The sequence below is a fragment of the Sciurus vulgaris genome (assembly GCF_902686455.1).
Source record: "Sciurus vulgaris genome assembly, chromosome: 4".
In the NCBI taxonomy this organism is placed as follows: domain Eukaryota; kingdom Metazoa; phylum Chordata; class Mammalia; order Rodentia; family Sciuridae; genus Sciurus; species Sciurus vulgaris.
The window spans coordinates 124,497,064-124,785,421 of NC_136464.1; the positions used below are offsets into that span (position 1 = coordinate 124,497,064).

At 34.0% G+C, this 288,358-nt stretch overlaps 1 protein-coding gene, 1 long non-coding RNA gene and 2 pseudogenes across 6 annotated transcripts; 2 read left to right on the top strand and 2 right to left on the bottom strand.

The window, feature by feature from the left end:
* Positions 1–39,677: 39,677 nt before the first annotated feature.
* On the top strand, positions 39,678–41,060 carry LOC306658974 (sperm motility kinase 2A-like; the record flags this gene model as incomplete). Its single annotated transcript, XM_079136239.1, has 1 exon — positions 39,678–41,060. The coding sequence occupies one exon, from the start codon at positions 39,678–39,680 to the stop codon at positions 41,058–41,060; it is 1,383 nt and encodes a 460-aa protein (XP_078992365.1).
* Positions 40,941–42,256, top strand: LOC306658975 (nucleolar and spindle-associated protein 1-like; annotated as a pseudogene). Its single transcript has one exon. The product of its transcript is annotated as a nucleolar and spindle-associated protein 1-like (transcript).
* Positions 42,257–100,027: 57,771 nt separating this feature from the next.
* Positions 100,028–217,365, bottom strand: LOC306659125. Of its 3 annotated transcripts, XR_013763219.1 has the most exons (5): positions 217,040–217,365; positions 160,438–160,549; positions 159,909–160,082; positions 142,730–142,839; positions 139,704–140,149 (listed from the first exon to the last, which is right to left on the bottom strand). It is a non-coding gene; the product is annotated as an uncharacterized lncRNA (long non-coding RNA). The 3 variants fall into 3 exon arrangements; XR_013763217.1 differs by lacking the exons at positions 139,704–140,149; positions 142,730–142,839; positions 159,909–160,082 and adding exons at positions 100,028–100,131; positions 110,408–110,539; XR_013763218.1 differs by lacking the exon at positions 142,730–142,839.
* Positions 133,046–134,226, bottom strand: LOC306659244 (WD repeat-containing protein 20-like; annotated as a pseudogene). Its single transcript has one exon. The product of its transcript is annotated as a WD repeat-containing protein 20-like (transcript).
* Positions 217,366–288,358: the final 70,993 nt, after the last annotated feature.

Consider the following 288,358-nt stretch of genomic DNA (forward strand, 5'->3'; position numbering starts at 1 on the left):
TAAAGTTAGAAAGGTCTTTATCTCTAGATAACTTCAAAAAAATTGACTATTTCAGAATCTGTCACATACAGAAAGCATCTTGTAAATGCCTACCTAATTACCTGATAATATTGAAAGCTCCTAAGGCTGTAGAGGTATTATTGAGCATCTGATCTATAATAGCAGAAGTTAGACCTTAATGTCAGATTAAAGTTTAACAGAAAACCGCTTTGATTTTCAAATGCATTGAAATCATAGGCTCTAAATGCTGAAATCAGAAAAGAGAAAAAGCTCATAAGAAAGGTTTATTATTGTATACTAAGCATGTTAGTTCTTCTTTCATTAATGGGAAATATTTAGAAATATCTATAAGATGCATATATTTTTATAATAAAGTTAAGCAACAATGGGTTAATCAGTAAATGAACAAAAGGCAGTAAAATCATTCTTTAGCAAGGTTAGTCACTGAAATGAAAATGTATAGGTCATGCACTTGAACAAATCCTAAGTATAATGTGGCTACAAGAGTGCTTCCCCTGCCTAATTATTCAAAATATCCCTGCCTTGCTCTTCCTTATTCCTGTAGTGAATTCTTCTCTGTCTTTTGTTCACATGACTACCTGATAAACCTCTTATAAGCATTTCAAGTTAAGCATTTGTTTGTTATTAAAACATTTCCAAATGTCCTCATGTTTTACAAGATGGCTTTAATACGATTGCTTTGAATCTATGATTTACTTTCAGCATTGAATTCTCTACTGTTTGGTACATACATACACACATACACAAAATATTTATATTACTGAACAATACAGAAAAAAATAATGTATTGGTTGTGGTCAATTCAAAGGTGAAAGCCAAAAGAAGCTATCTCAAAGAGACACTCATGAAATTCCACTTTTGAATATTCAATATCCAAGTAAACCCTTTACATTTGCTTGTCTCCTATTAAATAAGTTTTATTTATTTATTTATTTTATTTTATTTTATTTATTTATTTATTTATTTTTGTGGTGCTGGGGATCGAATCCAGGGCCTTGTGCTTGCAAGGCAAGCACTCTACTGACTGAGCTATATCCCCAGCCCTAAGTAAGTTTTAAATAGTATATATGAAGGCTCTGTCCTTTCATGGAGGCTATTTGGTAAAAACAATAAATGTCATTCCATTCAGGTTTAAAGTTCCTTATAACTGTATCAATCTCACTATGCATATGTTTCACAAGATGTGGTTATCCCAAATACAATTAAAGAAGTACACATCTTCCAAAAAAAAAGTTACAAGAAGTGTATCAGTTATATTCTTTTCTGAATAAGCTCAGCATCTTTGCTAGATTAATTGTAATGCTATTTACAAGATTAGATATCAAATTTTAGCATCATTACAAGACCTTCCCATTGTATGACTGTTATTAAAAGGTTGTGAACTGGCTCACCCTCTATTTTGATAATTCAAGGTTGTTCTGTGATTACCAGACTTACAGTTTTCTGATTATATATGTAAGTAATCCAATAATAGATGTCCCACTGAGGACTCCATGGGGAGTTGTTTACCCATGAATAGTTATCCCTGCAGGTAAGATCAGTGTAGTTGTCCCTCTGGCCTTAAGTCTAGGACAATCATTAAATCTGCCACTTGAAGATTCAAATCAAGCACACTGAAAAGAAAGTTAACATCAATGGTAGAATCTAACATCATCATCCCAGGCCTACAAAGAAGAAACACCAAGGAACTTTGTAAGGATATGGGACCTCTCCTTGATAACACATTTTCAAGATGTTTGAGGATATTTTCAAGGTAATGATCTTGAATCATTATCAGATCATTCATGAAAAATTTATACCAGGGTTGTTATCTCTCTAAAGATCTGAATTCTTTCTTCTTTAGTATATATTTTAGTCAGTTTTTGTTTTGTTTTGTTTTGTTTTTTTGTCACTGTGACCAAAAGACTTACCAAGAACAATTTTCGGGAGGAAAAGTATATTGGGGGGCTCATAGTTTCAGAGATCTAAGGAGAGACAGAAGGTCATGGTGGAAGTGTGTGGCAGAGAAAAATAGCTGAAGATGTGACTCCAGGAAGCAGAAAAGAGAGAGAAAGAGAAAAGAGGAGAAAAGTGCAGAGAGGGAGGGATTGAGGGAGGGAGAAAGAGAGTGCTCCCCTTACCATGAACAAAATATAAGCCCCAGTGGCATGACCCCTTTGACTCAGCTCCTCCAGCTACAATTAGCACCCAGATAATTCCTATCAGGGGATTGATACACTGATTGGGTTAAGGCTGTCAGAACCCAACCATTTCACCTCTAAGCCCTCTGGTAGGTTTCACAACTGAGCTTCTGGGGGACACCTAATATCTAAACCATAACATGATACAAGGAAAATTATAGCAATTAAACTCATTGAATGTAGGCTACTGTTGTGAAAAACTTTCAGTTACCAAGAAAAGGAAAGTACTAAAGACACTTTAAGTTGCTTACGTTAACATGTTGACTAAGAATCTCTTTTAAAGACCCCTAAAGAGGTAAATTTTGCTTGGTCTAATGTTAAATTCTGTCCTTGACCTAATAGACTTAGGATCCTTCCCCATTAATAATATTTAGGTTTGCACTTATATAAACTAGCAAAAATTTGTTAATCCTTAAGTGTATAAGTTATCTTCTCCCAAGCCATTTTTTTTGTATTTGGCCCCCAGGGGTATGTGTAGATTTGCTCTAGTTATAGATTTGAAGATTAAGGGTGGGTGGAATATGGGAGCCAGAGAATAAATAAACCCTTTAAGGCAACTACCTAGGATAAGATCATTACTAAAGTTTTAAAAAAGAGATAGGTAATTGGTTCTGAAGGGCAAAAAGCTATTATGCCAGTAACGAAGGCTTGAAGTTTGTAGAGTTCTTAGATTCATTGGAATGTGTCCAAATGTTCTTGATTTTTGTGCTCAAGTTCCTGGTTCTTAAATTCTAACTAAGTAGCATTTCTCAAAAGTCACTAGATGAGGCTCTGAATTTTACCTCTGTTGCAGTATTATATTTTTTAGGTTACTTAAATTGTTGTCTGATCAGGTTTTGGTCTGAATGTTAAAAACTTGATCTCATAATTTTAAGTAAACACTTCAGTAGTCGAAATCATGAACATATCCCAGGATTCTTGGCATTTCTCACCATAACAGTCAAGTGCAGCCTCACCCTCATAAATTGCTTTTTTCTAGACAAAGGAGATAGGTCAGCCATTTTATTTGCAAACTATGAATTACCTGTCTCATTATCCAAATGTGATGAGATCCATATTAACAAGTCAGGTAGCCACTCAGATTTACAAATTTAAAGGGCTCTTTCTTTTTGCCACTTCTATTAACATAGGAATCAATTATCCTGTCATTATGAGAGACACAACTCTTGGTATTTCAAGAAGGAAAAGATTGGCCATAATGGTGTTATCTTCAGACACATGACAAAGGGACGAAAAGAAAAAGGGGCAGTTATGTCAAACTAAATAACCTGCTCTATACCCTGAATGTATAAGCCCATTCACTCTGTGTTGCTGGAGGTGCTGCCATTGCTGTATTTGTTCTACACTATTGATAACTGGGCAGGAATCCAGCATCCTGTGTTTCTGATAGTGCTGCCATTAGTACTGCTAATGAAGCCAGAGTCTGCAGCTACTTGCCATGACCTTCACTTATCCTACCTGGCTGTTTTTGTCAAGGATACCTCCAGAATAAGAGAAAGGTGAACTTTCTTGTACTTCTACTTTCAAACTCTTGCTTTTGTCTCCCGATAGTAGCATATATCATGTTTATTTTATATGCAATATACATTTTACTGGTGCATTATAATTATACATAGTAGTGGGATTTATTATGCCATGTTCATACATGCACAAAATTTGATCAATATCATTCCCCGGTACCTTTCCTTTTCTTCCCCTCTTCCCTCCTCCAATCTACTTGCTTTACATTACTAATATCCCAGTATTATTTTAAGTAGTGTATTATAGTTTTATATATATAATTGGGATTCATCGTGGTATATTTGCGCATGTACATAGCATAATTCGATAGATTTGATTCCCCAGCACTTCCCCATGCCTCTCCTCCTGTCCTCTCCATCCACTTCCTCTACTCTATTGATCTTCTATTTTCCTATTTTAGTCTTTTTAAATAGACAAGAATGTTTCAAACAGATTCACTTTGTAAATGAATGAAGTAAAGTTCAAATTAAGAAAACAAGAAATTACAAAGAACAACCCGAAGGCTTATAGGAAAGGGAAAATTAATAGCCAAAAACTTTGTCTTACATTGGAGGGAAGAATCAAGTTTTTATACATATGAGCCTCAGGAAATCTTCGATCTGATAGCATCAATTACCTCTTTCTTCCTGGAGTATGGTGTTTCCCAGTGTCACTAAAATAATCACTCCAATATCATCATCTAACATGATCCTATCTGAAAAGTTTTTCCATTTGAAAAATATTTTCTCTATAGAAATTATATATATATAAATATGGGTGTGTGTTTTACATACTCTAAAGCAGAATAGGAATGCTATGTTGCATGATTATTTATAGAACAATACTAGAAGTGCCTGAAATTCTTGGAATATTATAATTAATTCCATTTTGAAATATAATGTAGATACAATCATCAGGGCATTTTACTTTCTTCATACAGAATGACATACCTTATGGAAAAAGCTATTTTAAAAATACACAGAAAACTCTGCATTAAAAAGGGAAGAGTACTTAAAAACACTTTGTAAAAATAATGTTTAAAAATATGAATAAAAGAAGAATTTAATTGAAATATATTTTTCTCTATCACAGCAGTGAGTTTATTTTATAAATGTCATTTGCTGACAATATTTAGGGGTCAAAACATTTTTAAGGTCAGTATATAACTTTACTTTCATAAAAAACATCTGTAAATTTTGAGAAAAAGAATCTTCAGTGTTCTTTACAAAACTAAGAGTATTGACACCCAAAAATCTATGAAATGTTTAACGTCAGGAACAAGTACAAACAGATAAATATAGATACCTCAATAATTTTCAAAGACATGATCCAAATTTTTAATTTATTCTAACATGTACCAGTGTGTCTGGTCACTACGCTCTGGGGAGTAATAGCTATAAAATAATTACCTTCAATCTGGTGTGCATATTTGTTATTATTCTTCACTGAACCTTATATTTTAATTTTTCCTGTTTTCTTCTTTTTTATTCCCATTAGATTATTCAGAAAATACTCTTTATATTTTTTACCTCACTTTTGTTATATAGGTAAGCATTGGACAAAGATATATTGAATGACTGGTATCAGTAAACTACCCTGTTAGGTGCCATGAATGGTTTAAAGATACATAAACCCGTCCACACCCTCACCCCTGCCTAAAATCTTACAGTCCTGAGGGGAAGTGAGACAAGTATTAAGAGTATTATAACACAGATTAGAAAAATGTCATTTCTTAAAGGATGAAGAAAAAGAGAGTTTCAAGACTCTGACTCAACTTTTTGCAACTTGATAGGAAACCCAAAGAAAAATGTTCTTATGAGATATCAACAGTTTTAATATCACATAGAACATCCCAACTTCATTGTGCGAAAACTTCATTTAAAGAAATTTCTCAACTCTATGAAGCTGTAATCTACCACCCTGTTTTAGCTTATAATGGACAAATAATTTGGGCAAAGATTCTCAAGGAGGGAATAGCTAAATACCAAGACGCAAATGCTGAAAAGAACAAGAATTCTTTAACAATACTGAAAAATCAATTTAGATAATGGAAATAAAAGCGCAATGAGACATAGAAACATAATACTAACAATTTTTATTAAATGCTTCAAATTAAAAAAAATTAAAGTTAAAATACCTGTAATTAATATGGAAACAAGAACTGTGAAAATCAAGAGAAAATTACTAGTCATCTAAGTTCATTGTTTGCAAATTGCTTGGAGACCTGTCATTTATTGACTATGCTTAATTGAAAAAAGTCACTTAATCTCTGTGCCTCAAATTCCTGTATGTAAGACTTTTAGTACCTATCTAAAAAGTCGTTGGAGAACTAAGGGGCATGTTATATTTTAAAGTGTTTCATAAAATATTTCATTGTACAATTTTAAATTACATATTTATAATTCATAATATATTATGCATTTTAGTACTATAAAACTTGTCATTGTATATTTTACTGAAGATGCAATAATAAATACTTGCTACTTCAGTAAATGATTTCACTGAAGTTAGAAAAGAGTTTCTGTAATATGTTATTATAAGTACAAAAGGAAAACACTATAATCTACCATTGGGTCAATAATTGATCATAATTCATGCATATATTTTTTAAGTCTTAGGTCCATAGTACAAAATAAATTTTCTCTCAAATTATGGATTTTTAATATGTTGAGAAAGTAATTAAAGTTGTAAATTTTTATTTTTTCCCACAAAGCAGAGTAGTTGAATCACATTGAGTCCATATATAAAAATCATGGTTTACACATATCTAGTACCAAAAAAAAAGAAATAGAAGAAATTTATTAAAATGTACAATGAATGTACTTAAGTTAGATAAAGAAAGAAAAAAATATATAAAAACCTGAAAGAAATGACTGCTAAATAAGGACTGGAGCACATAAAGGAACATCTGAAAGGAGATTGTTCACTACCAGTTTTCTGTGATCCACAGTATTTCAAACAAAGAAAGACAGAGAAATAGTCTCAGATTAAAACACAAATGTGAATGGGGAACAAGTATTCCAAGAAGTGATGATTGTGCTTAGTGAAAAATAGCTAAAAAAACTAGCAAAATATTTTGTAATCCAAATGACCGTGTATGAGAAATATAAATGAAGAAATATTATGATACTTCATGAAATAAAAGAAAGGAATTAATATGTATTAAAGTCATCTTGCATAGCACAAATTTTACTTTCTATCCAAATAATATATACATACGTACATATATGTATATCCCCCACATACATGGATCAATATACTTTGCTATTATACGAATGTTCCTGATTTATGAATTTCATGACAGAAATATGTAGAAATATGAATATTCTCCAAAGAATAATTCATCCAATATTCAGGATAAGGGCTAGGCACTTGTATACACAAGCACACACACACACACACACACACGTACACACACACACAAGTGCTAATATGAAAATTCACAGACATAGGTATTCTTAAAGTTAATAAAGAGATAAAAGTAGCCAGGTGCAGTACTGCATGCCTATAATCTCAGTGACTGGGGAGCCTAAACAGGAGGATCCCAAGTTCAAAGCCAGCCTCAGCAATTTAGTGAGGCCGTAAGTAACTTAGTAAGTTCCTGTCTCAAAATTAAATATAAAAAGACCTGGAGGTGTAGCTCAGTAGTTATGCACCCCTGGGTTCACTCCCCGTACCACATACACACACATGAAGATAAACATAAAAAGATGGATATGAACTACAGATGATCATCAAGTCCTAACTACTTACCTAGGCAGAATGTGTGATTTTCAACCAAAGTTAAAATGTACATGTAATATATGCTCTTTGAAAAATAAAGTGAGCTTTAAAATAACTACTGTCACCATGCTTTATTGTAGTTTCAAGAAGATAAAATAATCCAGGTGCAGTGGCACACACCTGTAATCCTCATGTCTCAGAAGGCTGAGACAGGAGGATATGGAGTTCAAAGCCAGCCTCAGCAATTAAGTGAGGCCCTAAGCAAGTTAGGGAGACCTGGTCCAAAAATACAGTATTAAAAACTGACTGAGGATGTGATTCAGTGGTTAAGCACCCTTGGGTTCAATCAATCTCTGGTACTAAAAAAAAAGAAAAAGAAAAAAAGAAAAAAAAAGGATAAAAATAAGACTAAAATTACAAATAAATAAATGATAGTTTACAATTCCAGGACTAGAAGAAGTAGTCTTTCATACATTGGACTCACTATGACCTAAAGATAGAACAGCTTAGTAGTAGTAAGTAAAATAAATGCAGCACTAATAGTCATATGACCTCAGAAATTATAATAGTAAAGGAAAAAGAATAATGTTTAACAGAAAAAATATTCTTTATAAGGGAACTCCAAAGTTTCAGATAAAAGAAATTATCTTTCAACTTTCATTGTTTTAAATTTCAAAAGGAATACAATGCATTATGGTAATCTGACAGTAAATAACAAATGTTCACAAATAGATATAAAATGTCATATGGAACACCCTTTTCAGTATTAAAGCCACCAACTTTTAAGTCAAAATCGTCAAAGACTCTATATAGGACATATGATAGTTCTCCCCACCAAAAAATAAACAAACAGAAAACAACTCACACAAAAGGAATATAGAACCTAGAATAGAACTAAAAAACCTCTTCTGAGGCCTTCATACATTGAACTTAAGATTAATGATAGTTTACAGAGAGAAATTAGAAATGATAATTTCAGAGAGAAATCCTAAGGATTTGTGATCTTGGGGCGAATGGTAAAAACTTCAGGAAGTCTTCCCTTATACATTGGAAACAGATTTTCATATTACATGTGTAGAAGGACAAATTTTCACCATTTGGAGAATAAGATTAATTAGCATTAATAATATTTGATTTTGAATAATTTCAGGAAGTCATTTAAGTATTATACAGGAAATAATGATTTTTACAGTTTTGTTCATTGACAGACTTAATTTTGTGCAGACTCTTACAGAAAAAATGACTATTGAGGTTTTTAAAAATAACAGCACTGAAAGCAAAATCCTTCATCATCAAGAGAAAATTTAGCCCTTAAAATAAGAATACAGTTGCTAGAAGACCTACAACTTTTGAGTCAGATAGTTCATTACCAGGGTAGGCAAGCCTCTGTTAATAACAAATCTGACACATGAAAAAACTGAACCTAAGACCAGTCTGCCTTTTGTTCAGGTAGCAATCATTAGCAGATGTGCAATTCCACAGGGTTGGTCTTCTGCACATAGCAGTTCAGAGATCCCAACTGTTTTGTCCTCCTAGCCTTCTTCATTCTGTTATCAATTTTATGGGTTGGAGAAGAAACTCACAATAGTGAATGGGTGCTGAAGGCAGAGATCTATAAAATAAATGCAGCACTAGTAGTCATATGACCTCAGAAATTATAATAGTAAAGGAAAAAGAATAATGCTTAACAGAAAAAAAAATTCTTTGTAAGGGAGCTCTAAAGGTTCAGATAAAAGAAATTACAGAAGACAATTGGGGCTGAAATTTTAATACAGGCAAGGAAACAGGATGAAACTGACCCCACATATGATGAGGGACATATTTTGGGTGAAGTCTTAGTACTACTCCATGTCTGCCCACAAGTGAAAACAGGCAAAAAGTGTTTCCTCACTTGCAGGCTGTAATTCTGTATTTGCCTTCAGAAAAGGAAAAAAAACAGAATTAATTTCAAGTCCAGAGGCCTAAGATATTTTCTATACTGTTGAAGATTATTATTCAATCCCTTTGTAGGTAACTATTAAGCAATTTTGCCTCTGAGTATGGTTTCTTGGAAGCAACTAAAATATTAAACAACTGAAAAAGTACCTGTGAGGTAGAATGAGTGTAGAAGGACGGAAGGAAGGAAAAGAAGAATGAAAGGGAGGGAGGAAAGACAAAATCTCACAAGAGTGTGAACCCTCAGAACAAAATTACACAGAAAATAATCTAAGACATGGAAAAAAGTTAATAAAGTCAAAAAACAAATGAATTTATAATGTCAAATTGGTGGTAGCCAAGTTCTATGAGAAAGTTGAAATAAGTATATTCTTATGTTCAGCATGCCTGTGGGAAAAAATAGCATCTATAAAACAAATCCAGGGGAAAGAGAAAAAAAATTAAAAATCATAGACACAGAAATATGTAATTCTGGACTAAAAATATATGATAGAATAAATAGTCTGAGAACAGAGGAGAAAGGAACCAAAGAATCAAAATTTAGAATTAAGAAAGTCACATAATGTAGGAAATGAAACACAAGATATATAAATTAATTGCAGATTATATATAAAGGAAATTTCAAAAGAAAAGCATAGAATAATTAGAAGAGCATTAAAATTCAAATAGTAGTTCAAAATTTTCTGTAATTGATAAATATACATTAGAAAAAACTTATTTCAGTGCTGAATGTAACAAACATACAAATGTAAATGAAAAAAATACAAACCTAGGCAGTCTACTGATAGGAGAAAATATTTGCAAACCTTATATTAGAAGAGGGATTAACATTCAAAATACATAAAGAACTCAAGTCTCTATTATATCACACTATACAATAGATCCCAAATAAAAATAGTCAAAGGACAAACATTTTTCCAAACGCATAAAAATGGACAACAGCTATATGAACAGATCCTCAATACTTTCAATCATCAGGTAAATGAAAATCAAACTTACCATGAGACATCATCTCACACCTTCTCCTTGGTTCTTATCAAAAAGAGAAGCGACAGGGTGGGGGGTATCACAGTGGTAGAGGCTTTGCCTAGAATTTACAAGGTCCTGGGTTTAATCCCCAACACCAGACACACACACACACATACACACACAGAAGAAATAAGAAGCATGGGTGAGGTTGTGGAGAAAGGGGAACCCTTCTTCACTCTTGGTGGAAATGTAAATTAATAGAGACATTATGGGAAAAATATGAAGTTTCCTTATAATATTGAAAATAGAAGTAACATATGAACTATTACTTCCTCTCCTGAGTATATATCACTTCAAAATGAAATCAGCAACTACCCTCCCACATTCGTCGCATCTTTAATCATGATGTCAAGATATAGAAATGACCTGTCAACAGATAAATGAATAAAGAAATTTATGCATGCATACACACAAACACGCACATATAGCACACAGTACATTACTATTTAGTCTTAAAAAAATAAGGAAATCCTATAGTTGAATCTGGAAGACATGATGATAAGTGATGTATACCAGATCTGTAAAGAAAGAAATGCAGCCTATCTTAGGCTAGACAAATGGGCAGAGAGAATAGCACATCAAAGAGGACCAAGGTGCAGTTACGTAGGATGAATAGTTTAGAGCTCTTGTGCACAGCAAGAGGACAGAGCTGATTCAATTGTATTGTATACTGAAATTTGTCAAGACCACAGACTTTAGGAGCTCTTACCACATAACATACATGCACAAAAAGGTAAAAGTGTGAGATGATAAATATATTAATTAGCTGAGATGATAGATATATTAATTAGTTTAACTGTAGTAAACATTTTGCTCTATGTACACATATAAAAAAATCATTCTGCAAACTTAAAAGTGTATAAGATAAAAGAATAATAGGCTAAAATCTTAAGGAAAATTAATTTAAAAAATCTATAGTGCATAGATTTCCAAGCATAAGAAAAATGAAAAGAGAATAACTATAAATTTTTAATTCAACAGGAAACAGAAAAATAGAATACAAAGCCCAGGATAGTACTTTTCTCTTTTGAAAAGTAGATAAAAATGGTGTAACATTTTTATGAAATGTTTGGGGATGTCATTATATTAATTACTGAAAACATTTAATTTCTAATCATATGACAATCTGAAATAAAACACATACTAAGCTGAAATGAGCACATAAAACCAATAATTTGTCAAACCAAAAAGATGTTTTAAATTTCTAACTTAACTTTGAATAGTATTTTTAGAATTTTCTCTCTAAAGCTTATGGAGGAGCATATACATAACAAAAATTCTACAAGTTATTGTTGATCACAAGTTTACTCTTCATTCAATAATTTAGAAAAAAGTCATCATGTAATGAAAAAGTATAATGTAGTTATGTTCCAAGATGATTTGTAACATGTATTTAGTTCTTAAAATAATTCAGGATCCAGAACAAGTAGTTCATATATTATACATTAGCTCATTTAATCCTTATAGCAACCTTAAGGCAAGTACATTATTATAATTATTTGTGTTGTGCAAAAGAAAAACCAAGGTATAGAAAGCTTATGTAACATAAAAAGGTTCACTAATATTAAATGAAGAAACTATCAAACCTAGGAAGACTATTTCCAAAGTCTGCAGTCTAAAATCACAAGCTCCACTGTTTATATATATATATTGCTGTCTGTCATTAGTTACCTTGCTCCAGTATCTTCATGCCTTCACTCTTAAACACTATTGCTATCCTTCACTGTATAATGTCATTCTGCTCTTCCAGAAATACAAAGTGCTAACTGGAAGTGTTTTAGTGACTTAAAACACCAAAATTTTTTTCCCATCTGATAAGAAAAATGAAAGAAGCATTAAGAGACTAGAAAAAAGATAACAACAAAAAAAAAAAAAAAAAAAAACTAAAAAAAAAAAAGACCTGAGCATTGTCACTCTGATATTAAAAAAAAAAAGAAAAGAAAAGAAAAGAAAAGAAACAGTGCTGTATTGTGAGACTTGTACTGTGCTTGGGACCATGAAATCCAAATGATCATATGAGATTAGACATTTCACCAATTTGTCATCATGATCATTGAACTTTGTGGCACAAGTCACAGCCTGCTTCCTGGACCTTCCCTTATAGGCTTCTAGGTACCTGAAATCTGCCAGATATTGCTGCTCTTTTCAATAAATCTAATTGACTTAATGGTGTGTGTGAGACAGCTACCATCACTGACAGCCTACAAGATAACAGCAGAGGATTTACTTTCTATTTAATTATCTTGCATAGTATTTGAGGATGGGAATAAGGTTAGGATGATTCAGAGAAAGGGCATCAGAAGACAAAAGGAACACTCTGATCCTATGATGAAAATAATGGAGAGTCTAGTGAGATGGTAACAGCATAGAATTTACTTATCAAGTTGAAATTGTGTGTTTGTCTCCTACTGTACATATGTTTATACATTATGTATGGGTGCACATATATATGTATACATATAGATAGAAATACTGAAGATGGTGTCTCTGGGAGAAAGTCTGACTGAAATTTACTGGAGATCACCCAATTCTAGGACTTTCATTTTCCCATACCCTGTTGTTGAATAACCTAATGATAGGACCCTCTTCTTGATAAGATAATGAAAGAAGAATACTGTACCTTCAGAAATCCTCAGAAAAATAGAAATGTCAGAAACTTATCTGGTCTCCATCAGATAAAGTAACTGTTGGGAAAATAAAATCTACAATGTGGGCTGGGTTCCTCACAATTGTACATTTAACTTTGTGTTAAATTCTTTTTTCTTTTTTGCCTTACCAGAAATTGAACCCAGGGGTGCTTTACCACTGAGCAACATCCCCAACACTTCTTTATTTTTGTTTCTTAAATTTTGGCACAGCATCTCACTAAGTTGTAGAGGCCAGCTTCTAACTTGTGATCCTCCTACTTCAGTCCCCTGAGTATATGGTACTATATATGTGAACTACCATGTCCAGCTTACATTCAGCTTTTTTTTTTTTTTTAGAAGAATTAGAGACTTACTCTAAGTTGATATATGTGGACTTACACAGATTTGCAGGCAGTAGTGGTAGCTTACCTCTATGATTGAGTAATAGACAATTGGCAAGTTAAAAATACCTGCATGTAGAAATTTCTAATTTTGGAATTATATTGAGGACTCCAAAGAAGGAAGACAAGATAGTATATAGTGGATGCTGCACAGAAGTCAAGCAGTTATTTATGAAGGTTTTGAAATGTTATACTTAAAATGATATTTATAGTAGTATATTGAATTTAATAAATGACTTGTCACAGGTGCTATGAGTCTATGCAGTTGAGTTACATGAAGGTACATTTTTTTGGTTCTTTACTGTTCTAATAGTTGTCTACGACTTTTCAGAATGAAGACAAGAAAACACTTTCTTAAAAATCTTGAATTTCATAGAGTCCAGCTCATAAGCATCAGGTTAATCATATTGGACCATTATTTATAACTTATAGAATATTTCTAACAGTCATTATGGGCATTTTAGAATTAAAAATTTTTTTAATTACAAAAGAAAGTGTTAAGAATGTTATAGAAGGTAAAGAATAATGTGAATTATTATTTCACCCAAATATATTTTTTTCAGATTAAGGCAACTGCTTCTCAATGGTTGTGATATATTTATGGGATATAAACACAAAATTGACTGCATGACCAAGGTGATCCTGCAATAAATGAGAACTTATACCTCATTTATGTATGATCTATCAAAATGTATAAATGCATTCTACTGTCATGTACAACAGATGAGAACAAATAAAAAAAAATTTTAAAATCACAAAATTGTTTACATGTTTTCCTCCCACCTTCAGAGTAGTGACTTGATAAAAAAAAAAAAAAATTTGAAGGAGAAAATAAAAAATGATTACTAAAATATAGATAAATAAAGAGCTTACCTGAATAATGTAATGACTGAATTTAACACTAAATAGGATATAAAATGAGATATTTGGCATTACTGAAGTAAGAATGAATTGTAGGAGATCATACTATAATACAACTCTTTCACTTGACAAGTTGTTTCTGTTGTATTGTAGGATCCAATATTATCAGCACCTTGCTTCAACTTTTTGGCTCCTATCAAGAGAGAAGTTTTTAGGGAGTGGGGGCATATGACATTATCTCTAAGTTTTAAAACATTGGAGCACTTATTCTAAGACAATTACTACATTTGGAAAGACCTCTCACTGAACTGACTTTGCTGGATCAGAGCAATATCTCCAAATAGCTCCAAATTCAACTATGGAAATGAACGAGAGAGAAAACACTGGTGCAGAAACTCCTTTGACTTGTATATCTAGAAGGAATAAATTTAAAAAAAAAAAAAAAAAAAAAAAAAAAAAACTCCTTTGACCAGTTTTTACAATTGATAACTACACTGGAACTCCTCAATGCAATTCAGGAAGTCAGGAGAAAACTAAAAAAAGAGTAAGTTGCATCTTAAAGCAAGGGAGTTCAGAAGTGAGTGTTAACACCAGGACAATTGCTAATATTTTATTCCTTTATTCACTCCAGAGTATCAATGCAAGTGAATAACCTGTTCGATTTTTTTTTCCCTCATGAGAATATCAATAGCATTGTTTCCTTCTAAAAAATGTCAATTGGACTAATGCTAAGGTAGGAATTTTGCCAGAGATTCTTCTGAATAATCCAAAAAGAAAAAAAAAATTGAGATGCAACTCTACTGATCTTGGTCATTTGTCAACTGTTTTTGGTTAAATGTTTATAGATGATCTTTACCGAGTTTGTGTGCTCGTATTTGAAGGAGATTAACTTTGAATTACACAGCCTGTGATTGTATAATTATTGAACACAAGTGCAGTAGGTATCTATGCATGGGATGACACACTGTTGAAATAGCAGCTTGCATATGTGAACTATTGTGTAGCTACAGCCTCCTGAGAAGCAAGAGCCTACTCTGCTGCTCCAAATACTAAGTGTGAATGTGTATGAATGAACTCAGTAACAGGAAAAGAGGTTAATGATAATGAAGCAGACTATTGTTGGGATAATACAAGCCCCCACACACTGATGTCCTCTTATACAACTCAAAGAAATCCTGTGGGGACAGTTTTTAATAGCACACAAAGATTGAGTTTTAGGAATATGATATATACAATTTAAGATTTTCTAATAAATGCAATATAGGGGTAGAGCACACATACATAATAAGTTGCATTAACAATGCAGTTGTAAGGTCTATACAGATACCAATAATGGATTGAAGAAATTTCAGATCTACTGATTAGTAGCCCAGTGTTTTGAGCCGAGAAGAAATAGCATTATTGGAAAGATGCTTCAGTACTGAAAAATACTATCACTATATGTAAATATTTTAGATGGATTCCTTTGATAAGAAACTAGCCCCAAGAATGAATTTGGAAGGGTTTCCTCCTTTTCTATTTCCTGGAATACTTTGAGGAGTATTGGTATCAGTTCTTCTTTAAAGGTCATATAGAATTCGGCTGAGAATCCATCTGGTCCTGGGCTTTTCTTGGTTGATAGGTTTTTGATGACTTCTTCTATTTCAGTGCTTGAAATTGATCTATTTAGATTGTGTACATCTTCCTGATTCAGTTTAGGAGGATTATATGTCTCTAAAAATTTGTCAATGTCTTCGATATTTTCTATTTTGTTGGAGTATAGATTTTCAAAGTAGCTTCTAATTATGCTATGTATTTCAATGGTGTCTGTTGTGATCTTTCCTTTTTCATCACAAATTCTAGTAATTTGAGTTTTCTCTCTCCTTCCCTTCATTAGGGTAGCTAGGGGTTTATCAATTTTGTTTACTTTTTCAAACAACCAACTTTTTGTTTTGTTGATTTTTTTACATTGTTTCTCGTTTCAATTTCATTGATTTCGGCTCTGATTTTAATTATTTGGTGTTGATCTGTTCTTCTTTTTCTAGGGCTTTGAGATGTAATGTTAGGTCATTTAGTTGCTGACTTCTATTTTTTTAATGTATGAGCTCAATGCAATGAACTTTCCTTTTAGTACTGCTTTCAGAGTGTCCCAGAGATTTTGATATGTTGTGTCATTGTTTTCATTTACCTCTAACATTTTTTTTCCCTGATGTCTTCTGTTATCATTGCATCATTCAATAGCATATTATTTAGTCTCCAGGTGTATGAGTAGTTTTGTTTGTTACTTCAAAACCAGACAAAGACACATCAAGGAAAGAAAACTTTAGACCAATATCCCTGATGAACATAGATGCAAAAATCCTTAACAAAATACTGGCAAATTGCATATGAAAATATATTAAAAAGATAGAGCACCTTGATTAAGTGGGGTTTATCCCTTGGATGCAAGGTTGGTTCAATATCTGGAAATCAATAAATGCAATTCATTGCATCAATAGACTTAAAGTTAAGAATCACATGATAATTTCAATAGATGCTGAGAAAGCCTTTGATAAAATACAGCACCCCTTAATGCTTAAAACACTAGAAAAAATAGGAATATTAGGAACATACCTCAACATTATAAAGGCTATCTATGCTAAGCCCATAGCCATCATCACTGAAAGCATTCCCTCTAAAAACTGGAACAAGACAGGGATGCACTCTTTCACCACTTCTATTCAACATCGTCCTTAAACTTGCCAGAGCAATTAGACAGACCAAAGAAATTAAAGGGATACAAATAGGAAAAGAAGAACTAAAGCTGTCACTATTTGCTGATGACATGATCCTACATTTAGAAGATCCAAAAAACTCGACTAGAACACTTCTAGAACTAATAAATGAATTCAACAAAGTAGCAAGATATAAAATCAATATGTGTAAATCTAATGCATTTCTATTCCAAAGTGATGAATCCTCTGAAAGAGAAATTAGGAAAACTACTCCATTCACAGTAGCCTCAAAAAAAAAAAAAAAAAAAAAAAAAAAAAAAACTTGGGAATTAATCTAACAAAAGAGGTGAAAGACCTCTACAATGAGAACTACAGAACATTAAAGAAAGAAATTGAAGAAAACCTTCAAAGATGGAAAGATCTCCCATGTTCTTGATAGGCAGAATTAACATTGTCAAAATGGCCATTCTACTAAAGGCGCTAAACAGATTCAATGCAATTCCAGTTAAAATCCTAATAGCATTCCTCATAGAAATAGAGAAATCAATCATGAACTTCATCTGGCAGAATATGAGACCTTGAATAGCCAAAACAATCCTGAGTAGAAAAAGTGAAACAGCAGGTATCACAATACCAGACATTAAACTATACTACAGAGCAATAGTAACAAAAACACAAGATATTGGCACCAAAATAGACAGGCAGACCAATGGTACAGAATAGAAGACACAGAGACAAAACCACATAAATACAGTCACCTCATACTAGACAAAGGAGCCAAAAACATACAATGGAGAAAAGATAGCCTGTTCAACAAAAGGTGCTGGCAAAACTGGAAATCCATATGCAGTAAAATGAAATTAAATCTGTATCTCTCACCCAGCACAAAACTCAACTCAAAATGGATCAAAAACATTGGAATTAGACCAGACACCCTGTATATAATAGAAGACAAAGTAGGCCCGAATCTTCATCATGTTGGCTTAGGATCAGACTTCCTCAACAAGACTCCCAAAGCACAAGAAATCAAAGCAAAAATAAATAAATGGGATGGACTCAAACTAAAAAGCTTTTTCTCAGCAAAGGATACAATCAAGAATGTGAAGAGAGAACTTACAGAGTGGGAGAAAATGTTTTCCACACGCATTTCAGACAGAGCATTTATCTCCAAAATTTATAAAGAACTTACTAAACTTTACACCAAAAATACAAAGAACCCAATCAATAAATGGGCCAAGGAACTGGACAGATACTTTACAGAAGAAGACACACAGGAAATTAATAAATACATGAAAAAGTGTTCAGCATCTCTAGTAATTAGAGAAATGCAAATTAAAACAACTCTAAAATTTCATCTTACTCCATTTAGAATGGTTATTATCAAGAACACAAACAATAATAGATATTGGCGTGGATGTGGGGAAAAAGGCACACTTTTACATTGCTGGTGGAGTTGCAAATTGGTGCAGTCACTCTGGAAAGCTGTTGGGGGCTGTGCCATGCTGACGGCACCAGAATGGCACCTGATCACATCGGCAGCAAGGAGGTTAATTGACATAAGCACACTCAGGTGATTTATCGTCCATGCACACAATGCATGCACATGTGTTCTCAAGCACTCCTATTTGTGCCTGCTCGGACATCTGGGGGCTTGCTTAATCTTTGCATAAGAGGCGTGGCCCTGCTCCTGGAGGTGATATAAGTAAGCCATAGGCGGAGCGAGACAGTGGAGCAGCAGCTAGCAGAAAGAAGAGCAGAGAAGCCATTAACAGAAAGGAAGAAGAAGAAGCGGCAAACAGAAGCAGCGAGTAGGGGCAGTGGCAGAAGGCAGATTGCAGAGCAGAGAACTGAGAACACACCTTTAGGTTGCAGATCACAGACAGGCAGATCACAGTATGCAGGACACATCACTAAAGTGCCTTAGGTAGACGCACCTTTAGTTCACAGGATGCAGGATGCACCAGTAAGAAGCAGCAGACCTTAAGTAAGGCATAGCAAGTCTCTCTTCCTCTAAGCTCTAAGCAAAGTCTGTCCTTCTCTTAAAGTCTCTCTCTCTCTTAAGCAAAGTCTCTCTTTTTCTCTTAAGCAAAGCCTCTCTCTCTCTCCTCTCAAAGCAAGTAAGCCTCATTTCCTCTATCCTCTATAAGCAAGCAAGGAAGGAAGCAGCTTAGAAATAGAAGTAGCTCAGTTTCCAGTCCACCATCCATAAGACCTGTGCAAATTGTTGCTGCAGGCGGTGACAAATATCCACGGATTTGGTACCGCAAAGAGACGGCAACAGAAAGCAGTATGGAGAATCCTCAGAAAACTTGGAATGGACCCACCTTTTGACCCAGTTATCCCACTCCTTGGTTTATACCCAAAGGACTTAAAATCAACAAACTACAGTAACACAGTCACATCAATGTTTATAGCAGCTCAGTTCATAATAGCTAGATTGTGGAACCAACCTAGATGCCCTTCACCAGATGAATGGATAAAGAAACTCTGGTATATATTCACAATGGAATACTATTCAGACTTAAATAAGAATAACATGATGGCATTTTCAGATAAATGGATGGAATTGGAGAATATCATGCTAAGTGAAATAAATAAATCCCAAAATACCAAAGGCCGAATGTTTTCCTTGATAAGTGGAAAATGATATATAATGGGGGTGGGGGTGGGGAGTGAGAGAAGAATGGGGGCACTGTAGATTATGTAAAAGGAAATGAGAGGGAGGGAGGTATGAAAATGGTGGAATGAGACAGACATCATTACCCTATGTATATGTATGATTACACAAATGGTATGAATCTACATTGTGTACAACCATAGAAACAAAATTATGTACCCCATTTGTGTACAATGAATCAAAATGCAGTCTGTAAAAAATTAAAAGATAAATTAAAAAATAAAAAAAATAAACTAGACAAATTTGGCAAGATTTGGAAAAATGAACAATGGTGTATATAATACATCTATCTATAAAATAATGAAGAAATTTTCTGAGTGACATATTGGGAGAAGGTATGACCCATTATCCAGGATGGACTGTTTATATATTATAAACATGGAGTCAAATATGTAGTGAAGACAGTAATGATAATTATGCAAATGTAAGCTAGAGGAGCTCATGCATGGAAATAATCTGCCTAGTCCATAAGAGAAGCATTGATTAAGGTTTTATGGTAATGCAGTAGGTAGGACAGGGCAAATTATAATCCATGACATGTATTTCCAGCAGGAAGTAGATAGACTATGGCACTCAATGGCATTTAAAGTACAAAGTATGTCAAATCTGATTTTTTTGTAGTTAGATACCTTCAGACTTGATAGGTCCCAAGTATAATGATCAGTGGTTTTGATAACTATTTGTCTTATTGAAAATAAGACAAAAAAATTGGATATTATTGACATATTGTTAATATTTATTAGGTGGCAAAACGGATTTTTTGGTTACTTGAAACAAAGTAGAAAAGAACAGTCCCCTGGAGAAAGCCCAAAATGGAAAGTTATTTGGAAAAATTAATTTGTAATTTCTAATTGATTCAGTTTCCATGGAAATTAACTTTAATGAAATGGAATTAAATTTAATTTTACAATAATTACATACACAGAAATACATCTCTCATATTTATATTTTGAAAAGAATAATCACTAATGAATGAAGTAATAAAAAGAACAACAAAATTAGGTAAACAGTATCAGAAATACGGAAAAAAATACCCAAGACCACCTTATTTAGTTAATCATGATAACATTACCTGAATTTTAGATGACTATAAAAACGAAAATCTGTATCTTTGTTTGTAGTATAAAAAAATGCAAATGAGTATCAAAAGTATGTCTGATGACTGATTTATCCAGAAATTAGAAATAGCTTCCTGTTGACAGGTTAACAGTGAACTGGGTAGTAGTGGCTCACACCTATATTCCCAGTGACTCTGAGACTGAAGCAGGAGGGTTGCAAGTTCAAGGCCAGTCTAGCAATTTTGCAATATCCTTGTATTAAAGTAATAATAATAATAGTCTAAATTCATAATCCATATCCAGAAATATCTGAGAATACAACCTTAGATTTACCTTCTTACAAGTCTACATTCAGAAAGGCACTAGCAATCTGGTCAATGACATGTCACACAAATTGTACCTGATTGGTCATGGTTGCCCATGCCTGCAATACCAGTATGAGGCTGGAGCAGGAGCATCATGGGTTCAAGACCAGCCTCTGAAACTTAGTGTGACCATGCCAGACTACATTTAAAAGTAAAAATAAAAAAGAGGTTGGGATAAAACTCACTGGTAGAGGGGCACAGAATTCAATCCCCCCACCACAAAATAATAATAATAATAATTGTATCTGGTTATTAGAGTATTTCATTATTAAACTTTATAGATGCATTGTGTCTGCCTTTGAAGAGATGTGACTGGAATGGCTGCTAGAAGAGCTTTGTGATGAACAGTATAGAAGTTAGGTGAGAAACAGAAGGGATTGTTTCCCTAAGGTAGAATGATCTGTGCCCTCATGACTTCTTTTTTATTCAAATATGATGCCCTGTACAGTGGAGAGCTCGAGAAGTAAGAATACTCTGAGATGCATTGATGCATCTTCTATTTTGTTATCTATTGTATTTCCTGGTTTGTGTACATTAAGCAAAAATGAACTAGTGTTAGAAATATATTGTTTTGTAAGCTGTTCAAATAAATCTGAATTCAGGAAAAAAAAATGAATTGAGTCACTTGTTAGGTTGTACAAAACATTCCAAAAATATTGGGTCAATTGAAGATATTATCTTAGAAAACAGAAGAATTAGATATCGTCTGAAAACATTAAGAATTAAGAGCTTCTATGTATAAAATAGAGAAGACTAGTAGATGTAATGCAATGTACTTTTAAATTTGACATTTATTTAAAAACAAGTTCCATTACATACTAATTAATTGTTCCTGGATAAATTATTTAACTGCTTTGAACCCACTTACTCAATACTAAAATGAGTTTAAAATGCATTATATAGAAAATTGATGAGTTGATTTTATGAAATGAAACAGAAAATTAAACTAAGCAAGTGGTTACTCACAAAAGATGACTATATTCTGTATTTTCTTTTTTTTTAAATTCAGCTTTGATAAAATTGTAAGAAGTGTATTTCAGTTGTTAATAATAGATATTTAAAAATAGTAATTACAGGGGATTCAAGATGGTGGACTAGAGGGTGACTGCGTTTCATGTTGCTCCAGGACTCAGGATTCAAGAAGAGGAGATATAGAGAGACTTGGGACCAACTCAAAGCAGCCGGGTGAGTCTCTCCCATTGGGGAGGCATCCAGGAGGGGCGGTAGCCCCGAATGCAGGGATCTTTGTGAAGTAGAGCTGCCCGGCGAGACACCGCTCCCCCCGCTGGAGCAGTGAACGCGGACAACTGGGAGCATCGGAGAGGAGGCCACTCAGCACAGCGCTGGGACTCGGAGCAACCCATTGGGGCTTTGGGAGGCTGCTCAAAGGAGGGAGTGCGCGGTGAGCTGTTTGGACTGAAAGTGACCACTCCTGAACACTGGGGGCTGCCCAGAGGAGAAGGAGAAGCATGGGCTCGGCACGTCGCTTGGACTTGGAGCAGCTGCACCAGGGCTCCGGGCGCCTATCCAGAGGAGCAGCGTGGTGAGTGGTTTGGACTCAGAGCATCCACTTCTGAACACAGAGGGGTTGCCTGGAGGAGGAGGAGGAGCGCGGCGCGGTGCTTGGGCTTGGAGTGACTGCACCAGGGCTACGGGTGGCAGTCGGGATGAGGAGGTGCACAGTGAGTTCCTGGGACTCGTGACGAATGCACCAGATCTCTGGGTGACTGCCTGGAGGAGAAGGAGGTGCGCGGTGGGTCACTTGGACTTAGAGGGACCGCACAAAACACCAGGCAGCTGCCGGAGGAAGAGGCGTGTGGCGGGTCACTGGGACTCGGAGCGACTGTAAGGGGCTCCAGGTGGCTGCTCAGAGGAGGGGCCACATAGCTAGTCGATTAGGTGCAGAGCAGGGTCCCAGGAACTAGGCAGCTTCTTGGTGGAAGAGCCGCACAGACAAACTGAGGGGCGGAGCGAAGGCTCCAGGACTGCAGGCAGCTTCTCTGAGGAGAGGCAGCCTAAGGAGATTCGTCTGCGAAGGGCGAGGCTTCCAGGCCCAGGAGGTAGGTCCGGGTCCCTGGGAACATTGCAGAAGAAGGCTGCCCAGCCCAGACGGTAGTTGTGAATTGAACAGAACCTCTAGGAGGGGAACTGATCAGTGAGACCTCCCCACTGGGTGAGTCTTCCCTGCCGTGTGAGGTTCTCCCACAAGGACTGTAAAACCAGAGACACAGGCCCAAACTGGCCTTGCATCAGCCCACATCCTACTTCCCCTCTGGATGTCCATTAGTCAGCAAGTGAAGGTACCTCTGCCCACTAGCAGGGAATATACCCCACCGGAAGGCCAAAACCCCTAGAGAGGCAGCTTCCTTGTGGAGCACCGCATTATCAAGTTCCTCCAAGACTTCAGGCTACTGAAGGCTAAGGGGATATACTAGAAATCTTCAGGAACATTAAAAGTCAATAGAGAAAAACTGCAATATCTCAGCGGTCCACTGATACCTGAACAATATGAGAAAACAAGGAAAGAAAATACTGGAAACAAATCTAGATGTTATATCAATAAAACCCAACGACAGCATGGAAGAAGAAATGACAGAAAGGGAGTTCAGAATGTACATAATTAAAATGATCAGGGAAGCAAATGACGAGATGAAAGAGCAAATGCAGACACTGAATGATCACACCAATTGACAGTTAAAAGAGCAAATACAAGAAGCAAAAGATCATTTCAATAAAGAGTTAGAGATATTAAAAAAAAAAAAAAAAACCAAACAGAAATCCTTGAAATGAAGAAAACAATAAACCAAATTAAGAACTCCATAGAAAGCATAACCAATAGGACAGAACACCTGGAAGACAGAACCTCAGATATAGAAGACAAAATATTTAACCTTGAAAACAAAGTGGACCAAACAGAGAAGTTGGTAAGAAATCATGAACAGAATATCCAAGAACTATGGGATATCATGAAAAGACCAAATTTAAGAATTATTGGGATTGAGGAAGACTTAGAGAAACAGACCAAAGAAATGAACAATCTATTCAATGAAATACTATCAGAAAATTTCCCAAATCTGAAGAATGAAATGGAAGATCAAGTTCAAGAGGCTTATAGGACTCCAAATATACAAAATTACAACAGACCGACACCAGGGCACATTATAATGAAAATACCTAACATACAAAATAAAGACAGAATTTCAAAGGCTGCCAGAGAAAAGAATCAAATTACAATCAGGGGGAAACCAATACGGATATCAGCAGATTTTTCAATCCAGACCCTACAAGCTAGAAGGGCCTGGAACAACATTTTTCAAGCCCTGAAAGAAAATGGATGCCAACCAAGAATCTTATACCCAGCAAAAATTACCTTCAAATTTGATGATGAAATAAAATCCTTCCATGATAAACAAAAGCTAAAAGAATTTACAAAAAGAAAGCCTGCATTACAGAACATTCTCAGCAAAATATTCCATGAGGAAGAGATGAAAAACAAAGAACCAAATCAGCAATGGGAGGAACTATCCTAAAGGAAATGTCAAATAAAGGAAGAACCAAGTCATGTCAAAATAAATAAATAAATAAATAAAATGAGCCAGATGACCGGGAATACAAATCATATCTCAATAATAACCCTGAATATTAATGGCCTGAACTCATCAATCAAAAGACATAGACTGGCAGATTGGATTAAAAAGAAAGATCCAACAATATGTTGCCTGCAAGAGACTCACCTCATAGAAAGAAATACCCATAAACTAAAGGTGAAAGGATGGGGAAAAACATACCATGCATATGGACTCGGCAAAAAAGCAGGAGTATCCATCCTCATTTCAGATAATGTGGACTTCAAGTCAAAGTTAGTCAGAAGGGACAAAGAAGGACATTACATATTGCTCAAGGGAACCATAAATCAGCAAGACATAACAATCATAAACATCTATGACCCAACAGTGGCTCATCCATGTATGTCAAACAAATCCTTCTCAATTTCAGAAACCAAATAGACCACAACACAATAATACTAGGTGATTGTAACATGCCTCTCTCACCACTGGACATCTTCCAAACAAAAATTGAACAAAGAAACCATAGATCTCAATAACACAATCAATACTTTAGACTTAACGGACATTTATAGAATATACCATCCAACCAAGAGCGAATACACTTTCTTCTCAGCAGCACATGGATCCTTCTCTAAAATAGACCATATATTATGCCACAAAGGTAATGTAAGCAAATACAAGAAGACAGAGACACTACCTTGTATTCTATCAGATCGTAATGGATTGAAAATAGAAATAAATGAAAGAGTAAAAAACAGAAGCTACTCCAACACCTGGAGATTAAACAATATGCTCTTATATGATGAATGGATAACAGAAGATATTAGGAAGGAAATTTAAAAATTCTTAGAGGTAAATGAGAACAAAGAAACATCATATCAAAATCTTTGGGAAACTATGAAAGTAGTACTTAGTGGAAAATTTATTTCATGGAGTGCATTCAATAAAAGAAGTAAAAATCAACAAATAAACGACCTAACACTACAGCTCAAAGCCCTAGAAAAAGAAGAACAGACCAACACCAAAAGTAGTTAGAAGACAGGAAATAGTTAAAATCAGAGCTGAAATCAACGAAATTGAAACAAAAGAAACAATACAAAAAATTGACAAAATAAATAGTTGGTTCTTTGAAAAAATAAACAAAATTGATAAACCCTTAGCCACTCTAACAAAGAGAAGACGAGAGAAAACCCAAATCACTAAAATTCGGAATGAACAAGGAAATATCACAACAGACATGATTGAAGTACAAAACATAATTAGAAGCTATTTTGAAAATCTATACTCCAACAAAATAGAAAATTTCGAAGACATCAACAGGTTTCTAGAGACATATGAATTATCTAAACTGAACGAGAAGGACATACACAATTTAAATAGACCAATTTCAAGTAATGAAGTAGAAGAGGTCATCAAAAGCCTACCAACAAAGAAAAGTCCACGACCAGATGGGTTCTCAGCCGAGTTCTACAAAACCTTTAAAGAAGAGTTCATTCCAATACTTCTCAAAGTATTCCATGAAATAGAAGAGGAGGGAACCCTCCCAAACTCATTCTATGAAGCCAATATTACCCTGATACCCAAACCAGACAGAGAAACATCGAGGAAAGAAAATTTCAGACAAATATCATTAATGAACATTGACGCAAAAATTCTCAACAAAATTTTAGCAAATCGCAAACAAAAATATATTAAAAAGGTAGTGCACCACGATCAAGTGGGTTTCATCCCAGGGATGCAAGGTTGGTTCAACATCCACAAATCGATAAATGTAATTCACTATATCAATAGACTTAAAGTCAAGAATCACATGATTATTTCAATAGATGCAGAAAAAGAATTTGATAAAATACAGCACCCCTTCAAGCTCAAAACACTAGAAAAAATAGGGATAGTGGGAACATTCCTTAACATTATAAAGGCCATCTATGCTAAGCTCATGGCTATATCATTCTAAATGGTGAAAAACTGAAAGCATTCCCCCTAAAAACTGGAACAAGGCAGGGATGCCCTCTTTCACCACTTCTATTTAACATCGTACTTGAAACGCTAGCCAGAGCAATTAGACAGACCAAAGAAATTAAAGGAATACGAATAGGAAAAGAAGAACTCAAACTATCCCTATTTGCTGATAATATGATTATATACTTAGAGGAACCAGGAAATTCCACCAGAAAACTTTTAGAACTCAGAAGTGAGTTCATTAAAGTAGCAGTTTACAAGATCAATGCTCATAAATCCAATGCATTTTTATACATAAGTGATGAATCCTCAGAAAGAGAAATTATGAAAACTACCCCATTCACAATGTCATCGAAAAAAATAAAATACTTGGGAATCAATCTCACAAAAGAAGTGAAAGACCTCTACAATGAGAACTACAGAACACTAAAGAAAGAAATTAAAGAAAACCTTAGAAGATGGAAAGATCTCCCATGTTCTTGGATAGGCAGAATTAATATTGTCAAAATGGCCATACTACCTAAAGTGCTATACAGATTCAATGCAATTCCAATTAAAATCCCAATGATATGCCTTACACAAATAGAGCAAGCAATCATGAAATTCATCTGCAAGAATAAGAAACCCAGAATAGCTAAAGCAATTCTTCGCAGGAAATATGAAGCAGGGGGTATCGTAATACCCGAACTTCAACTTTATTACAAAGCAATAGTAACAAAGACGGCATGGTATTGGTACCAAAATAGACAGGTAGATCAATGGTACAGAATAGAGGACATGGAACCAAACCCAAATAAATACAACTTCTAATACTAGACAAAGGTGCCAAAAATATGCAATGGAGAAAAGATAGCCTCTTCAACAAATGGTGCTTGGAGAATTGGAAATCTATATGCAACAGAATGAAACTAAACCCATATCTCTCACCCTGCACTAAACTCAACTCAAAATGGATTAAGGACCTTGGGATCAGACTAGAGACCCTGCAGATTATAGAAGAAAAAGTAGGTCCAGATCTTCAACATGTCGGCCTAGGACCAGACTTCCTCAACAGGACTCCCACAGCACAAGAAATAAAAGCGAGAATCAACAACTGGGATAGATTCAAACTAAATAGCTTTCTCTCAGCAAAGGAAACTATCAGTAATGCGAAGAAAGAGCCTACAGAGTGGGAGAATATCTTTGCCAATCATACTTCAGATAGAGCACTAATCTCCAGAATCTATAAAGAACTCAAAAAACTCTACACCAAGAATACAAATAATCCAATCGACAAATGGGCTAAGGAAATGAACAGACACTTCACAGAAGAAGATCTACAAGCAATCAACAAACATATGAAAAAATGTTCAACATCTCTAGTAATAAGAGAAATGCAAATCAAAACCACCCTAAGATTCCATCTCACCCCAATTAGAATGGCGATTATCAAAAATACAAGCAACAGGTGTTGGCGAGGATGTGGGGAGAAAGGTACACTCATACATTGCTGGTGGGGCTGCAAATTAGTGCAGCCACTCTGGAAAGCAATGTGGAGATTCCTTAGAAAACTTGGAATGAAACCACCATTTGACCCTGCTATCCCACTCCTTGGTCTATACCCAAAGGACTTAAAATCAGCATACTACAGAGATACAGCCACATCAATGTTCATAGCTGCTCAATTCACAATAGCCAGATTGTGGAACCAACCTAGATGTCCTTCAATTGATGAATGGATAAAGAAACTCTGGTATATATATACAATGGAATATTACTCTGCCATAAAGAATGATAAAATTATGGCATTTGCAGGCAAATGGATGAAATTGGAGACCATCATGCTAAGTGAGATAAGTCAATCTCAAAAAACTAAAGGACGAATGATCTCGCTGATAAGTGGATGATGACACATAAGTCGGAGGGTGGGAGGAGTTAGTGTTAGGGTTAGGGTTAGGGTTAGGGAGGGGGACACGAATGGAGGAAGAAAGGACTGTTTAGAGGGAAAAGAAGGGTGGGAGGGGTGGGGGGAAGGGAAAAGATAATAGAATGAATCAAACAACATTACCATATGTAAATTTATGATTATACAAATGGTATGCCTTTAACCCATGTACAAACAACATGTATCCCATTTGTTTACAATAAAAAAAATAGGATTTAAAAAAAAATTATAAATGAGTTCAAATTAAAGACAAATGAAGATAGAAAAAAAAAAAATAGTAATTACAGCTGGGGAGGTTGCTGCAGCCCTATAATCCCAGCAGCCTAAGAGGCTGAGGTAGGATTGTGAGTTCAAAGCCAGCCACAGCAAAAGCAAGGCACCAAGTGACTCAAAGAGAACTTTTCTCTAAATAAAATACAAAAATAAGGCTGGGGATATGGATCAGAGGCTGAGTAACCCTGAGTTCAATTCCCTGTACCAAAAAAACAAAGAAATTATATAATAATTACTGTGTAAAATACACATCTTTGTTTTATCATTGAAAAATGAAGTACCTTCAAATTTAGCACTTGAATATGCATCTGGACACAGCTTAGTTTAGTGGTTGTTTTTTTTAAAATAGTTTTGTAGCTGTCAATGGAACTTCATTTCATTTATTTATATGCCTGCTGAGGTCAGTGGCTCATATTCAGTATCTTTTACCAAACTGCAATCAAGATGTTGACCGGGAGACTCAAAATGGCGAATTAGAGAAGATCGCTTTCCTGGTTGCTTCATGGCATGAAGGAAAGAATTCAGACACACAGCTTCTCAGCAAGGGGAGAGAAGGAACTTTTCTGGGAATTAACTCCGAACATTCAAAACAGACTGGGAAGTCAGGTGGTTGGAGATAACAAAAAAATGAAATCTTCGGGGCTGCGGCTGCTGCCAGTGGTACCAGCAGATGCAGTCTCCCCTGCGATAAAACAGTGGTGATACAACAATTAAGGGAACCCCCAATTTTAGGAGATCTGAGGTTTGTATGGATTCATAGACCAGAGATCAAAGACATTGCAGACCAACCTGAAAGATGTCTGGCACAACAATATTGTGTGGAGGCAAAGAAAAAGAAATCATATCTCTCCTGGCTACCAGGCGAATCCAACAGAGGAAGGAACCATCTCCCAGCACCAGCATGGGGAACAGTAGCTGGGACATCCAAATAATGACAAATGTGCCTAACCCATAAAACAGGTTTGGCAAACCCAAATACACAGCATAGTGTGTGTCTAAGAGACCAGAAGAAAATCAAAAGTGGAGCAGGGTTTATTTAGGAGAAAACCAGTCAGGAAAACACACCGGGTTTCCCCCTCCCCCTCCAAAATGTCCACTTGCAAGATCAGCTGTGGGAAAGTCACCTGGCTGAGAATTCTAACATGTAGGGAAAAAATTGAGTGAGTTAGGAGACTGACTCCAAGAGTCCTACTTGTCTAAAAACAAGTTCACACATGTCTCAGGAAGAGAAAAATTAGTCCCTCCTCCACTGCAGGAGTGGAACCCAAGGTTTGTTTCCCAGGGGACAGTCTCCCAGCATGGCTCAGTAACTGCCTGACCCAGGAGGTGATTTAAGATCTTCACACCAATCCAAGAAAAAGCTTGGAGACTAAACCAAACCTTGCCCCCAGGAGTCCAGTATACAGGATCTCCCATCACTCCAGCGACTCCAACTAACACACCTAAGAAGAATATTTACAACTTCAACAGAAATAATTTCCTAAATTTTCACCAAAATCCTTTGCTTTATTTTAGTTTTTTTTCTACTCACTATTCAATTGTGACCTGAATTTTTCATAGACACTTATACTTATTCATTCCTGTTTTTTTGTTTTGTTCTTGTTTCTCATTCCTAGCATTTTAAAAAGGTAGTTGTCTTGTTGATTAGTATTTTGAGGACTAAGATGTTTGATTGGAATACATTAATTTTGTACTTGAACTCTTTTTACTCTTTTTATTTTTACTTTAATTTTTAAAATTTTTATTCTAATACACTTTTTTCTCTCATGTATCTGTTTCGTTAGATTCTTTTTCTCTCTTTTCTACTGCTAACAGCCAACCTTTACTGATCTCTTTATCAGTCATTCTCTATTTTCTACTTCTATCATCTCTTCTTTTACCACACAACCATCACATCTTACATCTTTTCTATCCCTGTTCACAACTTAAAATTATAAATCCATATGTGAGCTTATTGTTTTGACTCTGGGCAATAACTGATCATAACATCTCTGTTTATTGTGATAATTAACATAGTAGATACCAATGCAGAAACTATTTGGTTTGATGCTATAAATTGTTTGCATTGGTTGTTCTTACTATCTGTCTCCCCCTAAACTGTGCAGTACAGGAAACCTTCATGGTACCTGTAAGTCCACAGGGTAGAATCTCTATTTCCTCAAAACCATACTGTAAGTGGGCAGACACACAAACAACAGGAAAAAGCAATCACCTCAAATGAACCAATATAATTCATTGACACCACAGTGGAAGAAATGACAGAGGAGTTTAGAATGTTCATAGTTAAATTGATCTTCAAGGTAAAATATAAAGTAAGGGAGAAAATACAGGCAGCAAAAGATCACTTCAGTAAAGAGAATAGAGAATTTGAGAAACAAAGAAGCACAGATCCTCTAAAGGAAGGAATCAATAAACCAAATTTAAAATTCATTGGAAGTAATCAACAGCAGATTGGACCACTTGGAAGACAGAGTCTCAGGCAATGAAAATAAAATATATTATCTATAAAATAAAGTTCACCATGGACAAAAGATGTTAAGAGATAATAAATAAAACTTCCAAGAAACAAGGGATAACTTGGAAAGAACAAACTTAAGATTTATTGGGATAGACAAAGGCTTGAAGATATGAACCAAAGGAATTCATAATCTTTTCTATGAAATGATACTGGAAAAATTTCCAAACCTTAAGAATGAAATGGAAAATCAAACACAAGAGGCAAACAGGACCCCAAATACACAAAATTACAACAGACACTCACTGAGAAACATTATTATGAAAATCCCCAACATACTGATTAAGGACAGATTTTAAAATGAGAGGTTACTTATAGAGGGAAACTAAACTGGATCTCGGCTGATTTTTCAAACCAGGCCCATAAAGCTAGAAGGAAGGTCTTTGAATAACATATATCAAGCTCTGCAAGAAAAGGTATGCCAACCAAAAATATAATACCCAGCAAAATTAAGCTCCAGATTCACAATAAAGAAAAATCTTCCATGATAAGCAAACTTTAAAAGAACTCACAATTAGAAAGTCTGTGCTACAGAATAGTATCAGCAAAGTATTTCATGAAGAAGAAAGAAAAATAAAAGAGAAAACCAGTAAAAGGAGGAACTACTCTAATGAAATAGTCAGTTGCCAGGTGCTGTGGTGTGGTGCATGCTTGTAATCCCAGTGGCTCAGGAGGCTGTGGCAGGAGGATTGCTGGGGATGTGGATCGGAAGCGGAGCACCCCTGAGTTTAATCCCCAACAGCAAAAAAAGAAAAGAAAGTGAAAGGAAAAGAAAAGAAATAATCAAGGGAGAAACTAATTCAAATTTTAAAAGAAAATGAATAAACCAAAAGGAATAAAAATTATTTCTCAATATAATATTGAATGTAAGTGGCCTAAACTCATCAATCAAGACATAGACTGACTGATTCGATTAAAAAATAAGACTCAACAATATGCTGTCTCTAAGAGACTCATCTCATAGGCAAAGGCATCCACAGGCTGAAGGTAAAATGATGGGAAAAAAATGTATCATTCACATAATCATGTGAACAAGCAGGGGTTTCTAGTCTCATATCAGATAAAGTAAAGCTCATGTAAAAATTAATCAGAAAGGACAAAGAAGGCCATTTTATACTGTTGTCAGGAAATATATATACACAAGACATAATAATCTTAAAGATTTATGCCGCAAACAATGGAGCATCTACATACATCAAACAAACTCTTCACAAATTCAAGAATCAAATAAACCATGGCACATTAATGTTTGGTGATTTTAACAGGCCTCTCTCATCACTTGATACATCTTCCAGACAAAACTAAATGAAGAAGCTACAAAACTAAAAAATGCAATTAATAATTTAGACAACAAATACATATAGATTATTTCATCCATCACTGACTGAACACACTTTCTTTTCCACCACACAAGGATTCTTCTCTAAAATAGACCATATATTAGACCGTAAAGCAAATACCAAAAAACATAGATGATAACTTACATTTATCAGATCATAAAGGAATGCAATTAGAAATCAATGATAAAATTAAAAAAAATAGAAGCTGCTCTAACACCAGGAGACTAAGTAATACACTATTGAATGTCCAATGGACGGTGGAAGAAATCAGAGATGAAATAAAAAAAAAAATAGAGGTAATTAAGAATAGTGAGAGAACTTATCAAGAACTCTGGGACACTATGAAGTCAGTTCCAATTTAGCAACTTTGTGAAGCCCTAAGCAATTCTGTGAGTTCTTAAAGGAAAGTTGATTGCATTGAGCTCATTCATAAAAAGAATAGAAAGCCACCAATTAAATAACCTAATGATATACCTCAAAGTCCTAGAAGAGAAAATCAACGCAAAAAGCAGATGATAGGAAATAATAAAATCAGAGATGAAATTAATGAATTAAAATTAAAAAATTAAAAAAACAACAAAACCAAAAGTTAGACCTTTGAAAAAATAATTAAAATTGACAAACCCTTAGCCAAGCTAATGAACAGAAAGAGAAATCTCAAATTACTAAAATTCATGATGAAAAAGGAAACATCACCACAGATACCCTTGAAATACAGATGATAATTAGAAACTACTTTGCAAATTTATACTTCAATAAAATATAAAAATCTGAAGACATTGACAAGTGTCTAGAGATATATGACATACCCACATTGAATCAGGAGGATATAGAATATTCAAACAAATTAATTTCAAGCAATGAATTTGAAGATTCCATCAAAAGCTGACCAACAAAGTATAGCCTTCGACCAGACAGATTCTCAGCTGTGTTGTACAGGACCTACAAAGAAGAATTAATACCAATACTCCTCAAATTATTCTATGAATAATAGAAAAGGAGAGAACTCTTTCAAACTCATTCTGAGGCGAGTATTGCCCTGATAACAACACCAGACAAAGACACATCAAGGAAAAAAACACTTCAGACCCTGGTGAACATAGATGCAAAAATTCTCAGTAAAATTCTGGCAAATTGCATTCAAAAAACATATTTAAAAGATAGTGCACCATGATCAAGTGGGGTTTATCTCAGGGATGCAAGGTTGGTTCAACAAATGGAAATCAATAAACATAATTCATCACATCAGTAGACTTAAAGACAAAAATCATATGATCATCTCAATTGATGCAAAAAGTATCCTTTCATGTTCAAAACACTAGAAAAAACAGGGATAGTAGAAACATACTTCAACATTGTAAAAGCTATATATGCTAAACCCAAGCTTTCTAATTGGAGAAAAGTTAAAAGCATTCCCTCCAAAACCTCAAACAAGACAAGGGTGCCCTCTTTCACCACTTCTATTGAACAAATCCTTGGAACTCTAGGCAGAGCAATTAGATGAAAGAGAGGAATTAAAAGGATACAAATAGGAAATCAAAAGCTCAAATTATCTCTATATGCTGATGACATGATTCTATATTTAGAAGACCAAAAGCGCTACAAAAAGCTTCTAGAACTCATAAATAAGTCAAGCAAAGTGGTAGAATATAAAATTAACAACCATAAATCTATTGTGTTCCTAAACACCAATGATGAATCTGTTGAAAGACAAATTAGGAAAACTGTCCCATTCACAATAGCCTCAAATAAAACCTTGGGAATTAATCTAACAAAACAGGGAAAACACACCTATACAATAAAAACTACAGAATACTAAAGAAAGAAATTGAAGAAGACCTTTGAAGTTGGAAAGATCTCCCATGTTCATGGTTAGGTAGAATTAATATTGTCAAAATGGCCATGCTACCAAAAGCATTATGCAAACTTAATGCAATTCCTATTAAAATTTCAATGACATACTTCATAGAAACAGAAAAGCAATCATGAAATTCATTTGGAAAAATGAGAGTTTCAAAAGAAACAAAGCAATCCTTAGCAAGAAAAGTGACACAGGAAGTGTCACAATATCAGACCTTAAATTATACTACAGAGTTTTAATAAAAAAGTGGCATGATATTGGCACCAAAACAGACATGAAGACTAATGGAACAGAACAGAAGGTAAAGATACAAATCAGCATAAATAAAGTTATCTCATATTAGACAAAGATGCCATAAACATACATTGGAGAAAAGATAGCCTCTTCAACAAATGGTGGTGGGAAAACTGGAAATCCATATGTAGCAGAATAAAATGTGACCCCTATCTCTCACCCTGCACAAAACTCAACTGAAAGTAGATCATGGACCTAAGCATTAGATGAAGATCCTGGACCTATTAGAAGAAAATGTAGACCCAAATTCCCATCATGTTGGCTTAGGAAAAAACTTCCTCAATGAGACCCTTAAAGTGCAAAAAATAAAATGAAGAATCAATAAATGGGATGCTAACTAATTAAAAAGCTTCTTCACAGCAAAGGAAACAATCAAGAATATGAAGATAGAGCTTATAGAATGAGAGAAAATCATTGCCACCTGCACTTGAGATGAAGTATTAATCTCCACGATATACAAAGCATTCAAAAAAACCTTAACAACAAAATTAAAAATAACCCAAACAATAAACGGGCACAGTATATGAACAGACATTTCACAGAAGATTATGTGAAAAAAAATTCAACATTTCTAGCAATTAGGGAAATAGAAATCAAAACTACACTGAGATTACATCTCACTCCAGCCAGAATAGCAATTATCAATAATACAATTAATAATAAGTGTGAGTGAGGATGTGGGGGAAAAGGCACATTCATACATTACTGGTGAAACTGCAAATTGGTGCGACTACTCTGGAAAGCATAATGAGATTCCTTCCAAAACTTGGAATGAAACGAGCATTTGTCCAAGTTATTCTACTTCGTGGTATATACCCAAAGGACTTAAAATCAGCATACTACAGTGACACAGTCACATCAATGTTTATAGCACCTCAATTCACAATAGCAAAGTTATGCAACCAAATTTAGTGTTCTTCAGCAGATGAATGAATAAAGAAAATGTGGCATTCCAGGACTTCTAATGAGAAATCTGATGAGGACCCTATGGTGAAATCATGATGAACCTTTCCTCCCTCTCAACAGCATAGGTGTTAAGACTTTATTCTAGTGTCCTATGGAAGAGAGCATTTTGTTACAGTATCATGATATGAGTGAGATGCTACCGTATTTTCACACCAATATTTTGAAAGAAAATGTAATTGAATACCTTGAATGTGGATATGATGAGGTCTTCAAATGGACAAAGTAATAAAAACATTTAAACTTGAAATGGTATCTATTGAATTACTGTAAAAGGCTATAATTTTTTTTATTTTCAAACTGCTTACATATTATCCCAGAAATTTTGATATGTTGTATTTCTGTTATCATTTGTTTCAAAGAATTTTTTCATTTCCTCTTTTATTTCTTTTATGATCCATTTTTTTAAAAAAAAGTTTTCAGTCTCCATGTTTTGTGTGGTTTCTATTTTTCCTATTGATTCCTAGTTTCATTTCATTATGATCTGATACAATGTATGGATTATGTCAATTATATTTTATATTTACTGAAACTTACACTGTTATGTCATATATGGTCTACTTTTCAAAAAGATTCTATGAGCTGCTGAAAAGAAGGTAAATCCAGCTGTGTTTGCATGCAATATTCTGTAGATGTCAATTTCTAGTGCCTCGCCTCACTCTTCTCACTGATGTAAGGGACAAAGTTGTGTGTCAAGAGTGGGTGGAGAATAAGATGGTTATGGAAAGAGCCCTTGGATTTTCAAAAGGCACAGAAGGAAATGGCATATGAGTAGAAACATGGAAAACTATTTGAGATTGGAAAATAGACCCATCTGAGTTGGAAAATAGAAGCAAATGCTGTTACAAATCAATGGTGCTTAAATTCGGTTTAGTGTGAAAACACTTTTTGTCAAAATAAACTTTCCCACCTAGCTTTCCCTTGTGTCTCATATCTGAAAGAAAACTATTTAAAAATGGTAATGGGCCTTAGAAACCATGGCTAATTCTCTTAAGGTGAATTCTGAGCTGTGTTCACAGAAGCCAAGAGCACTGATGGATAAGTTATAGACTGGTGGGACAGAAGTAGAGTATTCAGAAATGAGAGATGATAAAAAAAATTGAAATCATTGGTGTCAGTGGCTGCTGAATTACAAATATGTCTGAACAATTCTGATTTGGAAAATAACACAAAACTGACCCCGAGGTTAAAGTCAGATGCAGGAATTGAGGAGTACCATAAGTTCCAGAATGATCAAGAATCCATCCTAATAAATCATCCAAAAGAAAAAGAACATCATATAACTCTGAGGGGATCCATGTAAATACTTCCAAGTTTCTAGTAATCAAAAGATCTCCACAACCAGTGTAGGACAGGATGCTAATATCACATTATTGATACAATCAACGTTTATTCTCCCATTGAGTATGGATCACTTTGTTGTTACTGTATTTATTTATTTATTTATGTATGCATGTTGGGTGAGGTGAGAGGAAAGAAGAGATGGATTAAAGCATTAGATTTAAGAATGAACAAATCTGTCAACAGTTGATAGTACAGCTTAGCAGAAAACAGCCAACATAGACAATAAAATAACACATTCAAAAAAAGGATACAGAAGATATTTATAGTAAACTTAACTGAATAACAGAATACTGATTCTTTTAATATGTCCAAAGTAGATAAATTAATATATGCCATGCATATTCAAAGAAAAGGACATGAGATATTTATAGTACTCTTAACCCAATAACAGAATACTGACTCTTGTATTTTACCCAAAGTACATAAATCAGTATAAACCATATCACATGCCATGAAGCAAATTTACCATATTTAAAATAATTGAAATTACACTCAGTGTGTTCTCACACCAAAAAGGACTCAAACTAGAAAACAGCCAAATTTTTTAAATCTCCAAAACCATGGAAAATAAGCACAATTCTTAGTAATTTAAGGGTCAAGGAAGTTTAAAGAGAAATATAATAGACACTGAACCCAGTGAAAAACAGCATTTAAAAATTGGTAGAATATATTTAAAGCAGTTCTTGGAAATTGATAGCATTAAAAACACTAAAAATGAGAAAAAAGCACAAATTAATAATCACTTTTACCACTTGAGAAATCTTGGATAGTGGTAGGGCATGGCAGGGAGCAAATAAACCACAATCAAGCAGGATAAAGAACAAAGAGCAGAGATCAATTATATTGAAAATAGAAACAATGGAAGAAATCAGTGAAACAAAGAGTTGGTTGTCTAAAAAGATTAGTAAAGTTCACCAATTTGTAATAACATTGATTAAGGAAAGAATAGACAAAGTGTCAATATCAAGTATTAAATGCAATATTAATTATGACATAAGCCAAAGACATCAACAAATCAACAATGTAATAAGGAAATGGTGTTGCCGTGGTTGGGGTATGATGTGCCTCCCCACAAAAGGGTTCATGTATTGGCAGCTTGGTCCTCAGTGTGGTGACATTGGCCAGAAAAATCTTTAAGAGGTGGACCAAGTGAAAGGTTACTTGGTCAGTGGACATCAGGAATTTGCAAAACCACACCCACTAAGGATATGCACTTCATTGATAAGCCCAGGAATCATATGAATATATGGATTCATTTAGAAACATCATGTGAAAAAATTCAACAGTTATGGATAAAAACTGGTAGAAAAATAGAAATAGAGCATGTTATGGGTGAATTATATCTCTCAGAGCACTTTAGATTCTAATCCCAACCTATAAATAAGGCATTTTTATTTGGAAATGGCAATATTATGAGGTAATTAACTAAATGGGGTCAAAAGAGAGTAGGATGAGTTTTTGTTTCAGTGTGAATTGTGTCCTTATAAGGAAAGCAGGAGAGGCTTCTGGTTCAGTGTGACTTGTGGTCTTATAAAGTGAACAGAGTGAGTTGCTATTTAGTAGCATTTTTACCTTTATAATGAAAGCAGGGAGGGCTGCTCATTCATGAGTCTTGTGCTCTTAAATAAGAACAGCAGGGCAAGCTCCCAATTCACTGTGCCATGTTTCATTGAATGATTATCTTCTTTCCTATGTAATTGATTTTTATGTGAAATATTAGAATTTCCATCCCTTTAATTTTAGGTTTGTCGTACAGGAAATTCTATGAAGTTTGTCTGGGCATTCCCTTTAATTTAAGATGGAAAAACTACTCTGGTGTGAACCTGTATTCAGTAACAGAAAATGCTGTTCTTGTACATCTCTACCCGTCACCCTCAGTTACTGGTATCAAAACAGAATGCATATGCATTGAGTGTAGGACTGTATGGGGAGATTATGATGAACCTTTTCTCCCTCTCACCCTCACAGGTGTTTATAGGGTAGTCTACAGTGTCTTAGGGAATAGACTATTTTGTTATAGTATCACCATGTGAGTGAGGTGCCACCATCATCTTGACACCAGTTATTTGAGGTTGGAAGAAAAAGGAATTGAATACCTTGAGTGCAGACACATTGTGGTCCTCAAAGCAAAATGTTATTACAGAATTTTAGAAAGAAAATAAAGAGTATGTTGAAGTTCCAACATATTTTAATTTCTAAATAAGTAAATGTCAGTCTCATAACCCAATAAAGCAAAATTTAAAAAGAAAGGCTGCAGTCCTTCTTTATCCCTACTTTGAAAATAGAAAAAAGGCCTGGAGGCCCAAAAGGAGATGACCGCTGGGGCTATGGCCAGGTATGACTGGGCATTTGGATGTTCTGATGTCACAAGGAGCCATTGTGAGAAAGTTTCAACCAGTAGGTATATAAGAAGGTGGCTGGGGTGGTTTTTGTCCACAAGTACAGGAAGCTTTTAGTAGTGACCTGTCAGGTTCCCAGACAGTGCGTTTGTGGTTGGAGGTTGGTGACTATGGTTTTGGACGGTATTTGAGCTACCATACTTAGTCGTTTTTCCTGCTGAGGATGGATGCCTGCAGCATTCAGAATACTATGGTATTGAAGAGGCCCAGCTCCTTCAAAAAGACACTCATGAAGGACCATTATGAATTTCTTAGTGTCATCGGGCATGGTGGGTTTAGCCAGATAAAACTGGCCCGCCATCGACTCACTGGAGTAGAGGTGGCAATCAAAATCATTCAGAAAGTTGCCCAAAACCGTCCGGCATTCTCCGAACCAATCATCCTGAGAAGCCTGGATCATCCCAACGTGATCCAGTTATTTCAGATAGTTGAAACCCAGAAAACCCTTTACATCATAATGGAATACGCCAGTGGGGGACAGCTATTTGAACATGTCCCACCAGGGGGCATGCAGGAGGAAGAAGCCCACAGATTTTTCTATCAGGTGACGTGTGCCGTGGCCTACTGCCACGACATGGGCATAGTACATCGAGACCTGAAATCAGAGAACTTCATGGTGGATGCCAGAGGTAATGTAAAAATGATCGACTTCGGCCTCAGCACCACCATCACCTCTGGGAAAAATTTCCATGAATTCTGGGGCACTCTGTCACATCTTGCCCCCGAAATGGTGCTGAGCCAAGCATATGAGGGCCCGCCTGTGGACATCTGGAGCCTGGGCATTATTCTCTACTTTCTATTGACCAGGAGCCGCCCATTTATTGCACCAACCACTCATGAGTTGCTCAAACTCATTGTGCTGGGATCCTACAGCATCCCTCACCATGTTCCCCTGCAAGCAAGAAACCTTATCCAAGAAATTCTCACCCTGAACCCCAGGGAGCGGCCCACAGCCAAGAAAATCCTTGAGCACCCATGGCTGACACAGGGTGAGCAGTATTTACCACCTCATGGCATGAAGCCACTCATCAAACGTCCTGATCCAGAAATAATGACCATTATCTTTGATAAAGGTTATGATATATATAAGACCTGGGTGTCTCTGGCCAATAGGAAGTTCAATACAGCCATGGCAACATACTTGATACTGGAGCACCAGAAAAGCCATGGGGAAAGCTGCACATTGCAGGGGAAGCCTGTGCCTCCAAGGGTCAAGCCTCACCCACTGGGCATGGACATTTCCCATCTGCCTGTCCTCCCAAGGAGGAGTCCCAGTGAGCCTAACCTTTGCACCTTCCCCTTACCCTGTCAGAATCAGCTGCCTGAGGAGGCCAAAGAGGCAGAGCAGAAAGTTACCAGGAGCGCCAGCCTTCCAGCCATTCCTCTCCAGTTCTTGACTGCACCAGATATAGCCTCCAGGCCTGACTCTGTGCAACCACGTGTGAAAAAACAACGCTGGAAGCAGGTAATTAGAAGGATGGCTACCTGTTTCCAAAATCTCTTCTGTTGCATATCATGTGTGAACAATAAGTTGGCTCCAATGTAAGAGGGAAGATACATTGAGAATGTGGCTGCAGAACACCTAGAGTGGCACCAAAGTCTTGAATGGCATTGTTTACCTTAGCTGATCCTCTATGCCTTTTGCTGGATTCCAGTACATGATGACCAACCCTTCTGCGGAGGAGCTAGACTCCTTCAAGTACAGTGACCTGCAGAACTTAGCCAAGAGTCTGGGTCTCTGGGCTAACCTGAGGGCAGACAAGTTGCTAAAAGCCTTGAAAGCCCATCTTAAACATGAAGAAAGAAAATAAGAATCAGCAGGATCATTCTGATGATGCTGAATTGCAGAATCAAGAAAAGCAAGAGAACCAGGATTTTGGAACTACAGCAAAAGTTTCTACTCTGCTGTTTCAGAGCCAAGCAGATGATAATTTTGTTTCCTCAGGAAAAAGTAAAATGAGTGACTGTAAGAACCTTCAAGAAGCTCATTTTAAGGAAACGGAGACCATTGATTAATATGTTAAGAGAAAATAGAAACATTTAGAAAAACAGAACTCCTTTAATGAATTGAGGAAGCAGCCTGGCAATAAGGAAGGAACTCCAGTTCCTCTAAAAGGAAGTTCTCTGTGACTTGTACACCTTTCAACCAGCAGCACTGAAAAATCCAATCACATGGCCCTGTAAGTCAGAGCACTATGGGTCTAAAATGGTCAGTGAAGCACTCTGCCCTCACAGCAGCTAAAATGTGTGTCAGTTGCTACTAAAGATACTGAGCATAAGTATTCAGTGACCAAGATTCCAGCTAGAAAGTCTCCACATGTGACCACATCTGGGAAAACCCCAGAAGGCCATGCTATGCTTGGGACACCCAACTTAAAGTCCAACAGAGGGAATTCTGCTGCAGTTATTACCCCATTCAAGTTGACAACTGTGGCAATGCAGACTCCAGTCTCCAATAAGAAACCAGTATTTTATCTCAAAGCAAGTTTGTCTCGTCCCCTCAACCATGAGCCACACAATGGAACTGAAACCATAGGGGAACTCTAAAGAAAATGATTCTCTGAATGATCATGCAAACAAAGTTACCTTCCACAAGAAATCTATGAACAATCTCATCTCCACACCAGAGAAGAGCAATAGAAAAAACACCAACAAGAATGAAAGGAGAAGAAAGCAAAAGTTTTGAAAGCTGTTATGAGTAATATACTTTACTATATGGAATGTTATGAGTGTTATGAATAGTGCTTATGTGTGATATGCAACTCAAATAATGTAACTGTATGAAAAACTAATGATGTAACCCAAAAAGAGGTGTAACCAATTAGAGACAGTGTAAAAGAGGTGTAATCAATTAGAGACAATTACCACACCCAATATACACAGTGTCATCTACCTTATCAAGTCAAGACAGACACAAAGAAGAACGAAAAGACCAACCAGAGAGCAGGAGATCAGAGGATGGAGAGCTGAGAGGAGAGCCAGACAAGACACCAGAGAAGACAGACAACAGCCTCCGCTTCCCACTGTGATGAATTCTCTGGGCGCCCTCTAGGTTGGATTGACTCCCAGTGAAGCCAGCCTTAAGACACATCACCTGGTGAGCACTGGAATGTTGGTGTGAGACTCAGTTTAGGTTAGGATAAGTGATTGTGATTGTGTGTGGTGAATAGACTAACATTGAGAGCTTATCCATTCTCTCGTCTAATACCTTAACTGCTGGTGACAGTTGGTGTAGTCGACAGGATCTAAATTTTTAATTGGATTTCTAAATTAAACTAAAAATTGGGCTGGAGAATTAGGCAGGGAAACTAACCTCGAAGGGGTCCAAAACAGTCCCTGCTATGAAGGCACAGGCTTTTCGACCCTCACTGGCAGGATGGTCTTAACTCCCAGTAGCTGGAGAAGAACCAAATGGAATAGCTTCGAGGGAGCCATCTCCTTGGGGACCCCGGGTGTGTAGATTAAGACCTAAGCCCCATCTGGGTGACAACTCCCTGTTGGGGAACTCACCAGGACTAAGAGCCAAGGGATCTGGTTCGCACACCCAGGAACACCCATGGAGAATGCAAGGGTGAATTGGAAAAAAAGCATTCAATTGGACAGAAAGACAAATAGAAAAACAATTACAAAACATACATCAATGGAACAGAATTAAGTAGTATATGAATTAAAAATTTACTAAAATACTGCAGACAGACACTATAAATCAGGGTGATAATGGAACATTTGAGAGTAGCTCTGGACAGACTACTAAATATCAAGAGACATAGGAAGGAACTGAAGCCACAGTCAGACTGGTGGATTTTTGAACACATAGTATGACAGAAACTTTCCAAGTTCACAAAAGGAACAGAAGTACCTTTAACCAGTTGTGAAACAGTAGAGCCAATATGGGTCAGAGCTCCAAAGAGATACCTGCACTTAGTGAAAGGTTATAAGCTATGTAGATGACGATAGGCTTAAAGGGAAAAGGTTAGTGAGAGAAACTATATCTCAAAATAGAAATAATCTATTCCCACGGAACATACAAAGTAGCTTCCAGTAAGCATGATACGTACCACAGCTACCCCATCCATAACTAGATAAAGAAAATGGTATTACTTTTCTAACAGATACAGGTAGTGAAGTTATGATAATTAATGTAGATGTGTTCCCACCTGGGCCAAGTACAAGAGTGGAACTCATGGGAGTTTCTGGACAAATAATAGAGGGTACTGAGTTACCCACATCAATTAAAATATTTAATCAAGAACAAATTCAAGGAATGGCTATACTTATGCCAGAACCCTCAGCAATTCTGGGAATAAATGTTATACCCCCAATATTTAGAAACTGGAAATTAAAGATGCTTTAATATTTAATATTTAATGGAAATTAAAGATGCTTTAAATGAGACTCCCATGTATAGCTACCTTGTTTACGGTTAAGGGTGAACCAGTGCATTTACCAAAGATATCCCCATTGTTTACCAAACAATATCCTTTAAAGGGGGGATATAAAAATATTATGGAAACTCTACAAAAATTGTTGGGTAATATTATTGAGCATACCCAATTACTTAACTATAACAGTCCAGTATGGCTGGTAAAGAAACCCAATGGCACCTGGCAATTTACTGTAGATTGTAGGAATATTAATAAGCTTTCACCCCAGATGCTGGGAAGTCTGCCTGAGATGGAAGAATTATTTCAAGATATTAGAGAGTTAGGACCATCATCCTTTGATGAAGCTATTGACCTTTCTGATATGTTCTTTGCAATACCATTACATGAGGACTTTTGGGAAATAACAACTTTTACTTGGAATGTGCAACAATACCAGTTCCACAAGGATGTAAGAATAGCCCTGTCATTGAGCATGCAGTTATACAGAGAATATTACCATTTGATAAAATACCATCAGATACTAAGGTTTTAACGTATGTGTATATTTTGATTATTGGTAAAAATGACCAACAGGTACAGAAATGTAAAGATATAGTAATAGGGATGTTAACAGATAAAGTAATAGGGATGTTAACAGATAAAGGATGGACAATTAATCCTGATAAGGTACAAGGACCCTGTTCCTCAATAAAGTTTTTAGGAGTACAGTGGTCAGGAATAGGTCTGCAAGTTCCCAACCCAATTATTGATAAAAATCGGTAATATAGCTGAACCTAAGAATAACAGCACAGCATTTAATTCGTCTCTTTGGGTATTGGAGAAGTCACATGCCATTTCTCCAAATGATATTACAACCAACATATAAGGCTACCAGAAAGGTGTCAGACTTGAGTGGGAACCCCAACAAGAAGTAGCGTTAACCATAGACTTAGAGTACCTTCCTGCATATTCTAAATTGTATATACCTGGACATTCTGATACTATTGTCATTGATTTAATCTTTATAAATTATTATGGTAATTGGGACATATATGTGAAATCATCTGGGATGTAGCGACCATTTGGTTTCTATTGAAAACACTTCCCCTACTCATCCAACAGACACTATTCGAGAAATTGGCTTGGACATTATGTGAGGCAATCGGCAACCTGGATTTCCTAGTGAGAGACCACTGTCTTATAATCTGTACCCTAGTTCCATTGACTGAATGGATCAAAACACCAGGAGAACAGTTGCAGGGATTACCAATGGAAGCCAAGGTTTTACAATGGAAGCAGTATTTATAGAATGCCCTAGAGGGAACCCTGATAAAATCCTCAGGATCCCCAGGGAGATTCACAGAAGAAATTGCAGCCATACTACTAATTTGGTAAGCCTTAAAGGACTCACCAGAATCTCCACTGCCAAATGGGGAGCTGACCACAAAGCAAGCAAAGCCTGGTTCATTGACAGGTCCTCTGCTACTATTAATGGGCAGCTGCATTGGAAAGCTGCAGCCTACAAAACCTCAGTCAGGTGGTGGATGCTTCGGTACAGACAGCAGAACTCATGGTGGTTAAACTACTAGTAGACTATTGTATGTCCAGAAATGAAAAAGGTTATACACATATTCTCAGACTCTTGGTGTGTTTGCAATGGTCTAGCTAATGTGGTCTGCAAAATGGAAAACCACTAATTTCTGCATAAATAGGAAACCTATTTGGGGACAAAAGACATGGTTGGAAATTATGAAAGCCCCTGTATCAATTTTTGTTTTTCATGTGGATGCTTACACTGGAAAATTAGATGAAATTTCCAGACCTAATGATGCAGTAGATAAAATTTCTAAAAATCGCAACTTTAAAATTGATCAATCCAACCCTTTGGACTGTGTCCTCCTGATCTGATACAAAACTTACACTACATAGAAAACCTTATTGGAAGATAGCCACTCAAAATACTGCCTTTATTCATATAGAAGAATTTAGAAATACACACAAAGCCCTAGGACATATAGGCTATATGACTGGTGCGTAAGACTCAATCTTCCTGTATCATGGCAAATGTGCATTGAATTGTTAAATCTTGTACTGATTGTCCAAGTTTACTCCATTTTTGCTGTAACCCTCCCATCTTTCATCACCACATTGCTTTTAACTATCAAGTACAGATTGACTTTATTGGACCATTGTCGAATTTTCATAACCAATGTGTTCGTACTATGGTTGATGTCCATTCTGTTTTGAGACTGACCCAAATAGTTGCTAACCAAATCAAAGTAGCTACAAGTATCACATTATGGACTTGGTGTTCCAAGTATGGCATATCAATAATTATTTCATCAGACCAAGGATCACATTTTACAGGATCCTCAGTACAGAAGGTAGCTGCATCATTAGATATACAATGGGATTTTCATCTGGCATATAACCCTCCAGCACCTGGATATATTGAGCATTTCAACAAACTGCTAAAAATTAAACTGTCAAATTTGACAGACCTTCCCATCCAAAGAGCTTTAAATATAGCTGTTTTTGAACTAAACTCTCGACATAGGCTTCATAGACCTTCCCCATTCCATACTGTGTTCCCATTGTCTTTCTTCCTGAAACCCAAGTTCCAGGATGAATCCATACCATTATTAACTGATAAATGTATCATAGGTTCTAGGAACAACAAGTCACTCAGGATGGGCAACATTGTAGGACCAGGACCAGGAGCTTCAGCCTGGACAACCTCTCAGAAGGTGACCTCAGCATCACCAAACTGAAGGACCTGACACCTCAATGATAGATCTATCCACACTAAGAATACTGCTATCTGCCATTGCACTAGCATACCTGATTTCATTTCTCATTGCAATTCAATCACTTATATGGGCCAGGAACCCAAAACATATCCAGGACATTGAAGCTTAAAGTATGTGTTGCTTTCATATTTTTGTTATCCTCTTGTCTGTTGTCTTTATCATTTATATCAATGGTATCCTAATTGAGCATTTTGCCCTATGTAACCAGTTCACTGACAACCAGAACGCCATTTGGAGACAAGGACTTATCACAAAATATACCATTTGTTTGGTAGTAGCTCTGTATACCAGATCATCTTAAGAAGGACACCAGAGTCCCAAGACATTTATGGAGTACATACCTCGATCTCCCTAGTGGTCTTGAACTGCTTACAACCAGAGGACTTAAAATTTCTTCTGCACATGATCCTAAGAATCTACTTGACTTTTGATGGGTTGCCTTGTGCCACTGACACCCAGAGGTATGATTAGCTTCATAATATAGGGCATAATATGTTATGGGTTTGGATCATTATTGGGCTGGTGTGCCCACGTGTTGTATCCATAAATGAGGACAGTGATGGAGTTAAAGCTCTTACCACCACTTTTGAATATGGACCTGAAAGAAAAGATGCCCCATTCCAACAAATTGGACATATTAAATAACCTGTCAAACACCCACATCATATAAACTTATCTCATGTACCCAAATACTGGGACCATGTGACTAGGGGACATAACACTTAACTTTTTCTGGTCAAAAATATGCATTCTGCATGCATGCAGCAAAGACTGTTTATTACTTATATGTGAAGTGTATTATAAAGCAATGAAACAATAGTCACCATTTTTCCATAAGGAAGCCACAGCAGTTAATAATCTCACATTCATGATGAAAACCTTCTTCATTGCCGTTCTATGGAATTCATCAGAAATATATGAGCAGCATCTGTAATTTACCTGATATACTTTCAAAAACTAGCACCAGTTTACTAGGGAGTGGCAATGTCATATCAAAGACCTAATGTTACTATCACATGAGTATGGGAACCCAAAGATTTAGACCAGATGTTCACCTGCAAACATACAGCCTCCTTTAAGTTTCTTTCAGCATACTTTGGGCTGTACTCATGACAAATGTTGAGATATGATTATGGTGCTACTAATTATATCTTTTATAATACTGAGTATGATGAGTATGATGAGCATGGTACTGATGATCTTGACCCTTCTGCCACTGATGATTCTGACATTACTTCCACCATTCTCACTACTATGACTACTACAGCTGAAACTGTTTCAAGATCTAAACCTACCTATACATGGGACTGGACCAAGAACATAGATAACCAATACCAATTTTCTGCCAAAATGCCACCTTTAGAAGACCTTTTCAGATGGGACTGCTTGGAAACACATCTCTTCAAATTATACCCAGGACTATACAGCCCCAACATATCAGTTTTATGTATAGCTGGCTTTCCCAACCTGTCAGTATATGGCAAATTCGACTTGTACAAAGGCCCATAGACATGAATTTAAAATCAAGAACATCTTCCTCCCACCCTTGGACATATGGTCTAAAATTTCCCATCATCATCACAGATCCAGTACTTCAACTGTTTCCACCATTACAGCAATAAACCTCAAGAACCTTTCAGATGTAATTCTGTCAATTCAGATTACTTCTTCAGAAATGCATATGCCTCAGATCACTGATCATATCTGACTTAAGCATTTGGAATGAATTCTTCATCAACACCACTCAAGTTTTTATCATTCGCTTTGACTTCCAGCCAAAGCCATCCTTCTCTAAATCTGAACGTGGAATACCATTCTACAATACATTTGATTATTCAGGTGCAAGGCACACCATTTTCAATGTCCAAGGTATTTATTTATTAGCCTGGCAATATTACCAGAAACAGCACCTTTTATTAACATTACCATGCCTCAGACATATCCAATCCATCAGAATTCAAAATGAAACTATGTAAAATAAAAATAAAACAATTGCCAACAGAGGAAGATATGCGTTATACAACATTAATACTTTAGAATTACACCAAAAAAATGTATCTTGGAATGCTTAGCACATCTTCAAATGCAATGGAACTTGTCGGAACACAAACTTGACTGACTACCCCTTATACTTCCTTGGATTTAAGGATACAGGAATCGACATATCTCTTCTTCATCTTCCCAAAGTTGTACAGGGAACTAGATTTCAGTGTGATTCACCAAATTTTAACCACTAGATAACTGTCACAGATTTAACTAACAACACACTTCTTGCTTTCCAGAACATCTCTTTCCAGGAAGAATGCTCATGGAGCTATACTATATCCAGAGTTTGCCATATGTTGGACTCATACACTGGTGCTACCATACATAATTATCCTATACCTTATGATGTATATGCAAGGAATAACATCACTAACTATGAGTTTAGTAAAGGTAACTCTGAAACAAAACTACATCCATTTGTTCTAATGATAGACTGTATACCACCTACCCTACGTGAGGACAGATTACAGATGGAGAGATGTATGTATATGGAATTTACCAGAGTAAGATAAAATATCTCAGAAGCTGACAAGACAACTTTAACCTGGTGGTATACTGCAGGAATGGAGCCAAGCCAACACTTACATGCTGTGGCTTACCACCATGGACAGTTACCATATTACTTTTACAAGTTTCTACCCCTACCACGTCAAGTCATGGGGAATTATTGACCTTATTGCACATCAACCAATCTTCAACAACTCTAAATTGGCAGACTTTATAATCAGCACAAAATATTTCAGATACCATTGACATTTAAAGATTGCTACATCAAGCATAATGGAATCACTTCCTATGTGACCGATTGGGGAGGATATAATGAGACTCACAAATTCTATACTGCACACTTTAAATATGCAGTTGTATTTCCTCCATGTTACCCACCAGTTACAAGGGATGCACTGCCATTTGTTCCTTGAACAGGTATACCAATGGGACTTCTCATCAAACCACGTATTCAACCAATGAAAATTAGACTCAGTCTTCTTGGTGTCTCAGAGAAATTTCAGACTTGCAGCCCAAAGTTTTCCCATTGTTTACCATTGCTACAATTTACCTCTAAAGGCCGTACTTAATAGCCGAAAATCACAACTTAATGGCTGTTGGAGTGTTCATTACAGGAAGCACAATTGGTGCATTGATTGCAGAAGTTATGAAGAAAGAACTTTGTATACAAATACATTTATTGAAAACTGTTTCTCACAACAGTCATACATGCTGTATCATCCTCTCTTTACACTGCTACAACCTTAATGCACAAGTTACACACAGAGCAACGATTAATACAACAACAACTAAAAGGCATGTATGCAGATCAACAACTTAGCAATGATCACATTTTTCTGACTTTTATCATCTTTGTGAAAGGATGATGAGTGCTTACACCTTGAGAGACTATTAGATGATACTACCCAGGATCTATAAACCCTGTTGATGAACAGATTGGGACGTGAAACTGCTGAATTTATTTCCATTCCCAACTCAGCTGAAGACTCATATTGTGACCACGGTGTGTGTGAAATCAACATTCTCAAAATACTCTTATGATCAGCTATAATCATCTACCATACTCAACCTGTACCACAACATTTAGGACGAACATGGGTAATGCCACTTAACTAATTCTATTGGACCAATCAAGGTAAACTCGCCCGGTACATAGATTTACAACAATTGGATCTGATCAGTCATAATACCTTTATCACAGCTGCAGATCCAGTTACCAACTTACACTCCACAGACCTAACAGAAATCTCTTTTCCAGTCAGACTAGTTAACCTGGGCAATTATGAATTCCTAACATGTTCCATGAATAATTACACACTCAGAACACCACAACATCACCTTTAATGACTCTCTTGATCTAGCAGCCAGATGTCACCTAACTACTAATGCTATGAAAGTAGTTGTCTACTTCCAGTCAAAGTTTTGTTCTGAAATTTCTATAATCTCCTTTCAAGTTAATCATATGTTTGGAGATGCTATATCTTTTGAACCATAGGATTTCACCAAATAGTGCATACTGAACAACATAAAATGATCAATTCAGCAGTTGGCCTCTACCTTACAACACAATGAAAAAGCAGTTGAAGTAGTTGACAAGGATATCAAGGCACATTTTAAGTGCATGGACAGAAGCGGGACACCATGACAGCACCTATATCTCTACGGTCAGTGGGCATCTTGGTAGATCACTGCATCAAACACTTTGGATGCTGTCCTCCTGCAAACACAGAGAAAAATGCAAATGGCAATAATAATAAAGATTAGAACAATGACGAAGTTATGCAGTTCAATTTACCAGTGCCACAGGTTCCATCAAAGCTTTGTTCTGAAATCTCTACAACCTCCTTCCAAGTTAGTCACACGCTTGGAGATGCTATCTTTTGAACCACAGACTTTCACCAAACAGTGCCTACTGAATGACATAAAATGATCAGTTCAGCACTTGACCTCTACTTTATAACACAAGGAAAAAGCAGTTGGCACAGCTGACAAGAATATCAAGGCACATTTTAAACACATGGACACGCCTATACATGGCCTTGACAAAGTAGTAACTTTGGTGGACAAAACTGCCTTTGTCATGAAATATAATCTGGCAGAAATGGGCCAAGATTGTTTCCTATATAGAACTGTCCTTAACCTTTTAAAATTTAACTACCTCTGCTTACTTGGATGGAACTTGTGGCACTGGCAAATAGAACTACATAACTTCATCATTGGTCTAATTCTACTATTATTGCCATTCATATTTTTCTCTGTTTGCAGGAGAACAACACCAAAGTGTTTGATTCAGAGATCTACCAGGATGCCCGCTGACCATCGACAGACATCCGTGCTGTCATGGAATCCCGCTTCTCACCCTACCACCTTTTTCTAATATCATTGGAACAAACTCTTTCCACCTCAATGTACAATACTCATTTCTAGAATGTTATCCCACTTTAAACCTGAAATATGCCCACTTTGTCCCTCTACACCTATGTTGAATTCTAGAGTGGATCCTGATGAAATACCATCATATGATTTACTTTGTCATGATTTACATAACAATTTATTTGTACATTGTTTCAGCACATGCAATAAGGATGCTGATCATATTTTGTTGCTATTAAGTTATATTTCTGCTTATGTTATTCACCAATGCACAATATGGTGCTTATGTATTTTTTCCCCTCTGTACATCTGTTATGTGAGGACCTGGTATCTGAATTATTCCAGCTCTGATTCTGCAAATGGAATGTATCACCTGTTATATGGAAGTGTTCTCAAGGCTTTCCATTATTGTATACCTTCAGGTTACATTCTTTGGTCTCCCCATACTTGACTTGCTGTTGGACAGCTCTAATTAGACATTGCCAGTGCAGACACTATGCCTTGCTACATGATATGTCACTTTTATCCTTATGTTGTTATTGACCCACTTACTTTCTCAGGAACCTGAGTGATTCAGGAAGAGGAGTGTTATAAGTGATATACTTTACTATATGGAATGTTATGTTATGAATAGTGCTTATGTGTGATATGCAACTAAAATGATGTAACTGTATGAAAAACTAATGATGTAACCCAAAAAGAGGTGTAACCAATTAGAGACAGTGTAAAAGAGGTGTAATCGATTAGAGACAGTTTAGAACAACCACACCCAGCACACACAGTGTCATCTACCTTATCAAGACAGACACAAAGAAGAACTATAAGACCAACCAGAAAGCAGGAGACCAGACAATGGAGAGCTTAGAGGAAAGCCAGACAAGACACCAAAGAAGATAGACACCAGCCTCCGCTTCCCACTGTGACGAGTTCTCTGAGTGCCCTCTAGGTGAGATTGACTCCCAGTGAAGCCAGCCTTAAGACACATCACCTGGTGAGCACTGGGATGTTGGTGTGAGACTCAGTTTAGGTTAGGATAAGTGATTGTGATTGTGTGTGGTGAATAGACTAACATTGAGAGCTTATCCATTCTCTCGTCTCATACCTTAACTGCTCATGACAGAAGCTCAAAGAGGTTTTGTTATGGTTAAAAATGAATAATTTTTTAACATTCTATATTCCTTTATTCTGAACTTGTTTTCTGAAATTTTATAAATATTTTTATTGTATTTCCCACTTATTCTGATCTTTCTGTTAACTTTCGTTCATGATCTATGTAGGATCTGTGTGTTCTTTATATGCTGTGAATGATATTATCTTAAAACTCACACATTCTTTGGAATGGTTTTATCTAAGTCCCTGCATAGCCCAGTTTTCTCATGAGACCCATCTTAGAGCTTAACCTAGCTCTTTAATGTCAAGGTCCTTCTACTATTTCTAATATTAACAGCCTACAGTTCTCTATGCAATAGCATTTACCTGAGGACAGCTAATTATACCATAAGCTTTGGCAGAATTTGAACAATAAAAAGTTAAGAATAGGGAAAGCTGGCACCAAAAGGCCCTGTAATCCTCTAATTTACAAAATCTAGCAATCTTGAAAGTGGACCAATGGTTTGGTTATGGTGTCAATATTTTGTCTATATGAAAATGTTTTCTAAGTTTATAATAAGCATTTATGCAGATGACTTCATGTAATTGCTACCTGTCACTCACTGTATTCTTAAAACTAAAATTCTACATCTTATTCTAGCCTTGCTTATTTAAAAATAAAGGCCCTGTCAATTGGAGACAGATGGGGGTATAACTCAGTGCTAGAGCACTTGCCTCTCATGTGCCAGGCCCTAGGTTCAAGCCCCAGCACCAAGAAAAAAAGTATTAATGCTTTAAGAATTAAGGTGCTGTCACTGTCAGATTTGTATCTTAATAATTTTATGGAAAAGACCAGAATTGCTTGGCATTATAAGCTTGCTCCTTGTACTAACTACATAGAGCTTCCAAGTTGTATACTGCTTAAGAATTTCATAAATAACATTTTTTTCTCATTGTGGAAAAATAAAAAGGAATGTGACTTAAATGAAGTGGAGAGCTAAAACCAAAAAACAACAGTGGGCGGCCAGAGGACACTATGCTCTATTGCCCCTGACATCTCAGCTTTGGCATGGGTCGTATAGACTCTGAATAGAACGAGGCTTCTTTACACAGGTTCTGGATGAGAACACATCTTGGATCCACCAGGACAGCAGAATCTCCTCAGCCTCGACCTGCAAAAGACATCAGAGATTGTTTTTATTGGGCCATTTCCCCGTGCCCTGCTTCTCTGTCCTTTCTCCAATTCTTCTGAAATATTTTAAATAAATTTGTTTCAGATAAATTTGCATGATACAATTATTATTACAAAGATTTTAAAATAGTCTGATTTTGAAAAGGGGGGGCCTCAGTGTGAAGACAGGAGCCCACCAGCCATCCTTTCATCCTTTCAAGGCCTGCACCACAGTTTCTCCCTCTTTAGTACAGACACTCACTTGCCTTTAACCAGAATGAATGGGGACACTAGCCTTGAGCCAGTTACTCGACTTGAGCTAGCATAGAGCATTAACTTGCTTTAGCTTAGTGGTGGCAGACTTGCTTCCCTTGATGCGGTGCAGATGGAGACTATCTCCTTGAGCCAGTGTAAACATGACTGACTTTTATTTGGCGACCTTGGCCAGAAGGAATCCCTCCCTCTGGTGTGTGGACATGGGGGTGGTGTTACCACCTTTTGAAGAAATCACATCTGAGAATGCATGGGAAATCATGGTGTTCTATTGAATTATCTTCATGATACTGTGTTGAGAGTGGCAAATAAATTATGGGATTTTGAACTGCTCTGAGGCAGAGGCTATCACCCACCTTGGGAATCTCTTGGTGTCAACCTTGCATCCCTAGGATGAAACCCACTTAAACTTGATGCACTATCTTCTTAATTTGTTTTTGTATTATAATAATTTGAAGGGGATTGCCAAGAGTAGTTCTTTAAAGGTCTGGTAGAATTTCACTGCAAATTCATGTGAAACTTTCTATTTTGGAAGGCTTTTAATAGCTGCTTCAATTTCATCACTTAATATTAGTGTGTTTATATCTTCATGGTTCTATCTGGGTACCTCATAAACCTCTAGAAATCTTTCAACACATTGAAGAAATTCTTGCTTGAGTACAAATTTTCAAAACAGATTTTACTAATCTTCTGGATTAATGTGTCTGTGTTGGTATCTTCTTTTTTATTTCAAATTTTATTAATTTGGGTCTTTCTTTTAGTTTCTCTGGCTAAGGACTTGTTATTCTTGTTTATGCTTTTTAAAAAAACCACTGTTTCATTAATCCTGTGTATGTTTTTTTCTCAATTTCACTACTTTTGTTCTGGTCTGAAGTATTTCTTGTACTGATTTTTGTAATTAGTTTTTCCTATTCTAAGGTCTTGAGAAAAAGCATAATATTTTAAATCGGGGATCTATTGTGTGTGTGTGTGTGTGTGTGTGTATTTATTGTGGATTTAATGCAGAGTTGCTTTACCATTAGATCACATACTCAGTTCTTTTTATTTTTATTTCAATTATTTATTTTATTTTATTTTTTTATTTTTGAGACAGGTCCTTACTATGTTGATTAGGATCTCACTCAGGTGTTGATGCTAGTATTGAAGTTGTGATTCTTCTGCCTTAGTCCCCTCAGTTGCTGGAATTACAGGAATGTTCCACCACATTTTCCTGGGATCTATTTTTAAATGTAAGCCTTCAGTGTTATAAACTTTCCTCTTAGAATGGCTTTCATAATTTCCTAGTGATTTTCATATGTTGTAACTCTGTTATCTGTTTCAAAGAATTTATTTCTTATTTCTTTCATGATCTATTTTTTTTTTTAAAGAGTACTTTCAGACTCCATGTTTTATGTGGTTTCTACTATTTTTCTTGCTTTTGAAACTCCTTACAAACTTATTGGATGTGTGGGATGATACTGGTTTTATTTGGTGTTTGTTAAAACTTCCATTGTTATGTAAACTATGTTATGATGTGGAAAAGATTTCATGAGCTGCTGAAAAGAAGGTAAATTCAGCTGTTTTTTGCATGAAATATTCTGTAAATATCTATTTTGTCAGACTGATTTACAGTATTATATATGTCCCCAATATCTTTATTGATATTATGTTTGAATGATCTCTGATCTATTAGTAATAAGGACATTTTGAAATCTCCCATGTTGTTGTATGGTGGTGTCACTAGGATTTAATATCAAAACACTTTTTATTGTAATCAGGTGCACTGATATGTAGGGCATATACTTACTGTCATTATATCTTCTCATGTGGGTGTTTCTTTATGGGTATATAGTGGTCTTCTTTGTCTCTTTTTATTATTTATTGCTTGAAATCTGCTTTGTCACCTACAACAACAGCTACCTGCTTGGTTTTAGAGTCTCTGAGTGGAAATTTTTTTTTCATTCTTTTACCTTCAGTCTGTGAGTATATTTACCTTTGAGATGAGTCTCTGGCAAACAGCATATAGTTGCATCATGTTTTTCGATCCATCCTGTTAATCTTACGTCTTTTAATTGGGGAGTTGACACCATTTAGATTCGGTGTTATTATGAATAAGTTTGAATAATTTCCTGCTATTTTGATTTGTTTGCTATACTTAATTCTGTTATTAATTTTTATTTAGATGATTGGTCTTCTAGTGGTCTTCATCTATTTGGGAACTTTATGATCTGTTTAAGGGTTCTTCTGTGTGTAGTTCATCTTTGAGTATTCATTGTAGTGCTGACTTCATGATTGTAAATTCTTTCAGTTTATATTTGTAAAAGAAAAATTTTATTTCCCTATTCATTTTGAAAGAGACTTTAGCTTTTTACCTCTTTCTCTTGGCTAGTGTGGCTAGGGTACTATCAATTTTATTTATTTTCTCAAAGATTCAACTTTTTTGTTTCATTGATTTTTTGAATTTTTTGTTTCAGTTTCATTTGTGTCAACTCTGGCTTTAATTATTTCCTGTCTTCTACTGATTTTGGTGTTGATTTTTTCCTTTTTTTCTGAGATGTTATTTTATGTTATTTAGTTAGTGACTTTCTATTTCTTTAATGAGTGAGCTCAATGCTATGAAATTTCCTCTCAGAACTGCCTTCATAGTGTGCCAGAGATTTTGATATGTTTTGTTGCTATCTTCATTTATCTCAAAGTATTATTATTTCACCCCAATTTCTTCTGTCATCCACTGGTCATTAAATAGTCTATTATTTATTCTCCAGGTGTTAGAGGAGCTTCTATATTTTATTACATCATTGATTTCTAATTTCATTGCTTTGTGATCTGACAGATGCAAGGAATTGTCTCTATTGTTAAGAGTTGCTGTGTATTTGCTAAGAGTTGCTTTGTGGTCTAAGATGTATACTATTTTCAATAATGCTGCTGTGAAGAAAGTCATTGATGGGTGAATTATTCTATATGTGTTATTAAGTTTAAAATTAGTAGAATGTTTTAGTTCTATAACTTCTTTGTTTAGCTTTCCTTTGGATGTTGAGCTAGTCATTAAAATCACCCAGTACTATTATATTATGTTCTATTTGATTCATGTACCTATGTACAGTTTTTATGAGTAATGTAGATGCTCCCTTGTTGGGGGGGCATAAATAAAACCCAAATTTCTAAAATTCATGATGAAAAAGGAAACATACAACAGACACTATTGAAATTCAGAGGATAATCAGAAACCATTTTCAAAACTTATATGTCAATAAAATAGAAAATATTGAAGTCATTAAATTTTTAGAGACATATAAACTACCCATATTGAACCAGGATGACATAGAATATTTAAACAAATAAATTTCAAGAAACAAAGTTGTACATATCATTAAAGCTGACCAACAAAGGAAAGCACTGGACAACATGGATTCTCAGATGAGTTCTACCAGACCATCAATGAGGAACTAACCCCATTCCTCCTCAAATTAGTCCATGTAATATAAAACAAAGGAACCCTTCCAAACTCATTCTATTAAACTAGTATCACCCTAATACCAAAAACAGACAAAGGCGTATAAGGGAAAGTAAACTAAAGACCAATATCCCTGATAAACAGAGATGCAAAATTCTCAATAAAATACTGGAAAATCGCATGCAAAAACATACTAAGAAGATAGTGCACCACAATCCAATGGGGTTCATTCAGGGAAGCAAGGTTTGTCCAACATACAGAAATCAACAAATGTAATTCATCACATCAACAGTTTTAAACACAAGAACCACATGATTATTGCAATAGATGCAAAAAAAGTATTTGACAAAATACAGCATCCCTTCATGTTCAAAACACTTGAAAATATAGGGATAGTAGGAATGTACCTCAAAATTGTAAAGGCTATGTACATTAAACCCAAGGTCAACCTCATTCTAAATGGAGAAAACTTGAAAGCTTTCCCTCTAAGAACTAGAAAAAGACAGGGATGCCATCTTTCACCACTTCTATTCAACAGAGCCTTGAAACTATAGGCAGAGCAACTAGACAAAAGAAAGAATTTAAGAGACACAAATAAGAAAAGTAGAGCTCAAACTCTCTGTTTTTGCTGATGACATGATTCTATATTTAGTAGGCCCTAAAAGTTCCATTAGAAAACTTCTGGAATTCATAAACAAATTCAGCAAAGTAGCAGGATATTAAATTAACAACCATAAATTAATTGCATTCCTGTACACTAATAATTAATCAGTTGACAGAGAAATTAGGAAAACTGTCCCATTCACAATAACCTCAAAAACATAAAATACCTGGGAATCAATCTAACAAAAGAGATGAAAGACCTCTACAATTAAAACTACAGAAACTAAAGAAAAAAACTGAAAAAGACCTTAGAAGATGGAAAGATCAACCATATTCTTGGAGAACCAGAATAAATATTGTCAAAATGGTCATACTACCAAATGCAATATACAAATTTAATGCACTTCCTTCTTAAAATTACAATAATGTTCTTCATAGAAACAGAAAAGCAATCATGAAATTCAATTTAAAAAATAGAGGTTCAAAATAGTCAAAGAAAAGTTTAGTGAGAAAAGGTTTGATTCTGAAGGTATCAAAATACCAGGTATTATATTATACTACAGAGCTATAGTAATAAAAACAGCATGTTATTGGCAACAAAATGGACAAATGAAACCAGAGTAGCAGCCACAGAGAATAATCCACATAAATAGTTACCTCATATTAGATAAACTCTATAGTCTCTTCAATTAATGTTGCACCTCCAATTGAGCATTACTCTCCAGGATATGTAAAGAATTCATAAAAATTAACACCAAAAAAAAAAAAAAAAAAAAAAAAAAACACAATCTTTAAATGGACAATGGAACTGAATAGACATTTCACCAAAGAATAAATATGAATGGTCAACAAATATAGGAAAAAAGGTGCACCATCTCTAGCAATTCAAGAAATGCAAATTAAAACTATCTTTAGATTCCATCTTGCTCCAGTAAAAGTGGAAAGTATGAAAAATACAATAACATTAAATGTTGGCTAGGATGTGGGGATGAAGGTACACACATTCATACGTTTCTGGTGGGACTGAAAATTGGGGCAACTGGAAAGCAGTATGGAGGTTTTTCAGAAAATTTGGAATGGAACCTGTGGGAAGTCATCCTTATTTACCAGAATCAGAGTAGGTGGAGCCATGGGATGCAGAGGCCTGGCTTTCAGGAACTAATAGTCACAGAGGTCTGCCCCAGATTGCCTGGAAGCATGTGGTGCTGCACGGGAGTAGTTCCCTGTCTCCTCCTGGAATATTTCCTCTAAGAGAATGGCTCCCCTAACTCCACCCTATCCTGTCCATCACAGAAGAAATTCCTCCTGGTCTTGCCCCCTTTACCTGTGTGTTATAAATAAAAGAGAGTTGGGCTACTCCATGTTGTGTTAGAGGCCAGAACTGCTATGGCCAGACCCATCATGACCCCTTTCATTTAAAAAGAGTATTGTCTCTTGTGTGTTTATTGAATAGATAAGTTTATGGGTAACTGACTGATTTATAACCAACACAATCCTCTAGCAGTTAACCCTTTTCTCATCCACATGGGATGTGACTGAGAGACGCCCAGAGGGAACATTTGATCCAGTCAACCCACACCTCAGTATATACCCAAAGGACTTAAAATCAGCATACTATAGTGATGCGGTCACATAAATGTTTATAGTAGCTCAATTCAGAATAGCTAACTATGGAAGCTAGGTGTTCTTCAATAGATAAATGGATTTTTAAACGTGTGATATACAGAAAGGAATATTACTCAGCCACAAAAAAGAATGCACTTACGACATTTGCTGATAAATAGAAGAAACTGTAGACTGTCATACTAAGAGAAATATGCCAAACTTGAAAAACCAAAAGCAAAAAGGTCAAATTTTCTCTCTGGTATGCAGATGCTCATACACATTAAGGGTAGGAGGGATGAATAGAAGTTCACTGGATTAGACAAAGGAGAATGAAGTTAATAGAGGGTGAAGAGAGTAGGAAAGACAGTAGAATAAACTGAACATAACTTTCCTATGTTCCTGTATGAATACACACCAGTATAACTACATGCCATGTACAACCTGAAAAATGGGAAGCTATATTTCATGTATGTATAATGTAATAATACATTACATATTATTATATCATATGTGTCATAATAAACTCTGTCATGTATAGCTAAATTTTTTAAATAAGTAAATACAGTAAAATACATTTAGTTTTTTTTTTTTTTCAAATATGCATTTTAAGATTGTTGGGCACCATAAAACAAATTGGTCATTTGATAGTAGTTTAGCATCTTAAGTACAATTCTAGACAAAAAGGAAAACAGAAACTTTAAAAATAGATTTACATAGTATCAAACTAAGTTTTAGAAGATTAATTCCTAAAGTATTTGAAAACAAAATATGTTATTGGAAATCGATATCAATCTTAAATTATAACTATTGTTTAAAAATAAATTTCTTATTTATCTACCGATAAAAATGAGGGAAAAGAAGGTAATCCTTAAATTCTGTTTTAACCAAAACATACTATTTTGTTCTTTAATTTATTATTACAATATTTTGAACTGATATTAATATTAATTCTAATTTATTGCCTATATTATATTTCTTGCAGTCAATATTTTTACAATATGGTTGCATACCATGTCATTGTGTTTTTCAAATTCATTTCAATACAGTTGCAAAAGTGTCATCACTGACACTTTACATTGGAATATAGCTTCCATTAATATTGTAGAAGTACAATTTTAGCCACTGGGAATTGCAATAATAATGATTTTTGATTGTTATGAATGTAATTTTAATTAGAGGGCCATAATTATAAGTTACTAATGGTTTTACTACATTCTCCATGACAAAGTCTATGCAGTTAAATTTGCATTTCTAGTTAAGTAATTATTTGGAAAATTAAAATATGAGCTCTCCTTTCTAAACTAAATTAGGAGAAAAGCAAAGATGTTTTGTTTATATAGCCCATATTTTAAGAGATATTTTTCTTTTTGACTAGTATATGCATATATATTACACATACATGTGTATATGTGTATGTATACATATGTATTCAAAATTCTTTATATTAAGATAATGAATAAATGTAACCTGTGGTGTTAAAAAAGTGAAATAAAAAATTGTACCCAGTGCCCACACAGGGTACAAATTGCACAGTTTACTTGAGTAACCATACCTCTGATTTTTATATTGGTACCAGATAAGAAAAATATTTTACCCTGAATGAACGTATTATCATTTACTGATTTTATATCTGCTTTAATTCTGTTTTGCAAACAATCTTGATGACCTTTATACTACTTGAATATATGCAAACATTTTCCAAAACTGTTAATTTAGTAACATATTTCTAATTTAGATATATTCTTAAAGGCAGAAAAAGCATTTGACAAAATTCAGGATTCATTCATGCTGAAAACACTAGAAAAACTAGGGATAGTCAAATGTACCTTCAAACATTGTAAAGATATATATGCTAAACCCAAGATCAAAACCATTCTAAGGGAAGAAAAATTGAAATCATTCCCTTTAAAAACTCAAACAAGAAAGGTATGTCCTGTGAGCTGGCAGGGAGCCAAAGGGCATGCTTGGTATGCCTGGAGAAAAATGGGAAGCTATTACAATTGGCTACATGTATGCTTGAGCTTGTGATTGCTTGACCTTTAACAGGATTGGGTGGACATATCTGATTGAAATTGCTTATGCATGAGACTGCTTATATATAGAGGGTATTATCCGAATAAAAAAGAAAAGCTCCTCCATGACAATCTGAGGTGTATGTGTCATTATGTCCCGCTGGATGGCGACATTTGTTGGCTCGTACGGGGAACGGTGAGCGCTCAGGTAAGTAATAAAGAAGAAAATTTTTCACTAGCACAGTCAACTAGTAGTCAACTAGCAGGTTTCCCTATTCGAGGAAACAGTGGCCTTAAGGTACTAACGGAAGGCTCCCCTAGTGAGGGAACTTAACAGAAGGCTGTCCCAAGAGACAGAAAATGATGTCCTGTAGTAAATGAATGTGTGTAAGCTGTTAGTTGTGTTAATATTTTTGTTACTTTTTCTTGTTTGGTTTCTGTTTGTTGTTGTTATGGTGATCAGTGAGGCCATATAATAGCCACGGGATCAGAAATTTCACGGATTCGCATGGAAGGCTCTCTCAAAGCATTGTTAAGAGAAAATGGAACTCCATTAAAGTCTAAAACTGCATGGACATTCCTTAAAACTATATAAAAAGCCTGTCCTTGATTGTTATGAATGTAATTTTAATTAGAAGAAGGGCTCCTTACTGTCCCTCAGTGGGAGCGTTTGGGAAAGGACCCCCGTAAACAAAATGAAAAAACGCCTCTCCCTCTTGGTACTTTGCCTATATGGACATTAGTTCATTTCTGTCTGACTTCCAAAAAACCAAAATTTCAAGAACAGCTAAGAGAAGGGGAAGAGATATTAGAAACTGTAAAAGAAGAACAATCAAGTGGAGCTTCTGAAAGAGAAAGTAGATGTTCAGACTCAGAACAGGGATGTGACTCTGAAGAACAGGAACTATCTGAGACAGAGCTAAAAAAGAAGTTTTCTCAGTGGCATTTAGCCCCTACCGTGCTGCACCCTCCAGCGTATAATCCAGGTCACCACTCTTTTCCAAGTTTCCATGTATTTGCTGCACAGGGGTGGCCCCCAGACAGTGGGCTGATGTAGAATCTCGATCAGTGTACCCAATATTCCCAGTATTTGAAGATCAAGACAATCAGAGATATCATCAAATATTAGATATAAAATTAGTGAAACAGTTAAAAGAGGCAGTTATGTTCTATGGAGTACAAGCTGCATTTACCATTTCTTTATTAGAGAATGTTGCAAGCCAAAATCTTACTCGTACTGATTGGGGTAATTTAGAAAAAGCATGTTTCCACTAAAGCTTGGAAAATGCCTTCAGGTGCTGGCAATCTTAAAGGAGTTATCTAAGGTTATTCAAGGCAACAATGAACCCTTTGCTGATTTTGTAGATAAATTGATTCAAACAGCAGTATGTATATTTGGAGATGTAGACCAGGCTATGCCTTTAGTCAAACAGCTTGCATATGAGCAAGCAAACAAATGGTGTAAAGAAGCAATACGACCTTGGAAAAATAAAGACCTTGGAGCCTATTTAAAGGCTTGTAGGGATATTAATGAGGCTTTTATTCAAGGTCAGGTGATGGCTGAAGCACTTGCACAGGGTCTTAGAGGCAATACCAACTCCCACCCAGGCCAACAGTGTTATCAATGTAAACAATATGGACATATAAAAAAGGACTGCCCCCAGGGTCCTGTGCCAAAATTATGTCCCCAATATAAAAAGGGAAACACTGGGCAAGTGACTGTAAATCAACTAGAGACAAAGATGGTAACTCTTTACCTCCAAAAAACAGGAATCAGGGCCCCCAGCCTCGGGGCCCACAGATATACGGGGCTATCCAGTCCATACCTCAGACACATTACCCCTTGAGTCCCCAACTAGACAAACAAGAGGAAGCACAGGATTTGACCTCTGTGCCTCCACCAGAGCAGTATTAACTCCAGAGATGGGAGTACAACCAATACCAACTTCCGTTGTCGGCCCATTACCTAAAGGAACAGTGGGACTAGTTCTGGGGAGGAGTTCTTCTGCTTTAAAAGGATTAAATATTGTCCCTGGGGTTATAGACCCTGATTTTACAGGAGAAATAAAAATCCTTGCTTCTTCACCAAGAGGTGTAGCAATAATAGCTCAGGGTGATCGCATAGCACAATTGTTAGTCTTACCCAGCTGCCGTGATCAATATCCATCAAAGAATATTATTAGGGGAAACAAAGGATTAGGTTCTACTGACCAAAATATGGTCATGTTAACATTGGATTTAAAAGATAGACCTATGACAAAGTTAGTGATAGAAGGCAAAAGTTTTGAGGGCTTATTAGATACTGGGGCTGACAAAAGTATTATCAAAATTACAGACTGGCCCAAAGCCTGGCCACTTCAACAGGCAGATCAGACTTTAAGGGGATTGGGTATAGCTTCCAATTCTAACAAAAGTGCAGCCATATTAAAATGGAAGGATGAAGAAGGTCATAGTGATACCATGCAACCTTACGTCCTTGAACATCTCCTGGTAAACTTGTGGGGGAGAGATATCATGGAACAGATGGATTTACATCTCACATCCGAGATCCCATACAGTAATCTAAAAGCTAATCAAATGATGTTAGCCCAAGGACACATATGGGGAAAAGGTCTTGGGAAAAATAGTCAAGGACCTACTTCACCCATTTTAGTTACTCCAAAACAAGATAAAAAGGGATTGGATTTTCATTAGGGGCCACTGAAGCAATTAAAATGACATGGAAATCTGATAAACCTGCCTGGGTCCCTCAGTGGCCCCTCTCAAAAGACAAATTAGAAGTGGCCCAACAATTGGTTAAAGAACAACGAGAGGCTGGACACATCAAACCATCCACCTCTCCTTTCAACACACCAATATTCATAATAAAAAAGAAATCAGGAAAATGGAGGCTATTACATGACCTAAGAGCAATAAATTCTATAATGGAGCCCATGGGACCTATTCAATTAGGATTACCTACTTTATCGACTATTCCAGTTAATTTGCTCTCCATTGTAATTGACATAAAAGATTGCTTTTTTTCCATTCCGTTACATCCCTCAGACACCAAAAGGTTCACATTTACTTTGCCCTCACTTAATAACAGTTCTCCTAATAAAAGATATAAATGGACAGTTCTCCCACAAGGCATGGCCAATAGCCCCACTATGTGTCAAATATATGTAAACAAGGCCATTGAACCCATACGCCTAGCAAACCTTCAACTTTTAATCCATCATTATATGGATGATATTTTGTCCGCTTATAAAGAAAAAACTGTCTTGGGAATTTGTTATAGTTCCTTAATAAAGTCACTAAAAACGTAGTGACTAATAATTCAAATTCATGGGCTATAGTCTTTACTAGTACTTCTGCTGTGTTTGACAATCATTTGCCATCTGATCCTCTTCTCCAATTTTGGAGTCAACATCCTATAATTTTCCCCAAAGTTACCCAAAAAGAACCTATTATAGGAGCTACCCTTATATTAATGGCTTAATATTGCCATTTATAAGGCACAAATGACAGACACCAAAAACTTTTTGGGATCTATCATAAATGCAACTATGGTTAAACCCACAAATATTAGTATTCGATTAGACCAACTTAAGACTTTGAATGACTTTCAAAAGCTATTAGGTGACATTAACTGGATTAGACCTTACCTTCATTTACCCACCTCAAGTTTGGGCCCCCTGTTTGACAACTTAAAGGTGATTCTGATCCCCTTTCTAAGCTGGTGTTTACCCCTAAGGCTCAAACAGTTCTCAAGCTTGTTGAAACAGCTATGGAAAAGGTTCATCTTGATCATACTGACCTAGCTAAGTCTTTATCATTCATTGTCTTGGCCACAAATAAGTTACCCACAGGAGTGCAAAAGGGTCCTATTCTGTGGGTTCACATGAATTATGCCCCAACAAGGTCTTATCCTTGTTTACTGAATCTGTGGCAGAATTAATCCTTAGGGCGTTAAAAGTATCCCTTTCCACCTTTGGATCACATCCCTCAACAATAACTACTCCTTATACTACTGATCAGATACAAAATCTTACTAATAATTCAAATTCATGGGCTATAGTCTTTACTAGTACTTCTGCTGTGTTTGACAATCATTTGCCATCTGATCCTCTTCTCCAATTTTGGAGTCAACATCCTATAATTTTCCCCAAAGTTACCCAAAAAGAACCTATTATAGGAGCTACCCTTATATTTACTGATGGATCAAAAAATGGTACGGGTGCTATTACTGTAAATAATGTTACAGAAATATTGCTGTTTAATACTCTATCTGTACAACAAACAGAACTATTAGTAGCTATAGAAGTATTCAGAACCCACCATGAGCCCTTTAACCTATTCTCTGATAGCAAATACGTTGTTAATGCTATTCAAAATTTAGAATTAACTGGTCTGCTCTCCCTCACTTCCACCATCACTAAGTATTTACAATCTTTACAAAAACTTGTTTGGGATAGAAAAAGCACTTTTTTTTTTATTGGGCATGTTCAGGCTCATACTGGCCTTCCAGGTCCTCTAAGTTTACACAATGATTTAACAGACGTGGCCACCAGAGACCCACATATCTTTGATGCACTTGAAAATGCAAAAAATTTTCATTCCAAATTTTATGTAAATGCTTCCACTCTACACACATGCTATAAAATTACTAAGGCAACAGCTCGGGACATAGTCAAGTCTTGTGCTAAATGTGCTACACTTATTCCTAACCCCTCATTAGGAGTAAATCCAAAAGGGCTTCAGCCCAATCATATTTGGCAAATGGATGTAACTCATTATTCAGAATTTGGAAAACTACAATTCATCCATGTGTCAATAGATACCTTTTCAGGTTTTATTATGACCTCTGCTCACACTGGAGAAAAAACCAAAGATGTAATAACACACTGTTTACATTCTTTCTCCATCCTAGGGGTCCCCAAACAAATTAAAACAGATAATGGTCCTGGATATACATCCCAGGCCTTTAAACAATTTTGTTCCACCTTTGGTATTCAACATGTCACAGGAATTCCCTATAATTCTACTGGACAAAGCATTGTTGAGCATGCCTATTTAACACTTAAAAACATGCTTTATAAACAAAAAGGGGGAATAGGGGCATCATCAGATCCCCAAAAGATAAATTATCTGTTGCCTTGTTCATTTTAAATTTTTAAAATCTCAATTCTGAGGGCTGATTGGCTGCTGACCATCATTTAGAGCCTAATAAAAAACATCTACCTCAAGTGCTCTGGAAGGACATTCTATTGGGACAATGGAAAGGCCCGGATCCAGTGTTAATCTGGACCCGAGGATCTGTTTGTGTTTTTCTGCAGGACACACAATCGCCAATTTGGGTGCCTGAAAGATTGGTCAAGGCTTCCTCAATAGAAAACCAAGAACAACAAGAAGATGTGGAAGTTCCTCCAACTGCTGTTGTTGATGATCCCTCACCATGTTAATGGAGGAGCCGTGTGTTACCTATGGGGGATAGTAAAGGCGTTGCCTTGCCCTTTGCCTCTTACTAACTCTTCCAATCTATATCCTCCTATTCTTACCACTAATTCCACATTAGGGTTACCTACTGTACCCTTTTCTCCTGACTTAGCACCCTTGCCAAACGGCTCCTACGACTTAGCAGGTTATGTGGGAAACTTCCCCCAACTTTGGCTATGCTAGACCGGTAGTCAGAGATGGGTAAGATTCGTGAAGAGCTCATACCAACCTAAAACAGGGAATGAAGATATAAGTTTCATTTTCCAATGACGGGTAAGGATGTTGCTCTGTCATGGACAACCTAAGACAGGCACGGTCTTTTTATAAACAAACAGGGGAAGATGTGGGCTGGCAGGGAGCCAAAGGGCATGCTTAGTATGCCTGGAGAAAAACAGGAAGTTATTACAATTGGCTACATGTATGCTTGAGCTCGTGATTGCTTGGCCTTTAACAGGATTGGGTGGACATATCTGATCAAAATTGCTTATGCATGAGACTGCTTATATATAGAGGGTGTTATCCGAATGAAAAAGAAAAGCTCCTTCACGACAATCTGAGGTGTACGTGTCTTTATGTCCCGCTGGATGGTGACAATGCCCTTTTTCATCACTTATATTCAACATAGTCCATGAAATCTCTGCCTGAGCACTTAGAACAATGAAAGAAATTAAAGGAATACAAATAGGAAAAGAACAGCTCAAACTATCAATATTTGCCTATGACACAATTCTTTATTTAGAAGATCAAAACCAAAACCCCACCAGAAATCTTCTAGAACTCATAAACAAGTTTAGTAAAGTAGCAGGATATAAAATCAACACCCATAAATCAATTGTGTTCCTATATATCAATGATGAATCAGCTAAAAGAGAAATCAGGAAAACTACCCAGTCACAATAGCCACAAAAACAAACAAACAACAAAAAAATGAACTATTTAAGAATCAATTTAACAAAACAGGTGAAAGACTTTTACAATGAAAACTACAGAACACTAAAGAAAGAAATTGAAGAAGACCTTAGAAAATGAAAAGATATACCATGTTCTTGGATAGGTAGAATTAATATTGTCAAAATAGCCATACTACCAAAATTGCTGTACAAATGTAATAAAATTTATATTAAAATTCCAATGATGTTCTTCATAGAAATAGAAAAGGCAAGCATGAAATTCATTTGGAAAAATAAGAGTTGCAGAAGAGCCAAAACAATCCTTAGCAAGAAAAGTGACACAGGAGGTATCACAATACCAGGTCTTAAATTATACCACAGAGCTATAGTAACAAAAGTGGCATGGTATTGGCATCAAAACAGACATGAAGACCAATGGAACAGAATAGAAGATATATATAAATAACCACATAAATACAGTTATCTCATACTAGACAAAGATACCATAAACATACATTGGAGAAAAGATAGTCTCTTCAACAAATGGCGCTGGGGAAATCCATGTGTAGTACAATAAAATTGAACCTCTATCTCTCACTCTGCACAAAACTCAAACTGAATCAAGACCTAGGCATTAGATGTAGATTCTAGGCCTACCAGAAGAAAAAGTAGGCCCAACACTCCATCATGTCGGCTTAGGAATCAACTTCCTCAATAAGACTACTAAAGTACAAGAAGTAAAATCAAGAATAAGTGGGATGGAACTAAAAAGCTTCTTCACAGCAAAGAAAACTGTCAAGAACATGAAGAAAGAGTCTTCAGAATAGGAGAAAATCTTTACCATCTGTACCTCAGATAAAGCATTAAACCTCCAGGATGTATAAAGAACTCAAAAAATTTAACACCAAAATAAAGAAATAAATTAGATAACCCATCTTTAAATGCACTAACAAACTGAATACGCACTTCACAGAAAAATAAATACAAATGATCAAAAAAAATACATGAAAAATGTACATTATCTTTGGCAATTAGAGAAATGCAAATCAAAACTACACTGAGATTCCATCTCACTCTAGTAAGAATAACATTTATCAAGAATATAAGTAACAATAAATTTTGGTGAGAATGTGGAGAAAAATGTTCACTTATAAATTGCTGATGTGACTGCAGATTAGTGACACCACTCTGGAAAACAGCATGGACATTCCTTAGAAAACTTGGAATGGAACCACCATTTGACCCAGTTACCCCACTCCTTGGCTTATATCCAAAGGACTTAAAATCAGCATATTACAGAGATACAGCCACATCAGTGTTTATACCAGCTCAATTCACAATATCCAAGCAATGGAACCAAACAAGGTGCCCTACAACAGATGAATGGAAAAGGAAAATGTGGTATATATTCAGAATGGAATATTACTCCACCATAAATAAGAATAAAATTATGGTATTTGCCAGTAAATGGATAGAACTAGAGAATATCACACTAAGTGAAATAAGTCAGTTTCCCAAAAAGAACAAAGGCAGAATGTTCTTTCTGGAATGTGTATGCTAACCCAAAACAAAGGAGGGAAAGATTAGAAGTTCATTGGACTAGAAAAAGATGAATGAAGGGAAGGGAATGGGATGGGAATAAGAGAGACAATAGAATGAATGAGAATCACCTTTCTTACTCTTCTATGTGAATACAACCAATATAACTCTACATCATGTACAATAAGTTAATCTTATTCTATGTATATATAATATGTCAAAATATACTCTATTGTCATGTATATCTAGAAAGAACAAATAAACTGAAAGAAAGAAAAGGAAGGAAAGAAGGAAGGAAGGAAGGAAGGAAGGAAGGAAGGAAGGAAGGAAGGAAGGAAGGAAGGAAGGAAGGAAGGAAGGAAGGAAGGAAGAAAACTGATAGAACATAATGGTCAAGAGCCTAGTCTCTGGTGGTCAGAAAGTCTTCTATGTTTGAATCCAAATTCTGCCTATTAGTTACTGGCCATGAGTTCTTAACAAAGAAAAGTTTGTTGACCAGGACTGTGGTCATCTCAATACCAAAATGGGAGAGTGCCAAGAAATCTCATGTGGACTTTGGCAAGCCTTAGATCCTTCCAGCAGTTGGCCGGAAAGATTAATTCCTTACCATGTGGATCTCTCCATGGGGCAGCTATGTGATATCAGACTTTCCACAGAATGAGAAAGTTAAATAAGTCCAAAGTTAGTGTTTTGTAATCTGTTGTGGTTTGAATTTGAGGTATTATGTCAAATTCCCCATATTAATTCAGGAATGTCAGGAGGTGAAATGATTGCATTGTAACAGCTTGAACCTAATCAATCCATCCTAGTTTGTATGGATAGACTTGGTGATAACTGTAGGCAGGTGGGTTGTGGCTGCAAGACGTGGGTCACTGGGAGGAAGGTGCTCTGGGATATTCTGTTTTCCCTGTGACCCTTTCCCCCTTCTCTCTCTCTCTACATCCTGGTTGCCATGAAAAGGAGCAATATGTCTTTGTCCCTTCGCCATAAAGTGCTGCCTCACTTTGGATTCAGAACTATGAATGCAGCTGTCAATGTACTGAGAACTTTGAAAATGTGGATCTCAAATAAATTTTTCCTCCTCTGAGTTGTTCTTGTTGAGTACTTTGGTCACAGTAACACAAAGCTGACTAAACAGAAAGTGGTACCGAGAGGGGCGTTGTTGCTGGGACTAACCTCACCATGTGATTCCGTCTTTGCAGCTGATTTGGGGGAAGAGTTTGGGAAAGTTCAGAGATGTAGGCTGAAAGAGCTTTAGAATGTTGTTAAGTAGAACTTAATGGATAATGTTGGTGGGCATTCAGAAGACGAGAATTCCCATAGGATGGCTGACTGTGCTCAAAATATTTCAGAGGGGAACAAGGACCCTTAAGAATGGAACTAGAGTCTGTTTGTGTTATATTTTGGCAACAAACTTGTCTACATTTTGCCCATGTCCTGAGATGTTGTATGAAACTGAAATTAAAAGTGATGGAGTAATTAATCTGGCAGAGAAAATTTTAAAGCAGCCTGTAATTCGATCAGTGACATGGATGAAAGTGGCAGCTTTTTGCCAGTTTTATTGTGAGAATTGGGAACAGAAAGCAAAGTTAAAGATTCTACAAACATTAAGCTTGGCCAGAAATGTGCATGTTAAACTGGGTTCAAGAAAGCTGTGCTTTCTAAAGAGATTAGAGTCACTGAAGAGATGCTAAGACCTTTTCACATAGGCAATAGGAAATATGGCCTGAAAGCATCGCAGGAATTTGTAAGACCTCACCCACTGCAGGATCAAGATGTGGAAGAGAAAATCCCTTTGAGAAAACATCATAGGGTGCTGCTGTGTTTGCACAGGGGAGCAAAGGAAGATATTTCATCATGTTCAGCTCCATAGGTACTCAGAGGCCACTGAAGCCACATTCCCAGGGAATCTAGGTACTGAATGAGCTGACAGCAGACCTTGGTGTTATCCACATGCTGCTGATTCTGCAAGAATGTGGGATGCTTGTGTTACGAGAGGCTTCCACTGAGATTTAGGCAAAGTTAGGAGGTTGGAATCTCTACAGCTGCCTCTGAGAGGATGATGTGTGAAGCTGTGAAAATGAAGCAAAAGCTGGAATCAAGACCCCAGTAAGTAAGATATTCCAGTAATATTGATTTTCTGCCAAGAAAATTTTCTGGCTGCAGAGAGAACCAGGCTAAAAGCCTAGGTATGCTGTCACCAGCAAGGCCAAAGGGGCAGAGTTACCCCAGTTCTTTAGAAAGCACATCTCCTAAACATCTGTTTCGAATTCTGTACACAGAGTTATGGGACCTGTTGTCAAAGCTGGGCTTCACTCTTGTTTTGGCCCCATCTCTTCTGCATCACTAGTCCCCCTTTTTAAAATGGAAATGCTTACTCTGTGCCAACATATATTAGATATACATAATTTGCTTTTGATCTTTACAGGGACTCACAGGCAAGAGTTTGCCTTGACTCCAAGAGTCTCAGAGGAGACTTTGGACTTGGATTTTGGTGCAATGCTGGAATTCTTAAGACTATAGTATTCTTGAAGATAAACTGAATGCATTTTTCATTCTGAGATTGACATGACACTTTGGGAACTTAAGGTAGAGGGTTGTGGTTTGGATATGAGCTGTCCCCCCAAATTTTCTATATTAATTAAGGAATTTTCAGAGGTGAAACCATTGGATTATGAGAACTGTAACTTAATCCTCATTTGAATGGACTGACTGTTTGGTAAGTGTAGGTAGGTGGGATATGTATGGAGGAACTGGGCCACTGGAGGCATGCCCTCGAAAGGTTTATGTTTCCTTCCCCCTTTTTTTCTCTCTAATTCCTGGCTGCCATCAAAGTAGCAATGTTCCTCCACTCTGATTTTCTGCCATGATGTGTTTCCTCACCTTGGGTCCAGAACAAAGTACTCCATAATCTATGGACTGAGAAGTTTTAGAATTGTGAGTCCCAAATAATCTTTTTCTCTTCTAAGTTGTTTGATTAGGTACTTCGGTTCCAGTGATACAAAGCAGATTAAAACATAATCTAATCATAGAAGTGCCATTCCATACTTTTTACATAGTCTATTTATTAGAGGTGAATCTCTATTTTCAAAACACATTAATGAATAAAAGATTACAATAAGCACATGAGTGTTGCAGTTATTAGTACCATTTCAGCCCATTTTCACTGCTATGACTAAAGGACCCGACCAGCACAATTGTAGAAGAGAAAATGTTTATTCAGGGCCTTAGTCCATAGAACGTAGGCTCCATTCCTCAGGACTCAAGGTGAAGATGAACATCATGGAGGAAAAGTATGCAAGAAGAGTGTAGTGGAGGGAAGCAGCTCACATGATCAGAAAGCAGAGAGCGACTTCACTCTTCAGATACAAAATATATACCCCACAGCTACAAGCTCAATGAACCACTCCTCCAGCCACACTGCACCTGCCTCCAGTTACCATTCAGTTAATTCCATCAGGTATTAATTCACTGATTAGTTTAAGGCTATAACCCAATCATTTCTTCTGTGAACCTTCTTTCATTGTCTCACATGTGAGCTCTTGGGGGACACCACATCTAAATCACAACAAGTACCATGTGAAAAATTATCTTTGCCATTGAAACTTTGACACCCAATAATTAATTTTTTCTTGGTGTGGAATGTTCTCAATACTTCCTTAATAACCATTGCACCATCAGCTCAAAGTGAAGTGAGATCCCTTAAGTAGTTCCCTAACTATAAAACTTTGAGTCATGTTTCTCATACTGAGCAGGATTATTAATGTAATAACTAACATCCTGCCTGGAAGGGTTATTATTTGAAGATGTCAGATTATGTTTCCATAGACCATAATTCCATCTCATTGTCATCAAAGCAAATGATCCCTCTTTATTCATATATTTCTGAAATCACAAGAAATAAATTATACTCAGGCATCACTTAATGATTTCATTGGTTCTGAGAAATGCATCATTAAATGATTTTGTCATTGTGAGAACATCACAGAGTGTACTTATACAAACAAAGACAGCTGATGTCATTAGGTAATACAAGCTCATGGGACCACTGTTGTGTATAAGGCTATTATTGACTGAAATGGAATTATGTTGCACATGACTACACTTTATGCCCCACACATCCAACATTAAATAGTGGGCCAGATGTGAGATAACTTTCATAAGCTTTTCTATTCAAAAAGGGTGAGTAAGTGAAATACAAAGAAATCTCTAGTCTTAATAGTTCTGAAATATAGCGAAGAAAATATTAGAAGCTCCTTTATTAGTTATCAAGTTTGGGAATAAAGCACCATGACTCTCAACTCTACTTCCTGGGTTCTCGGTTCTGCTCTCTGCATTATTCATTCATTTTCAAGAAAAATATCACATTTTTTGATTGAGTAGTTTTTGCTACCTGCCCCTTAGTGTAGCAAAACATGACAACCTCTTTTCATTGATTTCTCTGCTTCTTTCAGTTGAAGATTGAAATGCTTTAGCTCACAGTTTTTTCTTTAAACTTTGTGGATCCCTGGTGGTTTTATCCCCATTTGTCAAAGCACCATCAACATATGCCTTTGAGATAGCACTTCTGTACCTGTGTCAGTAAGCTTTCCATAACTGTAACAAATCCCTGAGATAATAAACTTATAAAGAAACAAAATTACTTAGCTTATAGTTTCAGAGGTTCCAGTCCCTATTTGGCTGTCCTCAATGCTTTATAGTCCTGTAGTAAAGTAGTATATCATGTAAGGTTCATATGGTGGGCCAAAATTGCTCATCTCTTGGCCAGGAAGCAATAGAGAGAAAGAGAAATACTGGGATACTATAATTCCCTTCAAGAGCAGGATCCAAATACACAAGAACCTCCCTTTTACCTACCTCTTAGTTTTCATAAACTCCCTATTATATTTTCATGGGGATGAAGCCTCTAAAACGTGGGAATTGGAGGGACATTTAAGATCCAAACTATACCAGTAGTCAGTTCTACTTCCAGGTGCACTTAAAGGACAAAGACTAAATTTACTAAAGGTTCTGTTGTTGATTGAAAAGCATAAACTTCATCTTATTAAAATGACTTTTGAAGAATGAAAGAATGACCTAAGGTACACATTTGAACTTCTAAAATCTTAAGAAAAAGATTTTCAGACACATCATTGACTTTATCTCTATTCTATATTTTCCTAGCAGTATCCTAAATTTTGCTACAAGGCCATTTAATTTTAGTATGTTTTACAATTAGGAAAGCATGACTTTTAATCAAAATTATTAACATTTATTATTACAGTTCCTCTTTTTATTTATCAGTTTTTTCCATCACTTTTTCTCTCCTTTCTCATCTTTTACTATTAACAGTAAGACAAAACTAGGAACCAATTTCAAAATTTTGCTTAGAACATTAGTTCACAATTTATTAAGCATATGCATTCCACATATCTTCATATGAAAATGTTGCTAACTTTTCTGCCACTATATAACAGGGAAATTCCATTTTCAATGTTACTAATTTCATTGTGACTCTTCACCAAAGATCTAAAGTCCAGAGTTTTACTAATATTTTCATCAAAGCAGATCAAACTTTTCCTAAGGCTTTTAAAAATCCTTCCAGCATCTATTCATTGCTTTATTCTAAAACTACTCCCATGTTAGATATTTTGTGTAAGTATCATGCTTTCAGGAACTAAAATTTATATTAGTTATCCATAATATATTTGTATACCAAATGACTCCAAAATTTAGAAGATTTAAACAATGAATATGTATTACTTCATTGCTTTTATGAGTCAAGAATCCAAGCATGTCTATACTGGGCACCTTTGCTACAGAGTATTTCACAAGCTATAATCAAGGTGAACCGGAGAGAGAATATTTCAGAATATTTTCAAGCTTGCTCATGGCTTTATTCAGGCCAGCCATGTTAGTTGTAGTCATTGGTTGCTTATACATGTAGTCCATAGAGCAGTGCACAACATGACAACTTAGTATCCCCAAAGCAAGTAAATAAGAAAGCAATGGAGGGCAACACAATAGAAGTCACAATCTTTGTGTGATCTAGTTTTAGAAGTGACATTCCATAACCTTTGCCATATTCTATTTGTTAGAAGTGAGTCACTCAATCCAGCCCATAATCAAGGGAAAGAAATTCCTCAAATGAATAAATATTGAGTTGGAAAAATAACTGGGAGCCTTTTTCGATGCTGCTTATCACAGTAGAGTTAGAAAATATTCAAGAACTGAATTAGCATATGTCTGAAAGTGCATTCACTTAACTTCTAAGTTCTTTTCAATTCTGTGTTTCTATATATTTATAAACTAATGTCAGGGTTATAGAGATGATGGGATTATTTTAATACATTTCTAAAAATGAAATGGGTTGAGATTTTTTAGCTTATTTTTCCCTCAATATTAAAAGACACAATAAAGAAGAATTCAAAATACTGTCAAAATTCTAGCTAATTTTTATAATTTTAAAATATTTAGCTCTTCCTGTATGCTCTATGACTTTATTTCAAATTAATTTTTAAAAGCTATTTAAAGAAATTTTTTATTAGCACATTTAGTTACACAGAATAATGGGTTTACTTTTGGCATATTCATACATGCATATAACACATTTTACTTATATTCTTTCCCCCATTATCCTCACATACCATCCCCCTGCCTTCCTCTTATTTCCTTTCCTCTTTTCTAATAGTCTCCTTAATATTTTCTGATCCTTATCCCCTTTAGATTTCCAATCTACTACATATGAGAAACCTCATGTGATACTTGCTTTTCTGAGTCTAATTTATGTCATTTAACATTATGATTTCCAGTTCTACATTTCAACAAATAACATAATAATTTCATTCTGCTAAATATGGCTGCATAACACTACATTGTTACATCCGCCACATTTTTATTTTATTCATTGATCCATCAACAAACAGCTGATTCCATGACTTGGCTTTTGTGAATCATTCCATAGTAATCATGGGTATGCTGATACATTTAAAGTATGCTGACATTAATTCCTTTGTGCAAATACCCAGGAATGGTATAACTGGATTATATCATGGTTCTTTTTAGTTTTGTGTGGAACCTCCATACTGATTTCCATAGTGGCTGTATTAATTTATATTCCAACCAGCATTGCATAATTGCATAAGGGTTCATTTAACCCTGCATCATTGACATATTTTTGTTCGTTTTTGTATTCTTCATGACAGCCATTCTGAATTGAGTTAGATGGACTCGGTATAGTTTTGATTTGCACTCTCCTGATGGCTAATGATGATGAAGATTTGTTGACATAATCTTTGGCCATTTGTACTCATTCCTTTGTGAAGTGTTTGTTTAAAGAAACTTCTAAATATTATCACTAATTGATGAAATTTTGTTAAATCTGTCTACTTCATAAGTTTTTTAATGTGATTTTTCCATGTCAGATAAACATTTTACTTTTTCTCTATTATGAAATGGTAAGCATAACTTTGTAATTACATAGTATTGTACATTTATTTTTAAATAGTCTATCGGTAACTGAACTCTCAGGGCAGTTTACTGTCTGAATTAAAGCCTTGAGTTTCTAGTATATTAGTATTTTTTTTAATACAAGATGTCTCCAAACAAAAAATTTATTTGTGTCTATTATTGTTTTTTGAGGGGGAGGTACTCGGGGGCACTGAACCATTGAGCCACTTCCCCAGCCCTATTTTGTATTTTATTTAGAAACAGGGTCTCACTGAGTTGCTTAGTACCCAGTTTTTTTGCTAAGGCTGGCTTTGAAATCACAAACCTCCTGCCTCAGTCTCCCAAACTGCTGGGATGACAGTCATGCGTCACTGAGATCAGCTAATTTATTTGTATCTAATACACAAAATCACAGTATATCAGTAGTAACACAGAGGAACATATTTTTTTAAATAATTAGGAAATCAAATTAAAACATATACATGGTTATCAATCCTGTGATTATTTTGGAAATTTATGAGGAGATTCATAACATTTATTTTAATACTCTACAGCAATTTTCAAAATCCATCAGGTGGCTGTGATGGATATTCAAATATCTATATTCTGAATGATTCCATGACATTAAAGTAAATAACATTATTTCACCTTTCTTGCTGTAACTGGGATGTAAGCAATTCAGAGTCACATTTATAGTGTCTGTACTACTACCCTCTCAATATTAATATATCCAAGGCTATGCAAAATCTCTCTGTTTTTCTAAGCTCTTTCTGTACCAAGTATGCAACTGTATGATTGGTTGCTGGGTTAAGAGGTTGCATAGATTAGTAGATCGAGCTACATTTTACATCCAAATTAATGTCACAACTGTAACAAATTGGGATGCTCAGCTATTGTCAAACAATGTGGGGCCAAGGTTGGTAAATTAGTTAGTATTAGCATATAGACCTTTTGGCAGGAAAGGAAAGCTTTTTACTTAGAGCTGGGCATTCTGCAAGAATTTGTCAACCCAAATGCGCCACTGGTCTCATTATCTCATTTGTCTTATTTAGGCTGAATTGGCAGTTATGTCTTCATGGCAAATGTTTGTTTTTACAAATGAGCAATGAAGCAGAATTTGGGAGAAACAACAGTAAAACCACTTTAATGAAAGTTTTTAAGGTATTTCTACAGTTGAATCATTGATCTAAAGCCACAGAAATTTCATCCCTCACTTGACTTCATTTTATATTACAAATTGTGACAATTAGGACATCTAACATTGAAATTAGTTTCTAACATCAATTGAATAGAAATTTATCCAGCTGTGAGAATGTGAAACACGTGTTGAATAATACTGGATAACTTAAAGAGTTGTAGTTTTTGTTTGTTCATTTGTTACAACTATTATTTCTTAATATTGCAAGGTAAAATTTCCTTAGGTGATCCTCATTGGCACAATTATAGACTTCATGCACCTGTGTGGATATTAATATATATAGACAAATACATGAGTCAGCATGCCACATTGGCAGGCTCCACATCCGTCCATCCAACCAACTGCAGATTGAAAATATTGTTTCGACAATATGTTTGTACACTGAACGTATAAAGTGTTTTTGCCATTATTTCTTTAAAAACATAAGAGTATATCAACTGCATAGAATTTACATTATATTAGGTATTACAAGTAACCTAGAGAAGATTTAATGGATGAACTAGGTTACATGCAAATACTATGATATTTTATATAACACTTCAGCATCCTTAGGTGTTGGTATCTGCATAAGGTTCTAGAACAAATCCCCCAGGGGTACTGACAGATGATTGTACATGTATATGCACACAAATACACACATGTGACCTCCTACAGCATGACTTATTCTGACCAAAATTATGTAAAACAGACTTATTTTCTGTGGAATTTTTTCAAGGTTATTCTAAAATCTAAAGAAGAGAAAGACAGCTTTTCTCTCTATGTGGACACATAAACACAGTTTAAATGAGTGCACATACATAACCTCAGAACAATTGGTTGTCATATATAAGTAGTGTGTTAACAATAATATATGTATAAATACTTTAATATTTTTGCTAAGATTAGATCAATTCGGTTAAACTATATGGTACAAACGTTGAGACAAATTGAATTCCTAGCAAAAAAGAATATTAGAAAGTTATTTTAGTTAATCATGTAGAAAACAAAATATAGAAAAAGAAAACAATAATTCTATGTAATAGGAATTATTCTTGGTATTACCTAGTTCTGTAATGTTACTGTAAATCATTTGTTTAAATAACAGTTTAAGACCTACTATATATGCACTCATTCTCTTCACACAATTCTTTATAGATTTTATAGATTAAGGATGCTGAAATAAGTATCTATGCTCAATTTACGAATAAATTATCAAAAATAAAAGTATGAAAACAGAATAACAAATTTTTAATAAAATAAGTAACAAAATATTTTCCTTTTTTATTTTTAATAAAATAAGTAAACAAAAGTACTTTCTCTTCTTTTAATAAAAATGTGATTATCACGATGCAAGAAAATTCAAAATACACACTATGGGTTTGATATCCAAGAGAGGTCTTGCTCTTTGGTGGCAGATATTAGTTCATATGTGTTATCCTTTAGGTTATGAACATATAAAAATACCAAAATGTCATTTGCTTCAATTTCAATGATATGAATAGAATTTTAACTATGGATTATAGTGGATTCCAAGTTAGAAACTACTTAAATTATTGTCTTGGACAACAGTGAAAAATATATAAATCATTTTTTCTACATTATTCAGAAAATGTATTACCAAATAAGTTGGAAATATTCCAATAGTAAATATTATCACAGTTCTTAAAATTTCAGTTATACTTTTGTCAATTAATTTGTAAATATTTTGTATTTTAAAACTGAAATTCTTTATGGCTCACTTAAAGGGAAAATATGTTAGTTTTTCTTTTGTCTTTGCCATTGGAAAAATAAAGATGGGATACTAATTATCCATGATCAACTTCAATGAGTTCTGGTCAAAACATGTTGGTAGCCAGGTATGGTGGCACCCTACTATAATCTCAGCCATGGAGAGAGGCTCAAGCAGAAAGTTCAAAACCAGTCTCAACCATTTAATGAGACCCTAAGCAACATAGCAAGACCCAGTCTCAAAATAAAAACTTAAATAAAACAAATTAGAAAGGGCTGGTAATGTATCTCAATGATTGAGCTCCCCTGGGTTCAATGCCTGATACCAAAAGCAAAAAAAGAAACAAGCAAAAAATTCCCCTCTAAACCAAAACAAACAAAAAACATGCTGATAAACATGTAAAGGATTCTTCTATATGGAATTTCTGATAGGAATTAGCAATTAGATTTGACAAAAGGATATAGAGTTTCTTTTCATTATCAAAAAAATGTAGAACATTGTTCTAAAGTGTTCAGATCCTCAATGTATAATCTAAAAATCTAACCTGAATTATCTTCAAATTCAAAAGACCAAAAAGAAAACCATATTACGAAAACCTGTATACTACTTCAGTAGTCATGAGCAACTATCAAATGTATTGGCAACTTTTACATAAACAGAAATCAATGCAATAACATTAATGATATGAAAGTAAATTTCTAAAATGCATTTTTAGAATTTATTTACATGAGATAGTGCTAAAGTAAAATAAAATTTTCCCTTTAAAACAATTAATTTTTAATGAATAAACAAATAAATACAAAACTGAGACTTTTTATTTTTATTTCAGATTGATGACTAGAGATCATAAACCCATGGTAGAAAAAATGCTAGAGAAAATAAAAATCATGTCCTTTAAAAGAGAGGATGTATATAACATTGAGAAATGGAATTTCTCTGCAGTCATAACAAATTGGAGAGTCTAATCTTAGATGATAGGAATTCACAGAAGCAAGTGTATGTGCTGAATGTTTGAACCCGTGAAGAGATGGATTTGCTGGGAATTCATGGGCCCATACTGGAACACACTGAGGAACTATTTAGGAGTTCACTGCACTTGAAGTCTATGACAAAAAAGTAAAGAAAGATCTATAGCATAAGAAAAATAGTTAACCATAAGATGATCTGATAGTAAGGAATATTTCTCTCTTGTAACATAGCCTCTGAGCAGAAATGAAGTATAAATTGCTACCTATGACATTTTGTGAAAACTGGCTAGGCAGGGGAAATAAACTTACAGTGGCTCAAAGTGAAAAATAAAAATTAGATTGTATTGTATTTGCATTTCCTCCAGTTCTCAGACAGAAAATATAATCTCTCTAGGAAATTGACACCAGAATCAGGCCTCATAAAACCATCAGAGTTAAAAATATGAATCTCAAATAAAATCACAAAATCTTAAAAGAAACAAGCCTTGCCATATGCTATTCAACAGGAAAAAATAAAAATCTTAGATATATAAAAATTGTATACTAGAAATATTATATGTTATTGTAGGCTGAGTAATGATCTTCATTTATGGTGACAACTTAATTTCTATAATCTGTGAATATGTTACACAAATTATAGTAAAAATAGTGATTGAATTAAAGATCTTAAGATGGATATGATATCCCCATTATTTTGTAATCACAGACTGTCCATACAATCATCATGGGTTACATATGCAATAGGGATTTAGGAGAGTTAGAGTCAGGAAGAATGATGTGATCATGGAAGCCAACTGGAGTAATGCAGCACAAGCCAAAGGGACAAGAAGCTGGAAGAAACAAGTGTGTGCTCCTCTGGAACAGGCAGACTGTCCAAATCTACTGACAAATTGATTTTGAAGGTCACACTTTTGACCTTCAAGACTAAGAGAAAAAATTTTATTTCAAGTTACTAGGTTTTAGTGACTTGTTACAGACATAATAGAAAACTAATGTGTATTAAAGTATGATAAGAACACTTAGTAAAAAAGTGTTAGAAAAGAAATGGATAATTTTTCTGGGGAAAGAAGACTTTAAATATTTACAGGTGGATCTGGGTTTGGTGATTAACCAACTTACGGGTAGATATGTTTTTAAATGTAAGTAACTCAATCTAGGGGTTGGGGTTTAGGCTCAGTGGTAGAGTGCTTGCCTAGCATGTGTGAGGCACTGGGTTTGAGTCTCAGCACCACATATAATAAATAAAGTCCATCTATAACTAAAAAATATTTTAAAAATCTCAAACTAAAAGTTCTATATGAGTTAAACAGAAGAATAGGAAGTGCAAAAAAAGAATTAATTTCATGGATAGTTTATCTAAAGAAAATATATAGAATTCAGTATTACATTCAGAAATATAAATAAAAAAGAGGTTTAATACATATTAGAGAATCAGATGAGAAAAATAAAAAGTGACTAAAAATAAAGTTATTGGGAAAAGAAAATATTGGTAGAAATCTGAGAAATTCCTAGAAATTGACTTCTTTAAAAAGAAAAAAAATGTATATCAAAAATACAACATGGTCAAAATGAAAATTTTTAGAGGAAATTTTCAAACAGACAATATTAATACTAGCCAAGTGATTTTACTGTAGGTACATGTCTAAAATCTGTTGAAACATCATGATATCTCAAAAATACATCTTACGGGAGAGTATCTATATTTTAAACACAAAGCAAAGTTCTTTTTGATGTTTACTGAAAAATGGAAGAGATAAGTAGCAAGCTTGTCTTCATTTGTGTTGTGTTGTCATAAAAGAATACCTGAGAATAGATAACTTATAATGAACAGATATTTAATGCTTACAGTTCTGGAGGACTGGAAGTCCAAAGTTGATAGCCCCACATATGGCAGGAGCTTTTTTGCTGTTTATCCCATAGTGAACAATAGAAGGGCAAGAGAGCATGTATGAGAGAGAGGGAAGGAAAGTGTTCTAAATTCAAAGTTTAGGAGGAACTTACTCCCACAACAGCCAGTGTACCCTGCGATAACCAACTACCTATCAAAGGTTCCACCTCTCAACACCACTGCACTAGAGATAGAACTTTCAATACATGAACTTTAAGGAACAAACTTAAGCCATACCAAAAGTGTAGGTTCAAATATTAATCAAAAGTTTCATGTAATATAATGTGAAGGTAAACAATAAGACAGTAAGCTATCCCTACTTTAGTTTTAAAAATTTTTTGAAAGTATGTAGTTAGGAAATTTTTTAAAAATGAAGCCAGGCATGTGGTACATGCCTATAATTCCAGGTTGAAGCAGGAGGATCATTAGTTCAAAGTCAGCCTCCACAACTTAGTGAGGCCCTAAGTAACTCAACAAGATTGTCTCTAAATAAAATACAAAAGAAACTAGAGATGTGGCTCAATGGTTAAGCATTTCTTGGTTCAATCCCCAGTACCAAAAAAAAAAAAAAAAAAAAAAAGCCAGGCTTGATAGCACATGCCTGTAATCCCAGTGGCTCAGGAAGCTGAGGCAGAAGGATTGCATGTTCAAAGCCAGGCTCAGCAACTTGGTGAAACCGCATGTCAAAATTTAAAAAAAAAAAAAAAAAATGTTGACAATGTGGCTCAGTTAAGCTCACCTGGGTTCAATTCCTGGTATTCCACTCCCCACCCCCACAAAGGAAAGATAATATGACAAAAAGGCCACAACAGAATGACATAATAAAGGTGTTTTCTTCTAGAAATAGTATTTTCTTAATTTTTTCTCTCTTAATAAAAATCAATCTTAATTTTCTTTCTATATTGTACCTTATATACTGCTAAGTTTTAAGATACTCCACAAGCCCATGAAGCATTTACCACCTTCAATGCCCATTTACCTACTGGAAATTTTTAAGATTGTTTTCTTTGTTTTATATCTATGTATTTTTAAGGTAATTTTCTTTGTTTTATATCTATGTATTTCTTGTATCTATGTGTGTGCAATACATACAAAACACTCATGTTTTCTATCCAAACCCAGCGATTTTCAAGGTCTAACTCTACATGCCATTTTGTCCATAATTATTCCAGACCTCATAAACATAGACCTGTATAGAATAGTGTTATGGTTTGGATGTGAGTTGCCCCCCAAAAGCTCATGTGTGAGACAATGCAAGGAGGTTTAGAGGAGAAATGATTGGGTTATAGCCTTAACCTAATCATGAAGTTAATCCCTGATGGGATTAATTAAATAGTAACTGAAGGCAGCTGGGGTGTGGCTGGAGGAAGTGGTTCATTGGGGGAGTGGCTATGTGGTATATATTTTATATCTGGAGAGTGGAATCTTTCTTTCTCCCTCTGCTTTCTGATCACCATGTGAGCTGCCTCCTTCTGCCACATTCTTTAGCCATGTTCTGTCTCACCTCAAGCCCCCAGGAATGGAGCTGGCCTTTTATGGACTAAGACCTCTGAAACCCTAAACTCTCAAATAAACTTTTTCCCTCTACACTTGTTCTGGTAGGGTCCTTTAGTCACAGCAGAGAAGAAGTTGACTGAAGTAAATACTGTTGAGGAAAAAGCAAAGCAAGCAACAGCAAATACAAAACCCTTCATATTTCTCTTACACAAGTTCGTGAACCCAGGTTTATTTCCACAGAGAAGCAGACCTACTTAAATGGCTGTGTCTATGGGCTGTTGAATTAATCAAGCTATGCCAAAATCTATATACTATTTTAAGAAATAATATTTTCTTATTCATTAAGTGACCAATTTTGGTGGTATCTTCAGCTATCTCTAGGAAAAAAAATCTTCATTGTTAATTAAATATGCTTATCTTTTTCAACAGGAAACCAATCGTTCCTATGTGGTAAAAGAATAGTGTGATAGAATATAAACAAACCTTTAAATTCTTCCATGAATTAAAAATTAAAAGGAGTGAAAATATATTATATACCAAAATACATTTATATTTGTACTTGTATATAATTAAATTATTTGCACTTATCCCCTTGTCAAAATGGAGAACACAAATGAAATTTAAGTAATCTTTTGAAACACTGAAGAGTTACAACTCCATGCAGAGGACTAGACAAAGAACTTGAAGAACTTGACTTGTAAGATTCAATAGTGTCTAGTCATATCTAGTTAGTCAATTTCCAATTCATTGCAATTACAAGACTTGATATGAAATCTTATTCAAAGAGCAAGACATATGTCCTGAATCTAAGCTGTTAATGTATTATTAACAACTGTCTGAAAATACAGTGACCTAATATTCCATGCATATACTCTCTTGTACTGTGTTGCAATTCCATGAATGAAATAGCACATCTTATACTTAAAATATATATTTTATACTTAAAATATATATATTTTTTACTTTTGGAATTTCACTCCTCGAGTTTCCAAGTTTCCTTGAAGTAAAAAAAAAAAAAAAATCTTACATTGCACCAAGTTTCAGGTTTTAGATTTGCCATTAAATGTGAAAAACAAGGTTTGTTAGTTTTTGCACTAATTGATGTGGACATATATTCATCTTTTGAAAGCAAGTTAAAGGAAATTTCTTCATTCCACTTGATTCCCAGAGCAAGCTGTTTGCCACATTAGCAATTCCTCAAGCGACCAATAATACTACATAATAAAACAATAGTTAATTTTAACATTCTGAGTGAATCTAATAATAAAAATTACTGTTATAACATCTCGTATTTTTCCCTGCTTCTTAAAATAACTTCCTCTTCTTTTCTTTGCCTTTCTTCACCAATCCTACACTACTAATGTAAACAGACATTACCACCAGTCCGCTACACAGAGCGATAGTAAGATAAATTGGAATCTTTACAAAAACTATAAAAATATTTTCATGGTGATTAAATCACAGTGCACACTAGAGTCATGCAAATGGAGCCATTATTTGAGCAAATTCCCCATGATTTTTTATATAAAACCAGTGGAAAAAGCTATTTCCTTATGGATCCACTGTCAGGAATGATGTCTCTGGTAGGTGCTGGTGTCCACATTTTTAACTACAAGTAAACCTGGTTGATTTTAGGAGAAAATATTACTCAAAAAAGAAAAAGAAATGTAAAGGGGAGTGAGTGCTACAGTCTAAGCACTTGATTCTAGTTGCTGGGATTTTTAGAGCTGCACACTTATTTGCATTCCCAATGTTTGCTTTGCTAATGTTTTACTGAGCTTAGCATTCTTTAGTATTTTATAAGCTAGCTCAATTTGAACTTACTTTGCTTGAAGACAAATTAGACTTCTGACTAACAAACATAGGCAGATCTTAAGAACTTATTTTCCTGCTTTTCATATTACCTAAATTTTTAATGTCATAATTAGCATCAGAGCCATAGGAAAGCTTATCTTTAAGAATAAAGTTGTTGAATTCACATGTACAACTTTTCCAGAGAAATAAGAGTAGTTACCCTTGATTGAGCTTTATTCTAAAGACAAATGGAAAGTGAAATGCATTTTACTTATTTTAATATTTAGTGCAATCCAATGGGGTATTTTTATTACTATTCTGTAGAGAGGAAAAATGGCCTCAGAGAGGTTATGGAAATTGTGCAAATTCAATCCATGACTGTATTTCACCAAAACTGTGTGCTTCACTACTGCACTGCATTCACTCATTATTCACTGGTCAGTCTTTCAAGAAAAGGAAAACCTTTAATGAACCAGTTCATCTAAATACCTTTACAAGATGCATTAAAAATTATGGTAGCTGACATCTGCCTCTTGATATTAATAAGTGAATTCCCCCTGAAAAAAATTGATGCTTGCTTCTGGAAATAAATATAATGAGGAGCCCAGAGTGCTTTATTTTGCTCTTACTATTTGGAGACCATGTTTGTACTCCTGTGCAGGTTTCCCTTTTGGCCTTTATAACAAACCTGAAACAAAAAAAGAAAGATCAATGCATGAATAGCATTTCCATATTTTATATACTTATTTAGCAAAATAAGTGAATTATTATGTCAGTTTAGGATTGTCACATGGATAGGAAATCCTAAGATGTATGGAACAATAGACTCTTGCAATTTCTCATTATTCTCTCTCATTCTCTCCTCCTTTATGTTTCTTTCAATTATCTCTCCCTTTTATCTTTTGTCTGATTTTCTCCATTATTATAATATCAAATATGCAAAATATGTATTCCTAAATCTCTCTAGTTTATATTTTATCAACCAAAAATAAAGTGTGAAAGTTTACACTTTAAATAGTGTACTAAAATGAAAATAATTTTAATGTATTTAGGCAAATACAAATTCTGCAGGAGTAGCATGAAGGGAAAATATACACATTAAATATAATTAAACATACAGTTGGCCCTGTTTATCTATGATTTCCACATTCTCTGATTCAATCACAAATGGAAAATTTCAAAAAATCTTGTGTTGGTACTTAACATGTACAGATGTTTTTCTTTTCATTGTTTCCTAAATATTACAATAAAACAACTATTTCCATAGCATTTAAATTGTACTAGGTATTAAATGTAAACTGACTGAGATGATTTAAAGTATATGAGTTGTTAGGTTACATACAAATACTAGGTATTTTACATAAAATCTCTATATTCTCAGGGTCCTAGAACAATTTCCATATGAATGCTGAGGGAAGAAGGCTGTTTATGCACACATACACACACACACATACATATACATACACATGATCAAATTTATATATATATAAATAATGTATTTGTGTGTACATATATGTATATTTAACAAACATTAACATGGTAAATTTTACAGCTGTGCTAGTCAATATAACTCACTTTAATGACTGAAATGCTTAACTTTTGCTCTAGTTAGATAATTACTGGCCATGTGTGGCTTTGAGTACTTGAAAGGTGGGAAGTAAGACTATAGAAATGGATTTTTAATTTTGTAGCAACACATGGCTAAATTCAAACTATATTGGATTATATCACTATAGATAAAGTAAGAAACAATGTGAATAAATTTATCAATTTAGAAAGAAAATTATTTTTATGATAAAATTTTAAATAGCTATTTTTTCCAAATAAATGAATGTATTAAAGGGCACTTCTGAGTTACAAGAAAACAAAAATGTTAAAAAGATAAAGAAACATATATAAAATAAATGTATACCACACATTCTAATATACCTGTAATTGTTTTCAAGATGATTTAGGATGCAGTAGGTTGGCATCTCTCTTTTTTTTTTTTAATACAGGGGTGCATAAATTATCTCATATAGCAAATAAGTAAGTAAAATAAAAAGCAAAAAAATGAAAGGAAGTATATATTGGAAATCTTATGATATCATATATATATATGATGTATATACATATATATGTAATACTTTGAAGTAAATGGGTCATTTCCCAGGATTAGAGAATTAATTCTCTCATTTAGTATTATCCTATTTAGGCTCAGTGAGTGAAAGTTATTTTGTAATGATATCCTTCTGCTTTGAATTTTCTTATTAATTTCCCAAGTAGAAGAGCAATTTATTCAGAGAGAAATTTCATACAATCTTATGAAAAGGAATCTCAAAAGGAATTATGTGGTTGTATTCAAAACTTGATGGACAAATACAGACTTAGAAAGAAAGTTCGAATTCTTAACTGCTGACAACTTTGATTTTCTAATTTAAAAGACCTTGCCCTCAGATCTCTACTTGACTCATACAGAAATGTGTCCCATCTGCATTACATGTCTCTTTTACAGATGAGAAAATGTCCCTTTAATGCTTGGATGTGGTCACAGCTGAAGATGGAATCATTAATTGAGTGATGTTTTATATTTATGTTTTGTATGTTTGGAAATTGAACTGGGACTGTCAAGTAATTTCACTTAGACCATTGACAAAGCTATTGGATATTGTAATGTTAAGTCACCAGTGGATTGGTTTGAATTTAATGCATCTGTGAACCAGAAGTTAACATTTTTGTGTCCTATTACTGATCTCCTGAGAAAGTCAGACTTATTTATTTCCTCATGTTTAGGACCAAAGAGGTCATTTGTTCCTGATTAAAGACAAATATTGATCCTTAAATTAAAAAAAAAAAAAAAAAAAAAGGAAGAAAGAAAAAAGTTTTCTAATGCCTGGTACTTGGTTTTCCTACTGTGACTTTTATGTGTGAAAATACAGTTTAGCCAAGCAGAAAACCTCTTTACAGAACCAATTCTTCTCTAGGTATCAATCTCAAATGTTGGTCTTTTTGAGAAAGCACTTCCCTTTACACAACACTATAACTGCTCTTAGGATTATAGAGATAACCATGATCTTCTTTTATTTCTAGTCTATACAGTATTCAAAAGAATTCAATTGAATTCTCTTTTTTTCCTTGCAGGGTTAAAATGCCCTTTCACTAATGTTGCTTCCTTTTCTATAAGAAAAATGAATATTTTGCTGATGACAGTAATGACAGCATTTGAAAAGTACTTTATTGGGTAATGCTATGCAGCACCTTGTCAGCAGCACCGTGTCAGCAGCTCCCACTATAAGAGCAGTCAGCCTCTGCAAGCCACAAGCCTCCAGGTCTTATCAAGGAAAATGTGAGGAAAAGGAGAGAGAACCTTGCTGAAAGTAACCCTGATCTCTTTGATCACAAGGATTTACATTGTTGCAAAATATGGCAGTTAGAGTTATAAATAAACCAACCTGGATTGACTCCTGCTAAGGACAATGACGTAATCAGTACTAAGCAGTCACCTTTGGGTTCGATGGAATTCTTATTCCAATTTTTGTTTCAAGTTCTCTGAGGCTCTTAAATATGATTCCTTCCCCTATATCATTTGCATATTTCTTTTTATCTTTCATTTTCTCTCTTAAAATGGCTATCAAAACTGCTGAATAAGAGAATTTATTTCATTTTAGAAGTATATCTTTGTCTTTCACAGGTCTTGTACCACTGTCCTCTGCCATTCATTTGTTAATAATCTGCTAATTACATTTGTAAATAAATTTGGATAGCCCACTATATGCACGTTCTGTGCTAAACAACCAAAATATTATACATGGACAACTTATTTTGAAGGAATATCTACATAATCTAGCTGTAAAAATAGAACAAGTGCAGCACAACTTGTGGGCACGAGTAGATTGGAATATGTAAACTATCTAGATAAGTTATTTTATATTCCCTGAAAATTTTAGAATGATACATGAGACTTTAAAACTCTATATTCTTTCGAGTTTTAGGTAGAGTAAATCAGACTCTCTGGAGATAGGTAATGGCATGTGTGCTATGAATAATGAGCCCACGTGATTCTAGGAATACCAGATGAGAGTCATGGGTCTAAAACCTTATAGAATTTGTGTTATTATTATGATAACTACAGAACATATGTATAAATAAGGCATGATCAACTAAGTAAACACTAGCAACACTAATACATTTAAAGAATTATTTTATGATTATATTACCTATGACCTCCTTCAAATCCTACAGGCCTGGCCAGGTGGGGTGACCATCCCTGCAATCTTAGTAACTTGGGAGGCTGAGGCAGGAGGATCACAAGTTCAAAGCCAGCCTCAGCAACTTAACAAAGTCCTGAGCAACTTAGGGAGAACTGGTCCCAAAATAAAATATTAAAAAAAGGGCTGGGGATGCAGCTCAGTTGTTAAGCAGCCCTGGGTCCAATCCACAGCACGCACACACACACACACACACACACACACACACACACACACACACAAAATATCCTGCAGGCCTCCAAGAAAGACAAATGAAACATATTTATGGAAAAATATCTATAATGTTCTGAACTGTGTCTCCTTCAAATTTCATGCTTGATGCATCTTCATTGATCTCCAATGGAGCAGTATTTGGAGACATGGCTTTGAAGGAGTTAAGTTTAAATGAGGTTATGAGAGTGGGATTCTAATAGAAAAGGACTGGTATTTCTATAAGTGAGGAAGGAACACCAGAACTCTCTCTCCATGGATGAACAAATAAACCTGCAAGAGGACACAGTGAGATGGTGACCATCTGCAAGCCATAAAGTTCACCATAAACTAGCCATGCTGCACTTTTAGTCTCCAGAACTTTGAAAACAACTTTCTCTTGTTTATACCACTCATTCTGTGGTATTTTGTTATGGCAACCTGAGCAGACTAATACAATATTTTAAGGTTACTTCTTCACTTGTGTTTACAGGGAATGGGAAGAAGCCAGGCTCAGAGTAAAGTACAGATTATTTATTTTGAACATAGTGAACACAGAGGCAATCACCCATTACCTCTATAGCTGACAGTCAAAAACAAGGAGAGAGAGAATGAACATGTACAATGAAAAATCCTAGCATGGAATATTACTCCAAATACCTTACATGAATAATGAGCTGTCTGCAGTGATTTATTCAACAATAATTAATTAAAAAATTGATATCATGATGTCTCTGTGCTAACTTTGTAAGTTCCTATAAATAAAAACAACAGAAAAACAATGTGGTCACGGTATTAAAACAAAGTAACACCAAAAATGCTGCATAGTGCAGCACTATTGTTAGAGAAAGATGATCAGTTGACTTTGAGGCAATTAATGATTTGGCATTCATTTTCAGATCAGCAAACGAACCTTAAAAATTTCACTACTGAGAGGGTAACACAATTTATGGTGTAATTTTTTAGGATACATTTATTTCTAGTATAGTTAAGATTTTTCATTTTCTGACAGAGTAAGATAAAGAAATAATCTGCTCTATTTCATGGCAGAAGGAAAAGAAATAGGTAATTATTATTTATAGAGCACCTTATATCAGGCTAAACAATGTGCTAAATATTTTATGTTTTAGAGTCAGTGTAATCTTACAAGCTAATATAAGTCATTACTGCTACTAATAACCCAGAAAAAAGCTTAAAATTATTAAGAATCTTTTTAAAAAGCAGAAACAAATAATAACCAAATGGAAATTCAGAAATTCTGAGCCTAAACCTTATAAATAATGTATGTATTGACCATACAGAATCAGTTCAACATAATTGTATATGTGTATCTAATTTAATGTGGAGGTCAGATAAATTGTTTCCAGCAATATAATGAACTAGCTATACCTAAAACAAAGGCAATAATAAATGTCTCATTTATAAACACCCGGAATGATGCATGACAGCTAGCATTTTGAAGGAAAATGATTTTGTCTGTTTTAGTTAATAATGTGTACCTTGTATCAAGAATTAATGACTGGCACAAGGTAAGTGCTCAGTAAATTGTTGTTGACTAAATAAATACATACCTTGCTTTCTAGAAAGCAACAAAGATCTCATTAAATAAGGAGGAAACAAAAAATAGATCAGAAGACTTGAGATGCAACAACCCAACCTTTGTGGTGGTGAATGGTGGGGGAAAAGTGTCAAGTTCTCAAGAACAGACAGGGTAAAAATGACACAGCTCTTAGAGTGGAAATGAACAGTCCATAAAGAGATGCAGAGTTTTCACGGAGACCATGCAGAAGGTGACAAGGCCAAAGGCCTACAGACTCAGCAATAGATGAGCTGGAATAAAGGAACTAATGAACAACAAAACAACAACACAAAAACTCTCAACCCAAAAGGAAAGAACAAGGCTAGAGATGTAGTTCAGTGGTAGAGTACTTGCCTTGGGCCCTGGTTCAAATTCAGTACCACAGGGGAGAGAGAGAGAGAAGAAACAAGAGAGAAAAGACAACAAAATTTGTATGTTTTTGCCTGAGTTGCATGTACTCTGTGGCAGGTTACAGACTAAGTGGCTGTTAGGGCCAGGAGATGTCCCTTCCATAACTCTTTCATTTTTGAGAAGTAAAAGATAAATGTTAAATAATTTAACTTTTACTAATTCAAGAATTCATGTTACATTTTCAGGAAAACCCTACAAAAAATAGAAATATAATTTAAAAATTCTCAAAACAACAATGAAAGAATGAAGAATTAAGAAAAAATATTAAATCTATTAAAAAAAGTGAATTCATATAATAGACTCTCCAAAATACACCTATAAAATAATATGGAGTAAATAACAGGTGAAAGAACATGTACTTTAAATGTCTATTAAATTCATTCAATTAATATGATAAGTGTGCATGTATGAGCATGCAGATGCACAATAAATGAAAATTGGGATAGTAGCTACCTGTGGAGGGAAAAGATAAACAAAAAAATATGCTTTTATTTTAACTGTAGGTACTAAAATTTTTAGCAGGGTTGGAACTTTAAAAAGTCTGATTATATTATTTGTTATAAATTTAATACAGTTGAACTATGTCAGACAAAACCTTGATAATGGGAAACACAGGATATATTAATTGCATAGGTGAGGCTGCAAGGCTTTAAATTAAACACCTATGGCAGCATCTTTCAATCCTCGGTAAATATTATTTCCCAACTTCTTTTGTGTTGTTACTCTTAATGAGAAATCCCTTCATTTTTCTTCCTTTCCTTTCTGCTTACATACTTTCCCCAATCCCAGTCTCCTTCAACGGGTTCTCTGAAATTCCCACTCTTAAGTTATGCAGAGGTGTTCAGCTTTGGCTCTGTGCCTGCTTGAACATGGGTGCACCCAAATCCACCACAGACCTCAGCAAACAGCCCCCTAAATTGGCAGATCCTTGTTTCTACCAATACACACATGCATGCACACATGCTGTTATAGTTTGGATGTGAGGTGGCTCCCAAAAGTTCATGTGTGAGATAATGCAAGAAGGTTCAGAGGAGAAATGATTGGGTTATGAGAGCCCTACCTCATTAAGTGAATTAGTCCCCTGTGAGTAAATGAGTGGAAACTGAAGATAGGGAGGGTGTGGCTGGAAGAGTTGGGTCATTGGGTGGGTGCCTTAGGGGTATATACTTTGTATCTGGTGAGTGGAGTCTCTCTCTCTCTCTGCTTCCTGATTATCATGCGAGCTGCTTCCCTCTGCCACACTCTTCTGCCATGATGTTCTCTCTTACCTGGAGCCCTGAGGAATGGAGCCTTCTATCTATGGACTGAGAGTTCTGAAACAGTGAGCTCCTCAAATGAACTTTGCCTCCTCAAAATTGTTCTGGTCAGGTCTTTCAATCACAGCATCAAAAAAACTGACGAAAACACATGCCCACACACATTGGCAGACACATCTGCACTTGCACACAAACTATTTAAAAACAAATGCATACAAGAAATTTCTGCACTCTTATATATGAGTATATGTATATATACTGTACATATGTATAAATAGAAAATAAATCTGCAAAACAGAGGGATTTTGTTTTATTTTTATATTGTTCTTGGCTCCCCAGAATCAAGGGCATGCTTGGTACATGGCAAGGCCTATCAAGTAATTGATCACTTGATGCTGCCACTATAATCTGAATGACCAACAACTTGACATGCCTTCCCTCCTAGGTCCATATGCATAAGTATATCCGCAAGTCCTTTTTGAAATATATGTACAGAGAATAGTGTCAGAGGAGGGAAAAACATTACAAATCATGGTAAAACTATAAAGGACAGGAAAAGTGCATAGATAAAATTTGTTAATTTCCACAGAGAGCAGGCTTCTTTAAATTTTGTTCAAAACAGTACTAAAATGATTTATGATTGAATCTTAAAATAAAGAGATTTGCATAATATGCTGAAGCCATGAATAAGGAGAGAAGCAGTCCATACATAAAGCAGGCAGTCATAATGATGTTTGCTTTTTGATGTACATTCCTACTGAGCAATAATCATGTGGAGGCTTATGCCTTTGGCTGTTTTCCTGATTCTGGAACTCCAACCCTTACACTGATTGCCACAAACCAAGTAAAGACCACCTACTGCTCTTATGTTGTAGCAGTTTATTGCCATGTGGCCCTCGGATATCATTTTTGGTATTCTTTTGTTTGTTTTTGTGTTTGTTTTTCTCTGAACCTCAACCCACAATTATCTAGTATAGGATTAGGCAAGTCATTGTTACTAAATAGATGATGGTTGGGTTGAGATGCATTTGCTAAACCTGTTGGTTTCCTTTGCCCAAAGGCTGTCTACTCTGAGCACCATCTCTGAGAGGGGAAATACTTGCACAGTACATGTTGTTATTGAAGTAGCCCAGCCTGGTCATACTCTTCCAGCAGACCAAAGTTTTGAGCATTATTGGGTCTCCTTAATTTTCTCTAGAAAGTTAGTTTAATCTAATTTAGAATGTGAATAGTTTTATGAATTCTTTTCATCACATTTCCATCATTGCCTATTTTTGAGGTTTGTTTTTATTGTAGTTATTTCAAAAGATTAATAATCAGGTTTCATCCAGAGGAACTATTTTTCCCTAGATAATTTTTACAAGTATGTAACAAAAAAATTAAGAAATGCCAGCTGAATTTTAAGGTGTTTTGAAAAAGTAACACACAATATTCTTATCCAACAGGGATATGTTGCTAATCTATGAAGGTCAAAAAAAAAAAAGTTTAGCTACAGAGCCTGGGAATATATTTTTGTATGATTTGAGAATATTGAGGAAAGTCAATAGTAAATGCACAAATTGACTTTTGGATGATGTACTTAAATTTTCTGTTTTTGCTCTTCCTGTTCTTTGAGAAATGCCATTTTATGAACTGAATTTGAACTCAGAAGTTCAGATCATTAAAGGTTAGATCCTTACCCAAAGGAGTTTAAGAAAATATGAAACCTCTCTATTGCATATATCATAACTCAAAATAATAGGAAAATATTGCAATTTAAAGAAACTTCAATATCTCATGTCTTTTCACAAACTGCTCTTTTTATTTAGTACTTGTGTCTGTTAACTCACTTGAAATATATTCAGAATTAGATTTAAAAAGCTCAAGTATTTTTTGGTAATTGCAACAGTCTCATATACCACTCTAATGAGGCCAAATAATGCAAAACAAATTTCATTATAACCTCATCTCTAACCACTATTTTGGGAGAAATGTAAGATGTGGGCCTTGCATACCATCAAAGACAGACATATTAATAGCTTTTGGAACTCAAAAATATATAATTTGGCTTTAAAATATAAATGCTAATGATTAACTTTACCTTGGGATTGTATATCTATTGGTCTATTTTTCTTCAGCTAGGATGTCATCAATACACGTTCCTGTGCCCTGCACCAACATATGCAGGATTGTAAGTTGTGCTTAACATTTTCTAGCATAATAATATGTAATCCTTTTACGATGTTGTGTCCTACATTTTGCCATGTGAAATATGGAACACCAGTGGGTGGATCTGTCTTGACACACAGCAGCCTCTCAGTGGCAAAATAAGAAGCAATTTCTATTTCAATAATGGTGAAATTAATAATTGATACACACTAGAAGAAATGTTACAAAAATATATAGGAAATATAAGAATGGATAAACTAAGCATGAAGTTGAAAATAAATACTAAATACAGAATTTCTTCATTATGTTTAATAAGGCTCTCAGGATCCTTTGACTTCTCTATTTTAATCTCATGTCTCTTTCCCAGATCTCTCTTCCAAACACCCTATTTTTGTTGTGTGCATTTTTCAGTCTTCATTATTATCATTATTAATTTATAATTTATATATTTTGAAGATCTAACAAGTCTTCTCTATATAATAACTTGTTATTATGACCACAGATTTTAAAATCTTAGTTCTTCCAGAGACATCCTAGATTGTACAAATTGTGAGTTGTTCCCATTTCTACTTATGCAGCTGTACTATAAACTATAAGCTCATAAGTTACTATAGCAATTTTTCTCATTATTAGTTGAATTTTAGCTAATTTCTTAGTGCTGTGCTAATTATGACTTCTTTGTATTTTTTATATTTATTTTAACAGCATATTCCTTTAATATGGACATTCCATCTTAAGTGTTTTGAGACACTGAGCAGGAAAAGTGATACATATACAGGTTCATGAAATAGTTGTGAGAAACCTGGAGAATGAGAACTTGTTGGCCTTCTAAAATTATTCAAACTCAAAATCACAAAATGATTAAAATAGTCAAATCGAACATGAAGTGCCATGATCAGTTATATAACCCAGTTTACAGATAAACAAATGCAACATATGCAACTAGAAATAGGTGAAGAAACAAACATTAGTTTTCTTACATTAATAATGAAATCTTTACTAGAAAATTATCTTAAATTTTATGTTAAGAACTTTTTCATCAGTGTTAAGACAAATCGTCCTAAATGACTGTATATAGTTTAAAAATACTAAATATTAATTATGGAATTTCAATTTACTTACATTATATATAAAAACAATAAAAACCAAGAAAATTACTGGAAAAACTAAGAAAGAAAACAATTTTAAGTGAAAAGAGTATTTTTTTCACAAAATAATGAAACATTAACGTCATACCTACAAAAGAATATTATTGAGGCTGAACAAAAACAAAGCACTATGAAAAAGGAGGGAATGCTAACTTAGTGGTTGCATTCAAAGATAGGGCATCTGTTTTGAATGGAAGTACTAAAGATTTAAAAGCTTAAACTGAGACTTTTGTGTATGCATAATATTGCCTGACTTTGGGTCAGATTTGTCTTAGGCAATATTTGCAATGGAGAAGAGAGTATCAGCAGTAGTACCTGACCATAAGAAGAAAAGGGAAAGGAAAAAAAAAATATATATATATAAGAAAAACTGTGGTTTCTTATCAAGTTTATAATCTAAAGGCACACTTCTCTGGGGGAGAGGGAAGGAATGTCAGAAACACAGGGGAGCTTTCTCATACTGTAGAAACAGAGAAGATATTCAGCTGATAATCTTCTGCAGATGGTTGAACAGAGAATCTATTCAGTGCTAACATATTGAACAGTAACTGCATGCATGTAGAGGGCTTCATTCTAACCCCACAAGTGCCTGATCATAGGCATACACAGGCTCACACGCCTGTGTAAACTCACTCACTCATACCTTCCTTTTTTTTTTTTTTTTTTTTGTAAATGGACACAATACCTTTATTTTACTTATTTTTATATAGTGCTGAGGATCAAACCCAGTGCCTCACACGTTAGGCAAGTGCTGTACCTCTGAGCCACAAGCCCAGCCCCACTCATACATTCTTATGCATGCACATTGTCATTCATAAATACTCATCCCATCCTCACATTCACACATTCACACCCATTTCAGTTGTACTCCCATTTCTACACTGGTAGAAACACTGATCTAAATCTTACAGAAAGTCAAAATACTTGCTCAAAATTCCCCTTTTAAGAAAAAAATCAATTATTAGCATATGGATATTTAGTATTCACATTTGGAGAGGTTTTCAATTACAATATTTAGCAGCAAACATTTTAGTCCATGTTGAGCCATCCGCATTTATTTAGAACACAATTCTATTTTCAAATTTGGCCAAACTTAATGTTTTTAAGAATACAATTATTTATCAAAATAAGGTAGCTTTAACATTGGGAAAAAATACAATGTGTGCCTATTTTTTTCTCTAAGTCTATCATCCTCATGATAAAAACTTTTTCCCTTCTTTCTTTGCAAATTTCTCACCTGATATACTACCACTGCCCATATGGAAAGTGCTAGATCTCTGACTTTTAAGAGAAGAAGAAACAAATGGAATAAGAGTGTTATGGGTCAGGCTCTATGGGCAATGACCAAACAGACTTCATTTTACCCTGAGACTTCATGTCATGTAAAAAATGCTTCTCCCATGAGAAAACTCTGTCTCTTATATATTGATCCTGCTTAGCACATCCTGTGTAGAAACACAAATGTTCTGTCCTTATACAATGTAACATTGTTCTCTTTTTGGTTCCCATTTTTCTTGTACAGTGCACCCCATCAGAAAATGATTTCTAGATGTTAGTAACCATTCTTTAACTTGTATTCAAGTAGGGTCATTTAGACCCACTTCCCCTTCTGCTTATGATTTTAGATCTCATGATATTTGTTTGTAGTTTTGAATCATAATAAGAGCCACTTATGATTAATGTGGTTTTGGACTATAAAGGTGTACTCTAACCCTTGGAGGGGGTCAAGGAGGTCTGCCCTTGTCCCACCACCTGGGGACCCACCAGCTGGTGAATAAGGATGGTTCCATCTCCTGCTTTAAGATTGACTCGGTGATTTATTGTGATCTCGCCATAACAAAAGTATTCTAATTTCAAAATTGAAGAAGGAAGAAAGCACACTAAGGCTTACTGAGATCTATGCATTGTGAATGACCTTACTATAAATGTGATACATAAAGACCCCCATTTAGGAAGTCCTGCATTCTATTTTTGGTTTTGGCACAAGTAGCACTGCAACTTCGGATGCCTGTTAATTGCTCTGGCAATTACCTATTTCATTAAGATTAGGTCTTGAACAAATTTATTGAATTGCCATTTCCAGATTTAAATATATATCAGGGCCTAGGAGTAACAGAACCTTATTTATATCTATTATGACTTCATTGTCAAAATGATATTAATGTAAGTATTGTAATTTACAACAGTGCCTGCTCACATGTTCTTTCTTAAGCACATTTAACATAGTTCAACATTTATTTTTCTTATATTTCAGTTTAAAAATAATTCTCTTTCTTTTCTTTGAGCAAATGAAGACTACATGTCATTATTTCTAAGTCCTACCTCCACTCAAATCCAAAACAAAATAGCTATAAATTTTAAGTCATTAAGTCCTGCTTATAAAGTGTTTTTAACAACATTTAATTGATTTATGTTTATGTAGCAATATTTTCAGATCCCATGAAGATCTTCTATATTTAGATTTGCCTGGTTAAAAAAGGATTGAAAATTTTTAGAGGTTTAGAGAGCCCATAGCGCCTTCCCCAGTTTCTGAACTCACAGAAGTGTCACACAGCTGGTGATCAAAATAGTAGATGCATTTTTGGTAAAGCTATACTGGACATTTTGTTAGGGATCTAGATCCAAGAGGGGATCATAAAATTTCTCTCAGCTGCTGGTACTCAGATGCTTGAGTCACTGGCATAGCCATAATTGCACACCTCCCCTGTAGTAAAGCCCAGAACTGCATCATATAAGACCTTGCATTTATAGAAAAAGGAGTCACTCCAAAGAAACAGCACTCAGAACACCTGCATTACTTCTCCCTTGCTCATCAATTAACCAAAGTGTACCACCAAGGGCAGTCATTGACACAATGCCTACCAGAAGAGAGCTTTAGGGTATTCCAATATTCTCCGTTGAGAAGAGTTTCTTCTGAGGAAACATGACCAATAAGTATCCAGACAGCTTGATTCAGGGGTCATGCCTAAAGTTAAATACAAACAGCCTGAGCTTCCATTTAGTTGCAAAAGGGAGAAAAGATTTCTCAACTTGAAGACCTAATAATATAAATATAATACTTTACTTAACAATAAAGAAGAAAAAATGCCCAGTTTTCTGTGTTGTTGTGAGAAGTAATCATTTATTATCAACTAATTTAATCTACTTGATATCAAGGATGTAAATTTTACCCATGAAATGACAATTAATTTTGAACAGGTATTTTGACCTTGGTAGATAGGGTCAGTCTTTGGTCAGAAGTACATTTTTAACTCTGGACTTTCTCTTTTCTAGCATTCAAATCATGAACAAGTCACAGGACTTCTTAAAATGTTTTCATTGCTAAAATTGGTAAAGATTGAAAAACAAACAAAAAATAATAATAAAAATCTAAACCATTGAAGCCACTGAACAGCCTGATAAATATTAACGAAATTGTACTAATTATTTTCATGAGAAATGTCTTCAGATTCAGAAATCCACTTGTTGGGCTAGATATCATTTGTTCATTCAGCAAAATTCTCATACATTCTTAGATCAACTACTATACAAAGGCTCTATTCTAGGCATGGAGACTGCCCAGTGAGAGCCTTTCTACACAGAGCCAGCCACAAGTCCCCAAGCCAGCGGAGTGCTCTGACCTGCAAGCAGCCTCTGGGACCAGGACAGGGCAGCCAGAGACTTCTCCAGGCAGCGCTGCCCCCTCCAGCCGCAGGCTTTTCCACAGGGCGATTCAAGATGGCAGACTAGAGGATCACTGCATCTCCAGTCACTCCAGAAACCAGGATTCAAGAAGGGGAGGCACTGAGAGACTCAGACTAAAATAGAGCCACAGGGTGAGTCTCCCCGACCTAATGAAGCTCGGCCTGGGTGGCAGGCCCAGATGGGGCGGCTTATCAGAGTAGGGAAGGGCAGCTAGAGTCTTCCCCAGGCAGCCCTGCGCACTCTGGAGGTGGGCTCCTCCCACACAGCCAGCTTATTGGAGCAGTCCCCCAGTGAGAGCCTTTCCACACAGAGCCAGCTCCAAGTCGTGAAACCAATAGCGGGCTAGGGGCAGCTTTCCTTGGAAGCACTGCATTATCAAGTTACTCCAAGACTTCAGGCTACTGAAGGCAGGAAGGTGAGACACTGGAAATCTACAGGGACACTATAAGCCAATAGAGGAAATCTGCAATATCACAGAGGCCCACTGACATCTGACCAATATGAGAAAACAAGGGAAGAAAATGTCCCAAACAAACCTAGATACTATAGCAATAAAATCCAATGATAGCACCGCAGAAAAAATGTCAGAAAGGGAGTTCAGAATGTACATAACTAAAACAATCAGGGAAGCAAACAAGGAGATGAAAGAGCAAATGCAGGCATTAAATGATCGCACCAATCAACAGTTAAAAGAGCAAATACAGGAAGCAAGAGATCATTTCGATAAAGAGTTAGAGATACTGAAAAAAAACAAACAGAAATCCTTGAAATGAAGGAAATAATAAACCAAGTTAAAAACTCCATAGAAAGCATAACCAACAGGATAGAACATCTGGAAGACAGAACCTCAGATTTTGAAGAACAAATATTTAATCTTGAAAACAAAGTTGACCAAACAGAGAAGATGGTAAGAAATCATTAACAGAATCTACAAGAATTATGGGCTATCATGAAAAGGCCAAATTTAAGAATTATTGGGATTGAGGAAGGCTTAGAGAAACAAATCAAAGGAATGAACAATCTATTCAATGAAATAATATCAGAAAATTTCCCAAATCTGAAGAATGAAATGGAAAACCAAGTACAAGAGGCTTATAAGACTTCAAATATACAAAATTACAATAGTCCCACACCAAGGCACATTATTATGAAAATACCTAACATACAAAATAAAGACAGAATTTTAAAGGTCGCGAGAGAAAAGAATCAAATTACATTCAGGGGGAAACCAATGAGAATGTCAGCAGATTTTTCAATCAAGACCCTAAAAACTAGAAGGGCCTGGAACAACATTTGCCAAGCCCTGAAAGAAAATGGATGCCAACCAAGAATCTTATACCCAGCAAAACTTACTTTCAGATTTGATGATGAAATAAGATCCTTCCATGATAAACAAAAGCTAAAGGAATTTACAAAAAGAAAGCCGGAATTATAGAACATTCTCAGCAAAATATTCCATGAGGAAGAGATGAAAAACAACGATGCAAATCAGCAAGGGGAGGAGCTAGTCTAAAGGAATAGCCAAATAAAGGAGAAACCAAATCATGTCAAAAAACAAAAATGAATCAAATGACTGGGAATACAAATCATATAACAATAATAACCCTGAATGTTAATGGCCTTAACTCATCAATCAAAAGACATAGACTGGCAGATTGGATTAAAAAGAAAAATCCAACAATATGCTGCCTGCAAGAGACTCACCTCATAGAAAGAGATACCCATAGACTAAAGGTGAAAGGATGGGAAAAAATATACCATGCACACGGACACAGCAAAAAAGCTGGAGTATCTATCCTCATTTCAGATAATGTGGACTTCAAGCCAAAACTAATCAGAAGGGATAAAGAAGGACATTACATACTGCTTAAGGGAAGCATAAATCAGCAAGACATAACAATCATAAATATCTATGTCCTGAACATTGGCTCATCCATGTACGTCAAACAAATCCTTCTCAATTCCAGAAATCAAATAGACCACAACACAATAACACTAGGCGATTTTAACACACCTCTTTCACCGCTGGATAGATCTTCCAAACAAACATTGAATAAAGAAACCATACATCTCAATAACACAATCAACAATTTCGACTTAACCGACTTATATAGACTATACCATCCAACAAAGAACGAATACACTTTTTCCTCAGCAGCACATGGATCCTTCTCAAAAATAGACCACATTTTATGCCAGAAAGCTACTGTTAGCAAATAAAAGAAGATAGAGATACTACCTTGTACTCTTTCAGATCATAATGGATTGAAATTAGAAATAAATGACAGAATAAAAAACAGAAACTTCTCCAATACCTGGAGATTAAATAATACACTATTATAGGATGAATGGATAACAGAAAACATCAGGAGGGAAATAAAAAAAATTCTTAGAAGTAAGCAAGAACAAAGACACATCATATCAAAATCTCTGGGACACTATGAAAGCAGTACGTAGAGGAAGATTTATTTCAGGGGGCGCATTCAACAAAAGAAATAGAAATCAACAAATAAACGACCTAACACTACAGCTCAAAGCCCTAGAAAAAGAAGATTAGACCAACACCAAAAGTAGTAGAAGATAGGAAATAGTTAAAATCGGAGCTGAAATCAACGAAATTGAAACAAAAGAAACAATCGGAAAAATTAACAAAATAAATAGTTGGTTCTTTGAAAAAATAAACAAAATTGAAAAACCCTTAGCCACACTAACAAAGAGAAACAAGGAGAAAATCCAAATTACTAAAATTCGGAATGAACAAGGAAATATCACAACAGACACAAGTGAAATACAAAACATAATTAGAAGCTATTTTGAAAATCTGTACTCCAACAAAACAGAAAACCTCGAAGACATCAACAAGTTTCTAGAGACATATGAATTACCTAAACTGAATGAGGAGGACATATACAACTTAAATAAATCAATTTCAAGCAATGAAATAGAGGAGGTCATCAAAAGCCTACCAACAAAGAAAAGTCTGGGACCAGATGGGTTCTCAGCCCAGTTCTACAAAACCTTTAAAGAAGAGCTCATTCCAATACTTCTCAAAGTATTCCATAAAATAGAAGAGGAGGGAACCTTCCCAAACTCATTCTATGAAGCCAATATCACCCTGATACCTAAACCAGACAGAGACACATCAAGGAAAGAAAATTTCAGACCAATATCCTTAATGAACATCGACGCAAAAATTCTCAACAAAATTTTAGCAAATCGCATACAAAAATATATTAAAAAGGTAGTGCACCACGATCAAGTGGGTTTTATCCCAGGGATGCAAGGTTGGTTCAACATCCGGAAATCAATAAATGTCATTCACCATATCCACAGACTAAAAGTTAAGAATCACATGATTATTTCAATAGATACAGAAAAAGCATTTTGATAAAATACAGCATCCCTTCATGCTCAAAACACTAGAAAAAATTGGGGTAGTGGGAACATTCCTTAACATTGTAAAGGCCATCTATGCTAAGCCCATGGCCAATATCATTCTAAATGGTGAAAAATTGAAAGCATTCCCCCTAAAAACTGGAACAAGGCAGGGATGCCCTCTTTCACCACTTCTGTTCAACATCGTTCTTGAGACTCTAGCCAGAGCAATTAGACAAACCAAAGAAATTAAAGGGATACGAATTGGAAAAGAAGAACTCAAACTATCCCTGTTCGCTGATGACATGATTATATATTTAGAGGAACCTGGAAATTCCACCAGAAAACTCTTAGAACTCATAAGTGAATTCAGTAAAGTAACAGGTTATAAGATCAATGCCCATAAATCCAACGCATTTTTATACATAAGTGATGAATCTTCAGAAAGAAAATTAGGAAAACTACCCCATTCACAATAGCTTCGAAAAAAATAAAATACTTGGGAATCAATCTCACAAAAGAGGTGAAAGACCTCTACAGTGAGAACTATACAACACTAAAGGAAGAAATTAAAGAAAACCTTAGGAGATGGAAAGATCTCCCATGTTCTTGGATAGGCAGAATTAATATTGTCAAAATGGCCATACTACCTAAAGTGCTATACAGATTCAATGCAATTCCAATTAAAATCCCAATGACGTACCTTACACAAATAGAGCAAGCAATTATGAAATTCATCTGGAAGAATAAGAAACCCAGAATAGCTAAAGCAATCCTCAGTAGAAAGAGCGAAGCAGGGGGTATCGCAATACCAGATCTTCAACTCTATTACAAAGCAATAGTAACAAAAACGGCATGGTATTGGTACCAAAATAGACAGGTAGATCAATGGTACAGAGTAGAGGACACGGACACAACCCAAATAAATACAATTTTCTCATACTAGACAAAGGTGTCAAAAATATGCAATGGAGAAAAGATAGCCTCTTCAACAAACGGTGCTGGGAAAACTAGAAAACCATATGCAACAGAATGAAACTAAACCCCTATCTCTCACCCCGCACAAAACTCAACTCAAAATGGATCAAGGACCTCGGAATCAGACCAGGGACCCTGCATCTTATAGAAGAATAAGTAGGTCCAAACCTTCAACTTGTTGGCTTAGGATCAGACTTCCGTAACAGGACTCCCATAGCACAAGAAATAAAAGCAAGAATCAACAACTGGGAAAGATTCAAACTAAAAAACTTTCTCTCAGCAAAGTAAACTAACAGTAATGTGAAGAGAGAGCCTACAGAGTGGGAGAATATCTTTGCCTCTCATACTTCAGATAGAGCGCTAATTTCCAGAATCTATAAAGAACTCAAAAAACTCTACACCAAGAATACAAATAATCCAATCAACAAATGGGCTAAGGAAATGAACAGACACTTTACAAAAGAAGATGTGCAAGCAATCAACAGATATATGAAAGAATGTTCAACATCTTCAGTAATAAGAGAAATGCAAATCAAAACTACCCTAAGATTTCATCTCACCCCAATTAGAATGGCGATTATCAAGAACACAAGCAACAATAGGTGTTGGAGAGGATGTGGGGAAAAAGGTACACTCATCCATTGCTGGTAGGGTTGCAAATTAGTGCAGCCACTCTGGAAAGCAGAATGGAGATTCCTCAGAAAGCTTGGAATGAAACCACCATTTGACCCAGCTATCCCACTCCTCGGCCTATATCCAAAGGACTTAAAATCAGCATACTACAGAGATACAGCCACAGCAATGTTCATTGCTGCTCAATTCACCATAGCCAGATTGTGGAACCAACCTAGATGCCCTTCAGTTGATGAATGGATAAAGAAACTGTGGCATATATATACAATGGAATATTACTCAGGCATAAAGAATGATAAAATTATGGCATTTGCAGGCAAATGGATGAAATTGGAGAATATCATGCTAAGTGAGATAAGCCAGTCTCAAAAAACTGAAGAACGAATGATCTCACTGATAAGCAGATAAGGACATATAATATGGGGTAAGACGGGTTAGCGTTAGGGTTAGGTTTAGGGTTAGGAATAAGGAGGATGGTAAGAATGGAGGAAGGAAGGACTGTAATAGAGGGAAAAGGGGGGTGGGGGGAAGGGAAAAAAATAACAGAATGGCTCTCACTGGGGGGCCTGCTCCGAGAAGCTGGCCCTGTGGTTGGAGCCCATCTCCAGAGTGCGCAGGGCTGCCTGGGGAAGATTCCAGCTGCCCTGCCCTACTCTGATAAGCTGCCCCTATCTGGGCCTGCCACACAGGCCAAGCTTCACCCAGTGGGGGAGACTCACCCCCTGGCTCTATGCTAGTCGGAATCTCTCAATGCTTCCCCTTCTTGAATCCTGGTTTCTGGAGTGACTGGAGATGCAGTCACCCTCTAGTCTGCCATCTTGGATCGCCCTGTGAAAAGAGCCTGTGGCTGGAGGGGGCAGGGCCGCCTGGAGAAGTCTCTGGCTGCCCTGTCCTGGTCCCAGAGGCTGCTGGTGGATCGGAGCACTCCGCTGGCTCGGGGACTTATGGCTGGCTCTGTGTAGAAAGGCTCTCACTGGGTGGTCTGCTAGAGAAGCTAGCCTTGAAAGGCGCCTTCCACAGGAGGGAGCCGGGCTGCTTGGGGAAGGCCTGACGCTCCCTGCTGTCTCCGGGACTTGGAGCTGGTTCTGTGCAGAAATGCTCTCACTGGGGGGCCTGCTCCGAGAAGCTGGAGAAGCTGGCCCTGTGAGAGGAGCCCACCACGGGAGTGCCTCTATATGATCTTAAATAATTTCTAATATTAAAAAAAAAGGTTGTAGCTACAGGCAATAAGGAATTTTAAGAGTTGCAATGTGTTCTCAATTTTTACTAACTCTGTGCAATCCACAAACATCTGTTTCTATTCAATATCCTTTGCTTTTCCTATTTTACTAAGTTTTTAACAATAAGGGCAGTGGTTTCTAGATGTTTTTCTTGAATACAGGATACCTCCTTTAGAAAATGCATTAAATTATGCATTTCTCTTTACACATTGTACCTTGCTTACTAAATGTATTCTCAATAATTAAACAAATTTTAGTTATTAAATTTTTTTATTTCTGGTTTTAGTGGTTATTGTTTGTGTATTTGTTTAATATTCAGTTTTCTATTTTCATTTATTTTTTATTAGAACTTTATAGTTTCACATAGTAGTTGGGTTCATCTGGACAAAATCATACATGCCTGAAAATCGATTTTAGTTCATGATCCCCACTTTTTCCCTCTCCCTTATTCCTCCCATCCTCCCTCCTCTCTCTCATTCTCCTTCCTATACTCTACTAGACTTCCTTTCACTCATCTATTTGTTTATATTTGATTGGTTCTTTCCACCTATGCATAAAAGTGAAGCTTCCTGTGGTATATTTATATATCCACATAACATAATTTTTTAAAGAATTCATGCTGCATTGCCTCCCCTTACCCATCCTTCCATTCTACCTCTCAATATCCTTCTTCTACACCACTCATCTTCCCTTTATCTTTATGTTATCCTATCCTTCTCTCTGCCTTTCCTTTATTTTACTCTACCTTCCACATAAAAGGGAAAACATTCAATCTTTGAGTTTCTGAGTTTGGCTTTCACTTAGCATGATAGTCTCTATTTCCATCCATTTACCAGGATATGCCACAATTTCATTATTTTTTAATGGCTGAGTAGAACTGCATTTATATATTTATGAATATATATACATATATATACACACACGTATATGTGTGTGTGTGTGTGTGTATATATCACAGTGTCTTAATCCAATCATCTATTGATGGACAACTGGGTTGATTACACAATTTAGCTATTGTGAATTGTGCTGCAATTAACATTGAGGTGGATGTATCATTATAGGATACAAATTTTAGGTATTATTTAAATAATAATATCTAAAGATATTGGGAAAACACCAAGGGGTGGGATGAATGGGTTTTTGAGGAAACTCCATAATGCTTTCCCAAATGATTATTCTAGTCTGTGATCCCACTAGCAATGTGTACCTTTTCCCCCACAACCTTGCCAGCATTTATTATTGTTGTTTGAATTCTTGATGACTGACATTCTGACTGGAGTGAGTTGAATTCTTAATGTCTTTTGATTTGCATTTCCTTGCTTGGTAGAGATGTTGAAATTTTTTTCATATTTGTTAGGCATTTGTATTCTTTCTTTTGAGAAGTTTTTCTGTTATTTCTTTTGCCCATTTATTGATTGGTTTTTTTGGTGAGTGTGTGTGTATGTGTGTATTTGTGTTAAGCTTTTTGAGTTCTTTGTATTTTGAGTTCTGGATATTAATCCCCTATTAGAGGAAGCACTGGTCAAGATTTTCTCCAATTCTTCAGGCTCTCTCTTCATAGTCTCAATCATTTCTTTTGCTCTGCAGAAGCTTTTAGTTTAATAGCATCCCACTTACTGATTCTGACTTATCAGTCAGTAGGTAATGTACCAATCTCCACTAGACTGAGAATTTCCTACTTCTCTCAGAATCACTTCCACTCCTCATTCTTCTCATCAAATTACTTGCTTACTTCTTATCAATCAGAAATGAAACTCATCTATGCCATACATAGGTGCGAGTCTATATCTATTTTTGTTTTAACCTCGGAAGCGGAAGGGTTTATTTTCAGACATTTTAAATTTTATTTTTTTTTATTTTTATTGATGCATTGAAGTTATATATAACAGTGGAAGTAAATGTTACATATCTGTACATGCAAAAAATATAACAATGTAATTTGATCAATTTCATTTCCCAGGTTCTCCCCTTTCCCTTTCCTCCTCTTTTCCTCCTCGGTCCCCTATTCCTTAACTTTGTTCATCTTCCTTTTATTTTCATGAGATCCCCTCCCAGGTTTTTTAGACCCCTTTCTCTCTCTAGATTAAAAACATGAGAGAAAATATACAACACTTGACTTTCTGAGTCTAGCTTAGTTTGCTTAACATAATGTTGTCAAGCTCCACTCATTCTCCTGCAAATGACATAATTTCATTTTTTTATGGTTGAGTAAAACCCCACTGTGCTTGTATATCTCATTTACTTTATCCATTTATTCATGGACAGAAAGTCTGGTTCCATAACTTGACTACTGTGAATTTTGCTGTTAAAACCATGGGTATGAATGTATGCTGACATTAATTTCTTAGGATAAATACCAAGGAGAGGTATAGCTGAGTCATATGGTGGTTCCAACCCTGGTATTTTGAGACACCTGATTACCATAGTGGTTGTACTAATTTTCAGTTCTACCAAATGTGTAAATGTGCTCCCCCCTTCCTCACCAGCATTTGTTATTTCATTCTTATGATTGCCAATCCATTTGAAGTGAGTGAGATAAAAATTTCAATATAGTTTTGATTTGTATTTTCCTAAAAGTTAAAGATGTTGAACATTTTTTTCATGTATTTGTTAGCCAATTATATTACTTCTTCTGAGAAGTGCCTGACTAGTTCATTTGCTCATTTATTGATAAGGTTACTTGATGTTTTTCTTTTCTGCTGGTAAGTTTTTTTGTGTTCTTTATGTATTGTGGATATTAATCCTCTATCAAAAGAGATTATTTCTTATTCTGGAGTTTTTCTCTATACACTTCTAATTGTCTTGATTGTTGTCTCTGCTTCTGTCTACCTTTTTAAACCAATATGATCTCTATTACTATAATGTCCAAATAGACAGTCCTCAGGAAGAGATAGAATTCTGTACACCTAGAGAGATGTTTTTGAGTATGAAAAAAAGCCCAGATTTTGAATGGAAGGTGATGTTAGTTAGCTTTCCATTGCTGTGAGAAAATATTTGAGAAAAGCATCTCAAAGGAAAAAAAGATATTTTGTTTGTATTTTCAAAGCTGTATATACATGGTCACTTGGTTCAATTGTTTCTGGGCCTATCGTGAGGCAGAACATCATGGCAGGGAGTGTGTACCAGAGCAAAGAGGATTACTTAGTGGAAGCCAGGAACAAATGGAGAGGGAGGTACAGCCAAAATAAACCCTTCCCAGTGACTTTCTCAAAGAAGGTCTGTCATTCTGAAGCTTGTATCACCTCCTAAAAACACTACCAGCTGGTATCAAATCCTTCAACACATGAACCTTTGGAAGACATACCAGATTCAAACTATAACATTCTAACCCTGGACCCTACAGGCTCTTACCTATCTCATAATGCAAAATGCAGTGTGCCCATCTCCAAGAGTTCTCATAGTCCTTATCAGGTTCAGTGCTGCTCGAATTTCTAAGTCCAAAGTCACCTCTGACACTCAAAGCAAACTCTTAGCTGTGATGTCCTGTGGTTTTAAAATAATAATAAAACAAAATAAAAACAACAAGTTGCATACTCTGAACATAAAATGTTACAGGATAAACATTCCCATTCCAAATGGAAGGAACAGAATTCAAGAAAGGATTGAAAAAAAACAAGACCAAACCGCAGCAGGGAAAACATTATATTGCTGCCTAGTATTTGATTTGTGTGTTTGGCATTATTGGAGCTACAAATGCCTTTCTCTGTCCCACCCGTATGGCCTTGCTGACTGCAGTCCTAAAGACAATTCTCTTGGACTGACTCTGATTTTTTCTGTGGCTTTTCTCAACACATGTTTCACATTCCTGGCATCTCAAACTTCTTGCAGATTCAACTTCACTATCTTGGCTTTAGGCATCACCCTTTCAGGGGTGGTCTTAAGGGACTCCGAACCTTCCACATAATGACTGGCCCTCCAGATCTTCCTTTGAAATCTGAATTGAAGCCTTCATGACTCCATGGCTCTCACATTTACATCCAGCAGATGATACCCATGTCTTCCATTATCTTGAGCTGGACCCACTTGGACCATGACTATAATGGCACTTAAAAACAAACAAAAAGCGCTATTCTCCAGAATCTATAAAGAACTCAAAAAACTCTACTCCAAGAATTCAAATAATCCAGTGGACAAATGGGCTAAGGAAATGAATAGACACTTCACAGAAGAAGATCTACAAGCAATCAACAAACATATGGAAAAATGTTCAACATCTCTAGTAATAAGAGAAATGCAAATCAAAACCACTCTAAGATTCCATCTCACCCCAATTAGAATGGTGATTATCAAGAATACGAGCAACAACAGGTGTTGGCGAGGATGTGGGGAGAAAGGTACACTCATACATTGCTGGTGGGACTGCAAATTAGTGCAGCCACTCTAGAAAGCAGTGTGGAGATTCCTTAGAAAACTCGGAATGGACCCTCCATTTGACCCAGCTATCCCACTCCTTGGCCTATACCCAAAGGACTTAAAATCAGCATACTACAGAGATACAGCCACATCAATGTTCATAGCTGCTCAATTCACAATAGCCAGATTGTGGATCCAACCTAGATGCCCTTCAATTGATGAGTGGATAAAGAAACTGTGGTATATATATACAATGGAATATTACTCAGCCATAAAGAATAATAAAATTATGGCATTTGCAGGCAAATGGATGAAATTGGAGAATATCCTGCTAAGTGAGATAAGCCAATCTCAAAAAGCCAAAGGACGAATGATATCGCTAATAAGTGGAGGATGACACATAATGGGGGGGAGGGAAGGGTTAGTGTTAGGGTTAGAGTTAGGGTTAGGGAGGGGGGCAAGTATGGAAGAAGGAAGTACTGTATAGAGGGTAAAGAGGGGTGGGAGGGGTGGGGGGAAGGGAAAAAATAACAGAGTGAATCAGGCAACATTACTCTATGTAAATTTATGATTACGCAAATGGTATGCCTTTGCGCCATGTACAAACAGAGAAACAACATGTATCCCATTTGTTTATAATAAAACAAACAAACAAACAAAAAAAGGTATAGAATATTTATCCATCTTCCTATCTATATTTTAGTTATAAACATCATCTACTTGAGTTTGTTATATTTTCTAAATTTGAATTTTAAATGAGACTCTGCTGGATGACATCAGGTATAGCACTACACATTCTCATAGTAGAAGTTCAGTAAAACCTGACTGATTTGCTTTGGGTGAACTGCCCATCACTAGCCACTCACTTTGGCCAAGATAATGTCCAGCTTATAAGCCCCTTCCCAGAGCCTGTGGTGGAGTCAATTCATCAGAATCATAGATACTACCAAGGCAGGAGGGTATAGATTACAATAAAACACCCTTTCTACAATATCATGTAAAAAAAAATATTCTGAAAAAAATGGATATAAAATTATCCTGACAGCTTAACATAATTAAAATGCCAAAACTAAATACAATGATAAAAGGATATATTACATAGGATTTCATTTTTAATTTGATTAAATATTTTCAATGTTTATGTGGAAAATAAAGTAGAGAAGAAAATCTTGAAAAAAAGAGAAAATAAATAAAAATATCAATATTGGACATTACAATTCAGCACAAAAAAATAATAGGAGATAATATTACAAATGAAGTTTTGATTAGTCATGAAAATTAAATGGGTGAGTAGAGTTCTTCATCTGCAAGAATACTCATTCTTTTCAGAGTACTGTACTATAAAATAAATCTAGTATGGTTAAAATAATATATATGAGACAATAGTGGTAGTAATTAATACTACTGGTATTGCTAACAATTATTTGTTGATTACATTCATGTTGTTCCAGGCTCTGTTTTAAGCATGTAGAAATCACAACAAGTATTCATCCAACCATTTTATTTTACAGATGAGAGAGCAAGATACTAAGAAGTTAAATAACTTCTTGTAAATAGGAAGCTAGAGTAGATATTGTACACTCATGATTTTTATGTGAATTAATATTTATTATTAGTCTATACAAATAAATGAAAATGTGATAATAACATTTTAAAGTCTTAGAAACATTAGGAATGTATATTATTCTAGAATTAGCATTAAAGGAAAACTGAATTTCTTCATTTCTATGAATTAAATTTAACTTGATTTGAAACCACACTTGAAGTGATAGGATATTCATTGCCAGTGATTGTATAAAAGGGACATTTCTTTTACTAAGCTCAAAGTGAAGAGTGATGATCTCTGTATTAATTTTAGTTATGGTGTAACAAATTATCAAAAGTTTATTTGGTTTATTAAGCAAAACACATTTCTCAGTCTTCTGAGGTATAAAGGATCATGGCTATAGAGAATCCTCTATTCGCCATCTCATCAGGTTACACTCAAAGTTTCATTTTAATTCTGTTCTTGTATTAGAGCTCAGGTACTCTTCCACACTTCCTCATAATTGACAGACTTCAGCTGATTGAGGCTGTAGAACAGAGGCCAATATTCTCTTCTGGGTGTCAGATGTTCCTGATGTCTGCCCTCATGTCCTAAATATGTGGCTCTGAAAACATTGCATCTCATTTCCTTAATACCAGAAGGAGAATCTCTGGTGCTCTAATAAGATGGAATCTTATAATATCTTATTAACATAGTCTTATCTCACATCATTTCTCAACAACCTGCTGACTACAACTATAACAGATGGATGCATAAAAAATCTGAATGAGATCGGTTGCTGTGTCCTAGGACATTACAACTCTTGGTGCTATACCTTGAAATTCATTTATAGCACAAGCAAGTAAACATATAAAGGTTTAGCTACAACTCTGAGATAGCAAAGTGATATTGTCTCTTATTTTCTCTACTTTGTGACAAATAAAAGCCATTGCAAATTATTGAACCCCAGATTATCTTTCCAGGTGTGAAGGATATATAGCCAAAAACATATACAGAAATAGAGTCAACAAACTTAATTATAATGTAAGTATTCATATGGTAAAGGACACCATAAATACTATTTTTAGGGAGGTTGGGTATGAGGGATTGAACTCAGGGGCACTCAACCACCAAGCCACGTCCCCAGCCCCAATTTTTGTATTTCATTTAGAGAGGGTTTCACTAAGTTGCTTAGTGCCTCACTTTTGCTGAGGCTGGCTTTGAACTGACAAACCTCCTGCCTCAGCCTCCCAAGCTGCTGAGAGTAAAAACCGCTGGGATTACAGACATGGGCCATCACACCCAGCTCTATAAATACTGTCAAAATACAAATGGTATGCCATAGAATGAAAATATTATTAATGTACATGACAAAGAAATACAATGCAAGATATTAATGTAATGCAAACAGCTTTTATAAGTGAATAAATGCAACTCAATTGTAAAATAGTAAAGAACATAAACAAATAATTTAACAAATAATTGAGACAACAGAAAATGCAAAACAGCAATAAACATGTTGTTAAGATATTTAGCATTATTGCAAGTTGGGAAAATGCAAATTAAACCAGCAATGAAATATGTATCACCTTTTCAGTGAAAACAATGAAAAAATAGATAATCTTCTATACTGTTGGTAAAACTGTAAACTGCTGGTAAACCTGTAAATTATAGTATTTTAGAAAATAATCTGGCAGAAATTACTGAAAATTAAAATGGGTACACTTTGGAACAAGTATTTTTTTCTGTGAATTTTTCTGTACAACTGAGAGATATAAACATGCCTTACAATTAATAGAAAAAAATTAGTAACAATGTTGAAAACCCAAGTACATAAAATGGTTCATTATATATTAAATTCATTATTTATAACTGCAAACCATTAAAACATGACAAATTACATTTATATCTATATACTCTGATTTGGAAGGATGTCCATGACATATTTTAAGTCAAATTAATTCAGTTAAATTGTTTTAAATACAATCCCATATTTTAAAAATGAAACATATCAAAACATAACAAAATTTAATGTGTTTGTGTTCCAGTGAAGGCACTACCAAGATATATAATAAAATGAATGATTTTCTTTCTCTTTGTCCATATTCAATCAAAATAAGTGCTTTTTTTTTTTCAGGAACATATTACTACAATCTAAATGTCACATATTGAAAGGTCAATATGACCTCAACCTAGGGAAATGTTCTCTCCTAGTCTTTAACTTACCCTTGAAACTGTAACTTCCATAGTATTTCATTTTTCCCTTCTTTCTCCCAAACAACAGTCTGATCATAATGCTGTTGGTTCCAAATTGATACCTAATTCTCTTTCTGCATTTACAAGTTCATATTTTAGTTCTTTCATTGCTATCTAGTAAGTAGGTGTTGACTCTTTCAAAGATTACTAACTTTTGAAGGATATAAACCACATATATTTGAGAAGGAAGATGAGATCAATAAGTGCTGAAAATATTTTGTGAGATGCAACTTGCTACTCCCTTTTTGTGTTTACAAACTTGAAGTTTATTTGTAGAAAACTTATTTGTATAGCAATGAGAAGAATCCCAGTAATTAGTACAAACACACACATAAGAAAAATACTACAAGATATGGGTACAAAAAGAATAGAGAAAAATCTTTTTAGTTTGAATCCATCCCATTTATTGATTCTTGCTTTGATTTCTTGTGCTTTGAGTCTTGTTAAGGAAGCCAACATGATGAAGATTTGGGTCTACTTTGTCTTCTATTTGGTGCAGGTCTCTGGTCTAAGTCCTAAGTCCTTGATCCATTTTGAGTTGAGTTTTGTGCAGGGTGAGAGACAGAGGTTTAATTTCATTTTACTGCATATGGATTTCCAGTTTTGCCAGCACCATTTGTTGAACAGGCTATCTTTTCTCCATTGTGTATTTTTGGCTCCTTTGTCTAGAATGAGGTAACTGTATTTGTGTGGGTTTGTCTCTGTGTCTTCCACTCTGTATTATTGGTCTGCCTGTTTATTCTGGTGCCAATACCAAGTCATTTTTGTTACTATTGCTCTGTAGTATAGTTTAATGTCTGGTATTGTGATAACTCCTGCTCCACTTAATGCAGCCACATCAATGTTTATAGCAGCTCAATTCACAATAGCTAGATTGTGGAACCAACCTAGATGCCCTTCAACAGATGAATGGATAAAGAAATTATAGTATATATACACAATGGAATATTATTCAGCCATAAAGAAGAATAATATTATGGCATTTGCAGATAAATGGATAGAATTGGATATCATGCTAAGTGAAATAAGCCAGTCCCAAAAAACCAAAGGCTGAATGTTTTCCCTGATAAATGTATGATGATATATAATGGGGATGGGCGATAGTGGGGTGAGAGAAGAATGAAGGAATTTTAGATTACATAGAGGGGAATGAGAGGGGATATGAAAAATGGTGGAACTGAGTCAGACATCAGTACCCTATGTACATGTATGATTACACAAATGGTGTGAATCTACACTGTGCACAACCATAGAAACAAAAAGATGTACCTCATTTGTGTACAATGAATCAAAATGCAGTCTGTGAAAATAAAAAAAAAATTAATTAAAAGAAAAAAAAAGAATAGAGAGAATGATTTTGATTCAAAATACTGTCAAGGCAAAGACCCAGGACAGCATTAAGGGACCAAAACCTCGATTCTTACTTTTTATATTTCAAGTGGTCCATTCTTTTCCTAGTAACCTGTGTTTAATCTGTATTTTCAAATAGTATTGAAATAAGAGTTGATCATGATGACATTATAATTCTAAAAGCAGTTTTCAGAACAGAACAAAATAAAACTCTGATTTTTCAGTCTTCTGTTTTTACAACACTGGTTTCAAATCTAGCTTCTTTTGCCAGGACACATTTTGCTCCTATTCACAAGTTTCTTGTTACTGTTCTTCAGTTTTCAACACTATATTATCGTCAATGTAAACCTAACAGTCAGATACATATTTTTCTTTTGCTCTTTTCATACTGCCTTAATCTACACAGGCTGCCATAATGAAATACCATAGACTGAGTGGCTTGGATAGCATAAATTTATTTCCTCAAAACTTTGGAGGTTGGAAAGTCCAAGATCAAGTTTCAGGCAGGGTTTGGGTCTAGTTAGGGCTCTCTTCCTAGCATGCAGATAGCCTGCTTTCCTCTGTATTTCCAAGCTGTCTGCATGTGGAGAGAGAGGAAGGGGTTGAGGAGATCATCCTCTTCTTATAAGACACCTAATCTCTTAGATTAGACTCATACTCTTTCCATCTTATTCAGCTTTATTTTCTTCCTCAAAGTCTTGTTCCCAAATGCAATCACATGGAATTAAGACCTTATCATGTTCATTCTGGGGGGACACTATTAAGAATTACTTGAGTAAATATTTTCAGAGGTCAACCAAAATAGCTTCGAAGGAACATAAAACCTAGAGTACTGAGTGAATAATAGCAACTCTTAAAATTTGGGGAAAATTTGAAACATTTCTGTTTTCATATCACATCATTGCTAATAAATTTGCTGCTATATATTTACCATCCTAGGACCTGTTCGAGAGAATAAAAAATAGTAGTAGATAGCACAGGCCTAGCTCTTGAAGTCATAGCAGGCTTACAAATCCCTTAACTTCATAGGAATTCTTTGGTTAATTTAATTTAAAGTACCAACTTGATTGGGTTAAGGGACTCCTCCAGATGGTTGGCAACATGAGAATACATTTGGAAAGATTATCATCGGAAGCAGTAGACTGAGTAAAGGAGATCTGCCTTCCTCAATGTGGGCAGGCATCAAATTGAACATAAAAACAGAGGAAAAGACAAACACATTCTGTTTTCTGGAACTGGAATTTTCATCTTCTCTGTTCTTGGACATCAGAGCTCAAGGGTTTTTAACCCTACAGGGGCCCTATAGGCTGTGGGACAGATTCCAGGGGTCTCTCATGTTGTCAGGTCTTTGGCCTCAAACTAAGAATTACAATATCAACTTCCCCTGCCTCACAGGACTTTGCACACACTCTGAATTCATTTTTGTATAGAGAATCACATTACAGACTTTCCTGCTTCTCTGGCTTTTGGAAGACATTGGAGGAACTTCTAAGCCTCTTAAATTGTATAAATTCCCACTTTCTATACCCTCATTATCTATCTATCTATCTATCTATCTATCTATCTATCTATCTATCTATTATCTATCATCTATCTATGCGTCCATCTTTCTCCTATTTGTTCTATTTTTCTGGAGAACACTGACTCATATAGAGATCACTACTGTATCAGTCATCTGTGACCAAAACAATTCTGTGTAATAAACAATCACAAGACTTCCTATGTGCAATCACAGACAATTTTTTCTACTCACAAGTCAATAGAGTGGTGGTGGTTTTTGCTGAGTGAGCTGGCCTGCTGGAGCCCATCTGCAATAGACATGTTCCAGCTATCAGTTCTACTGATCTTAAATGAGCTCTTTCACATGTCTGAGGCTTTGTTTAGAAAGTTGGACAGACTTGGTTCTACTTGGTGCATCTTCTTTCTTGTACATGGCTTTCAGGATTTGGTCTCAAGATAAAAAAGCAGAAAAGCAAAAGAGAGAGTAGAATCAAGGAAAGGTCTTCTAATGATTAGTCTCAGAACTCAAACAGCATTTCCTAATAGTCTATTATATAAAACAAGTTACAAGGTTACTCTAGATCCTAAGAATAAAGAAAGAGACTGGATCATTTGATGTAAACAAATACAAAGTCTCATTGCAAACAATGTGGACACTAGAGTTGGTTTTTGGATAGATAGAAAATTAGGAACATTTTTGTAATTAGTCTAGAATATGCAAAAAAAGAAAAGGAAACAAAACTTGCTAAATTAATTTAGGGGGGAATAAGAGAAATTCCCAACTGAATCTAGAAAGCTGTCCAAGTTGGTAAATCACAGATGCTACAATAAACTAAGAGAGATATTTACTATCTTAGTGTTCTTTTGTTGACTATGAATTAGTTATTTCAAATTGTCCCCCATGCAGATGCACACAGTTCCATGTTTCCAAGTATTTTCATGTATTCTTAAACTGCCAGGAATCATGGTAAAATAGATACTGACAAATGTAATATTCACAATTATTTAACTTTGCTATATTTTGCTCTATTTTTAAAATTTTACTGGTGCATTATAATTATACATTACAGTGGGATTCATTGCTACACATTCATACATACACTCAAGAGAATGATGTAATATGGTCAATTTTGATCCCCAGTACCTTCTTTTTTCCTCCCTGCTTCCTCCTCTGGCTCCCCTTTCTCTATTCTCTATTTTCATTAGATTCTCCCCACCCCCTTTTTGCTCCCTAGCTTCCACATATGAGAGAAAACACGCTACCCTTGACTTTCTCAGTTTGGTTTAATTAGCTTAATAAAATGCTCTCAAGTCAAACCTTCAATTTTTATAACTACAACCCTATTCCAATCTATCATAATTTCTCACCTGGACTCAGCACTTGCCCCCTAAATTTAAGTACATTTTACTACACTGGAGTCAGGGCAATTGAAAGAAAGATGAGACAGAAGGAAAGAAGGAGGAAAGGATGGAAGAGGAGAGGGGAGGGGGGAAGAAGTAAGAAGAGAAAAGAAGAAAATATATACATACATGAGAAAATTCAAATAGTGTCTACCGCATCTAAATATGCCCACTTTTACATAATGTACTTAATGAGCTGTGTTTTGTTTTAGTCACTTAAAGGGGATGTATTAACACTTTAAGGTAGTCTGTTCCTTCATTTTAATTAACATATTCCACTCATTTTTCAGATTTTAGATATATGTGTTTTCTTTAATTCTTTTGAATTGCTAGAATAGAAACCATTCTGTATTTGTGCACTGATCCCCACTTTTGCTGAAAAATATTTATTGCAGTATGAAATTTTAATTTTGTATACTTCTTTAATGTTTGCTTACTATCATCACCCTCTCTAAACATGCTGTATACTGGGCACCCTTCCCTAAAAGAGATGAAAAAAAACTGTTCTGCTCATCATTTTATGTGCCTAGTCAATGCCTAACACACAGCAAATACTCAATATATTCACTTCCTGGATACATAAGTCAATATGTGTATACTTAAACATCCAAGATTAGCAATAAATTATCATTTTATTAAAATATGGACTTTCAAAATTGTAGAAATGTTTAGCATTTGCCAAATATCTTATACTCTGGATAGTCTCTTAATGGAAGATAGTTACCCTAAAGAATCACACTGGATTTTTAACAAATTAGATATAAAACTTGTTCTATTAAGTGACTGAAAATCAGAGGATAATTTGTTGCAAAAAGCATAACCCATCTTATCTTGTCAAATACACACATTAATGTTATTAGAAGGCTAGTTAATATTCAAGTATGTATAAAAGATTCACTCTTTTTTTCTTAAGAAAGAACAATATCCGGGTATATTTAAAGTCTACTTCAGCATCCTTCATGTTTAAAGATTAAAACATAATATTTAAAAGAATAATAAATGATGAATGCAGTCTAAACACATTTTCTCTGAACTGAGTAAACAGAGGTGACTGTGATAAACAGGTATTACTGTCAGTCATTAGACCAAATTTGCTACGTTTGTTATATTCAGAGTCATTAACTCATTTAAAATCTACATTATCACTAAAGTCTACAATTTTTTCTAAAGCTATTCAGGTAGTAACTCTTGACTTTCTCTTTGAGGAAAAGTTGATACTAATCAGTGTGAGCTGTACCTTTCACTTCTTCTAGCCTGTGTTATGCTCTCTGTTATATTGACTATTTACCTTCTCCAACTTAGTCTATTTGTGTATTATCATATTCTTTATTAAAGAACCTGTTGTTTTCCTTACATAATTCTATCTTTTTCTTAGCTAACTAATTCTTATTTTAATCAGTGTGGGTATAGGAAAAAATCTCTTAAATGTCCCTTCTTCAATTTTTATATGATGTCCTTTAATATTTGGTACAAAAACAAAATAGTGGTAGATGATTTCTTCCCCTGTTTGGTTTCTACTGTGTCATAAGATAGAAAAGTTTGCCTTCTGTAGCATATATATAAAATGTTCCAGAACTATTTACATTTATGTAACTTTTATTTCACTGTCCAACTTGAATTCTGAAACGCAGAATATCTACTTTCATGGCTTGCTTTTTCTGAAATAGTTAACCCTAATTATAATTTAGAGGAGGCAAAATTAAGGTTTAATTTTAGTGTTTGGTTGTAGTGGGCTAATCCCTGATGTCCTTTTGAATGATTTTGCTTGTGCATTAGCATGGCATTTTATCTAGCTAGGGAGAGAACAAGTTTAAAATTGGGTTTTCATAATTCTTATAAGGTGTTTAACATGTCAGTGAACTCTTTATATAATCACTTATAACTTCAAATTTGTTAGTAAAATCATAATTCCAAATAATAATTTTAAGAGTTTTTAAAATGTGGTTTTGTGACTGACAATAGAGGACTATAAATTTATTGCCTCCAATTTTGATCCATAATATTCAGAGACACAGAGGGTTTAAAAATTCTACTATTTTCATATGATTAGTAATGTTACAGCTAATGTTTTTTAAGTTACTTAAATTTATAGAAGGAAAAAAATGTAAACATCAAAATGTTAAAAAGTCCACTCCATCAGAAAATAACTCTACATTGACATATAAAGGATAAATCTTTGAAGTGAGAATTTATTAATAGCTCTCTTGTAAATTTATGTCAAATATCAATATTAAAACAGATAGACGTATTTAACTGACACTCAGAGACAAATGTGCTCTTTAATAGTTTTTGGAGCTGTTAATTTTAAAAAAATTGAATATAGACATTTCTATTTCTAAAAAACTATGTGGTGAATATAATCATTATTAAGACATGAACTCAAAGCAAAGTCAAAACTTCAAATGTTTGTCTATTGCAACATTTGGCCTCTTTGAAGAAACTAAATTGGAAATCAAAATGATATAAAATAAATAATATCTAAGCATCTCAAGAGAAAGCTATCTAGTTGAAGATTTACATCTGTTTCTCCAAGTGCTCAGCCTGAGGAATTTCTAATAATAATGAGGGGGATGGAAATGGCAGTCAGTGAACATAATGCCAGTGAATCCTGTTAAGCACAATTTCGTCCCATTCAGAGTCAGTGAAGTATTATGTTATCCCACAACCTTATACTGCCATTAAGTTGTTTTAAGCTTGCTTTGCTTCTAGTGTGCCTTCACCCACAACATTCTTGACAATTCTGAGGACCAATTAGGACTCAGCAGAGTCCTCAATGCAGCCATAGCCAACTGTTCAACAGTTATTCAACCCTACTGATCTAGAAGGAGCAGGATCATATATGCAGGGCTTTGGCAGAAAAAAACTTGGATAGTCTTATTTAGTTCTGTGTGATACATCTCTTTGCAAATGGCACCCAGTCTTTGGTCTCCAGATAAAAGCAGAAGAGTCAAGAGAGTAGAATCATGAAATGTTTGTAATGATGAGTCTTAGAACAGACTCACCATTTCCTAATAGTTTATTATGTTAAACAACATAGGAGGCCAGTCCAGAGTCCAAGGGTAAAAAGAAAGAATAATCATTTGATGTGAGCAACTGAAAAGGAATTAGTCTCCTTTCAAGCCATAATCATGTATCTGCTATACACTCAGTCAGGTAATAAAATCAACATGCTATTATAGGTTATCTACTTTCTCCTACTGGGAAATCATCTTCAATTTGACATCATTTTCACCTATATAATTCAAAAGATGAAAAACAAAGGTCCCCAAATATCGAGATGTTGTCTTACATGACAAAGTGACCTCTAATCATTTATTACTCAACTTTCCTAATGTAGATGAGAGTATCAGTATGTCTATGACATAAATATTGACATATTTAGATCCAAATGCATGGGGACTTATGATTACAATTTACAAATAGTTCCACTTTGACAGGTGTTCTTCTGCAGTCAGAAATGGTTGCAGTGGCTCTGTCACTTTACAATGCCAAGCTTTGGCAGATATGAAACTTCAGGTTTCTCAAATAAAGAATAACAATATCATTACTACTGATCACATCTCAAAGTGAGAATCTGATTAGAAAATCTATACACACACACACACACACACACAAATGTATAAAATTTACCTAAAACTTGTAAGCTTAAAATGTTCAAAAATGCATTGAGTTTTGTATCAGGCTATTAAAACTTATAGGAAAAAAATATATTAAGTTCTTTTTTTTTAATGTCCCAAAAATAGTATATTAGCACTTCTTCCTGATCATTTGTAGAATTTTTGTTGTTTAACACATAAATGTCAAGTTAACTTTATAAGAATCAGATAAACCAATAAATGGTGAATTTAGAAAGTCAAAATAATTTTTTAAAGATTGATTTACCTGGACAAACCCTTAGGATTTCTTTTTTTTTTTTAATTTATTTTTATTGTAAACAAATGGGATACATGTTGTTTCAGTTTGTACATGGAGTAACAGCATACCATTTGCATATTCATATATTTACATAGAGTAATGAAGTTTGATTCATTCCGTTATTTTTTTTTCCTTCCCCGCCACCCCACCCACTTCTCTTTTCCTCTGTACAGTCCCTCCTTCCTCCATTCTTGTCCCCCTCCTACCCCCCATTAAGTGTCATCATCAGCTTATCAGTGAGATCATTCTTCTTTTGGATTTTTGAGATTGGCTTATCTCACTTAACATGATATTCTCTAATTTCATCCATTTGCCTGCAAATGCCATAATTTTATCATTCTTCATAGCTGAGTAATATTCCATGGTATATATATACCACAGTTTCTTTATCCATTCATCAATTGAAAGGCATCTAGGTTGGTTCCATAGTCTGGCTATTGTGAACTGAGCCGCTATGAACATTGATGTGGCTGTATCTCTGTAGTGTGCTGATTTTAAGTCCTTTGGGTATAGGCCGAGGAGTGGGATAGCTGGGTCAAATGGCAGGTCCATTCCAAGTTTTCTAAGGAATCTCCACACTGCTTTCCAGAGTGGCTGCACTAATTTGCAACCCCACCAGCAATGTATGAGTGTACCTTTTTCCCCCTATATATCTGTTGATTGCTTGAACATTTTTTCTGTGAAGTGTCTGTTCATTTCCTTAGCCCATTTGTTGATTGGGTTATTTGTATTCTTGGTGTAGAGTTTTTTGAGTTCTTTATAGATTCTGGAAATTAGTGCTCTATCTGAAGTATGAGTGGCAAAGATATTCTCCCACTCTGTAGGCACTCTCTTCGCATTGCTGATAGTTTCTTTTGCTGAGAGAAAGCTATTTAGTTTGAATCTATCCCAGTTATTGATTCTTGCTTTTATTTCTTGTGCTATGGGAGTCCTGTTAAGTCCTGATCCTAAGCCAACAAGTTGAAGATTTGGACCTACTTTTTCTTCTAAAGATGCAGGGTCTCTGGTCTGATTCCGAGGTCCTTGATCCATTTTGAATTGAATTTTGTGCAGGGTGAAAGATAGGGGTTTAGTTTCATTCTGTTGCATATGGCTTTCCACTTTTCCCAGCACCATTTGTTGAAGAGGCTATCTTTTCTCCATTGCATATTTTTGGCACCTTTGTCTAGTATTAGAAAATTGTATTTATTTGGGTTTGTGTCCGTGTCCTCTATTCTGTACCATTGATCTACCTGTCTATTTTGGTGCCAATACCATGCCATTTTTGTTACTATTGCTTTGTAGTATAGTTGAAGTTCTGGTATTGCAATACTCCCTGTTTCATTCTTCCTACTAAGGATTGCTTTAGCTATTCTGGGTTTCTTATTCTTCCAGATGAATTTCATGATTGCTTGCTCTATTTCTGTGAGGTATGTCATTGGGATTTTAATTGGAATTGCATTGAATCTGTATAGCACTTTTGGTAGTATGACCATTTTGACAATATTAATTCTGCCTATCCAAGAACATGGGAGATCTTTCCATCTTCTAAGGTCTTCCTTAATTTCTTTCTTCAGTGTTTTGTAGTTTTCATTGTAGAGATCTTTTACCTCTTTGGTTAGATTGATACCTAAGTATTTTTTTTTTTTTTTTGAGGCTATTGCAAATGGAGTTGTTTTCCTCATTTCCCTTTCAGCTGTTTTGTCGCTTGCGTATAAAAATGGTTTAGATTTATGTGTGTTGATTTTATACCCTGCTATTTTGCTGAATTCATTGATAAGGTCTAGAAGTTTTCTGGAGGAGGCTTTTGGATCCTCTAAATATAGAATCATGTCATCCGCAAATAGTGACAGCTTAATTCCTCTTTTCCTATTCGTATCCCTTTAATTTCTTTAGTCTGCCTAATTGCTCTGGCTAGAGTTTCAAGGACAATGTTGAATAGAAGTGGTGAAAGAGGACATCCCTGTCTTGTTCCCATTTTTAAAGGGAATGGTTTCAGTTTTTCTCCATTAAGAATGATATTGGCCATGGGCTTAGCATAAGTAGCCTTTACAATGTTCAGGTATGTTCCTACTATCACTATTTTTTCTAGTGTTTTGAGCATGAAGGGTGTTGCATTTTGTCAAATGCTTTTTCTGCATCAATTGAAATAACCATATGATCCCTCTTAAGTTCTTGATATCATGATTATATACACAGAAAATATCTGATAGTCACTAGTTTTTTTTTTTTTTATCAAACCATCACATAATATCATTTAGGAGTCCACTTGAAACATGCCATTTATGTGCTTTCCTGCCACATTGTGCCTTTAAGCCAAAATTAAAACTCCTAAGGAAGATATTTAGTATAAACTGATCTTTTCAATCAAAGTAAAAATTAGCGTACTATGCATCTGTAAATTGAAGCACAGGATGGAGGAAACACGATAAGTTTTATAGAAACTATTTTCTTTTAAAAAGCATTGAGTTTTTCGAAAGATTAAGAACTATACTAGTTCTAATATAATAAGAATGAGGCTAATAACTGTTACAATAAAAAAAATTATAACTGACCTTTATTGAAATCTTATTATATGAGAGACACTCAGCAAAATACTGTAAATATTTATCTCAGTGATTTGAGGAGAAATATGCTATTATTATTATCATCTCTAGTTTGCAGATGAGAATAATGATAGCTAATAATTAAATTATATACCATAAAACCAAAGCTTTATTTTGTATGAATAAGACAATATCCTTTTTTTACATGGATATTTAGTTTTCTTCATATCAACTCTTGAATTTTTAAAAATTTCTCTAGTTTGTTGGTTGGAGAAAGTTTTTATGTTGTGCTAAGTTTTACTTTTTAAAATGCTTTTATTGTAAAATACCATTTAATATTTAAAAATAAACTTTCTGTTACACAATGATATCTATTATTTGTTGGAAAAAGGTAATTAAATTGGGTACAGTTTGCAAATATGTGACTTTTTGCCTGAGGGAACTCTCCAGTGGGCCTAACCAGGAAAGATGGAAATAAATCAGAACATTGCTATCTCACCAGCATTGGGAATTAGAGCATTATATTTGTGAACTGCACATCTGGCTAGCATGGGAAATATGAGAAAAAAATGAACTACCAAGGAAGAAATACAAATTTTCTACACAAACTGTCCAATATCTTTCCCTGGTCATACATAGTCATCAAGATGTTCCATTGTATCAAGGACCTTGGAATCAGACCAGAGACCCTGCATCTTATAGAAGAAAAAGTAGGTCCAAACCTTCAACTTGTTGGCTTAGGATCAGACTTCCTTAACAGGACTCGCATAGCACAAGAAATAAAAGCAAGAATCAATAACTGGGACAGATTCAAACTAAAAAGCTTTCTCTCATCAAAGGAAACTATCAGCAATGTGAAGAGAGAGCCTACAGAGTGGGAGAAAATCTTTGCCACTCATACTTCAGATAGAGCACTAATCTCCAGAATCTATAAAGAACTCAAAAAACTCTACACCAAGAATACAAATAAACCAATAAACAAATGGGCTAAGGATATGAACAGACACTTCATAGAAGAAGATGTTCAAGCAATCAACAGATATGTGAAAAAATGTTCAACATCTTCAGTAATAAGAGAAATGCAAATCAAAACTACCCTAAGATTCCATCTCACCCCAATTAGAATGGCGATTATCAAGAATACAAGCAACAATAGGTGTTGGAGAGGATGTGGGGAAAAAGGTACACTCATACATTGCTGGTGGGGCTGCCAATTAGTGCAGCCACTCTGAAAAACAGTGTGGAGATTCCTTAGAACACTTGAAATGGAACCACCATTTGACCCAGCTATCCCACTCCTCTGCCTATAACCAAAGGACTTAAAATCAACATACTACAGAAATACACCCACAACAATGTTCATAGCTGCTCACTTCACCATAGCCAGATTGTGGAATCAACCTAGATGTCCCTCAATTGATGAATGGATAAAGAAACTGTGGTATATATATATCATGGAATATTACTCAGCCATAAAGAATGATAAAATTATGGCATTTGCAGGCAAATGGATGAAATTGGAGAATATCATGCTAAGTGAGATAAGCCAATCTCAAAAAACTGAAGGATGAATGATCTCTCTGATAAGCGGATGATGACACATATAGGGGGTGGGAAGGGGGCAAGAATGGAGGAAGGAGGGACTCTATAGAGGAATAAGAGGGGTGGGAGGGGTGGGGAGAGAGAAAAAAAATAACAGAATGAATCAAAAACTATTACCCTAGGTAAATGTATGATTACACAAATGGTATGCCTCTACTTCATGTACAAACAGAGAAACAAGATGTAGCCCATTTGTTTACAATAAAAATGAATTAAAAAAAAGATGTTCCATTGTACTAAACAGACATCAGTAAGCCGGAAGACTAAACCAATGGAATAGTGAGTTTCATTACAGCCTATTACAAGAGAGGCAGAATTTAGAGCTTAGGTCTGGTCAGACTGTCTGCATGACAGTAAATATCAACACTGTTCAGAGGTAGATAAGAGAATATAGCTTTGTCCTAAATATTATTCATAATGACCAAGATATGAGCAAACATTACTAAAGAGTCAATAAGCAGAAAATTATGGTATAATTTTCCAAAGGAAAAAACATATAAAGTATCTCCCGAATCAACCAAAATGTGTAATATTCTTCTAGAAACATTAGAAGAGCAATTATAAAAATAATCAAGTCATATGTGAACTTATAATAAATAAGTGAATGAAGAATTGATGTAGAAACACCTAAAAAGAGGTAGGTAGAAATTGCAGAAATGAAAAATGATCAATCTGAAGTTAAAAACTTGAGAAAAAAAATGTATCAAATGACCTTAACAATAGAATAATCATTGCAGATAATCAATTTCAAAATAGATTAAAATGAAAAATATAAAGAGATTCTTAAAACATTCTACCCACCTCTGCGGTGATGACCAATAGTTTAAGATGTGTGCAAGTGGAGACACATAACTAAATTAGAATTAATAAGACAGTAATACATTTGAAGAAATAATGGTAATAAACATTACATCTAAAGTGAAATCCCCACTGAGGCCAATACAGTACAGAGAAAATCTATAGCATATCAATAACAGTAAAGATACAAATGACATCAGACATAAAGAGCTGAAAATGAAAGAAAACATCTTGAAACTAGAGAACAGTTACAGTAATGATGAGTAGAAATAATAAGAATTATAAGGGACTTATAATCAGAAATCACAGACAACTAGATAATGGAAAGACATCTCTAAATTACTGAACGTTAACAAAAGAGTGGAAATTCTCAGTAGCTATTTCTGTTTATTCAAACAGTTTTTAATTGTTAATAAGCATATTTTTATTCTATAAGAATAACTTATTTGTTATTCTTCAAAAGTACACTGTTTAAAATGTACAAAATAGTTGGCACAATTCCTTGTGATGTATAAAATAATTGCTGTTCAACGCTCATGTTCCCATTACTTATGTCATAAAAACACCTAGTTTTATCCAGTGATTTCATCATCAAATAATTGTAATAAAAACAAACAAACAAAAAAAACATTTAAAAATTCTCTTACATTTAAAAAAAAGTCAATTTCACTCTATGGCTCATCATCACAATATAGTTAATACCTTTAAGCTCTCCTTGGTTGCTAATCATTATGCCGACCCGTCAAATACTTATTTGTTTTTCCTCAAAAGTAAACTGTAAATGCATATTTTATTTTCTTTTTATTTAGAAAGCAAAAGTGATAAATACACCTCAGATGACTCCAAAATACCCTGGAACTACATTCAAGAACTATTAATTTACACATATTGCTCCAAATTCCCATATCATTACTATTTGGGGGAGAGAGTGGAGGTAACACGGGTTGAAATCAGGGCCATTCAACCACTGGGCCACATCCCCAGTCCTATTTTGTATTTTATTTAGAGGTAGGTTCTCACTAAACTGGTTAGCACCTGACTTTTGCTGATGCTGGCTTTGAATTCAAGAACATCCTGCCTCAGCCTACCCAGTGATTGGAGTTATAGGCACATATTTACTTTTATAACACCATGTGTGACCTGTATAGATATCAGCGATATAGACTCAAGTATATAAATAACATTTCAGAAAAATTTAATTTTTTCTGTATTAGAAACAGTTAACAGTTCTCTATTCCACAGACACATATTTGCTCACACTTTCATCAATTACATAATACTGGGTTGTCTGGGAAGCTGTGAACCAATTGTTGGCATGTCTGAGCCATCTCTAACACGGAGGTAGGCCCCTTGGCAAACTCTGGATGTAATCTCACTGATCTGACTGCTTCATTGCCTTGACAAACATCCTGCTCAAAGAAAATTCTGTGATACTGCAGAATTTATTGGCTCAGACAGCCCTAGGTTTAAACACAACTCCTTGGAGGTAGAATTACCACTGCCCCAACTAGCCTTGTGGCGCTAGCTGCCTGGAGGAGGAACAATTACTGTGCAAGTGATAAGTACCCAATCAGGCCAACTTCTACACAGTTTCTTGCTTCTTGTTTACCTTGAAGAATCCCTCCTCTCGACAAATTCCTTTGGTGTGTTTCACTATAAATAACGCATTGCTGGGCTTTTTGCCTTTGTTAGGATCAGACCCATCAGGTCTTTTCCACCAGTACAGAACCCACTTTTAATATATTTCTGTGTCTTTGTGTTTATTTCTTAACACTACGTTTCCACACTTTTTATTTCCAGTTGGCCCACACCTTCTAGGGTTACTTATTCCCTCCCCATGTAGGTCGTAGCTGAGAGGGTTGAACATTGTTATGATGTGTCACATGTTATGAGTGCTTATTAAAACTAAACCAATCTATTTTGAAGCTTATTGTTATGAAGAGTGTTGATCCTGAATCATATTGATCGGCACATTTGAAGCCAACCAAAGCACATGCAAGGTATCTGACTCAAGAAGTGCCAGCATACTTAAATATCATATGGAAAGAATACTCTGAGAGGAATGGGCTAGGAATGGTCTAAATGGTTAGGGAAAAGCTAAAATTTCTTCTATGAAATATGCATTTTAAATGTAATCCACCAAAGTACAAAGCCTTGACCTTTCAACTGAGAAGAAGTAAAGTCAGAATACAATATATTCTATGTATTAATCACTCTATCCCAATTTGTCATATTCACATGGCAGTCTTAGAATCTGGAGAAACCAAGATCTAATATGGTTCTGATCCAATTAGCAGTTCTTAACTAATAAAATCCCTTAATATTCAGTATACTATTCATGTGGACAAAAGGGCTAATAAAAAGGTTGTTTAATGGAACACTTTCATAAACTAATGCCACTCTTTCAGGTCCTTGGGAAACTTTAAAAATTATGTTTTAAAACAACATAGCAAGTGTAGAGGTAAGATTGTTTGTCTTTATAGAGAACTTTTGCTAAATGAGTCCATATTTCTTAAGCACATGGTTGGACAAATTATAGCAAGTGTAAAAACTCTGACTCACTGCATGTCGTTATACATAAAGTTTTTTGAACACAGGCACTTTAATTTTTTACACATTGCCTATGGATATTTTATGTTACAATGTCAAAGCTGAGTAGTTTCATCAGAGACTGTGTGGATTACTTTTTTTCTATGGATGCCCATCCAAAAAAACAGAGATGAAAAATATATTTACTGAATCTCTGCATCCAACACAGTATGCCAATATTTAGTAGCCACATAATGTTGGAAAAAAGACTTCTCATTTCTCATTTTGGTATGTAGTAGACTTCACTGTGCTAAAGAACCTCTGACCTACATATTACTAATTTTTTCCCCATGTTGGAAGAACGTGTTATTTGGTTGGTAAATCACATATATTAGCATACATTGCTTCATTGAATGGGGCTAATCCACCAACCATCTAGATAATTTGCATCTTCAATTTTTCTCTATTTTTAATTGTTTTCCTTCTGAGTGCCATATTTGTGTGTGAATATTCATAGATTATTGTGACTGCTCTGCAATCCCCATTTTCTTGAGGTACTATCTTATAAATTTGACTAAAAGACTGATAATTGTCTGCAACACTATTTGTTTCTCTTTTTCAAGAAAAGGTCTTGAAAAAATCAGTAATAAAGGTAATATGGTATCTCTTACTTTTTTCAGAATGTGATCAGGACAGAGGATATGATTTATTTTGCAATAATGAATCTAAGCACTTCAATGTATTAAGTGACACATGCATGTTGGTGAAACTTTCAGATTATTTACCACTTTTTGGAGAGAGAGAAATTGACACATGGTGTGACATAGTAAGAGAGTTCTCTCAAAAGTATACATTACTAAACATGCATACTATGGAATAAGAACAAGAATTGGAAAATTCTTGGAAGAATGTATGCATTTAATATGACTTAAGAAAACTCTTCATAGATAAGACAGGTTGTCTATATTGAGAAAATAGAGTAGAAATAAATGCATCAGAAATTCAGACAAAGTAAACTAAGAAAAATATCCAGCTGTGAATGAGTATCACCTAGTTGAGTGCAATATATAATTGAGGAAGGGGATAGACTGGAGAATTTGCATGAACAAAAATAGAAGAAATCAACTGTTTAAATAGAGAAAATTATTTCTGTTAATTGTGCTCCAATTTTCCTCTGGAAATCATTCCTCTTGACATTTCATCCTTAAAAGTAAATTTAATTCAGATGGACCTCTATTACCATTTCAGCAATGTAACAAGTGCTTTTGAGCTTATATTCCTAACCATAGCAATTGGTTCAGAGTATGGTCTTTGACTCATTTAGAAACACTGGGACAAGTTGTTTTTTTTTTTTTTTTTTTTCCCCTTGGACTTTGGTAGAAATCCACACTATTCCTCATAGGACTTTATCTGAAAATATTTAATTTTTGAGCTAAGTATGATTTTCTTGAAGCCACCAGGCAATGAGAATTGAAGTAGAACAAGGGAAACCAAGTTGTGAAATGAAACATTTGATTTAATCTAATTTCTAGGTTAATTTGTACCTTAAGTCAATCCTATATCTTTAGTGTTTGTTTTTGAAAAAAGATGTTTATTAAACAATTTTAATTGTCATAAAATGACTAAAATGGATTTTAAAAATTAAGACTGTTCTCTTTCATTGGATTGCCAAAATAATGTAAAAATAATATCAATCAACCCTGATGAACACTTTGTTCCTAACGTTAAATTTCATATATTCCTAAACATTTTATGATTAAGATAAAAAACTGGATATAAATGACAATTGATGGCTATTGGTACTAAACACACACTGGTCAGGCTTACAATAATCTAGTTAAGTAGTTAAGCAAAAATATACCAGTTAAAACATCAACTTTAGCATTTTAAAGTCATTGTCTGCCCCCTCCCAGTGTCATGATTTCCCTAAAATTTAAATAGTCTGAAACAGGAGTGCTAATCTTGGGGCTCTGTATACTCCCAAAAGGATGACTGACTCATCTGGAAGTTAGTTTGATTATACATTTTTTAAAATGTGCTAACGTGAATTATCAAGTGATTCTGAATTACATTCCATGCAGTATCCAGAATTATGGCTCTGGTTCATTTAGATTTTCATTACGAATAAGAAGTGTCATTCACATTCGTTGTACATCCGGCTCCTTCCACAAGGAAAAAAAAAAAAAAAAAAAAAAAAAAATCACTACCTATTCAAGTTCTAGATCTGGTGCAGGATTAAGGATTAAAACTTACCACTTTACCAGTACTTCCCCTTGTGCAAATAAATGCCTCCTGACAAGCAGTGACTATACTAAACAGTCTTCAAGAAAAATTAATAGTCTTTCATGTGCCTTTTACAGATCAGCGTCTCTAACAAGGGAACGTCTTCCATTCGAGGACACAGCGGCGTTCCCAAAATTTTAGCTGGGTCCGCTTTGGTTTTAGTAACTAGATTCAGTTTGTCACTGCTCTTGCTAGAAATGTTAAGTTTCCGTTTGTGGTCTTTCTCCTGGTGCCTCTCCTTGTGGTTGTGCAGCACAAGAGTTGCAAATTTGCTGTCCCCAGAGGCAATGGCTCCATCCAAAACGCTGCTTTTGCTGAGGGTTTGAAGACCACCGGCGAGTGGGGAAGGCTGTTGGACCAAGGCAGCAGAGGGGACACAGAATTCCCGGGCGCTGTGACACTTCCCAGTACTTTCAACAGGAGGACATGTGTCATTCATTACATTTGTGTGTGTCCTTGTTCTTGAGAGGGGTTGGTGAGGGAAAATGTTGTCTTCCATAAGGTCCCATAAACACAGTGGTGTGTCCTGGCCCACTGAAACAAACCAGTTGGTAAAGGTCCGCTTGGACAGCAGGGACTGTGTACTGTTTGCTCGATCTTTGTCAAAATGAAGAAGGTCCTGGAAATCCTCATCACTGCCACTAAACTCCATAGGGTCACTTTCTTCTCTGCTAGTAAAAAAGGGCTCGAATGCCACAACACTGATCCAGGATTTGTGCCCGTGGCCTTTAGCTATTACTCAACAGTCTACAAGAGATCAGACTATCACCAAGTAGTCCTCTCCACCTGTCACAATATTCTTGGTATCTGGGTTCCAGCACACACACACACACACACACACACACACACACACACACACACACACAGCAAGTCCCTCTAAGTATTTTTCATCATTTCATGCAGCTCCACCGAGTCGAAATCGAACACCCATAGAAACCCGCCCTAGCTCACGCTTGCTAAGAACTTGCCATCTCAGAAGAAAGCAAACTCCTCTCGCCCACCATCCATTTAAAGAGAGGGTTCCTCGTGGATTTCCTCCTGTAGGTGTGCACGGCAAAGCTCTCTCCTGCTTCAGAAGCTGGTAGTGGGGGAGCAGTGGTGCCACAAGTGTGCTCCACATTATAAAAGTACATGTCACCATTGGAAATGGCTCCAGCAAAAAAGTCTTTCTGAACCGGGCACCCAATTTGACACAGGTTACACACGCCTTGGCTACTAGTCTTTCCTCATTAAATAGTTGCTAGTTTCTTTTTTGATTGGGTCTATAAGCTGGACTTTGCGGAAAAGCCCATGAAGAGAGAGACACTTTTCGTTGTGGCTGTTAGGTGGTTGAAGTCATGACAAGTAGACTGTGTTCCTTTGTATATCCGTTATCTACTGGTTTACTCAAGTCAGCAGCGGTTATTGCTCAGTGGTAAAGTGTGTGCTCAATATGCACAAGGACCTGGGTTCAATCCCTAGGATATCTGCGGACCCCCTTGCAGATACAGAAGTAGAGCTTTCAAGCCGTACTGAAGCAGGAGCGGTCACCGTTGCCAGACTGGTCCTTGAGAGTGATCGTTGAGGTTGACGAAGGCAACCCAGACAGGGTCGCATCCCTGCGAGCTGAAGGGCACCTGGCTGGCCGGCTGTACTCTGAGTGTGGCAGCAGCTTGTGCAGACCTTCCCAGGTGGTGCATTGGATCTTAATCTCGTTCATTTCCTTCCCTCCTCCCTCCGCTGCCAACTTGAAAAGCAACGTCCATCCTGCCCTAAGTGCCCGGATCACACCCACCGCGCAGACGCGGCCCCAGCACTTCCTAAGTCTTTAGTTCTGTGCACAAATTCTTTTTATTTTAGCCAGTTTGTATTGGATCATGTGGTCAGATTTATTTGAGACATTTAACATTTAACAGTGTTCTTCCAAAAATTGGGCAATGTAAACTAAAAAAAATCATAAATATTAATCTGCATTTTTATGGTTTAGATATCAGGTGTCCCCTAAAAGCTCTAGTTAATGCAGGAATATTCAGAGGTAAAACAATTGGATTATGAAAGCTGTAACCTAATCAGTCCATTCTAGTTTGAATGGATTAACTAGATGGTAACTGTTAGCAGGTGGAGACAGCTGGAAGAGGTGACTCACTGTGGCATGCCACAGAAGCATGCATCTGCCCTACTGCCCCTTCCATTCCCTGTCTCTGGATCCTTACTACCGTGAAGGCGATGAATTTCCTCCTTTGGACGTTTCCCTGATGATGTGCTACCTTGGGTCCACAACTGTGGGGTTCACTATCTAAGAACTGAGACCTCTGAAATTACGAGCTCCAGTTAAACCTCCTCTAAATTTTTCTTGTTAGGTGTTTTGATGACACTGACAAAAAAGCTAACTAAAACATGCTTTGATTGAGTTGTTAATTACCTCTGTGATATTTGAGTCAAAGAAGGGAAAGTGAGAAAATAGTGACAATGATATAATGTAGAAATACAAGGACAATTTTAGAAAATGGCACATTTAACTCTTTTCACCATGTTAATTAATGATCATAGCAGAGAAAATAATGATCCATCAGAGTATCCAAATCCTAATCCTTGAAACCTGCCTTATGAAAATACATAGGACTGTGTGGATTTGATCACCTCATGGAAATTGAGATGAGAGATTGGTTTGTATTATTTAAGTGAACCCAATCTAATCACGTGGCTCTCTAAATGTGAAGCTTCCCTTGCTAGTCACAGAGAAAGAAGTCTTGAAAAATAGTGATGTTACCTTGCTTACTTTGAAGACAGAGGAAGAGGTTGGAGGACAAGGAATGTGAGTGAACTTTAAAAGCTGGAAAAGACAAATTCTCCCCCAAGCATCAAGAGAGAAGCACAATCTACCAATGCCAAATTTTACTGGCATGACATTCACATTGGAAATGAGACCAAAATATTATAGTTTAAGATATTGGTGTTGTTTTAAGTCACTAAGTTTGTGGTAATTTGTTATGGTTTTAATACAGAATGCACAAAATAATTATTCTTTTTACTCATTTCCCTGTATTCTTCTCTAAGTCATCAAAAACAAACCTCAGAAAAAGTTCATAAGTTAATATGCTTTAGATAAGATACTCTAACCCACTACCAAGAATAATATAAACCCAAGAACAGAAGAACATGATGCAAAGAAGTAAAAGGTAAACAGGTGTTGATTGTAGTCTTGGGATAGTGAATAAAAAATGGAATATAATCAGGTTTAAAATCTTGATTATCTGTTTTATTAGTTTCAAAAGTAAACTTCAAGGTCAAAAGAACTATAGCCTTTTTCCTATATTAGTCCTCTAATCAGCCATCAGTGTGCTTTGCCATATGCCTACACTCAATACCCTCATCCATCATATGCTAGACCATAAATGGATCACTGAGCAGCAATAAAAGTTCTTTATGTTTAGCACTGATAACTAGGATTTTAATTTTCCTTTCTTTTTTTTTTTTTTTTTTTTTTAGTAAGATGTGGAAGTCAGCTTGGGAGTTTTCCAGATGTTGCCAAAAGGTCAAGGTGTTCTCCAGGTAGGTATGTTGCATTTGCTGATAAATAACCCATTGGCAAACTCAACTCAAAAAATCTAGATTCAGAAGGATCCTCCAAACTAGCCCTGAGCAAAGTGCAAACAACCAGAAACAAGTATAGATGGTCCTCATCTTAAAATGGATGATTCAACTTGTAATTTTTCAACTTTATTGTGATGTGCAATTGATATACATTCAGTAAAAATAGTACTTGGAATTTTGAGCATTGATCTTTTCCCAATAACAAAATGGGGTAATAGTACTTTCTGGGTTGTGGCAGCAGCAGGTATCCCTACTCTCCATCAGCCAAGCAATCATGAGGGAAACAACTTATTCTGTACTACTACGTTTGGAAGGTTAGGTATATTAAATGCATTTTGACTTATCAGTAGTAGAGCTGGATACCATTTTAGGCTGAAAAGTACAAGGAATAGAAGACCACATAAAAGGAGTCTTCAAACTTAAAGATCTGTAAAAAGAAAAAAAAAATTCAGAAAACAGTCAGTGATATCTCTGTGAATAATATCTAAGTCTGCCAATCAACTGTCATTATGTTTGAAAAGAAGTACATGTATAAATTAATGGGTATTCTAGTAAAACTTTAATTAAAAATAAGAGGCAGGAGATGGACAAAAGTTTCTCAAGCCCTAAAGTAGACTATGGAATAGTTTTTAGATATTTAATGACTATTAAACTATATAGGACAATTTAGTTCCCTGTACTTTGCTCCCTTCTAGTTTCTCATTAATTGGTGGGTCAGGAATAAAACTAGAATAAAAGCACATGAAAAAAATGGATTTTCACTATAAATTAACTTTTTGCGTTGTTATGTAACTGCAATTTTTTTTAAAAAAAAGAAAAAAGGGTAATATGTGAATCAAGAGATGCTATTACAAGTATGTAACTCTCTAAAAAAAATAGGTATCTTTCAAATTAAAAAAATTAAATAAATTGGTGAACCTGTTTGAATTTTGAAGGTTGGTTCAGTGGTAGCATTAAAAGAAAAGATTGCTCAACAAATGTTGAAAAGTGTCTCAATAATGGACTAAATGTTGTAATGCTTAGAACTAAATCCACAGGTTTCAAGTTCAAGTCCAGGAATGTTTAGGAAACCATGTGTAAGAGCTAGCATGACAAAATTAACACAGAGTATGGTATTCATTATTTCAACATCTGTCAAACAGGTGTAACATGCGGATCATACAGGACTTGAATGAGGAAAAAATACTCTGTTGAATTATAGAATATATTTATCTGAAAAGAATATCAACTTCTTTAAAATTATTTTACTTTGCCAACTGCTACCTAACACACTGTTCTCATCAGATTTTTGCTGAAGAAAAAAATCTCAATTGCTTAAAAAAAAGTAAGCATATGCTTCTTTATCCTGTTCTGAACATCAGTTAATGTCTCTGTTTTAGCATGAGAGCTTAGAACAGTTTAGCTCCATGAGTCTTTTATTCTGGGATCAGTAGATACCAAATATAATATATCATGGTGAATCACAGAAAGGCAAGAGTAGTAAGCAGAAACATGTCATGCTTCTTAAGACTGATTTTAAAATACATGCTGATTCCACTCCTCATTTTAGTGGCAAGAAATTCACTTAGAAATGTAAGATCAATGGCACAGACAAATAGTGTAAAATCACACAACAGAACAACAAAGTGCATGAATGTTTTATTTTATTGTACATTTTTATGCATATCTTTATTATGTATTTATATGGCCAGCAAGTAAAGATTTGGAGCAATAATGCAATCTACCACCTTTACAAAATATTTTACTTTTTATTTATATTTATATTTATTCATGGTATAAATAACTTTAATGAGGAAGTGAATTTTGTCTATTTCTTATAATATGTTAATGTCTAGAATTACATTGCACTAGTAATTACATTACTAGATATGTGACTCTATAAATCACTTACTCTATCTCTAGTATGAATTGAAACGTTCTAGAATTAGAATACATACACTGGATGTTGAAAACTTGTGTTAAAAAAGATAAAATACCTCAGTAATTCTTATTATATCTATTAAGTGTTGAAGTAGTATAATTTCATTTATATTGAATTAAATAAAATGCTTATATTAATTTCACATTTTTTGCTTTTATTTAAAATAGCTACTAGAAAATTTTAAATTATGCACATAGTTAACATTTTCAACTTGCGTATTTCCATTTTCCAGTATTGACTAGACAGTGTATACCTAGATCCAAGTTTGTTTTATGATGACTAAAAAAATTCACACAAAATATACACTCCTCAGTTGCTGTCATACAGTGTCATTTCAAAAAACAGTCAAAATACTAAAAATAAATGAAAAAAATTAATGCAAGTTTGTCACAGAAAATTTAACACATACCTTTGATATCATTACATGTTATTAAATAAACAGAAAGAGCAAGTTTGACAGGAGATGTGCCATCAATTTAGTGACTCCATTACAGGATATACAAAAAAACAGCATTATAATAAAAATCTATATAGTTGGTAAAATTAACCTAGCATTAAAATGAGTTTATATCATTTCCCCTCAGTAGACATTTGTGTGAAAATATCTGACTCACAACCGTTATTACAATGTACATCTTGAGGGTAAAAACAGTGATAAAGAAAATGCATTCTTGTCCAGTTCTCATGGAATATGTGAAACTTTTCTTTTTGTAGGGAAAAATTTTCAATAAAGAGCACTACAAAATTCCAATGAAACATCATACTACACTTCAAAAAGTGTTTTTAGCTAGAATAAATGCATTCATTGAAATTATGAATTTGAAATAGAATATATTTGAACAACGTAAGCAAGTAAATGTAAAAAAAGTAAAATTAACATTATAATATGAAATAAGAAGTTAAATAAAAAATTTAAAGAGAATTTTTAAATCACTATTATTAAATGAAAAGCTGATTGTTTTAAAATGTCAAGTAGATAAAATTTTAAGATCCCAATAAGAAAAATTAGAAAAACTAAAATAAGTTTCTTTAGGAATTAGAATGTGGAAATTTTTGGTATATTAAATTTTCTTTTGATGCTAGATATAAATATATACAGATAGGAAGGTGGAACATGGTTGAATTTGATATTCAGTTTATTATTTTCTAAGTTTATTTTCTCCAAACTTAATAGGTTCTCATGCTAGTGGCTCTCCCAATGGTTAAATACAGTCTCTTCCCTTTTTCTTCTGGTGTGAGATGACAGATATAAGGGCAAAATTCCAGTTCAGGGCAATCAGATTTCTTTTCCTAGGGAATTGATTCTTGAGTTGATAGGTACAAAGAATGCGTTTGGCACTTAGGTGCTTTAGGAACGGTCCTACACAAAATCCCCAGGAGCTCCCATGGCTAAGGTCTCAAGGTTCTATCTGAAAAATATGTTTGTTCACTATTTCTTTTAAGTTTACAATCACTCCAGTCGCTTTCCAATGCAATCTTTTTTTTTTTTTTTTCCTTTTTCACTCTAGTGAGCCAAAGTAAGTTGTTGTTGCTACCAAACAAAAGAAACTGTCGCCAGAGATCTGTGAAAGAGATGAGAAATATCAGACTGCAAAATCGAATTGCTTCTTCTTATTTTTCTAAACAATTCAAAATAATAGGATGACTATTTCAACTCTCAAAAGTTTACCTTAAGTAAAGAATAAAATGTAGGGCATTCATGTGCTCTCCTGAAGGAATTACTGCTTATAGTCGTGGGGCTGAGACTGGCAAAAACCACTTTAGAAAATAAAACATTCAACAAAATACACCTACAGCTAAATTCAGAAACGTTTTAGTTTTCTCCGATGAGTGTTAAGTATCATTCTGGAAGGGATGGGAAATCAAATGATGATATGTCAGAGGATCTATAATGCCAGATAGCACTATTCTTTTCCTATCTTAACTTCTGAAGTCATCATGGTAGTCCCTCCTATACTGGAAATCATAAACAATTTACTTCGTTCCTCAATTACTTTTTTCACTGAATATTAAGCAGAATTATGACTTAATTATGATCCTGAGGGTGAACTGAAATACTCAGAAGGAAGGAAAAAAGTTCACATTCAAAAAAGATTAGTGAGATTTTCATAAATCATATGGTTAAAAAAATGGGAAATTTTGTAAGCGCAGTATTGATGTTTGATGAAAGAAGATGCACAGCTTGACTTTTTCTTCTTTTTAAATCAGGGATTGAACCCAGGGATGCTTAACCTCTAGGCCACATCCCCAGACTCTTTTTTATTTTTTTATTTAGAGATGGGTTCTCACTAAGTTGCTTATGGCCTAAGTTGCTGAGGCTGACTTTGAACTTAGGCTCCTTCTGCTGGGCCTCCTGTGCTGTTGAGATTACAAGCATGGGCCACCACACCCGGCTGATTTATTTCAGTCCTATAACTGTGCATACTCACATGTGTATGTATTTTATACATACACACACACACACACACACACACACACACACACACACACACACACAGATTCTGCATTTAGTATGCTTTCTTGATACCTGGAAAGTCATCTACAGTTCTTTCAGTTGGCTAAATTAGATAACACAAATCTTTTCCAAAATCTGACTGATGCTGTCTTAGTGACATTGAAAAATTTTAATTAATATAAATAGATGACTGGCAAATCTGAGGGTAGGATTATTTTATTTCTCTCATGTAATGTTTTCTTTCTACCCAGAATAATTTATGTTCTTCTCCAGGTTCTGATACCTGTTTCTCTCTGTCTCTCCCTGTCTCTGTCTGCCCCTTTTTTATCTCTATATCCGTCTCTCTCTCTTTCTTATAGATGCACATATATCAATTATAATATAAATTTGTAAGAATATTTGAAAGTTGTTTTGCCAGTTTCCTAGTTTCCTGTCTTAGAAATATGATGGAAAAGCCTATGATCCAATGGGGATTTATTATCACCTTTGCTAAGTTGCTTATGGCTTAAGTTGCTGAGGCTGACTTTGAACTTGGGACCTTCTGCTCGGCCTCCTTTAGAAACCCATCTTCCTTTAAAAACCCTTAGCTACAGGAGTTCAGGCTCCTCAGAAATGAAGTGTGTGTGGTCATCATAACTTCCAGTTTACCAACAGTAATCAGTGCTCAAGGAGTAGTATGGAACAAAGAGTTCTATGACAATCAACAGATCTGCAGATATTAAATTAAAAATCAGCTAAACTACTGGAGTTATAAACCCAAACAATACTAAACTGCCCAAATAGTCCTCTTTTGTCTCAATTCACATGTAAAAAAATAAAAATAAAAAACTCTCATAAAAGTCATGTAATTGACTTCATTTACTAGTCCTGTGGTTTACTTTCAGTCTGCCTTGATGTGCAAGGCCCATTTTAGGAAAAGCACTAGAAATGTCATGTTCCTATTTTTAACTTACTCATATTTCCCATAGATAAGTGATTTAAGAAAACTAAAATAGCAAGAGTTTGAGAGAATTAGCTCTAAATATAATTACTGGACACCCAGAATATTTTTATGTGTCAATGAAAGTGAAATTTGTGAGAGAAAAACTTATAGACTCTGTTTCTAATTTTTGATAATTGAAGTGGTCATTGAAAATATAACAAATGTGAATATTCTAACAATGGCTCCTTAGCCTCTAAAACGCGTTATAATATAAAGAGACAGCTGAAAGTCAATGGAGGATTTTGTTCCAGTCAAATCATCATTATCATCATTAATGTCATCATCATATTATGTTTCTTGAGGGAATATAAAAGGTTATTTTAATCATCAGAGTGTGGAAAATCACTAGCACAGTTTTCTCCATCATAGTTCAATTCCTCAATATCTGTTGGTAAAATATTTGAATTTTACTAAAGAAAAATCTAACATGGTGACTCAAATGAGACTGTTGTTTTAAATATAATTGATAATATGATGCTATAGGAAAAAATAATGACCACCCCATATTGCCCATTTTCTAATCCCCATAATCTGTGAAATTATTACATTATGAGACAAATAGAATTTTGCAGATTGCTGTAGTTTAGATCTAGAATATTGGTCAAAGACCATTGTGTTAAAGACTTGGTCCCCATCCCATAATTCTCTTAGTGGAACGTTTAAGAAGTGGGTTTTGTGGGAGGATCTAGGTCACTGGCAGCATACCCTGGAAGGGTAGTGTGGCATCTTGATCTCTTCCTCTTCTCTTTCTCTTCTTTGCCATGAGGTGAATGCTGCCACATGCTGCTTCAATGATATGCTGACTGGAAACAAGTCTAGAACAACAGGCAAATCAATAAGGGACTGAAACCTCCAAAACTCGGAGACAAACAGCTCATCTGACACCTTGATTTTAGTCCAGTGAGGTCTATTTTGGACTTGTGACTTACAGAAATAAAAGATAATAAATATATGTTGATTTAAGTCACTAATTTTGTTTTAATTTGTCACAGCAAAGAATAAGAAAGTGTCACATATGGCATCTGAAGATAACATTTTCCACATAGGGAACAAAATCTACAGGAACCATTTGATTTTCTTGCAGACAAGAAAGAATAGATATTACTGCACTACCTCAGTGATAATCAGTGCTTACATTTTTCTTACGTATTATGTCCTGCTGTGTCCCACAGCTTCCAAAACTCCTTCACCATCCCAAGGAGCATCATCCTAACCTACCAGCCTAATGCTATCATGTTGCTAGGCCCTAGAGAGTAGTAAGGATCGATATCAAAAAACTTGATACTTTTTTTCAAAACCTATGTATGTCAAAGAATGAAAAAGATGTCTTATGGAAAAGAAAAGGCCCACTACCTCAATCATGTTGTTGGTACAAGAGTGACAGAATGACATAGGACATATGTATTGCTGTCTATCAATTCTCCTATGGAAGAACATCAATTTTGGAAACTTTGAAGGCAGGCTATAAAATATTTCTCAATGGAAACCATTTTCTTAATACTGCAAATATCTCATCTTTAAATTCAGCCCAATATAATAGAAAGACCTTTCATCACTCTGTGCTTCAGACTGTCTTTGAAATTATGGCCTTACGATATGGTCACTCCTAATTTGCAAACTGTGGCAGATGGTAGAGTTGAACAGTATCAAACAGGAAAATTATAAAAGACAGAGCAAAATGTTTTGATGAAAGTCATGTATACATCAGAAAAAAATCTCTTCTATTGAAAACAGATCTAAAATTACTTGGGATTTTATATATATATTTGAATATATATAAATATTTGGAGATATATATGTGTATACAGTAGTTTTAAATGTGTTTAGATATATATATTCAAATATTTATATATATATTCAAATATATACACATATGTGCATACATATATGTATATAAATTCTTAGACTTTTCTTTGAACTGCTCATCAAGGATAATGGTATCTAATCAGCATTGTTATAATGCCAGGTAACTTATAAAAAGCACATGGATTCTACAAAGTCTGAAGATGTGAATGTATTTTTATAAGCTTCCTCTCTGATATGCATACCCTAGCAATGTGGTTACTTCCTTGGAAATGCATATCAATGGCTCAACTTCCATGTTTAAAGATGATTAAAATTGAAAGGTCTTTTTAATGATGACTGGATGAGCACACTAGATAATTATTCTGGATTTGATTTGCATCCCTTTTTAGTCATGGCCTTGCAGATTGATTAGATGTCACTGTATGATGTGGTATGTGCCCTGAATAGATGACCTGTATTTAGTACTTTATCTTTCATAGTTAGTGCCATGGTCAGCACTCTTAATTTCAGAAAACAGAATACAGCAGCTATGTTAAGGATAGAAATTATTACAGGTTAACAGGAAGTTTAAAGTTAATCAAAGTGTTGGAGAACCAGATCTTTCCAGGAACAACTCCCAGAAATATATTGCACAATTACAAAGACAGTAGCTGCTACTGCTGACACCAGACCCACAGAGCCAAAACATCGCCTTAACAAAACAATTAATTTTATGTGTCCTAAATGTTTCTCAAATAATTAACTTCCACATGATGGTATTCCTGGAGGCAACATAGGCTTTTAAATTTATTTATTTTTATTATATGTTTCAAGGGCGAAATCTAGATTATTTCGAACTTTCGAAATGTAGGAACTCAGTGTTCAGATACCAATTTGTAAATACCATTCACCAATGAAAACAGCCAGACATTCTTGAAGAAATAGCTTATTTATTGTCAGAGTAGGAAAATATAAGAGGAAATGGAGCATCTTATATTGTCAGCAAAGCAGAAAATACAGGAGTGGAGGAAAGAAGTGGAAGGATGAATGCAAACAGATTACCTGAAAAACCTTTCATTGATTAAAAGCTGAAAATATTTGAGCAACAATTTAAACAGTGTAATATTGAATTGTAACTTAGTATATGAAACAGATACATTAAATTCTTAATGACACAGGTTGAATAAATAAAGAGAAGAAGAACTATTTCTTAAAAAATTACATGTAAATACTTCCATATTTAATCCAAATCGCCCTAGCTTTGAGTATGGGTGGGACTTAACTTACTTCCAAAGAGTACATATAGAAGCACAGAGTAAATTTACAATGTTGAAAACTGTCAAGCATTACCTTAACCAAGTGATTAAGGTTAACATCACTAATAATAAGTCATATTGATAACTTGAAATATCATGAAAAAATTATAAAAAATGGATCTGGAGACCCAAGGTCACAAGAAATGATGAAGACTGAAAAGACTATGACAGGCAAGAGGAGGCTACAGAAAGATCCTAGATTCAACATGGTTTTCTGGCTTGATCATGAAATAGCAAAAGTATGTTAGTGAAAAATTGGTTAAATCTTGATAAAGCATGGAAATTAGATGATAATTTCTTAGTTTTGGTGTGTTCCATGGGGACATATAATGTTAACCTAGAAGGCGATAGACTAACTTCAGGGAAAACTGATGGCAGCTTACAAAAGAACTCTACATCTTTCAAAATTTTTTGTTAAGCTAAAATGATTCAAAAAATTATTTTTTTTGAAATGCAGAAAAATTCCTCAAAGATTTTGTGCTGCCGGCACGCTATTTGAACACCCTGAGTAATAGATGGATCTAGAGGGAAAATATCTCATGCAAACTGGTCCACATTCTATCTGGGGAATCAGAAATTTGAAAACAAAATTAAAGATAGGAAATTGGAGTGAATTAAGATTGTGGCACCATTTTCCAGTGACTGAAGCTCCTGGAATTACTTTTTGTTTTTCCTGAAGAAGCTTGTTTATTATCATCATAATTCAAATAATTGCACAAATGGTCTCCTCACTCATTCATATACTACTGAAAAAAGCCTAACTTAATTCATACTAGTAAAAAAACATTTTAAAAGCAACTTAACTGACGTATGCTAATATGCAATACTTGCACACAATTTTGCTTCTACATGTCTGTCTGTGTATTTATGTGCATTGTCTGATTTTCATAATAGGATATAGAAACTTTAAAGAAATAGAGTTTTTCCTTTTCTTTCAATACCAAAAAATTTTAATTCCCTGAAAATTCCAAAATACTTTCCTACAGAATGTTGTGGACCAAAAATCTTTGGGGTTATAAACGCTTAAACATTATTGTAGCTTAGCTGAGTATTAATTTTCTCATTAGATTTTCTATTTATCTATTTTTTACATATATTAATACATATAATACTGACACATTGAGAATTAGAGTTCAATATAAAAGTTTGGGAGGAACACAAAAGTTCCAACTAGAGCAATAGGTAATCCTTTTTTTGCTCATAATTGGCCTTTCCAATTGCCTTTATTGCCTTCTTTAATACCTGTAAGAATTTCCTGAAAAGTAACCAGGTATGGTAACACATGCCTGTAATCCCAGTTACTTGGGAGACTGAAGCAGGAGGATTAGAAATTTAAAGTCAACCTGAGACCCCCCATCTCAAAAATAAATAAATAAGTAAATAAATTAATAAACAAAAAGGACTGGTGAGGTAACTTGATGGTAGCACACCTCTGGATTCAATCTCTAGTAGTCCCCCTGAAAAATTCCTAAAAATTAATAATGATAATAATGGATTTTCTGTATTCTGTTAAAAAATCTGAATTTTTTTAACATGTGGTCATATGAAAGAAATTTTTCCTTAATACTCCTTAATACATAGAAGGTAGAATTAAGGAATAACAAAAACATTTAGCATCCTATATTGTGTTCAAATGCTGATAGAGAAAATAAGACCCAAATAAGTTGCCAACTTAAGGAAGTTATTCTCATTTTTATAGATGGTTTTATTGAGATATATCTAACGTATCATAAAATACATACTTTGATTTTACAATGCAATAGAGCTTAGTATACTTGAAGAATTATAAAACTATTACCACAATGTAGGTTTTAGACTATTTTATGACCCCTAAAATAAACCCTGTTCTCATAATCACTTATTTCATATTATCCTTTCCCAATTACTCTAGGAATTATCTTTCTGTCTCAATATGCTTGCTTACAAATAACATTTCATAAAAATGGAATTATTCAATCTACACTCTTTTTTATTGACTTCTTTCACCGAGTTTTCAATGTTTTTGGTGCTATAGTGTGTATCAATGATTCATTCATTTTTGAATGAGGAATAATATTCCATTGTATGGATATATTTTATTTTGTTTCTCCATTCATCAGTTCATAAACTTATTATTTGATACATTTTCACTTTTAATTTTGTATTATTTTTATTGAAATAATCTCACTTTACACATTCAATTAGAAATTTTTGTGTGGACAAATATATTTTCTTCTTTAGCATATACATCTAGGAGTGGAAGTACTAGTTCATATAACAACTCTGTTTATTATTTTGATGAACAAAAAACTGCTTCCAAAATTACTTCGTCATTTTACATTTCTATCAGTGGTGAAATAATTCTGAAATGTATCTTTCCTCTAGATTTTCTAAATTTTTAACCTGTACTTTTTCACAATAATTTTTATTATCCTTTGTATTTTGGTGATATCAGTTGTAATGTCTCTTTATTCATCTCTGATTTTTTAAATAAAATTTTCTCTCTCTTTATCTCTCTCATTCTCTCTGTTAGCCTGGATAAAGGTTTATCAATTATATTTTTCAAAAAATTGACTCTTCTTTATTGTTTGGTGTCACATTTAGTCTCTCTTTTGTTAATTTCTGCCTGACCTTTATTACTGTTTTTTTATCTACTAATTCTGGGTTTGGTTTGTTCTTTCTTTTTGAGTTGCTTGATTTGCAATGTTAAGTTGTTTACATGAAATTTTCTTGTTCTTTTCTTCCTTTCTGTTACTCTTTTCTTTCTTTTTAAATAAGCATTAATTGCTCTAAATTTGCTTTTTTAGTTCTTCTTTTGCCATATCCCATAGGTTTTGTTATATTGAGCTACCATTATTTCTTTGAAGGAATTTTTCAATTTCCTTTTTGATATTTTCTTTGATCTGATGGTAAATCAAGAGTATGCTGTTTAATTTCCCAGTATTTGCATAATTTCTATAAATCCTTTCTGTTGTAAGGTTTCCACTAAGAATAAAGCAATTGGTATAACAAGGGTTCCCTTAACTGTGTCTTGGTGCCTTTCCCTTGCTGTTAGAATTCCTTCTTTGGCTTAGATTTTTGGTAATTTTACCACAGTATGCTGCCATGGTGGGGACCTTTTTTGGTTAAATTGCTGTGGGGTCCTCCTTGAACTATTTGTCCATGTTTTTCTCAAAATTAGGCAATTTTTACTATCATTCTTTGAATAAGTTTTCTCTTTAAAGAATTTCTTCCCTTTTTAAAACTCCTATAATTCAGAAATTTTTCATTTGTGTCGTAAGTCTTGTTGGCATTCTTCATTATTATTGTGACTTTTGTTTGCCTAGGATAATTCAAAAGACTTACCTTTGAGTTTGGGATTTATTTTCTACTTTATTCTGTTTTCAAGGTCCCCAGCTCCGTATTTTATTTGAATTATTGAGTTCTTCACTTCTCAAGTTTCTTTCTCTTTCATGATCTCTCTTTGCTACTTTTCTCATTAATATAATAAATTGTTTTTCTAATATTGCATAGTCTGTATTCTCTTGTGTCTCTTTGAGCTTCCCTACAGTTATTCTTTTGAATTCATAAAAAAGGCATTCCATTGATATCATTTCCTTTGTTGTCCATGACTGAAGTTACTGTGTTCCTTTGGAGATATCATGTTACCATGCTTTTTTTATATTTCTTAGGTCCCTATGCTTATAGTTGTACATCTGGTGCATAAGTTGGTCTCTGCAAATGTTATAGGATGTCTTTTTTAGTAAAACTTTCCCCTAGAAAACGGTTTAACAGTGTCAATTTGGTAGGCTACACTGGCTTTGGTTCTATAAGTGGGCTTCATAGTATTGTCTTTCCATTGCTTCCTTAGCTGTAATCCACATTAGTATATTCCGTGGTGTGGAACACCTACCCTCAGTCTGGGCAGTAGTGCACAGGCCAATACAGTGCCTGTGGTTTTCAAGTGCACATCCTCAGTATTAGTAATAATGAGTGGGTGCACACAGTGGTAGACAGTAGGGGGCTGGCATTTTGACATGGATTTACACTGAATTTTTATATTAATTTGGAGATATATTGTCATTTTAACAATAGTAGTCTAATCAATAAACATGATTTTGCATTTAAGTCTTCCTTAAAATTTTTCAATGAATTTTTTTCTAATTTCCATGTACATTCTTACATTTATTTTGTTAAATTTATTTCTGTTTTAGTCACATCAGTGCCATTAAAAAAATAATATGTAATAGTCAATGATTATTTTTATTTCTATTTTATTTTTAGTTTGCTTGATATTGATGTGTTAAAACATAATTTTTACATTGATATTGTATCCTGTAAATTGCCAAATTCATTTATGAGTTCAACTTTAAGTTATTTTTCTAAGGATTTTCAATATACAATATTTGATCATATACAACTAGAGGTTTATTTATTCCTTTCCAATCTAGTGTTTTTTTCTTTATTTGCCTAATTGCCCTGTCTATAGCCTCTATTATAATATTAAAGAGAAGTATCAAGGGTGGACACCCTTGTCTTATTCTTAATGTTGGGTGCAATCATTAAGACTTTTACCATAAAGTATCATGGTAACTATGGAATTTTTGCCCTTAATTAGGTTGAGAAAGTCCCCTTTAGACCTAGTTCATTAAGTATTTGAATAATGAAATGACATTTTATTCTTGCAATGCAATGCTATTTCTCTCTTTATTAAGATGATCTTGTGTTTTTTTCTACCTTGTTCCCATGAGTTATTATATTAATTGATCTGAGTTGTTAAAACAAGTTTGCATTCCTTGGACAAATGCCATTTTATCATGGTATATATTCCTTTTAGTGTGCTGCTAGATTGAGTTAGTATCTTATTGAAGATGTTTGTATCAACATTCACAAGAAATATTATGATGTGGAGTTCTTGTCTTGTATCTTCTATTTGGGGCATAAAAATAATACTTGTCTAATACAATGAATTGTAATGTTTCTTTATCCTTTTCCATGTTTTGAGAAGTTATTTTTTTGTGCTTTTAGAAAAGCCACTCTAGACCTCCTGTTGTTGCTATTTTCATAATGTGTATTTTTGTATTTTTTACTTTAACCTCTTTGATCTTTAAATTTCTAAGTGTTTTCTCTTAGAGGCAGCAGAACTGATTCTTATGTTCTGTGTGTGTATTTGTGTTTAAACCCAATGTGACAATCTCTGCTTTTTGATTATATAATTCATTCATATTTAAATTGATATTGGGTTTATTGTTATTAGTTTGCTTTGTTCTTTTTTTCATCCTTTTTAACCTACTTTAAAATAAGTCAGATATTTGCAGCTGTCACATTTTAATTACTTTCCTAATTGTTTTAAGTACATTTAAAAAAAAAAAAATATATATATATATTCCTACTAGTTGCTATAAGGCAACTATGAATGTTACCTTGTCAGATTCTCCTTCGTATTGATACTAACTTATTTCTAGTGAAATGCGGGAAATGTATTCATAAATAGCTCCATCTTGACTTTTGTGCTAATATTTTACACATATTATTATTAATTTATATGAACTTATTCTTTTAAAGCAGTTGAGAGAAAGGATATAGATAACCTATGTTATATTCGCTTATTATTTACCTGATTGTCTTCATGTCTTTATATGAATGAGTTAACATTTCTTTACTCTCACACAGCCTTGTTTCTGTGTAACTATTTTGTGTATTAATGTCAAACATATTGCATTTACCTAGAAGTCCAATAATACAATTATACATGTATTGTTTTGTGCCTCATGACAAATTCATTAAGAGAAGAAATGTAATATGCAATTCTTCTGTCTCTTATATAATTACCTAAATTAGTTCCCTTTATAACAGCTCTTTGTTTTGGTTTTGGCTTTTGTTTTTTTTTTCCTGGAGAATTCAGATTACTCTCTGGTAACTTTTAGTTCCAAGGACTTCCTTTAGCATTTCTTACCAGATCTATTGGCAGCAGATTACCCCAGTTTTTGCTAATTTTGATGAATTTTATTTCACCTTGGTTTTTAAATAATTTTATTTGGATTGCAATTCTTAGTTGATCATTTTTATTTTATTTTATTTCATCACTTTGAATATGTCATCTCACTGCCTTCTGGGATTTCTAATATGAAATAGCTATTAGTATTGCTGAGGCTATTTGTATGTGATAAATCATTTTCTGTCTTTTAATGATTTTCCATATAGTTTTGTCATATAATAGGTGTGTCTGGGTGTAGATCTCTTTGTATTTACCTTGTTTGGAGTCTTTTAAACTTTTTGTTATGTAGATTGTTTTTGTTTTTCATCAAATCTGAAAGACTCTTCCCATGTTATCCTGTTTTGTTTTGTTTTTATTTTTTAATTATAGGTAGAGACAATACCTTCATTTTATTTGTTTATTTTTATGTGGTGCTGACTATCAAATCCTGAGTCTCACATGTGCCAGACAAGCGCTCTACTATTAAGCTACACCCCCACTTCCCTTATCCTGTTTTTATTGTTGCTTATCCTTTTTTCCTCTTCTAGAATTTCCATCTTAGGAATGTGTTCCACATTTCTCTAAGTCTCTGTTCATTTTCTTTTAGTTCCTGTTCTTGGTCATATAACCTGCCTAGATCTATCTCTAAATTCACTAATTCTGTTGAGCTGCTCGTGTGACTCTGCTATTTTGCTCATTATATTTTTCTATTTGGTTCATTGTATGTATTTTTTTATTGATATTCTCCGTGTGGAGACATTGCTATTGCTATCACACTTTTAGTTTTAAATATGGTTTTATTTAGCTATTTGAACAATTTTATTATAATTTCTTTAAATTCTTTACCTAAAAAGTTCAAAATCTTGACCCATGGAAAAGCATTTTTTTTTTCTTATTTGCTTTTTTACCATGTATGAACCATATTTCCCATTTTCATGTCTCATTTTTTAAAAATAATTTGGACATTTTATATAACATTTAGTAATTCTAGATATTCATCTGCATTAGTCCATTAGTGCTTCATATCATTCATTGCTTGTTTATTTGATTTATGAATGTATTAGGGAAGTTTCACTGAAAGTTATTTGCTTAGCCTTATGGTTGATGTGACTCTTTGTGTGAGATGCATATAACTTTGAGACTATTTTCACTTTTTAAGAATTAACTAGTTTACTTTGTGCTCATCCAGGTACCAGTAACACAAAAATTTTCACTCAAGTTTTTCCTCAGGTGATATAATCTTGAGCATGCACAAAACTTTATGAACCTGCAGCAGCGTTTTAGCTGGTACACCTTTGACTATCTCTTTTATGGTTCTTCTAATTACACGCCTGGCTCATCTGCTTTTATTGGTATTAAATCCAGCTGTTAGATTCAACTATTTGAGAACTGATTGCTTTCCTGTTTTTAAAATGCCCTAAGGTATACAAACTACTGCTCAGTCTAATTCAAATAAAAAGGGCTACTTGGTTGAGGCAGGGCATCTTCAACTTGGAAGCTTGCTCTGGACCTCCACTGTTCAGAATCTATGATATGGAGCAGGAGTTGAAGAAGGGGATCATCTCTACAAAGCAGGAACAGTACCTTTGAGGACTGGGGAGGAAATGAAAATCTTTACTGGCTGCTACGATCACTCATAGTAGATAAGACCCCTGGACATTGTGATCTTATGATGTTCACCAATTAAAAACTAAAGACAATGGTATTTACCATTCAGAGACTTTATTCCACAACAAAGAGCTATGTGGGAGTGAGGTACTGTGCACTTGACCAGCTGTCCCACCTGGATCTTTCCTATGTGGAAGGAGTTGGGAGAAAGACAAATCTACCTGAATTGTTCCAACCCATTGCACAAGGATATTCTCACTGTCAGTTGGACATTTGAACTTTGGAACTTGTGAATCCCATTAGCAACAAAAACATCATATTTTTTTTTACAAAAACATGCAGAGGTCAATATTTACCAAAGACCCATAGGTTCTTTGCTGGTTTTTAGAATAATGACCAAGAACAAGCTAATGTAAATGTTATGATTCAGGGTGAAAATTGTGACAAAGGAAAGATACAAAAAATAAGAAGACAATTTGAAAGAGTCTCCAGATATCAATAGAAGCTGATTAATGTTGGGACATATGAATTTTAAGCATGGAGAGGTGCAAACTTTCAATTTTGTTTTTGCAACCTAGACTTAAATTTAATGCAAATAAAATCTTTTTTCAGACTACATGAGGTGGGGCCTGAAATATGTTTTGTTGTATACTTCTATGATATTAATTTTCATTTTTACATGTGCAGTAGAAAAATATTTGCAGATAAAAAGTTCTATATATCAGTCAGAAACATAAATGTGATCAATGAAGTTAGTTTTAAGAGAGATACCACAATTTGGAAACTCTGAAGCATCTCAAAAAGGAATCTTAGGAAAGGGATATTGATGAAGTTTTGGGGCTAAAATGTGATAATAAAATGATCTTGTTGTTGATTACAAAACTGTCATTTGGACAGTTTTTGAACTGATGATGAAATTACCTTTAGAACACATGGATTTACACAGTTAATATAACATTTTCTTGGAAAATATGTAGCTAATGAACTGAAAAGCATTTGAGCTTAGTCTTTGATAGAAATCATAGTCTTATAGCAATAGTTCTCCCGTTTTTCCAAATCAGAATGCAGTTCATTTTGAAAAGTTGTGGTTACTAGTATTTGTCTCAATTTCCCCTGAGTTGAGTCTCAAGGTCATGAAGGACACATTGCACTGTATCAACACCAACAAATACAAAAGATTCAATTGAGGTAAAATGTAATTTGTATTCCGTAGAAACAAATCTGCTATGTGTGCTAGATGCTATTCTATTTGATACTAATGTGTTTTTAATCTGTGAGAGTCCTTGCAATTGTATGTTGCCATGATTTAGGATAGAATTAACCCAAAGCAGTGTTGAATACAGTAAAAGTCTGTTTTGCTAAATTGCACAAGTCATTCAAAATGACTTTTAAAACGAATCCTAGAAATTCTTCCAGTATCTTTCTTGTACTATTTTCATATATGACTAAGCAATATACAATCTATATCAGTCCTTTATTTACCTTGCAATCCAAGTTGCCTGTTGTCTTATTATGTCTTTTTATTAGAGAAGTCACATTAGCTTTATTGTATGTTAAGCATGTTACAGCTAGCAACTTTTATTGATTTACATGATTCCAAGCTCAAGAAAGAACGTATTATCCTCATTCTGGCATCAGAAGACATATTTATACTCATTCTGGAATAGTGACTTACATCTAATTAATGTTTATTAAGATTTTAAATGTATATATTATTGCAAGATGAGTGAATGGAAGTGGTCAGATGAAAGGCAACGTGAAACACATCTTCAAAATGGCAAAAAAATGACCTGAAAATAGAAATAATAGATACTTTACTAAATGTTTATTTGATAATGTTCTTTAAACTGTATGGTTTATTTAAGCCTGTTAAATTAATTTGGAAATCATTGTACTAATAGACCATAACATATCACAAAAAAAGAAAAAGAAAATATGCCACTTTGAGCTAAAGAGAAAATTATAACTAATCCTTAAAACCATTAATAAAAATATGTGTGTAAATATTTGAATAATAATTCCCTGTTTCTTTTGGGTTTCATTTATTTGTAAGAAAAAATTTTAGAAGAAGCTAATTTCCAGTTTATATAGAAATTATCATTAAGAAGTCTATATTTTCTTTATAAAAAATGAGTTTTGCAATGAGCTTTTGATTCTTTGAATTTCAGAGATTATATAATGTACCATTCTTCCTGTTTTGCGATTTTGATTTGCTTTGGTAAATTGGATCTGTTATAAAAAATAATATATACTTAAGGCATATATCTTTTACTCAAACACAGAGTAATTATATTTTATAGCTGAATAACTATTATGAGGCACAAAATAATATTTTCCTGATATTTTACTTGAGCACAATAACAAAACCCATGCTTACTCATGAATATTTCTAATTGTTATCTATTTTAAATCACAAAAATTCTGATTATTTTGTATTTCTGATCATTTTACATTGCAACTTTCTCAGTAATGTCAGCATGATTGTAACACATCCTAGAAACTTAATTTTGTTCCAGCTGGAGCATAACCTATTTTTCACACACACATTATAAAACTCATTAAGAGAACTCTTGAACATTAGGATGCTCTAACTTCTTGATTGTTTTCTCAAGCTCACGGTCATATCCACATATATTCAATAGAAGCTTATTGTCTGAGCTTAAATTAATTTAAAAATAAAGTTACATTGAATTATTTTATATGTTTCAAAGTTCTTTATTTATTTTATCAACCACAGCAAGTCTGCTGTTTTGACCATGATGCCATTTGTCACACACTGGTATTTCTGAGTTGAAGTTCTAAACTCCCTACTTTACAGTTCTTCCCTAAATACACTGATTTAGCTCTAGTGCAATTGCTATTATATATATCAATTGCACTAGATGATGCTTGGGATCACTGACATTCACTGTCAGAGGAGGAATATACAGCCTCCAATCCTCCCTAAAGTGAGAACTGAAGGAACTCAAAGCTTCTTTTTAAATGCTTTCAATATCTGCCAATTAGTGGCAAATATTTGCATAATATTTACCCATCATCACATAATACCCTACATGAAATTATAACTGTATCTTCTTTCATAAGCTCTATAAACATCATCACAGACATGGCATTAGAATACAGAAACATTAATTTAACATTGTTACATTCTAGACATAACATTCTCTTTTGTTCCTTTATTATTTTTATTATTTTATTTGGACATATTTATGACAGTGTGATAATTTGATATTTTTGTATATGATGAATAAAATATCAAACCAAGGCAATTATCATTGCTGTCTCCTTAAATATTAAAAATTTTGGATTAACATGTAATAATTGTACATATTTTCATGTACAACATGATATTTCAATACATGTATATACCATGTGTACTGATCAAATGAAGGCAATTAGCATTTCTATTTCCTTATCATTTCTTTATCCTTGGAGTACCCACTTTGCATTGTTGTTGTTTATGTTGTTATTTCCCTACAAGCCTCTGTGGAAGATATTCTTAAAATCATTATTCATATCTAAGGAAATAGATGCTCAGAGAGGTTAATTTGTCAGAAGTTAAATTGTAGTCAGGCGCAGTGGCACAGGCCAGTAATCCCAGTGGCTGGAGAGGCTGAGGCAGGAGTTCCCAAGTTCAAAGTCAGCCTTAGCAACTTAGTGAGACTCTAAGCAACTTAGTGAGGAGGCACTGTCTCAAAAAAATAAAAAACAGTAAACAGGGCTGGAAATGTGGCTTAGTGCTTAAGTACCCCTAGGTTCAATACTAGTACCAAAAGAAAAAAAAAAAAAAAATCAAATTGCTGATTCAAGCTAAAGTCAGGGTTTGAACCTGGTGTCCTAACACTAGAATCTGCGGGTTTCAAGTGTATCGGGTACATAATGTTGACTGTGAAGAGGGCAAGAGGCACCCATAACTCTCCTTGACATCTGCTGACCAGAGAGGTTGGGCAAGACTCTCTTCTGCCTGGAGGACAGCAGCCCTGAGTGATAATCAGAGATTCGTGTGGTTAAAATTGTCCTCCTATTAACACAGTGTATAGCTTTTCATGTTTTTCCTCTCACAGGTCAGCATCTAACATCCTTTGACTTCCTCCTTAGGAGGTTCTTCCTCATAATTAAAAATCTTTTTACAGAAAATAGATCCAAACACTGTGTTCTCAGCATACTGTTTGGAGTTTGATATTTACTAAATTATGCTACCAACATGATTTTCACAGATACACAATTCTGCCACAGGTGAAATAACTTACTGCTATGGTCACAAAATTAGATCTTATGGGTCCAACTTCCTATTTGAGGCTTTCCTGTAAGAATATATGAGATATCTGAATTTTTACTCATTTATTAAAATTCAAAGCAACCGCATTCAAACTTCCTCTATTTCTTAAAAGTAGGTATATTTTTAAAAAGGATTTTAAAGTGCTAGTCAGAAAATACAGAGAAAAATGCTTTGTTCCTCACTGAATGGATTGATATTCCACAAAACTTTCAAGTGTTTAACATTCAAAATTATTAATGATATAATAAATATTAAGGATATCAAAATATTTAAACATAATGTTTCCTGCCATTTGAATATTTGTTTACTTTCGTCACTCACTTTTGAAAGAAGTATAGAAAAATTGATAAAGAATATATATATATTTTTTTCAAATTGCTATTTGTGAACTTGATTACATATATAAAAAGATTTACCTGTTTGCTATAATTATTTTCATAAGAAATATAATTGATTTTATATTTCAAAACAATGAGATCATATAAGGAAAAATAAAGTGCTGAATCTCTTAATTTGTCTTTTCAGAAAACTTTTTCCTTTTTCCTTTATGTTCTGTGTTCTTGTTTAGTTCATATCCATTTTAATAATCAGTGTCTAATTACATATATTACATAATAGTCACAAATATCTCTCTGCATGTAAAGTCATCTTAAAAGGGTAGAACAGATTTATGAAGCTTTAAATGAGCACTAGGGACCAATCACCAATTAAGCATATACAACAGAGCTGAATCTATACTACCTATTGTATATATATATATATATATATATATATATATATGTTGCTTCAAGCATGTAGCTAGAAGTACATATCAATGTGAATTATTAGAAAGAGTACTTTTTTGCCATGTCAACGTTAGTCTCTTTATATGGGATCTTATTCTCCTTTTATTGCATTTTTCTTTCACTTTTTTAAGTTTTGATAATATTTGTTGCTGCAATATAAAACTGGGCTTTTCTTTAAAATCACTGTGCATCATGTATACAGTTAAGACTTCTTGCATGTCTTTGAAAACACTGAAAAGAAGACAAAACTAAAATTCAGATATCAGGGAGAGAAACATCCTATGGTAATTGAAAGGCATACGTTGCCTTGACATAGATGAAATTCAATGGCTAACTCTTCATTAAGCTGTGGAAGAAACAGTCAGACTTGGATGAAGAATTGAAAGTGATATATTTTAGAGATGATTTTAAATAAGCAAAATTCTATGTAAGCTGTATTTATTCCAAGGTACTGAAATATTTATGTGTTGTTACTGCTGCCAAGCAGCTTGCTACAAGTAAATATTATTTAGACATACAATCATTGACATTAGGCTACCAAGTTATTGTGCAGATTCAGAAAGCTGAAATTCTTTTACTTTATTATAAGTTGAAGTTGATACATGTGGACTTTCAGATAATAAACCTCACCGTGCTCCAATAAGAATATGCTTTAACTGAGCCTCCAGGGATCTATAAAGTTGTGAGACACAAAAGGAACAGGGATACTTGAGATGTCACTAGTAGAGGATGGCTTACTTCAAGTGTCTGTTGATAACACCCCATTAAGAGGTAGGCAACAAGAAAGCAAAATGAGAGAATTATTGTAGGAAGAAAGATAAATGAAAAGGGTAAGAAATGTAGGGGAAGGAATTTCATTATTTTACTCAGTTTAAGAGATGAGTCTAAAACAGAATTATAAACTCATAGTTTGAGTTGAAAGTCAGACTACTGCAATAACAATCATGGTTATTATTATTAACGACTTAATAGACATTGAAAGACTGCTTAGATCTTTTAACTGATATGTGATATTATGAGAGCATCCATGTTGCCATTTATTCTGCTTGGACAAAAATAAACACATATTCTAGAACATTCAATCTCTAAATTTAAAAACATTTCAAGAGATTAAATAGTATAAATAAGGTCAATATTTTTAAAATATCAATTTTAGAGATAAAATAGTCATTATACAATTTATTTTGATGAAATTAAAGCAAACTTAATGTTTTTATTCTTAGTGAAAGGTCGATGGATGTATTATATGGGAAATCCAAATATATTAAAAACAAAAGCTCCATTGGATCAAGTCACAGTACTCTAAATAATAGGGAATTGTATAAAGTTCTTAAAATGTATGTACAGTTTTAACTTATGTTTCACAAACCACATATTATTATGAAAGGCTGTAAATAAGAAAATTCATCAATTAGCAAAATGTACTACTCTGCTTCTATTGGGCAATGCTAAAAGAACCACTACACAAAATACCATGTTTACATTTAAATATCCCAAGTATTATTTCCCCTTTGTAAAAAATTGTCTATAATATACTTTTAACATGTGTGACTTCTTTCTCTCTAAGGGTTTTTATGCCTCTCACATGTATATTAAGCAAGAATGTGAGGTTTTTTTTTTAATATTAAAGGTTTCATGGCCAGTCTAATAACATGAAAACTTTGTCCTAATTACCCAAAACAGTCTTGATCATGTTAATATTTGAAGTCTAATTTAATACATTTTAGTTTTAAAAACTAACACAGTGGTTTCTATGTAAGATTATTTACAATATCAACAGCAAGACCCTCCCATTATTCTAAGTTTAATTCATAATTATTTGTACTAATAAAGTACAATAATTGTTTTGATTTATGTGAACTAAATTTATATTATTACAATCATGACACAAAGTTATAGTTCACTATTTTCTGGAAGTTTTGTTTTCTTTCTCACCTCTTCTTTTTGTAAAGCATAAACTTGTTCATTTGTGTGTGTTTGTGTTAGGATTATTTGAATTATGCCTTCATAGGAAGACAGGATGTTATAGTAACAAGGTAACATTTTATGGAGTGTATAAATAGAACTCTGATTAAATTCTGACTCTTCCTTTTAACAGCTGCATGACCCTGAGCAAGGAACTTGACTTCTCTGAACCTTCATTTCTGTCTATGTAAATGGAAATAATAACACTTACCCCAAAGGTTTGTTTCCAAGGTAAATGATGTGCCATAATTAAAGCATCAAACAGAGTACATTGGTAGTGAGCATTTAGGAACATGAGTTCATTCCCTTCTCCTTCCTACTTCTGTATAGTCAGTTCTAAGATAAAGCAGGAGATTTGTTGGTATCAAAGAATTAGGGCAGTGACCTGAAGGAAACATATATTTTTATTTTACATACATCATTATGCATATGTAAAGACTTTTTTAAAAAATGTCTTAGACTAAAAGTAATGTAATTAAACATCTAAATTCTACAAGTTTTAAGTGTATCTGTTGTTCTAAGAAAATTTTATATTCTTTGACTCAGTATAATGGAATGTAACTATAAATTTAACTGGAAAAATCTTCCATGAAGTCTTTGAAATGTGAGCTCTCAGGGTATAAAACTCCAGTCTATTTGTTAGTCTTGAGACTATTAAAGAATGTGTTAACTTTTTGTCTCTGTGACCAAAATACCTGACAAGAACAATTTAGAGGAGGAAAAGTTTATTTCAGACTCACAGTTTCAGAGGTTCAGTCCATGTTCAACATACTCCTTTACTGTTGGCCTGAGTTGAGGCAGAACATCATGGTGGAGGGGAGGAACACTACTCACATCCTGGCATCTGGGAAGCTGCAAGAATTAGGAGTCAGGAATGAGATATAATTCCAAGGACATGCCACCCACCAACCTAGTCCTTCCAGTCATGCCCCACCTGCATACTGATACCCAGAAGTCCATTCAAATTATTGACACATCAGTTGGATTAATCCACTGATGAAGTTATAGTCACCATCATTGTCTTAAAACCCCACCTCTGAACTTTGCTGTGTTGGGGACTGTGCTCCAAAACATGAGCTTTTTGGGGAATATTTCTAGTCATGGAGCAAATTTTTATATGTATTTCAAGTTATTATTTAATTGACAAAGTATTTAGACTTGAATTAATAAATCAAATGCCCAACTCTAAACCATGTTTTACCTGCTACATAATAATATGTAATATCCTGAAGAGTTTGGAACCCTTTAATATAATTCAACAATGTAGATATTTTTAACCGTTGTCAAATTAAAACAAATCCAGAAATAGAGAGGCAACATTTTAATTTAGAAATACAAAATATTTCAGTAAGGAGACTACCAATCTTAGAAATCTAAAAGTATCACAAATTCAAGCAGAAAAAATTTAAATGAGTGAGAAACAAATAAAAGCAGAATATTTGGTAGGGAAGATGGAAATGACCAATGGGTTTTGATGGGCAAAGTTTTGTTATGGTTACCTGATTCTCATGAAAGCAGGTAAGGAGAGTGTGATTTAGATTTTTGATGCTGGATAAGACTTGGGAACAGAGTTCAGAAGTCCATAGGAATGAAAATTTGGCAAAAGTTTTTTAAACAAAACTGACAGAAAGTAGTAGACAATCTTGAATACCTGGTACTTTTGTTTATTTTAAGATAATGTGAGGGCTGAATTTTGTCCTCCCCCTCAATCCACACTTTGAAAGCATAACCCCTAATGTGATTATATTTGGAGATAGGGCCTATAAAAAGTTAATTAAAATTAAATGAAAATAAACCTTCAGAAGCAAAAAAAAATAAATGACGTTTAAGCTTGGGACCCTAATCCAATAGAATTAGTGTCCTTCTAAGAAGGGAAAGAGATCAGAGGTTTTTTTGTTTTTTTTTTTTTTTTCTGTGCATCAAAGAAGAAAGGCCATCTAGAGGTTATTGCAAGAAGATGAGTGTAGCCAGGCATGGTGGTGCAGGACTTAATCCCAGCAATTTAAGAGGCTGAGGCAGGGGGATCACAAATTTGAGGACAGGCTCAGCAACTTAGCAAGGCCTTAAACAACTTAGTAATACTATGGCTCCAAATAAACAATAAAAAGTACTGGGGATGTGATTCAGTGGTAAAGAATCCCTTGGTTTGATCATCATGGATTCCAGAATAATTAGAAAAATTAATTTCTGTTTTCAAACTAATAATTTAGAGACACTTTTTTATGGAAACCTAAGAAAACTAAAGTTTGGAAAACTTGACAAATACAAAAAATAAAAGCTTCAGGATTTCTTTTCCTTTTATAATCTACCATAGGAACATGAGAGAACATGACAAAATCTATCTTTGATATAAGTTCCATGACATACCACACAGTCACATTACCATTACAACTAACAAATTAATAAACTATTTAAATCTCATTTTTTGTTTCCAAGTACTGATCTCAAATGACTACACTACAATTGCCTTGCATGATATGATAAAGAGAGGGTGCATTCTACAACAGTGCTCAGTTCAGAGCATTAAACTGGAATGGGTGCAAAGAACAGTGTTGCTACTGCTCTGCAATTTACTCTATTCAGTAGAGACTCTGCATTTCTTGCAGGTTGAGGTTGAGAGAGACTTCATTCTGTTTGAAAAGGGAGTAATAAGTATCATAGCAAAGCTGCTTACACAGAGGCACATATCTGTTTTTACTTAATCTTTGTTTATTTAGGGAAGTTCCAGGAGGAGCTAATGGGAATCCTTGGGGAGGACTGAAAACACCCCTTCCCATTCACACTAGGCTTTGCTATCCCAATGATTCCGATTATTTAATCTTTCTTTATGCTTTAACTAAATTTAAAAATTTGTTTCTTTAAAATTATAAAGAGCATATCAATACTATTTTCTTTACATTTTCTGTTTGTAAGACAGATAAATAAAATTTCCTGTATTAGACATGAAGTATTGTTTTACACAATTTTAAGCGAATAGTAGTAGTATTTAAAAGAGTTCATTTATACTCTTTTTGAGTAAAGAGTAAAATTAGGAATTGTTTATGATTGCTTATTACTTTAGATTAAAATAATTTTTTGTGAGAATGAGATTAAGGAGTATAGAAGATCATGATAGCATATATTCTATTTAGAAAAATCAGCATTTGCTTAAGACCTGAAGTTCTGGGTCATGTGTACTTTCCCTTTCTATTTCAATGAGCATTTCCATTTGTGGAATTTCTTAAATGAGAAAATCAGTCATCTGATAATAGGAGTTTATTGTGAACATCAAGGCAGCATACCAGGTCAGAGAGAAAAAAAATAAAGTCATAGGAAATAGGAATTTTTCATCTAAGACAATAATATGTCAAGATTCATTAACCCAATAAAAGTTATTTACCTTTCTTCAGTAAAGGACATAGATACATAACTATATTAGCATACATTGCTGCAAATTCATATGCTCTGGAGGCCCTAAATTTGTAATTATTTTCAATCTTGTCATTTAAAATAAATCTTACCTATGTTCCAGGAAGTATAAGAGAATATTAAAAATTAAACATTGGGTTACATTTATTATGTGTTATTTTGCCAGAATGAGAGTAAACTGGTACTTCATTTGAAATTTCATGCAATACCATTTTAGTCCAAAACTAACATCTCAAATATATTTTTATGTGTTTTCATCAGTGGAAGTTGCTCTACAAAATTTTTTAAAAATAAACATTATTTGACTCAGAAAAAAAATATGTAAAAGTTAAATCACTGAAACAGTATTGATTAGAGAATAGAATTTGTACACAATGTTACTTGAGCTGAAACACTGCATGTAGGGGAGCAGGTATATAGACATTTGCCTGTTGTATATGCAGAAGCTAGAGTGATTCTTTGAGCATGTAAGTGAATTGTGTCTTTCATTTCTTTATAATTCTCTGATGGCTTTCAAATGCACATGGAAAAATGATCTAAAGTTTTCACCAGTGCTAAACAGATAACCTAATGCCAACCTGTTCTGGACTTACTTCTTAGTATTCTTTCCTCTTTGCCATGTCGCTCCACACTAACATTTCAGTGTTCTTAAAACACTCCAAACTCTCCACAGTTCGGGACCTCTGCCCTTCATGTTTTTATTCCCTGGAAAGCTGCTCTGTAGTATAGCTTACTCATTTTCTCTCTTGATGTGTCTATGCACATCTTATCAGAGATGTCCCTCTCACCACCTAATATAAAAGAGCATCACAGTATTTTCCACTTCCTGTATTATTTTCCTAACTTTTTTGATGATAAATTTTGCAAAAGCTTTTAGTCATATTTGAAGAATAAGGAACGTAAGATTTGTTGGAAAATTTTCAAAATTTTAAACTTCACTACTAAACCAAAAGATTTATCAATATTTAAAACAGCAACTAGAGGACTGGGGATGTGGCCCAGTAGTAGAGTACTTGCATGGCATCCATGAAGCCCTCCATTCAATCCCTAGTCAAAAAATTTAAAAAATAATAATAATATCAAAAAATAATTACTAGAAATGAACATATTTTCATTCAGAAAAACAAAGCTACATTTTCTTTGTAATAATTAAACTGAAATCCTGAAAATCCTGCTTTATACACACACACACACACACACACACACACACACACACACACACACATACACACACAAGTTCCTTATAATCAGCACACTTACTTGAAATCTTTTTTTTTGTTTGTTTTATGAGGAAGTGTTCATATTTAATGATATCGAAATTACTTCCAGGAGTGCAAAAGGAACCCTCTCAACAAACTGTTGTAAACAAGAAATTTAACTAAAATGTATGAATTTCATACATGGAACACTGAGAGCAGCAGATTTAATGCTTCAGACTCGCTGGTCCTGATGTAGCCGGCCAGAGCAGCACACTTCTAAGTTTTACTTGCCTCTTCCATCATAAAATTCTTCCATCTTCTCGCATGAGTTCTAGATTGAGAATTCCGATCAAAGTCCAAGTCTGCAAAAGAGACACACACACAGCTTGCTTGGTCCTCTGGAATCTTCCCTGGGCCTTTGGCTGGGAAAAACACAGGAATCAAAGCATTTCCTTCAACTACAAAAGCCAAGATAAATCCACTTATTCTAAGAAACAATAGAAATGAAATTTCCACTGGGATCAAATTCAACACAGCTGATTAGCATTTCTTTCATGCTAAGTATTTGGCTTAGATGTCAGGTTAGGGGTTAGGAGATGAGAATCCATTGACTTGTTTTATTAAACATGAACATCCACCACAGAGTAATCAACTTGGGTTTTACTTCTTAAAATGCTCTTTTCCGTTCTTAATGATCACTATTAAGTATCATATCTTGGACCAATTTTTGTTTGGTTTTCACATTTTTCCAGTTTGACAGTAAGAAGCTTATTCTACCACAATTAACAAACCAGACCACCCACCAACTGCTGTAGGTCTTTGGGTAACATTTCGATGTATTTTATGTGTGTTTTCGATTCATCTTCAGTAGCAATTATATCCTATTCATAAAAAGACCCAAGTTTCAAATTGTTGTTTCTATCCAACATCTAATCTAAGTGGACAGGCACGGGGACCTAGGAAGATACCGGAAGACACAATATTCTCCTTGGAATGGATAACTAACCTTGTTTGTGCTTCCATTACCCAGCACCAAACTTTCTACCTTCTTTTCAACAGATCTGGAACAAGAAGTCAATCAAGTGCAGTTTCTCTCAGGCTGTCTGATGAAGTCAGGCCCAACAAGGATGGTAGATCCCTGCCCTCTATTCTTCCTTATGCCCCACCCTGACTTTAATTCCTCAGTACCTTTTACTCCAGATTCACATCACTTTGTTGCCCAGATCTCAAATTTCCTACTTCAAGGTTCACTTCATATTGTATTAACCTCCAAATGTCTCTCCAAACTTTAAGACATCTGCTTTCCTGTTCTCTTCTGGCTCTGTACATTTTCTCATTTAAGGCATTTATCACTATCCTCAGTAAGATTAGCCTGGGTCAGCCCTTACCCTTGGCCAACAGGGTAAGAGGATCAGGAATATCTATTTGGGGAAGTTGTTTCAGAAGAAGCCCCTTTATCTTCCAGTTTCCACTGGATCCTGTTTAATGGGTCCAGGATAAATTCCATAGTCAATATATCCCAAGCATCCAGTAACATATTGCACATATTATATTTTTAATCAATGAATACTCACTGAATTTCTGGGACAATTAAAAAGGTATTTCTGCCGTTTTCCCATATAATTGAACAAGTAATTTTGATTGACACAAGATCGCTTCTCTGACGTTGGTTGTCCTGCTTCGTGCCTGGCAGGCCACACCGTGTGGTACAGAGCAGACATGCAAGGAGCCCGGCAGATCTTCCCAGACCTCATTAAGTGGCATGTTCAGTCAGAAAATTCGGGTGGAAATCCTGAGGGTATTCTTTGTGATCAAAACAAAATTCTAAGTTCTCCAAATTAATTCAAGCAAGATAAGGTAGAGAAGCAATCAACAGCTATATGAAAAAATGTTCAACATCTTTAGTAATAAGAAAAATGCAAATCAAAACTACCCTAAGATTCTATCTCACCCCAATTAGAATGGCAATTATCAAGAATACAAGCAACAATAGGTGTTGGAGAGGATGTGGGGAAAATGGTACACTCATACATTGCTGGTGGGACTGCAAATTAGTGCAGCCACTCTGGAAAGCAGTGTGGAGATTCCTCAGAAAGCTTGGAATGGAACCACCATTTGACCCAGCTATCCCACTCCTTGGCCTATACCCAAAGGACTTAAAATCAGCATACTACAGAGATACAGCCACATCAATGTTCATAGCTGCTCAATTCACAATAGCCAGATTGTGGAACCAACCTAGATGTCCTTCAATTGATGAATGGATAAAGAAACTGTGGTATATATATGTATATATATATATATACATATATATATATATATATATACACACACACAATGGAATATTACTCAGCTATAAAGAATAATAAAATTATGGCATTTGCAGGCAAATGGATGAAATTGGAGAATATCATGTTAAGTGAGATAAGCCACTCTCAAAAATCCAAAAGAGGAATGATCTCACTGATAAGCAGATGATGACACTTAATGGGGGGTGCGGGGGGCAAGAATGGAGGAAGGAGGGACTGTATATAGGGAAAAGAGAGGTGGGAGGGGTGGGGGGGAAGAAAAAATAACGGAATGAATCAAATATCATTATTCTATGTAAATATATGAATATGCAAATAGTATGCTGTTACTCCATGTACAAACTGAACCAACATGTATCCCATTTGTTTACAATAAAAATAAATTAAAAATAAAATAAAATAAAACAGGCTAGGGATGTTTAAAAAAAAAGAATGGGATTAGTGCCCTTAAAAGGAGTCCAAAGGAGCTTGTCTCTTCCTTCTGCCACATGAGGACTCAGTGAGAAGGTGCATCCATAAAAAAGTGGGCCCTCACCAGATGGCTCTGCAGAGCCTTGACCTTAGACTTCTTGGTTTCCAGAACTGTGAGAAATAAATGGCTGTTTTTTATTATTGACAGTTTCCCAAGTTCTAGCATTTTTTACATTTTTATTTATTTTATTTTATTTTTTTACTAGCAGTCTGAATGGACAGATGCAAGCTAGTTTAAGAAAATAGAAGTTTTAGGAAATGAATATAGCAGGTTTTCTCACAGCATGACCCATTATATTCCTTATTTTTGAAGATAATGAAGACAGCAAATCTTCTGAACCTTCTCTACCTTATCTTGCTTGAATTAATTTGGAGAACTTAGAATTTTGTGAAGTCTTAGTCTTTCTTTTGTGTCTTAATACTTTTTTGTTCCTGAGTAACCTTGAAAAGCTTGAAAAAATGTCTTCACCTCACCAGATCAAATAATAGAAACTTGATTCATATTAGAGAGAATAACATGAATATATTTTATCAAGATAGCAGGACTTCGTATCTAAAGAATATTGGTAACTGTGTTATATATACACAATGGAATATTATTCAGCCATAAATAACAATAATATTATGGCATTTGCAGATAAATGGATGGAATTGGAGAATATCATGTGAAGTCAAATAAGCCAATCCCAAAAATACCAAAGGCTGAATATTTTCCCTGATAAGTGAATGATGATATATAGTAGGGGTGGAGGAGTCAGGGAGAGAGAAGAATGGAGGAACTTTAGATTACATAGAGGGAAATGAGAGGGAGCAGGAGGGTATGAAAAATGGTGGAATGAGACAGACATCATTACCATATGTACATGTATGATTTCATGAATGGTATGAATCTACATCATGCACAACCATAGAAACAAAAATATGTACCCCATTTGTGTACAATGAATCAAAATGCAGTCTATAAAAATAAAAAAATAATAAAAATAATATTGATACATCATTGTTGTATGTTTTAGTGTTAGAAAACATGACACTGCATTTCATATTTATTTTTATTTAACATCCTTACCAAAGTTTTTATGTCATTTATAGTTTCAAATCAATGAAAAATTTACGAGCAACGTACATCTTAAACAAAAAACCATGACAAAAGCTAGCAAATCACTTAGTAATATAAGAAGATACACTTACATTTGAAGTCTTCATCAGTACACATAGTCAGAAACTGTTGACTTACCTATATGTACAAAATTGAAGTATGGCTTACAGCTACCTATTTGAAATGCACTTCAGGTACCAAAACATCCAGCATGTTTTAAGATGCTGCTAGATGAAGAGTAGCTAAAACTTCAAAGCATCTTAGTTTTCTTTTTGACTCTTTACATTCTCTTTGAAATACAGGGCAACATTTTGTACAGAACAGGTATTCATTAAATATTAGTTGTACTGAATTAAAAACAAATGTTATATTAACAGATTTGTAACATCCAGATCAAGGAACATGTGTCTGCTAGTATCTAGAGCGAGTAGACGGTTGGATGTCTCATTTAATAATGATGACAAATTGAAATGCATACAAAAAAGTCAACATTCTGAATATTCTGAAAACTGAATATTTTGAAAGATCCTAGAAAATACTAGGTAACTTTAGACTGGAAATAGATTTTGTGCATAGAGTGGTTTAAGTATTTTCAAATTAATATAAAAAAACCCTGTGATACAGAAGAGAGATTTGCTTTATTAAGTTTACTTTTACTAGATCCATGTCTAATTTCTGACCATTAGAAATGCCCAAAGCATAACTGTCTACTTTTTATGGAGGAAATGTCACATAACTGGAAAATTCAAAGCAGAGACAAAATGACTTGATGCTATTTGCAGAGAGGATATTGGATTAGTTTGGAAATTATGATAGGTGACCTAAAAAATGATTTTCAAGTCTATTATTTTATAATTATATTATAAATTGTTGAGTAACTAGAATGTTAAGATGCTGAGGAAAGAGACGTGAAGTTCTTTTGATCTTGGCAGTTTCTATATTCATTGATTTTTAATCTTGTATTCTCACCTGCCTCATAATTAACCCCTTTACTCTAGTGCCATCTCTTATCTTTTATTACTTTTAAGACCCTGAGGAGCCAACAAAAGTGGGAAGGAACATTTCCACTCATATTCCTAGGAACAATCATGAAACTCAAATCATGTCAATGATACAATAATAAAAATTCTACTAGTATACTAGTAATGTGCTACTCTGTGTAGCACATTATGATTTTTAATATGGGTTCACATTAAAAAAAACTTACATATGGTAGTGGTAATACTGTATTTTACAATACTAACTTCATGTATTAATTGTTCCTGGATTCATTTTTACCTCTTTCTTTGCATAATGAACTGTAATACATGCTCTCAGAGGGCCTGTGATCCTCCCACACTTTCTTTGATGAGAATAGAAGAGAAAAGCTGCTAATTTGCACAGAAGTCAATTTTCTTTTCACCCCTAAACTTGAAAGCAAAATGCTAAGATATTTTGAAGGTTTTCCAGGTTATACTATTAGTATTTTGCAAAGCAACAATAGAAGATTTAAAATTAAATATCTTGGGAGGGAAAAGATCAGCAATTTAACTTCAGTGAAATTGCTTAGAATCAATTTCTAAAATGATAATTTAACAAGGATTAAGATAATAATTGTTCTTTGCAAGCAAAAATAGTTTAAATGTTACTTATTTTCTATTTCAAGAAATATGTTTATATATTACTTAAATTTCTAGAGTAGTTTGTTTCCAGTAAACTCTTTTCGTGTATTCATTCATTCATTCACTCAATTTTTTTTTTTTTTTTTTTGGCATGGCATCTCTATTCAAGTCATTGCTTTGGCATTAAATTATGAATAATACACAGAGAATAATAGAAAATAAACAGATCCAGTTGCAAAAGAAATCTTAGAATATTTATGAAATCAAAAAGACCAAATTGGTAGGGATATGAAATATAACTTTGGAAGCATTTGAAATGAGATGGTTATGGTAGACAGACAGAGTCAAGACTATGAGAAACATATCAGGGCATGGAATTCAGATTTGAAAGTGTTTTAATCAGTAATGTAATGTGATTTTTATGTTAGATCACTGTATAGAATGTATCAGTAAGGAAATTTTCACAGAATAATGATATTCTGATGTAATAAAGAGTTGAACTATCTCAACTTTATGGAGAAGGGTGTGCAGAGTGACGGGAAAGAATACTTTGATGTCAGGGGTCAATACCAAAGGCAAGAAAATTTAAGAGGCCAAGAATGGCCTCTTAAATACAGGGTAAGATGATAATATTTTGGATCAGGGAAGTGAAAGTGACAGTGGGGATAAGGAAATAACACAGTACAGCAATGTCCAATAGAAATGTGTTGTCAGCTGCTTAAATTATTCTACATTTTCTTTTAGCTAACCCAAAAAAGGAAAAAGAAATAAGTGAATCAATTTTAATAATAATAACACCATTATATTTACCCTAATACATAATCACTTCAGATGTAATTTAAATAGAACAATTATCAAATGGATATTTCAAATGTATTTGTTCACGAAATATTCAAAATTTCCATCTCAATTCAGATATTAAATTGTCATCAAAAATATTACATCGGGGTTGGGGATATAGCTCAGTTGGTAGAGTGCTTGACTCACAAGCACAAGGTCCGGGGTTCAATCCCCAGAACAAAAAAAAAAAAAAAAAAAAAATCAATATTTAATTTAATAAAACTTAGTTTAAAAATACAATCGACAAATAAATGAAAAATGTTCAACATGTTTAGCAATTAGAGAAATGCAAATCAAAACTACTCTAAGATTTAATCTCACCCCAGTCAGAATGACAATTATCAAGAATACAAACAACTTAATGTTGGCGAGTATGTGTGGAATGCAAATTGGTGCAACCACTCTGGAAAGCAGTATGGAGATTCCTCGGAAATCTTGGAATGGAACCACCATTTGACCCAGCTATCCCACTCCTTGGTCTATACCCAAAGGACTTAAAATCAGCATACTACAGTGACACATTCACATCAATGTTTATAGCAGCTCAGTTCACAGTAGCTAAACTATGGAACCAACTTTGGTGTCCTTCAACAGAAGAATGGATAAAGAAAATGTGGACTATTACTCAGACTTGAAGAAGAATGAAATTATGGCATTTGCTGGTAAATGGATCGAATTAGAGAATATCATGCCAAGTGAAATAAGCCAATACCAAAAAAACCAAAGGCTGAATGCTTTCTCTGATATGTGGATGCTAACTCACAATAGAGGGGGTGGGACTAGGGAAGAATAGAGTTACTTTAGATAACATACAGGATAGTGAAGGGAGGGGAGGGAGTATGGGGATAGGAAGGATAATAGAATGAAACAGACTTTATTACCTTATGTATGTATATGACTGCATGAACAATGTCATTCTACATGTACAATCAGAAAAATGAGAAATTATATTCCATTTATGTATGATATATCAAAATACAAACTTGCATTTTATTGTCATGTATAACTAATTAGAACAAATTTTTAAAAATGTAATGCAAAAAAAAAAAAAAAAAAAAAAAAAAAGACCTAGGAGACCAGGTGACTCATTTTCTAAATATGACTTAGATTAAGTTCATCACTTGATAAATCAAGTCCTATATTAATGTTCCTTCATGGAGTCAATGCAAAATTTGTTAAAAATAGAATTTTTTTAAGATAAAATGTATTCATACATCCTAGCTCTCCCAAACATGTAAATGCTTTTCAATACCTGAAAAAGAGTTCTCTTGTCAGGCATGGTGGCACACTCCTGTAATTCCAATGGCTTGGGAGGCTGAGGCAAGAGAATCATGAGTTCAGAGTTCAAAGTCTGCCTCAGTAACAGAGGGGCACTAAGCAACTTAGTGAGACCCTATCTCTAAATGAAATACACAAAAAGGACTGGGGATGTGATTCAGTGCTTGAGAGCCCCTGAGTTCAATCCCCTGTACCAAAAAAAAAAAAAAAAAAAAAAAAAAAAAAAAAAAAAAATGAAAAGAGTACTCTAAATGAGTATCCATTTAAATACATTTAAATTTAAATTAAGGAGAATCATGAAATTTAAAATTCAACACCTCTGTTGCACTATATTTCAGTTGCTTGATATTTCTTGGGATTTTTAGCTATCACTTAGTATAGTAAAGATCTGAAAGATAAATAGAAAAGGAAAATGAAATCATTTGTTACATTGTTAGCATTGGATATTGTAGATAAGGGAGATAGAATGGAAGAATATGAGGACAGATTTCTAACTTCAGCAATTCATGGGTGGCGGACTCTTTCAGTGAGATGGGGAATACAGTAGGAAGAAAACTTGACTGTGCATTGAATCATTGTCCAAATAAAAAATACTATAATTGTCATTGCATTTCTCCTTTCTAAGATTGCTCCCCCAACCTTCTCTTTGCAAATAAGTGAAATTGCTAATTCTTCCTTTTGTTGGCTTCCCATTAGCATAATCAGTTCTTTCTTTTCCTCATTCTAGAATATTTTCCATCAGTTGATTTGCACAAAGCTTTATTTCATAAGGACAACATTTTATGATCTTAAATCATGAATGATATTCAGAGAATTAACTCGTAGCAGTGCAGTTAAGCATATGATGTTTTCATAGACAATTTGTGGATATCCATGTACCTTTATCCGCAGATTTAGCAAAATTAATATGAATCAAATTGGTGAGCATAATTTGTAGGAAGAAACAATGAATGTAGGTTAAGCAGTTCATATATTGATATCCATGAGTAGTTTACATTTCAAGCTTATAATTTCTTTTCATCATGAAGATAACAAAAACAAAGGTAATTAATATTGATAATTACAAATGCAAAACACTTAAATAAGTTGTAATAGCAAATCCTTGCACCAAATGTATATGATTTGCAATTCCAATGATGAAAATAAGACTTTTATTAAGACTAAAAAAAGTGGTGTTGGAATGGTTGACTTCAAATTATACTACAGTGTTATAGTAACAAAAACTGTGGTGTTGATAAAAAATAGACACATAGACCAATGGGGTAGAATAGAAGACACAGAGACAAAAATACACATCTACAGTTATCTGATCCTTGACAAAGGTGCCAAAGCACACCTTGGAGAGAAAACAGCCTTTAAACATGCTTTGAAAAGTAGTTGTCATATGCAGAAGAATGAGACTAGATCCTCATGTCTCATTCTGAACAAAAGTCAACTTGTGCAACAAAGTGGACCAAAGTCCTAGGAATTAGACCTGAAGAACATGTAGTGTCAACACGCCAGCATACAGACATAGACAATGAATTTCTCAATAGGACTCTAAACCTCAGGAAAATGCCAGGAGTTAATAAATGAATGCCATCAAATTTATAAGCTTCTTCACAGCAAAGGAAAAAAGAATATGAAGGGAAAATCTACGAAATGAAAGAAAATTTTGCTGGCTATTCTTATGACAGAAAATTAATATTCAGAATATATAAAATACTCAAAAAGACTCAATACTGAAAAGACACTCCAATTAACAAATGGGAAAATGAACTAAACAGAAGTTTGTTAAAATACAAAATATATATGGCCAACAAAACTATGAAAAAAAGTTCAACATTGTAACAAGGAAATGCAAACAACAATTACACAAAGATTTCATCTTACTCCAATTTAGAATGGCAGCCATCAAGAATATAAATAATCACCAAGGTCAGGCACCATCACTGGTCAGTCACAGTCGCAGAGCTAGCGGGTGAGCACCCAACCTGCCTGCATTGCAGAGCTAGCCGGCAGGCAATCAACCTGCCCAACCACCAGGCCGAAGTCGGACTCTGTCACTGAGTGACCCTGCCTGACCGTCATGCTGCGGTCTGTCACCATTGCGATGCAAGCTGGCAGACGAACCAGCCTGGAACTAGCCAGAGGCTTCTATATAGGCTGGTGCAGGCATTTTGAATTATTCCTGAGGGTGTGGCCATCATCACTGGAAGGGCAGCTCCCCTCCTGAGACACCTACAGGAGACTAGAGGACCTTTCACAGGACCCAGGAGTCAAGAAGAAGAGGAATTGAGAGACTCGAGATCAACTCAGAGCCACCGGCTGAGTCTCTCCCACTGCGTGGGCTCCTCAGATGGGTCAGTAGTCCTGAAACTCAGGAAACTTCATGGAGTAGAGTGGCTCAGTGAGACCTCCCCTGCTGGAGCCGAGAATCCAGTCAACTGGGAGCATTGCAGAGGAGGACCGCACAGTGAGAGCTTCAATGCAGAGTGAGGGTCTGAGGCCCAGGTAGTAGCTCCGGTCCACAGGGAACATAGCAGAGGAGGGCCACTTAGTGAGAGAGTCACTCACAGGGCCAGGCTCCCCAGCCCAGGCAGTAGGTCTGGACCCCTGGGAACATTGCAGAGGAGGATAGCCTAGTCCAGGTGATAGTTCTGGACCAAAGGGAACTTTTCAGAGGAGAGCTGCCCAACAAAACTGCCCCAACAGGTGAGTCTTCCCCCCTGGGCAAGGCTTTCCCACCAGGGCAGTAGAACCAGAGACACAGGCCCAGACCAGACATGCCCGAGTCTGTAGTCTAGTCCCCCTTTGGCTGACCATTGGTCAACAAGTGGAAGTGCCTCTAACTGACAGGGAATATACTCCACCTGAAGGCCACCACCCCTAGAGGGGCAGCTTCCTAGTGGAGCACCGCATTATCAAGTTCCTCCAAGACATCAGACTACTGAAGGCTAAGATGTGAGTTATTGGAAATCTACAGGGACAATCTTAGTCAATAGAGGAAATCTGCAATATCTTAGAGTTTCACAACTAGAGGGGTAGATACCTGAGCAATATGAGAAAACAAGGGAAGAAAATGTCCCAAACAAACCTAGATGGTACAGCAATAAAATCCAATGACAGCATGGCAGAAGAAATATCAGAAAGGGTGTTCAGAATGTACATAATAAAAATGATCAGAGAAGCAAATGATAAGATGAAAGAGCAAATGCAGGCTTTGAATGATCGCACCAATCAACAGTTAAAAGAACAAATACAGGAAGCAAAAGATCATTTCAATAAAGAGTTAGAGATACTGGACAAAAAAACCAGACAGAAATCCTGGAAATGAAGGAAACAATAAACCAAATTAAGAACTCCATAGAAAGCATAACCAATAGGATAGAACACTGGGAAGACAGAACCTCAGACATTGAAGACAAAATATTTAACCTAGAAAACAAAGTTGACCAAACAGAGAAGGTGGTAAGAAATCATAAACAGAATTTGCAAGAATTATGGGATATCATGAAAAGGCCAAATTTAAGAATTATTGGGATAGAGGAAGGCACAGAGAAACCAAAGAAATGAACAACCTATTCAATGAAATAATATCAGAAAATTTCCCAAATCTGAAGAACGAAATGGAAAATCAAATACAAGCAGCTTATAGGACTCCAAATATACAAAATTACAATAGACCCACACCAAGGCACATTATAATGAAAATACCTAACATACAAAATAAAGACAGAATTTTAAAGGCTATAAGAGAAAAAAAATCAAATTACATTCAGGGGAAACCAATATGGATATCAGCAGATTTTTCAACCCAGACCCTAAAAGCTAGAAGGGCCTAGAAGAACATTTTTCAAGCCCTGAAAGAAAACAGATGCCAACCAAGAATCTTATACCCAGCAAAACTTACCTTCAAATTTGATGACAAAATATAATCCTTCCATGATAAACAAAAGCTAAAAGAATTTACAAAAAGAAAGCTGGCTCTACAGAACATTCTCAGCAAAATATTCCATGAGGAAGAGATGAAAAACAACGATGTAAATCAGCATAGGGAGGAACTACCCGAGAGGAACTACCCTAAAGGAACAGACAAATAAAGGAGAAACCAAGTCGTGTCAAAAAAAAAAAAAAAAAAAAAAAAAATGAGCCAAATGACCAGGAATACAAATCATATCTCAATAATAACCCTGAATGTTAATGGCCTGAAATCATCAATCAAAAGACATAGACTGGCAGATTGAATTTAAAAGAAAGATCCAACAATTTGTTACCTGCAAGAGTCTCATCTCATAGAAAGAGATACCCACAGACTAAAGGTGAAAGGATGGGGAAAAGACATACCATGCACATGGACACAGCAAAAAAGCTGGAGTATCCATCCTCATATCAGATAATGTGAACTTCAAGCCAAAGATAGTCAGAAGGGATAAAGAAAGACATCTCATACTGCTTAAGAGAAGCATAAATCAGTAAGACATAACAATCATAAATATCTATGCCCCAAGCAGGAGTTCATCCATATATGTCAAACAAATCCTTCTCGATACCAGAAATCAAATAGACCACAACACAATACTATTAGGTGATTTTAACACACCTGTCTCACCACTGCACAGATACTCCAAACAAAAGTTGAACAAAGAAACCATAGATCTCAATAACACAATCAATAATTTAGACTTAACACACATATATAGAATATACCATCCAACAAAGAGCGAATACACTTTCTTCTCAGCAGCACATTGATCCTTCTCTAAAATTGACCATATTTTATGCTACAAAGTTAATGTTAGCAAATATAAGAAGATAGAAATACTACCTTGTATTCTATCAGATCATAATGGATTGAAATTAGAAATAAATGACAAGAGTTAAAAACAGAAACTACTCCAAAACCTGGAGATTAAATAATATGCTATTATATGATGAATGGATAACAGAAGACATCAGGAAGGAAATTAAAAAGTTCTTAGAGGTAAACAAGAACAAAAATACATCATATAAAAATCTCTGGGACACTATGAAAGCAATACTTAGCAAAAAATTTTCTTCATGGAGTGCATTCAATAAAAGAAGAAAAAGTCAACAAATAAATGACCTAACACTACAGCTCAAAGCCCTAGAAAAAGAACAGAGCAACACCAAAAGTAGTAGAAGACAGGAAATAGTTAAAATCAGAGCTGAAATCAACGAAATTGAAACAAAAGAAACAATCCAAAACATTGACAAAATAAATAGTTGGTTCTTTGAAAAAATAAACAAAATTGATAAACCCTTAGCCACACTAACAAAGAGGAGAGAGAAAACTCAAATTATGAAAATTTGGAGTGAACAAGGAAATTTCATGACAGACACGAGTGAAATACAAAACATAATTAGAAGCTATTTTGAAAATCTATACTCCAAAAAAATAGACAATCTCGAAGACATCAACAGGTTTCTAGAGACATATGAATTACCTAAACTGAACCAGGAGGACATATACAACTTAAATAGATCGATTTCAAGTAATGAAATAGAAGAAGTCATCAAAAACTTACCACCAAAGAAAAGTCTGGGACCAGATGGGTTCTAAGCCGAGTTCTACAAAACCTTTAAAGAAGAGCTCATTCCAATACTCCTCAAAGTATTCCATAAAATAGAAGAGGAGGGAACCCTCCCAAACTCATTCTATGAAGCCAATATCTCCCTGATACTAAACCAGACAGAGACACCTCGAGGAAAGAAAATTTCAGACCAATATCATTCATGAACATTCATGCAAAAATTCTCAACAAAATCTTAGCAGATCACATACAAAAATATATTAAAAGATACGCCATGTACAAATAGAGAAACAGCATGTATCCCATTTGTTTACAATAAAAAAAAAAAGATACTGCACCACAATCAAGTGGGTTTTATCCCAGGGATGCAAAGTTGGTTCAATATTTATAAATCAATAAATGTAATTCACCATATCAACAGACTTAAAATCAAGAATCACATGATTATTGTGATAGATGCAGAAAAAGCATTTGATAAAATACAGCATACCTTCATGCTCAAAACACTAGAGAAAATAGGGATAGTGGGAACATTCCTTAACATTGTAAAGGCATCTATGCTAAGCCTATGGTCAATATCATTCTACATGGTGAAAAACTGAAAGCATTCCCCCTAAAAATTGGAACAAGATAGGGATGCCCTCTTTCACAACTTCTTTTCAACATTGTCCTTGAAACTCTAGCCAGAGCAATTAGACAGACCAAAGGAATTAAAGGGATATGAATAGGAAAAGAAGAACTCAAACTATCCCTATTTGCTGATTACATGATTATATATTTATAGGAAACAGAAAATTCCACCAGAAAACTTTTAGAACTCATAAGTGAATTCAGTAAAGTAGCAGGATATAAGATCAATGCTCATAAATCTAATGCATATTTATATTTAAGTGATAAATCTTCAGAAAGAGAAATTAGGAAAACTACCCCATTCACAATAGCTTCGAAAAAAATAAAATACTTGGGAATCAATCTAACAAAAGAGGTGAAAGACCTCTACAATGAGAACTACAGAACACTAAAGAAAGAAATTAAAGAAAACCTTAGAAGATGGAAAGATCTCCCATGATCTTGGATAGGCAGAATTAATATTGTCAAAATGGCCATACAACCAAAAGTGCTATACAGATTCAATGCAATTCCAATTAAAATCCCAGTGACGTACCTTATGGAAATAGAGCAAGCAATCATGAAATTCATCTGGAAGAATAAGAAACCCAGAATAGCTAAAGCAATCCTTATCAGGAAGAGTGAAGCAGAGGGTATCACAATACCAGAACTTCAACGCTACTACAAAGCAATAGTAACAAAAACAGCATGGTATTGGCACCAATATAGACAGGTAGATCAATGGTACAGAATAGAGGACACGGACACAAACCCAGATAAATACAATATTCTCATCCTATACAAAGGTGCCAAAAATATACCATGGAGAAAAGATAGCTTCTTCAATAAATGGTGCTGGGAAAACTGGAAATCCATATACAACATAATGAAACTAAACCCCTATCTCTCACCCTGCATAAAAATCAACTCAAAATGGATGAAGGACCTTGGAATCAGACCAGAGCCCTTGCATCTTATATAAGAAAAAGTAGGTCCAAATCTTCAACATGTAGGTGTAGGATCAGATTTCCTTATCAGGACTCCCATAGCAGAAGAAATAAAAGCAAGAATCAATAACTGGGATAGATTCAAACTAAAAAGGTTTCTCTCAGCAAAGGAAACTCTCAGCAATGTGAAGAGAGAGCCTACAGAGTGGGAGAAAATCTTTGCCACTCATACTTCAGATAGAGCACTAATTTCTGGAATATATAAAGAACTCAAAAAACTCTACACCAAGAATACAAATAACCCAATCAACAAATGGGCTAAGGAAATGAGCAGACATTTCACAGAAGAAGATGTACAAGCAATCAACAGGTATATGAAAAAATGTTCAATATCTCTAGTAATAAGAGAAATGCAAATCAAAACTACCCTAAGATTCCATCTCACCCCAATTAGAATGGCAATTATCAAGAATACAAGCAACAATAGGTGTTGGAGAGGATGTGGGGAAAAAGCTACACTCATACATTGCTGGTGGGGCTGCAATTAGTGCAGCCACTCTGGAAAGCAGTGTGGAGACTCCTTAGAAAACTTGGAATGGAACCACCATTTGACCCAGCTATCCCACTCCTTGACCTATACCCAAAGGTCTTAAAATCAGTATACTACAGAAATACAGCCACATCAATGTTCATAGCTGCTCAATTCACAATAGTCAGATTGTGGAACCAACATAGATGCCCTTCAATTGATGAATGCATAAAGAAACTGCGATATACACACACACACACACAATGGAATATTACTCAGCAATAAAAATAGTAAAATTATGGCATTTGCAGGCAAATGGATGAAATTGGAGAATATCATGTTAGGTGAGATAAGCCAATCTCAAAAAACCAAAGGATGAATGATCTCGCTGATAAGTGGATGATGACACATAATGGGGGGTGGTAGGGGGGCAAGAATGAAGGAAGGAGGGACTGTATAGAGGGAAAAGAGGGGTGGGGGGAAGGAAAAAAATAACAATGAATCAAAAACTATTACCCTAGGTAAATGTATGATTACACAAATGGTATGCTCTACTTCATGTACAAACAGAGAAACAAGATGTATCCCATTTGTTTAAAATAAAAATAAATTTAAAAAAGAATATAAATAATCAATGCTAGAAAGGATGTTGAGGAAATGAAACTCTTTTATACTAACGGTGAGATTGTAAATTAGTACAACAACTATGGAAATCTGTATGGAATTTCCTCAGAAAAACTAGAAATTGAAACATTATATTAGCCCAGCTAGACCACTCCCCATTATTTAGCCCAAAGAATCAAAGTCATCTTACTATAGCAATACATGCAAACCTATGGTTATAGCAGCACAAATCACAATAGACAAACTATGGAGTAAGACCAGATGTCTGTCAATGTATCAGTGGATAAAGATGTGGTATACAAACATGATGGAGTTTTACTGAACCATAAAGAAGAATGAAATTATGTGATTTGCAGGAAAATGGGTGGAACTTGAGAATAACTTGTTAAGCAAAATAAAGCAAACTCAGAAAGTCAATCAGGGATCCTATGTTTTCCCTCATATGTGAAAGTTAGAAGGAAAACAGGGAAAGAAAGGTAAGGGAGCGGGTGGTGAGTGAGGATTTCATGAAAATCAAAGGGAGTAAAGTGTTGAGCTGGGCATATAGCTCAGTTGGTAGAGTGTTTCCCTTGTCTGCCCAAGGTCCTGGGTTCAATCTCCAGCACCTTAAAAAAAAGGGGGATGGGGGGAGTAGAGTAGAGGATAAAGGACAAGGAGGAGGGAGGAAGTGAAAGAAAGGGGAAATATTTGGTAATGATATTGGCCAAATTATTATTGTTATATTGTGTACAACTATGAGAATATGACAATGCTACCATTATATGCAAGTATAATGAACCAATAAAAATATGGGAAAAAAGGTAATATAGTATTCTCATATGCATTACTATACATATTATCATCTTACTATGGTATTCATATTACCATTAATGAACCAATATTAATACATTATTATTAATAAAATTTCATCCTTTATTCATATTTAGTGTTACTTAGGATCGGCTTCCAATTCCAAGATTACATCCTGATTCAGTCAGTATCCATTGGCTACTCTTGGTTGTAAAAGTTTCTCATTCTTTCCTTGTTTTTGACAACTTTAACATTTTAAGAAATACTGATTAAGATATCTTGCATGCTGTACCACAGTTTCTGTTTGTCTGGTGTGTTTCTAAGGATCAGACTTATGTATTTTGGGTGAAGAAGACCCCAGAGGTAAAGTGTTGATTTTATCACAGAATATCAAAGATGCACATACATTGCTGATGTTGACCTTAATCACTTGGATAAGCTACTGTTTATCAAGTTTCTCCATGTAAAATCATATTACTTAATACTTTCAATACTGTAGTATTTTGGAAAGTATTCACCATGCATGAGTCCTACTACAATAGTAGGAAATTATGCTCTATCTTGGTAGGGCAGAAATTTATACAAAATATTTGGCTTTCATATTCTTGCAAGATTTTTCTATTCTTTCTCAATCTATTTACTCAACTATTTATTTATTATTAGTATAGCCTCATGGACATTTATCTTATACTTTAGGCTATAATCAAATACTATCCAATTGTTTCATTTCTGACCACTGGGAACTCTGTTGATTCCTGTGTTCCTTTGACATTCAGATCATGTGTGCACACACACACATGTGTGTGTATGTGTGAGTGTGTGTATGTGTGTGTTTGTTTAGCACTTTCTCACTTTCTGGTACACAAGCTGCTCCAAGCTCATCATTTTTGTATTCTGCTTCTGACTTAGCATCAGTCATTTCTTCAAGGAACCCTGCTTCTTTTTTAATTGGAGAATGATATCAAAAAGTCACATTTGGTACAAGATGTTTTTGGTATTGTTAGGGTATTACATCTCTAGACCCTTTCAGCTGACAGAGTGAGAGAATATAGATGTATATACTGACAAGTGTATACACATTAATAAATATTTCTATACAGACCATTTGTTCATAACTTAAGCTACACATAAGTTCATATTCATATGTTGGATTCTAAAGCATTACAATGGAGATCATTTTGGAATGCTCCTTTTGCTTCTTTCCTTCTCCATCAGTGATAAACTGTGCTTTCACCAAATGCTATTGATTTACTTACATTTTTCAATTCCAGTATTCAGGTACAGTATCCTCAGAGTTGCAAAGCTCCACCAGGAGACAAAAGTTAAGTGATTTCCAAAATTACTAAAATCAGATTCTTTCTATGATCCACCTCATGAGGTCTCTCTATATATTTGCAATACATTTTCTTTGAAATTTACAGTTTTGACTCATGGCACATTCAAGAATGGATTCCATAAACTCCCAAATAAATTTTTTAAGTCTGCCTATATCAAAATTCACTCCGTTTGCTGTAAAATTCTACAGGTTTTGTCAAAGGAATAGTGTTATGCATACACCATGACAGTACCAAGCAGAAGAATTTCAAAGTTCTATAAAAGTTCCTATGTTTCAGCTATACATACTTGCTCCCACACTAAACTCTGTCAACTACTGCTCTATTTACAGGCTAATAGTTTTGTCTCCTCCAGAATGTCAAATAAATGGAATCTTTAAAAATACATCTTTTTTAGAAAGACTTCTTCTTCTTAGCAATATGAATTTAAAATATATTTATGTATTTGTATGGGTTAATACATCATAAATAAATTTATATATTTAAATAAGCTTTGTGGGCTAGGATGTGACTCAGTGGTGGGGGGCTTGCCTCACATGTGTGAGGCACATGTTTGATCCTCAGGACCACATACAAAACCAAATTTAAAAAATAAAATTATAAAAAAATAGTTTTGTGCCTCATGTCACTAGATGATAATCTGTAGTATTGCACTGTGTATATGTACCATGGTTTATTGATTCCTTTTACATAGTGAAGAAATATTGATTGCTTACATTCTAAAAGCATATGAATATAGCTGAGAAAAACATTTCAATATGGGTTTTTTTTTTGGGTGAACTTAAGTTTTCAAATTAATTTGGTACATAGGAGCATGATCGCTAGATTGTATGATAAGACTATGTTTAGCTTTGTAATAAACTGTCAAAACTGTTTTCCGATGTGGTTCTATCATTTTACATTTCCACTAACAATGAAAGAATCTCCTTGTTACTCTACATGTTCACTAGCATTTGACAATGTCAGGCTTTGAATCTTAGTCATTTTAATAGGTACATACTGGTATCATCTCACTGATGGTTTATCTTTTAATTTTCTAAAGACAAGTAATGTGGAAATCATTTCATATGCTTATTTGTCATCTATATCTTCATTGATAAGGTGTTTGATCAGAACATTGACAATTGTGTGTGCGCGGGTATGTGTGTGTGTGTGTGTGTGTGTGTGTGTGTGTGTGTGTGGTGTTTACTTACCTTTGGTTCAGTTTTAAATGTTCTTTTTTAATATACTTTCTATTAAAGTCTTTGTCAGACTAGTGTTTTGCAAATACTTCGTCTTAGTACCTCAATTTTTATTTTCTTAATAGTGTGTTTCATAGAGTAAATGGTTTATCCTTAATAGAGTCATGCTTTTGGTATTGTTTCTATAAATACAATGCCAAGTTCAAAATCACCTAGATTTTCACCAGTTTTCTGTTGGAAGTTGTATAATTTTACAGTTAGGTACATGATTCATTTTGAATGAATATATGTAAAAAGTATAAGGGCTGTTTCCAAGTTCAATTTCTCTATTGAATTGGCTTTTTTGCTTTACAAAAAAAAATATTGATTATATTTGCTTCTATTTATGGAATCTCTGTTTCAATTCACTGACCTGTGTGAGTGTAATTTTGCCAGGATTACACTCACCTGATTATTTTAGATTTATAATGTGCTAAAAATTATGCAATCTGAGTTCAATTTTTTTTACTTCAGTATTATTTTGGCTATTCTAGGTCTTCACCCTTTCCATATAAACTTTAGAATCAGTTTGTCTATGTCTACAAAATACCTTACTAGGATTTGATTGGCATCATGTTGAATTTATAGATTACATTAGGAAGAACTTACTTTTTAACCATGTTTTTCTTTCAACCTATGTATATAAAATATTTCTCCATTGATTTAGACCTCCTTTTACAACTTTTATTACTATTTTTTTCTGCAAATTGATTCTGCACATATTATGTTAGGTTTCTAACTAGGAATGTCATTTTTCTAGTTTGTTCTATTGTAAAGAGTCTTTTTTATATCAAATTCTATTTGTAGATAACTGATACAAAGGAAAATAATTGACCTTATAATATTGATCTTAAATCTTAAATAATGCAGCATTCCTACATCCGATTACCAGTTTCAAGAGTTTTCTAATAGATTCATTTGAATTTTCTACAAAGAAATATATATGTATATATATATATATATATATATAAGAAATATATACATATAAAATCTTTAAAATCACATTGTTTTCTTCCTTTCTAGTCTATCCGTTCTTTTTTTGTTTTTATTTTTGGTCTCATTTTACTAGCTACTAGCTGGGACTTCCAATACAATATTAAATAGATTTCATTATGGAGAACACGTCTTTTTGTGTGTGTGATCTAATGGTGAAAGCACCCAGTCTCTAAATATACGTTTTATGCAACTGCCAATTTTTACAGATGTTATTCATCCAATACAAAATGTCCCTCTGTTCTCAGTCTATTGACAGTTTTTATCATTAGGGGTGCTGTGTTGTGTTTGATGCTTTTTTCACATCACTTTACATTGTCATTGTCATATAATCTTCACTATGCGGATATGATACATTATACTGGTACATTTTTGAATGCTAAATAAGGCTGGTATGCCTGAGGTATACCTAAATTAGGTATTGTGTCATATGATGTATTAATATTTTGTGGAAGATTTTTACATCTGTGTTCATTAGAGAGAGATAGGTCTGTGGATTTCTTTTCTTGAAATATCATTATTTGTTTTGGATTTAGGGCAACTCTGGTCTTGTAGAATGAGTTGTGGAATGCTCCCACTGTTTATAGTTTATGAATGAGATTATGGAGAACTGCTCTAGTACTTTCTCAAATGCTGTGAAAAGCCAGGAGAAAAACCCTGGGCCAGGTTTTTTTAATAGGACAGCTTTAAATTATTGATTCAATTTCTTTTACAGGTTTATGGTATTCATTTATCTATACATGCATAATTAAATGAACTTTCGTTATTTGTCTTGAAATATACATTTAAATATACATTTAAATATGCATTTAAATAAGCATTTAAATGTTCCTCTAAACACTGTCATCGCTGTGTTGCACTGATTTGGCTACAATTTATTTTTTATTTCATTTATTATAAAATACTCATATGACTCTTGAAACTTCTTATTTGAATTATGGGATATTTAGAAGTATACTGTCTAGGTTCCAAATATTCTTCATAATATTGACCTCTATTTTAATTCCCCTGTAGACTGAGAACATAATTTTTGTGAATTTTTTTCAATTGGTTAAGTTGTGTTTTCTGACACAGAATGTGCTCTCTTTGGTGAATGTTCCCTTTGAGACTAGAAAAAAAAGATATGTATTGTGTCTTTTTTTTCTATTGGCGTATACTATAATCAATAGTTAAAAATCAGATTAAGTTGATTGATGGGCTGATCAAGTCATCTGTAGTCTCATTTATCTTCTTCCTGCCTCATCTATAAATTACTAACAGAGGAATCTTGAAGTCTTCAATTATATAAATAGATTTGTCTACTTTTTCCTTCAATCTCTTAGCTTTTGCTGCATGCATTTTGACTCTAGTTAGATGTATATGTGTTTAACACTATCATGCCTTCCTTGTGATTATGTCCTTTATACTTGACAAGATCCCTAGTTCTGAATCTGTGTGGTCTGAAATTAATAGTTAAAATAACTTTTATTAGCATTAGTAAAATACATTTTTCTTCATCTATTTTAAATTATTTATAATTTTTATTAAATGGAATTTCTTGTAGAAAAAAATGACAGTCTTTTAATTTATTTTCTAAACTTTCTGACAATCTATTTCTTGTAGTTGGTATATTTTGATAATTCACACGTATTATGATTATTTACACAGTTGGGTTATCCTCTACTGTGTTTGTAACTCACTTCTATACAATGCATTTTTCCTTTTTTTAAATTTTGCCTGATTTTTCTGCCTTAACTTGTTTTATCTGGACAGTTTAAATGACTTGACGTTATCTGTTCTCAGTGTATAATTTGCACTTAAAAAAAAAAAAAAAAAGACTAGTTTACTTAGAGTTTATAACATATGTTTTTAATAACAATCACCATTAGGTAGCACAACATTCCCAATTGTTTTCTCCCACTGCTGGTGATAGTATTAGAATTAATTCCTTTTATTAATATTTATATTTACTGAAGACATTTTACTATTATTACTTTGAACAACATCTGTCTTTCAAACAAATAAAATATTGTATGTTAACATCATTTATTTCTTCTGCAATGGGTTTTTCTCTTTTAAGTAAATAAGTTTCTACCTATAGCACTTTCCTTCTACATGAAGGAATTCTTTAAACATTTCTTTCAGGACATATTTGCTGCTGATGTCTCTCACTTTTTGTATTTTCAAGATTTTTTTTCTCATACTGGAGAATATTTTCTGGAGCAGAATTCTATATTGGTGTTTGCTGTTTTCTGTTTTCTTTTCTATTTTTAACTGACACATAAAAACATAAAAATTGTACATATTAATGAGGTAACAAGTGATGTTTTGGTACATGTATTCATTATGAAATATTTAAATCAGGTTGAATGCATATATCTCCTCAAACATTAATTATTCATTTATGATGAATACCTTACAAAATCTTTTATCTCTGCAGTATATAAATGTTATCTATAGTCGGTAACATATCAGAACTTTTTGCTACTAAGTGTAACTTCGGTTTCTACATGTTAACAATTTTTTTCTACTCTTTTTACTTACATGATTTCTAAATAAAAAGAAAAAAGCATACTATAATTTTTACCTTTGTTCCTTTATGGGTAGTTTCATATGTGATTTTTTTTTTCAGATTTTCTTCTTTATTTTCTCTTTAATTGCAGATTCAATATGATATGCATATGTAATTTGTTTGGGGTCTTTGGGGAATTTTTTTAACCTAGGTGTCTATCTTGGTTGCTGTCCCCTGTCTGGTTCTCTATGGTCCTTTGTCATTAATTTTGGAAAGTTCTTAGCCATTATATCTTAAATTGTTTCTTCTGCTTTCTTTTTTTCTTTCTTATACTTCTCGCACAGAATGCCCTTCTTTAATCTCCTTTCTTTCTGCATTTCAGACTGAGACATTTTTCAATTTACTTTTAGGCTTGTTGATTTTTTGTTTTTTATCTTGGCTGAAATTTTCTGTTTCTACAGTGGTATAACTGCAACTTCCAAACCCTATACCTGTCCTTGGCTGCAACCTCCCCGGTATATCTCCTTAAAGGTGTGACTCTGGTTGAGATTTTTGTTTGTTTTTATTTTTTGATTTTTTTCGTTGTTGTTCTTTGTTTTTGTCTTCCTCTGAGGCAGTCAGAATCAAGAGTAAGAGTAAGAGAATGAAGAATCTAAAAAAAAAACGCTTGAATAATTTTGTGTTTTGTTTTGTTTTTGTTTGTTGCATGGGAGAAATGTATTCCAAGCTTTTGACATGTTGAAACTGAAACCAGGGATCTAGTTCATTCAGTTTCTGTTCTTCCTATTTAATTTATGTTTGTCCCAACCCATATTGTCATTTAGAATTGTGACTGGATCTGGGCTTTGTATTGCCATATATATATTGTGTCTACTTTCCTAATAGGGTCTCTCTTAAAATTCCATGTCTTCTCAAAAGCTTAGTATCCAATTTCCTAACATTTCAGCCATGATATTCTGAGAAATTCTTACCATTCCCTAAATTTCTGTTGCTGTTGAAATCTCTTTTTTTTCTTTGCATTTCACTGCATAGAAATCTAATCCTATCAGTAATCTAAGCAAGCAAACTTTTCAATTTATAATTTATTCAATGTGAATGAAATTGGTTCAATACATTTACAATTGTATGGCTAAGTGTGTCTGAATGTGCATGCATACACAGGAAATATACCAATGACTTTTAAAAAATATAATGATGAGCATTCTAATTTCATTCTTCATTACACAAATTCTATTCTTTATATTTTAGAATTATGAAAACAAGTAGTAAGAAATTGCATAATTTGGCTAAAGAGAAGATACATAAAATTTCAATTTTCTTTTAATATCTTGAAGATTAAGACTGATAGAGATAATTTCCTACATATAATTTAAGATCTGTCATGGCTATTTCACACAAAAAGTGCATCGTTTGTTGCTATTTGCGTTTTACATGACAAATTTTATGATGAATTTTGCTGACCTTAACCCATGAAAGAGGAAAAAGTATAATTTCAAATAATTTGTTGCTTCTTCACATTGTAATCTTCAACTCATTCCAACAGTTTCTTGGGCAGATGACTTCTGTACCAAGAGACAGAACTTCCATCCACCCTCATCCCACCACATGTGTTTGTCCACTATGTGACAGTAAGAACAACTTCCATTCTACAGTTCATGAAAAGCAACATGTTTAGACAGCTGATTTAGCTGATGTTCTCATTCCAGTTTGGGATTCCTCAGTTTGGACATCATAAGCAGCTGTCCAACTGTCTTGCTTTGGTCTCAGTAAGTGTCCAACAAATCTATCTGGAAAGCAAGTTAATGAGCTAGTCAAAATTAAAGATCTTTCTGAGAAAAATTGGAACAGTTATTTATTTCTTTCGATCATTGAGGATAATTAACATTTCATTTCATACTATTTCAGAGTTTCAGATGGTTCATTGCTTATATATGCAGGCTTTATAAATGGATGACCTCTGGGATGTAAAGACAGAACATTAATTTTTTGCCCAAATTAAAAAAAAAAAAAAAGTCTTTGCCTTCAAATCATCATTTGAATTTCAGATTTTAATATAAATTTAAATTACTAGCTTTCACCTATTGACTTACTTTGATAAAAGTTTGTACATCACAATGAATGACTGAGGACAACCAGATGTCAGCATAGTTTCTTATATAGTCCCGATTATTCTACAAACTTTAAATTTTAGTACAACTAAAAAGTATAAAATTTGCCCTCACTTTCAGCATAGGCACTGATTATCTATTTTAATACATAGGCATCATTAAAATTAAGCAACAGATGGGCACCCTATGGAAACATTTTGAGCTCTGGAATCCAGTAAGTCACCCTAGTGCTGGCTTGTGGGCAAGTTAATCACGTCAAGAAAGTTAAATGCAACTTGCAGTTAAATACCAAATGTTTGGTCATTAATAGTTCTGCTTTAACTAACAGGAAATGTTGAACTCCTGTTCTTCCATTGATAATCATGCAAAATCAATTTTGCATCTTAATTTTGCAATTTGCAATTGAATAACGTCAGATTTTAAAGCTCATGATAAATCAATGTTATGGAAAAGGAAGATGGTTATGTTTTCTAACAAAATATTGAGGGAAGTGGGTTGAATTAAAATAGAATTATGTGTTCAAAAACCTTTGTTTTTATAGGAGATCAATCACAGAAACAAAGAGGTAATTATCACTGACCCACATTCATTCAATTATATATGAGCAGCATGTGATAGAAAGGTGTGCTGGATTCTCATATATTTTTCTCACTATATCTCATTACTTCCTCATATCAAAAATTGATTTGAAGTCAATTTTACCTTGTAGTCAGAACAAATCAAAAATTGTCAACTACCTAATGTTCATGCTAAATGTTCCCAAAGGTAAATATAAAGGATTACTCTGAAGCTAAATTTTTTCAAGTTCTTTTTGAGAGTAAGTAAAACATTATTAACTCTGTTTGATTTTTCTTCTGTTTGATGCTGAGTACTTTTCTAATTAATGAATATTCATAATGAAAATTACATTTGAATAGTTACACACAAAAAATTAAGATCGACTGAAATTTCACATTTTTTTAAGTTGTAAGAAATAAGAAATAGTTGCCTCCTACCCTCAGAAACTCAGACCATTTGATGTGAACAATTTGGAATACATCTTCACATATTTTATTTTCTTTAACTGACTTAACTCCTTCCTAGTTATGGTCTTTCAAATGTTACCTCACAACCATCAGCAGAAATCAGCAAAGAATCAAGTGCCATTCTTTGAAGAACAAAGGTAGACAGAATCTGAATCCAGATAATATAATAGGCAGTAGCCTATTATATTATTCTTTAACCATTCATCCTATTACATTTTTGTCACAGAATATTCAACCCAACTAGTGACCATTTCTACAGTAAATCATCTGAATCTGCCAAAAATCTTTAAACAATTGCAAAAGAAGATACAGGTTCTGGTGTTGCCTTATACACCCAATTCCAGGCACAGATCCTGACATTTAGCCCTTCCTGCATTAATACTGAATGACTCCCTTTTACCTGGTCTTGAGAGCAGAGCTATAATATTTACTCTGGCATTTTCCATCTGTGTGATTGAAATGATTTTAAAATCAACTCTATTATCTAGAAATAGAGCTCTCAAACATATCCTAAGCCTAATGTTTTACTACTCTATCAGGTTCCTATCTATTTTTAATCATGAGAAAATTATTTGATTCACCAACAAAGCTACATGACATTTGCTATTTGACATTTCTAAACTTTTTGGTCAAGATTTTGTCTTTGATTAATCAAACTACCAAATATTGACATTATACAGATGAAAGACATCATCGATAGGTCAAATATTTAGAAATCATTAGGAGCCAAATAATGGAAAAACATTTTATTTTTTCCTCTGAGAAGTAAACTTATTACAACAAGTTAACTAAATTTTTGACAACTTTAAATAAGATATCTTCAAATTCAGGAAATTTAATCATAGGTACCTAGAAGTAGAAAACTATACATTTCAGAATATTATCATTTAAAGTTGACCATGATTCATGTGTTAAAACTTGATTGTATGATTTAATGCCTCAGAATTAATGAAGCATATGGACTGCACTTTTCACAGATAATAAAATCTCATTAACATTGAAGAAATAAAATTTTGTAAAATGTTTTTCTTGTTCTTTTCCTTTACTTGCTTTTTTGTAAAAAAAAAAAAAATGTTTTTCTTTGATTTTGTTTCAGGGGACACATTAGCTCTTGACACGTCTAGCTCATTGCCATGTTTACTACATTATATAGTTATTAAGCTTTATTGAAAATATTTTTGAGACTCCATCAAAAGTTAGTGAGAAGATGGTACACATCAATGACAAACATGGAGTTCCCTACCATTTTTGTTATCCAGAACTGGTTAAGAGTGTGGATTTTAAACTGCCTGAACTGAAATTCCTGGTCTCTGCTATAGAGCTGGCCATATCTGGTACCTCAATTTCATTATCTATAAAATAGTACCAATAATATCCAATAGAGCCTTTGCTTTAAACTATACATTAATTAAAATATAGAGAGAGCCAATAAAAATCTCAAAAGCAGGGGTTGGGGAGATAGCTCAGTCGGTAGAGTGCTTGCCTTGCAAGCACAAGGCCCTGGGTTCGATCCCCAGCACCCAAAAAAAAAAAAAAAAAAAAAAAAAAAAATCTCAAAAGCATATTCTACCTTCATTATAATAAAAAATTGTTTTTTTTATATATGTTTAAACACTACAAAAAATAAACTATGAAAAATGAAAAAATCAATAGAGAAAAATATTTCAAATTAATTTTCATTAGCATTTCCTAAGATCTTAAGTTTTTATGTTGAATTAACATTATCTTGTATTATGTACAGATTTCCCCTCCCCTTCTAGTAAAAAACAAAAAACAATGGCAGGGCTGGTGGGGAGATAGCTCAGTCGGTAGAGTGCTTGCCTTGTAAGCACAAGTCCCTGGGTTCGATCCCCAGCACCACCCCCCCCCCAAAATAAAATGGCTTACTCTAAGAAGATACATGAAAGACTATTAGATAGAACTTTGGTTAATTTGGGCACTTAACATTCTCTGGAGATGTTGGGGAGCCTCCATGCTTCCAGAGAGAAGTTATAAATATGAGGATACATCATGCATAGGCACCAAAGGATAAGAAATAAAGTTTATCACTCATAATAAATAAAATTATTCCACAAGAATAACTGCAGATTAGGTCTGGAATAAAGCAGTAGGTTCGGGGTTGTCAGCTGGGGCCTAGATGAAGGATCCATGTGCATATTCCTCTTGAGTTGACTCAGGCCCAGGTTCAGCCACAGATTAGCACTGCCACACCCTAAATGGACTCAGCACTGCACAGCAGCTCCTCATCTACAAATATGTGGGGTCACTTTTGCCTGCTATCATGGATTATCTCTGCCCTGATGCTGCCATCTTTAATTGGGGCAATTCCACCCTGGGACACTGCATTATCAAGTACCTTTCATGCATCAGGTTATTGAAGACTGGGAAGTGAGGTATTGGAAACCTTCAGGGACACTATAAGTATATAGTTGGGGAACTGCAATACCACAGATCCACACTACTAGAGGGGAAGATATATGAACAACATAAAGAAACAAGGGAAGAAAATGTCCCAAACCAAGATGCTCTACTAATATAATCCAGTGAAAGCATGGTAGAAGAAATGTCAGAAAAGGAGTTCAGAATGTACATAATTAAAATGATCTGAGAAGCAAAGGATAAGAGTGCAAATGTAGGCAGTGAATGAATGATAACTCCAATAAACAGTTAAAAGAGCAAGAGCAGGAAGAAAAAGATAATTTCAATAAAAAGAAAGAGGTTCTAAAAAAAATCCTTGAAATGAAGGAAACAATAAACAAAATAAAAAACTCAATGGAAAGCATCACCAACAGATTAGATCATTTGGAAGACAGAACCTCAGAAAATGAAGACAAAATATTTAATCTTGAAAATAAAGTTGATCACACAGAAAAGATGGTAAGAAATCATGAACAGAAACTCCAAGAATTATGGGATAATATGAAAAGAACTAATTTAAAAATTATTGGAATTGAGGAAGGCACAGAGATACAAACCAAAGGAATGCGCGATCTATGCAATGAAATAATATCAGAACATTTTCCAAACCTGAAGAATGAAATAGAAAACCAAATACAAGAGGTTTACAGGACACAAAATGTACAAAATGAGGACAGAGCCACACCAAGTCACATTATAATGAAAATGCCCAACATACGAAATAAAGACAGAATCTTAAAGGCCGAGAGAGGAAAAGTATCAGATTACATACAGGGTGAAACCAATACAAATATCAGCAGATCTCTCAGTCCAGACCATAAAAGTTAGAAGGGCTTGGAACAACATGTTTCAAGCTCTGAAAGAACATGAATGTCAGCCAAGAATGTTAAACCCAGCAACATTTACCTTCAGATTTGATGATGAAATAAAATCCTCCCATGATAAACAAAAGTTAAAAGAATTACAAATAGAAAGGCTGCACTACACAACATTTTCAGCAAAATATTCCATGAGAAGGAATGAAAAACAACAATGTAAGTCAGCAAAGAGAGGAACTACCCTAAAGGAAAAGCTAATTAAAGGAGAAACCAAGTCATGTTAAAAGACAAAAATAAGCCAAAATGACCAGAAATACAAGTCATATCACAATAATCACCCTGAATGTTAATGATCTAAACTCATCAATCAAAAGAAATAGACTGGCAGATTGGATTTTAAAAAATCCCAACAATATGCTGCCTTCAAGAGACTCACCTCATAGAAAAAGACACCCATAGACTAAAGGTGAAAGAATGGGGAAAAAAGTACCATGCACAGGGACTCAATAAAAAAGCAGGGGTTTCCACACTCATATCAGATAAAGTTGACTTCAAGCCAAAGTTAAACGGAAGGGATAAAGAAGGACATTTCAAACTGCTTAAGGGAACCATAAATCAACAAGAATTAACAATCAAAATATTTATGCTCCAAACAATGGTACATCCATGTACATCAAACAAATCCTTCTCAAGTTCAGGAAAGCAAATGCAGCACAACACAATAATACTGAGTGACGTTAACACACCTCTTGCACCACTAGATAGATCTTCCAAACAAAAACTGAACAAAGAACCATAGAACTCAATAACACAATTAATAATTTAGACTTAAGATACATATATAGAATATTCCATCCATCAACAAGTGAATATACTTTCTTCTTAGCAGCACATGGATCCTTCTCAAAAATGGACCATATGTTATGCCACAAAGCTACACTCAAAAAAAAAGCTACACACAAAGCAAATACAAAAAACTAGAGATACTACCTTACATTCTATCAGATCATAATGAATGAAATTAGATATCAATGATAAAATAAAAAATAGAAAACTACTCCAACACTAAATAATACACTATTGAATGATACATGGATAGCAGAAGATATCAGGGAGGAGATAAAAAAAATCTTAGGAGGTAAATGAGAGCAACAATACAACATATTAAAATCTCTGGGACACTATGAATGCAGTACTAAGAGAAAAATCCATTTCAAGGAGCACAATCAAGAAAGAATAAAAAGTCAACAACTAAATGACCTAACATTACATCTCAAAGTCCTAGAAAAAGAACAGAACAACACTAAAAGTAGAGGAAGACATAACATAATTAAAATCAGAGTTGAAATCAATGAAATTGGAACAAAAGAAACAAACAATAAAATTGACAAAACAAAAAGTTTCATGTTTGAAAAAATAAACAAAATTGATAAACCCTTAGCCACACTAACAATGAGAAGGAGAGAGAAAACTTAAATTACTAAAATTTGTGATGAAAAAGGAAATTTCATGAAAGACACTATTGAAATACAAAACATAATTAGAAGCTATTTTGAAAATCTATAATCCAACAAAATAGAAGATCTCAAAGACATCAACAGGTTTCTAGAGACATATGATTCACCCAAACTGAATTAGGAGGACAAACACAATTTAAACAGACCAATTTTAAGCAATGAAATAGAAGAAGCCATCAAAAGTCTACCAACCAAGAAAAGCTCGGGACCAGAGGAATTCTCAACTAAGTTCTATAGGACCTTCAAAGAAGAACTAATACCAATACTCCTCAAAGTATTCCATGAAATAGAAAAGGAGGGAATCCTTCCAAACTCATTCTATGAAACAGGTATCACCTTGTCAAAAGCAAAGACTCATCAAGGAAAGAAAATTTCAGACTAATATCCTTGATGAGCATAGATGCAAAAATTCTTTTAAAAATTCTGGCAAATCACATACAAAAACATACTAAAAATATAGTGCACCACAATCCAGTGGGTTTTATCCCAGGGATGCAAGATTGGTTCAACATCCATAAATCAGTAAGTGTAATTCACCACATCAACAGACTTAAAGTTAAGAATCATACATTATTTCAATAGATGCAGAAAAAGCATTTGATAAAATACAATACCCCTTTATACAGAAAACACTAGAAAAAAATAGGGATAGTAGGAACATATCTCAGCATTGTAAAGGCAATCTATGCTAGGTCCATGGACAACATCATTCTATATGGAGAAAAAACTGAAAACAATCACTCTAAAAACTGTAACTAGACAGGGATGCCCACTTTCACTACTTCTATTCAACATCATCCTTGAAGCTTTTGCTAGAGCAATTAGACAGATCAAAGAAAGTAAAGGGACACAAAAAGGAAAAGAACTCAAACTCACTATTTGCCAATGACATGGTTCTACATATAGAGGATCAAAAAAATTCCACCAGAAAATTCTAGAACTAATAAATGAATTCAGCAAAGTAGCAGGATACAAAATCAAAACTCATAAATCTAATGCATTTCTCTTCATAAGTGATGAATCCTCAGAAAGATAAATTAGGAAAACTACCCCGTTCACAATAGTCCCAAAAAACATAAAATATTTGGGAATCCATCTAACAAAAGAGGTGAAAGACCTCTACAATGAAAATTATAGAACACTAAATAAAGAAATTAAAGAAAACCTTAGAAGATGGAAAGATCTTCCATGTTCTTGGATAAGCAGAATTAATATTATTAAAAAGGCCATACTACCAAAAGCCCTAAACAGATTCAATGTGATTTCAATTAAAATCCTAATGACTTTCTTCATAGAAATAGAGAAAGAAATTGTGAAATTCATTTGGAAGAGTAAAAGACCAAAAATAGCCAAAACAATCCTCGCAGGAAGATTGAAGCAGGAAATATCACAATACCAAATCTGTCAACTATACTACAGAGCAATAGTAACAAAAATGACATGATATTGGCACCAAAATAGATAGGTAGACCAATGGTACAGAATAGAGGACACAGAGAGACAAACCCACATAAATACAATTATCTCATATTAGACAGATACCAAAAACACAATGGAGAAAAGATAGCCTCTTTAACAAATGGTGCAGACAAAACTGTACCTCCTTATGCAGTAAAATGAAATTAAGCCCCTATCTCTCACCCTGCACAAAACTCAACTCAAAATGGATCAAGGACCTAGGAATTAACCAGAGACCCTGCACCAAACTGAAGGAAAAGTAGGACCAAATCTTTATCATGTGGGCTTAGGACCAGACTTCCTTAACAAGACTCCCAAAGCACACGAAATAGAAGCAAGAATCAATAAATGGGATAGGTTTAAGTGAAAAAGCTTTTCCTCAGCAAGGGAAACAATCAACGATGTGAAAAGAAAGCCTATAGAGTGGGAGAAAATCTTCACCACATGCAGTTCAGATAGAGCACTAATCTCCCAAATTTTTAAATAACGCAAACAACTTTACACCAAGGATACAAATAACCCAATCAACAAATGGGCTAAGGAAATGAGCAGACACTTCACAGAAGAAGATTTACAATCAATCAACAGACATATAAAAAATGTTCAACATCTCTAGTAATAAGAGAAATGCAAATCAAAACTACCCTAAGATTTCATCTCAACCCAATTAGAATGGCTATTTTCAAGAACACAAGCAACATTAGGTGTTGGGGAAGATGTGGGGGAAAAGTCACATTTGTACATTGTTGGTGGATTGCAAATTGGTGCAGCCCCTCTGAAAAGCAGTATGGAGATTTCTTAGAAAAATTAGAATGGAACAACCATTTGACCCAGCTATCCCACTCCTTGGCCTATACCCAAAGGACTTAAAATCAGCATACTACAGTGACACAGCCACATCAATGTTTATAGCAGTTTAAATAATAATAATTGGATTGTGGAACCAGCCTAGATGCCCTTCATTAGATGAAAGGATAAAGAAACTGTGATACATATACATACAGTGGATTATTATTCAGCCATTAAGAAGAATAAAATTATGGCATTTGTAAGTAAATGCATGGAGTTGGAGAATATCATGCTAAATGAGATAAGACAATCCCAAAAAACAAAGGCAGAGGTTTTCTCTGATAAGTGGTTGATGATACATAATGGAGCCGGGAGGGAGTAAGGGAAGAATGGAGGAAGGATGAATTGTGTAGGGGAAAATGAGGGGGGAAGGTGGAGATAGGGGGAAGGAAAGACAATGAAATGAGAACATCATTATCCTCGGTACATGTATGATTACACAAATGGTGTGACTCTACTTCATGGACAACCAGAGAAATTCATTATGTACAATGAATTTAAAAAAATTTTAAAAAGAAAGTAAAAAAAAATTCCACTTGTGTCAATTTAAGAAGTCTTTATGCTTTGTTATCAGCTCTCCCATAGGTGTACTAAAAGGGAAATGATGGGGTGGAACCTGAAATCTCTTAGTAGCCAAACATTTAAAATGGAGTTCTTATTATTTACATGTTTATTTACATTTTTATTATAGACTTGTACCATGAGTGTTTCATAGTCTAGAAATGAAAAATAAGGAGGTAAATTGGTACTTACCATGAAGGAATAGTGAAGATCTAAATACAACTTATATCATGTGAGATGAGATGACTTTTTTGACAGTGACTCTGAAACAAGCAAAGTTGTGACTATCCTTAAGGTTAATAATAGAAACACAAATGACATGAATTTTCTATCTAGGGTATTGGCAAAACTAAATTATTCAAATGAATAAAGCTTCAAGGTCTTGCATTGGTATTGGTGGGGGAAAGAATAGTAATTTGTTCAGTTGATTAAAATATTGAGTTTTATTTTAGTAGCAGTAAGCAGTTATAAACAAAAAGGTAAAACACTATGAATGATAGCAGAAACTAAAAAATAAAATTAATAAAAGATCCATATTCTATTGAAATTTAGAATAAATCTTAATAACATGCAGGGTTCAAGAACTAAAATAAACCCCTGAACAAATGAACTTTTCGTGATTTTAAATATAAGATTTAATGTCATAAAACAGAGATTATCTCATAATTAACATAAATTTAAAAATTTAAAGTATGTTTTAACAAAAATATGCTAAAGCTATTAAAACATCTCAAAATTTGGCAAAATCTTAAAATTAAAGTACAAATTAAGTAAAATAATCTTTCATTTAGTATGTTATTATTCAGAAACAAAATAACAAGTATGTTGTCAAGTTATGTAGCATTACTACATTTTAGGAAAAAAACTGTGAAAACAAAATGAATGCTTGCAGTAGAGGGACAAGTGACTAAAGAAAATAATGCCCACCTTGTCCTGTATTACATGTATGAATGAGTGAAATAGACCTTTACCTTAGGATTTGTGTATAATGTACATTTAAAATAAGGAATCTTAAACTTCAAAGTATTGTTTATTGTAGATCTCACATATTGTAAAAGCAAATAAATACAAAAATGCATACCTAATTTTATGTTTTATAAACATGGAAAAATGTATGAAGCCATACGTACTACTTTACTTTGTTTTCCAGTGGGAATCACCATCATACACATCCATAAGCAATTAATTAAAAAGAAATAACTATGGGCAATGGCAGAAAGATCAGTAGAGGGAAGGAAGCAGGGGGTGGGACTAGGGGAGGGCAAGGGGAGGTGCTAAGGACTGAATTAGAATAAGATATGTCCCAAGCTTTTATAATTATAACACAATGGATTCTACTGTCATGTATATCTAAAAAGAACCAATAAAATAAATTCTTTAAAAATCCAGAAAATGATGGAAAATAGTAGGAAAAATACTTCTCTATATATTTTGAATTACTTAATTCAAAATTTATTAAGGGGAAAACACACCTTTATAAAGACTACCAGACTGAAATATTCAACAGCCTCTGAAGAAAGCCTTCATAATGGAAATCAGAAAAAGGACAAATAAGTAGTAAAAACATTCAAATCTTTATGTAATATGCTCCTGTATTATTTATGATGTTATGAGTGTACATTTACATACTTTTAAAATATCACAAAATTCATAGGATGAATTTTTGCATGTATAATTGATTCTACATCAAATTAGAAAGGGCAAGAAAAATATTTGGGTGTAAAAATTTTTAAATTTTATTATTTATGAATGAGTTTTGGTATAATCTATAGTGAGCTCTCACTCATGTCCTGTGTGTGGAGGAAGTGGGTAAGCATTGGAGGTATGGGTTGGCTGAAAATAAAAGTTGGAAAAGTAGTATTAAAAATAAAGACAAAAGGTCTTTATTTTTTGTATTCAAAGTGGGGGTGGGGCTTACAGTTGGAACAGACTTGATGGGTCTGACCCTAACAAAGAGAAGAGCCCAAGAACGCTTTATTTATAGTGTAACACATCAAACAGATTCAGCACGGAGCTTCTTCAGGAAAACAGGTTAAGAGTGGAGAAAACAGGTTTTTGGGGACATGGCAGATTACACCCATCTTCAAGTGACTGTGAGTTAAGCAAGGGGCTCAGCATGATCTGGGCTTTCTCCAACTGAGGAATTTTCCTCAGGAATTCCCAGAAAAGCAACCTCCCTCCCTTACAATGGCTCAAACAAATCCATAGTTCATATACAGCTTCCAACAGTGAGCAGATTGACTCAAGTCTCTAGTTTCTGTAGTCATTTAAAGGTGTGCAAAACTCAGACATCTACCGGAACAGTAGTCTAGTTGGTGGAATAAGCAGAAACTTGTTGTCTGAAGAAACATGTAAAATTCCTGCAGGAAATGAAATCAGACAAGAAATAAAAATTATATATTACAACTTAAAAATTTCTAAAAATTTACAAAAGAAAAAACTCTACAGTCATTGACATACAAAAGAATTAGACATCTTTGAATGTAATGAAATGAGAGCTGAAATAGGTGAAAATACTATGATACACAAACGTGACGTATCTATTCTTGTCCTACTTCTTCAAGTTTTCGAAACAGTAATTAGTATAATTGAATAAATGTTGCCATGTGGTTTATGATCACTGAAACTACTAATGCACAATTTTTCAATTAAACTTTTCTTTGGTAGAAATATACTAAATTCTGATGTGTGAATTCACAACCCCCCACCTCATCATTCATTTTAAGCAACTCCTTATACTTCAGTTAATGCATTAAGTGAATACAGTTTCTATTATTTTAGCCTGAGCACAAGATCCACTCAGACTAGGAGATTTCTTAAGTTGTCGTCTTTCGTCATAGATATGTACTCGGCTATTGGATTTTTAAGCTGCTGTAACCAGGAAAACAAAATTATCAAATGATAATTTTGGAGTGATGTTTGAGATAGGATAATTTATACTAAATAAATACAGGTTTAGTGAGTCATTCTCTTTTTCAGATTATGAAAATATAGGTTTTCTTCATTGAGAGATCTTAAATCAGTGTATTTGATTGTTTGGAGTTTGACAAAAATTCTCCCACGTAAAAAAGAATAAACTAATGAATATAAATAAGTATAATGATTTGAAGCCCAAACTGGAAGGAACAATTCATGCTAACCTATTTTGTATTTATAGAACTGTTTTTTATAATTTTATGTAGAATCCAAACTTTGCCTATCACTTTGGTTTTACTGTTCAAGTAGACTTAGAAAGGTAAAAAAATAAATAAATAAAGGCTGAATTGGAGCTTTTATAAAAATAAACCATAGCAATTTACATTGCAGACTCAGAATCACATAAGCAGTATTCCATTTTATCATTTTCCTAAATTTTCCCTTGAAAAAGTCAGATGCTATAGCATAATTTGTTCCTATTTTTGGACTATGTGTCTATAACATCTTGTCAAATAGGCAAAGGTTTAGAAATTTGAATTGTGTAAAAACATTTTCAGTCTCTGGTTGCTGCAACTTCTCATGAAATGTTGCTGCTTTTAATTTCCAGTGACACTTTACAAGTTATTTGCGAAGCTTGCACATTTGAAACAGCATCTCATTAAGTAAACTGCCAGTACTAATATTCTCTATTTATTTGCTATAAATTTTTGCATAAGTAGTAGACTGTAACTCATATTGATTTTTGTGTTTTAAGATGTGAAAGATAAAATAAAATGAATAGGCAGGGTATCAGATATAAAATTTAGTATTTATCATAAATTCAGGAAGAAATTGAATATTATCTTGGTGACATTGAAAGTTCTACTATCCTAGAGAACACTTATGCTATTGCTCTTCACAATTTCTTTCTTCTAAGGTATAGCTTTGATGTGATTGTAAGTTAAAGATATTCTCTTTTTGAAATACAACTTGACCTGGAAGAAATCAAACATTTCCCATGTACCATAGTCTCCAATCATATGTGACCTATTTCTGTATCACTTTTAGTTTGAAGTTATGCAGAAAATCACACTGGAATTGTTTAAAAAGATGATAACCATCTCTTTATGCAAAATCATTTTTGGTGTTACAGTAATCAAAAGTGATTCCAAGCTTGTCACTTAGAAATGAAATAATTGAAAATGCAGATAATGAAAAAAATTACTTGTGAATTCCTTTTACATTTGTTTAATGTATGTATGAGTTTGGTCCTCAAGGACTTATAAAATATCTTTATTTTACAGTTCACAAAGAATGCAGATAATTTTCAACATACTCGTAAAGATTCTACTTTATCAAAGAATAGTCTAAACGTCTGTGATAATTAAACAAAACATTCAGCTTTTCTTAAAATGCTTGTACCAATGGTTATTTTAAAATAATTAAATATGTAATCATACATATACATAGGGTAATACTGTCTGCCATAGTCTACTATCTTTCCTTCCTTCACCCCCTCTCACCCCATTTTCCTCTATATCATCCAAAGTTCCTCTATTCTTCTCTTACCCCTGCCGCACCCCCCATTATGTATCATCATCTACTTTTCAGAGAAAATATTCAGTCTTTTTTATTTCACTTAGCATGATATTCTCCAACTCATCCATATTTTTTATTATCCTGTTATGTGTATATATATATATACACACAGCCAAAAAAACAATTGCCTTTGTAATTTGCTGGGAACTTCTACTGTTCTGTTCCTTCTCTCAGGGAATCTTCCTCTTCAACTCTTTGTGTATCATTCCCTTATTTACCTCCTAGTCTTGCTACATGCTTGCATCTCTTAATAAGATATTGTTTCTTTTTGTTCACTATAAAAATTTATATATTACATAAGTATTATATAATGTATTTACTTCTGCTTTTTTCAACAATGTTTTCCCTCCAATATTATAATGAAATCAATCAACTTCTGTTTCATATCATTTTAATTAATTTCAGGTATTCTAAACTATTTTTTCAGAATCATATTTTGTAGGATCAGTTAAGGTTCTACAATTTACTCATTCTCTGTTCATGAATACTAAACTGTTTGTATTTCTTTGTTTTTCATCCTTTTTCTTGTGGTACATGTCAAAAAAATTTCTCTAAGTTAGATAACAAGGGGTTAAATGGCTACCTATATAACCTGGATAATGTCAATCTAAATTATTTTTAAATACTTAGGTATATAATTATGCAGAGTTGTACAGCAAACAACCCCTTGTTCATGTTCCATTGGTGCTTCCTTCACAAACACTTGATATTAACAGAATTTTATGTTTGTCAGACTTCCATGTATTAAATAATTCCTCTCTATGGATGTATTTTGCATTTCCTTAGTTACTTCATAGGCAGCTCATTTTTTCTCTTTTCTCAAGTATTAAACATTTTTTTGTTGTTGTTGTTTTGGTACCAGAGATTGAATTCAGGGGCACTTAGTCACTGAGCCACAGCTCCAGTTGATTTTTTGTTTTATTAAGAGACAGTGTGTCTCACTGAGGTGCTTAGTGCCTCCCTCAGTTGCTGAGGATGGCTTTGAACTTGGAACCCTCCTGCCTCAACCTCCCAAGCTTCTGGGATTACAGGGGTGTGTCACTGTGCCAGGCTATATTAAATCCTTTGACCATCTTCCTATTTGCTCTTTTACTTTTCATGTTTTCATTTTACTTCATTTTACATATATCTTGTTTTACTTACAGCATTTCTGTATATGGTTTGGACACTGTCTAGATGACATGGGTATTCCAAATACTGTTCAGACATCTGTAGCTCATCTTTTAAATTTACTCAATAAAATCCATGGAACAATGTTATATCTACTGAGGATAGTTTTAGTTACAATTATTTTTAGAAAAATTTTTAAAATATTTATTGTCAAAAAGTTTAACATAATTTCTTCTAGTACTTTTTTAAAATTTCTATAACATTTTAGTTCTAATTTTTTTTTCTTTAAATTTGTGACTTCTCTCTTAGACATATATTTAACCCCTGACCCTCTGTTTCCTTGTTTTTACAGGTTTTCACTTAGACTATTTTGTATTCATGTGTGTATGTGTGTATGCACGTGCATATGTGTGTATGAGAGAAAGAGATACATTGTGTGTTACATGGTGTATAGTATGTGTGTGTGTGTGTGTGTGTGTAGTGCATGACATGTTTATGTTTGGTTTTTATGTGTGATATGAGGTGTATGTGTAGATGATATGGGATGTTGTGTGTTTTATGGATGTGTGTGCGTGTGTGTGTGTGTGTGTGCATGCGTGTGCGCTGTTTATACATTTTAGAATTAAATATATGGGAAAGATATGAAGCCTCCTTGTGTTGTGCTGTTCCAGAGTGCTCAGGTTGTAGTGTGAATTCAGGCTAAAAAGCTGATATAACACCTTGTACAGAGTTGTAGCATTATGTAATATGAAACTTGGTAAACTTTAACATATAATCATTTGCTGATTAAATGAAGGGAAAAAAAAACATATCTAAAGATTTTTGGACTCTATAAATACTGACCATGAAAGTACTCAGCCAGAATTTGTCCTTAGATAGAATGAAATTTTACCAGAATAAAAGCTAATTAACTTGGGTTTATACAAAGGAAAATACAAAACCTATAATCAAAGTGCAAATCAAAATTGCTCAAAATTGCTTTAAATAGCAAATTATATTTTAAATTAAAATTAATATGCACACAAAACTCACCAGATATCCACACCATTATCATCTCTGACTGAGTTTTTATTGTCATATTGGTCAAATTCAGGGAGAGGTTTTATGCATTCCATGTGGAAAAGAATGTATGACCTGGTTCAACATAAAAGACATTTCTCTTATCACATAATGAGAAAATATTGAAATGCCTCTTTCATTATGAGTATGGTATATGGGAAAATATAAACATTATTGTGACTTCCAGAATTAGACATATACCAGAAATAGAATCATACATTAATATGATTTTCTATTTTGTTATATATAATATTTTTGTTCCTTTAATCTCTTACCTCAAGCTTCCCCAACTTTCCATCACTATAGTCTTTCAGATATGGTATACAAAGACATCTTCAATGTAAAATGCTGAAAGAACTCTAGAATATTAGCAATCACCATGTCATCACTTAATATGAAATTCTGAGGGTAAATTTTAACCTTTTCATCTTCTAAATTGTAACTTGTCTTATTAAAAACAGTTTCTTCCTTTTTTTCTTTCCTGATTAACACTCTTGTTGTTATTTAAAATAAGAAAATGTATCACATCAAACAATCCCAAGATCCTCACCCTGTACTTTCAGAACACAACAGGACAAGTGAAAGTGATATTATCACAAAGAGTGACTGCTTATATTCATTTATTATGCAAAATGACCCTGATGATCAGTTTCTTATTGAAAACTGTAAAAGGAGAAAAGGTTCAGAATGTCATAAAAATGAAAAAAAAGTATTTTCATGAATTCATTGACCTTTCCATTAATATCATAACACAGCATAATCACTAAGGCTTTTAAATTAGCAAGGTAGCTCAGTACAAAAGGATGGCTTGAGAAATCTCAGGGGCTTGTGTTGCCAGAACAAGGCTCTGACACTAAAAGTAAAAGGGTAAATGAGAATCATGTTTAGCGATGACCTTTAGGTCCCACAGCTGCTTATCACGTACCTTGTCTTTTTGCCTTACTGTTGCACTTTAGCTTATTAAAATTAATTGTGTTCTATTTTAGATGTTAAGAATTTTTAGTTCACAACCTTTGCTGTTGAATATATGGTAGTGTGTTTTTCTTTCTGTCATTGTTGACATATGATGATGATAATTCCAATTATATGATATAAATAAATATAATAAGTAAAAGAGAGCTTGTAATTTTTGTTAAAAATTATAATGAACTATAAAATGAATAAGAACTGAAAAGTCACAAGTTCCAAAAAGGAAAGAATTTTGGTGTAGGAAAATGAAATAAACAAAGTTTATACAACAAATATATTTCCTACAATTGCATTTAAATGAATTTTTATATATTTGAAATTCTTTTTCCCATTGATATATACCATATTCCCAGAGAAAAGTCTTTGCCTATTTCATTAACATTAATAGAAATATTTTGTAGTTTATTTCTTGATGTTGCTACCCACAGGTAAGTATATGGTTATTGGGAAATATAGTATTGGATCTCTAGTGTAAATGGACAGTGTGCTTAATTCTTTATAAGGAAATGACTAGCCCCTCATTCACCCATCTTATCAGATGAAGCTTTGATATTTAGCACCTGTTTATCTGTATTTCTTCTAACCATATACTAACAACTATATGCTAAATGGACCAATGAGATTTTTTCAAAGATAAAGTTTGTTGATAAGAGATGAATATATTGGTTTGAACTGTATCTCTCTCTCTCTCACACACACACACACACACACACACACACACACACACACACACATATATATATATATATACATACATTTGCTCTGCATATATATGATGTAAGGAACTAATTATTTAATACTTTCAATATTTATAGTAGTTAGGAATCATATTTATTTTTATTTTACCTGTCAAGAAATTAGTCAAGCAAGTTTTGTTCCATGAAAAAATGCTGACTTGGGAGTTGGGAGACAATTTTCCTTCTAACTCAGTATAGCTTTAAGAATATGAGTGAGCTCATAAAAGAAAATGAACTCAGCAAGCATAATCAGAGACTCTAAGGGAACCAAAGGCATGTTTACTTCACAGTCAGTAGGTGGCAGAGTTGGAACTGAACCCCAAACATTCTGATAGCAAAGACTGATTCTTAAACTCTACACTTCCTCCAAACTGTCATTGTTAATTTATGAGTCACACTATATAATTCTGTTTGCTTCAAACTAAAAACCAAATTTATTAAGAGAATTTTTTGTTTTTATCAAAAACAATCCTTCTGTAGCGGGGCTGCATCTTCAAACACATAACACTAAAGTCTTAATATAACTGACATAGAATTTACATACTTTTAGATAGAAGAAACAAGAGAAAAATGAAACCAGCAAGATGTAGAGAATATAATATCATGATATAGAATGACATGGGAGTTTAGTATTGATAGTATAGTTAGAACAAAAAACTTAAAATATGACATTTAAGCTGATTTCAAAAAACCAGGGAATGCACTCTGAAGCACAAGAAGGAAATAATAATTGGGCGAAAGATTGAGCAGTTGCAAAGCCCCTGAGCTGAGAAATCAGAATTTGGAAAGTTCAAGGAACTGAAAGGACTATGAGCAAGTAAATTAGGAAGACAGAGAATAAACTGAGGTTGGAAATGTAGGCAGATACTTCAAGAACATGACAAGGCATTTGATTTTATTCCAATGTACTTTGGAAAACTGAAAGGTTTTGATTATTTCATTAAAACTATTTAACATTTACTATGAGTAAGACATAGTGCTGAAGTTACATAAAGGATAAAGAATACTGGTATTGGAAGAGAGTAAAATGCTTTAATAGGGCTTTTAGGATAGAGTACATTAAGAAAATAAGAATTGAGAATAAACTTGAAGCTGGGGTTATGGAGATATGGGGATTACAGGCAACAGGAAAGCCCAATGCAGAACTATCAAATGAGAGGATACATAAGATGTACTCTGAGATTAGCAAACAAGTCTGCCATTTCTAGAGTAGTAGAAAGGGGAAGTAACAAATGAAGAAGTTAGAGGGTAATGAGAGAAGGAAGAACAGTGGGTAAGGTAAGTATAAGTAATTAGCAAAGATTAGGCTTTAACTCTGTCATGGAGAACTATTAGCAAGGTTAGAAGGAAAAGGTAAAATAGTCTGATATTTTTAAAGGTTACACTGATCACTGAGAAGGAGAAGGCAGAGACAGAAGACTGGTTAGGACTTGAGAATCTGGTCTCAATGAAGGTGACTAAGAGCTGTCCAATTTTTAGCAATTGAAGATTGACTCCAAGGCATTTTGTCATAATTTAATGCAGACTATGAAAAAAAGAAAGAGGTCTGGATTAATATCATTATTATGTTAAAAACCAAAAATTTTTCCATTAACTTAGTTACAAAAAATATATACTCAAGGAAGATTAAGCAGTTCATGCAAGACAAAGAGTTTGGTTTGGGCACGTTAATTCTGAAATATTTGTTAGATATTTCAAGAATATGTAAATTATGAGATACCTACTTCTGTCGCAGGAAACTATTAAATGAATTGGTGGTTATATGAACTCAGGTGAGCAATCATGAGGAGATACAAATCTGACAGTTTCTAACATACAGATGTTATTAGAAGCTGTACAGTAATTGAGATATTTCTCTAAGGGAGTGACTTCCAATAGAAAATGAAAATCCTGGGGACTCCTTCAGAAAGAAAGAGAGAGCAGCAAAGGAGATTGGGTGAAGTTACCAGTGAGGTCAAAAGAAATCCAAAAGTAAGAAGGATCATAAAAGAAAAATGTATTATGAAGAATGCAATAAAAATCAAAAGACAAAGCAAGCTGAGAATTTGAAAAAGACCATCCAATTTTGTAGCATGAAGTCCTGCAGTGACCATTATAAGAAACCATTTTATGAAGTCTTAGAATTTATTTTAGAGAATGTGAAGAGAGAAATTGGAAGCAACACAGGGAGAAAGAATGATATTTTCCAAGAGTTTTGTTTCAAACAGAGGCAAAAAATAAGAAGATAACAGATGGAAAATTTTGGAATAAAATATCTTTTTTTTCTTATATTTGCAAATAGGTGAATTATAGTGAACTAAGAGGTTTATATAATGATTGAGAATGCATTGAAGGAGTAATTCAATGATAGGAAAGTGGGGTGAATTTCCAGAGAGATATTTTTGGTAGGGAGAGGGGATGATAGTTGATATAAGTTATGTGAGCCTGATTGACTTTAGAGAGAGTAGCTGTCAGATTACATAGACATGGGTTTTGGTAGGCAGGTGGATGTAATGATGGGGTTTAAGCTAAATTCTACACAGTTGTCTTCAGTTTTTACAAAGAATCAAAGTCATTAATAAAAATGATTTTATGGAAAAGGCATTTGAGGTATAAGGAGGAAAGAGACAGTATAAAATTCCCACTTATGAAATTAGGAGAGTGAATAGCATAAGAAATTAATGCATGAAGATGAACAATCTCAAGAGTTTGCTTCAAGTTTATAATCATTACTATAAAATGAGACCAGTCATCACAGTTGTATATTTCTTTCCATCCACATTTAGCGAATTGATAAAAACATGGAATAAGTGGAAAGGTTGATCTAGTTGGGGAATGGTTTTGTAAAGAGGAACAAAAATGCAAGAGAGGAGTAAGAATGTAGAGTGTATGAAAAAGTGACTTTTTTTTTTCCTTTGGTGCTGAGGCTCAAACCCAGGACCTCGTGCTTGCAAGACAAGCACTCTACCAGCTGAGCTATCTCCCCAGCCCTGCAAAAGTGATTCTAATGACTGATTATGAACTTAATTCAGGTTATCAAGAAAGAGAACATGAGGGAATGAGGGAAGTGAAAATGTTTAATTTGGAATGAAAAGACTTTTAAAATATTTAGATAGACTGAGAAACAATGTAGTGATGGGAAAACCAGTACATCAAAAAAAAAAAAAAAATCTGAAGGGTTTGATATTATATGTAATACAATTTCCAGCGAATGCTACTGAACGTGACTGAGAGAGACCAAAGAATGAAATAAGTAGAGGAAGGAATTCACAAGACTGAATGGTCAGGTGTTATAAAGAGAAACTACTATAAAATCAATGATTAAAATTCACTGGAGCATTGAAGAGCCCATCAGTTTGGCTTTAAAATGATTGTTTTCAAGAATAATAGAATAGTAGCAATGGAATGGAGAAGACATTAGAATGCAGGAGTGGTGGGGTGATCTGGAGTCCAGCAGTTTCCATTGAGCACTGATTAAAAATTAAGTCCTGATTGAATCAAGGCAGATAAAAATGCACTCTTATGGGTCAGAGCATTTGGAATGTCTGGAAATCCCTCTTGACTCCTGTCAATGGAGAGTAGAAATCCTGAGGTTTCAAGCTCTTAGTTTCAGGGGTTGGGGTTCTCTTTGAGTGCACATACTTTGAGAAGTGGTCTTATCCAAGTGTGTATGGACTGCATGACCCCTGTTGATGGGGATGAGGAATGTGGTATTAAATCTGGTGGCATACCAAGTTAGACATCATAAGGATCTTATAAGTGCAGAGGCCTGCAGTTTATGCAGATCCCACCCAATCAGCAGAAGCAGAGAACCAAATTTCATTTCAAACTCAGTTTTGCTACTTTTATACAATATAATAGGAATTTATTTAATTTTTGTCAAATATAAACTACCTACCCAATAGAGGACAGATTGGAGCTGAAAAGGAAGAGAGAAAGTAGAGAGAGATTATTGCATTTGTCTGAATGATGGCTTAGATTATGGTGCTAAAATGAAAATAGAAAATGATGGGTTGATTATTTATATGGGCATTCCTTTCTTTCCGTAGTAGAGCAGGACCCAATAGATGATCGTGCAAACTGAAATTGTACATACTGATGTTAAATAGGATAGTTCATTATTACTCTGTCAACCTTTAAAAATGTTCATCAAAACGAACACTCTCATATTATCAGTTATAAGTGAAAAAGGAAATAAAAAAAAACTAACATACACACAGAGTAATTTAAAACTTAGAAACATTGAAAATATTTATTTGTCAAAGATAGTACTACGAATAGTGTTTGTCGTTTCATAGTATGACTTTTGACATTGAGGGAATATCTACTATAAACTCTGTTAAATTATCATATTCTCTTCTAAATTTATATCAGCATGCAACATTTTATCCTTTGCACTTTCATTGTTATGATTCATCTCTTAAAGTTTTTCTAATGTGAAGTTTTTTCACTGGTGCCACCTCTTCTGGGATAATTTTATCTTTTTTTATCACAACCAACTTCCTCCTTTTTGTCAATAAATTCATCTGTACTAAATTCCTCTGACTGCACATCCATAATCTCTCTGACAATGCAATGTCAACATTCCTCATCAGCATCTCTTTCATAATTTGTTATATTTAATTTTACTTTCAGCACTACCACTTTTCATTTCTTTGCTTCATTTTTCTCTTTATTAGCAATTTTTCCATTATCGATTAAAATAATATCATATAGGTTTATCAGTAGGAGCCAAGGAGGCAACACAACTGTATGCTTTGCTGTCTGGGTGTGAACTGACTAACAAATGTCACTGACTGGTCACTGACACTGAAAGATGCTGACTGATTAGTCACTCAATATGAGGCATATCATGATTTATGTACCAACTTGTGAACTAAAAAGCTAGCAGCAAAGTTTATAAAATTACTCATGGCTATTAAGCCGTGGTAAGTAAGCTCATGCATATCAGAACCATGCACTTCAGAGAATGTCTGGACATACATGTCTATGTGTGTGCGAGTATTGTGCATATTTTATAGCTGCTACTGTTGTTAAAACCAGTAGTATAACTGAAATGGAAAAGTCTGGGCAAAGTTGGGATTAAACTATCAAATTCTGTTTGGGGATAGTAAGAAAGTAATAAACAATAGTAGAAATACTGAGATAAAAATAAAAATCTAGATGTCTGAAAATGTTGTTTGAATAACTAAAATTAATTCAGATACAATTTAAAGGAAGTTTCCTGGGAAGAGAGTGGAAATAGAAGAATGTCAGTAGTGAATGCAAGAAACTGAAAATATTAGAAATCTATTTAAGGAGCAGAAGCTAGCAAAGAAGCTGAGAGGTATTATTCAGGGAGGCAGAAGAATAAACAAGAGGAAGAATATTTTAAGAAATCACAGAAATAAATGAAGCAGAGTTCCTTCCCTTAAGGTGCTCTAGTGGGAATGACAATCATACACTTTCACACAATTCTTACAATTTTTATAACAGGATTATATTCTAGCTATCATTCCATAACAAATTAACATAATTGAATTTTTGTACTTTTCACTCAAAGATCACCAAGTATTGACGCTGGGTATTTCTATCAACTTTGTGCTCACATATGAGACAATGTGTAGAGGGACTGAAATCTATGTGTAAAAATACACAAAACCCAGAAACACTTTAAAGAAGAGAGAAGTCTATGACAATATATAGCATTTCCATCATATTTTAAAGATCAGAAAAGATTTTGAAAACCTTTAAGGGCTATAAGCACAGAAACACAAATTTTATGCATACTGTATGAAGTCAGGTTAGCTTCTAAAATATGAATTTATTTATTGTCTCCAATTTTAAAAACTCCAATAGACATATACATGTGTGTGTGCAGGTGCGTGTATCTCACCACATACCAAGAAACTGAGTACTCTTCTGGATATCATGTAAAATTTAATTCTATTTCTTCAATATGTTTATTTTGTTTTTGAGATTTTCTTGGTTGGGCACCTTGTGTGATTGCTATAACACTCCAGAATCCATTTCTGCATACAATAAATCTAGAGGAAGAAAAAGTCTCAACTTCCCCTCATATTTTACTGAGTTAATTTCATAATAGGTCATCATCAGAGGTAAGCTGTACAGAAATTGGCTTTAGGCAGGATCCTGAATCATTCACAAACAAGGGAGATGAGGTTTCTGTTTTAAAAGTTCTACATTTGGAGAACTGTGACCTCACGTGCATGGTTGCTTCATCATAAGAGTTAGGTAGAATGCGTGTTAAATTAATTATTCCACAACATTCTCTATAATTGAACACATGGCTTCACCTTAAGCTGTACCATTAATTACCACGTGATGAAATGCTGTGACAGAGTGTCACTTATAAAATGGTTGTGCATGACTTAAGCATCTCTCTACTGTTTTCTTGATTCAAACTCCTTTTTGTTACATTCATGTTTTAGTCAGCTGTTTCCCTGCTGTTCCTAAATGATCTGACCAAAACAACTGTAAAGGAGGAAAGGTTTATTGAGGGCTCACAGTTTCAGAGGTCTTAGTCCATAGAAGACTGGCTTCATTCCTTGGGGTTCCAGGTGAGGCAGAAAATCATGGCGGAAGAGGGTGGTGGAGGAAAGCAGCTCACATCATCAGGAAGCAGAGGGAGGGAGATAGACTCCACTCTCCAGATACAAAATATATACCTGAAAGCCATGCTCCAATTTCTACCTCCTCTAGCCACACCCTACCACTTCATTTAATCCCATCAAGGATTAATTCACTGTTTGGGTTAAGACTCCTACAACCCAGTCATTTCTCCTCTGAAACTTCCTGCATGGTCTCACGTGTGAGCTTTCTGGGGGACACATCACATCCAAACCACAACAATTCACAGTAAACTTCAAGTCCTCCAACCCCTTCTTCATCCCTTCACATACTGCTATTTGTTCCATCTACCTATAAAACAATTTTTCTTTATGTCAGTTCCTCACCAGCTATTTAAGTTTCTCTCTCACTGCAATTTTTACATCTCCTCCAAAGCAATTATGAAAAACAATGAACTAATGTTCATGTAGCCATTTGATCAATATTTGTATAACCTGATTTATTTTAAGCCTCCTGAGGGCAAGGAATTGTCTATGTTCAGTGCTGTGTGCTCCTTTCTATCACAGGATGGTTGGCACATAATTCACATACATTTGTGGAAAGGAGAAAAAAGGGAAGGCAGGGAGGGAGAGAGGGAGGAAGCAGCATTGATTTGACATCCTACTGACCCTACTGCCTTCAGGGATGGTGGGAAGATCACCCTTAAAATGGCAATGTACTAAAGCCAGATGTTAGATTGTTCTGCCATATGTCCTCATAGCACCCAATTCTACTCATCTCCTCCAGTGCATTTTATGTTTGTGCAGAAGGAAATTAGCCCAGCGTCATTTACCAATTTATTTCCAAGGCCTAGCACCGTGTCTGACAAAAAAATAAATAAATATGGTGAATTGATTTGAATTAGTAATAAAATGTGATTTATAATCTTTTGTTAACTAGGTGATTAAACTGCCTTCTCTGAAATGAAATTCTCAGTTAAATATTATTCTTTGGCCTCTTAATCACACGGGCTCTCATACTTTGTATTGGTTGATTGAATAAATGATGGGTGCTGTGCATTCATTCATTGCTGCTGCCAAAATCATCAAACTGCCCTTTTACCCACTCTTTGCTTCTTGAACCTTCAGAAAGAAGTACACACAGAACAGCTTAATCAAGTTTCCACATAAGAAAATGGGGACTTAATTTGGCATCTTTGTGCATATAAACAAGTAGGTTCTTTTAATCTACTTTTCCTTCATCTGACACATAAACTTTGATAAATGGAGCAGTAATTTTAGGAGATTATGACATTCATTATCCTTTTTGCTTATCTTTCATAGCAGGCTTTTTTCCTTTTTCAAGAGATTTTCCTTGTGGCAAGGCTGTTTATTTCTCACAGAGTTCTTTTAAAGCAAATGTCATGTGGGGATAGCACCAGGTAACCTTAAAGCAAGGCTTTTTTTACCACAGCTTTATTTTATGGAGTGCTTTTCGCGGTAAAGCCATCCCCAAGCACTGTCAAAATTGGAAACAAAACAGAAGTCACACAGTCAGAAAAATCAATGATCTTTCAAATAATCCAAGATTAAATCAAATCAAACTAGCTTTAAGCTTAAACTCTAAAGTGGGCAGGAGTTGGCTCACCTGAGAAGCCCATAAAGACCAAATTCTGTACATTTGGGTTGTAATGGGAGGTATCCTTTGGGTAATAATTAATGATTTATCCAAAGCCTAGGAAACATGTAGAAATCAAATGACAGAGCAAATGTTGAAAAAAATATACTAGACCAAACTAACAATTTGAATTAGAAACAATATAGAATCTAAATACATTTGACAATCAACTGGATCATGAGCCTTGTTCTTGAATAGAGAGTTATAAAGATTGCCTCAGTCATAAAGAGCTTCAACTTTCATCACTCAGAAACAGACTTGCTCTACATAGGATGAAAAAAAAAAAAAAAAAAAAAAAAACACCAAGAAGGAAGAACATTACTGAAAGCTACAGATTCATTCATATGGTATAGACCTCTCTGAAACCAGTAAAATAGAGATTTTTAGTATTCATTCTACCTTTACAGCTAAATGTATTTACCACATAATTCAGAGGAATTTTAAAAATACATATTGGCAATATGCACTGAATCTTTTTTAACTTTATAGCTAGTCAAGCATTTGATCTGCTTTAAATTAATGCAGGTCACTGGTAATTTAATTTTAAAACAAGTAGACTATGTCTACTAATATATTTTGCTTCCAATGGTATTTTCTATAATATTATGATATCATGACATATAACTGATTTCATGTGTGTTTATATCATATCAAAAAAATCCACGAAAATATAAATAGAAGTATTTATTTTCATGATATCATTTAATGCCAGCATCAATAATTCTGTATTTTTCATTTTGTATATCTTTTTATTTATTAATACTTTCTCCTGAGTTAGTATATTCTTTTCAGTGAAGACGTGAATTTGTTGACTGACTTTATGTAGAACTAAGTAACATCTTTAGAGAGTAAATTTTATAAAATAAACTTACTATAAGAAAGCAATATATATATGTATATATATATATATATTTTTTTTTTTTTCTTTTTTTTTGGTCAGGCTGAATAATGGCTGCCCCATGATGTCCAAATCTTAGTCCCTGGTATCTATAAATATATTAGTTTAGAAAGCAAAAGTACTTAAGACTCTCATTGGAGAGATCATTCTTGAGTATCCAGGTAGGCCCAATTTAATTACAAGTGTTCTTATAAGATGAGGCCAGGATTGTGAGAGATAGAAATTGGAAGATGCCATATTGCTGACTTTGGTGGTGGCAGAAAGCACCTGAGGCCAAGGAATGCAAATACCTGGCCTCTTTAAAAGTTCGAAAACACAAGGAAACAGATTGTCCCTTCAAGACCTCAGGAACAATGCAATTCTGCTGATAGTGAATCAAGTTAAATGAAACTGATTTCAGCTTTCTGACCTCCTGAATATAATGAATTTATGTTGTTATTAAAACAATAAACTGTGGTAATTTCCTGCAGTTTCAATAGAAAGTTACAGTTTTATGTTTAATAAAAATAATTTAAAATAATACAGTATCAGTGGTATGCTTGCTATATGTTAGGCATTGCATTTAGCACTTTTCATGAGCTATCTCATTTCATCTATTTAATAATGCTGAGATACCTACTATTACTAATTACTATTCTTATTTTACAGGAACATGAGATATATCTAATTGAGGGAGAAATTGTATTTAATACCAGCAAAATTAATAAGTGAAGAGATGGGATTTGTGCCCATAATAATCTAACTCTTCCCTGAAAAATAATTTGAAAGTAGAAGAAAATTCTGATGATCTCGTCTTATCCTAAATACATTTGGCTCTTTTATTAATTCTATACATTTTTTCTTAGAACTATTCTTGTGAAAAATATGTCCTGACCAAGAGGATTGCATGACTCATTACAGGGAACTGAATATAGCTCCCTTTTTATTAAAACACAGTCCACAGGAGACAGTCAGACACAGTGGGTGTCTCAGAACAATCATCCCTTCTTTTGTCAATGTTTGTCTTCCAGGCAAGTACCACACTGGAGCCATATGATACTTCAGCCCTGGATATGGTTGATTCACTCATGGGACTCTGCATCAAAACTATTCAGACAGTTGCTATTTCTAGGAATTCAAATTTTATGGTAAATGATGTCCTTCATCTCTCCTGGACTGAATGTTCCTGATGCATGGACACTCAGGGGTACTTAATGGTTTTCCCATAAGGACCACAGAAATAGAGAAGACTCTTCTGCAAAAAGTAAGAAAATAATTGAATGTATATATAAATAAATAGTTTAGATAGGTGGAGAAAGCACTAAATTTGTTTTACTAAATGGGCTCTTCCACTTAGATTGTTTGAGATGCCTTCATGACTCTACAGAAAATTTTTTAGGTAATTTTGCTTCAGTGAGTTTATGTTTCTCATAAAAAAATTAGGTTTATATTAAGTATTGTGTCAAATTCTAGACACAATAATAAACCATCCTTGCCTTCAAAGAACTTATTTTTTATGTAGTTGATTAAGACACAATTTGAAAAGTCAATATTTGATGTAACACAACGAAAATGGCCCTTACTAAGAAACTTTAAGCCACCAATATGAAACTGTGAAATATCAGAAAACCCACCTTTAATTCTTGCCAATTGTCATTTTCCCATGTTGCTTTCCTTAACGAAGATATTCAGGGTACAATTCTAGGACAAAACATGCACCACGCCTCCTACTCTGTGCCATAACTTATTCCCAACGTAATATAGTCAATCATATTCACTCATCAGTTTTCCAATTATATTTCTCCTATTTGATTAATTTCCTCATTAGTGTAATAATTGATCATAAAAAATCATTTTCTTACCTCATTACCACAACATAAAACTTCTGCTTCTTCCTTATCATTATCTTCCTGTTCAGCCTCTAATCAATTTACCCTGAAAATAAATGTCCTAGAAAGACTGACTTCATATATTTAAAAAACCCACAAATGATTTGTCATTTTGTTCCATTTTCTATGATTGTTTTATGGCCATCATGACTCTTTCCTCAATTTCTCCTTCTCCAGGTTTATATTTTCAATGTGCTCTTCCTTCCAAGACAAAGGGTGAAGTTTGAGACTAAATTTCAGCTTCAGGCTTAAAATATCATGATGTGTTCCTGTGGACTGATGAAAAGAAAATCCTCGTCCTTTATGTTTTCAGTTTCAGCTGTTCTTGGTCCCATCAGCAAAACCAACATTTTTCCACAAAGGGGTTGTAAACACGTTTCCAAGCTGATGGTTGTAATCTTCCTCTCTCTGCGCTTTTACTAATTTACTTTCAATTCAACTGTACCTATTGCACTGTATCCCTCATTTAGATCACACATCATGGGCTGGTTTACATCCACCTCATCTGTTCCAATGTTTTCTCCACAACTGATTCAACTGTATTTATGAGCAGATATTGCCTTTATTTATCAATAGAGATCTACCAATTTACAAAATGGAATATCATAGGAAGCAACAATTATTCTAACAGAACACTGTTTTTCTAAGATTATGGCAGTTTTCCAGATTATTCTGTCTTGCCTTTTCTGCTTTATCTTTCCTTAATCTCTCCTTGCCTCTCATCTGTTCTTACAAACCACCTTAAAATGTGTCCACATAAAGCAACACCTGGAATAGGAGGTTATTCTAAACATTTATTTCTCTTTTTGTAAATAAGACCAAATCAAATCTTGTCTGTGATTCCTTTATATAAAACAAAACTTTATGGTCTGTGTATAAATGAAACATCTTGTTTTTAAGAAAATGCTTTATTATATTATACAAGAAAGTAATATGGTGCTTGATTTTCTTGGTTTAAGTTCGAGTGTATTTTTAATGTTACTTTAGCTTCTCTGCACAATGTCTTTCCCATCACATATTGGAATGTACTTCAACATCTGGATTACATTATTATATCTGCATGAACAGTATAGTTTTGGGTGTAGTAGTGACTGGTTGGGGAGAGACTAGGCTTGCAAGATTTTGAGCCCATCTCATATATGTAAACTATGTTTGTATAATGGACAAGCCAAAAGATAAATTTTGTATACAATGGGTGGTCCTTAAAAGATAACTTACATAGTGGTTACCTTGCTCAGTAAGGAAATTAGAGGTGGGAAGTAAAGTATTGATTAGCATTAATTTTCTGGCCAATTTCTATTTAAATTCACACTACTTTAACCTCCACAAATTGAGCTTCAACTTGAAGCAAATGATGATGTTAATGTGAACATATATATGCCTATGATACAGCAACTCTACTCCTAAGTATATTTCCAAAGGAAGCACATTCATATGTCAACCAAAAAATGAATTCTAAGCATCTCTATTTAGAATAGCCCCAAACTTAAACTACCTAAATTCCCACTGAGAGTAGAAATTATGATTTATAGAATGAAATACTCTATAGTAGTAAGAATAACAATGAACAATCCACTACTACACTCAATAATATGGAAAAATTACAGATACCTAATATTGAATAAAAAATGTCACACATAAGAATACATATATCTTGTTTGAATCCCTTCATATTGAGTTTTAAAAAAGAAAGTAGCCTCGCTTTATGTCTGAAAACTATATAACAGTCCTTGGGGAAGTTACTTGCTGATTTGGAGGTATCAAGAGGAGGCTCTGGATGTGTTTCAGATGTGGCTGATAATATTCTGGTTCTTTGATCTGAACTACTGCTCATTTGAGTGTGTTCAGTTAGTGAAAATTTATCTAGTTGTACAATATTTGCATGATTATATAAATGTATGTATAGTTTCACTGTATTACAATAAGATTTTTAAAAATACTAGTGAAAAGATAGAATCTGCAGATTCTAATATATTAGAATTAAATATTTTCATAGGTTTATTTTGATTCTGTGTAGCAAAACTATAAAGTACTTAATCTATTTTTCCATTTTCGAGGTGCATGTCAAGTTTTATAACTATTATGTCATATCATTCACTTCATATAATTCTTATATGTTTCAAGAAAAAATTATGGGCATTTTTTTCAGACAATGATTTAAAATGTCACTGCATGCCAAGACCACTACTATCTGCTCTGCATAAAATGCTCTTACTCATTTTTGAAGACCTACCTCAGTTTTCATTTGCTCTGTGCAAAACTTATTCCTATGCACCACAGAGCAGAAACTACTTCTCGCTTGGTACACTGCATAAGATGTTATTACCTCTGAAACAGCTTTTAAGGCATTGTGTGGGGATGAGCTCTTCACAGATCTGACTTCCTACAAGATTGTGAGTTTCCCATAGCAAGGATATCCCTTTATGCATTCTGGTTTCACAGGACTTAGAAAATATATATCACATATGCAGAAATCACTTCAAAAATTTGAAAACTATATGGAAAATATGACAAAACACTCCCAAATTAAGCTGTATTAGCAAGAAACAAAACATTGCCATCAGACCTTTGGTGGCTCTTTAATATTCGATTTTTATTTTCCTATTGTTCTCATATCATCAGTCCACAGAGATAGAATTTCTGGAAAGCAATGGTAAAGAAAAATTGAGGCTGTGCTGTAGAATGGATGCTGTGGAAGATAATGCTTGTCAAGTTATATGTTGTCTTCTATGTTATTACTCACACACAACACCATCTCTGACTTCAGTCATTGCAATACTTAACCTCTTCCTGATGACAGACTTATCTTAATCTTCTGAATATTTTAAATAATGGTATTAAAAATATCTTCCTCTGTGCATTTTCACGTTTTAAAAAAAGACAGTATAAATTGTAATCCCTCTCTAGCAAATGTTCAAGACCTTACTGAATTTATTTTATACAAAAGATAGCCCCTTGAGTGAATCTGGAAATAAAAGCCATTTGCAAGTTAACTCCACTTCACTTCAAGGGATAAAAAGCTTTTAAATTATTAAGTTAGGATTAAGTAGTGGTATCTAAAAGGGAAGACATACAGGGTGTGTTTCAATAAAAAATGAAGAAAGAAATATTTACAGAAACTAATAATAATATAAATAGCTAGATCCTGTTGATTGTTCTTTCTCTCACATTTTACATTACTGATTTCTCTTAATTCTCAAACCTAAATATTTCAGGGCCTGAATCTTTAATGATGAATGTGTGGCCACATGTTGACAGGTCAAGCATCACAAGAATATTTGATGTAGTGTGACTGTAGTTCTTCAAACTGAGACGTACAACTTCTGTAATTCCTATTTTTAAAAATTTCATCTTTTTAAAAAGCATTTATGAAAATATCTTATATGGATTTTTAAAAGCAGTGAGGGATAGGAGGCATGAAAATAAAATATGTAATACACATACTATGTACAAACACAAATGTGCAGAATAAAAAAAGATTAGTGTGACAAAATAATGTTAAATGGTGACTCATTGTCATGACGACTTATATATACCTGAAGAGTTTTTCTGTAGTGTTTGTCTTTGGCCTATTGATAACATATACACTATGTTTCTTAAAAATTACTAATTTTGCTAGTGACATGTTAATAATGTACAGGACTTAGGAAAAAAATCACCTTAGATTTTGAAAAATATGTATGATTTAAAATTGAGGTTATTTGTATACAGTTTAGGAAATAAATTTTTCCAAGGTTCAGAACTCAATTAGTAGAAACTATGATCTTGTGCCCAATTTTTGTGGAGGCATGAGAAAGTGAGTAAACTGAATGAAATGAAAAACTATACATTGGAGCTCTAAATTTTGGGATCGGACAAAAACAAGATGCAATTATTTTGGGCCAGATTTTTAAAGGGTTATAAACCCAAAGAATGAAAGCCATATACTAATAAGAAGTATCATATTGCTTATCTTGAGTATTACTTTACATCTTCTCTTTTCCTAGGAGCAAACTGTTTGGCTTTTTGATTTTCTGCCAGATAATACAAACAGTTAATTTAAATTGATATAGAAACTAATCATGTTAGAAAAAGATCATCCAAAGTTGGAGTATTCCAGGAACTTTCGCCTTGGGGACTAGGATTACAGCTTGGAAGTAAAGGATGGAATTAAGAAGCCTGGAATTACTCTTCAATTCAATTATTCAATGAAAAGTATTGAATTTGGAGATATCCTTTTCTCTCTGAACCAAGTGAAGGCAATACATATATAAGATTTTTATTTTCTGAGTAGTTTAACAACTTCAAAAAAGGATCTGAATATTGAATTTCCTACAAAAATATTAGAAATGAAAAGCTAGGTTTGTCATCTTGCTGTTCCTAGTAAGCTGCAATGTGTTGCATATTTACAACAAGCATTGCATTATCTACTCACGAGATATTTTATCATTTAGTTCTTACAATAAGTATTATTTTCCCCCGATCTTATAAATACATAAAATGAAAGTCAAAGAGTTTTAGGGTTTTTCCTTGACACCCATTTATTTTTCTTTTAATCTTCACAGGTGTTTCTTCTTTTATTTGTTCTTTTTAGTTATTCTTGAAAGTAGAGTATATTTTGATATCTTTATACAAATATGGAGTACATCTTATTCTAATTAGGATCCCAGTATTGTGGTTGTACATGATGTAGCAATTCACTGTGGTGTCTTCGTATATATACATATAAAAGTTATATCAGAATCATTCTACTTTCTTGCTTCTTAACAAGATGTAAGAAAGCATTTTTAGCTTTTAGGGTCTATAATCTTTCAACTTTAACTAGGCATTCCCCACTCAAACAAAAGACTTACATGAATACATAATCCATTTCACCTATCCAAACAGATAACTTGATCAAAAACAAACACAAAAGCTCATATTTTCAAATAGAATTTTGGAAGCAGAGTCTCCAAAAACAGATAGGTTTGGTACCAACCATAATCAAAATGTTTGTTTGTTTTTAAATTACGTTCAATGATCATCATGAATATTTTCAAATTCACTATTTGAACTGGGAGGGATCTGCACGTGTCCATCACCTTGGGAACACTAAATAACGTGCCTTGGCATCCTCTGCCAGTGTTGTCAACAGAAAAAAAAAGCAAAGAAATAAACAAAACAACAACAACAACAACAACAAAAGCCAGTTTTGTACTATGGGCACCAACAGTTTAATATATAAATTCGGACTAACAGGAAGATCTGGTAATTCGAAAGGCAAAGACGTCATAAACTCTTTGCCAAAGGCTAGGGAAGGTGCCACTACAGTTCAGGGAAATGTATTCTGAAAAACAAATTTTCAGAAAAAAAGAAATATCAGGATGTCCTATCATGTTTTCACTCTGAACAGTGATATAGATGATTCTCAGAAACTTTCTAAAAAGCCATAATGAATCTTACATTTGCCCAGACGTCTGTCTATGACTGACTCTAAAAGAAAATGATTTTCTCTTTTATTTTCACTATTTAACACAGCTACCTCTTTTTGGCACAGTATGTCCTGCAGTTATACAGGGGAATAATTTCTGTTAAGTGTAGTTATCAGCTTCTATTCAGTGATTAGAGGGGACTTCAGATAGAGGTAGTGATGATAGAAATTGCCAACTCAAGCACAATCTCCTTTGGATGTCTTCCAATTTAAATACTTAAATATAGGGTTTCCTGTTCTCAACACATCTTACATTGAATTGTAGGGGAATGGAAGAAAGGAAAAATAATTAATGTATAACAATATGTACACATCAAAGCACAGAATAAAAAGTGTACAACTACTGCATTTCTTGAGCTTGCCCTATAGCCCGAACAGATATTGATGACTTCTCTTCTCCCTCTTTCTACATTCTCTTTGTTCTCAACCATCATCACACTGGTCATGGATATTTTTCTAAAGGGAGAAGAGGTGACCTAAATTGTTATTTTAGAAAAATCCGTGCCATTAGCGATCTTATATGCATTCAATTGCTATATTCTTGTTTACATTTGTCAATGGACTCAGGAATAATAAAAAATGCCCTTGCATCCAGACATATTCAGTATTACCACATTTTATAGTAGCAATCTTATAGCCCCTGGATAATCATGATCTATCGTACCAACCAGTGTATTAAATCCTTTATGTGATTGTCAGTCCTAAAGTGGCCAAGGGGCAATCTTCTTCCAATTCTATGCAGTTTGTGCTAAGACTCCTGCTAAAACTATTCTGTCTTTGGCCAACAGAAAAACCCAAATTTGCAATGTCGGGAAAACAAAAATTTCACAGTGAATTATTATAGATACTAGTAACCAAAGTCACTCCTATTTTGACACTTTGGCTCCACGACTTACACACTCTGGCCATGGGAAAAATTATATTATATACTGATAACTAATGTAGAGTATAATACAACTTGGAAAAAACTACCAACTTAACATGTTGCTATTCAGCCAGTTTACAACTGAGCAACTGAGTTTCTAATTGTCATTACATTGCTCCATTAGGCCAATGGTTGAATAACGGATAACCCTGCAAATAAATCTGGTGTGTTCTGTGACATTAAAGATGTTATCTTATAGTCTCACTAATGCTGGGATAGAGAAATCATTACAGACCAGGAAACAAAATTCTGATTAAACACTAGAGAAAAAAATCACTGTTCCTGCCATGAAAGATGATACTACCCTAGCCTTATTGAATAACTTTTATACCTTTTTTGATAATCAATTAACTATATATTTGTTGGTCTATTAAAATAGACTTTAAAAATTGTTTTCATTAATAATTTGCATTTTACAACATATACTTCCTATAATTTTTAGATTTATGCCTAAATATTTAGTGTATTATGTTATTATAAATGCTACAAGGCAAAATTTTTTAAAATCATCCAAAAGTCTAAATGACTAAAAATATAATTACATGCTATTACAGTTTAGATATTAGGAGTCCCCCAAAAGCTCATGTGTGAAACAAGGCAAGATTTAGAGGAGAATGATTGGGTTATAAGGGCCTTAACCCAATGAGTGAATTAATCCCCTGACTGGATTAACTGAGTAGTAACTGAAGGTGGGTAGGTTGTGGGTGGAGGAGGTAAATCATCAAGGACATGCATATGAGGTATGTGTTTTATATCTGGTGAGCGGGGTCTCTCTCATCTGCTTTCTGATCATCATGTGAGCTGCTTCCTTCTGCCACTCTTCTGGCATAATGTTCTACCTCACCTTCAGCCCTGAGAAATGGATCTGGCTATCTATGGATTGATTAGCTGTGACTCCTGAAAGTTCTTATCAGATCTTTTAGTCACAGGAGCAAAAAAGCTCACTAAAACACTTGAAGTTTTAGTAGACTTACTTATTAGTTATAGTACACTTTTTGTAGATTCCATCAGATTTTCTATGTGTATGATCATAGTCCCCTATAAACAGAGACAGTCACATTTATATTAAAAAACATTTCAAGAAAGAATACTTTTTATGTATACATAACTATTTCCAATTTTCTTGTTCCTCCTTTGATCTTGAAGAACCAAGTTCTCTCTCCAAATTTAAAAGCTTCCTTTAGGATTTATTTTAGAGCAGGTCTTCAACACATATATTATTTTATTTAATATTGAATTTATTTCACTGTTTCTTTGAAGAAACAATATAGATACTGTGATAAATGATACAGAATTGTAGCTTATCAGCACTTTTCTTTTTGGCAGTTTAAATAATCTTTCAACTGTCTCCTCATCTCTTTTCTGATGAGAAATCCACAGTTATTCTAATCATTATCACCATATATGTAGTCTATTATTATTTTCCAGAGTCTTTCAAGAAGATTTTTCTTTACTTTTGTTTTTCAGAATGTTGATTTTGATTGTGAAGGCTGATGTTCTTTGAGTTTACCTTGTTTGAGTTTTGCTTCCTAAATTGAACTTCTTGGATCTGTAAAGTTGATGTCTTTCTCCAATATGTGAGTTTTCCATATTTGGAGGGTTCTAGAACCAATACTCGATGAATCTGAAGGGAATCCATTTTAGTTTTGTCACATTATTTCAACATAGAGTTCATTTCCTTATTTTCATTTTTCTTAAAAGTTCTAAATTATAAAAAGATTTATTCACAAATTCCTTACTCTTATTGTGAGGTGAGCCTTTAAAATTTTAAGCCTGTGACCAAAAGCATTGACTTTGAAAAATTTTAACTATGGAAAAAGTATTTAGTATATATAAATCATTATTAATTCTTTGTCTTTTTAAATCTTCTACTAAATAAATACTATATTTCATTTTTAAACATTACATAAAGGTGTCTATAATATGTCATAAATATAATACTAAAAAATGAGAATAATGACATAAAACGTGCCTTGATTTTTTTATAACAAGAGTCAGTACTACGAACAGAAAAATAACTTTTTTTTTTTTTTCTTCTCTAAGGCATTTTCTAGTTAATCGCCTGCATTCTCACATTGTAGTGCTGAGTCCTGGGACCATAACTGAAGATCTCTAAAGCAATTCTGAGAGATTAAAATCTCCTGAACAAATGCGTCCATTGAGAAACTTATATCAAGGATTCTAGAAATCTATTGGATAAAGCCTGCCTCTGTAATTAAGTATATGTCCCTACTGACAAATCATTAGCCAGCATATTGAAATTGCGGCTTCCATGCCAAATGATAGTTTTTGCCGATGAGGCAGATCCCATGCAGTCACTGTTATCTCCCCTTAAGTTCTCACCTGGTGTGAGTGTGGCTCTGAGCAGCTGCCTGTTCTTCCTAAACTCTGTGCGGATCAAATCATCCCTGGTATCCATCTGCACACCTGCTGCATTCATAGCAACAAAAGTTAGTGAATAATGTTGATTATTGGCCAAAAACAAGCAAGAACATAATTTTGCTCTAGGATAAAATGTGATTTGGACACAAATGACTTTTATTCTCTGGAAGCTCTCTACCCTTTCCTCTGCCTTCACCGCAATACTTTCAGCCTGCCTGCTAATTAAACCACCATTTTGTTTTTGAGAGTAGGAGAAAGGACATAAAGACCTTGACTGAAAAAAGTGCTTTGCTCTTTTCTGATTTGCCACAATCCTAATAAGAAATATGAGGAATCTTCTGGGACAGTGTGTGACAAGAACAAGAAAATTCAATTAGATTAACTTGTACCCATTTCCGGAAAATTCTTGGTAAATCTGAGTAATATAGGAAGTTTATTTGATGCCATAGTTTCTATTTGATAGTATTTAAATAATTCATTCCATTCCGTCTTATAATTCTTTCTGGAAACATTTATTAGCAATTTTAAATTATGTTTAGATATTCAGGGAAGTGAAACAAAAATGAGTTTCACACAAGCAAAGACATATTGAAACTGAGAATTCGGTTGGAAAATATTTCTGTATTTCCCCATACAATTGGAGATATTTGAAATATGCTAATGCAAGCAATCTAGATGTATGAAATAAATCCTTTTTCCATACAAAATCTATTTTTATTTGTTTAAATTGAAAAAAAAATGAAAAGTTAATAGAAATGGTAATACCAAGCATAGGGATATGATAACTGAAAATCTGGCCTCACTATTTAAATGGATAGATAGAAATATATAGAGATAGATATATCCATCCCTACAACCAATGGCAAACAGTATTTACAACTATACATGTGCTCTTCTCAGACATTTTATCTGTGTTGCTAATAATTCATACACACACACACACACACACACATATACACATATATATATAATCCTGTAATCTTGATTTGTGACTTGTTATTATGCTTACTAGAGTGCCTTGGTGCTTTTTAAAATAAATAAGTCTGCATATCTAATTCTTAAACACTACTGTGGGCCACTGCTTGTTCAACTAGTTCCATAATAATGCATGTTTATTTCCTTTGTAAATATTCAATAATATAAATTATTGCAACTACATATGTAATAATAATATTTTTGTGTGTATAATTTTGATCATAGCCTATTTGCACAATATAATACTAGAAGCAGAAGTAGAAATCAATTGGTATGTCAATTCATATTTTGAGATACTAATAAATTGCACATTGTGGATCTACAATTTTTAAACATCCGTCAGCACTACTTATATATGTTCTTTGCCAAACATGCTTATATTTAGTGGAACTGTTGAATAGTTTATTATTATTAATTTGCCTTTACATTAAGAGTTAAAACATAAATTTATGCCAGGCATGATGGATGGTGCAAGCTTATAATCCCAGCAATTTAGGAAGCTGAGGCAGGAGGATCAAAAGTTCAACACCAGTTTCAACAACTTAGAGAGATCCTAAACTACTTAGGAAAACCCTGTCTCAAAATTTAAAAAATTACATTGTAGCTCAGTGATAAAGCACCCCAGGATTCTATCTATAGTACTTAAAAAATAAACAAGTAAATAAATAATTAAATTAAAAGCATAAATTCATATTTCTCTAGAATACTTTTATTTCTTCTGGGAATTGATTGTCTTGATTTTAGTCTATTCATTATTATTACTATTATTGGAAGCATTTTATACATTCTTTATATTCATTTTCTTTTTTATGCATTTTTTATTTTCTAATTAGTTATAAATGACTATAGAATGCACTTTGATACATCATATATAGGTGGAGGATAATTTCTCATTCTTCTGGTTGTACATGATGTAGAATCCCAACAGTCATATAGTTATATATGTACATAGGGTAATAATGTCTAATTCATTCTACCTTTAATTCTTCTTTATGGCTATATAACTCCATTGTATACTTACATAACACATTTTTTATTCATTCATTGGCTGAAGGGCACCTACATTGGTTCTATAGCTTGACTATTGTGAATTGTGCTTCTATAAACATTGATGTGGCTGCATCCATATAGTTGCTGATTTTACATCTTTTTGATATATACCAATAAGTGGAATAGCTGATCATAAAGCAGTTCTGAGTATTTTAATAATCTCTAAACTGCCATCCAGAGTGGTTTCACTAATCTGCATCTTATCAACAATGAATGAGTGTACCTTTTTTTCCACATCCTAGCCAACACTTACTGTTATTTGTAGTCTTGATAATTGCTGTTCTGACTGGAGTGAGATAAAAATCTCAATGTAGTTTTGACTTACTTTTTCAAGATATTGAACAACTTTTATTTATTTGTTGGCCACTTGTATTTTTTTTCCTTTTGGAAAGTGTTTCTTTAATTTTTTTACCCATTTATTAATTGTTTGTTGTGTTATTAAGTTTTTTTTTTAGTTCTGCATATATTCTGGATATTAATGCCTTATATAAGTAGTGGGTGGCAAGAATTTTCTCCCATTCTATATTCTCTCTTTTCACACCTTGATTGTTTTCTTTGCAGTGCAGAAGGGTCTTTAATGGCATCCCACTTATTAATTTTTAATTTTTTTATTGTGCTTTAGGGACCTTTTAAAGGAAGGTGTTTCCTGTGCTAATACATTAGTGTTGGGTCTACATTTTCTTCTAGCAGTTAAGGAGTTTCTGATCAAATTTCTAGGTCTTTGATCCACTTTGAGTCAACTTTTGTGCAGAGTGAGAGATAGAGGTCCAGTCTCATTCTTCTACCTATAGATATCCAATTTTCTTAGAATCATTTGATAAAAAGTGTCTTTTCTTCAACATATGTTTTTGGTACCTTTGTCAAGTATCAGATAACTGTATTTATGTGGGTTTGTCTCTATATATTCCATTTTATTCTGTTGATTTTCATGTCTGTTTTTGTGCCAGCACCATGCTGGTTTTGTTACTATATTTCTGTAGTGTAATTTGAAGCCTTGTGCTCAATGCCTCCAGCGTTGCTCTTTTTGCTCCAGATTGCTTTAGCTCTTCTGGTTCTCTTCTTTTTCCAAATGAACTTTAGTACTGCTTTTTCGAGTTCTATGTACAATATCATTGGTATTTTTATGGGTATTGCATAGAATCTGTATACTGCTTTTGGTAGGATAGCCATTGCAGTGATATTAATTCTGCCTATCCAAAAACATGGGAAGTCTTTCCATCTTCAAAGGGTTTCAATTTCTTTATTCAATGTTCTATTGTTTTCATTGTAGAGGTCCTTCACTCCTAATTTCAAGGACTTTTTTTTTTTTTTTTTTGAGGTTATTATGAATGGAATAGTTTTCCTAATTTCTTTTTGAGTAGATTCATTATTGGAGTATAGGAAGCAAATGACTTATGTATGTTGATATTGTATCCTGCTAATTTATTAAATTTGTTTATAATCTCTAGAAGTCTTCTGGAGAAACTTTTGGGTCTTCTAAATACAGGATTGTGTCAGCAGAAACAGAGATTTTGAGTTCTTCTTTTCCTATTTTTATGTCTTTAATTTTCTTTAATTACCTAATTGCTCTGCCTAGAGGTTCAAGGACTATGTTGGAAAAGAGTAGTAAGAGTGGACATTTTTGTTTTGCTCCTATTTTTAGAGGAGATTTTTTGAGTGTTTCTCTATTTAGTATGATATCAGCCTTGAGTTTGTCATATATAGGCTTTAAAATGTTTAGCTAAGTTCTATCTATTCCTAGCTTTCTAGTGTTTGGAACATATATGGGTATTGTACTATGTCAAATGCTTTTTTAGTATCTATTGATATAATCTGTGATTCTTGTCCTTAACTCTATCTTTGTTGTTAATTACATTTACTGATTTCTGTATGTTGAATCAACCTTGCACCTCTGGGATGAAACCACTTGATAATGGTGCACTATCTTTTTAATATGTGTTGTATGTGGTTTGACAATATTTTATCAAGAACTTTTGCAACTGTGTTCATCCAGGATGACCTAAGTTTTCTTTCCTTGATGTGTCTTTGCCTGGTTTTGGTATCAGGATGATACTTGTTCATAGAATGAATTTAGCAGGAGTTCTTCCTTTTCTTTTTATAGAATAGTTTGAGGAAGATGGTTGTAATTTCTTCTTTAAAAGTCCAGTAGAACTCAGCTAAGAATATGTCTGGTCCTGGGCTTTTCTTTCTTGGAAAGTTTTTGATAGTTGCTTCATTATTTGAAAATGATTTTTTTAAGTTTTCCATATCCTCATGGTTTCGTTTGAATAGGTCATATGTCTTTAGGAATTTATCAGTATCTTAAGATTTTCTACCTTATTGGAGTATAGATTTTCAAAAGAGTTTCTAATGATCCTCTGAATTTCTGTAGTGTCTGTGGTGATTTCTCCTTTTTTATCTATAATTTTGTTAACTTGGATTTTCTTTCCCACCTCTTTCTTCCTGTTTGGCAAAGGGGTCATCAAATTTGTTTATTCTTTCAAAAACCATCTCTTTTTTTCATTGATTCTTTGTTTTTTTGTTTTTTTTTTTTATTGTCAATTTCATTGATTTCAGTTCTGATTTTAATAATTTCCTGTCTTCTGATGATTTTTATGCTAGTTTGTTCTTTATCTAGGGCCTTGGGATACAATGTTAGATTACTTGTTTGGTATCTTTCTTTTTTAATGTATGAACTCAGTGCCATAAACTTTCTTCTTAGAACTGCCTTCATACTGTTCCAGAGCTTTTGATATGTTCTCATTTGTTTCAAATAATTTTTTTTTATTTCTCCTGATTTATTCCGCTCTTTATTCATCACTAAAAAGTATGTCATTTAATATAGAGGTTTAAGGGTCATTTCTTCTTTTTATCTTGGTGTTGATTTCTAATTTTATTTCATTATGACCTGATAGGAGGCAAGGAATTATTTCCATTCTTTTGTATTTGATAAGACTTGCTTTGTGACCTAAAATATTTTCTATTTTAGACAATGATCAATGTCCTACTGAGAAGAAAATGAATTCAATAATTGATGGATGAAATACTCTATACATGTTTTTTAGGTTCACTTGATTGATGGTAATTTGGAAGAATCTAACTTAGTTTATGTCTGGATAATCTATCTAGTTGTGAGAGAGGTGTATTTATGTGAGTTTGTCTCTGTGTCTTCTGTATCATTGGTCTACCTGTCTGTTTTGGTGCCAATACTATGCTATTTTTTATGGTCTGGTATTGTGATGACTTCTGCTTCATTTTTCTTGCTGCGGATTGATTTGGCTATTTGTCTCTTAGTTTTCCAAATGTATTTCATGATGGCTTTTTCTATTTCAATGAAGAGCACCACTGGAATAATAATAGGAATTACATTAAATCTGTATAGCACTTTGGGGAGTATGGTCATTTTCAGAATGTTAATTCTGTCTATCCAAGAACGGAGGAGTTCCTTCTATCTTCTTTCTTTAGTGTTATGTAGTTTTTATTGTAGAGGTCTTTCACCTCTTTGTTAGATTGATTCCCAAATATTTTATTTTTCTTGAGTCCATTGTGCATATGATAATTTCCCTAATTTTTCTTTCAGTTGATTCATCACTGATGTACAGGACAGCAATTGATTTATGGACATTAATTTTATATCCTTCTACTTTGCCGAATTTATTTATGAGTTCTAGAAGTTTTATGGTGGAGTTTTTGAGTCTTTTTTTTTTTTTTTTTTTGTACATATCATGCTTTCTGAGGTACATCATTGTATATCCTAGCCACCAAATTAACTTCAGTTGATTGTCAACAATTATATTCTTTTAAGAAGGATTACTACTGAATATTTATAATGCAAAAGATTTCCCAAAAGGATACCATAAGGTGTTCTCTATGTAGTAGTAACTTTTTTTTTATTTAGCTTTTAATTTTTTACAGACTGCATTTTGATTCATTGTACACAAATGGGATACAATTTCATCTCTAGGTTGTACTCAATGTAGATTCATACCATTCACGTAATCATACATGTACATAGGGTAATGATATCTGCCTCATTCCACCATTTTTCATACTTCCCTCCCTCTCTTTTTCTTCTACATATTCTAAAGTTCCCCCATTATTCTCTCATTCTCCACTCCCATCCCCATTATATATCATCCTCCACTTATCAGGGAAAACATTCGGCCTTTGGTTTTTGGACTTGGCTTATTTCACTTAGCATGATATTCTCCAGTTCTCCAATTCTCCAATTTTAAATATGGAATCCTGCCATCAACAAATAAGGATTATTTATGTTCTTCATTTCCTATTCCTATCCGTTTAATTTCTTTGTCCTGTCTAATTTCTCTGGTTAGAGTTACAAGGACTATGTTGAGTAGGAGTGGTAAAAGAGGGCATCCTTGTCTTGTTTCAGTTCTTAGAGGGAATGCTTCCAAATTTTCTCCATTTAGAATGATGTTGGCCTTGGGTTTAGCATATATAGCTCTTACAATGTTGAGGTATGTCCCTACTATCTCTAGTTTTCCAGTGTTTTAAGTATAAATGGGTATTATGTTTGTTAAAGGCTTTTTCTGCATCTGTTGAGATAATCATATGATTCTTATCTTTAAATCTATTGATGTGATGAATTATGTATATTGATTTCCATATGTTGAACCAACCTTACATCCATGGGATAAACCCCACTTGATTGTGGTGCACAATCTTTTTAATATGTTTTTGTATGAAATTTGCCAGAATTTTATTGAGAATTTTTGGATTCATTTTCATCAGGATATTGGTCTGAAGTTTTCTTTCCTTGATGTGTCTTTGTCTGGTTTTGGTAGCAGGTTGATACTAGCTTCATTGAATGAATTTGGAAGGGTTTCCTCTTTTTATATTTCATGGAATAATTTGAGGAATATTAGTGTTAATTCTTCATTGAAGATATGGTAAAACTTGGCTGATAATTCATCTGGTCCTGGGCTTTTCTTTGTTGTAGAATTGGATGGCAATTTCTATTTCATTGCTTGAAATTGAACTGTTTAGATGAATAGATAAAGAAACTGGTATATATTCACAATGGAATATTACTCAGCCTTAAAAAAAGAATGAAATTATGGCATTTGCTGGTAGATGGGGAATCTGGAGGATATTCTGCTAAGTGAAATAAGCCATTCCCAAAGAACCAAAGACCACATGTTTTTTCTAGTGTGTAGATGCTAATTCACAATAAGTGTGTTGCGGGGGATAGAGATAATTTAGACTAGAAAGAAGGAAGTGAAGGGAGGGGAGGGTGCATGAGGATAGGAATGATAGTAGAATGAATCTGACATTATTACCTTATATGAATATATGATTACATGACGTGCATAACATTACATCATATACAACAAAATGAATTAGCAGTTCTACTCCATTTATACATGATGTGTCAAAATTCATTCTACTATCATATATAGCTAGAACAAATAATATAGACATATATATATATATATTAAAAAGATAAAAGAAATTGATCTTTTTAAATTGCCTATGTCCTTCTATTTCAATTTGGGTAGGTCATATATCTCTAGAAATTTGTCAATGTCTTCAAGATTTTCTCTTTTATTAGAGTAAAAATTTTCAAAATAGTTTCTAATTATCATCTGTCTTTCAGTAATGTCCATTTTGATATTCCCTTTTCCATCACAAGTTTTAGTAATTTGAGTTTTTTCTCTCTTTCATTAGCATAGCTAAGGGTTTATCAACTTCATTTATTTTTTCAAAGAACAGACTTCAGGTTTTGTCAGTTTTTTGAATTCTTTCTTTTGTTTCAATTTCATTGATTTTTGCTCTGATTTTAATTATTTTCTGTCTTTTACTGTTTTTAGTGTTGACTTGTTCTTCTTTTTCTATGGCTTTGAGATGTAGTGTTTGGTTATTTATTTGGTAATTTTTCTATTCTTTTCATGAATGAGCTCAACACAATCAATTTTCCTCTTAGAACTACCTTCATAGTGTCCCAAAGATTTTGATATGCTGTGTTACTATTCTCATTTACATCTAAGTATTTTTTTTTATTTCATCCATGATTTCTTCTGCTATCCATTGTTCATTCAATAGAATATTATTTAGTCTCCAGGTGTTGGAGTAGCTTCTATTTTTTTAATTTTATCATTGATTTCTAATTTCATTCCATTTTGATATGATAGAATGCCAGGTATTACCCCTTTTTTTGTATTTGCTAAGAGTTGCTTTGCAGCCTAAGATATAGTCTATTTTAGAGAAGGATCCTTGTGCTTCTGAGAAGAAAGTATATTCTGTCATTGATGAATGAAATACTCTACATATGTCTGTTTAGTCTAAATTATTGATTTCATTATTTAGTTCTATATTTTCTTTTTTTAGTTTTTTGTTCGGAGGATATATCCAGTGGTGAGAGAGGTATGTTAAAGTCAGCTAGTATTATTGTGCTGTGATCAGTTTGATTCTTGAGATTGAGAAGGGTTTGTTTGATATATGTAGATGCTCTATTCTTTTGGGCATAAATATTTATGATTATTTTTTCTTATAGATGTATAATTCCTTTAAGCAGTATGAAATGTTCTTCTTTAGCAGTTATACTCCATTTATACATGATGTGTCAAAATTCATTCTACTGTCATATATAGCTAGAACAAATAATATAGACAAATAATAATATCCCTTCTGATTAACTTTGGCTTGAAGTCCACTTTATCTGATATGAGGATAGAAACCCATTCTTGTTTACAAGTTTTATGTGAGTGATATGACTTTTTCCCATCCATTCACCTCCAGTCTATGGATATCTTTGCCTAAGAGGTGAGTTTCTTAGAGATAGCATATTGTTGGTTCTTATTTTTTAATCCAATCTACCAGTCTATGCCTTTTGATTGATAAGTTTAGGCCATTAACATTCAAGGTTAGTATTGGGATATGATTTGCATCCCCGTCATGTTGGTTCCTCCTTTATTTTTTGGGGGAGGGAGTACTAGGGATTGAACTCAATGGCACTTGACCACTGAGCCATAATTCCAGCCCTATTTTGTATTTATTTAGAGATAGGGTCTTATTGAGTTGCTCAGAACCTCACTTTTGCTGAGGCTGGCTTCGAATGTGCAATCCTCTTGCCTCTGCCTCCCAAGTTGCTGGGATTACAGTCATGAGCCACTGTGCAGGTCTAAATTAGTTTCTCCTTTGATTGATTATTGCTTTAGTGTAGTTCTTCCCATTTCTGGTTTTCACTTTTATTTTCATTTCTTCTTGAAATATTTTGCTGAAATTGTTCTGTAGCACAGGTTCCTAGTTATGAATTCTTTTAACTTTTGTTTCTCATGGAAGGTTTTTATTTATCATCAAATCTCAAGCTTAATTTTGCTGGGTATAGTATTTTTGGCTGGTATCCATTTTTTTTTTCAAAGCTTGGTATATTTTAATGCAAGACCTCCTAGCTTTGAGTTGTCTGGGTTGAGAAATCAGCTGAGATTTCACATTCTTAATTCTTTCCTTTACTATGCCAAAGTTTTTTAGTTTCATGCATGCCATCTCATTTATTACCTATTTGCATTATTTTCTGAGTTTTAGGTATTCTATTGAGAAAGTCATTTCTTCCACCTATACGGTGGGGTGAAAATGAAATCCTTCATTTTTCTTGTAGGAGTTGCATAGTTTCTGGTCTAATTCCTAAGACTTTCATTCATTTTGACTTGACTTCTGTGCAAGGTGAGAAATAAGGGTTCAGTCTCATTCTTCTACATATGGATAATCAGTTTTCTCTGTGCCATTTATTAAAAGGCTATCTTTTCTTCAAAAGAAATATTTGGAAGGACTGTATCTGATTGGGTTTGTCTCTGTGTCTTCAGGTCTTTATCATTGGTCTATGTGTCTATTTTTATACTAGTGCCATGCAGCTTTTGTTACTATAGTTCTCTAGTATTATTTGAAATCAGATATTGTGATGTTTCCAGCATTACCATTTGGCTTAGAATTGCTTTGACTTTTCTGGATCTTTTATAATTCCAGATGAATTTTATCACTGTTTTATGTAGTTCTGTGAAGAATGCCATTGGTATTTTGACAGGGATTGCATAGAATCTGTGAGTTAAATGACATTTTCACAACCGTGATTGAAAGACCTGACAAAAACAATTTTAGAGAAGTAACAGTTTGTGTGTTGCTTATGGTTACAAAGTCCATAAATGACTGATTTCATTGCTTGTGGTTGGAGGTGAGAAAGTTCTATGAAGCTGTACCACACCTCCAACCAAGAGCTTCATAGTGAAAAGGCGTGGAAGAGGAAAGCAGCTTAGGACATGACAATCAGGAAGGAAAGAGATCTGCACTCAGCAGGGACAAACTCTATACCCTAAAAGCATGCCCCTAGTGACTTGTCTCCTCCAGTCACTTCACCACATCTACAGTTATGGCCTAATTAATCCATATCAGTGGATTAATACACTGGTTACTTCATAACCTAATCATTTCACCTCTAAACTTTCTTGCATTTTCTTGTACCTGTGCTTTTGGGGGATACCTCATGTCTAAATAATAAGAATCTGTATATTGCTTTGGTAGTATGGCCGTTTTAACAATATTAGTTCCTCATGAACGTGGGAGGTCTTTCAATCTTCTCGTGTCTTCTTTTTCTTCAATTTCTTTCTCTAATGTTCTATAGTTTTCATTGTAAAGGTTTTTAACCTCCTTGGTTAGATTTATTCCTAGATTTGTTTTTGTTTTTAAGGCTATTGTGAATGGTATTACTTTCCTGATTTTTTTCCACAGATGATTCCTTATTAGTGTATAGAAAAGCTATTGATTTCTATTTAATTTTAGTACTAGAAATTCTAGACAGAACAATTAAGGAAGAGAAGGAAATAAAAAGAATTAGAGAGAAATATGTCAAATTATCACTGTTTGTGGACCATAGAATCCTATATTAGAAGATCCAAAACACTCCACAAGAAGACTGCTAGAACTGATACACAAATTCAGCAAAGTAGCAGGTAAGCAAAGCAACCTGTTACTTTACTTTGGGTTTGTCATATATAACCTTTATAATGTTGAGGTTGGTTCCTTCTATTCCTAGTTTCTTCAGTGTTTTTTATCATGAATGGATGCTAAATCTTGTCAAAGATTTTCTCTGCATGTATTGAGATGACTAAGTGATTTTTGTACTTAGTTCTATTTATGGGATGAATTACATTTATTGATTTATATATGTTAAAACATACTTGCACCTTGGGATAAAGCCGATTTAGTCATGATGTGCAATTTTTATAATGTTATTGAATATGACTGCTAATATTTTATTAAGAATTTTTCAGTTTTTCAAGATGTTGGATTAGAGGGTGGCTGCATTTCATGTTGCTCTAGGACTCAGGATTCAAAAGAGGAGATATTGAGAGACTTGGGACCAACTCAAAGCAGCTGGGTGAGTCTCTCCCATTGGGGAGGCGTCCCAGATGGGGTGGTAGTCCCAGAACGCAGGGAACTTTGTGAAGTAGAGCTGCCCGGCGAGACACCCCTCCTCCTGCTGGAGCAGTGAACTTGGACAACTAGGAGCATCGTAGAGGAGGCCGCTCAGCACAGCGCTTGGACTCGGAGCAACCACTGGGGCTTCGGGCGGTGGCCCAGAGGAGGAGCTGCGAGGAGAGCTGTTTGGACTCAGAGCAACCACTTCTGAACACCGGGGCCTGCCCGGAGGAGGAGGAGGAGGAGGAGGAGCGTGGCGGGTCGCTTGGACTGCGAGTGACTGCATCAGAGCTCCAGGTGGCTGCTCAGAGGAGGAGGCGAATGGTGAGTTGTTTGGACTCAAAGAGACCCGCTCCTGAACACCAGGGGGCTGCTTGGAGAAGGAGTGCGGCGGGTCACTTGGTCTTGAGCAGCTGCACCAGAGCTCCGGGCGGCTGCCGGGAGGAGGCGTGCTGCGGGTCGCTTGGACTCACAGCGACTCAGAGCGATCGCTCGTGAATACCCGGGGGGCTGCCCAGAGGAGAAGGAGGAACGGGGCTGGTCAATTGGACTCGGAGTGACCGACCAGGGCTACGACGGTTGACGGTTGGCAGAAGGAGGGGGCGCGCAGTGAGTTGCTTGGACTCCTAGTGACAGCACCGGAACACTGGGTGGGCTGTCCAGAGGAAGAGGCATGCAGCGGGTCACTGGGTCTCAGAGGGACGGTACGGGGCTCCAAGTGGCTGCTCAGAGGAGGGGCCACATAGCCAGGCGATTAGGTGCAGAGCAGGGTCCCAGGACCTAGGAGGCTTCTTGGTGGAAGAGCCGCACAGAGACACGCTTAGGGGCAGAGTGAAGGTTCCAGGACTGTGGGCAGATTCTCTGAGGAGAGGCAGCCTAAGGAGAATCGTCTGCGAAGGGTGAGGCTCCCAGGCCCAGGAGGTAGGTCTGGGCCCCTGGGAACGTTGCAGAGGAAGGCAGCCCAGCCCAGGCAGTAGTTGTAGATTGAGGGGAACCTCTAGGAGGGGAACTGACCAGCGAGACCTCCCCACCAGGTGAGTCTTCCCTGCTCGGTGAGGTTTTCACACAAGGACAGTAAAACAAGAGACACAGGCTCAAACAGGCCTTGCCTCAGCCCGCAGCCTACTTCCCCTTTGAATGACCATTGGTCAACAAGTAGAGGCACCTCTGCCCACTAGCAGGGAATATACCCCACCTGAAGGCCACCACCCCTAGAGAGGCAGCTTCCTTGTGGAGCACCGCACTATCAACTTCCTCCAAGACTTCAGCCTACTGAAGGCTAAGAGGGGATATACTAGAAATCTTCAGGGACATTATAAGTCAATAGAGGAAATCTGCAATATCTCAGCGGTCCACTGATACCTGAACAATATGAGAAAACAAGGGAAGAAAATACTCCAAACAAATCTAGATGTTACATCAATAAAACCCAATGACAGCATGGCAGAAGAAATGACAGAAAAGGAGTTCAGAATGTACATAATTAAAATGATCAGGGAAGCAAACAATGAGATGAAAGAGCAAATGCAGGCACTGAATGATGAGATGAAAGAGCAAATGCAGGCACTGAATGATCGCACCAATTGACAGTTAAAAGAGCAAATACAGGAAGCAAAAGATCATTTCAATAAAGAGTTAGAGATATTGAAAAAAAAACAAACAGAAATCCTTGAAATGAAGGAAACAATCAACCAAATTAAGGACTCCATAGAAAGCATATCCAGTAGGATAGAACACCTAGAAGACAGAACCTCAGACATTGAAGAAAAATATTTAACCTTGAAAACAAAGTTGAACAAACAGAGAAGATGGTAAGAAATCATGAACAGAATCTACAAGAACTATGGGATGTCATGAAAAGGCCAAATTCAAGAATTATTGGGATTGAGGAAGGCTTAGAGAAACAAACCAAAGGAATGAACAATCTATTCAATGAAATAATATCAGAAAATTTCCCAAATTTGTAGAATGAAATGGAAAATCAAGTTCAAGAGGCTTATAGGACTCCAAATACACAAAATTACAACAGACTGACACCAAGGCACATTATAATGAAAATACATAACATACAAAATAAAGACAGAATTTTGAAGGCTGTGAGAGAAAAGAATCAAATTACATTCAGGGGGGAAACCAATACGGATATCAGCAGATTTTTCAATCCAGACCCTAAAAGCTGGAAGGGCCTGGAACAACATTTTTCAAGCCCTGAAAGAAAATGGATGCCAACAAAGAATCTTATACCCAGCAAAAATTACCTTCAAAATCGAGGATGAAATAAAATCTTTCCATGATAAACAAAAGCTAAAAGACTTTACAAAAAGAAAGCCAGCATTACAGAACATTTTCAGCAAAATATTCCACGAGGAAGAGATGAAAAACAAAGAAGCAAATCAGCAAAGGGAGGAATTATCCTGAAGGAATTGTCAAATAAAGGAGGAGTCAGTCATGTCAAAAAATAAATGAATAAATAAATAAAATTTTAAAAATGAACCAAATGACTGGGAGTACAAATCATATCTCAATAATAATCCTGAATGTTAATGGCCTGAATTCATCAATCAAAAGACATAGACTGGCAGATTGGATTAAAAAGAAAGATCCAACAATATGCTGCCTGCAAGAGACTCACCTCATAGAAAAAGACACCCATAGACTAAAGGAGAAAGGATGGGGAAAAACATACCATGCACATGGACTCAGCAAAAAAGTTGGAGTATCCATCCTCATTTCAGATAATGTGGACTTCAAGCCAAAGTTAGTCAGAAGGGATAAAAAGAACATTTCATACTGCTTAAGGGAAGCATAAATCAGGAAGACATAACAATCATAAACATCTATGCCCCAAACAGTGGCTCATCCATGTATGTCAAACAAATCCTTCTCAATTTCAGAAACCAAATAGACCATAATACAATAATACTAGGTGATTTTAACACACCTCTCTCACCACTGGACAGATCTTCCAAACAAAAATTGAACAAAGAAACCATAGATCTCAATAACACAATCAATAATTTAGACTTAACAGACATTTATAGAGCGAATACACTTTCTTCTCAGCAGCACATGGATCCTTCTCTAAAATAGACCAGATATTATGCCACAAAGCTAACGTTAGCAAATACAAGAAGATAGAGACACTACCTTGTATTCTATCAGATCATAATGGATTGAAGTTAGAAATTAATGAAAGAGTAAAAAACAGAAACTACTCCAACACCTGGAGATTAAACAATATGCTCTTATATGATGAATGGATAACAGAAAATATTAAGAAGGAAATTAAAAATTTCTTAGAGGTAAATGAGAGCAAAGAAACATCATATCAAAATCTCTGGGACACTATGAAAGCAGTACTTAGGGGAAAATTTATTTCATGGAGCGCATTTAATAAAAGAAATAAAACTCAACAAATAAACAACCTAACACTATGGCTCAAAGCACTAGAAAAAGAACAGACCAGCACCAAAAGTAGGAGAAGACAGGAAATAGTTAAAATCATAGCTGAAATCAACGAAATTGAAACAAAAGAAACAATACAAAAAATTACAAACAATACAAATACAAACAATACAAAAAAGAAAATACAAAAAAAAAAGACAAGAGAAAACCCAAATCACTGAAATTCAGAATGAACAAGGAAATATCACAACAGACACGAGTGAAATACAAAACATAATTAGAAGCTATTTTGAAAATCTATACTCCAACAAAATAGAAAATTTTGAAGACATCAACAGGTTTCTAGAGACATATGAATTTCCTAAACTGAACGAGGAGGACATAAACAATTTAAATAGACCAATTTCAAGTAATGAAATAGAAGAAGTTATCAAAAGCCTACCACCAAAGAAAAGTCCGGGACCAGAAGTGTTCTCAGCCGAGTTCTACAAAACCTTTAAAGAAGAGCTCATTCCAATATTTCTCAAAGAATTCCATAAAATAGAAGAGGAGGGAACCCTCCCAAAATCATTCTATGAAGCCAATATCACACTGATACCTAAACCAGACAGAGACACATCAAGGAAAGAAAATTTCAGAACAATATCCTTAGTGAATATCGACGCAAAAATTCTCAACAAAATTTTAGCAAATCGCATACAAAAACATATTAAAAAGATAGTGCACCATGATCAAATGGGTTTCATCCTAGGGATGCAAGGTTGGTTCAACATCAGGAAATCAATAAATGTCATTCACCATATCAATAGACTTAAAGTCAAGAATCACATGATTATTTCAATAGATGCAGAAAAAGCATTTGATAAAATACAGCATCCCCTCATGCTCAAAACACTAGAAAAAATAGGGATAGTGAGAACATTCCTTAACATTGTAAAGGCCATCTATGCTAAGCCCATGGCTAATATCATTCTAAATGGTGAAAAGCTGAAAGCATTCCCCCTAAAAACTGGAACAAGGCAGGGATGCCCTCTTTCACCTTCTATTCAATATCATCCTTGAAACTCTAGCCAGAGCAATTAGACAGACCAAAGAAATTAAAGCGATACGAATAGGAAAAGAAGAACTCAAACTATCCCTATTTGCTGATGATATGATTATATATTTAGAGGAACCAGGAAATTCCACCAGAAAACTTTTAGAACTGATAAGTGAATTCAGTAAAGTAGCAGGATATAAGATCAATGCACATAAATCTAATGCATTTTTATATATAAGTGATGAATCTTTGAAAAGAATAATTAGGAAAACTACCCCATTCACAATAGCCTTGAAAAAAATAAAATACTTGGGATTCAATCTCACAAAAGAGATGAAAGACCTCTATAATGAGAACTACAGAACACTAAAGAAAGAAATTAAAGAAAACCTTAGAAAATGGAAAGATCTCCCATGTTCTTGGATAGGCAGAATATTGTCAAAATGGCCATACTACCTAAAGTGCTATACAGATTCAATGCAATTCCAATTAAAATCCCAATGACATACCTTACAGAAATAGAGCAAGCAATTATGAAATTCATCTGGAAGAATAAGAAACCCAGAATAGCTAAAGCAATCCTTAGCAGGAAGAGTGAAGCAGGGGGTATCACAATACCAGATCTTCAACTCTACTACAAAGCAATAGTAACAAAAACGGCCTGGTATTGGTACCAAAATAGACAGGTAGATCAGTGGTACAGAATAGAGGACACGGACACAAACCCAAATAAATACAATTTTCTCATACTAGACAAAGGGGCCAAAAATATGCAATGGAGAAAAGATAGCCTCTTCAACAAATGGTGCTGGGAGAATTGGAAATCCATATGCAACAGAATGAAACTAAACCCATATCTCTCACCATGCACGAAACTAAACTCAAAATGGATTAAGGACCTCTGAATCAGACCAGAGACCCTGCATCTTATAGAAGAAAAAGTAGATCCAGATCTTCAACATGTCGACTTAGGACCAGACTTCCTCAACAAGACTCCCATAGCACAAGAAATAAAAGCAAGAATCAATAACTGGGATAGATTCAAACTAAAAAGCTTTCTCTCAGCAAAGGAAATTATCAGCAATGCAAAGAAAGAGCCTACAGAGTGGGAGAAAATCTTTGCCACTCATACTTCAGATAGAGCACAAATCTCCAGAATCTATAAAGAACTCAAAAAACTCTACACCAAGAATACAAATAATCCAATCAACAAATGGGCTAAGGAAAGGAATAGACACTTCACAGAAGAAGATCTACAAGCATACAACAAACATATGGAAAAATGTTCAACATCTCTAATAATAAGAGAAATGCAAATCAAAGCCACCCTAAGATTCCATCTCACCCCAATTAGAATGGCGATTATCAGGAATACAAGCAACAACAGGTGTTAGAGAGGATGTGAGGAAAAAGGTACACTCATACATTGCTGGTGGGGCTGCAAATTAGTGCAGCCACTCTGGAAAGCAGTGTGGAGATTCCTTAGAAAACTTGGAATGGACCCACCATTTGACCCAGCTATCCCACTCCTTGGCCTATACCCAAAGGACTTAAAATCAGCATACTACAGAGATACAGCCACATCAATGTTCATAGCTGCTCAATTCACCATAGCCAGATTGTGGAACCAACCTAGATGTCCTTCAATTGATGACTGGATAAAGAAACTGTGGTATATATATACAATGGAATATTATTCAGCCATAAAGAATGATAAAATTATGGCATTTGCAGGCAAAAGGATGAAATTGGAGAATCTCATGCTAAGTGAGATAAGCCAATCTCAAAAAACCAAAGGACGAATGATATCGCTTATAAGTGGATGATGATGACACATAATGGGGGGAGGGAGGAGTTAGTGTTAGGGTTAGGGAGAGCAGCAAGAATGAAGGAAGGACTGTATAGAGGGAAAAGAGGGGTGGGAGGGGTGGGGGAAACAGGAAAAAAACAGCATGAATCAAACAACATTACCCTATGTAAATTTATGCTTACACAAATGGTATGCCTTTACGCCATGTAGAAAGAAACAACATGTATCCCATTTGTTTACAATTAAAAAAAAGACTCACTATCAGCAGGAGCACAAATAATAGTAAGATGTAGTAATCTAATTACAAAGAGATAAAGATTTTATTATTTATTACTGCAGGTTTTAATGAAATTAATTTGAATGACAGTTTATTTAATTGAAATTTTAATAAAACCAGCTCACAAAATTTCTGAAAATTAAAAAATTTTTTTTTTCTACCTAAGCTAATCAGGGTTATTAGTATATGATTTTCTTTTCTGTGTTTGGTTATGAATGATACTGGCTTTATGGAATAAATCTGAAAGTGTTCTACCTTTTTCCATTTCATGGAATAATTTGAGAATAATTGGCATTAGTTCTTCTTTAAAGGTGTGGTAGAATTTAGCTTAGAATCAATTCCTGGGGACTTTGTTGTGTTTTTATTATGGCTTCTGTCTCATTGCTAGTTATTGGTTGGTTTTTGTGTCTTTTTGGTTCAAATTTGAAAGGTCATATGTTTATGGAAGTGTTTTTCCTCTTGAGGCTTTTAAAATTCTATTCTTATTCTGTATGTTAGGCATTTTTATTATAATGTGTCGGGGAGAGATTCATTTTTGATCTTGGTTATTTTGGGGTTATAAATGTCCCTTGTATCTGTATATTTATGTCGTTCTCAAGGTTTGGAAAAATTTTTGTTATTATTACCCTGAAAAGGTTATCTATGCCATTAAATGGCGTCTCTCAACCCTCTTCAATGTTAATGATTTTTAAATTTGGTCTCTTAATGTTGTCTCCAATTGCTTGCATATTCTAGTCATGGTTACTTGCTTTCTTTCCTTTATTACAGTCTGAGTGCTCAAGGCTAGCCACTTTTTCTTCCATCTCTCGGTTTCTGTCTTCAGCACAGTCAATTCTACTAGAGACACTTTCAGCTGAACATTTCATTTAATGTATTGTCTTTCATGTCTGAGATATCTAATGGTTTGATTGGTTCTTTTTCAATATCTGTGTCTCCTTACTGAATTTCTCATTCATATTTTATACTGACTAATTTATTAAGTTGCTTTTCTGTGTTCTCTTCCAATTCATTGATTATTTTTATAATCATTCTTTTAAATTCTTTATCTGATATTTTATCCACTTCAGTATCTCTGGGGTGAGTTGCTGATGAATTATCAACTTTAAGAGGCATCACGTTAGCTTGATTTTTTCATATTTCTTGTATTCCTATATAGGGTTTTATGCATCTATTGGGATGGATTTCTCTTCCACTGTAATGTATGGACTTTTTTAAGGGAATAGTTTTCTCTTGCCAATGTGTTCCAGAGTGATCTAGATTGAGACCTCCTTAGAGGTGTGGTATCCAACAGCCCTTGTGTTTATTCTCTCTGTTTTTGCTGTAGGAACTGTTGGGACCCATGGGTTGGGACGTGAGGGCCTTCCCCATCCATTCCTATTTCAGACCCCATCATTAGTTTGGAATTTTTGTCTGTTCTATTCTTTGTACTAAAGTATAGCTGATGTTAGAGTGTGGTTACCTTGTGTGTGGAAAAAGTTTCAATGTCTTTTTGCTGGGTTCAGTTCAGTAGCAGATTCAATTCTCTACCCTAATAACTTGTAATGTTCCGATAGACTCCCAGCACCTCATGGATAAGGGAGAAGCAAACAGTAGCAACCACTAAAGCAATTTTCAACATTAAAGTAAATACCTGGTTCCTACTGTGACATCTACAATAGTAATTACCACAAAAACAGGAATGAGGAGTCAGCAATTGCCAACAACAAAAAACAAAACCTCAAACTACAGTTGGCATTAAAGTAAACAGCAGGTGTCAACTATGTTAACCTTAGTATTAACAACTGCAACAACATAAATGATGGGGGTAGAAGTTATATAAAATGAATAGTTCTAAAAGATGGTAAAAACACAGTTAACTAATGTTACAGTTTAGAGATGAGGTATCCCCCAAAAGTTTATGTACAAGACAATATAAGAAAATTCAAAGGTAAAATGATTGTCAGATCATTTGGTCGGAGTGGACAAAAATCAGACTGAAATAGCTAACAAAAAAAGAAAATGTGATAGTAAAGTAGAAAAAAAAAGTTTAGATTGTCCAAAATGTGAACAGGGAGAATGCAGAAAAGATGTAGCAAGTGATGACTATAAAGAATGAAGAGAAAAATAGAAAAAAACAAAATAAAAAAGGTGATAAGAAGAGAATTTTGCTGTTAGCAGAAGAAAGAAAAGATAAATGAACTAAACCAAAATAAACACACCAAAACCCTACCCTCAGAAAATAAGACAAGAAAAAATGCTATCATTTTAAAAATTCAAAAAATTAGGTGAAGAAGAAGGAAATACAGGTATATAATAAAATATTAAAGAATTTTTTTCTACTGAGGTGTTCAAAATTGTCAATGAGTGTAGATGATCACTGGCTATGCCTGGCTGTCCTTTTTCTGTTCCATTTTGGGCTATTTACTGAAACAGAGAATAGCTTGTTCATAAGGGCTGGAGTTTGTTGATCCCTTCTATTTGTGTTGCTCACCAAGCTGCCAGCTGGAGTGGTATAAAACTGAAGCTGGTGGAAATAGCTCTCAGATTTCCTTCTCACCAGTATAAAGTAGGATGGAATGGGAAGTACTGCTGTTTGGAATTTTGTCTATACAGACCAAATCTATGTACTCTCAGGATGGGGCAACTGCAGAGTTCTGTGAGGGGAATTCTGGTAGCTGGAGCTTAGGTCTTATCAGGTCTTAGGGGCTTCCTTGGATGGTATCTGTTCTGGAGAGATTAGATCAACACACCCATAAGGCTGGGCAGATAATGATCTCTGCTGGGAGTCTTGATCTTAGGGGCCTCCCAAAATTACACTTCTGGGGCAAAAGGAGCCAAACCTCCACACATTCTACTGTCCATGATTATGGCTTGCCCAGACTTAGTCCCTTAGTGTATTCATACCCACCTGTTCCCAGTTTCCCAACCCTCTTTAGCTGGTCATGTGAACCATCAGCTTCAAAGAGAAAGTGAGTTGCACCGTCTCCCATTTTTTTGACTTGAATCCTTCTGGATATAATCTTCTCTGTGCCTGTTTCACTCCCATTCTGTTAGGTACATCCTAGGTCACATGGTAGCTCTTTGCTGGGAGAGGAGGCAAAGATTGGTACAATCACGCAGGTTCCCTCAGGAGCAAGCTACGTAAACTTTTCAAGATGACTCCCACCTCAGCCCTCTGCTTGCTAGTTGAGAAATACAGAGCATTTTCCAAATACCCGTTTGTAACCTCTGGATTGACTAAGCTATGGTTGCTTTTCTGATTTATAGGTTTTTCTCTGCAAAATTTGCCCCTTGCATTTTTCTCTCTCTGTTATCCCTCCCCTTTGTGGTTAATGAGCACTGTTGCTGTGACCACTGCAACAGCCAACTTGGCCCCAGTGTATTCCTTCTTGCTTTTTGTTCAATGCACCCGAATTTCTGAGCCTCTAAGAGACTCTGACTATCCAATATTGAATTTCAGTGAATTCCTGCTTTTGCCCACCTCACTGAGAAGCAGTACTCCTGCTGCTCAAACTCTAAGCCAGAGAGTAATTAGAAATGCGGCCTTCCTCTAATATACCGTCTTGAATTTTCTTTCCTTTTCCTTTTCAAATTATAATTTACAGGCAATGGCTTGTGAACCCAGGTCTGTGTGCACAGTTTATGACCTTTCAATGTAGGATTTCTTCTTACTGTTTAACTTGTCTGACATTTTTTGTGAGATTCTATCATTCCTGTGCACAAATTTCCCATAGTAAAATGGCCTTGGAAATTGCTTCTGAGATTTATGGTTTCCTAATTTTTCTTCTAAATATGAGAAATTAGCATTGTTTTTAAATGATGACCTGAGTTAATACTTTCTTAGTTGTGAAAAGGCTACAATTTAGTCTTTCATCAATTTCATAATGTTAGAGACAATACAACATATTGAACCTTTTCATTTTAGGGTTTTTTTTTTAAATAAAATTAGTTAAGAAGTAGTTTTTTTTTGTTTGTTTTTTTTTTTTTTTTTCAAAAAAGTTTTATTATTGGACTTAAATAATAATGCAACTTCCAAAAGTAATAACATTCTTCCAGGGTGTAGCATACATGCTGGGAACATTCTTCTTCATTTCTCTGATGATGTTAGTAGATAATAAAGAAAGGAAACTTTCATCAAAATGTAACACTATGTCCTTGGGTATAACAAAAACAACAACAAAAGAAAATGATCACTTTCCAAAATGGTAAATTGGCTTTTAAATATATTTCTTAAATTCACTGAAGTTTCTAAAATAGACAGGAATAAGATAAACAATGACCTGTAGAGAAAAATCAAAGACCGACAGACACCACTGCTCTAATAGGTAGCGCTGCTGTTAACAAACCACCTATATCCATCAAAAGTTGATTCAAAAAGATTGAAGGCAAGGTCTCAACCCTGATTGAAATGAAATGTCAGCAAGGATAAGAGAAGAAAGATGGAGATTGTATTAAAAAGAGAAACTATGTTCAGAAATAAGCTTTGGGACATACAAGAATCTAAAATGGCATCTATATCCAGCAGAGAAAATTCATGGGGTCTAGAAAACTAGGTTAGTTTGTCTTTTTTGAAGCACTTGTTGAATTCAGAGTTGAAGCTGAACATAAATGGATTTAAAAGAGAATCCTTTTTATTGATTTTCAAGGTAAGATGACATATGAGGAAGAGAAGTAGAAAGGAATAAAAATTGCTAAAACTGTAAAAGCTTGTTATTTTCTTTCTTTCTTAAAGTTCTCAGCATAAGTATAAATTATATACATTAATCTACTTTAAGAAATTGTTTACAGTATGCCAAACTGAAAAAATTGGCCATTTATTTCTTTGATTATCTTTATGCCAGCCCTGACTTATTCTCTGCACACCAGAGATTATAGAATGCCTAGAAGTATAGTCTCACCACTAATCCTGAGTTTGAACACAGAGACCAGAGAGTTAGTTCTTCATGGTGGGTGGGGAGTTGGAGTGTGGGGGAAAGAATATTGCATTAGGTTTGAAAGTCTAGAATTTTAATTTTAGCTCTAAGAGCTCAATTTGTGTGATCTTGAAAAAAATACCTCACTTTTTCTGAACCTCACTTTACAAATGGGGAGATAATCACTTATGTTTCCCTGACTTACTCAAAATTTGGAGCAAAAAAATTATGCTATAAAAATGTAGCATGTTGCTATTTCTGTATTTATAATTTCAAAAGTTTTTCAACTTCTCAGTCTCTGCTTCTCTGTGGTTTACCTTAAAAGACCTCTTCAAGGGTCACTCCCTAGAATGTGACTGTTGACTTCAATAGACTAAGTCTCATGGCAATCTTCTCTTTACACCATCATCTTCACAATTCTCTTACAATGATAAATTTTTCATAAAAATTGCCTTGATTGTTATATTCCTTTTTAAGTAACTGATTCTACTATTTTTATTTAATGTATGAATGAAATTATTCAAAGTATTGTTCAATTGAATTAATTGTGTTGTTTACCATTTTGCCATCTTTATTACCCATTAGCACAACACAGAAAAATCAGTATGATGGGGATAACATCAAGTATTCTATATACAGAAATATTTTCTTTCCTATCAGTTATATGCTAAAAGTAGTCCGTTAAAATATAAAGTATAATAATGGCAATATCTAAATCAAAACAATTTTTCACTCAATGAAATTAACACAGGAACAATACAAAGAACTTAAAATACAAAAATATTCTGCTAATTAATATCCAATAATTAGCATACATGGTTACATCATAATTGACCAGTCATATATTTCTTCCTTTTGGGGTTTAAGTATGAAATAAAACTGTTTACTAAAAGCAAGTTAAAGTAAATATAATTTAGACCTTTTTATTATTTTTATTTAGCTTTTAATTTTTTACAGACTGCATTTTGATTCGTTTTACACAAATGGGGTACATAATTTCATTTCTATTGTTGTACACGACGTAGATTCATACCATTCATGTAATCATACATGTACATAGGGTAATGATAATTGAAATATGAAATTCTTTTTGTTGCTTATTTGTAAGAAGTTTAGAACCCAGTTAGAAAATTTAGTACCTAAAACTCAGTTTTATTAGTTAAAATGTGATGTTGCATTATCTTTCTAAAGTGTTATTTTTAGATCAAAGAAATTGCTGAATACAAACATGTCATTAAAATAACAGCTTATGTTAATTGTTTATGGTCATGTTCCATAAACTGTTCTATCTTCTTTGATATGTATTTTCTTTTTTAAGTTATAAGTTCCCTGAACTTGGCTATTATCATCATTGGATTAATCCAGGCAGCCAACAAAACATGTATGTCATATATGTGCCTGTGTATGTATACACAATGGATTACGTTCTTTACATTATTAAAGAAAATTTGTGATAACCAAATCTGTGCCATTATAAGATAACATAATTTTTTTTCTTATTTTTCAGATAGATTTTCAAGATGCCCTTTCTTCTTCATTGGCAATAATATGACAAAAGACTCTCAAAATTGCTTTCTACTCTGAGATAGCCCCATCAATGGATAAAAATTGCCTCCATATTCTGTGATCAAGGACTATGCCTTCAGAGATTAAGAATGTGCTACAGTTATATAGAGATGAACAATATCTCATTATGTAAATAGTGTGCATTCTGCAAAAGACAATAATATTGTAAACGTAAGATAATGAGGAGAAAATCAAATACAATATTGAGCAAAACAAAACATTAGTTCTCCTTATCAGTTTCACACTAGAATACCCAAACAATACATAGTAAAGAATAACAGTGTCAAATTAAAGCAACATGTGTTCATAGGAGTGTTAGATAACTCTACTACCCTAAGTTCAATGTCCCAGTGGGACATGAACTGACCAATAGTATCAGCTGTAAAGAAATAATGAGAGTAGAAGCTAACAATACATGAAGAGCTGAATGTACTAGAAAAACATCATAATTTTTCATGTAAACACAAAATTCATTCAGTTTTATCTAAATACTTTATGTGTACAACATTCTTTAGGAAAATTTTATTCTCTTCTCTCATAATACAAATTTTTGAATTTTCAGAGATTTCAGATATTCATGCCCCTTTAAAAGACCACTTTTAATGTTACTATTTTCTAAACATTATGGAACAGCATTACAACCTTAAATAAGATCATCAACAAAACTTTAAACATACAGTTAATATTTATTTTCAGAGTAAAAGTAAATTAAATTTCTACATATTATTTTTATCTTCTCTTGAGGAACATTTGTAAAGAAAGCACATTAGGATGAGATTACTCCAGACAGTATGTAACTAAGTTCATATATCTCCAACATTTATCAATAACCCCACACTATGTTGTGTGCTACATAAATACACACTCACCACCTCATGTGTTGCTTGTCTTTGTATTATCAAGTGTTCTTTCTTGTAGGCATGCATAGTCAGGTTTTGAAAAAATAGATGCAATCAATAATATTTTTTTAAAACTTGGCAAGAAAAAGGAAACATAAATGATGCTCAAATGGCCCATAGCAAAGGCCTATGTATTTTGTGAAAATGATGCATCCTAAAAATTTACCTGAATGCCTTTTTGAGACTTAAAGTATCCAAAAGAGACAACTGGTATCTGATCTATTGGGAAGGAAGAAAATGATAGAAATGCTATTTGCAATAATTTTTGCCCAAATTAATTTTTGCTGATATTAAATATAATATATCTGATTTTTTCCCCTCATGTGTCAGGTGAACACTCTCCATAAGATAGGTTATATATAGTATTTTTTAAATTTTTAAAAAATTTTTAGAATGAAGCCAGAATTAAAGACAGGCACATAATGTAGAATGGGTAATTGGGTGGAATCAAGAAAATGGAGGCCTATCTGAGTCTGGAAGTTGGAAACTAACCCTGTGCAATATTGGAATGTTCATGTCTCCAGAGCCCTTTGATACCATACCTCCCAAAAAGATTGTTAATGAAGCAACTCGCGAGCAGACAGAGAGCTACTAATCAATGCCCCTTGGGCTGCTGCTCCCTTCCTGCCAAAACTCTACCTTGGCCCTTCCAGCCCACAACTCAATCCCTGACCATTGCACCTACACCTCCCAGGCGTGATAAAGGGATATGCAGGATAGAGGGAAATGAACAAAATAAGGGGGAAGAATGCAGGAGAACAAAGGAAACTTTAGATGTATAAAAGGGACAGGACTTCCTTATCCCATGGATTTCACCTCTGGATCCCCTTCTTCCACCTGGGGGAAGTCATTTTTACTATTCTTTAATAAAGCTTCTTTCTTTCCACTCTGTGCTTTCTTGGCATGCTTCTCTGGTATTATACTTCAACCTTTGAGGAAGCAGGACTCATCAAGATAATTGATAACTGGTGGTATCAACAGCAGCTAAGCTCTTAGAACTTAAGCATTCACTCTCACTATACTGAGATATATTGTAGTTTATGTTTTTAATTAAGTAGTCTGCAACCGATTCTATTTACATTTAATCAAACTAACCTTCAATAAATTGATAAACAGCTAAAGTCTACTGAAAGCACCCAGAAACCACTCTGGACATGGGAACTCACTCAAGATATTTTATTAAGCGGACAGGCACAGTGTCTCCCTGCAGGGTGAGAGAGAGAGGGAGAGAGAGAGAGAGAGCAAGAGAGGGAGCAAGAGTGAGGAGGAGAGAGACAGAGACCACAGCTCGCAAGAGTGAGAGCGAGGGAGAGAGAGAGAAAATGGTGGTGGAGCCATTCTTAAGTAGTGGAATTTCGTGGGCTAATAAGAACGAACCAATGGCTGTCGAGGAGGTTCAGCAGGCTCACAATCTGGACCAATTACTGGCGAGGAAGTTCACGGGCTAACAACCTGGGTTGTAAAGTGGTGTGGGGGAGGGAGAATAATGGCGGCAGCAAAATAGATCTTATGCCAATACCTACTCCTCCACCCAAACTGAAGATAAAGAAAATACTAAGTATGCAAACATAAGCATGAACAAACAACAAGAAAAAAATCACAGCAGCAAATCACTTAAATTTCCAGGTAAACACAGTTATAAATTGTGAATTATATTAGTCATAGGTCAGATATTGAACAAAGTTGTTACAATAAATAAATAAATTACATTGATGAGCCTAAATATATAAAATCAACACCTCTAAACTTAGTTTATGGTGAGTTGTTAAAAGATACAAAGTATGTATTAGTCTGTTTTCTGTTACCATAATAATATATATGAGGGTGGGTGATTCATAAAGACAAGAAATATTTTATCTAAAGTTTCTGCACATGCAAGGTCAATGGGCTATATTTGTTGATGACTTTCTTACTGAGAGTCCAGAGTCATTCCAGGGCATCGAAAACCTAGGGCATGACAAGAGACAAAGAGTGAAAAAGAAACATGGAGTGTGTGAGTGTGTGTGTGTGTGTGTGTGTGTGTGTGTGTGTATGTGTGTGCTCTGGTTCCTCTTCTTATTAATCTTTCATTTGGGAGTTCCACCCAGTGACTTTACTGATAACCACCTCCCAAAGGCTCTACCTATAGACACCATGGTCAGATCAAGTTTTTTAATTCCTCACAATGGGAATTAAATCTCAGCATGAGTTTCCAGGGAAATATATATTCAAATGATAGCAGAGTGATTTAAGGAAAAAAAAAAAAAGTTCTTTCTCCACAGAGTTTTACAGTAATGTATAGAGAAATGTAAATGGTTATAGATATTAAAGATAGATGTTTTCCTTTATAAAAAAGAAAAGATACAAATTTGTTGATCTAGTGTTAGTATTCTGATAGATGCAAACAAAGTAGTATTTTATCAATAGTATATCAAGCCAGGTGCAGTGGCGCACGACTATAATCCTTGTGGCTCAGGAGGCTGAGGCAGGAGAATCTCAAGTTCAAAGCTAGCCTCAGCAATTTAGTGAGGCCCTAAGCAACTCAGTGAGACCCTGTTTTAAATAAAATACAAAATAGGGTGGGGATGTGGCGCAGTAGTTGAGTGCTCCTTAGTTCAATCCCTGGCCCCTTCCCAAAAAATAAAAAAAAAAATAGTATATCACTATCAGCTCTTGGTGAAAATACACACATCCAATCTATAATCAAAGAAAAAAATGGGATATTGTAACAAATAGAATGTAAGAGAACTTGGAAAGAAATGTATGCTATGTAACAATGTTTTGGAAATAGATACTAAGAGATGTTTTGTTATTTTATTTAGTTCTCAGAAGTGACATAAACGTACTGTTCATAAAGGAAACCTATACCTGCACATAAGAAAAAACAAAAACAAATAAGACATCTAGGAAATGGAAATTCCTGTGTTTAAAAAAAAAAAAAAATCTTAAACCTGTTTGAAGATTATGAAGCCACTTGTAAAATATAAATAAATAAGTAAATAAATAAATATTTCTAAAAATTTAAAAAATTATCATTAAACTGAAGATTTGCTTTATAATAGGAAATACATATATTAAAATACTGAATTCCTGTGGAATTTCAATCAAAATATCTTAAAAAGTAAATGTAACTGGAAAATGACCATCAGGATGACATTTAAAACTACTTGATTCTCCCATTTAGATATTTTATGAACTATCTTCTTCATCATTTAAAGACACTCAATTAAATGAGGAAACCAGGATGAGAATCAGAATTTCTTCTACAGTATTAAGCAAGGTTATTTGAAAATATTGAGACCTATTATTTTAGAGTAATTCACACATTTTTTATAACAAATAAATTAATACGCATATACTGGGGATGTTTGCCCTATTTTAAAAGTTTCTGATAATTGGACTACAGAATAATTATTATAGTGCCAAAATGACTAAGTAGGGCTTTTAAAAAATGTGAATAGGAAGGTAGGTTAAGAAAAAGACAAATAATGATAGAAAATAAAAGATGAATCAAAGAGTTAGTGGTTTAAGTTAAATTCATGAAACTCTCAGGTTGGAACTAGAAATTGGATAGAAGATATAAGAAGGATGAAATGTGTCACTTGTGACAACATTGATGGAACTGGAGATCCTTATGTAATGCCAAATAAGCCAGGCATAGAAAGATAAGTACTGCATAATCTAATTCATATGTGGAATATCAAAAAGTCCATCTTAGATAGGTTGAGAGTAGAACAGGGAGTTTTCAGAGGCTGAGAAGAGGCTGGGGAAGGAGGGATCGATCAAGCTGTGCTACTGTGTAGCAGAATGACTATACATAATGATAATGTAAGTATATTTAAAAAGGTATAAATAAGGAAGTATTTTGAATGTTTTCACCATAAAGAAATGATAAATGTTCAGGGAGATAGCTATGTTTAACCTGATTTAAAATTAATGTATGCATGTCTGAAATATTATATATCATTCCATAAATATATGCATTTTTACGTTTTTATATATCAGTTAAAATTAATTTTGAAAAGGAAAGAATAAAATCTCATGAAAGGACATTAATGTTAACTGAAGCATTGTCTCATTTAATTATCATGACTCAATAGCCATGTCGCCAATACAATACTACTAACATTTTACATGTGAAGAAATAGAAGTTTAGAGAGCACAGGTAAATTATACAAGGTTACCAGGAAAATGACCTTGCTACAAAAATGAAATCCCATGTATAGGTGTTTTCTCTTAAAAGTCAACTAGATAAATTATGAATTTTAACCATTCTATATAAATAGGAATATACAAAATGTAACATTCAGCAAACTACTAATGTTAAACTAATGATCTCATGATAAAAAAATGATGCTTACTAAGAAGGATTAAACTACAGTAAAAGTAAAAGATAAATCATAAAGATGTAAATGTTAAATAATCTATTGTGATTATTTCAGTACCATTAATATAGTTTTAGTCAAAGATTTTTCTGAAATGTCTAGAGGTAACTATTCTGTATACATATACTTCTGAGAATCATTTTAGAGTAAAAATATTATGTCTTCTTTTAGTGGCATGTTTATTTTTGCATTATGTAGAATGAAATAAAAGATCACTGCCTTTGACAGCCATAATGAATTATATTTTATTAATAATTAGTTTCCATATAAGACCATGCAAGCAGAAGATCATCAACTTATGTTTAATTAAAAGACAAATAGACTAAACATAACTGGACTTCAAAAATACACTTAAATCTGATTTTTGATTAGTGAAGTCTTTCTCTCATCAATAATTTAGTTACTCAATTGATAAATCCCAAACCATTTCTTTTAAAATCCTATTAGCATACCTACATCCTCATTTCCCTGTAACACTTGTTTAATTATACCAAAGACTTTATTCAAATACAACCCCAGAGAAAAAAATTTAAAAGTGGCTCTCTAGCAGAGGTGATATCTAACTAAAGGTCACATGAAATTATACAGTAAGCTTAGGGGAAACTGTAAAGTGGTCGTGGAAGACAGAGGAATTGTCCTTGGGGAAATGGTCCTCCTTAGATCTGTGAATGTGCTGAATATGTCATGCTAGTTAAACTCACACACAGTTTCTTCGTTAAATAATTTTGAAATTAGCTGCAAATCAACTAATGTCTCCTTTGTCTCATTTTTACTATCAATTTTTGATTTCAATTTCTTCTCAAAATTCATTAGACAAATGTATTTGTCTTATTATGATCTTATGAAAAATATTTTAAGAATGCTTATTTTTATTAAAACTTTGATAGTTCAGCTGAAATCTAGTAAGAAAAAATACAAAAGAGAAACACACTATAAGTTCAACCCTCCAGCAGCTTTTTAGAATGCAACCCTAGATATCCTTTTCAGACTTATGTTAGGTTTGCCTGTCATTTGGTCTCTGTCTACAAACTTCAGCCTATTTTAGTTTCATCTTCTGAGAAAAGTAATAGCCTGGTGCCTGCTCAGTGAATGTAGTACCCTTTTGCTATTAGAATTGTTCCTACCTTAACCCTGGTGCTCTTAGAATTGTCGTTAGTTTAACTGCTGGATTGCAGACCATCCAAGCAGCCCTATGTCAGGTTGACTTTTCCAGAATCGTGAATCTACACTTAAATCCAGGCTGTGGGATCCAATTCCAATTTAATACCTGCTCATTTTTTTTTTTAGTAAAATGATTAATCTTACTCTCAATGATGACTTTTCTTTATTAATATAATAATCTTTGTGAATTTCTTTTGAAAGTGTTTAAATACTTTTATATGTGATATTCTGAGATACAAAACATCTCCCTTCATTTGTTCAAATATGTTCTATAATTTTTGCCTATTTTACAAAAGCACAAGGAAGAATTCACTTATAGAAATGGAATTTTTGCTTCTCGTATTTGTTTTTCCCATGTAAGAGTTATAATTTAATGGCTTCAAGATGTTTGCAAAAAGCTTTGCTCCAAATCCTCCATCCTATATAAAAACTGCTTCTAGTAGTAGAATATTAAGAAAAGTAAATAAAGTTAAATTAAAATTGAAATGAAGACTTACTTAGAAAGTCCTAAGTACTTGATTTGCAGTTGAAATAATTATCAACCATGAAGTTGAAATAATACCATTTAATATAAACTTGTAAAACTTAATTAATTTTAAACAAAAAATTCTCACAACCATTTTTTAAGCAAAATGGTGCTTCTTTTATTTCAGTTCATATCAAAAGATTGGAACTCCTTGCAGCACACTCCTTTTAGTCAGCTTTTTCACTATTGTGACCAAAAGACCTGATAAGAACAATTTTGGAGTAGGAAATGTTTATCTGGGGACTCACAGTTTCAGAGATCTCCCTCCATAGGCAACTGGCACCATTCCTTGGAGATAAGGCAGAACCTCAGGGCAGAAGAGTGTGGTGGACAGAAGCAACTCACATGATGATCAGGAGGCAGAGACACTATCCTCAGCTAACCAACTACACACACCAAAGGCAAGCCCCCAATGACTCACCTCTTCAAGCCACACCCTTCCCACCTTCAGTTACCACTTAGTAAATCCCTATCAGGGGATTAATTCACTGATTGGGTTGAAGCCCTGATAACCATTCATTTCTTCTCTAACCCTTCTTGAATTGTCTTACACATGAGCTTTTGGTGGACACCTCACATCCAAACCATAATATTCCTAAAGATCCTTATGTTGCTATAATTGGAGCACATTATTTTCCACTTCCATTTCTTCAATTCATCTTGATATCTTCTTGCTAAAGTAAATTCTCAAATCCATTCCTCTTTTAGAGTTTCTTAGCAAAACTGAAGAAACTATAAATTCCTTCTTTCTGACAAACCTGTAGATGCTGCTGTGGACTTCTCAGTTATATCAGCCAATACATTCACCATTACCACCTTTCATGAGAATTAAAGTAGTTTGAACTAGGTATTTTGTCTCTCAAACAGGAAATGATCTTAAACAACACATATAAAATTATGAAAGTATCTCATGATTCAGTTTCTTTTAGGATACTCCTTGTGTATAAAAATATATTTTCTTGAAAAATAAAGCCTAATGCAAAATTTATATAATACAGAATTATGTATCATATAAGAATGTGTCCTGCAGTACCCATATATAACAGAGAATGATCTCAATAAAGTTTTGATGTTTGGCTTTGATATAACATTCCAATACCATTTATATTAAAATTTTGCAGTATTGTCAAGGGAGACAGGTAGAATAAAGAAAAGGAATCAGGAAGAGAAGAAGCAGTGAACAGGGGAGTTACCAGGAGATGAAATCAATCAAAGGATGTTATGTGCATATATGAATATGCCACAATAAACCCACTATTATGCCCCAATAATTGCATTTAATTTATTACTTAATCATAAATCCAATTAGAGTTAATAGAATATTAGATTTTAGGAAGACTATGTAGATACATGATCCATCCTATACTATTGTCAATGCAGGTGAGATATTATAGCAGCACATGATTTAACATCATATGATATAATGTTTCTGAAGATATTTCACCCTGAATTTAGAAATTCCAAATAAACCAGGTATTTCTTTAAAAGAAACAATTACTTTTTGAAATTTATGATCATTTGAGAGTGGCTTCACAATTGAACTAATATGTATAATATGGGTCATGTGATTCAGTTCCACTTCTACTTTTGTGATAACACTTTTTTATTCTTTCTTTAGTTCTCAGTGGGTTCAAATACATACTCTTCTGCTCAAGACATTTTCTCTCTACTCCATGCCAACAGGCACCAAGCTCAACTACTATCATGCCTTCCATATGTTTAATTGTTAAATGATATACTATTATGACTTTCCTAGGAAGTGCTCCCCGAAAAGCTCATATGTTTGAAACACATATGAGACACAATATTCAGAGCTAAAATTATTAGGCTATGAGGGTCAAATGCTTATCAGTGAATCAACCTAGTGATGGATTAATAATCTGAATAGACTACTGTATGGTATTTGTAGGCAGGTGGGGAATGACTGGAGGAATGAGGTCACTGGAGACATGCCCTTTATAGTATTGAGTATACTTTGGCCCTACATCCATATTCTCACTGCTTCCTGAGTGACATGAACTGTACTGTTTTTCTTCACCACTCTCTTGCACCATTGTGGTTTGCCTCACTTCAGGGTCAGAGCAATGAAGTCAGCTGATGGACTGAAACTCTAAAACTGTGATCCTAAAATAAACTTCCTTTTCTGAGTTCTTCTTTTCAGGTATATCCGTCACAGCTATAAAAATCAGACTAACACGTCTATTCAACCTTAAACTCCCCTGTCAGGCACAGTTCTTATATTAGGCTACTGCTGAAGTCACAGCTCTTAGTTTCCAGATGAATGTGGTTGACTTTGGAAGGGCTTCAATTCTTGTTTGGGCAACTGCAACACAAAACATATGTGCAAAAATATTGGTTGTTTTAGTTTATAGAATTATTTGGGAAATGACATGATGTGCCAGGTTTCATAAACTTTATAAAAAACTTATTTATAACTTTATTGTTCCCTTATTTGTTGACTTACAGTTTGAGAGTAAATTAAGTGACTATTAACCAATCTAAAATATTTCTATACATTAGAATGGTGGAGTATAATAGTTCAAACACAAATCGTCACTAAATGCCCAGTTGCCCAATTCTCCATCATAGGATCTAAACTAGAAGATTCTTGGTGTGAGATGTTTGCCTTGGTTGCATTTAGCAATTTAAAACAAAATAACAATGCTTCTTTTGAAATTATGACTCATTATGTAGGTCTTCATAGTTCCTCACTACTAATAAGAAAACAAAAAAGTAGAGTTGCATCTCAAGTCATTGTTATGGTGGAATGGATTTAATACCTACCTTAGTTTCTCCAGCCCACATACAGGATTCACATTATTTATAGTGTCCCCTTGATTGGGGGTGGGGAGTAGAAGCACAGTAATATTAACAACCACTTCTCTTCCCCAAAACAAGATATATTAAGGTTTTATACTACATGGCTATTATTCACATAATACCAAGGATAGAAGAAGAAATTGAATTATCATTGGTTAACAAATTTACTTGGGAAGACAGTTTACAGCTGATCAAAACTGTCTTCTGTCCAGGTGATGCTACTGAGGAAATCTGATTTGGGATTGTGGTTGTGAGAGCAAACTAAATAAAGGGAGAGAAAAGCACCTGGAGTGAACACTTGGCAGAATCTTCCTCCTCTTTTGTTCATTTTGAATGTCAAAATGACTAATTTCAGACAGGATTGTAAGTAATATGTATGGTATTTCATTCTTTGCTTATATGTTTCCTCTTTTTAATGTAGACATGAGGAAGATTGACTTTTATGTTAGGAGTTGATTTAATGGCCATTAGCCTCTTGATCATGCTTAGTACTCCTTCCAATTGACCACTTAAGACTTGTACTTGGCATATATATTTCACTATCTACAGTGACTATTATGTTTTCTGAACACATGAAGGTGCTTTTAGTGTGTCTGTATGGAGCCTGCTTATTTTCCCTAATATAGATTGTGGCTGCTGTTTTCAGTAACAAATTTGAAATACACCAAATAAATTGTTGTATATAAAAACATTTTCACACACTGTATGAATAGCTACACAAAATTAAAACCTAATTTGTATAAATCTTTCTTAGATGAGTGCTAATTATTAAAGCTGTAAATGTGTTTGCATACTAGAGAGGGTTGAGTCCCATGAAGAATCACTCCGTGGCCTATTTATTTACCAAGAATGAAAGTTCACATCTAGCAAGGAAGTAAAAGGAAAATAATTGTTGAAGTGCAGAATTAAATCAGACTATGAATGTGAGTAATCAGACTATAAAAAAGAAGGAAATATGATCTATTGTAGTTAATCTTTTCTTATTTTTCAGTATTTTAGTTGATTTTATCTTTCATTTCTTAGCTTGTAATGTTTATTATGCTACAGGAGATAAAGGACACAATAATGGATATGAACATAGTATATGTTGCAGGCAGATGAAGTTGCTACTCTGCACAAGTGCTGTTTACACTCAACTTATCTCTGTGCTGTTGCTTGGCTGGAAATATGATTATAAATGTGGTCAGATGGCAAACACAGACAACTCAAGATCAAAATTCCTCATCCAGTTAATGTAGAAGAATCACATCCAAATCACTATCAGAGAAATGTACACAAATATATCATGACCCAGAGCGAGTAGCTATACCAATGCAGGTTGTTTCTTTGTTGGCAGAGAAATATTTCAAAATCATAGTGAGAAAGTATTAAATATAAGGTGTTAGCCATCACCAGCATCTTCATCATCGTCATGTGCTCCCTCTCACAGGCACAGTCTTACCTGATAACAAATAATATTTTATCCAACTCACATTATTTAGTTGCCAGGGTCTTTAAATTCTAAAGACAATAAGGCATAAAATAAATTTGAACAATTAAAGAGAATTTTGGAAGTTAGAAGTTGAAAGAGGAATCAAGAAAAAGCCTCTGATATTCTGTCCTTAATACCTAGACTTTATATATAAGATGAAGTTTGTGGATCATCCAGAATTATTTTATATATAAGTACCAAAATCTTGTTTGACCAATTGTCAGTTTATTTTGTATTTGTTTTATGTAGTTGACAGAATAAGTCATAATTTTTTCTGTCATTTAAATACATTCATAAAGTGGCTCTAAATTGAAGAGTGCTTGCCTTGTTGAATTTTTGCTCACTCCTACAAAATGACACCATAGTGACAGTCTGGCCATAAATATACTGTTGAATAAATCTGAGAATATGTGTTTTCAATACTATTCCAGGTTTAAAAAATAGACAGTAAGCACTTAAACTGTAACCAGACCTTATATTAATATTCCTAGCGTAGCCGCTGACTAAATAACGTCTATCCTTTACTTCCACATCATTCCTTCAAGTAGAATTACTGGATGATACGCTGCACTTCCTTTGCAACATACCAAAGTCTGAATATAAAAATTATTAAGTAAGATAAACAAAAATATGGAACTTGCTGTATAGCTCTCAAATGTTACATTGCAGTCACTCTCCAATACCCTTAAGTACATGGCAAAATATATTTGTGAACTAGCAAAATAAAAAAAAAAATGAGGAACTTTAACTACTGATAAATCCTAATCAAAGTATTTATTGAACCAAAATTTCATGTCAAAGTATTTATTTCTGTAATGTGATAAAACAGGTGGTATATGCACACATACAGATACACATACAATACATAATGAAATATTTGACAATATCTGTCATACTTGCTCTGTCAGATTTTGATCGCTGTAATGGTTAATTTGGATTGTCAACTTGATTGGATTGAGAGATGCTGATGATTACGTCAATGAGGGCAAGTCTAGGAATGATTGGAATGTGGGATAGTGAACTGAAGTGGAGACCCTCCCTAAGCGTGGGCAGCACCTCCCAATAGGATGCAATAGGAGGTGACTTGGATGAAATAAAAGCTGGAAGAACAAGGAAGCAGATGCAGATGCAAGTTCAACTCTTCTTGAACAGGTTCTTGATTGCTGCTTCGATCATCTGAGGATATTGGACTCTTGCTTCTTCACTCTTCCAAAGTGAACTCTGCCTGTGATTTTCCAGGTAGTTTCCAGAAGTCTTGATCTTGGACTAGGGTAGCACTGTTGATCCCTCTTGTTCTGGGGCTTCCGACTACACAGTTACTGGTTCTTTCAGCCTGTAGATGGCCATTGTGGACAATCCAGGTTCTGGTCATGTAAGCCAATCTGATCAGTCCCCTTTTTATAATCATACTTCCTGTTATTTCTGTTACTCTAGAGAACCCTAACTAATACAATCACCTTATGCTATTTTATAGATTAAAATGGTCACTTCAAAGTTTGTGGGTTGGACTGGGATAATAACTGAGTTTTACAGTGATTGCCTAGCCCCACACATACAAAAAAATTGGGGGTGGCAAATTCCCCTAATTCTGATTTTTTTAAAGATTAATAATGCCTGTATCAACTCAATAGTTGCATTTTAGAATACAAAAACCTAGGTTAAGGATAGGATCAATTTAGGGGGTTTTGTATAAAACCATAAAATTCAAGTTCCCAAAAAGCTTAGTCAATGAATTTCTCTGTATGAAATTGAGAATTGGTTTCTGTAGATATGTAAATTCTCTTCATTGTCACCTTTCACAACTTATGGCAGAGCACCCACCAACATCAGGTAGCTCTGTGAGTGCAAAATCTAATCAATGACACTTTTATTTTAAGAGTAAGCAGTCCTTCTGGAATAACAGGTTTTCTCTAAATGTGCAGATAGCAGTGCAAAGAACATGCTGATGTGATCTCCAGAAGGGGAAGCGAATCTTTTTCTGAACCTGAATATACCCAAGCTTTCATACTATTTGCTCTGATGAGCTCAAGAAGAAAGCCATTTTCCAGTTTTGAAGTCTCTTGAGTTTTGTGTGTGAATCTGAGTTCTGGTGCTATTCCCCTTTCTAGGGCTCAGGTCTAGCCCACAAAAGCTGGATCTTTACTCAGTTTCTCCACTAGGTTCATCGCTCTCACCCCCAAAACCACACCTTCAGTAACTGTCCGTAGGACTTCTCACCAAAACCCTCATCTTTCTACGTTCTGTTCAACATAGACCTGGAGTTTCCTAATAATGTAATTTGTGTGCTTTGCATTTTCCTTTACTTTTTGTGTAAACCGTGCTATTTTTATATATGTGTTCTATGTTTTTACTATCCTAAGAGAACATCCCTGGAGAAGATACTGAATAGTGACTTGTTTATTCTTTGGAATGGGAGATGGGCAGTTTAACTTTTTATTTTGGAGCTTGCATTTAAATTGTAAAGTTTAAACATACAACATTTTATTGAAATAATACTTTGAGCAACTTGGCAAAGACCCTTTTATTCTTCCTGGAGTTGTTTCTATAGTTTCTGCTATTGTTAAACTAAAGAACTACTTGATTTTCTTATTCTGTGCCTTTTTGATAGAAATGTAATTGTTATTTTTTTAATTAAATATTCAATATTTTTTCAAGGTTTTCTTGTAGCTTTTCTTTTTTTTTCATAAAGAGTACAATGTCAAAGTAAAAGTTATATTTTAAATTACATGAGCACCTAAATCAAATGATAAAGTTGATTTAATTATTATAAAGTAAAAACTCTATTGAGAAGGGACTATATTATTAGTGCTCAATGATCTACCTTTTTGGGATCAGTTGCCCAAGCTCAGTTTAAATCAACATTCGCACTATTAAGAATTTAATAGTGCACATAAAAGTGAAAGCTGAATTATTCACATATGCCACTGTTTCTTTAGCATAAGAACACAGATGTTTCCAATTAAAAATCTGAGAGTTTTTTTAGTTTACTTGTCTTATTTGAAATAATAAAAATGAATAAGATTGTCACATTATTTGTAAATACACAGTATTCCATAGTGAAGATATAATTTGTTTCAGTGGGGGAGGCATGCATTTTAATGTTGATTTTTAATATAATCACCACCTATTGCATCTTTGAATTTGAAAAGTAATTGGGTTCAGCATTTATACCTCACATTTAAGAAACAAGAATTAGGTAGTTAGCTTGAATTAATACTTCTTCAGTGTTAGGCTTTGGCAACACAAACTGTATCATTAGTTCTGGTAGCATTCGCACTAGTATATCCAGAGAGACTTTTCATTGCACCCAGAAATGACCTCAGAACCACTGGCTTTGAGTAAGTCTGAACTCAAGAGAAGCACTCATGTAGCCATGAACTCATCTGCCAAGTGATCTGTGTTTTGTAGAAGGATGCAGAATTGATTGCAGTGTTCTAAAGCAAAAAGATATGAGCAATTTTAAGTGACACTTGACCTGAATAATAATCTTTGTGGTTCTTAAAATTGCACAGCAGCAACTCATATCATAAGTATATCCATCTTTCTTCCTCCTTTAAAAAATTCTCCTCTGCGGAATTGATTGGTTTTGACAACTGAAATATTTACAACTTTATAAACATAAGCACTCTCTTTTGGTGAACGTCATGATCTCTAGCAAGGTGAGGAGAGAAAAATATATCTGAAAATTGCTATCCTTTCTTTTCTCCTGAAACCATATTCTTTATCTGACATAATAGGAAGTCTAAGTCAGATATGACAACAAATTCTGATAAATTCAAGAGAGTACAGAGATGTGGGATGATTTGTTGTGGTATTGACTCTAGCTTTGTAACCATTTCTTTTCAGTTTAAACATATACACAAAGGAGAAAATTTAAAAATCATAAAAATGATGGTAAGAATATTGCACCTGAATATTCCTCAGTATGAGTGTCAGTCCTATAGAGTTGTACCTTTCTGTAGATTTTTAGGACTTACAAAGTAAACTGTTTATTATAAAGTAATAAAATTTTCCATAAAAATAAAAGTTACTGCCATAAACCTGAGCTTCTAATCACAAGAAAATAAGTAAACATTAATGAATTCTTTTGCATTCAAATAAAAATAAAGATACTTAAAATTTCAATTGTTTTGAGAAGCTTTACACAAGGGACAAGAAAAATTTCCAACTGGCATTTCCAATTTTAGATGACAATTCTCCCTTTGTACCTTACCAGACTGCAGTGAAAATTGGGTCCAGAGAACAGGAACTTGGAAAACTTTCTATAGTTATATACCAATATACATAAGTCTTATTTTAAAGATATAACACGTATTCCTTTCTTCAGTATTAAATAATAAAGCTCAGAAGAATGTTTAAATGTTAAAAATTATTTTATCACCAAATAGTAAAATATTTTCTTAGAATGGGACAACAATAATATATTTTTACCTCATGTTTTGATCTTGGTCAGTCAGTAGACTGATTGAGTAAAGAAGTTCCAACATCATTAACGTGGAGAGGTATCGATAGTCCACTTATGGAACAATAATAGAACATAAAAAGGAAGGGTGAATTTACTCTTCAGGTGAGACATTTATCTTCTCTTGGCCTTGGACATCAGTCCTCCTGATTCTTGGGCCTTCCAGCTCTGGAGCTTACAACAGATGTTCCCTTTCTCTTTTCTCCATTATTCATCTTTGAACTGGGAGTTCCACCATCATTTCTCCCATTTCTCAGAAATTTGGGCTAAGACTGAATTAGGCCATGAACTTTCCTACTTCTCCAGCTAGCAGAGAGCATATCATGGAACTTCTCAACCCTTGCGTTCTCATTACTCAACTCCAAAATCTCTTATGTGTCTATATGTATCGCATTGATTCTATTTCTCTGGGAAACCCTGATTAATAGAGTTGGTGAATTTATAATCAAGAAAAATATTTGAAATATGTCCAGAGTTCAATTCAGATAAGACAAAAGATACTAACCCCTGATAGCCAATAAAATCTACCAGAAAAAATGAAAATCAAGTAGTAGTCAGTCATTATACTCTATCATATCTATCCTTTAAGGGTATTGTCAATCTTATTTGATAGATTATACTACGAAGTAAAGATTCTTATTAAATCTTCAGTATTACAGGCAGATTTTGCACCAGTTTCTTCTACCAAAATGAGCCATCAAATTTAAGACCTATAGCTTTTATTTCAGAGCCTCTCTTTCTCTCTTAAACTCTCTCTTTTATTATCTGATTCTCTCTCTCTCTCTCTCTCTCTCTCTCTCTCTCTCTATATATATATATATATATATATATATATATATGTCTCTCTATATTTTTTTTTGTTTGTTTGCTACACATTTTGGGGTCATTAATTGTAGTCTATATTCATGGTATAATATATTCCTGGTACATGTTGCTGACATAATGGTGAAGAAGCATAACTCCAGAAACTGGAAACAATAATCAAAGGCAGACATTATCAAATTAATCAAACAATAACAGTTTAACAAGTTTGAGAAATAAATATTATGTATGAACAGTTAAGTAATTTAAAATATATGAAATATTTCAAACAATGCTTAACTTGTAATTCTGTCTATATAAATGTTAGCTACTACTATTGTTAAGAGGGGAGAGGGCAGTATAAACATATATATGAGTTTCTGATAATATTCTGGAAGCTATTCTGACAATATTAGTTTTGAAGCAATAATGGTGAACAAGAAGAAATGAGCCCATTTTTCCCACAATGAGGTATATGATGTATGAGAAAATGAACACTTCTCTCTAAAGGACTGGATATAAAGTAATGTATTCAGCCTCTAAGAAGTTTGATGTGAATATCAAGGAGTGTGATAACAATTAGAAGGGCATAGTGTAATGTTCGTGAAAGGCAGAGAGGAATGGAGATCTGGGAAGTATAGATCATTGTTGGGCTGATGGTGGGAAAGTGCATTGAAAGTCAGGACACCTAAACTTTTGAAATAGAATGCTAAATAACAATAAAAATAGACATAATATATTTAATTCAAATTGCTTTATTTGAGGGGAGAGGCAAAGGGTTTAACCAACAGAGCATTTGGCATACTACACCTGGGTGTCTGGCACAGAAGTATCTTCAGTCTCAGCCCATTGAGGTAGTTACATTGTGACATCACAAGTGACTGTGGTATTTGCATTATGGTGGCTTCCACATTTGGTGATTACAGTGACTACAGACTGCACTAGAGAGAAAAAATGTACATAGTGTTCATGTGTTCATGTATCACTCATTCAATTAAATCACAAATTTAGGTTGAGGATAGGGAATGGTCTTTGAAAACAATGAGAATCTAGATTTGTATTGGTCCTATTTACAGATCTCTTATACTTTTGCTTTCTAGTATATTTATTTTTTCAAATTACATAGTACTTTTTCCTGTATATGCAGAGTTAAAGAAAAGATAAATAAAATGGTACGTATTCACCTATTTCTCTTAATTTATCAAACACATAAAATTTATTTAAAGGACTAAGGAGGAGTATGAATTTGTCCTAGTTTTCATAAATGATCCATTCATTCTTAATCATTTAACTGTGACTCCAATTGTGATAGTGATTTTTCTATTTTTAACCAAAAAAAAAAAGGCAACAGAATTACATTGTGCAATTTGTCTAAAAAATGGTGATTGTTTCTTTTTATTCCTTCATTTACTTGCACTCATAAAGATTATGTAACACATGAACAATATCCTCTATTTTGGTTTTGTTTTTTTTTTTTTTTTTTTCTTTTGGTACCATGGATTGAATTCAGGGTCACTCAACCACTGAGCCATATCCTCAGCCCTTTGTGTATTTTATTTAGAGACAGAGTCTCACTGAGTTTCTTAGCTCCTTGCTTTTGCTGAGGCTGGCTTTGAACTTGGATCCTCCTGCCTCAGGCTTCCTAGATGCTGGGATTACAGGCGTGTTCTACCACTCATGTTCTAACTTCTTGAAAGTCTTGTTAATATTATTTCTCAAATGTTCAGATATGCTGCCATACTACTAATAGAACTAATATTTGGATTATGTTACTAATGTCTATCCAGGGCTCCATTCGTATTCTCTGACAATTCACAACCCATTGGTTTAGCCTCCAATAATCATTTGTTTCCCTATGATCCCTTTGAGAAGATTAAGACCAATTCCTTGGGCATTTTTATTGCCATGATCTACTTTTCTTTACCCTCCACAGAAAGAAAAACTTCATTATTTGATATCTAAGAAATTACATTCTCCTTCCTTACTTTATCTAATTTTTATATATGAATGGTTTAACGATTCCTACTTCTCAGTTTCATTTCTGATTCAGTATCATTTGGCTTGTTGCCTCTCTCTTGGCCTGAAGTCCATGGTTAACTACTTTTTCTTGACCTTGTTTCAGAGTCAGGCAAATTTGTCTTAGAATTCCAGTACTACCATGTGGTATTTAATAGTGCAACATCTAGGTTCAAATGATCTGTATTTGAATTGAAAATGGCATGATAACTGTGGTTTATTTATTTCATCTAGAACATGCAATCCCCTACTATATAGAGTCATGGTAAAGATTAATGGAGTTAAGGAGTGTTGAGCATTTTAGAGTCTAATTAATAAGAGCCCCCATAAAATCTTCTGAATTAAACCACTATTTATTTTTTGAAATGGCTTCTCTGTGTTGCCCAGGTTGGCCTCAAATTCCTGGGCTCAGAAAATTCTCCTGTTTTAATCTCTCAAGTAGCTGGAATTACAAACATATGTCACTGTGTTTGGCTTAAACTAATTCTTATGAAGCTCTTGGTTATTGCTGTCATATAGTAAGCATTTAATAAATGACAGAAAATACTACTATAACTCATGATAATAATAATATAATATTCTGTGTTATGGAAACCGTAATAACCTATGGGATTATCCTTAAAGTGGTAGATGAGTTCTGTGAAGTAGCCATCACAGCACTAGGTCCATGGTGGGTGATCAATTACTGGCAGTTATTAACATCCTGGTCTCTCTTGCCTCTAGAACTTCGGCTATCAATCAATAAAAAATCAAGACCTCCCCCCAAAAATGCACTGACTTCCTGAATCTTTATTTTAGAATTTCAATAGTACAAAAACCATGGAGACATACATAATGTAAAATTATGTTGCTTATCTTCAACTGGAAACTTGAATCATTTTCTTAATCCCTTGATATTTCTTAAAATACTATCAAAGACAGTTGTTTTAAAGATTTGTTTCCCTCACACCTGAATTTCTGCTATTAGTTGTGTAGAAATATGCAGTTTTTTAAATAGACTTTATTTTTAGAGCAGTTTTAAGTTCACAGTAAAATTGAAAGTACAGAGATGTCTCATATACTTCTTGCCCTCACACATAGGTAGCATCTTGTTTTACTTTACTAAAAGATCAAGTTTGACTGACATGATTTCCCCAATATGCATTTCTATGATCCAAAATATTTCAGTCTTTATAATATTCTCTTTTTCCTTCTTCACATTCTCAGTAGCATTGATGTTCTACTGCCTTTTAAGACAAAGTTTCCCAACTCTATTCCTTTCTTTATCCTCTGGGAACCCACTCCTTTAATTATCTTGTCACGCTGTAAAATATTTAACCTGCCCCTCTCAGTTGGTTTCTGACATTTTACTCTCCAGCGTCACAAGCTTTGAAGAAGCTTTATGTAACACTTAGGTTTCCTTCTCTGTTATTTCATTAGCACTTCCAAATTTCTCAAAAGAGTGATATGTATTGACTGCTTGTACTAAATCACTAACACTCAGCTTTCTTAGAAATTTTTAAAATGTTTGGACGTTGAAGGATACTACTCACCTTCCAAAAGTTACCAATTACCAATCCTCATAATACTAGAAGCTCTCTCCAGCCTTCCTCTCCTTACATCTACCATGAGCATTTGACCACACCTTGAAATAGTCACAGAAACAGCATAAGAGAAGACATAAAAGCAGGAGGCATCTATGTGTTCTGGGAACATATCCAAGGTTAGTCCCCAAAATTACAGGAACCAGGAAAAAAAAAATGACAAGTAGTAAAAAAGAGCATATATTTCAAAATCAAACTCAGAGTTAGAAAAAGGAGTTTCAACCATGAGATGTCACTGTTTAAATACTTTTTGTACAAGGCAAGTGATCGAGCTTCCATTTAACCTGGTAATTTGTGTTTGTGTGAAATTGGCACAAGTAGCTTAAATCAACAGGGTCTACAGTCATTACTAAGCTGGATGTTTTTCTCTCTGTGATTTCAATATTATTGATTAAAAAGACAAATTAAAATGAATTTGAACAGGCCTGTGAATGTGGCTAAACACAGCTGGAAATACGGTAGAAGGGAGTCATCAAAAGAACAAAAATGTTTAAATACTGTTCTTGGAAATAAGAATGCCTCCAATTATCCTTGACACTAATTGATTACCAGCAACTGATAATTGTTAATATCATACACAATCATCCAACTTAGTCCATAATTCTGAAAGTTTATTTCACTACTAAATAGAACTAGAATATCATGGATAGGTATGGATTTCAGTAAAATAAGCAGAAATTTCTAAGCTAAAAATGAGTCCATTGCATCAAAATCACACTGTTACAAAAAAAAAAAAAATCACCACTTGTGTTAAACATAAAGGGGCTTTTTCTCAGAAAGCAGAACACTGAAAAAAATGTGTCCTGAAATTTCTTGCAAAGGGGTACGTTTTTCCTGTATATAAGATTTTGAACCTTTTTAATCACTATTAAAAAAGCTAAAAATAGGTTATTTTGCGCCCTCACAGAAATAACCCTTTCTGATCAATGTTAATCTTAGAATACTTAACTTTCTCTATTTTTCCTAAAGAATGAACATGAAAAATTTCAAGCAAACGTATAAAACACACACACACACACACACACACACACAAAATAGACAAAGTCTAGTATCTATACAGTATTAAACTATTAGTAAAATAGAAGAATTATGTGCTGTGGAATTAGTAACTGAAGATGATTTGTAATAAAAGTGGAATTTAAAATAAAAAGAAACCAGCAATCCAGAAAATGAATAATAGAATTGCAGAGTACTGTGAAGTAGCTGTTTTGTATCATCCTCACAATTTTTACAAAATTTGTACTATATGTTCACTAATAATATAACCCATTTTTCTTTCATGGAGACCTTGAATGTACTTCCTAATAAACTTATTTTAATATGAAGCAAAAATTCATATGAAGTTATAGCTTTAATACAAAGTTACACTTTTTCTAGTATATATTTAAGCAAATATATGAATTTTAAAATATATGTCTACCCACCACCTATAATCATCTTGTAGCATAACTAGTTGTAGGACAAGGAGAATAATTCTCTGCAAATTCATTTGTATGTATTTAGAGAAATAATCAGTTAACAATTTCAGTAGTGATAATTTTTCTCATAACATTAAAGAACATGTTGGTATTTAAGTTTTAATATTTGATATTTTAAAATTTATGTCAAATTGCAGCCCATTAACATTGTGACAAGTAGAATTAGGTGCATTACCCAATCTTTCCATTATTTATGAGTTACCCTTCATTTTGAATTGGTTTTAGCTTTCTAATTTCTGTCATTACTCAACATTCTAATCCCTGTCATTACTGATAGTACTACTGAATTTACAAATGATTCTTAACATTTAGTAATGAAATAAAATCCAAATGTTCAACTTCATTTATATTATGAAACCAGTAAGGTTATAAACTAAAAAATTCTGCCATATGTGTCCCAACTTCTCAGTAATGGTTGGTAGTAGTGGGGTGTGACATGCACCTAGATCATTGTAGTGCATAAGATCAGGTGTTGGAAGTGAGGACAAATGAATTACATGGCAAAATTAAAAATAGAACAATTTCAAAATATTTTATCAAGATGAAATGTTTTTATAAAGTTAATTTAGGTATACTTTATACAAAATAAAATGTAAGGGTGCACTCCTATAATCCCAGCTGCTTGGGAGGCTGAGACAGGAGGATCCTTAGCTCAAAGCCAGCCTCAGCAAAAGTGAGGCATTAAGCAACTCAGTGAGACCCTGCCTCTAAATAAAACACAAAATAGGATTGGGATGCGACTCAGTGGTCTACTGCCCATGAGTTCAATTCACAGTACAAAAAAAATAAAAATAAAAATAAAAATAAATAATATATCTATTTTTAAATTAATTTGGGGAAATTTTGCAAATGTATAGGCCTGTTCAACTGCCACTCCAGTCAAAAAAATTTTCTTTTTACTCTTCATCCTTTCCTACTCAAACCTCTCAACTATTAATATATTATTATCATAGAATTTCATATACATGAAATTAGATATTTTGCCTATCCTAGCATATTTTACCTATCACAATATTTCACATTAATGTAATTATATAGTATCTGTACATTTATGTCTAGCTTCTCATTTTCAGGATAATATTTTGACTTTCATCTGTAGTATTTATACATGAATCACTAAATTTTATTGATGATTAGCACTCCTATAATTTCTATAAATATACCAGTCTTTTATGAATTCACTTTATAATAGGCATTTTACGTTTTTCCAGTTATCTATCATGAACAAAGCTGTTTTAAAGAATCATTCTCAAGGTTTTTATTTTGTTTTCTTCTTATTTATTTATTTATTTATTTTTGAGAACGTATGGTTTTACTTTTCCTGGGAAAATACATAAAGTACCTTTATTAGAACATACACAGATTATGTTTAACTTTGTAAGAAACTGCCTAATTATTTCCCCCAGTGTTTTACCATATGGTACTCACACAAGCAATGTATTAGAGTTCCAATGATATCACATTCTCACAAACTCATGTATTCTCAATTTTTTAATTATAGCTACTGCAATGAATGTGTAGAGTTCTCTTCCTTTCTCTTTCTCTCTCAAACTAACTTCTTTCAAATTTTTAAATTTCACAATTAATGTACTGCATATAGCATTTTAAATTTATAACATTCTAGTAGTCAATGCCTTTTGAATTGCATTGTAGTTTAATTTTTATTCTCTGTTGCTAGTATGTAGAGATTCAATTAATTTTTACTATTTTCAACTTGGAGTATTTAACCTTTTCTAAATTCGCTTGTTAGTCTCATATATTTCTGAAGATGACCTGGGAATATTTACGTACAAGAACATGTTGTCTATAAAAGAAGATGGAATGGTTTTTGTTCCCAATCTATATAACTTTATTGCTTTTTCTTACCTGATTTCCTTAATCTACAAAGGAAAGGAAAGTCTTAGAAAAATTATCAGTTCTGTATGGTGTTATGGAAATTTGACCTATGCAAAGGAAGAGAATGATACTAAGCGGGGAGGGAAGAGTAGCAAGGAAACACTGATCAAATTTGATTTTATAAACAACCATGACCTTTTCATATAGTTTTGTAAGGTAAAAGAAATACACAAATTCAGTATAATACTTCTGTAATAATTTCAAGCAATCTTATCATATTTTTACATCTTTTAGAGATACATTTTCATTCACATGGAAAATGAAATATTTGCCATAGACAAGCATTCAAGAAAATGTGCTGTTCCAACTTCTTAGAACTTACCCAAAATAAAATAACCATTTGATAAAAGTTGATTATGAAGAAAGAAAAATCTTTTCAGGTATGACATTATTTTCATGCATAAAAAAGGCAGAGTAGAGTGAAACAAAGGGATTCAAATATAAAGGAGAAGGAGAAAGAGAAGAAAGTCATTACACCACAATATAGCTGGGTCCTAGAATTTGCAAGTATCTTGGCACTGGGCATTAGAGCATATGGAAAATATCACACATCTGAAAGCCAAAACTCTATATTAGTTTCTGTCTCTCTCACTCTGTGATCATTCCGTGATCTTTATGTTTAACCTCTTTGCGCCTCAGATTTCTTCACGTGTAAAATGGAGATAATTATTGTAGCAATCTAATAGCATTATGATGAGGATTAAATGAGCTGCTATTTGTAAATGATTTGAAGAGTGCCAGGCAGCTATTAAGCAGTGGTATGTATATGTATGTGTGTCTGTGTCTGTGTGCTTTAAGTACAATTCTAAATGTATTCCACTTTGGGAAGAAAACATATTATTCATATGCTTCAAGGCAAAATGTAAGAATTATTTTAAGCGTTATTCCAATGATCAGTTCAAAAAATTATGTTTAACTATGGTTGCAGATTTTATTATACAGAAAATTCTCTATGTCCATTTTCTAGGGTATAATTACAAAATACAAAAACTATTAATATTTTTTGTGAGTTAAAAAGAGCTAAGATTCCCCCATCAGCACTCTTCCTGCCTGTATTCATTGTGTTAGTTTCCTGCTCTTTAATTCAGAACTTACATGGGTCTTTCTCAGGGAAGTCCTCTGTAACCCTTCTTTCTTGACTGCAGCCCTGACCCGTCTTTTTTATTTTTTTCTTCCACATTTTTATTGATGCATTATAGTTGTACATAATGGTGGGATTTGTTGTTCCATATTTGTACATGTATACAACATAACAATATAATCCGTCCATCATCATTCCCCAGCATTTTCCCACTCCTTCCCAACCTCCTACCCTTTGATCCTTTTCTTCTACTGATCTCACTTTGATTTCTGTAAATCCCCTCCTTTTCTGTTTTCCTTTCTAGTTTCCTCACATGAGAGAAAACTTCCAAAACTTGACCTTCTGAGTTTGACTTATTTCACTTAACATAATGATCTTTAGTGTCATCCATTTTCCTGAAAATGACATAAATTCATTTTTCTGTATGGCTGAATAGAACTCCATTGGGTATATATACCACATTTTCTTTAGCTATTCATCCATTGATGAATACCTGGACTGCTGCCATAGTTTGACTATTGTGAATTGTGCTCCTATAAACATGGGTACGCATGTATCACTACTAGATACATGTCTTAATGACTCTTATTTTCTTGTATTTATAACACTCACCACAATTATAATTAAATAATTATGTTTTGTAATAATACAATATTTATTCTTTTCATGTATATCAAAAGATATTAAGCTGCTCAAGAACAGAGTCTTTCTTGTATGTAACTGCATCTTCTCTTTCTAACAGTGTCTGGTTCAAAGTATCTACAAGTTCTCTGAGAAGAAGAATCTATGTATACTCTTTTTTTATCTTTAGCTGTTGCACATATCAGGGATAAAATAAATATCTCTTGTATGAATGAATGATGAATTGAATGCATAATTAAAATGATAACTTATTCTTATTTATTTTTTATTCTTCTTAGTTATGATACAACACCAGATGCACCTTGACATAATCACAGAAGCATGGAACCCAACCTGCTCCAATTCAATCTCAGCACTTCCCACTCACCCCTTACTCCTCTCCCTCTACTTCACCCCTCCTTCTTCAATCCATTTACAGTTTTTGTTTGTTTGTTTGTTTGTTTGTTTTTTAATTAAGAGAAGATACATTCTGCAAAGTAAGAATGTTAGGTTTTGGTGCTGTATTTTGAAAACACTACTTTAAGTCACTATCCAGCACTATAATTATAATCAAGTTCTGCATCTACTTATAGATTGAATATGTGTGGCACTAAGGGCTGAATGGTAAGCAGAATTTTTACAATGACCCTTAATATCCTGATATTCTGACTTCTAGTCTACACATACCTTCTTCTGGTTATCTTGTACAACACCAAATTAGGTGCTGCCTTGAAAAGATTTTACATATGTAATTGAAATAGTACCTCAGTTAAGTCTTCAGTAAGATTTTATAGGTGAGAACTAAGACCCTTTAATTACAGGCCTAAAAATTAGATTCAGGGAAAATCAGAGAGATTTGAAGTGTGAAAGGAATTCCATGCAAGGAAAGTTATCTTTTTCTGGTTTTAAAGATGGTGGGGAAAGTGGCAAAGAACATGGGCATCCTCTAGAAGTCAAGGGGAATCCACAATTGACAGGCAGAAAGAAAATGGGGATACTCGTGCTACAGCTGCAAGGAACTGAAATGTGCCAACAACATGAATGAGCTTAGAAACAAATCCTTCCCCAGATCCTAAAGACAAAACACAACCTAGACAATGCCTTGAATTGCAGGCATTGACACAGTGAGTACAGACACACTGTATCCAGACTTCTAACCCACAGTCTTGTAGGATTAAAAAAAAAAAAAAGTGGGTAATGTTTTAAGGTAGTCAGTTCATAGTAATTTTCATGCAGCAATAGGAAAAGAATTAAAGGTATCTACAGAAACAATTCGTTTTGCATGTGCAAAGACCGGTTTTACAGGGCTCAAATGAATCCAGTTTGATCATAATGTTTCAAGACAAATTTTAATTGATTTATCATAAAATCTAGATAAAAGAAAGCAAGTGTGTTAAATTATTTTATTGCAAACTTCCTATAATTTAGCTCTAGTCAAAAAGACAATGTTAATGATAATTAAGAAGGGTTTAAACAAGGGCTTTCAAACGGACATTGGATATTTGGCAGGGATTTTGCTATTCATGCTCCAGTACAAAACCCATGCTTACTTGTTTGTATATGCCAGAGAGATAATCCAGATTTATAGATTTCAAGAGTTTGTTTCCTTCAACATCAGTTGACCTTCATCTCTATGGTTTCTTGTGCGTGTTTGATCCCTGCTGCTTCATGTGGAAATCACAAAGAGAAGAGAAAAGGCACGCCCCCCATTGTGTTTGAAGATCAGATCTGTGCCATTTCTCTGTGGCTTTCCATAAAAGAGGTGAGTCTGCAACCTGCAGACTACAATAAGCATACCTTCTCTGTGTAACTGAAACAATGCAAAAATTCTGAATCAGGAGAACAGGACGTGGAACAAACAAGGCAAGAAGGGGCAAGATGGAGAAGAATTTGTGATTTTCTTCAGTACCCAGACAACTGCTCTGCTAAATTATATATGACCCCCAGCACAGTTCTTCTCCATAATGTGTTGAGAGCAGCACTGAACACCCCTTGTATATCTGAGTCCCTAACATTACTTGTCTCATGTTGCTTTATTACCATAATAAACTTGTGAATCCCAGTAACTAACACAGTGGGGCTCTGACGGCAAATTCATTTTCATAACCTCTTTTGTTGTCACAAATGTGATCCAAAAGGGTGCCAAGTTAGCAGTTCCTAGCTGCTTATTAATATAGCACATTACAGAGATTCGTTTAAAAATTCAACAGATGTACTATAATGAAACATTTTACTTATAATTACAATTATGCTAACAGTTAATAATAATTGGGCTTCTGTGCCTATATTTCACTTTGCTCTAAAGACAATTGGGTCTTTTCAAAAGTAGATAACCCCTCAGCAGGTATTCCGCTTAAGAAGCCAGCATAATCAAGTCAAAGTAAAAACTGGTTATGGAACAAGCAACAAGTGTGCAGCTAAGAAACAAAGGAAAGCGTTTTGGGGATAACTTGTTCTTAAAGAGAAAGCAGTGATGCAAAACAAAAACCAGGATGTTCAATAACAATAAATAAACACAGGACATAGGAGGCAGGAAAAATGTGTCTTGTGATGAGCAAAACATTGTTTGAATTTATTTGATACATAGAATTAGATATCATGGCAATAAGCAAGCTATTCAACAACAGCTCATCCCTTACAAAGGCAATTCTTGAAGATTTGACAGAGGCAGGGAATTTCCATTTTAATGATTATCATAATATCTATTTTCCATCATACCACATTTACCTCTGTTACAATATCTATATCTTATTATCAAATGCAACATAAAAATTATATATCAGATACTATGATGAGATATTCAATAACAAATAATCAAACCTCTCTAAATACAAAATGTAATGTACATTTCAAGATTTATTGAATAAAAAATTCCTCAGAATAGAAGTGTTTAGACGTCACAGTGAAACGTGTAGTTTTTAATGGATTCCACTAAATGCTGCTATTGCCTCTGCATGCTGAATTTTAATGTTAAGTCAATAATCAAGTAGAGATGGCTGAGTTTTAAACTGGTGGTGCAACCTAATGATAAATAATAAACAGGTATTCATTGTCTATGTTTTAAGAGAATGTACTTGAAAGTACTCAAAATTATACTTTAATTATAAAAGCTAAGCAAATAACAGGTACTAATTATAGAGTAGTAAACAATCAGATATGCTTTCTTCCTTCAAGGAATTTACAGTCTATGGAAAGAAGTACAATAAATAAATATATAATTATAAGTTGTGAAAACTGTTGTTATTAAAAGTAGAATTGTACTTTTATCTCAGGCAGACAGAGTTAATGAATGGTTTAGACTGGTACACTCACACGGAGCCATTTTAGCTGAGATCTCATTGCTCAGAGAACAAGCTTGAGTGAATGGGTTGAAGATGTGGCTCTAAACTGAGAATATGCACAAAGTTCTCTGAGATGTAAGCCAATGTAAATACAGCAGATTATGAGTCACCTGGGACACTGTTGAACATACAAGGTGAATTTATTTGATGAGAAATCTCTTAAGGCAGGTTAAAGAATTTGGGCTTTTATTTTAACTACATTGCAAGTTCATGAAATTTTTCTAGTATATGGAGGATAATGATGATTTTTCAGAACAGCACACTGAATGCTCTGTGGAGATAGAGCAATATGTGTGAGACATGAGTCTCACCAGGGAAATCAATTTGGAAGATCTATAAAAATCTAGGTGAATAACAATAATAGCTTAAACTCAGCACCCAGAACTGGGTCATTGGGAATGATAACCATGCATTGAGTCTCTAAAGTTTCAAGATACATTATGCTGTTAACACTGCAGAATTGAATTTATTTATATGTTTGCAAAGATTTTATGACATTTGTTGCGTAAGATTTTATTGAGTATTTTAGTAATGTTATAATTAATTAAAATTAATGCATGGCAAATCATGAACATTGAGCAAAAAAGTGAAGTAAGGCTCAAAACTATAGAATCTTAAATATTTACTGGAAGGGAACACAATTTGCATATCAAATTTCTAGAAACTAGTAAAAGGAAGGAAACATGATTTCAATTTACAAAACAAAAACATTTCAAAGAATTCTAAAATAAAACTATTTCTGTTGAAAAAAAGCAATTCTCTATGCTGATATTCAATGGGATTTCTCATAGAAACCCCAAATGAAAATATTAAATCTGAAAAAAAAAAAAAAGACCACCTTAACTCCTTAGATCTTATTCTAAAATGCTATGCCCAGATTATGGCAAATTCTTCTTGAAAATTATTTTTTGCTTATCCCAGCTCTTCTTTCAAATGGTCCTGGAGTCTTAATGAAGCATTAAGTCCAGAATCTGATTTTAACATGCACCTTAGTTCATTATAAATTGAGGCAAATGGTCCAATATGGGGGAAAGGTCAGAAAAAAAGTATGAACATAATCATTACGTCTACCAGGTTTGTACACACTGTGGTGAAGCATACAACTAGTAATCTCTACTGCAATAACTCCATTCAAAGCTGTCTCCTTATCATGTACAACAATGGCCTGAACATTAGGAAAGAGGACAGTATTGGTGCATGGGAACTGGACAAATTAGGAAGACCAAGGATTATACTCTCAAAAGGCTTGGATTCGAGTACTAAATCTATAATCAGCAAAGTTTTAAGTTCTTTAAGCCTCACTTACCTGGATATAAAGTGCTGATAAGACTTGACTAAACTGCCTTGAGGATTAGATGAGATGATGCATGAGAAGTATCATTACAGTGTCTGGTGCATGATAAGCTCTTAACACATCATGTCTATTTTACTTTACTTGTTTTATACAGAAAATAAAGTTTATTTAATGTTGCTTCCAAAAATTTAATGCTTTCAAAAATAATGCCCAGTGAAGTTGACAATCTAATGAAATTGACATGTAGCAGAACATTTTATTTACCTATGGAAGTCCAGATACCACGATGTATTTTAGATGGTAACTTATCATAATATATAAAACTTACACTGATCTTCGTACAATTTCTCAAAGCAGGAATGATCCCAGCTATTCTTATCTATCACTAAGGGAATGTCTTCAAAGAGATTTCAGGGTGTGAGAGTTGGAGAACTGTAGCAGATGGAGAGTTAAAAGGAGGGGTACATATAAAAATTACACAATAGTACTTTATCTGTTTTACTGGAAAGCAAACCTTCATTTCAGATCAAATGATATGTTGGTATTTTAGCCTGAAAACAAAACATATTTATGAATCAATCTTGTGCCTTCTTTTTCCTCTTCTGTATATATTTGAACACTGATTCATTAATTTTAGATACCTGATAATTTCATATCTTTATCCTATGAAATGACTGCAAAAGAAAATATACAAGAATTTATGTCATCTAGCTTTTGTGAGTATTCTCAAAGATCTTATCTATAACTGTGCATAACTAAAGGTCTTTGGTCTCAAGAGCTGAACAACTCTTTCTCTATATATTTTATAACCTAGAATAACTGATACAGAGTTTACAAGTTGGTTTCACTTTTCATTTACCTTTCAGGCTTTATTTACAAATATAAGGACATAAAGATAATGCAACCTGAAATTTGTAAACTCTATATTTCAACATGCTTTCCTGAAATAGCAGTGATTTGGAAATATATAAACAAGTAGGATATAAGTACATTTGTGTATAATAGTCTGCAATTTTTTACCATTCTCTTATCCATTATGAGCACTTGAATATACATTATGTAATATTCAGAGGTAAAAGTGGCCTCAATTCTGAGCATTTCTATAATCACAGCAAGCAGGGGATATATCAAAGATTTGAATAATACTTTTTAAAACAAGTGTAAGTTGTAATGTTTGCATTCATATTCATCTTGTACAGGGAAGAATAGGACCAAGTGTCTCGAAGGAGTTGCTTTGATATTTAATAGAATGTGCTGAACAGCTACTGGTGCAATATTTTCCAATTTTCTTCTAAGTATTTATGAAAAGTCAAAAGCATCCAAGAACTGGTTTAATGCACAACAACAGGACTGGCAGTAAACCTGTTATCAGAATTGGGACAATTTTTCCCAAAGTACAAAGTCATAGAACTGAATTGCATTGTGTAATAGGTATATCAATTAGAAGATATTTTGCTCACCTCCTTCTTGCATTCCTTAGTTTACAAGTACAGTGTAGAAAACAACTAAGAAATTAGGCATCCAATCATTGATGATATCATTTGAGACAAACTTGGTGCTTTTGTTAGCTTAAATCCCACTCAGAAATAGTCATTGTCATAAAACAATAGGCAGGATACTTTGGAATTAGGAAAAATTGTAGTTGTATGTTGAATTTTGAGATTTTTATTTGTAAAAGTAATTTGTTGTTGGCAGACAGAGTAAAAGCCTTGGTAAATTAATTATTATGATATCCCATATGCTCTATCCATACAAGGATCAGAGAGGCAAGAAAAATGGGCAGATGGAAGGAATCACAGTTTGTCAGAACATTACGGGTAAAGCCCTCAGAGAGTAGAAATTAAGCCATATGCTAACGCACACTGACCTAATGTCTATGTTTGGTTCAAAAAAGAGGTTTCAATCAACAGCCAAAAGACTGAGATCTGAGCCAAGTGAACACCCAATATTCCATTGGTAAGCATGAGATTATGACAGATCATTCTCAATTCAAGGATCAGTAAATCGAGGATAACCTAGGACTGAAAAACAGATTCTCTTCTCTGCTGAATTTCATATCACAATGCTTGAAGCTCAATATCTTTGCTGTCACATTCTCATAGTGCCCTCTACTGCCTTGCTGGCAAGCTCAGTGACAACAGGTTGAATGACAGCTGAGGAATGGACTTCCAAGTACCAGGGGTCATTAATGAAAAGGAAAAACAGCATGAAGATTTCCTTTCTGCATGTTCTTTACTAATAGAAGATCTATTTTAAAGCCATACTAAGTTTCTTGTAAGTAGTACTTCTCCTTCAGTTCCATGTCAAAGATCCTTCATAAATATCTCTCAGACTATTCTATACAGAGAAATGAAAAAAATGGATTTTAATTGGACAATTATTAAATTTCAAGTAAAAAAGTTTGATACACTAGTTCTTTGATGGAGAGTTAATTGGTAAATTATAAAATTATTGCTTAAAATTTTACATAAAAACATAATGTTCATACTGAAAATTAGGAACCCATAAAAGAAGCATACTATCTCATTAATTGTTGAAATTATCATTTTTAAACCCATAAATGATGCTAAAATTCTTTTATGATTGAGACAGTCCAGTTCTATTTATAAAATTGAGAATTATCTTTTTAAATCAAAATACTTACAGAGAACATTATGCAAAATAAACATTTCAGATGATTGCAAAGACAAATGAAAAAACGAGAAATTATTTTGAACAAAGCTCAAAACTGGCAGCAGAACTTTTCATATTAGCACTATTACACCTTTTAAAATTCAATTGATGGCTCTCAGGAGAATTGAGAATGACAAGTAAAACAGAATGCAAAATAAAGAAAGTATTCTGCTCAAATTAACATGGCTTGATGATTTTAAGGCTATTTCTTTTAAAGACATTCTGTACTAAGTGAATATAAAATGGGATTTAAGACACCACGTGAGGATTTAAAATTGAGCTCATAATTAGATTCAGTGTCACAAGTCAATTTTATAACACATACACAATAGAAGATAGTTTTGTTTTGAAGTTAGTTTTATGTCAAATCACACCTCGATATTTCTTTTTATAATAACTAAAGGTAAAACCTGATGTCAAAGTGAAAAACAATATGTTTTATACCTGGTTTATATTAATAGTGCAAATTTATCAATGAATATTATAACCAAAAGCAGAAAGAAACACAACAATTTGTTCTCTTTCCAAAACAGAAATAGTAAATCACACAAACACATAATTTGTTTGGTTATATATTGTAAAGGTTATGTTTATACTACGAGCTGTGAATGAGATTAATGAGTTTTCTCAGCACAGTAAACCTCCTCCACGGAAACAGAAGCTAAATTGCAATAAATCACAGGTTTATGTTCACGTATTTATGGGATGGGTAAGATTTAAGGTTCCTCAGTAGAGAAAGCATTCCAAAGTAAAAGAGAAAATTATGGCTTCTGTAACATAAAGGTAGATAAACTGGGGTAGACTCAAAATTGTGCATTCAATACACTTTAATGATGTCAGTAATTTATTAAGAGTAATTATCATGGCACAGCTTCATGCTCATACTTTACCAGAAGTGACAAAATGCTAGTTCAATATGTTAGTTACCATCACATGATTATGTATCAAGACCAATTAAAGTTTTGGATTTTTCTGCATTTATCTAAAAACTCAATACTACTTTTTTTTTTTTTTAAATGAGTTGGCATTATCATTGGGCCCTAATTTACATACTTCATAAAGACAAGGTCTTTCACATTATTTTTAGGGGAAAAAAATCTACCAATGGTATTAGGCTATCTGATGAGAGCATAATCCGTTAAATTGACTTATGTATATAAAGAAGTTTTTAACACAGATTTTGTGCACAAACAAATCTTGAATAAAATTCATTTTTAATTATATTTTATTTTTATTCACTATCTCTATCTTGTGAATTTGTTGTACCTTTCTTGAAAAATTAAAACCAAATGCAGACATACAGTTATAGCAATATAGACCCAGATGCCAAAGTCCTAGGGACTGTTACTTTGTCCATTTATTGAAATGGCACTGTTGAAAGCAGCAGTTACCTTTCTACACAATATCCCAAAAAATAAAATTAAATAACAGTAGAATTTGATATGTATTTTGCTTCTGGGAATGTCATTCAATCTGATTCAAACACAATGCATGCAAAGAGAAAATCAAATTGTTTCAGAAAAATCAAAATCATTTCAAATGAAAGATTGATAATCAAAAACATTCTCATAAGAGAATCAAGATAATAATTCCAATCCCTACAAATAATGACACCTCAATAAACTTGAACAAAACATTGTAGGGACTGAAGTTCCTTCTTCAAGACATTTTAAATGGACTTGCTCATTCATCTATCTTCCAAAAGAAATCATAAATTGTGTACACATGAAAGTGGGTAAAAAGTCTTTGTGAAGGTTACATACTTAATTAGTTCTTCAGGAAAAAGGGACTTTTTGAAAGAAGAACAAGACGTTTCTGAAATTTAAGAAAAAAGTAATTTTTCTAACATTTTATTAGATCATTTAAGAAATTTGTATCTATTAATAAATAAACAATTTCATATTTCTCTATTATTTGAATCCATCTAGTGTAACTATTTCCAAATTGCATATGTCTAATCAGCTCTAGTAAACTGCAATGCAGAAATTCAAAAAAATGATAATACAAAATAGTACCCTTAAAACAGTAAAGAATCCATTTGTGGATATAAGATTAATATAATACATCAAAAATTCTGATATTTTCTGAAAAAAAAAATGCAACATATGTTTGCACATTATGCAATCTCAGAAAAAAAACATACCCTAATTCTAAATAGTAAATTGTCAAAAGGTGAGCTATTTTTGAATTGGTATCTTTTAAAACACGACATTATTATTGGACACTTCAGCACATACTATATAAAAGTGTTATGTCGCCTTTTGCCCATACCGTCTCTGTTTACATGTTTTGATTCTTCTATACAGTAAAACTATCTGTTGACAATGACTTGCACATAAAATAAATGTATTATTTTATTTTATTACAGAAACCAACAAAATGACTTGTCTTATTCCCAGCCAATTTCTTCACTTCTGTCTGAACATGAAAAATTATTTTTGAAAAGTTATGTGTTTTAGTAATGTGTTCACACTTGTTCAGAATTTTTATTGGTTTGAAAGGAACTATCTTATTATAGAAAATTATAAAAGGTGACACTTATCAAAAGTAAGGCAACCTGTGTACTATATTTGTCTTATAAAGTTATGCTATATGAGATGAGGTTCAGAAGTAAGAGTATATTAAATTTAGTTCTTTCTAAAAATTTGCTCATTTTTTTACAGGGAGTTTTACTTAGAAACATTTTAAATCTTCACGTTTGCAAGAAAACTGGCTTGCTAAACTAAGTACATAAATTTATTTTTATTATAAAACCATAAAGGCATACATTTTATTTAATAACTTTCATGAATGAAATATGAATAAAGATAAATCTGTCCCCATAACAAGGAGCATCACAACTCACCTTTACACATAGCATAATTAAGATTTATTAAGAATTAGTTCAAGAACACAAAAGCTTAAGGTATTTAGTGTTGTTAATAAAGAGTTGGGGGAAAGCAAACAAGTGTTTCACAGGTTCAAGGTAAATTCTGATATACACAACATCCAAAGTTACTAACATTATACCAAAGTTAAGATACAATAAAGACAGATAAAATAAGCTAATACCAACTTGATGTCAGAAACACTTATTTTTCATTCATTCTCAGGTGAATTGAAATTTCCAAGAACTAAAACTAGGCACAGATACTTTCACTGATGAATACATCAAACATAAAAAGGGAAAACAAAACAAAATTTACCTAAATCTTGTTAGAATATAGAGCAAGTGGAAACATACTCTAACTTGTTTTATGATATCAGCTTAACACCATTCTGAAAATATGATAAAGACATCACCAAAAAAATTTGCAAATATATCATTAGTGAAAAAAGCTTTGAAAATGTGGACAAATTAAATTCATCAATATAATATAATACAGTATGTCAAGTGGTGTTAGCTCAGGGAATGAAAGAAATGATAATTCTTAAAAATGAATGATATCCCATATGCTCTATCCATACAAGGATCAGAAAGACAAGAAAAATGGGAAGATGGAAGAATTTTAAAAGACAGAGACACAATTAAATGCACATTTATGGTTTTTAAAAGCTCATCAATTAAAAAATGAATATAGATAGTATTTTAAAAATCTATATCAAGATAAGTCATCAGGAAAGGCTTTGTGTTTTTATTCAAACATTTTAAACATGGCAAGGAAATAAACTCTCAATAGTTTTATTCAAAATTTTACTTGGTAGAAAGTCAGGATAAGAAAAAATAAGAAAAATAAATTTTAAAAACTAAAAGGAATAAAGAGAGAAGTGAAAGATAACTGTCCCTCTTGACAAACAAGATTGTTTATACAGAAACCTGATATATAAAATTCTAAGAGCTCCATAAAATATCTAAAATTATAAGTGAATTCTGCAAGTTGGAGCAAAGTAAGTACACAAAAAGGAATCAGTATAATTTTTATATTAATGTATAGGGTAAATAATGTATAGCCCAGTACCTAGCAATAAAAAAGAAAACATGAAGATATCATCAATAGGTACTAAAACTAGTCAATGGAAATTTAATGAAGTATGAAATTTTTACAAATTTTATAAAGATATTCCCTTGAAGTACTAATTAATCACAAACCCAAATGAGAAAACATAATGGAGAAACCCAGGAAATACCAAAGAAGTGATCAGCTGTTACTAATATTAAGGCAGACTGACATCAAGTAACTCCTGATAAGAAGGTTTGAAAAGGCATGATATCATTTCTGCACTATTCCTGATAAAAATGCATAGCCTGGAAGTAATCATAAGGAAACATCAAATAATCTCAATTGAGATACAATCTACACAATCCTTGGCCTTTATATAGTCTTCAAAAATGTCAACTTCAAGAAAGTTAGACTGAGTATATGTTCCCGAGAGTCAGGGCAACCAAACACAATGAATGCATCATTCTTGGTTTTTGGATAAAATAGCTATAAAAGACATTGTTGGGGCAATTGATGAAATGCAATAATGACAATTTCCCAGATTTTGATAATATACTGTGGTAATAAAAAGAAATGTCCTTATTCTGAAAAAATACACATTAAAATAACTGGAAAGAGAGGATAAAAGTTTCTAACATTTTGAATTATCTGGAAAAAAAAAGGTGTATCTGTATTCAAGAAAGAAATAATAAAAAAAAACAGAAAAATGCAAGCAATTTGTGAATTGCATAAAAGAGTCACAGAAATTTCTTGTACTGTTTTAAAATTTTTTCTCTGAATTTAATGTATCAAAATAAAACCATATTCATGCAAATGAAGAGTAATATGAAACAGGAAAGAAGGGAGCTTGTTGGGGTAACATAAGTCAAGGAGGTAGTATAGCAGAAATGTATGGTTGGAACACATGATTCCTTCCATTTTAAAAGTTAAAATTGTTGTCCCATGAAGGATAGTAGAAGAAAACCACGGATTAAACAGTTGAGGAAACAACTTGCCATCTGAAAAATGACTGTATTTAGAGGAAGGTACATTTGTTTAGGAGATCTGTTGTGTCCTGGAAGAATAAAACAATAAAGAGAATCTCACAGGTCCAACTTACAAATGAATTTCATTAATACTACGTGTTTCATTCAAAGACCATTACAAAACATATAGTTCAATATCAGTCCTATATCTACTAATTCTTAGTTGAATGTGTAATTTAAACTTTATGTGCATGAATTTTCTCACATGAAAAAGGAAAAATGATGCCCAGTATATGCTATTGTTTGAAAATGTAATGTGTGGGAAACGTAAATCATACGAAAAATTTCAGAGTACGAATCACATTCATTATATAATTAAATTCCTTAAATACTCTATGAGAAGTAGTTACACACCTGTATAAATATAAAAAGTTATACCATCTTTCCTTATTAATAAATACAAATTGTGCATATCACTGGATTTCATCTTTCATGCTGTAAACACTTGCAAAAAGGAGACATCAATAGCTAAGGTAAATTTTCATTGAAAGCTTTTGACTTAATGTGTGACCTTTGAAGATAGCAAATAATCATTAAGATATTTGATCTTGATTTTTTCTGCTTTTTGAGCGTATCTTCTGTTTTGAATAGTTTGATCTGTGTGCTATTGGTAAATACAGATTTTTGCAAAAAACAAGTAGCTTTGCAGATGTTTTTTCAAATGTATCTGAGCTGCTGT